Raw genomic sequence first — 274924 nt, 5'->3', positions numbered from 1 at the left:
GATGACAGAAAATATAGAATAGAATATATTCTGATCCCAGAAATGCAGAATTTTTAAAAATTAAAAATGATAAATATTTCTGTAAAATCTCTAAGTATTCACAAGTACTATACTCCTTAATTAAAAAGGTAAATAAAAAGAAAAATACAAAATGTTTTGAAATTAAAATGAAAAAGAAGCAGATCAAAAATTTTAAGATGTTACTAATGTAGTAATTAGAAAGAACTTTATAGCACAGCAGGCCTGTATTCAGAGGGGAAAAGGTCTTAAATCAATGACCTCCATTTCCACCTTAAGAAACAAAGGATATAACAAAGTAAGCACCGTGAGTAAAATAAAATTAAATTAAAGGTGAAAACAAATTAATGAAATGGAAAACAGAAAAGATAGTGTATAAAATTAATAAAACCAAAAGTTGATTCATTGAGGATAACAATGAAATTGGCAAACTTCTAATTAGGCCCGTCAGGAAAAAATGAAGTAAAATATAAATTATCACTAATGAGAATGAGATGAGTGACATCAGTGTATATTCTATATACTTTAAAAGGTAAACAGAAGAAGGTAACACTTTATGCCAGTGAATTGACAATATATATTTAATGTACAGATTACTTGAAAGATACAAACTTCAAGAAGAAACATAATTTAATGCCCTATATGTATTAAATTTGTAGATAAAAATGTTTGCGAAAAAAAAATACCTCAGGAGAGAAGACTTTGCTGGTAAATTCTAAAAAGCATTTAATTTAAACCAAATGAAACACTTCTCCATAAAACTGAAGAAAAGGGATATTTCCCAACACATCCTATGAAGCCACTATGAGATTCAAAACTAAACCAAAAAAATTCCAAAAAGAGAAAAATGATGGACGGTGTTTTTGAATGTAGAATGTAGATGACACAGGACTTTAAAACAAGAGAATAGCGAATTAAAAATTGCTACCACTTTCAGAAAGAAATCTTTCCTAGTTGCTATATTGTATATTGTTAGACTACAGAATCCAGTGATTCTATAGACTTTAGACTATTGTACTACAGACTATCATCTATTGTCCAAAGATATATAAGGCATAATACATCTTAAGCAAGTGTGATTTATGCCAGCAAAACAAGTTGGGCTTAATATTTGAAAATTAATAATTTCAATTCCCTACAGTAATAAATTTAAACAAAAAAGCCACATGGTCATCTCAGTTTATTTTAAAAAATGAAAAAGGAATACAAAAATGACACAAAATCTCAAAACAACATAACACAAGGTTAACGATGTTTAATATATTGTGTATTGTTATGTCAAAGTAGCTGCTCAATGCAAATTAAAACCACACTGAGATTCCATCTCACTCCTGAAAGAATGGCCAGGATCAAGAAAACCAACAACAACAAATGCTGGAGAGGCTGTAAGGGAAAAAGGAACTATCCTGCACTGTTGGTGGGAGTGTAGACTGGTGCAACCACTGTGGAGGTCAGTCTGGAGATTTCTCAAAAAGCTGGGATTGGAAGTCCAATTTGACACAGCTATTCCACTTCTAGGCATATTCCCAGAAGAACTGAAAGCATCATACCATAGTGATGTATGTGCACCCAGGTTTATAGCAGCACAATTTGTAATAGCCAGTTCTTGGAAACAACCTTAATGTCCATCAACTGAGTAATGGATAAAAAAGTTGTGGTATTTTTATACGATGGAGTACTACTCAGCTATAAAGAATGATCACATTGAGATATTTATAAATAAATGGGTGCAGCTTGAGACCATACTCATAAGTGAAGTAAATCAAACCCACATATATAAATACCGAATAGTTTCCCTAGTGTAAGAAATGATAACAATGCATAAAAGTATATGATAATCATGATTCCCCATTATATTGCTTTGAAGACTTATAATGTTTTCACTCATTAATTGGAATGGTTTTATTCTTGGCTGTTTGATTTTATTGTCTGTGATGATATGAACAGCTATTTTGAAGAAAACAAGACATCATAATAGCTAGTGATGATTTAATATCATCTTGTTTTGAAGTTCCATCAAGCTTTCGTTCTTCTGTCTCCATCGGTCTTAACATGTTGTATCTTATTGGATTTTATTATATATGATAGTCTGAACAAAACCTTTTATAGACAAGGAGATAATATAGAAACCATTGTTCATTTTCTGTTAGTTGGTTCTAAATACCCTGTAATACGGATATTCTCTTGAATGGTTTTACATTGTCTTGATATGTTTGATGCTACAGTATACCAAATTATACTCAAATATTTCAAGGAAAGAGACACTATGATAACTACTGTTATGTCAGGTTATCTTGTGGTGAAACACTATGTTGCTTAAATTGTTATGTTCTGACCTGTGCTGTTTTGTTGTTATGTCCTCTTTTATCTCAATCTCCTTTTTTATTAATTTTTTATTTTTATTTTTTAATTAAGGGAAAAATAAATTTAAAAATAGAAGGGTATATTATAGTAACCACTTTGATTTCCTATTAACTTGATTTAAACCCCTGTATTGCTCCCACCATCTTGTTTTAACTGATTTTACTCTATTCTGTTTTGTTTGATAATATCAAGTTTGAGGGTATAGGTAACTACTTTGAAGACAATAAGATTCACTATGATGCTCATTCTGGTTTGACAATTATCTTCCTTTGTAGAAGGACTGTAATGTCTCCAGTGTTTCAGTTTTATTGGTTTTGTTCTGTACTGTTTTGTTCAATTTTATTATACCTGATGATATAGGCAATTCTTTTTAAGATAGTGAGAGGCATTATGGTAACCATTGTTGATCACCTTGTATTCTGTTTTTACATCATGTACTATGTCCATCCTTTGTTTTGACTGATTCTGTTTTGTTTTGTCACACTTGGTTTTATTCTCTTCAAAACAAAGTAATAAGAACTGTGGAAGTAATAAAACCCAAAATGTGTAATTGTTATTGTAAAAAAGAGAGGAAAAGAAAGTGCTCTAAAGGATATAACTGCATGTATATTTAAGTGTGTAAGATAACCATATTACTGAGTATTTGTTGGATCATTGAACAGAACTGTTTGCAGTCTCACTGTTTGAATATCCACTTTGTATGCTTTAATTTTGTAACTTGAACAACTATTTCTAAGATAACAATGTGTAATCTATTAACTAGTGGTTTCTTATTGTTCATTTTTTTGAAATTCTGTATTACTTGTACCCTTTTTCTGTTTTTTTTTCTTCTTTTTCTCTTTAAATAAAAATTTTAAAAAACCAAAGTAGCTGCTCAGATTATAAGATTTAGGCATAAAAAAATTATGTACAAAATCAAACATCCATTCCTGAAAAAAAAATCTCTCAGCAAACTTAGAATACAGAAGAGTCTCTTGACCCTAACACAGACTTCTCCAGCAAAACCTGCAGATGCCATCAGTAACCATGAAGTCTGAACACTTTGACCTAAATAACAAGGCAAGCCTGTCCACTTTTATCACTTCCAGTCATCATTTTACTGTAAGGTCCAGCAAGCCTAATAAAACAATAAAAAGAAGTAAAAGCAGTATAGATGAAGGAAAGAAAAAAACTAAATATGTTTTCATGGCTGACATGATCAGCTAAAGAGACATGGTAACGAAATGCACAATAAGCCACTAAAACTGTACAGCATGAAGTATATTCCTATACACTAGTTACCAACAGTAGAGAATTGAAATATTTTTAAATAATATTTATAGTAATATCAAAAATATAAAATAGTTAAGTGGGTTTTGTAAATAAAGAGGGGAAGAACGGCTGAAGAGAGGGGAGGGGAATAGGGAAAAAATAAGAAGCAAGATATACGATGTACAGGTACAAATTCCCTATGATGAATATTATCATTATGTATATCTAAAACATACCGATAAAACAAAAAGAAACATCAGCTAAGTGTGAAAATCTTACGAAAAGCATGCAAAACTATACAATGAAATTCAGAAGCTAAATGTATCTATTATTTTAACTCTAATTCTTTTATTAAATTTAGTTATATTTAATTTTTGCCAAAAAAATTAAAGAAGACATAAACAAATTAAGAGATAAGTCCTAAAGGTTATTTTTTTTTTATATTGAAGATCAAACTAATGACCTTGTGCTTGCCAGGTAGGTGTTTATATAGAGGTTAATTTAAAAACTCAATATTGTTGAGATTCCAATACTGCACAATTGATCTATGAAGTCAATGCAATCTCAATCAAAATCTCAGCAGACTACTTAGAAATTGCTAAAATGACACTAACATTCAAATGGGATACAATAGAATACTTAAAGAAACACAAAAAAAAACAAAGCCAGAGAATTAAAATGACTATATTTCAAGCCTTGTTATAAAGATAGTGATTGAAACACTGTTGTATTGAAATCAAAGTAAACAGATCAGAACCAGATAGAGTGCATAAATCAATTGACATGTACCATATAACTGAAATTTAAAAGATTCGAAGCAAGTTAGTGGAGAAAGAAGAATTATTTTTTGAATGGGCTGTGATCTATGCCCTACACCACTTACAAAAAATAAAATAGATCACAGGGTTAGGCACAATTAATAGCACAGCTCAATAGTAAAGCTCTTGTCCTGCATATACAAAGCCCTCGTTGCAACTCTGGCACCAGAAAAAACAAATGTAAGAATATTTCTACAAGAAGACATGCAAATAGTGAAAAGAAAACCCACAAACTGGGAAAAAATCTTAGTGAACTCTACCTCAGACAAAGAACTTCTGTCTAAAACATATAAACAATTAAAAAAATCAGACCCCCAAAATTCAAAGATCCAATCCAAAAATGGGCATCTGAGATGAATACACACTTCTCAGAGGAAGAAATACAAATGGAAAATAAATACATGAAAAAATGTTCATCATCATTACTCATTAGAGAAATGCAAATTAAAACCACACTGAGATTCCATCTCACTCCTGAAAGAATGGCCAGGATCAAGAAAACCATCAACAACAAATGCTGGAGAGGATGTGGGGAAAAAAGAAACTCTCCTGCACTGTTGATGGGAGTGTAGACTGGTGCAGCCATTGTGGAGGTCAGTCTGGAGATTTCTCAAAAAGCTGGGATTGGAAGTCCCATTTGTTCCAGCTATTCCACTTCTAGGCATATTCCCAGAAGAACTGAAAGCATCATACCACAGTGATATATGTGCACCCATGTTTATAGCAGCACAATTTGTAATAGCCAGATTTGGAAACAGCACAAGTGTCCATCAACTGAGTAATGGATAAAAAAGTTGTGGTATTTTTATATAATGGAGTACTACTCAGCTATAAAAAAGGATCACATTGAGATATTTATAAATAAATGGATGCAGCTTGAGACCATACTCATAAGTGAAATAAATCGAACTCACATATATGAATACCGAATAGTTTCCCTAGTGTAAGAAATGATTAAAAAATGTAAAAGTATGTGGTAATCATGATTCCCCATTATGTGGCTTTGAAGCCTTATAATGTTTTCACTCATTATTTGGAATGGTTTTATTCTGGGCTGTTTGATATTATTGTCTGTGATGATATGAACAGCTATTTTGAAGAAAATAAGACATCATCATAGCTAGTGCTGATTTAATATCATCTTGTTTTGAAGTCCCACCAAACTGTTGTTCTTCTGTCTCCATTGGTTTTATCATGTTGCATCTTACTGGGTTTTATTATATGTGATAGTATAAACAAAATTTTTTATAGCCAAGGAGATAATATAGAAACCATTGTTCATTTTCCGTTAGCTGGTTCTAAATACCCTGTAATACTTTCATCCTCTTGAATGGTTTCTCACTGCCTTGATATGTTTGATGCCATAGTATACAAAGTTGTACTCAAATATTTCAAGGAAAGAGACACTATGGTAACTACTATTGTCAGGTTTTCTTGTGGTAAAACACTATGTTGCTGAAATTGTTCTGCTTTGACTTGTATTGTTATGTTATGTCCTCTTATCTCAGTCTCCCCTTTTTAAAAAAAATTATTTATTTATTTTATTATTTTTTTAATTAAGGGAAAAAATCAAAAAAATTAGCAGGATATATTATAGTAACCACTTTGATTTCCTATTAATTTGATTTGAAGCCCTGTATTGCTCCCACCATCTTGTTTTGAGTGATTTTACTCAGTTCTGTCCTGTTTGATAGTATCAAGTTCGAGGGTATAGATAACTACTTTGAAGACAATAAGATTTACTATGATGCCCATTCTGGTTTGACTATTATCTTCCTTTGAAGTCCTGTAATGTCTCCAGTGTTTTGAACGTCCACTTTGTATGTTTTAATTTTGTAACTTGAACAACTATTTCTAAGATGACAATATGTAATCTATTAACTAGCGATTTCTTACTGTTTTTTTTTTAAATTCTGTATTACTTGTACCCTTATACTGTTTTGTTTTGTTTTGTTTTGTTTTTCTTTAAATAAAAATTTAAAAAAAGAAAGCATGGAAAAAAATACCTTGAGTTAAGCAACAATTCTTAGATCTGAAAATAAGCCAAAATCCATAAAATAAAAAAAATAATCAGTTGGGTGTTTTAAAAATTAATATCTCCTTTAGTTTACTTCTTCTTCTTCTTCTTCTTCTTCTTCTTCTTCTTCTTCTTCTTCTTCTTCTTCTTCTTCCTCCTCCTCCTCCTCCTCCTCCTCCTCCTCCTCCTCCTCCTCCTCCTCCTGCTCCTCCTCTTTATCCTCCTCTCTTCTTTTTCTCCTTGAAATAAAATGGATTTGGAGAAAAAAATACTGAAAATGTTTGGTGGGCCAGGCTAACCCTTCCTGTGAGCCGTGATAGCCATGTATCCCAAGAAGAGAGCCAAGAAGAAGCCAACCCATTTCTTTGAGCCATCTAGGGTGCAGGCTGGGAGACAAGAAATGCCAAGAATGTACCCCCACACACATAGGCAACCAGCTGATTCAGAGAAACACAGGCTGAAATGATAACCTCTGAAGTGAAAAAACAACTTAATGCCTATATTGTTCAATTGACTTTGCAGGCCTAAAGCTGATAGTCTGAGCATCTATTTAGAGGATAACAATATGCAATATAGCAATTGTGGGGAATTTCCTTCTGAAAGTGGTAGCCATTATTAGTTTCCTATTATCTTGTTTTACTGTGCTGTATCATTTTCATTGTTTTGTTTGGTTTGTTTTATTCTGTTATGTTTTGCTGGATTTTATTATATCTGGTGGCATGGGCAGCTATTTCGAAAATAACAAGTGTCTTAGTTACTTTTTACTCATTACTGAGGCAAAATACTTGATGCCCAAAGTTAGGGAAGCAAAGGTTTATTTCTTACAATTTTGGAGGTTTCAGCCCATACTCAGTTGGCTCCAAGGCAGCATAGCATGGTGGGGTAACCATTCATGGCTGCTGCAAATGTGCAATTGCAAAGCTTGAACTAGCAAGAGAGAGACACACCTTCTTCCCACCAATACATCTTATCCTGGCTCTACCCCTGGGCAGTAAAACTTACACCACCAATCTCAGCACTGGACAATGAGCCAATCTCAAACACTACATTTAGTGGAGTCCATAATTCATGAGGCTTGGGGGCCACTGACATAAACCATGGCAACAAGGTATGTGATGGCAGCCATTGTTGATTTCCTATTATCTTGTTTTGAAGTCGTGTATTGCTTTCCTTATTTTGTTTTGATTAGTTCTATTCTGTTCTGTTTTGTTTGATTTTATTATGACTCATGCTATGAGCAGCTATTTTGAAAATAATAAGAATGAAAAGATAAGCTATAGCCTGGGAGAAAACACATAACTAGTTTCTTTTCACTCAATAACTTGTATACAAAACAATAAATTTTAAAAATCCAAAAATTTTGAAAATGGAGAAGAATTTGCATAGACATTTTACCAAAGCACACATAAAAATAACATAAATACATATAATTCTAGACATTACAAATCACTAGGGAAATGAAAATCAAAACCACAATATGACACCACTACATACCTGGTAAAATGGCCAAAATTAAAGATTGATCATACCAAGCACTGAGAAGCATGTGAAAAATTGGAGGCCAAATACACTACAGTGTGAATGCAAATGGAAAACCCACACTGGAAAACCAGTTTGCTCCTTGAAAAATTAAAATTAAATTAAATTAAAAACTATCCTTACAAACACTGGGAGTGTATGTTCCTAGAAATTTTATTTGTAACAGAGAGAAACAGAACATAATTCAAAAGTTCATCAAAGGGTGAATAGACAAGTAAATCATAGTATACCCATGTCCTGAACCATTTGGCAATAAGAATAAAAACTGTTGATTGATGTTACAATGGAGATAAATCTCAAAACAATTATACTGAATGAAAAACCCTGATATCAAAGTACACACTATGATGATACTAGAACATGTGCATCCGTCAGTGGTTATAGACAGAAGACCCATGGTTGATAAGTTGAGGAGAAGTAGACAGGAAGACTGAGAAGCTCTGATTAATGTGGGGCATGGATTATTCAGTATCTTGAATTGGGATTAACAGCTTCACAGGATGGTACATTTGTAGAAACTTAATGTTCCCTTTAAATATGTGCAGTTTATTGTATGAAACCTACATTTCAATTTTTCTATTTAAAAACTCAAATAATCACAGAGAGACAAAAGGTAGAAAAGATACAAAACCAGAAGACAGGAAGATACATGGAGGGCCCAGGGTGAGAAAGTCTAGTGTAAATACAATTAAAGGCTCAGGAGAGACAGCAAACCCACCAGTTACATCTTGCATGTTTGGCCATCCTCATTTCTTTTTGTATGCTCTATTCCTGAGCTAATGCTACACAACAGAGAGGAGTAGTTGTAACAGTGGCCCACAAAGTTGAAAATATACACTCTCTTACCCTATCCCAAAAAGGCTTCTTCCTGGTACAGAGCAATGTTTGATACAGTGGTTTAATAATTCAGTATTCCAGAATTAATCAAAGATGGAAATCTACAGATTTCTGGGGGGAAAAAGACCCATGACCATCCTTGAGGAAGGCTTATAAAGTGAAAGGACAATTAGATGATGCCACCAGAGTGCAGAAAACAGGTTGTTATGGACTTTTAAGTTCAGAAAAAATGCCTTTGAGTACAGAGGTAAAATAAACTCACTTTCAAATAATAGAAATTAGCCTAGTCATTCATACCTTCACCCATAAATGAAAATAACATATATTGTATAAATAAAATATGCAAATATCTCAAACAAAATTATAGCAAATAAGGCTGGCAGCATATTTAAAATACAACATATAGGGACTAATTGCAGTTTTTTCTAGCAGTGAACATTTAGTTTAATGGGCAACATAAAACAATAATTGTAAGGGGCTGGGGATTTAGCTCAGCGGCATAAGCACCTGCCTTACAAGCAGGCGGTCCTGGCTTCGATCCCTGGTACTGATTAAAAAAAATAAAAATAAAAAAACAGTAATCTTAAAGGGAAAATGGATACATTTTAAAAAATAAAATTAGCGACAATTTTATTTTCACAAACACTATTAAAGACTAAAAAGAAAAAGACAACTCCTCCTCCCTTCATGGACCTAGGAGTCAGTGAACATCAGCCTTGCCCCTCCTTCCTCCACAGACCTAGGGGTCAGCAGAAAATTTGGTCTCATCCTTCCTCCTCCCTCCACAGACCTAGGGGTCAGTAGATGTCGGCCTCACCCTCTTCCTTACTCCATGGCCCTAAGGGTCAGAAGACTTTGGCCTCACACATCTGCCTTCCTCCATGGAACTAGGGGTCAGCAGACATTGACCTCACACATCCTCCTCCCTCTGTGGACACAGGGGTTGGTGTGATTGTTGGTCAACCTCCCCCTTGACTCAAAAGACCACAACAGCCCGTGGACAATGAGTGGCACTTCCACCACCTGCAGAACTTTGGTAGGCTGGTGGGAGCCTCAACAACCCTTCACCCCCATATAGGACCTCAGTGGGCTTGTGACATTGGGTGAGTTTCCCCCTCAAATAGAGGATCTCAATAGGTAAACTGGAGCAGCAGTGCACTCCTCACCAGCTGTAGAATCTTGGTGAGTCTGGAAAGAGTGTGAATGAGTCCTTTCTCCATATAGATAACACTAATGGGTTGAGGAGAGTGCCAGCAATGTCTTCCCCAACCTGGAGGTAATCAAAAGGGCCTGCAAGACACTCAGTGACACAGTAGGATCCCAGCTGAGGTGTACAGTATAGTCAGGAACAGCCTGCACCTGTAGCAACAATGGGAACAAAGGGTTGATTAACATCAAAACTTCTAGGCTGCCTGGTGCGCAGCGGTGAGTGGGAACACCTAACCGGCGCAATTCGATCAGGCTGTGGCTAACAGGGAGAGAAGCTGGGCCTCTCATATAAGCTTGCATATATAAGGAACAGAGAATATGGGAAGAGGCAGCAACAAGAAAGGCTCCTCAGCCCCCAATTCTGAGAAGCAGGCAATAGCGGACACCGCACCAATAGACATAAAGCGCCATATAGAGAGCCTCATAGACCAATTCAGGAATGAAGTTATCAATGACCTGAAGCTAGAAGTATGCAAAATAGTTAAAGAAATGCTAAGCACCACCCAAGAAAAAACAGATGGTGGAATGGAAGAACAGAAAAAGAGGGGAGAATTGTTTGATGGAGAAAACAGGGAAAGCATAGAATACGTGAAGCAGGTTCAAAGGGACTACCAAGAAACTAAGAAGTCTATCGAAGACTGGCATAACAGCTTGAAAGAAACTAAGGAAAGACTATCTGAACTGGAGGGCAGAATTGTAATATGGGAGAATGAAATGAAAAACTTCTTAAAAATAACAAAGAAACAAACAGCAATAATACAAAGACAAGAAGATGATAAGAGGATCCATAACTTAAGGATTAAGAACATAAAAGAAGAAGTAGGGACACAAACAAATGAACTACAAAAGCTACTCACAGAAATAATCCAGGAGAATTGTCCTAATATAGCAAAAGGTAAAGATACTCAGATGTACGAGGCATACAGGACCCCAGCTACCTACAACCCAAACAGAGCAACACCCAGGCATATAATAATAAAAATTCCAGAAATTCAATACAAGAACAGAATATTAAAAGCTGTCAGAGACAAGAAACAGACCACTTACAAGGGAGCACCCATCAGAATTACAGCAGATTTCTCTGCACAAACCATCAAATCACGAAGAGCGTGAGGGGAAATAATTCAAGCTTTGAAAGATAATAATCTCCAGCCAAGATTGAGATATCCTGCACAACTGTCCCTGGAAATTGATGGAAAAACAAGGTGCTTCCAGGATAAAGAGGAACTGGGGGAATTTGCAACCACTAATTCAACTCTACAGAGAGTATTGCAGGATATTCTAAAAAAAGAAAAATACAAAGAATCCAGAAATAGTGGAGGCCACAACTAATGGAGCAGAGAACAAAGTGAAGAAGACAAACTGACGGCTACTGACAGAATAAGAGCTCAACAGAAATGAGACAGAGAAGATTGGATGATAGGAACAGCTATTTTGGAGAAAATGACATCTTAATAGGTAATACTGATGTCATCTTGTTTTGAAGTCTCATCTAGCTTTTGTCCTTCTGTCTCCAATGGTCTAAATAGAATGTATCTTACTGGATTTTATTATGTACGATAGTATAAGCAAAAACCTTTTAAAGACAAGGAGATTATACAGAAACCATTGTTCATTTTCTGTTAGTCGATTCTAAATACTTTGTAATGCTGTCATTCTCTTAAATGGTTTTACATTGTTTTGATATACGTAATGCTGCAGTATACGAAGTTGTACTCAAGGATTTCAAGGAAAGAGACAATATGGTAACTACTTTTAGGTCAGGATTATCTGGTGGTGAAACACTATTCTGCTTAAATGGTTATGTTTTGATCTGTGCTGTTTTGTTGTTATGCCCTCTTTTATCTCAATCTCCACTCCATTATTTACTTTTTTATTTTTATCCTTTTAATTAAAGGATAAAAAATAGCAGGATATATTATAGTAACCCACTTTGACTTTCCATTACCTCGATTTAAAGCCCTGTATTACTCTCACCATCTGGTTTTTAACTGATGTTCCCCTATTCTGTTTTGCTGGATAGTATCAGGTTCGAAAATTTAGGCATCAGCTGTGAAGATAATGAGATTCATTATAACGCCCATTCTCTTTGACTTTTATCTACTTTTGAAGACCTACAATGTCTCCAATGTTTTGGTTTTGTCGGTTTTGTTCTTTACTATTTTGTTCAATTTTATTATAACTAATGATATAGGCAATTCTATTAGAGATAGCGGGAGGCATTATGGTAACCATTGTTGATCACCTTGTATTATGTTTTCACATTATCTGTTATGTCCACCCTTTTGACTTGACCAATTCTGTTCTGTTATGTCACATTTGGTTTTACTCTCTTCCAAAAAAGTAATAAGAACCATGGGAGCAATGAAACCCAAAATGTGTAATAGTCATTGTACAAAAGAGAGGAAAAGAAAGTGCTCTAAACTATATAAGTGCATGTATATTTAAGTGTATAAGATAGAAAATGATATCACAGAGTTTTATTGGATCATTGAACAGAACTGTTTGCAGTATCATTGATGGAATGTCCACTTTACAAGCTTTAATTTTGTGACTTGAACAATTATTTCTAAGATGACAATATGTAATCCATTAACTAGTGATTTCCTACTGTTCATTTTTTTCTGCAAATCTGTATAACTTGTACCCTTTCTCTGCTTCTTTTTTTCTTTTCTCCTTAAATAAAATTAAAAAAAAAAACTTCTAGGCTATTCGGCCTCAGAACAATACAGGACCCACCCAACAGGCCCTGCAGGAGAAATTCAGGTGACTGGCCTCTCCCTTCATTATAGGACCCAGCAATTAGACAAACATCAACCACACAGTAGGACCTTAAGACATACACAATGGACAATTAAGATTAGTGTGATTGAAGAGACCAAAATATTAACTCAAGAGGTGGAAATAACAAAAGGGAAAAGCAAAATGCAATCTCAAATGTCCAGTCCTTCAAGAAAACGTACAGAAGACATCAAAATAGAGGACACTGAAAGTCATACAGCTGAAATTTCTGAAAAGATAACAAGTGACATAAAGAAACAAATCCATGAAACTATAGGGCAAATCAGATTAGAAATAATCTCTCATATAAAGAAAGAAATGGTCAATCTAGGGAGCTGAGGCTGTGTGAGGTGAGTTCCAGCATGCAGCGCTGGCTGGGGAAGAGTTTAAGACCATCTCTCCCAGTGATTAAGTACCCACCCAGCTTCCAGACACACTGGACTAGGCTCAGCAAGTTTCATGGGCCTGATTGGACCATGCCCAGTGACCTTCTTTCAATCTGGGGAGCTGAGACCACGTGAGATGTGTTCCAGGATGCTGGCACTGTCCTGGGGAGAGTGTAAGACCATTGCTCCCAGCAGTTAAGTGCTTGACCAACTTCCAGACACACTGAACTAGGCTCCGGAGGTTTCATGGGCCTGACTAGCCGCACCCAGCAACCTTCTTTCAATCTTGAGAGCTGAAGCTGCATGAGGTGAGTTCCAGCACATTGGCACTAGCCCAGGGAGACCTTTGGAACATCACCCCCGCAGTTAGGAGCCCACCCAGCTTCCTGAAACACTGGACTAGGCTCAGGAGGTTTCCCTGGCCTGACTAAACCTGACTAGACCACACACAGTGACATTCATTCATCCTGGGGAGCTGACAGCATGTGAGGTGAGATCTGACATGTTGGCACTAGCCCAGGGAGAGCTTTGGACCATCACCCCCAGTGGTTAGGAGCCAACTTAGCTTCCTGAAACACCGGAGGTGGCATGGGAGGTCCTGTGAGCCAGGCTGGACCACACTCAGCAACCTCCATTCAGTCCTAAGAGCCAAGGGCATAGGAGGCTATTTTCTTTTTTTAATTTTTTTTTTATCGGTACCAGGGATCGAACTCTCGACTGCCTGCTCACAAGGCAGGCACTTATGCCACTGAGCTAAATCCTCAGCCCCAGGAGGCTATTTTCAACAGGCCCAGGAAAAGCTTTAGAACATCCCTCAAAACATGGAAATATAGGAAAATGACAAAACAAAAGACCAAAATGCAATCTCAAACCTCCAACCCATCCCAAGAAAGCCTAGGAGCCATGTACATAGAAAAATATATAAGCCATACACCTGAAATGTCAGAAATGATAGCAACTGAAATAAACAACTCCAGGAAGCTATAAAAGAACCCAAATTAGAAATAATCTCCCAAATAAAAGAAGAAATCATAAAAGTAATGAAAGGAATGTTAAACACATCTAAAGAAGACACAGTTAAAAAATTAAAGGAACAATGCAAAAAGATAGAATCCCTGGATGAACAATATAAGAAACAAATAGAATATATGAAGCAGATTCAAAGAGATATACAAGAAATCAAAAATTCCATTGAAAGTTTTCAAAATCACCTCAACAAAGGTGAAGACAGAATTTCAGACCTCGAAGACAAGATTGCAGCTAATGAACAGGAAAGGAAAGATCTTTTAAAAATAACAAGGAATCAGGAAATAATTCAACAGCTGCAAGATGATGCAAAGAAAAACAACATAGGATTAATAGGGATAGATGAAAAAGAAGGGGTCAACACAAATGATATCAAGAGGCTATTTAGAGAAGTAATAGCTGAAAATTTCCCAAACATGAGAATGTTTGACATACGGATTAGTGAAGCATATAGAACTCCAAATAGCCACAACCAAAATAAAACTATACCCAGACATATAATAATCAACATCCCAGAAATCTAACATAAGAACAGAATACTAACAGATACTAGAGAGAAAAGACAGATCACCTATAAAGAAAAACCTATCAGAATCACAGCAGACTTCCAACACAAACAATGAAGAAGAATGGTGTGAAGTATTTCAGATTCTAAAGGAAAATTACTTCCAACCCAGACTGATGTATCCTGCAAAACTGTCTTTCCAAATGGATGGAGAAATAAGATACTTTCATGACGAAGTACAGCTGAAGAACTTCATGATCACCAAACCAACCCTGCAAAGAATACTGAAAGACATTCTAGATATACATAGGAAAAATCACTAAGCAAAAGCAGACAATTAAACAGAATGGAAAGGTAAAGATGCAATAGCAGAAAGATAACATGTCAACAAAAAGCCAATATATAACAGTTATAACCTTTAATGCAAATGGTCTTAATTCTCCAATTAAAAGAAATAGACTGGCAGAATGGATCAAGAAACAACATCCAACCATATTCTGTCTACAAGAAACCCATTTAACCCAAAAGAAAACTCATAGACTGAAAGCCAAAGAATGGAAAACAATGCTTTATGCAACCGGAACCTAAAAAAAAGTGGGGGTAGCTATTCTGTTTTCAAACAATGTAAACTTCAAACCAAGAATGACCCAAAGAGATAAGAAGGTCACTGCATATCAGTTAGGTGAAAACTTCAAGAGAAAGAGATAACAATCTTAAATATATATGCACCAAATTTGGGAGCACTTAGCTATACAAAGAAGATATTAACAGAAATGAAAAATCAAATAAGGAATAACACAATTATAACAGGAGACCATAACACACCTTTGACACAAAGGGACAGATTAATCAGAGAGAAAATCAGTAAAGAAATAACAGAACTGAATCACATCTGTGAACAAAGTGACCTGATAGACATACACAGAGTGTTCCATCCAACACTATCAGAATATACATTCTTCTCAGCAGTACATGGGACAGTCTCTAAAATAGATTATATACTAGCCCACAGAACCTATTTAAGTAAGTGCAAAAAATTGAAATTATCTCATGCATGTTATCAGATCATAGCACCATGAAACTAGAACTTACTGATAAAAGAAACTTCAAACACCCCACAAACACATGGAAATTGAATAATATACTCTTGAGGAATCAGTGGGTCACAGGGGAAATTAAAGAAGAAATTAAACAATACCTAGAAGCAAACAAAAATACAAATACAACTTACCAGAATCTGTGGGATGCAATGAAAGCAGTCCTCAGAGGAAAACTCATTGTGATGAGTTCCCACATCAGAAAAACAGAACGAATACTAATAAACAACCTGATGCCATACCTAAAACATTTAGACAAAGAAGAGCAAGTCAAGCCCAGAGCTAAAAGAAGGTACGAAATTATAAAAATCAGAGCAGAAATTAATGCAATAGAGACTAAGAAAACAATCCAAAAAATCAATGAATCAAAGTGTTGGTTCTTTGAAAGAATAAATAAAATTGATAAGCAACTAGCCAACCTTATTTTAAAAAGGAAAGAAAAAACTCAAATTCATGCAATAAGGAATAAAAAAGGCAAAATCACTACAGACTTGTGGAAATACAGAAGATCATCAATACCTGTTTCTAAAACCTCTACTCTCGTAGGTTCTATAACACAGAAGAAATGAACAGATTCCTAGAAACATATGAACTACCAAAGCTGGGTCAAAAAAATATAAAACTGCTGCATAACCCAATTTCTGTTAATGAAATTGAAAATGTAATTAAGTCCTTACCTACAAAGAAGAGCCCAGGCTCAGATAGATTCACTGCAGAATTCTACAAGAAAAGCAAAAAAGACTTACTTCTGACACTCCTCAAACTCCTCAATGAAATCAAAAGGGAAGCAATTCTTCCTAAGTCATTCCTGGAAGCAAATATTACTCTAGTACCAAAACCTGAGAAAGACCGAACTGAAAAAGAGAACTACAGACCAATCTCCCTAATGAACACAGATGCAAAAATTCTCAATAAAATACTGGCAGACAGGATGCAGCAAATCATCAAGCAGATTATACACCATGACCAAGTGCAATTCATCCCAGGCATGAGGGATGCTTTAACATACACAAATCAATAAATGTAATCCACCATATCAACAGAGTCAAAAGTAAGAATCACATGATCATTTCTATAGATGCAGAAAAAGCTTTAGATAAGGCCCAACACTCATTTATGCTAAGAACCTTACAGAAAATTGGAATAGATGGTCATTACCTCAACATGATAAAGGCCATCTACGACAAACCAACAGCCAGCATCACATTAAATGGTCAAAAACTGAAAGTTTTTACCTTAAAATTGGGCACAAGATAAGTATGTCCCTTACCACCACTCCTATTCAACCTAGTATTGGAAATCCTAGCCAGAGCAATTAGACAAGAGACAGAAATAAAAGGAGTCTTTACTTCTATTTGCAGATGACATGATACTCTACATAGAAGACCCCCAAAACTCCATTGAGTTTAATATCCTAGATATAATAAATAAATTCAGCAATGTAGCTGGATACAAAGTCAATACTCAAAAATCAATAGCATCCTATACACTAACAATAAAATCACTTAGAAAGAAGAGAAGCCACACCCTTCACAATAGCATCCAAAAAAAATTAAATACTTAGGAATTAATCTTACAAAAGAAATGAAAGATCTATATGGGGAAAATTATAATACCTTGCAAAAAGAAATCAAAGAGGATCTCAGAAAATGGAAAGACATCCCTTGTTCATGGATAAGAAGAATAAATATTGTGAAAATGGCCATTCTCTCAAAACTGTTATACAGATTCAATGCAATCCCAATGCAAATACTTCTAACATACCTCATAGATCTAGAGAAATCAATCCTAAAATTCATCTGGAACCAGAAGAGACCTAGAATAGCAAAGGCAATTCCAAGCAACAAAGGCAAGGCAGAAGGCATCATAATCCCTGACTTGAAGTTATACCACAAAGCTACTGTAATAAAATCAACATGGTACTGGAATAAAAACAGACCTGAAGATCAATGGAATAGATTAGAAGATACAACCACAACTATAAACACATTCAACCACCTTATCTTTGATAAAGAGGCCAAACATGTTCACTGGAAGAATGATAGTCTCTTTAATAAATGATGCCAGAAAAACTGGCTCTCCATAGGCCGAAAACTAAAACTAGACCCATGCCTATCACCTTGTACTAAACTAAAATCTAAATGGATCAAAGATCTAAATATTAAAAAAGAAACACTAAATCTGCTGACAAATTAGGCAAAAATCTTGAAGACATAGGGGTAGGTAGAGAATTCATGAACAGGAATCAAACCACATGGCAAATACTTCCCAGAATCAATAACTGGGATCACCTCTTATTAAAAAGTTTCTGCATGTCAGAAAAAATCTCCAGAATAGTAAAAAGAAAATCCACAAACTAGGAAAACGTCTTAGTGAACTGTCTCTCAGACAAAGGATGTTTGTCTAAAACATACGAAGAATTTTAAAAATCAGACCCCTGAAATTCAAAGATCCAATCCAAAAATGGGCATCTGAGATGAATACACAGTTCTCAGATGAAGAAATACAAATGGCAAATAAATACATAAAAGATGTTCGACATCATTAGTCATAAGAGAAATGAAAATCAAAACAACACTGAGATTCCATCTCACTCCTGAAAGAATGGCCAGGATCAAAAAAACTACCAACAACAAATGCTGGAGAGGCTGTGGGGGAAAGGGAAGTCTCCTGCACTGTTGGTGGGAGTATAGACTGGTGCAACCACTATGGAGGTCAGTCTGGAGATTCCTCAAAGAGCTGGAATTGGAAGTCTCATTTGACCCAGCTATTCCACTTCTAGGCATATTCCCAGAAGAACTGAAAGCATCATACCACAGTGATATATGTGCACCCATGTTTATAGCAGCACAATTTGTAATAGCCAGATCTTGGAAACAACCTAAGTGTCCATCAACTGAGGAATGGATAAAAAAAGTTGTGGTATTTTTATAAAATGGAGTACTACTCAGCTATAAAGAATGATCACATTGAGATATTTATCATAAATGGATGCAACTTGAGATCATACTCATAAGTGAAATAAATCAAACTCACCTGTATAAATATCTTATAGTCTCCCTAGTGTAAGAAATGGTAAGAACACATAAAATTTTTGGTAATCATGATTTCCCATTACATTACTTTGAAGTCTTATAATGTTTTCCTTCATTCATTGGAATGGTTTTATTGTTTTGTTTGATTTTATTATGTGTGATGGTATGAACAGCTATTTTGAAGAAAACAAGACATATAGCAACCATTGCTGATTTAATATCATCTTGCTTTGAAATCCTATCATACTTTTGTTCTTCTGTTTCCATTGATTCTATGATATTGTGTCCTACTAGATTTTAATATGTGTGATAGTATAAACAAATTTTCTATGGAAAATGAGATAATATAGTAGCCATTGTTCATTTTCTGTTATTTGGTTCTGAATGCCCTGTAATACATTCATTCTCTTGAATGATTTTATACTATTTTGTTATGTTTGATACTATTGTATGTGAAGGTATGCTCAACTATTTCAAGGAAAGAGACATTATGGTAGCTACTGTTAATATCCAATTGTCTTGATGGCTGTGTTGCTTACATTGTTCTGTCCTGATGTGCTTTGTTCTGTCCTCTTATGTCTTAATCTCTTTAAAATAAAATTTAAAAGAAAGAAAGAAGGAAAGAATCTTAGTAAAGGAGTTGCTCATCATAGCTAGAGAAAATATATATTTTAAAAAGTACAGGACAATGGGAAAATGATATAAACCTTGAATGAACAGTACAGAAAAGAAGTAGAATACATAGAACAAATTCAAAGAGACATCCAGTAGATAAAATACTGTACTGAAAGCTAGCAAGACCATTTGAATGAATCTGAGGATAGAATTTTGGACCTTGAGGACAGGATTGTAGCAAGCAGTCATGAAAGGAAAAAAACTTAAAAATAACAAGACAACGTGAAATAACAATTCAACAACTTCAAGACAATGCAAAGAGAAACAGTATAAGATTAATAGGCATCAGTGAAAATGCAGGAGTCAATAAAAATGACATCATTTAAACTATTTTCAGAAGTAATAGCAGAAAATTTCCCAAACATGGGAAAAGAATCAGATATGCAGATAACTGAGGCATATAGAATGCCAAACAGTCATAACCAAAATAAATGTATACACAGACACACAATAATTAAGATCCCAGACATACAGCATAAAAACAGAATCCTAAAAGCTGTTAAAGACACAACTCACCTATCAAGGAAAACCTATTAGAATCATGGCAGACTTCTCAGCACAAACCCTCAAGTCAAGATGAGGTTTGGAGTGAAGTTTCATGTCCTTAAAGGAAACAGCTTTCAACACAGATTAAAACACTTTCAACCCTGAAACATTTTCTTTGAAATTTAATGGATACTTCCACGACAAGGAAAAACTGAAGAAATTCATGTCCACAAATCCAACCCTAGAAAGAGTACTAAAAGACACACTAGAGAGAGATAAAAATGACTACAATTTCCAGAACAACAACAGAAAGAAACCACCACACAGGGCAAGTAATTAAACAAAGGGAAAAAACAGCAAACCAACAGCAGGAAAACAACATGACAAAGTTGAGCCACATACATCAGTTATATCCATCAGTGTAAATGGCCTCAATTCACAAATTTAAAAAATAGGTTGACAAAATGGATCAATAAACAGGATCCAACAATATGCTGTATACATGAAACATATCTGACTCAAAAAAGAAACTCAAAGTCAAAGGCTGGAAAACAATATTCCATGCAACAAGATCCCAGGAAAAAGCAAGGGTACGTATTCCATTTGCAGACAATGTAAGCTTCAAGCCAAGAATGGTCAAAAGAGATAAAGAATGTCACCACGTACTTGTTAGGGAAATAATTCAGAGGAAGAGCTAACAATCGTAAATATATATGCACCAAATACAAAGCACCCAACTATATAAGACAAATAATAATAGACATGAAAAACAAAATACACAATAGCATAATTATAGTAAGGGAACTTAATACCCCATTTGTCACAAAGAGTTAGATCAACTAGACAAAAAGTCAGCAAAAAAATAACAGAATTCAATTGAACCTGTGAAAAAATGGACGTGGTAGACGTTTACAAAGTGTTCCACTCAACCACATCAGAATACACGTTCTTCTCAGCTACACATGGGACAGTCTCCAAAATAGACCATATATTAGCCCATAAAACACTCTTAAGTAAATGCAAAGCAATTTAAATTATCCCATGCATATCACTGACCATAATGCACTGAAATTGGAAATTAACTACAGAAGAAACTAAAACCTACATTAAACACATGGAAATTCAATAACAACCTCTTGAGCAACCTACAGGTAGTCAAAGAGTTTGTGAACAAAACACAAATTGCATGGGAAGTACTTGCTAGCATCAACAACTGGGATCTCATCTTGTTAAAAAATTTTAGTACTTCAAAAGAAATTACCAACAGAGTGAAGAAAAAACTCACAGAATAAAAAAGAATTTTATCCAGCAGTCCCTCAGATAAAAGACTTATATCTAGAACATATAAAGAACTGAAAAACATCAGGCCTTCCAAATTCAAAGACCCAATCGAAAAGTAGGCATCTGAAAATGAACACATTATTTCCCAGATGTCAGATACATGAAGACATGCTCACCATCACTGACCATTTGAGAAATGCAAATTAAAACAACATTGAGATTCTATCTCACTCCAGAAAGAATGGCTGCCATCAGGAAATCAACTGGTAACAAATGTCGGTGAAAAAAAAAGTGCTCTAAAGGATATAACTGCATATATATTTAAGTGTATAAGATAGATACCATATTACTGAGTTTTGTTGGATCATTGAACAAAACTGCTTGCAATCTCACTGTTTGAAAGTCCCCTCTAAATGCTTTAATTTTGTAACTTGAACAACTATTTCTAAATGACAATATGTAATTAACTAGTGATTTCCTACTGTTTATTTTTTCTGCAATTCTGTATAACTTGTACCCTTTTCTGTTTTTTTTTCTTTTTTCTCCTTAAATAAAATTTTAAAAATTTTTCAAAAAAAAAGAAAAATAATATAGCCCATAAAAAAAAAAATGTTGGTGGGACTGTGGTGAAAAAGGAACACTTCCACTGCTGGTGGGAGTGTAGACTGGTACAATCACTGTTGAAATCAGTGTGGAGATTCCTCGAAAATTTAGAATTGGAAGTCTTATTTAATCCAGCTATTTCCCTTCTGGGTATTTTCCCAGAAAAGTTGAAAATATTATAACACAGCAATATATGTGCGCCTATGTTTATGGCAGCACAGTTTATAATAGCTAAATATTGGAAATAACCAAAATGCCCATCAACCACAGAATGGTTTTTAAAATGTGGTATTTTTATACACTGGAATATTACTCAGCTATAAAAAGGATAATCTTGAGGCTTTTATAGGTAAATGGAGGCAATTTGAGACTACAATCATAAGTGAAATAAATCAAACTCACATTTATAAAGATCATATTGTTTTCCTAGTATAAAAAAATAATAAAAAATAAAAATCTGAAAGAGTAATAAAATCCAGTATACACAATAGATATTGTAATAATGAAAAGGAAATAAAATGCTCAAAAGGACAGAACTACTGGGTTAGGGGAAAGGAAAAAAGGAAGAAAGTAAAAGATTATATGTATGTTGGTAAACATATATAAATGTATGTATGTATATATATGCTAGATATATAACTATATTACTAATCTCTCTTGATTCATCAAAAAGAACAGTTTGTGCTGTCATTGTTTGATCACTTTTGTATCTAGATTTTATAACCTGAATAATAACTAATCCTGAGATAACAATGTACAATATATTAACGTGTTAATTCCCTACTTTTTTTTGAAATTCGATATCATTTTTATCCTTTTTTTCTGTTTTGCTTTTTAAAATAGAAAAAGCCAGATGCGGGAGTATATGCCTGTCATTCCATTACTCTGATAACTAAGGCAGGAGGATTACAAGTTTGAACCTGGCCTGAGCAAATTAGCAACTTAATGAGGACTTGTCTCAAAATAAAAAATAAAAAGAGGGCCAGAGATTTAGCTCAGTGGAATAAGTGCCTGCATGGCAATCACAAGGTTGTGAGTTCAAACCCCAGTACCAAAACAAGGATGAAAAATAAAAAGGAGTTATAGGTAGAGCTCAGAGAAGTGTCTTTCTTTAACCCTCAGCACAGAAAAAGAAATAACTAAAAAGACAGGCTACAAAGTTGGAGAAGAAATTTACAGTGTTAAACTGACAAAAAGCTCACTATGTAAATATACAATTTATAGAATTCCTATTAATTAGTAAGAGATGATATACTAGGAAAATGACATTTCACAAAACATGATGTCCAAGGTCAATACATTTATAAAGTGCTCTACTTCATTAAGAATCAAGGACATTCAAGCTAGGTAAAGGGACATGTGTCTGGAGTCCCAGCAATCTAAAGACTGAGGCAGGAGAATTGCCGTAAGTTTGAGGACAGCCTGGGCTACAAAATTAGTCCAATGCTAGCCTGAGATACATAGCAAAACCCTGTCTTAAAAAACAAAACAAAACAAAAAAGAACCAAGGAAATTCAAATTAAGATTGAATGTGTCAAGGTGGCATCTCTCACCCAGCATAGACAATGAAATAAAAAGACCAGTAATAGCAAAGATGGGCAAATCTGTAGAGTGATGCTCCCTCTTTATCTTCAGGAGTAAAATTAGTGCACCGAAGAAATAGGCTTTATCTGTCAAGTGTGAACAGACCTGTTTCCAGTCCAACAGTTCCCCCAAGAGCAGCTCCCCAGGAAGGAACACGGAACACATAAGCACATGGAAACGAACATTCAGCCACAACATCTGAATCACAAACCTGTAAACAGTCCAACCACGTGTCCTCACAGGGCAAACAGGTTGTAGTAGACACACACCATTGAATTATGAAGAGTGAGAAAAGTGAACTAAACAGCAGCACACAACAGATGCATCCCACAAAACAACATGGAGGTACAATATGTAATCTATCAACTAGCGATTTTATGATGCTAATTTTTTTCAATTCTGTATTCTTTTTTCTCATTTTTTCTCTTCTCTCTTTTTTAAAACTTTTTTTTTAATTTTTAACTTTTTATCGGTACCAGGGATCGAACTCATGACTGCCTGCTTGCAAGGCAGGTGCTTATGCTGCTGAGCTAAATCCCCAGCCCCTCTTCTCTCTTTCTTTAAATAAAATTTTAAAAAACAAAATAAAAAATATCATGGAGGTACAAAGGCAAGTGACCCTAACCTACAATGGTGATAGCTGTATACATAGGTGGTGCTATAAACTTTCAATATGGTGGCAAACTCTACCTTCTCCCCACATTGTGGGATGCCATTGCCTCCCACACCTTATTCTCCATATGCTGACCTGGTGCTGGCCTTCAGGCTTGTTTAACCAAGAAGATGCCTTAGCATAACATTGGGTCCTGCCCCCTAAGTGCCCTGAGGCCATGAGATCACAGACACCTGGAGGGAAGCAACATAGGGAGCAGCTAACCGCACTCCATCCCTGACCCATAGGGACAAGGCAGTCTTACAGAGTAAGCCAGAGCCCATGATGGTGGTGCACTGCTGTAATCCCAGCCCTGGGGAGGCTGAAGCAAGTGAATCATTGCAAGTTTGAGACCAGCCTGGACTACAAAGTGAACCTGAGACCCACCTGAACTGCATTAACTAGAGCCTATCTCAAAAAGAGAAAAAAGGAGAGAGAGAGAGATAGTAAGTCAGGCAAGACCATTCTGAGAAATGTGCAACTGACCTACAGAATCCTGATAAATGATATTCTTGTGTTGGGAGCAAAGCTGTCTGTACCTTGGGAATCTAGGACAAGACCACTGCCTCTGAGGAGTTTGGCAGGGCCACACTGACTTGATTGCTTGAGATAACACTCTGCTTCCTGTGAAGGCACCAATTGTTTTTCATGAAGCCACAGAGACATGCTGACTGTTCTGCTAATAGAGTAGGTTTTCTTCCTGTCCCAGATTCTACCCTTCTGGAGCTCTGGTGTTGCAATCGGTTAGCACACGGTACTTACACACATTCTACCTTCCCCGTAAACTCTCCATGAACTTGTTCATATGCTGATTGAATAAATAAAAGCACTGTAGATGCTGGGCAGTTCCTTTCTTGCTTCAGGAGAAAGGGTTCCTTTCTGACCTCGGCTTTCATATATTGACTCCTGTCTTTCTTCATCCCCCACCATCCTCCCTCTGAAGTCTTCAAGAACTGCGCAGGATGTGGCAGATTTCATTTCAAGTCTCTAAACTTGAAAGGGGTTTGCTAAGCAGCAATAAATAACCCAGATAAGTTATAACTTATGAGAAGCAAAGCAGTAATTCCTGTTCTTAGTCAAAGCAATGTCTAAATGTTTCACTTAGACAAAAAAGAATGTGTATTCTCAGGTTGCCAGGAGTGAGAGAGGTGTAGTTAGATTCATTTTTTTCTGTGTTTTATGTCATTTTTGTCTCTCTGTGCTTCCACCAGCTTGTTGTCCTTTAATCCTCCATTTCACTAATTCTTTGTTTAACAGTATTTTGTCTCCTATCATATCCATGCAAGTAGATTTTTCAGTTCTAGGATTTGCAGGGATAGGGAATATTTGGATTCATGTTTGGCTTTGTTTCCAGTACTCTCTCAAATTTTTCAATTCTTTGCATGTGCAATTCAGTCCTTTGCATCTGTAATTTGCATATTAAATTCCTCTGATAGTTACACTACTGGATCCCCTGTGGCTGTGACCCCTGTTACCATTTTTCTTAGTTTTTTATATGTCTCATCTCCTCATATGTTTGGTTATTTCCAATTGAGTTCTATGTGTCACCTGTATTTTTAATTATAGAGATTATTTTAGGCTCTGAAATTGATTATTGTCCTTTGGAGGTTTACCATTGTGCCTGGCTGAAGTAGGTCATGGACAAGGCTGAGCCTTCAGGACACCTCCAGAAGCTGAGATGACCCAAGGAGAGCTCTGTTGCTGAGCTCTATTTCTGGTTCTTCCTCCCTCTAAATGCATATCCCTTTGGATCTTCACCTCATATTCTGGAAAATAAACAGGGCTTTCTTCCTCGTCAGATTGTCTGCTCCAATTTTTGTCCACTGTGTATGGCTCTCCCAGAGTGTGGGCACACATCGCCGAGAGGGAAGCGATCCTGACTCCCAGAATCGCCTTCCAGGAATTCCACTCTTTTTGATCCTGATCATACAGAATTTGTGTGTTACTATGAATATTAAATAACACCACTAATTTGAGAATGTCTGGCACACAGAAGACATCTGTCCAAAGTCTGTCATTTTTTCCTGTCATTTTATTTCTGTTCATCCTTCCATAAGCAACAGAGGTCATTAAGTTCCCTGGAACCTAAGTCTGTTTGATCTGTATGAGAGGACTATCAATGACCACTAAATTTTGGGGTAGAAATAAAGTCATGAAATAACTAAGCATCTGCATTAATATGGAATATTAGATATTTATACTGCTTCTAACTCACAAAACTCTCAAAGGTCTGTCTCTGAAGAGACACTGCAGCAAAGAGATGGAGAAAACCAGCCAAGGGTCACACCAGCTGCCTTGATCTTTGTCAAGCATTGCCTCAAATAACATTTACTCTGACCCATCTTCCATTTTCCACACATGAAATGGTGACAGTATAATATCTATGAGAGGGATGGCAAGGATGAGGAAGGAAGGTGAATACTGAGAGGTGCCACGGATGGAGACATTAAGAAGCCCAGACACAGAACCTCCCATTCCGAGCCCTCCCTCCAATCCCACTAAACATGCATATATAGGAAGTTCCATTCAATTCAGCTATTTCCCTCCTGAGTACTTTTCCAGAAAAACTGAAAAGGTCATGTTACTGTAATATATGTGCACCCATGTTTATAGCAGCACAGTTTGTAATAGCTAAATCTTAGAAATAGCCAAAATGCCCATCAACCACAGAATGGACAAAAAAAGAGTCATATTTTTATACAATGGAATATTACTAAGCTTTTAAAAAGGGTGATCTTGAAGCTTTTATAGGTAAATGAAGGCAACTTGAGACTATCTTATGAGTGAAATAAGACTCATATTTGTAAATATCACATTGTCTCTCTAGTGTAAAAAAATAATAAAAACTGAAGAAGTAATAAGATCCAAAATGTATAATAGATATTGTAAAAATGAAAAGGAAGGGAAGTGCTCTACAGGATATAACTGTATGTATGTTTAAGTGTGTAAGATAGATGACCATATAACTAAGTTTTTGTTGAATCATTGAACAGAATGGTTTGAACTGTCATTGTTTGGTTGCCCACTTTTTATGCTTTGATTTTGTAACTTGAACAACTATTTCTAAGAGGACAATATGTAATTTACCAACTAGTGATTTTTTAGTGTTAATATTTTTTTGAAATTCTGTATTATTTATACCCTTTTTTCTGTTTTGCTTTTTTTCTTTAAATAAAAAATATGCATACAGCAAAACCATCGTTTTCTTATTTAAATCAGTTCCCAGATGGGTTGAGGCACTCGATGCAAATGTATCTTTCTTTATATTATTTGAAAGGATTTTAGTGTCTTGGGAGAACATCTGCATCTTACACAGTTGTTCTCTCTAGAAAGGCAGTGAGTGCCCACATCTATGGTCCTGCTCCTCTGGAGAATGGACTCTCACACTGCTGGCCACCTTACCCTTGGCTCCAGTTCCCCTTCATCTCTGCAGCTGGAAAGGCACCACTGAGTATGAGGGAATACAGATCTAAGGATTTATGACAGGGAATGTGTGAGCATTTGTTCCAACACATTGGTATCCTTGAGACCACGATTCTGTACCAAACCAGATGCTAGCCCCACTTCAGACACCACCCATCAAATTCATCAGCCCTGCCTCCTTTCCAGATGGCATCACACGGCCCAGGTGCTCCTCCAGGGTCTCTGCGTGTACCCCAAACTTTGAGTTCTCCCTGGCCCAGATACTGGGTGCAGCCACATCCTGTTCCTGGCCAGTGGAGAACCAGAAAATGTGCCACCAATGAAGGCTCAGAGCCCACATATTTCTATTTGTTGCTTGCAGAGTGGGTCTGATTACTCTTCTCAGACCTCTGACTCTTCGTGAGAGGAGACCTGGGCTCTACGCCATCATCTAACTGGAAAAATCCCAATCACAAACAACCTCCAAACCAAAGGAGCAAAAAGCCACCCTACACAGAAGCAAGCCCCGGTTTAAGGGATCCCAGATGAGACTGAAGAGGGACCCACAGAAATATCAGTAAAGCCAGTCAGGCCAGACATGTCACAGGCTGTTAATCTAAGAGGGGCATCAATAGTGCTATTGTGCACAATTGTAATGTTGGTTTCAAGCCATCAAGACTTGAATTAAGGAACCATTTACATCTAACATTCACTCAGTGTAAGGTGTGTATAGCTTGATGAATTTGGGTAACAGAATGAAATAGTGTGGACACCATTACTGTTAAACCAGAACACTCCCTGACCCTAAAGTTCCTTTGTGCTCCTCAGTGATCCACCTTCCCCACAACAGGAAGCACTGTCCTGCCTTCTCCCCTCCAGTTTTCTTAACATATAACATCACATAAGGGCACTTACACGGAGACCTCTGTGTTTCACTTAACGTGCTGCTTTTGCATTTCATCCATGTCGTGCGTGTTGACACTGCCCACCTGCTGAAGTTGTGCCCCAGGAACTTATGAAATTATTGTCAATTAAAATAAAATAAAACTTTAAAAAGCATGTCTGTGCAGGATACAGAGCTTTCTTTTGCTTGAGTAAATACATAGTAGTGGAATTTCTCCAGGTCATCTGGCCCTGAATGAAGTGCTACTTAACAGCAGGCATAGGCAAACAGCAAAGCACAAGCAGCTCATGGTTGCTTCTGACTCCATCCAACACATCTCTGAACCTATGGTCTACCTGGCCATATCTATCTCAGATAGAGAGCACCTTGTGTTCAGGAACAGAGATGACCACCACTTGCAAGGCCAATGCCCAGCCTCAGGCCACTGCTAAACATAGCCAAGATCAGTACAGTTCTCTGGGCTATTGGAAATAAGACGTTGCCACAGGAGCCCTATTCTATTCTTCTAAACCCACAATCCAGGGAAATCTGACTCATATTCTAACAGTAAACAAAAAAGAAATCCTCAACCTCATTGGCCCTCAGGAAAATGAAAGCTGAACTCGGGATGTCATACATAGCCCCAGGGTGACTGGGATGAAAAGATAGACAGTGCCATGATCAGTATTACAGTGCAGAGCTCTCCAGTGCTCTCAAAGGTGGAACCATCACCTTGCAAGGTGGTTTGTATTATCAACTAAGGCTGAATGTACATGTGCTGATGGCCTAGCAATGGTACTCCTAATTACATGCCCAAGATAAATGCATGTGCGTCTTCCAGTAGCACTGTTTATGTTAACCAAAACATGGAAAATGTAAATATCCCCCACAGTGGAGTGCATGAGCTGGGGTCTGTTCATGCAATGGGATGTAGTCAGAGTCATGAATCAGTCCACAGGACATGAGACATTGCAAATGATGACAAATAAGAGACCTAGCAGGAAAGAAGACATTCTCTATGAAGATCAAAGCAAGTGTCAGGTGACCAAAACCCTTGTGCCCTGGTAGAGAGTTCTGACATTCTGAGGCATGGCTGATTTTTTATCAGGGTACTGCTTCCATAAGTGGGTCCATTTTATGAAAATTCATCAAAGCATACCCTGTGTCTTGTCACTTTTCAAAAGTTACATATCCAAAGGGGGAAAAAACATCTAATCTCTTTAAAACGTAGATGGTGGAAAATGAAAAATTATTAAAGAATCACAGAACTCCAACGGTTGTCCAATCAGGTTCAGGCCTTTTAATGACATGGTAGTGTCTAAGAAATGTTGGTGTCCTGGCCTATAGGTACAGGTATTAGTCATGTGACAAACAACAGACTCCAGATTGAGGGCTGACACAGCCCGAAGTCTCCAGAAAGCAGCTGCCTTTTTGCAAGAAAATTCCATAAAGGCCAGGAAATAGAGGAGTTGCCAAGCCAGGAAGCCCTAACTTGCCTCCTCCCCATGGCCTCTCCCTTGCATCACACACTGAGAGAAGAAACTTCTCCAGGAGCTCACCTCTTTCCTCACCTTTCCACCTCTAGCTGATACCCCATCCCTCAGGAGCACACACCAACTCATACATAATTGCTTGTTTGAAATTAAGTTACTTCTGAGCTGAATTCTATGGCAAATTTAAATCATTATTAGTTGGAATAGTCTTTACCATTCATTATAATGCCCTCGACACTTTCCTGCCTAACAAATCAGAACCACTCGAGTAATAAACCCAGAGCCTGACAAGGGAGCCCCCAGCTGCTGTTCAGCCTCCCACAACCTCTGCTGCCTCCTTCATAATAGTACCCCAGGGAGAGCAACACAGAATCCCCAAACTATTAAAAGTTCTCACACAAAAGTTGGCTGGAATTTTTGTAAATTATTAATTTGATTGGGTACCAAGAGGTTTGTGCACTATTCTCCAGTGGCCAGAAGAGCACAAACTTTTCATCAGAAACAGGGCTCAGGATAAAAAGAAAAATTCTTCATGCAGTACTGCCAGCCCTGTGGGTGAAATACAAACAGGCAACGTGTGGGGCACCCCTGGGCTTACTGTGCTGGTGCTCCACCTAAGGAGCAGGGTGACAGCTGAAACTGCTGCCACCTGCTGCTTGGAAAAGATTGTAGTACAGAGTTATGGGAAGACTTAAATTGCAGTGCATGGAAACTGGCCATGAGCCGAAACTCAGGTGGAGCCAGTATGCTTCAGACAGCCTGGGCAGGTACCTGCTTAGCAGGTGCCTCAGGAGGACCACCTCAGGGGCTGTCCTTCAGCTGGTATCCCATCAGCAGGTGTCCCCTCACCAGGTGCCCCCTCTAGCAAGTGTCTCTTCAGCAGCTGGCCCCTCGGCAGTGCCTTCTTATCAAATGTCTCTTCAGCACACTTCACTTCAGCAGACAACCCCTCAGCAGGTGTCCATTCAGTAGAGACCCTTTCAGTAAGTGTCCCCTCAGCAGCTGCCTTCTCAACAGGTACTTCCTCAGAAGATGTACCCTAAGCAGGTGCCCCTCAATAACTGACTAGTTGTCTGTGCTTGTTTTGGGCTTCAGGGAGGCTTCTGATCAGTCCCAGTGTGCCTTGTACCAGTTGCAAAATGGGAGACACTGAAGTCCCAGGTGTGGAGGACTGGTGAGAGGGTTACCTGCTTGTTTTTCCTGGGTCATGGCACTGGCGATTCCTCTAGGCTCTCTGGGGCCTGTCTGCTGCCCAGCCCATAAGCCTGAAAGGCCAATGCTGAGTCACAACCTCCTCCCCAAGTGGATGCTGGGACAAGAAGCACACCCAAATAGTCAGTTGTTGAGGGCCACTTGCTCTGCTGAGGGACACCTGCTGAGGGGGAAGTTACTGAGGGGACAGTTGCTGAGGAGACAGCTGGTAAGGGAACACTTGCTTTGCCCCCCCACAACCCACACACTTAGGATCCACTGTCCACACACCCAGCCACACCACATCTCCAGTGACCATGTTCCACTGGATACATGTATCCCCAATGTGAAGGCCATGCAGTCTCTGTTTGGATCATGTTTTGTTTCTGATTCATGGGGATAAAGATCTGCCTAGAAAAGTATTTGAAACCATCTAAATATAAACGACTACTGTGACTCCTTCAGGGCATGTATCATTTTATAATGAGATAAAACAATAAAAGATATTCTCTTTTACATTTTAATTTTTCTATTAAAGAAATTGAATCAATATTAATCTTCTAAAAAAGAAAGCCTCAGACCCAGTTGAGTTCATTGGTAAATTCTGCCAAAAATGTAATGAAGAAGTTATACCAGTTCTCTACACCGGATTCCAGAGGCTAGGTGTGGAAGGACTTTGCTAAATTTATTCTGTGAGGCCAGCATCACACAAACAGCAAAACCGGGCAAAGGCAGTATAAGAGAGGAAGCTACAGATCTGTACCTCTGTGGAGATAGATAAAAATCTCCTCAACAATCTATGAGCAAATCTTGCTCATTCCATAAAGATGTACTGGAAGTAACATGTTGTACACCATAAATATATACGTTTATTATTAGTCAAAATAAACTTTAAGGATCTTTATTAGGAAATCAAATCTGCCAGGTAATTATACCAAGTGGAATTTATTCAAGATGTATAAGACTGAGCATCTGAAGATCAGTTAATGTGATTCATTCTTCTTGCCAACAGGCTAAAAGCATGGCAGCCTCCACAGGTTCCTCCCTGCTGCCATGGCAATGCTGTTCCCCACTTGTTCACCTGGACCAGATCATCTCTAGATATCCTACATTCATTGGGCAGACTTCCTCATTGTGGGGGATTCAGTCCTAGAAGATGATAAAAGATAGCATTTCCTTAAAATCTGTCCTGTTTCCAATCCCAAGAGCCAAATTTCATCTCACAATGCCAAAGTATGGCAAAAGTCCTGGTAGGCATGCAAGACAGGCAAGACCACTTTCCCCAAGAATGCAGGACCTGGCCACACTGGCCTGCAGCCCCAGAGGGCTCCTTTTCTCCAAAACCTGCTCATCTGAAGCCCCATTTAGGGTGTGTCCAGAACCCAGCAGTGTTGCACAGTACTTCCTCCTGCTGAATCACTGCCCAAGAAAATTCATGACATATGCAGGGATGAGGAGCAATGGATGTCTTGAATCAGGCAGAACCTAAGGAGATGAAGACCTTTAACCCCAAGTCCATACACAGCACCTGCACACCACTAGGAGCCCGGATCCATAACAAGCAGAACTGGGAAGGACCACAGTCCACCTCCAAAGGGAGAAGTCTTAGAAGAGTCTCAAACAACTCCTCTAACATGGGCTGCAGCAGTAGGGCAATCCTGGAGCAAGATAGGGACAGACAAGGGATGGGTCCTTGAAGAGGGCCAGGCACTCCCTGCCCCCTACCCCAATCCTTGGTCACCCAGGGTCACTTCAGGCCTTAGTCTCTGAGGAAAGGAATCTACAGAAAAATTCATGAGAGCAGGGCCACCTCCATCAGAATGAGAGGAGAGGAGACTGAGGGACCTTGAGGAGCATCTGTCTGGTCTGTAACAATGAAGGATAGTGGTGGTCCTCCGTGTGTGAGGCTGCTATACAGCAGATCACAGATATTGAACTGCCTGTCCCTCTGTCCCCTGCCACCACCCATCTCCTCTAGGTGTTACTGGGAGTTCATCAAACTGTGTTAATGTGAGCTGTTACTAACCTTTGCCATCAAGTTAGCAAACACATGAACCAGTGAAAGGGGATGCTTTTTGTCATTTGCTGTGTAACTTCACAAAAGCATGATGGCTACACAAATATCAGTACTTACATATGACTGAGTGTGCAAGCTGAAGGGACCAATGAGTCATCTGACTGGAGGCCTTGGGTAAAGGGGGCCTCCAATTCAGTGTGGTGGTGTCACCTCCAGGCTCTGGACAGATAGCTGCAGGTACCTGTGATCCTGCACTAGTCCAGGCATGGTGTCACTGTGAGAAGAAGCCATCAGAAACCCCTACCTTGGCTCTCACTCTGAGGATAAAGTGAGTGAAAACCATAGGGTGGAGCACATAGCCATCAGACTGGAATGAGCAGGGTAACTTGCAGTGCAAGAGGTGGGAGCCAGCACAGTGTCAACTGAGGGGACTCTGGGATGAGCCCGAGAAGCAGGCCCAGAGTAAAATCCAAGGAACTTCCCCCACACAGGCTTATGCAGTGGTGAGCCCCAGTGTTCCCAGCACCTCCAGTGCTCCACCAGCCCCAACCTGAGCAACAGAGTAGAAAAGGGGCTTGGTCCAGTCCCTGCACACAGCCCATTGCAGGCAAGGCAGCTAAACCAGTTCATCCTCTAATCTGGGCAAGTATCCTGTGACCCTAAAGGACCTGAAGCCAGCGCTCCTAAGTGATTCAATGGAGTAAACTTGCTCAGTATTACTGGGATCACCTGTCCAAGATACAGCTCTTCAGTTTTTATCTAGACCAGCTAGTGAGAGCCCAGTTCCTCCAGGGGTTCCGGGTGGAGAAGAGATCAGGTTGGACACTAAAGGGAGGGCATGTCCCCTGTTAGTTGTTTGAGGTAAAATGAGAGAGATGGGGAATAGTTTGTACAGTGTTTTATTTTCTGAATTATGAAAATAATACTAACAATAGCATTTCTTGAGCCCACTCCTATGGGCTTACTCTAAAACCCTGGGTACACTAATCTGTCTTATATTCATAAAGACTTCTCCAGATTCTTCCCAGTGGTAAAGAGGAAGTGGGGTCAGTTGATTGCTCTGCATGGCAGATGGCCTGCATGGCACTGGCCATCCCATCACCTCCTCTTCACCATCCTACACAGAGCCTCCTTCACATCCTTGTTCCTCAGAGTGTAAATGAAGGGATTCAGCACTGGTGTGACAATGGTGTTGAGCACCGTGACGACCTTGGTCAGGTCCAAAGAGCTCTCCACCGAGGTCCTCACATGCAGGAAGATAGTGGAACCATACCAGATGAGCACCACTGTGAGATGGGATGAACAGGTGGAGAATGCACGGTGACGGCCCTGGTTGGAGGGGATCCTGACAATGGTGACAATGATATAAACATAGGAGACCAGTGTAATGCCACAAGAGCCCAGGATGACACAGAAGGCAATGCCAAAGGATGTCAGCTCCACCACCCGGGTGTCAGTGCAGGACAGCACAATCCAGGGTGCGATGTCACAGAAGAAGTGGTTGATGACTCGAGAGCCACAGAAGGAGAGGCGCGTGATGAGAGTAACAGGTACACTGATGACAGAGAAGCCACACAGCCAGGAGGCCAGGGCAAGCTGCACTGCCAGGGCAGGCGTCATGATGCCAACATAGCGCAGTGGCAGACAGATGGCTAGGTAGCGATCATAAGCCATAACAGCCAGCAGGAAATACTCAGTGCAGCCCAGGGAGAAGACAAAGTACATCTGTGTGGCACAGCCAGCCCAAGAGATGGCTCCATTCTGGGAAGCAAAAGTGGCCAGGGTCTTAGGCACACAGGCTGTAGTGAACCAGATTTCCAGGAAGGAGAGATTGCAGAGGAAGAAGTACATAGGTGTTCGAAGGTGCTGGTGTGCCCCAACAAGGGAGATGATGGCGAGGTTCCCAGCCACTGTAAGCACATACATGACTAGGAAGAGCAAAAAGAGCCCGATGTGCAGACTCGGTGGACCTGGGAAGCCCAGCAGGATGAAAGAGCCCTGCAAGGGCACGTCCAGGCTCTGGTTCCAGATCATGAAGCACTGTGGGGACACAGAGCATCATGCAACAGGAAGGGTCTCAGGAACCTAGTATCAATCTTCCTCCACTTTCTTGGGGATCTGCTCACTTCATCCTACAATCCTGAACCCCTTGCAGGCCTGGCATCCTGTGGAAATGAGTGGTGGGCACCATAAGCTATACGTGTGCTGGCTGAAACAGCCCAGAGCCAGAGGGGAAGCCAGCTAGCAGTTGCTTATTACCTGGAGGGAAAAGATTCCTTATTTTAAATCCTTGTCACCTGGGATATGAACATGTCCTGCCTTACTCTAAGAGTGTTTACCACAGGGAATGGGGGATACCTAGTTCTAGAGTCAAGCAGCCTGGAAAAGGGAAGAAACTCGGGTTTTTCACAAATGAAATTAAGTCTGCCCTGACTTTTAGCACCTTTATCCAAAAAAGCCAGATGGGTCCTAGTAGACCTAGTGATCCCATTCAAGACAGCAACCTTCAGGGGTACAGATGGGGGCTGAGGGTTTGGTGTTTGCCTGGGTCCTAACCCTCCTGAGAAGAGATGGGAGAAGGCTTCCCCAAAACGTGACTCTTGAAAGGCTTTGTTAGTAGCTCCCCCTGCTGGGCAATACTGGTGAACAGAGAGGGGTGCCTGAGAGGCCCAGTGAAGGCTCAAGATGGATAAGGAGGGTGAATAAGTCTCACAGTCCCCAGGTATCCAGACGTCCCTCAACACCTTCTTAGATCAGGATCAGTATAGAGCTTAAGGACCAACCCACCTGACTCCCAGAGGCTGATGGAAGAAATGGCTGGGAAGGGAACCAGCCCCAAAGGCACCCTACATTTCCCTGGTCATGTTTACACACACACCCATTTGCAACTGGTCTAGCCTCCTTGAAACACCTACCATCTTTCTGGTGTAGTGCCAGCCACATTGCCTAACCAAAAGACTTGGGGGTGAAGGTCCTTCACCTGCAGTCCCTTCCCCAGGCCTACAATGCAGTCCTGTTCGGCTGTCCTTAACCAGTGCCGTCTACAAACAACCTAGGATGTACCAATTTGACCCTAATGCAGACCCTTGCTCTAGCTGAAAGTCAGCCCATGGCTATGCGGCCCCTGAGTACACAGCCGTGTGCTGCCATGGGAGGAGAAAGTGAGCTAAGGCCAGTACAATTACGGCAGGTCCTAAGGTGGAACCACCAGAGCAGCACCCTGAAAGGAGCAAGTTTCTCAGTGTAGTCTTATGACACCATTTCTAGAGAATCAAGGACTGCACCCTGGCAGCAATACCTGCGGGTCTGGGGCCTCACTGGCCTCTGGTGCCCCTCCTGGGTCTATCTTGCCCATGTGAGTGAGGGCCAGCCCAGCTCAGCAGCTCCTTCCTGCCCTATACTTGGGTGTGACAGGAAGAGACACCTGCATTGCGAGTGCGGAAACCCAGACCCAGCATTTTGTCATCTTCCTGTGATCACATCTTGCAGGCTCAATAGATGATAGCTTGAAGCCAGGGAGCTTGGCCTGGGCCCACATAGGGTCCATGGATGCTATGTATACAGAGGACACAGGTGGGCTTGAAGGAGATGAGACCAGGGAGACACCCCTAGTGGCCTGGATCCTGAGGCCCAGGGAAAGAGCAGCGGGAGTGAGACTTCCCTGGTCAAGCTCAGGTCAGGGCCAAGCTCAGACACTTGTTGAGGGTTAGGATGCAGAACCATTCACCCAGCTCCAGGATACATGTCCCTCTGGCAGCCTAAAAGCCAGGAGGGTCAATGGGGGCAACACACAGTCTCTCCATGCAAAGACACACCCTAGGCCAGGGCACAGGGAACAGCTCAACTGCACTGTCTGGCTGACCCTCTCACATGCCAAGGAGGGTCTCTTGTATGCAGAGCTGCTTGTTTCCTGCTACTAACCTGCTGAAGATGAGGTGAAGAGTGTCGTCAGGATCACAGGCCACACTACACCTTCAGCATGTGGCCAAAACAGTCCTGCGACCTTGACATACCCATGGCTGCCCAAGAAAGCCCCTGACTGTCCTTTCACCTAAATGGGGTTTGACCACAGTTCCTGGGATGACTACGTGGGCACCAGGTCTACAGGACTGCTCGGATCAAGTGGCCCTGGCTAATGTCACTTAGAACAGCCAGAGTTGACCCTGTCCAGGCCTCACCACAGAATGCAGGGAGCCACCGCAAAGAAATTGGGAGGCCCTGCTACTGTTCTACCCCTTAGGCTCCACACTCATTTCACACTGTAGTCCCCACAGCTCCTGCTAGCTCCACACTCTTCCCCCTGAGAAGACAGCTACGCTAAGCCTGCCAGCTGTCAGCCAATGTGCTGGCCACAAACCCAGACCTGAGGCGGCTGACACTCAGCTCCCAGCCCAGGTAGTGAAAGTACTTGATAAGGTACAAACTAGGGGTCTCCCCACCCTGCATCCAGCCCTCTTGCCCTCAAGATCCGCACAGGAACTCTGTGACCAGCAGACAGCACTGGGGTGCTTAGGTTACTTCTGCCTCCACCCTGTCCTCCCCAGGGCTCAGGCCTATAAGGACCCTATTGCCAATTGTGCAGCTGGCAAGAGGCTGGCCCTGGGGGTCAGGGAGAAACCTCAAGGGTAAACCTGCCCTTGGGCTACACCTGTCATCTCAACCAAAGCCTCCCATCTCCTGGGGCAGTGCCCTGAACCAGATTCTCACCCACCAAAGCCATGTACTACGGGGAGTGGTCAGGCTGCACACCAGATTCTGAGTGCTGCTGTCAGTGCTTTGTGCCTCAGTTTCCTTCTTTGTAAATAGGGCTGTAACACCCCACCATCACTGCCCCATTCTCCCCAACAGACTCAGGTAAACTGCAGGCTGCCTGACCTTACCATAGCCTTCCCGATGAAGCTACTCTGGCAGGAGCTGTGATGCTTTCTGTCTCCTGCCTGGTCCCCTCCCGAAGGCCATTCCTCTGAGGTGAAGATCCTCACCCAGTTTGGGCTGGAAGAAACTGGCCCAGGTGAGGAGCTGCCATGGGCCATATGGCTTTGGATGAGGCCTGACTCTCTAAACTCCTCAAGCATCAGCCTGGAGCACCAGCAGTCTGCTTGGAGCTTAGCAGGTACCTGGAGCCAGTGCTGGGCTCATAGCCATAGCAGGGACATGTATAATTAGTCACATGAGAGTCTGAACCTCAGTGACAAGTATTCATCTGGTGCCAGGGTCTTGGAAGGTTGTGGGAGTGTGCACCCCTGCTCCCTCAGCCCATTTCCCTTGCCAGTGCTTAGGGGCTTTGGACCAGTTGCTAGGCAACCATTCAAGGAGCTATGTGGACCCTGGCAACCACACTGAGCCGTGTGTTCCATGCTAACTCAGTGAATGACACTACCCACACCCTGTAGGCTGCCCCAATTGGAAATTCCTTAAAATTGGTACACAACAGGTGAGGTGGTACATGCCTGTTAGGGTTCAGCCCTTGGGAGGCTGAGGTGGGAGGATTGCTGTAAGTTCAAGGTCACCCTGGGCTACATAGTGAGTTCAAGGCCAGCTTAAACTACATCAGAAGATTGACCCTCCCATGGAGCTCAGAGTCAGCCTCCCTGCTGCACCTTGACTTTAGCGCAGGGACACCTATCTTGAATGTCTCATCTACAGCATTGGGAAGAAACTCCGCCCACAATGATACATTATAAAAATAAAAAATAAAAGTGGTACAAAAGATCCTCAACCAGAACAAGCAGGAGCAAGGCCTTGTCGGTTAGCATCACTGCAGGGGTTCCCTCTGGTTGGGGAAATTCCAGAGTTGCATCCTGTTTGACAAAACTGTCTCTTCCCACTCTAAAATAGCATTATAGGATAAGAAAGTGAAAGAAGGGTTTCTCAAAGCACAGATAGCTGTGAAGATTTGGTTTGTCTCTTCTATTTCTTAGATTTATTTTTCCCGTATCAATTTTTAGGGATCACACTGCAGACATACTTCTGAGCTCTTTTTTCTTAACTAACTTTACACACCAGCATTTCCCATCAACTGTAGACTTGCTGCAGTTATTCAACAATGTTCCCACCACAGAATTGCAAACTCAGATTTTCTGGGTTGCATGTAACTTGCATCCCTACACACAGATGTTGACCAGATGTTTTTCCTATTTCTGAGAGTTCTCTTATTATTGATAAAGAGTGGTTTAACTACATAATTTCTTTTTTTTTTGTCTTTTTCATTTTTATTGGTACCAGGGATCAAACTCATGACCGCCTGCTTGCAAGGCAGGTGCTTATGCCCCTGAACTAAACCTCCAGCCCCTAACTACATAATTTCTATACACTTAACTACTCTCATGGTGATGAGGTCCAAGAAGCAAAGAAACATCCATGTCCTGGACACAGCTGGACTTTCCCTGGGTCCCTGACCATCCTAAGTACCTGAACAGGGCACTCTACTCTGAGACCCCTCTTTCTCTATAAAATGGAGGTACGCTGAGGGATCTGTGAACATAAGGGGTTTTGTTCTCATCACCAGAAATAATGGAAATAAATGCTCTTGGAGTACTATGTGCATGTGTGTTGTAAAAAGCAAACACATATGTGACAAAGGATGAGGTTTGTCCTGACTGCATTTAAATTTAGATACTGAGGTAGCAGAAATCAGATGGTAAAATACAGCCACAGAAGAAATGAAGATTGTTAACTGGCGTTGAGAAAAGTCCGTGAGCTGTAGGGGCCTCCTAACCAGCTCAAGACCAACCAAGATTAAAAGCAAGCCTCCAGACAAATGGGATCAACCAAGACATGCTTCCTCTAAATCCCAGAGTGCCTTTGGGTGGGAGCCCTGGAGTGTGGAGGGCACTGTGAGGGCCTGTGCTGTTTCTGAAGGCCTCAGGGTAGAGGGAGGAGAATATTTCAGAACTCACCAGCCCCCAAAACCTGTGTTTCCCAGGAAAAAGACGTGAAAGTCCCTCTGATCCAACTAAGCCCAAGACCCTTGGGAGAGATCATACTTTGAAAGGATGCATCTCACAGCATCAAAGGGTGCCAGGGGCCACAGGGAGCCTGAGGAGTCTAGGAAAGAGCCCAAAAGGGTCCCCCTGCTCCATAGCTGGCTCAGACAGCAGCACAAAAGAGTTCCCGGTGGCAAAAGTCCACATATGCAGTGACCTGGACCAACACACAATTATTTCCTCCCAATGCTGCAGATGAGACAGTCAAGACAGGTGTCCCTGTGCTAACATCAAGGTGTAGCAGGGAGGCTGACTCGGAGTCTCCATGGAAGAGTCAATCTTCTGATAAGGATCTGACATCCAGAATGTATAAAGGGCTCTTAAACTCAACATCAAAAATATAACCCAATTTAAAAATGGGCAGAAGACTTAAATAGGTATTTGTCTCTAAAAGATATACAGCTAGACATGGTGGTACATCCTATAATCCCAGCACTTGGGAGGCTGAGGTTGGAGGATCGCTGTGAATTTGAGACCATCTTGGCTATGCAGTGAGTTCAGCACTGTTATGGATTATATCCAGATGGCTCCCAAAGCCTCATGTGCTCGTAGGTGAAACTTTTCAGAGATGGCTGGTTCTAGGGTGTGTGCTTCTGTGTGTGTGGATCTAGATTTGTCCACTAATTGGTTTAATCATAGTTCTGGATATGAATAAAGAAAAGACCTGGGTGTAGGTGGCACCAATCAATGGTCTTACAGTCTGGATGGAAAATAAGGAGAAAAGAAAGAAGGCTTGCTGTGGCTGCTGGCTGCTTGCTATTTTCTGCCTGTTTTGCCATGGACTGTTTCTCCTCTGCCATATCCCTCTGCCATGCCATCCTTCGTGGACCCAGAAGATAATGGATCGAAACCTTTATAAACTGTGAGCTAAAATAAACTTCTCCTTCTTTAGCTTCTTTAGCTGTAGGGGCCTAGCTGTAGCTTGTGGATGTTGGGCATTTTGGTCCAGCACAAGGAAGTAACTAAGACAAATACTAACTTGGAGTACATAGTGAGACACTATCTCCAAAAACAAAACAACAAAACCTAAAAATTTTATTTATTAATTGAGTTAAATATATATAAATTGTCAGAAAGTACATGGAAAAAGATGACATCAATATCCTAATCATTAAGGAAATGCCAATCAAAATAACAATGCTTTAGATCCACTAGGATTATAATAATTTTTTAATGAACAATGAGTTTAAGTAGGGATTAAAATGGTGTAGCAAAGATCAACATCAAAATACAGCCTCTGTAGAGCCTGGAATTCAGACACCTGGAAAATATCAATTTAGTGAATTAAAAAGTAGATCTTCGGGAATCAAGAGTGAGTTAACAGAGAAACTATAGACAAACTGGAAAAACTGAAGACAATGCGGAGAAACAAGGAAGCAGTCTGGAAAGCTAATCCTAGCTTCGAGGGATGGGAACCCGTCTTCATATCACAAGGTAAGCCCAGAGAGGGCTGACAGCCCCACGGAGAAATAATGCTGGCAGCACTAGTCCTAAGAAAAAGGTCATGATTACAAAGCACAAAAACAGCATGGGATTTTGAACATCTGAAAATGGTTATTTTTACAAGGCATGTTAGCATTGAAGAAGAAATCCATGGCAGAAACATCATTTTGAGAAAGGATTTGGGGAAAGGGAAGTCCCCAAAGCCACTTTGTGAAAGAGTTAATTTCTTAAGATTGAACTATGCTGGGGATCATGAGCCATAGAACAACTACACTTCAGGGTTTCTGGAATCATCCTTCTACAGTGACTGGGCAGGAGGTGGACAAAAGAGACAGTCATGGAAAAGGACTACACATAGACTCCCTGAGAAGCTTAAGCTCAGTCCAGGAAGATATGGCAGGAAGTCAGGACAGTCACATATGGTTTCCAGAAAGGCCTGAGTCTGAAAACAACAGCATAAAGTCCAGGGGAGTGCAGGGCCCCAAATTCCTACCCCATTGCATCTTAGCATGCACCCAACATGCATCTTAGCAATCTGTTTGCTTTCTGCATCTGCCAGTTTGATCAAACATATGTCTTAGCCTGAACAGTTGCCACAGCCTGGAACATATAAACAGAGAGGCCTTTAGGGAAGGGAGCTACCTCAAAAATCCACACTCTAAAGCCAGGTAGAGAAAGAAGTGACTTGGGATGCACAGAGGGTCACAGAAACTGAGAGGCTCCGGAGGGAGCTGTAGATGGACACCACTGACTGACCATGCCCAGCCAGAAAGATTAGGCAAGATTCAGCTTTCATCTGGGTTCTCTTATGTGTCGTCTATGCTTATCACCCTAGTAACCAGCCACCCTGGAGCACCGACCACTTTGTTATATATTAACCGAAGCGTCCCCATACTGTTCTGTATACATCATCACCTTAGTAACCTGTTTGCTGTGTCAACCTTTGTTCGCTTTGTGAGAAACAGATGTTCCTGGAATTAGCAGTCCAAGGGCTGTAAATTAGGGAAAGAAAGGAGTAACCACTGACTGCAAAATGTCTCTGACTCAAGCAAAAGGGAACAATGGCCTTCCCTATTCCTGCCAGATTATGTATTTTGCAGTTTATGCAGTTAATGAGCTATAAAAATCTGTCAAAATTCTAACCCAGTTACACAGCTTTGCAAACTCCATCTGGACTGTGTCACTGGTTCCTGCTTAAATAAAAGCGTTCTTTCTCTTTTTAAAAAAGACGTCTTGCCCTGTTTTTTTGAATAACATCTTGGGGCCTCATTTTGGGGGTACAACATTCTGTCTACATTATTATTGCCAGTTTTTATTTCTCTTTTTAAGGGTGGTACAGTGGTGTCTTTAATTGGTTCCTCTTTCATTTTAAAGAGAAAAGACAATGATACAGCCTTTTGTATCAAGATAATAGGAAATTAACAATGATTAATATATTGCATATTGCAAACAGCAAATAAATATAAGAAAAACAATGTTCAACATCATTGATCATTCAAGAAATCCAAATTAAAACAAAACTGAGATTCCATCTCACTCCAGAAAGAATGATTATCATCACAAATATCAATCAAAAACAATTGCTGGTGGGGCTGTGGGTGTTGGGAGCTATTGGAACTGGAAATTGAACACACGTGCAGGACTGCTACATGTTCTGGGGCAAGATAAAATAATGGCTGAGGATTAACTAAATAAAGAATGTAGCCTCAGGTATTTCACCTCTATAGTGAAAAGCAACATGGAGATCTTCTCCTAAGATACTTCTCCTTGTTAATGTAATTTGTTACTTACAAAGCCCAAGGTCTGTTCAGTTTCCTGTGTTGCTTGAAAAAAAATAATAAACACAGGCTGCCCAGAGGCATCCCCTGTTTTAGCCACTAGAGTCCCTGAACTCCACAGAGGGTTTTGATCCTCCTGGAGTCCTAAAATCATACCACTTGTCTCATTTATTTAAGCCTTTGCTGTACACTCATTTGGGAGATTGGGGATCTTGGCCAACTGCCCGATATATGGGGAAAAAGGAACTCTTCTCCACTGTTGGTGGGAGTGCAGACTGATGCAGCCACTGGAAATCAGTGTGAAGATTCATCAAAAAAGTAGGATTAGAGGTCCTACTTTTTTGTCCAGCTATCCCCTTTTGGGTATTTCCCCAGAAGTGAAAACCTCGTACCACAGTAATATATGTGCACCCATGTTTATAGCAACACAATTTGTAATAGCTAAATCTTGAAAACAACGCAAATGCCCAACAACCAAGGACTACACAAAAAATAAGTGGTATTTCTATACAATGAAGTACTACTCAGCTATGAAGAATGATAAACTTGAGGCTTTTATAGGTAAATAAATGCAATTTGCCATCATACTCATAATTGAAATAAATCAGAATTGTAGTATAAACCTTGTATTGTCTCCCTAGTGTAAGAAAGTGAAAGAGTAAATAAAGTCCAAAATGTACAATAGATATAGTGAAAGAGAAAGAAACTGCTCAACAATTGGGATGAGAGAAAGAAGGAAGGGAAAAAATATAGACGCAAAATAGCTAAAAGTTACAGTGCTAATTTCTTTTACTGCATTGAAAAGAGCATTTTGAGCTTAAATTGTATGAAAAAAATTGAATGCCTATATCTTGTAATCTAAACAACTGTTTTGAAAATAACAATATGCAATACATTAGCCACTCTTTATTTTCTATTATCTTGTTTTGAAACTATGTATCATTGGTTTTATTGTTTCTTTCGCTTTAAAGTTAAAATAATATATATTGCATATTGTTGTCTGGGATGGCTGAATCAAATGGAACCTCTAATCCTAGTTTTTTTTTTAATGAATCTGTACACGATTTCCACAATGATTGTACTAGTCTATACTCCCACCAATAATGGAAAAGAGTTCCTTTTTCCTCATGTCCCCCTTGGTTGTGATGTAGGTTAAGTTTTTTTATGACAGTCATTCTTTCTGGAGTGAGATGGAATCTCATTGTTGTTTTAATTTGCATCTCTAAAAATGATCAATGATGTTGAAGACTTTCTCATATATTAATTTGCCATTACCATTTCTTTCATCTGAGAATCATGTATTCATCTCAGATGCCCATTTTTGGGATCTTTGAATTTTGGGGGTCTAGATAGAAGTCCTTTGTCTGAGGGACCGTTGGCTAAAATTTTTTCCCAATATGGGGTTTTCTTTTTACTCCGTTGGTGATTTCTTTTGATGTGTGAAAATTTTTTAAAACATGAGATCCCAGTTGTTAATTCTTTGAAGTATTTCCTGTGCAGTTTGATTTTTGTTCATGACCTCTCTGCCTAGCCCTATATCTTTGAGACTTTTACCTACTTTCACGTTGAATGTATTTAGTGTTTCTGTCTTAATATTTAGACCCTTGATCCATTTCAACTTTAGTTTACTGCATGGTGATAGACATGGGTCTAGTTTTAGTCTTTAGCATGTGGAAACTCATTTTCCTGACACTATTTATTAAAGAAGCTGTCTTTGTTTCAGTAAATATATTTGGTCCCTTTATCAAAGAAAAGGTGGCTGAGTTGTTTGTTTTTTGTTTTTTTTTTTTTTGTTTTTTTTTTTTTTTTTTTGTAGTTGTGTCTGCATCTTCTAATCTGTCCCACTGATCCTCAGGTCTGTTTTTGGTTTTGGTTTTCTTTTGCTTTGTTTTTCCCAGTACCATTATGATTTTATTACATTAACTTTCTCATATAATATCAAGTTAGGGATCATGATGCTTCCTGTCTTGCCTTTGTTGCCCAAGATTGCCTTTGGCTTTGGTAATTCATATGTTTTTAAGAATCTGTCCATTTCTTCATTTTTCCACCTTGTGTGAGTAAAGAATTACAAAGTGGGTATTGATGATCTTCTGAATTTCCACAGGATCTGTAGTCATTTCACCCTTTTCATTTCTTATTGCACAAATTTGAGTTTTTCCTTTCCTTTGTTTGATAAGATTGGCTAGGGTTTTATCAATTTTATTTATTATTTCAAAGAACAAGTTCTCCCATTTGCTAATTCTTTGTATCATTTTCTTAGTCGCAACTGAATTAACTTCTGCTCTGCTCTTAATTTTCTCCCTTGTATGGGCTTTGGGTTTGACTTGCTCTTCTTTTTCTAGAAGCTTGGGGTACAGCATTTGGCTATTTGTATTTGATCTATATTCCTGATGTGGGATTTCACTGCTATAAATTTCCCTCTTAGGACTGCTTTCATTGCATCCCACAGGTTCTGGTAAGTTGCATTTACATTTTCATTTCATCATAGATATTCAATTTCTTCTCTAATTTCACCTGTGGCACATTAGTTATTCAAGAGGGTGTTAAGTTTCATGTGCTTATGTAGTTTTTGGAGTTTCTTTTGTGATTAACTTGCAATTTCATTGGACTATTATCAGATAATATGAATGGGATAATTTCAATTTCTTTGAACTTACTTAAGCATATTCTATGGGCTAGTATATCCTCTATTTTAGAGAACACTCCATGTGTAGCTAAGAAGAATATGTATTCTGATATTTTCAGCTGGCATTCTCTGTAAACATTTACTAAGTCCATTTGCTCACAAGTTTGGATCAGTTCTGTTATATCTTTGCTGATTTTTCGTCTAGTTGACCTATCTCTTTGTGGCAGTAAGATATTCAGGTGCATGGAATATTGTTTTCCATCCTTTGATTTTTAGTCTATGAGTTTCCTTTTGAGTTAAAGGTGTTTCTTGTACACAGCATATTATTGGGTGTTGATTCTTGATCCATTCTTCCAGACTGCTTTTGATTGGTGAATTGAGGCCATTTACATTGATGTTTATAACTGATACATATTGGCTTATCTTTGTCATGTTATTTTCCTGCCGTTGGTTCCCTACTTTTCCTCTCTGTTTAATTGCTTTCCCTGCTTGGTTGTCATGACCTGTTGTTGTTCTTGGAATTATGGTAATTTTTATCTCTTTCTAAAATATCTTTCAGTACCCGTTGTAGGGTTGGTTTGATGATCATGAATTTCTTCAGTTGTTCTTTGTCATGGAAGTATCTTATTTCTCCATTAACTTTGATAGTTTTGCAGGATATATCAGTCTGGGTGGGAAGTTGTTTTATTTTTTGTTTTAAAGAGCATAAAACAAATCAATTCAATGAAACAAAACAAAATAATGAGAAATAATAAGAATTTTTAAATACTGTATTTCAAAAACAAAACAATAGGAAATCAACAATAGTTACTATACTGCACATGGTTATCCTCTAAATAGTTATTCAGACTACCAGCTTTAGGCATGCAAAGTTTATCAAATTGTATAAGCACTAAGTTGTTTCTTTACTTCAGTTGCTATCATTTCACAAATTTTAGGTGTGTGACTTTTAATTTATTTTGTCTGTGTCTCCTGGACTTGTTCTGTGTGGGCTGGGGGCCTGAGATTGCACCTTGCTCCTTTGTCTTGACATTTTCCTGGGTTCCTCTGAATCATCTGGTTGCTGAATTCTGGGCATTCCCTGCACTGGCTGCCCATCCCACAGTGCAGGGCTTTGTGCCAAGCCCCTGAATTCCTCTGATTCGAGGCTCTCAAGGTGGAAGAAAGGTGTGTAGTGGTAGCTTACCAGTGCTCCCCCATGGCAGTGAGGTCTCAGGGCCTGGCTTCTCCTCCTCCAAGCCTGTGATGTTGGGCTCACTGTAGGACCAGGACTACTTCTCCTCTGGGCACTTGGCAGCAGGTTCATTGAGGGCTGCCCAACCCCAATGACAGTGGGGCCTCAATATTTGGCTTTTTCTCCTCTGGGCCCATGGTGATAGGCTCACTGCGGAGTGTGGCTTCTTCAGCTTCAACCCCACAGCAGCAGACTCACCAGAGGGTGCCTGACCCCAATAGCAGTGGGGCTTCAGCGCATAGGTTCTTCTCCTCCAGGTCCATAGTGTGGGATTCACATGCAGAGAAGTTGTTTGCTTTAAGGATTTGAAATACATCACTCTAAACTCTTCTTTTCTTGAAAGTGTGTGTTGAGAAGTCTGCTCTGATTGTAATGTGCTTTCCTTTATAGATGATCTGTTTTTTTCTCTAACAATTTTTAAAATTCTGTTCTTGGGCTAAATTTCTGGGATCCTGAGTTATATGTCTGGGTATAGATTTATTTTGGTTATGGCTACTTGGAGTTCTATATGCCTCATTTATTTGTATGTCAGATTTTTTCCCATGCTTGGGAAATTTTCCACTATTACTTCTGCAAATAGTATGCGTCTGTGTGTGTGTGTGTGTGTGTGCATGTACATGCGCACGTGCGTGTGTGTGACTCCTGCCTTTTCCTTGACAACTATTATTCTTTTTTTTTTTTTTGTCTTTTCCCTTTTTATCGGTACCAGGGATCGAACTCACGACTGCCTGCTTGCAAGGCAGGTGCTTATGCTGCTGAGCTAAATCTCCAGCCCCAACAACTATTATTATATTATTTTTCTTTGCACATTGTCTTGTAGCAATTGAATTGTTTCCTGATCTTGTTATGTTTAAGAGATCTTTCATTATCACTAGTCATAATCCTGTCTTCAAGGTCTGAAAGTCTGTCCTCAGTTTTGTTCAAGTAGTTTTGCCAATCAATGGAATTTTTAATCTCCTAGATATCTGTTTGAATCTGTTTCATGTATTTTATTTGTTTCTTATGTTAATCATTCATGGTTTCCATCCTCTTCTTATCATATCTATTTTTTAATCTATCTCTACTGAGCAATTCCTTTATAAATGTTGACATTTCTTTTTTTAACTTGAGAAATTATTTTAGATCTGAGTTCTTCTATAGCCTGTGGGTTTGTTTCCTTACTTGGTTGCTATCATTTCAGAAATTTCAGGTGTGTGTCCTCCAGTTTACCCTGTATCGATGTCTTCTGGGTTTGCTCTGGGTGGGCTGGAGGTCTGAGAGTAATTTTACTTTTTCATTTTGTCAGTTTCCATTTCAAAAAATTTTTTATTTTGTTTTCTGTGATGATCCTTGTGAGTTTTTGTAGAAGTTAGCTATATCACTCATAGCAAGACTTCTCTAAGAAAAGTCTGTTCATCAAGGATGTCTTCTGTGTGTAGGAGATTCTTGGTTTGTATCTATCCCAAGAACCTGCCTTCCCAATTAATTAAGAGTGGGATATTGGTACCTTTCTGGCTCAGTCTTTGGTCCTTTGCCATAGTGTTATGGTGAGGTCATTACTCCCAGAGCTTCCCAGTATTGTTACAGAAAGGAGAACAACTGATTACAACCGATATGACATCCAGCTAAAGTAATAAAATTCACAATGACAATAGCATTGAGCACAATTTAGAAAATGAAAACTGTAATAACTCCTTGATTTTGTCTTTTAGACCATAGGGACAAAGTCTATAGATACAGAACTGATCATAAATTAGGGGTTTGTATGCAAAGTGTTTCAATTTGGTAGAATTATGGCTTTATCCTGAGGTGGAGAGATTTAGGGAGGATAGTGCATAAAACAAAGATAACTGGGAAGGAAGTAGGAGTAGGGCTGGAAGACAAAGGGTGGCCACATAAGGGTTGGGAAGCTAGAGAAGGAGGCAGGCCAGAAAGAATAAAGGAGTATTCAAGGAATTATCTGAACTTGGTCTCTGGGTTTGGGAGGGTGGGATTAGTTTTCTGCAGCTGGAGTTCTCTCCAGCCATTTAGAAAAGAGGAAAGAAAGAGAGAAAGAAAAAAAGCTGGAAGAAAGAAAAAGGGAAGATAAAAAAAGAAAAAGAAAACATAAAGGAAAGAACAAAAAAAATTGAGAGAAAAGAGCCAACTACCGAGTCCTGGCTTCTTCCCACAATGGTTGATGGTTCCACAATGTGGTCTATTTGTTCTTATGTTATATCAATATCCAGTGTGTTGCTGGGCATGGTGGAACATGCCTACAATCTCAGGACTCAAGAAGCTGAGGCAGGAGAATAGCTGTGAGTCTGAGGCCAGCCTGGGCTTCATAAGTGAGTTCAAGGCCAGCCTGAATTACACAGTAAGACCAGGTCTCAAAAATATCCAGTTTGTCTTTGATTCTATTTTTGTGGCTGATTTCTTTGCTATTGCCAGTGTAGCATAATTAATACCATATTATTAATTGTTTTTTATTCTGTGACAATACCTGGTTTGTTTTTGTGTAATCTCTGCAATTCACGTCCAGAGAACTTGGTGCTGGGCCAGTTACACTGCACACTCTCCTCGCCAAATTCATGGAGTTGGTCAGATGCTGGGACAGAGGCAAAGTCCTATATAGTTAGTGACCCCAGAGTGCATCACTGCAAAGCAGATAATAGCAAAAAAGATCTCCAGATTAGTAACAAAGTCTTTCCACTTTAATGACCCTAATCCCTCAGCACACACACATATACACCCCAAAATATGAGAAAATGAGGTAGAAAAAATGTCTCCAAAAACTTACAACTCCCCCAAAACTGACCCATGGGCCATCTACTAAAAGAAATTTAAAAGCTAATCAGCTAAATTATATGAAGTGATTTTTAAAAAGGAAATAAAAAACAGATCAATAAGATGTTAAACAGTTTCTTAACCAGTATGAGTGTATTTCTGTAAGCATCATTATAAAATTTTTTAAAAACCTTAGCAAACTCAAAATGATTTAACTAATCCAATAATATACTTAAAATAAATGACCAGTGACCTTAGAAGAGATAATTTTAAAAGCAAGTTGAGCTAAACAAAATGATACAAAACATGAAGACCAGCTTAGCAAACTAGAATCCATGAAAAGATGGCAAAAATAAATCTAAGAGACAAAAACTTCTACTGCAACTATAAGCAACAGAAGTGACTGATGTGAGAACTAAGTATCAGAACTAGAAAGTAGGGCTCATACAAATGATCCTATATGAAGAGATACCTGAAAAGCAACAACAAATTGTGAAAAATTAACCCTACAGATGCTACTTAAAGCAATGAAGACAGAGTAATTGGAACTAGTAAAAAAACAAGATAGTAAAGATGGGATAAAACACCTATTTATAGAAATCACTGCAAAGTTTTCCAGGTGTGGGGGTGGGGAACTTTAACATACAGGTGATTGATGCATATAGAAGCCCCCATAACCACAATCTGAAAAGAACTTCTCCTTGACACCTCATAGTCAAAATCTCAGAAGTACAACACAAGGACAGAATCTTTAAAACTGTTAGATAAAAGCAAAAATTCACTTGTAAAATTAAACCCATTACAACTATGGCAGACATTTCAAAACAAACCTTAACATCCAGAAGATCTTGGAGTGAAATGTTGCAAACCCTAAAATAAACAGCTTCAAACCCAGAATAACACACATCCTGCAAAGCTGTCTTGCAAAACTGGTGGAGAAAAAAAAGATCTTTTCATGGCAAAGAAAGTCTTAAAAATTCATGACCACCAAACCAGTGCTCCAAGAATTTCTTAAGGATATCCTAGAAAGAGACAATGAAGCAAACTCCAAAATGTTTAATTAAATCAATACATTAGATAGAATGAGAGTTAAGCAGAAGCAGGAAGAAAAAGAATTAGCAACAGAAAAATAATACAATGACAGATACAAGTTAATAGCTTCCAGTAATAACTCTCTATATGAATGGTCTCACACCTCAGACAAGAGACAAAGCTTGTTAGATTAGATCAAAAAACAAAACTGAACTAGAAACATATCTAATCAAAAAAATTCGAGGGCGCTGTGCAATCAAGCAACCAGCCCACTTCCCTGGTAAGCAGCCATGGCTCAGGCAAGCGGCAGCCACCCCAGGGGTAGAACCACCCAGCATCTCCCAAGATCTGGGCCATGTTGGAACTTAGGGCACTGGGAAACCAAGCAACCAGCCTGCCTCCTTGGTAAGCAGCCTTGAGGCTACCGGTGCGCAGGCTAAAAATCAAACATCCCATGCCCTGCCCCAACTCCTTAGCAAACGGGAGCCAGAGGTCTGAGCATCTCTTGGGAGGTTGACCATATGCAATATAGCAAATAGGGGGGGATTTCCTTCTACCATCTCTCTGAAGGCAAATATTGTTATCACTGTTTTGCTTTGTTCTGATTAATTGTATTGATCTATTCAATATTTTGTTTTGATAAGTTCTAAAATGTTCTATATTTGGTTTGATTTTGCTATACCTGATTGAAAGGACAACTATTGTGAAGATAATGAGATATTCTAGGGCACCTATTACTCCTATCCCAGCAACCTGCTGTGAGGTTCTGTACCAATGTCTATTGGTTATGTTCTGTCTTGTTCTGTTGTATTTCACTACCTTCAAAATAATAAAAAAATTTAAATTCATGGATAAAAGGGTAAAAATCAATATGCTAAAAAATATGCTGTGCATCAAGAGCTCAAAAACAAGCAGGAATAGATATCTTATTTCCAGACATAGTGCACTTCAAACCAAAATAATCAGAAGAAGCAAAGAAGATGTTTGGGGAATAATTTAACAGAAACAGATAACAAATATAATTATATACACACCAAACGACACTGCACCAAACTTCATAGAACACTGGACTACTGGACTACTTCGTAGAACATAGACTACTGGACACAAAAAGAACAAATAAATATCAGTACAGTTGTAGTTTGGTATCTCTTACCCTGTTATAACAAACGGACAGATCAACCAGAAAAAAAATCAACAAAGAAAAATTAGAGTTGAACCATACCTTCAAACAAACAGACTTAATAGATATCCACAGAGTGTTCTACCTAGCAACAAACAGACTACACATTTTTAAGCAGCCCAGGAAATCTTCTCCAAAATAGATCACACACTAGCCTATAAAGCATGCTTAAATACAAAAAATAAAATAAAATTATCCAATTTTTATTTTTTGGATCACAGTTCAATGAGACTAGAAATCAATGGCAAAAGAAACTACAAATATTATGCAAAAACCTAGACATTAAATATCACACACTTGAATAATCAGCGGGTCACAGATGAAACCAAGAAAAATATTAGTACCTTTAATCAAGTGATAATGTAAGTACAACTTAACAGAACCTATGGAATGCAATGAAAGCAGGCCTAAGAGGAAAGTTTATGGCTGGGTGTACTCACATCAAAAAGCAGAGCAAATAATACTAAATAACCTAATAATGCACATAAAGATCCCAGAAAAATGAGAACAAACCAAAACCAAAGTTATTACAAGGAAGGAAATTATAAAGGTAAAAGTGGAAATTAAAATTGAGCCTAAGAAGAAAACACAATGAATAAATGAATTAGAGAGCTGTGCCTCAAAAAAAAAAAAAAAATACAAACTCAACCATTCTTACTAAAGGAAGAAAGAAAAGACTCGTAATGCAATTAGCAGTGAAACTGAAAAATCACAATGAACATCAATAAAATCCTGATAATCTATACCTACTTTGAAAACTTTGTACTCCAATACGTTGGAGAATCAGAAAAAAGTGAACAGCTTCCTCGATACACAGAAATTACAGAAACTGAACCTAAGCAAGAGATACAAAGAGATATAAAGTCCCTAAGCAATCCAATAGCAAATAATAAATTAAGGCAATAATAAAAACTTACCAACTAAAAAACTCCCAGAACCTAATGAACTTACCACTAAATTCTATAAGACATCTAAATTCAGGCACGATACAACATCACTACTCCTCAAACTCTAATAAAACTGAAAGGGAAGGAGAACTACCAAACTTGTTCTTGGAAAATATCTTGATTCCAAAACCAGAGTAGGGAAAAAAAAGGCAGACAAGGACTCGATTCGTTGTCTAAAAAGGAAAACTACAGATCAATATCTTTAATGAACATAGACACAAAAGTCCTCAAGAAGATACTGGCAAACAATGCAACACATTGTTTAAAAGATTATACATTGTGACACAGGAAGCTTCATTCTGGGGATGGAAAGATGGTTCAAAACAAGAAAATCAATAAATATAGTACATCACAGGACAAAAAAAGCAAGGATAAAAATTACATGAACATTTCAACAGATGCAGAAGAAGCCTTTAAGAATATCCAACATCCCACTGCAGAAGCCCCTTCCTTTGTCTGGAGGACTGAATATCTCTGCAAGCAGGGAAGGATCGCAGGTTCCTGAGGCACCTCGGCCTGTGGTGAGTGCCCAGCACACTCTGCCCAAATCTCAGACTGTTTCGGACCCCCCAGGCTTCTGGGTGCAGTGAAGTGGAGCAGTGGGTTAGAGGCCACTACAGCTGCCTCCCCATCCCGACTACACTTGGAGGTCTGCTGAGCTCCCGACGGGTGGGCGGGCCTACACTATCCCCCAAGCCCAGCCGCGCCTAGCCATCGGTGTGCAGAGGAGGAGCTGGGCGGATCTGGAGTGCCTGCAGAAGCCCCTTCCTTTGTCTGGAGGACTGTGGATATCTCTACAAGCAGGGAGGGATCACAGTCTCCTGAGGCACTGCGGCCTGTGGTGAGTACCCTAACCCGGCTGCAATTGAAGAGCTGTGGAGCTTCCAAGGGGCAGGTGGGCGCACAGTGTCCCTGAGGCCCAGCTTGTCTGGAACTGCGGAGTTCTGAACAAGCAGAGGAGGGTCATTGGTTCTGCAGGTCCAATGGCTTGGGGTAGCGTGGTGCCAGAGTCTCAGTAGCTGCAAACATAGAAGGGGATTTTTCAACAGACCTGAGGAAGCTTTCAAATAACACTTGAAACACAGAAATATAGGAAAATGACAAAACGAAAGACCAAATTACAACCTCAAACCTCCAGCCCATCTCAGGAAACCCTAGGAGGAATGTAATTAGAAGAAAATATATCCCATCCACCTCATATATTGGACACAATAGCTACTGAAGTTGACAAGCAACTCCAGGAAGCTTTAAAGAAATTCAAACTCGAAATAATATCCCAGATAAAAGAAGAAATGATAAAAGAAATGAAAGAGATTCTAAATATATCTAAAGAAAACACAGATAAAAAATTGGAGGAACTAAACAAAAAGATAGAATCCCTAGACGAGCAATATAAGAAACAAACAGAATACATAATGCAGATGCACAGAGATATACAGGAAATAAAAAACTCCACTGAAAGTTGTAAAAACCGCCTTAATGAAAGTGAAGATAGAATTTCAGACCTTGAAGACAGGATCGCAGCTAGTGAACAGGAAAGGAAAGATCTTTTAAAAATAACAAGGAATCAGGAAACAACAATTCAACAACTGCAAGACGATGCAAAGAAGAATAACATAAGAATGATAGGGATTAATGAAAAAGAAGGAGACAACATAAAGGATACCAAGAGGATATTTAGAGAAGTAATAGCTGAAAATTTCCCAAGCATGAGATCAGAAACTGACATCAGGATCAGTGAAGCATATAGAACTCCAAATAGTCATAACCAAAATAAAACTACACCCAGACATATAATAATCACCATCCCAGAAATCCAACACAAGAATAGATTATTAAAAGTTGTCAGAGAGAAAAGACAGATCACTTATAAAGGAAAACCTATCAGAATCACAGCAGACTTCTCATCACAAACAATAAAGTCAAGAAGAGCATGGAGTGAAGTATTCCAGATCCTAAAGCAAAATGATTTCCAACCTAGACTGATATATCCTGCAAAACTATCATTCAAAATAGATGGTGAAATACGATACTTCCATGACAAAGAATAGCTGAACAACTTCATGAACACCAAACCAACCCTGCAAAAAATATTGAAAGACAGTTTAGATACACAAAGGAAAAAACCACTAAGCAAAGCAAATAATTAAACAGAACAGAAAGATAAAGTTGCAACAGCAGAGAGATAAGATTCCTACAATTAACCAACATTTAACAGTAATAACCATTAATGTAAATGGTCTCAATGCACCAACCAAAAGAAACAGACTAGCAGAATGGATCAAGAAACAAAATCCAACCATATGCTGTTTACAGGAAACCCATCTAACCCAGAAGGATACTCACAGACTGAAAGTCAAAGGATGGAAAACAATTCTTCATGCAGCAGGAATCCAAAAAAAGGCAGGAGTAGCCATTCTGTTTGCAGACAACGTGAACTTTAAACCAACAATGACCATAAAGGACAAAGAAGGTCACTACATACTCGTAAGGGGAAAACTCCAAGAGGAAGAGATAACTATCTTAAATATATACGCACCAAACTCCAGAGCACCCAGTTATATAAAACAATTATTAACAGAAATGAAAACTCAAATTATCAGTAACACAATTGTAACAGGAGACCTTAATACGCCATTGACACCAAGGGACAGATCAACCAGACAGAAAATGAGCAAAGAAATAACAGAACTGAATCATACCTGTGAACAAATGGGTTTGATAGACATATACAGAATGTTCCACCCAACAACATCAGAATACACATTCTTCTCAGCAGTACATGCATCATTTTCTAAAATAGACCATATATTAGCTCACAGAACATATTTAAACAAGTGCAAAAGAGCTGAAATCATCCCTTGCATGTTATCGGATCATAGCGCTCTGAAATTAGAAATTAATGATAAAAGATACTGCAAAAATCCCACAAACACATGGAAACTGAATAACACACTCTTGAGTAATCAGTGGGTCACAGAAGAAATTAAAGAAGAAATCAAACAATACCTAAAAGAAAATGAAAATGCAGATACAACTTACCGGAATCTGTGGGATGCAATGAAAGCCGTCCTGAGAGGAAAATTTATTGCACTGAGTTCCCACATCAGGAAAACAGAACAAATACAAATAAATAACTTGATGCTACACCTCAAACAGCTAGAAAAAGAAGAGCAAGTCAAGCCCAAAGCCAAAAGAAGAGAGGAAATTATAAAAATCAGAGCAGAAATCAATGCAATAGAGACTAAGAAAACAATCCAAAGGATCAACAAATCAAAGAGTTGGTTCTTTGAAAGAATAAATAAAATTGATAAGCCCCTAGCCAACCTTATTAAAAAAAAGGGGAGAAAAAGCTCAAATTCATGCAATAAGAAATGAAAAAGGAGAAGTCACTACAGACCCAATAGAAATACAGAAGATCATCAACACCTATTTCGAAAACCTCTACTCTCAAAAGTTTGATAACACAGAAGAAATAGACAGTTTCTTAGAAGCATATGAAGTGCCAAAGCTAGATCAAGAGGATGTAAAATTGTTGAATAACCCAATCTTGGTTACTGAAATTGAAAATGTAATTAAGTCCTTATCCACCAAGAAGAGCCCAGGCCCAGATGGATTCACTGCAGAATTCTACAAGAAATACAAAGAAGACCTAATGCCGACACTCCTCAAACTATTCAATGAAATTGAAAGGGAAGCAATCCTTCCTAAGTCATTCCTGGAAGCAAATATCACTCTAGTACCAAAACCTGAGAAAGACCCAACTAAAAAAGAGAACTATAGACCGATCTCCCTAATGAACACAGATGCAAAAATCCTCAATAAAATATTGGCAAATAGGATCCAGCAAATCATCAAGAAGATTATACACCATGACCAAGTGGGATTCATCCCAGGAATGCAAGGATGGTTCAACATACGCAAATCAATAAATGTAATCCACCATATCAATAAAGCCAAAAATAAGAATCACATGATCATTTCTATAGATGCAGAAAAAGCCTTTGATAAGGTCCAACATTTATTCATGATAAAAACTCTACAGAAAATTGGAATAGATGGTCTTTACCTCAATATAATAAAGGCCATTTATGACAAACCAACAGCCAGCATCGTACTAAATGGCCAAAAATTGAAAGCCTTTACTTTAAAATCGGGCACAAGACAAGGATGTCCTTTATCACCACTCCTATTTAATATAGTACTGGAAGTACTAGCCAGAGCAATTAGGCAAGAAAGAGAAATAAAAGGGGTAAAGATAGGAAAAGAAGAAGTTAAGTTGTCATTGTTTGCAGATGACATGATACTCTACATAGAAGACCCCCTAAGCTCCATTGAAAGATTCTTAGATACAATAAATAAATTCAGTAATGTGGCTGGATACAAAATCAATACTCAGAAATCAATAGCATTCCTATACACAAACAACAAAATTACAGAGAGGGAAATAAGAGAAACTGGACTATTCACATTAGCAAGCAAAAAAATGAAATATTTAGGAATTACTCTTATGAAAGAAGTGAAAGACTTATACAGTGAAAACTATATTACACTGAAAAAGGAAATTGAAGATGATCTCAGAAAATGGAAAGACATCCCTTGCTCATGGATAGGAAGAACAAACATTGTGAAGACGGCCATTCTCCCAAAACTCTTATACAGATTCAATGCAATCCCAATAGAAATACCATCAACATACCTTATAGATCAAGAGAAATCACTCCTAAATTTCATCTGGAACCAGAAGAGACCTAGAATCGCAAAAGCAATTCTAAGCAGCAAAGACAAAGCAGGAGGCATCACAATCCCTGACTTGAAATTATACTACAAAGCAACAGTAGTAAAATCAACATGGTATTGGAATCAAAACAGAGCTGAAGATCAATGGAATAGATTAGAAGATACAACCACAACTACAAACACACTCAACCACCTTATCTTTGATAAAGGAGCCAAGCAGGTTCACTGGAAGAACGACAGTCTCTTTAATAAATGGTGCTGGAAAAACTGGCTCTCCATTTGCCAAAAACTAAAGCTAGACCCATGTCTATCACCATGTACTAAATTAAAATCTAAATGGGTCAAAGATCTGAATATTAAAACAGAGACACTAAATCTATTGGAAGACAAATTGGATAGAAACCTTGGAGACATAGGAGCAGGTAGAGAATTCATGAACAGGACTCAAACCGCACGGGAAATACTTCCCAGAATCAATAACTGGGACCACTTATTAAAAAGTTTCTGCAAGTCAAAAGAAATCTCCAGCATAGTGAAAAGAAAACCCACAAACTGGAAAAAGATTTTAGTGAACTCTCTCTCAGACAAGGGACTCTTGTCTAAAACATATAAAGAATTAAAAAAACTCAGACCTCCAAAATTCAAAGATCCAATCCAAAAATGGGCATCTGAGATGAATACGCAATTCTCAGATGAAGAAATGCAAATGGCAAATAAATACATGAAAAAATGCTCATCATCATTGGTCATTAGAGAAATGCAAATTAAAACCACACTGAGATACCATCTCACTCCTGAAAGAATGGCCAGGATCAAGAAAACCAACAACGACAAATGCTGGAGAGGCTGTGGGGAAAAAGGAACTCTCCTGCACTGTTGGTGGGAGTGTAGACTGGTACAGCCTTTGTGGAGGTCTGTCTGGAGATTTCTCAAAAAGTTGGGATTGGAAATCCCATTTATTCCAGCTATTCCACTTCTAGGCATATTCCCAGAAGAACTGAAAGCATCATACCACAGTGATATATGTGCACCTATGTTTATAGCAGCACAATTTGTAATCGCCAGATCTTGGAAACAACCCAAGTGTCCATCAACTGAGGAATGGATAAAAAAGTTGTGGTATTTCTATACAATGGAGTATTATTCAGCTATAAAGAAGGATCACATTGAGATATTTATCAATAAATGGGCGCAGCTTGAGACCATACTCATAAGTGAAACAAATCAATCTCGCATGTATGACTACCGAATAGTTTCCCTAATGTAAGTAATGATTCAAATATATAAAAATATGTGGTAATCATGATTCCCCATTATGTGGCCTTGAAGCCTTATAAAATTTTCACTTATTAATTAGAAAGGCTTTATTCTGGGCTTCTTGATATGGAAATATTTGAAGCTATAGTATATGAAGTTTTATCCAAATATTTCAAGGAAAAAGACAGACACTATGGTAACTACTATTCTTTTAAAAAATTATTTAGTTATTTCTTATGTTTATTTTAATTAAGGGAAAAATTTTAAAAATTAGGATATATAATAGTAACTCTTTTCGATTTCCTATTAACTTGTTTTGAAGTCCTGTAATACTCCCACGATCTTGTTTTGACTGATTAGACTCTGTTCCATTCTGTGCGATAGTATCAAGTTTGAGGGTATAGGCAACTACTTTGAAGGCAATAAGATTCACTAAGATGCCCATTCTGGTTTGACTATTGTCTCCTTTGGAAGTCCTGTAATGTTTACAATGCCTAAGTTTTATTGGTCTTGTTCTCTACTGTTTTGTCCAACTTTATAATATCTAATGAGATAGACAATTCCTTTTAAGGAAACGAGACAACGTTGATAACCATTGTTAATAACCTTGTACTCTGTTCTACATCATGTGCTATGTCTATCCTTGGTTTTGACTGACAGCTTTGTTTTGCCATATTTGACTTTATTCTCTCCCCCCCCCCAAAAAAAAGTAATAAGAACAAAGGAGTAATAAAATCCAAAATGTGTAAATTTTGCTGTAAAAAAGAGAGGGAGGAAAAAAAAAAGAGCTCTAACGGATATAACAGCAAGTGTGTTTAGGGGTGTTAAATAGCTGACTATATTAATGTTTTTGCATCATTGAACACAGCTGTTTGCAGTCTCTCTGTTTGAATGTCTACTTTGTATTCTTTGATACTGTGATTTGAGCATCTATTTCCAAGATGATAATATGTAATCTATTAACAGGTGATTTCTTACTGTTATGTTTTTTTTTGTAGTTCTGTGTCGATGTCCGCTCCCGGCCGGCAGGAAGGACACACGACAAAGTCTGGCAGTGGACAACCTTTTCTTTTATTTTCCTTCTCCGTACAGCCTGCCCTGGGATCGCTCCCAGCCGAAGCCTCCTCTGGTCCGCTCCCCGCGGCTCCTTCTGGGCTTCTACTTCCGGGCTTCTTCTTCCCCCCCAGGGGTGGCACCAGTATATATACGGATACAGTGTCCAATCATGTTAAAGTAAGCAAGGCAAGCTGATTGGCTAACATCATCAGTTGCCAGGCAGACTATATTGTTGAGCGGGTTGCTTACGCGGTAAGCAGGAAACTAACGTGCTCGATGGGAGGGGTAATCTACCTCAGGCTTTACTCTTTACTACAGGCCTCACGTCCGCCAAGTGAGGCGACCGGGCTCGGGGCTGCGGCTCCCAACAGTTCTGTATTATGTGTAACCTTACACTGCTTTGTTTTGTTTTGTGTTTTTCTCTTTTTCCTCTTAAATAAAAAAAAAAAAAAAGAATATCCAACATCCCTTCATGTTTTAAAGGCACAGGACCCCTTCTGCCTCTCAGGAATCTTTCCTACTCCCCATTCTTTTTCCTCCAGTAAATTTTCATAATCTTAGCCTCTGTTTTCCTTAGAATTCACTCTGCAACTTTGGGGAATGTGAACTCTGTGTACAGCTATCTAGCAGGTTGGAATTATACTTCCCTTATGTTGTTTGGATAATATGTAGGTCCTACAACATCCCTATATCATACCCTCTATAACATTTGGAGGTCTCCTACCGAGATAATTGGACAGAGGTAAGAGTTTGATTCTGTTTCATAGATTCTGGATTGTGACTCACTTAGGTAATCAAAAACTTTTATTCCTTGTCTTTGTCAGTTGTGCATGCTTTAAATTGTTATGCTTTTGCCTTTTATACGTGATATTTTGTTAAAATGATGATAAATTTAAGATAAAAACAGGGGAGGCTATTATGCTTTTTAATAGGATGTTTTATTCCTGTTTTGCATATGTTGCATTTGGAGTATTTGCTGAATTTACGGGTGTTTCTTATTTGATGTCTTAGACAGTCGTGCTAGGGAAATGTCATGTTAGAGTGCCCCCTGGTGGAGTTTGATATAAAATTCAGTAAAATGGGTCTTTTTATGAAATCTAGTCTATTTTTAGCTCAGGTATTTATCTATCCCTTATAGAACTTCAACAAACAGTGGTCACTCTGCCACCCTGTTAAATGCTTTTAGAGCAGCCACCACTCATAAAGCAGAGGCCAGGTTTTCCCAGCACCTTCTGACAAATCCCCAATGAAGCCAACAGCTGATGGAATGTTGACCAGATGGTGCTACATTGGTTTCTGGAGACAAATCTGTAATTGCATGAACAAGTAGAAACTAAGAGAACATCTGAAAGGCTTTGGCTGAGGCTACCCTAGTGAACAGCCAAAGGTTCCTTAATTGAGTCCCGACAGCCCAAATTAGAAAAAAAGTCCCCACTTATCTATTGTCCCCACCTGGCCTCAGTGAGGTTGAAAGGTGACTCAGTGATCTTCTGGCATCCTCTGTCCCAGAGTGACCAGAGACAATGCCTCTGTTGAGAGTTGAGCTACAGGTGTGAATTTTCCTCTCTCTATTGGTAAGTTATAAACGCTCTCTTTTTCTCCAACTCATTGAGAGTTAACTTTAGAACCACTCACGATAATAAAAGAAAAAAGAGCGCAGTATGGCAGCATACACCTGTAGTCCCAGCACTAAAGGGGCTGAGGCAAAAGGATCACCATGAGTCTGACGCCAGCCTGGGCTATACAGCCAAAACTACATAGTGAGACTCTGTCTCAAGAAAAGAAAAAAACCTGAAGAAAATAGGTACAGAAAGACCTTATTTCAATCTGATAAAACTCATTTGTGACAAACTTATTGCCAACATCGTACTAAATGAGGAAAAACTGAAACCTTTTTCTCTATAATCACTATTATCACTTATGTTCAACACAGTACTCAGAACACTAGCCAGAGAAATTAGGCAAGAGAAAGAAAAAAATAATATATATATGGAAAGACAAAGTCGAACTGTCTTTATTCACAGATGAAATAATCCTTTACATAGAAAGTCCAAAAATTCAACCAAAAGAATCCTAGAACTAACAAAAGATTTCAGTAAGGTTCCCATATATAAAATCAGTACACAAAAATCAATAGCATCAATAATGAATCCACCAAGAAAGAAATTAGGTAAACTATACCATTCATAATAGCTTAAAGAAAAAAGAAACACTTAGGAATTAACCCGACAAAGGATGTGAAAAGCCTTTATCACAAACACTATAAAACTCTAAGAAAGGTGATAAAAGAAGTCATTGGAAAATATAAAGATACCCCCTTTTCCTGGATAAGCAGAAGCAATATTGTCAAAACGGCTCTAACACTAACAATATACATAGTTGTAATTCCAGCCAATGTACCAACAGCATTCCTCAGAGAACTAGGAAAAAACAACCATATAATTCATCTGGAACCAGAATGGACCTCAAATAGCAAGAACAATATGAGGCCACAAGAGTAAAGCAGGAAGCATCACAATCCCGGATTTCAAATTGTATTACAAAGCTAAAGTGATTTTTAAAATTGTATGGTACTGGTTATACTATCAATGGAATAGAATAAAGGATACAGAGACAACATCAGACACACTCAGCCCTCTGATCTTTGACAGAGGAGCCAAAAACAAATGCTGAAGGAAAGATAGCCTCTTTAAAAATGGTGCTGGGGCCAGAGATTTAGCTCAGTGATATAAGCTCCCACCTTACAAGTTCAAGGTCAGGAGTTCAATCCCCCTACCCCCCCCAAAAAAAGGTGCTTAAAAAATGGCAATACATATGCAGAAGACCAAATATAGACCCGTATCTCTTGCCATGTACTAAACTAAAATCAAAATGGGCTAAAGAATGTTAAAACACAAATACTTAAATTGCTAGAAGATAAAATAGGTAAAACATGAAGACATAGATGTAGGCAAGGAGCTTCTGAACAGAATAATTGCACAAGAAATAATATTAGGAATCAACAAATGTGATTATATCAAATCAAAAAGATTCTGAAAAGTGAATGAAAAAAACAAAAGTGAAGAGACGACCTACAGAATGAGAAAAATTTTTGCCAGCTATTCTTTAGACAGAGGACTAATATCAGGAATAAAGAATCCAAAGAATTTGACTTCTCAAAACAAAAGGCCAGGTCAAAAACAAGCAACTGAAATGAATAGACACTTCTCGGAAGAGGAAGCACAAATAATAAATAAATACATGGCAAAATGTTTGATATCTCTGACCATTAGAGAAATGCAACCTAAAATAACACTGAGATTCTACGTCATTCCAGAAAAAAAATAGCTATCATCAAGATATCAAATAATAACAAATCTGGCAAGGCTGTAGAAAAAAGGAAATTCTGCTACATTGTCAATGGGAATGTAAACAAGTTTTCTGCTACAGAAATCAATTTGGAGATTCCTCAACAAACCAAAAAAAAGCAATTCCAATTGGCCTAACTATTCCCCTTCTATGAAGACATCATATTACAGTGATATAAGCATCTGATTATAAGCATACTCAAATTTATAGCAGAATGACTCATAACAGTTAAATCTTAAAAATATCCAACAGATGAGTTGATTTTAAAAATGTGATATTTATACACACTTTGCCATAAAGAAGGATAAATTTGGGTCATTTGTAGGAAAACATATACACCTTGAGGCCTAAATGTTAAGTGAAATAATTCAGATATATGAGTTTAAATATCACAATTTCTCTTATATGAGAAAGCTAAAGTATACATAATTTAAAGAGCAAAGTAAAAGATAGGTAATAGGAAATGGAGAGACAGATCTTTTACAAAAGGGAAGGGAACCAAGAGATGGAAGGAAACAGAATGAGAAGTAAAAAGAGCTAAGATACATTATAGACGTGCACCAACTGCCCCCACTGGGACTGTAATAGCTATGCACCACTAACACGCACTAACAAATAATTAACTTTTAAAAAGAAAACAAGTTTTTGTGAATATATGGGGAAATGAGACTCTTATTTATTTTTGCTTATAAAATGGTGACATCTTTGTAAAAAAGATAAAGTTTACCAGTTTCAAAAACAAAGTAAACACAGAATTACAATGTGACCAAAAATTCCACTCTTAGACATAAACTCAAGAAAAATTAAAACAGAGGCCCAAATAAATACTTGTATACAAGTGCTCATAACAGCCAAAATGTGGAAACAATGCAAGTGTCAATTAGCACATAAAAATGGATAAACAGCGAGGTGTGGTGGTGCACACCTGTCATCCCAGCCCTCGGGAGACTGAGGCAGCAGATCTCCTGAGATCAAGGCCAGCTTCTGCTACATAGTGAGTTCAAGGCCAGCCTAAACTACATAGTGAGACTCTGTCTCAAAAAAAAAAAAAAAAGATAAACAGACATGGGATATACACTGTGGAATATTATTCAGCCATAAAAATGAAGTATAGAGGCATCTATGATATGAATAAACCTTGAAAACACTCTATCCAGTGGAAAAAGTCAGACAGGAAAGGAGACAATGTCTGCTTCCATTTATATGAAATATCCAGAATAACTAAATTCAAGAGACAGAAAACAACTTCATTGCCAAGTACTGTGGAATGGGAGGAAGGTTGACTACTTACTGAGTACAAGGTTTTATTTTGCAGTAACTATAATTTTTTAAACTACATACAGATGCTAATTGCATGACTCTGTGAATTGTATATGCCATTATTACTTTCGTGTAATGTTTCTCCTCAATGAAAAAATAAACAAATAGAAAGTCAAAAGACTCCCATAAGATACTTCCATGAATCCAGAGACCATGCAATTTTATTTTTTTTAACTTTATTTAAAGAAAGACAAAACAAAACAGAAAATGGACAGAAATAATACATACTTTCAAAGAAAAGAAATAAACAGTAATAAATCACTAGTTGATATATACATATCGTACCCCCACAAATAATTGTGCAAGATATAAAAGTGGAACATATAAATGGGAATTCAACCAGGGAGACTGCAAACAGTTCTGTTTAACTATCCAACAAAAACTAAGTAATATGGCTATCAATTCTATACACTTACACATGTACGCATTTATCCATACCTTCATTTATGTTAAACCAAACAAAACACGGTAGATTAAAATCATTCTGAACAAAGATTAATAGTATTGCTGGATTTCACATCATGACCCTCTGGAATCTGCACTGGGTACTGCAGTGCCCCTTTTTTCCTTCAAAGTATTTGTTCATTTCATCATGTGTCATAAGATCAGTTCTCATAAACTGTTTATAGGTTTTACGCAAGCATGAGTCTTAACATGTATTTCTATCCTTTCTATATTAGAGGGAGAAACAGAACAGAACAAAATATATTCCTATAGACACATAAGACTAAAAAGACATGTAAAACTGCTGTATAAGGAGTTCTATCATGGTTACTGTGCTGTCTCTTGTTATCATCAACAGAATTGGCTATATCATCAGATAAAGTATAATTGAATATATCAGTACATAAAAGAATTAATAGAAATACAACTCTGTAGATAGTGTAGAGCTAAAAAAAACAGGTAGTAATCAAACCAGAATTGGTATCATAGTGAATCATTGTCATTTTCAGTATAGTTGTCTATACTCTCCAACTTCATACCATCAACCTAACAGTTTTGAATAAAATATCAGTAATAAGCAGCAATCAAACAAATCAGATTTAACTAAGATCAGTCATGATACAACAGTATAAGTCATACAGGGATCCAGATTAAGATAATAGGAAATTAAAGATGACCATTGTGCTATATCCTGATATCTTCAGGACAGCTGTCTGTGCCCTTAGATCCAGAGCTTGTGTACAAACTGGGATAGAACAAGTTCTACCCAAGCAGAGTGGTGTGAATAATAAGGGTTTTAATTCCTGATACACTATTAGCAATATCTTCTGCTGTCTTTTTAAAGACTATTCCTCCCCTTTCACTCCCCCAGGATATACTGTGTATTTTTGGGTCTCCCTAACACTCTCGGTTTAAATGTGGGGGGGGGGGCAATCTGCTATTTACCTAAGTGTTTCCAAATTTTCTCACTCCTGGACTTGATCTCTAGTTGTATTTCTTCACTTATTAAAGCCTGTCTTTTCAACCTATCCGTAAATACTGGTCCAGTTACCCCTATTACTCACTGGTTCCCTATCACATTGAGTTCTGTTTTCTCATATTTGATTTTGGTCCATATACCCTTCTTCAAGTTAATTATATTTGCTATAAAGAGCATCTCGGTGGACCCTAACTCTTGATCCATTCTGCCTGCAATTCTCTCTTTTTTCCCTTAAGTTAGTGTATCTAGGCCATCTATATTAGAAATTATATCCAACCTTCTCTGCCTCATTTCTGTTGTGCTCTTTTTCCACCACTAGTTGTCTGTTTGTTTTCTTCATTTCACTTTTTGCTGCATTTGTTGGGGCCTCTCTGCCACTGTTCCTGAAATCCTGGTGCTTTTCTCTCTCTTATGAACGTCTTATAGTATTCTCTGTAAAGTTGGATTGGTGGTTGCAAATTCCCCCAGTTACCTTTATCTTGGAAGCATCCTGTTTTCCATTAATTTCTAGGGACAATTGTTCAGGATACATAGGTCTGGGCTGGAGACTATTTTATGTCAAGGCTTGGATTATTTCACCCCATGCTCTTCTCGATTTGATGGTTTGTGCCGAGAAATCTGCCATAATTATGATGGGTGTTCCCTTGTAAGTGATCTGTTTCTTGTCTCTGACAGCTTTTAATATTCTGTTCTTATATTGGATTTTTGGGATCTTGATTATTATATTCCTGGGTGTAGTTGTGTTTTGGTTGTAGGTGGCTGGAGTTCTGTATGCCTCATACATCTGAGTATCTTTTCCTTTTCCTATGTTTGGGAAGTTTTCCTTAATTATTTCTGTGAATAGCCTTTGCAGTTCCTCTGTTTATAGCCCTGCTTCTTCATTCACATTCTTTATTCTTAAATTATAGATCCTCTTGGCGTCTTCTAGCCTTTGTATTGTTACTGCTTGTTTCCTTGTTATTTTAAAGAAACTTTTCCTTTCATGCTCCCACATTACAAATCTGTCCTCCAGTTCAGATAATCTATCCTTAGTTTCTTTCAAGCAGTTTTGCCAGCTTTCAATGGAGTTTTTAATTTCCTGGTAATCTCTTTGAACCTGCTTCATGTATTCTATGTTTTCTCTATTTTCTCCATCAAACAATTCTCCCCTTTTTTTGTTCTTCCATTCTACCATCTGTTTTTTCTTGGGAGGTGCTTAGCATTTCTTTAACTATTCTACTTATATCTTGCTTTACTTGGTTAAACACTTCACTTTTGAACTTGTCTATGAGGTCCCAGAGATATCACTTTGTGTCTATTGGTGCCATACCTGATATTGCATGTTTGCTGTCCTCATTCTCCTTTGCATTTACCTTTCCTGGATCAGTGTTCTTAGGATTGGGGACTGAGGACCTTTCCTTGTTGCCTCCTCTTCTCATATTTTTTTTCCTTCCATACAGGCTTATATAGGAAGCCCAGTTTCTTTCTTTGTTGGTTTCAGTTTGTCTGAAGCACGCTGATTAGGTGGTCCCACCCACTGCAGTGTACTAGGAGGTACAGACCCAGGCAGCCTACGTTGGACCTGCCCCTCTGGGTCAGTCAAACTGCTGAGGGCTTCACTGCGTTAGGATGCACTGCCAGGCATAGGGATTTTGTTTGGGCTAGTATGTTGGGTCTGAGTCTGCAGCGTGACCCAGGTCAAGTGCTCCCCACCAATCCCGCTTGAGAAGGGAACAGCTGACTGAAGTCACTACAGCCTCTTGTTCTGGGCAGTCTGCCTGGTCCCAGAATGTCATCTGTTGGAGCTCCCACTTCTCTATGGAAGAGTTTTTATTTCCCTCACTCACCACAGGTTCCCCACCAGCTCTGCTCTCAATTTGGTTCGCTGACCCTCACCCTCAGTGTGTTCGCATCTCCAGTGAGTTGAAACTGGCAGGCTATCCCAGCTGCACTAATTCAGGTGTGGCAGCAGCAGCGAGTTCAAGCGGCAGCACCGAGACTGTAGCTGTTCCAGTCGTAGCACCGGGACTGTCTTTTTCATTGGTTTCTCTCAGCTTAGTTTGTTCCTGGGTCGGAAGGGTGTATCTCCCTCTGTTTGGGATTCCCCACAGTGTATTATTTTTGGAATCTAAGTTGACTATCGCAGAGACTCTCTGTAGCCTGCTGTTATCTATCCACCATCTTTTTTCCTCCCCCAAGACCATGAAATTTTAAAAATCATTGTAGTTTCCTAATACAATTTGAAATCTGGGATTGTGATGCTTCCTACTTTACGCTTGTTGCCTGGTATTGTTTTTGCTATTTGAATGAGAGACAAATATTATTCTGACCTCAGAGTAACCAAGGATAACATTTAAAAAGAATGTGAATAAACTATAAAAGACTTGAAATTATAACTATGTTAAAATTAAGACATCTGATTCTTTGCCAAAGTCATTCAAATGGAAAATAAGCACACTGAATGACCCACTGAATGACTCAAACATCATTCAGTAGTAAAAAAATGATGACTCATGAATTTTTACTTTCTGGTTTGGGTTGTAATCTGCTGCTTCATTTTCTTATTCAAGTTGTAGTTGATATCACTGGGAGTTCTCCCACGTGTTTCATAACCCTTAGGCATATCCTATCATTGACTTTTTGTTTTTGTTTTTGTTTTAACTTTTGAACATTTCCTAACATTCTGGCACTACCATATTCTCCAGGCTCATCTTACATATTTCCCAACCCAACTGTGGAATCAGCCACTTCTTCAGAAAGTGCTAGACAATGGTACCCGAAGTGAGTATGTGGGCACTTGGTATGCACCTTGCTACTGGGGTGTTGTACCATTTGTAAATTCACACAATGGAGATATATGTGTGTAGACTAAGCCATGTCTACATAGAGACCCTACACCTTTACATGTACCCATCTCCATATATACATTGGGATAAGCATGAGATTCCACTGCTGTCTCCAACTCAATCCATTGCAACATGGGTCACTCCAGCCTCAACCCTTATCTTTCTGTGAATTCCCATCCAATAGAACCCTGGATCCCATCACCAGCTGCACATTTGCTTCAGTGTTCAACTCCAAGATCCATGAACAGTAACATCAGAATTGCTAACCATACTGTGCTGTGGAAAACTTTAAGCAAGGCAGTAGGAAGAAGAAAGTGTGCAAAGAAGGAATTTCAGAGGGCTGCACCAGTCCTCTTAAGACTTGTTTGAGAACAAAGCTATACCTTCACAGGCTGAGTCTTTAAGAGGCAAGTAAGACAACGACCAGAATCAGAGCATTTGCAGAGAAGAGAGCACCTAACCCTGAGCTAAGACCTGCAGACATGAACTGCAAGGTTCTATCTCCTGCTAACACAGTGGAGAAGAACTATGGAAAATTTTGAGTTTCCAGCAAAGATTCCAACACCGTAACCTGGAGCAGCTGGAAGAAAAGGTCATGCATCACTCTTGCCCACAAAGCTTAAAAGGAAGTCGTTCATTGATTGTGATGGTGCCCAAATAAGCTAACTGCCTGACAAAAGTCAAAAGCATCTATGCAGACATGTTTTATAAATTTAAGATATAAACCAAGCCTCACTGCTGTGGCAGGAAACAGAAAGCATTTTAAAGTGTGTGTAATTGAGGTCCCAGAAAAAAAAAAAGAAATTTTAAATGACAAATTTTTTTCAAACTTGATGAACACAATTGGACCCAAACTTGTTGAACACTATAGGTCCAATGAGTGCAATAAACTCTACAGTGGGTAGACACAAGGAAACCACACCAAAGTGCATCATGATCCATTTCATGAAAAACTAAAAGCTAACTAAACACAAGTATTTCATTAAATAGCAACAAAACCTATGTTCTTTTAACAATATATGGAATATACAGTAAGTACACTGCCAAGGATAGGCCTCAATAAATTGAGAAGAACTGAAATAACAGAATATATAACAAGATCCTATCTCATTAAACTAAAAAGAATTTTTAAAAATTTAAAATAAATAAAAATAAAAACAATGTAAAGGCCTCTACTTCTAGCCCAACAGAACAGAACTGATTGCTCCACCATAAAGCAACAGACAAAATGAATGAAAAAGTAGCTTTCTAGACACTAGTCAATAGTCAGTGAGGGACACTAACCCTAAGAGATAGAACCCAGTGAGTTCAGAATTGTCCTGGCTCATTTCCTTTAGGTTTTCTGCAGAGAAGGACCATAGACAGAATCAACCAGAGTCCACGAGATGGGGATGAGAACCAAAGAGACCCAGGCAGCTCAAGTCACCAGGACCACATCGAGAAAAGCTTTGCAAAGATGATCCCCGGAGCCCTGCAGGTCTCAGTCTTCATCAGAGCGTTCACATGCTGAGAAACATGCTGAGAATAAGCCAGAGATGGAGAGAGGACACTGTGTGTCTCGTTTGCCTTACCTGATAGCACAAATGAAACTAATCAATGAGGGAGAGACTCATAGCAGTGGTGGAGAGCCAGGGATTCACTAGAAAGGAGCACACAGCACTTCTCTAGGCAACGGAAGCAGTACCATGATGAGTGTTGGTTCTACTCCTGTATGCAATCTGTCAACTTTCAAGGTGTGTGGAAGTCACTATTTAAATTACACCTCAAAGACATGTTTAAGGCCAACTGTGGTGGCACTTGCCTGTAACCCCAGTAGGAGGCTGAGGCAGGAGGACTGCCATGAGTTCAAGGCCATGCTGGGCTCCATAGCGAGCTCAAGTCTAGCCTGAATTATAGAGTGAGACCCTATCTCAATAAATAAATAAATAAATAAAGCACCAGGGATTTAGCTCAACTGCATAAGTGCCTACCTGGCAAGTGCATGGTCATGAGTTTGATCCCCAGGACTGAAAAAGAGAAAGAAAGAAAGAAAGAAAGAAAGAAAGAAAGAAAGAAAGAAAGAAAGAAAGAAAGAAAGAAAGAAAGAAAGAAAGGAAGGAAGGAAGAAAGAAAGAAAGAAAGAAAGAAAGAAAGAAAGGAAAGAAAGAAAGAAAGAAAGAAAAGATATATTTAGACAATGGTATAAAAACAGAGCTATATATCAGTAAGTAAAATATAACACCATTGGGAGAAATGGGCATCTTACAGAAACACATGATGTTAATAGAATCACGAAAATACAAATCACCACCATAATGAGATACATTTATTCCCCGCCAATTTTCCAAATTTTTAAAATATGGCCACAACCCCTGCTGAGAGGGTAGGGATGAAACGTAGGTGTGTGATTAGCATAGTTTGAAAAAAATGGCATTTCTTGTCAAGTTTCGTGCAAATTTCAACCCCAACATTCTTCTTCATCTTATGTTTAAGTCCAGGAGAATTGTTCCAGCAGGATGCAGGAGCTATAAGCAGGAATATCACCACAGCAACAAAGAATGGAGATGCAAGTGACCATCAGCAAAGAGTGGACCCAGGTTATGCTACCATCATGCCATGGAAGATTACAGAGGCGTCCAAGAAATACAGAAAATTTTTACTTTTCCAAGAAAAGTAAAAATCTTAGCATGTGGGAAAGCAAGACAGAAAAAAACATAAGGCACGATACCCTCTGTTATCAAGTTACATATGAGTAAAACTAAGTCATGTGATTAATCAGAGTGCTTTAAGCAGCACGACAGTCCCAGTGAGCAGTCCTGGGGTGGGGAGTGCTGTCATTTCTTAGCACTGTTTCTCTCGGGCTAAAGGTAGGGTTGTAAATGTTCTTTAAATCATTTCATAAATTAATGAATGCCATGCATTGAAAAGAAAATAAAACATGTGTTCTGAAGTCTGTGGGCAGTACACATGGCCCCCGAACTCAAGGAAAAGGGTATTAAGACTGAGGCTTCCCTGGGCAGGGATTCAAGCCCAGCGACCAAGGAGCATGTTCTATAGGAAGCTCCCTTGGCGCTGAAGAGACACAGAACACCTCCCAGCTGAGCACCTCCTATTACATAACCCTCACCATGGGCCCACAGGTGCCTCCACAGAGTCACCACAAATTGCTCTGAGAGCAACTAGAGTCTGCCAGGCTGGGGGAGGAGGACTGAAGAAGGCCACAGGGGAGCTGAACGAAGACCACTCGGGGCCAAAGGCAGCAGGCCTCGCTCAAAGACTTGCAGACACCCTATGGGACCCTGCCTCCTGAGGGGAGGCTGGGCTTGTGGGACTTGGTCTCCTAGAACAGGCCCAAGGAAGACGGCCAGGACAGCACTTTCCGAGCGCATCCCACCCCTACCCCAGGTCCCAGCACCAGGCTGGCCATTCACACAGCAGCATCTGAACTCAAGACCTCTTTCTCCACCTCTGACCCAGAGGCAGCAGTACCCACCCTCTCCAGCTGTCTTCAAAGCTCAGACCCCAGCGGCTTGATGCCATCTCTGCCTGGGGTGTGGTATCCCACAACTGAACCCTGCACTTCCCAGCTTGCCTGTTCAAGCCTCCAGCTCACCAAGGTTCTACCTCTCCATGTGCCCTCTGGCAAGCTGTACCCTGCTGAAGATTCGCAACCTGTTTCTCTCCCCAGGATGCTGAGATAGGTGGTGGACAATGAGACTCCTCCAACCGAATCCCTTAGGCCAAGTCACCTCTCAGCCCTCCCGCACTGAGAATCTGGAGCAGCCATACCCTGACCCTGCCCTGCACCCTGATTAAGAACCTTTGGCGCATGAGAGGCTCTCAGCTCTTACCCAGCCAGGAGCAGCCAGATGAGCTGAGCTCTCTCCCATACCAGGTAGGAGGGTGCATGGAGGAAAATGGATAAGCGTGCCAAAGACGCATCCTTCTGCGATCTCCCTCAGCCTGTACCAGCACGGCAGGGACAGCCCCAGTGCTGGAGGTCAAAGGGGTCCGGAGGCTCCACACCTTCTCCAAGCTGAGTGTGAGGGAAAAGGGAAATGCCCCAGAGCGGCACTGGAGCAGCTTAGACTGCTAGAGGAGATCTTTCCTCATCATCTTTCCCAGGTCACCCACCAGTGCAGTCAGCGCATCTGCATCCAAGCTTCTAGCAGGAGAGGTAACCTGAATCCAAATTCCCAAACCACATGGCCCATTTGAGGACACTTTGTTGTGAAGACAATTCAGGGTACAGATTTCAGGCTGAACTTCCACTGAGCTGTCTCAGGACATCACTGGTGGGAATGAGCTCTCACTTCCCTGCCTGGCTATAGGGTGGCCCTGTAGACCCTCACCTATCCTTCCTGAGACCTGAGGTTCCCTGTGAGCAACATGAACCAGCCAGCACATCTCAGGGACAACAGGGATGAGGACAGAGACAAACAAGAGCACACAGCTCTATAGAAGCACACTGAGCAAGTGGATCTTCCTGGGGTTGTGTGTGGACATGTGTATCTAAGGTAGGTACATGCCCACAATGTATGTGCGTTCCTGCTGTGTGCATACACACTCAGGGGCATGGATATGGGTGTCTGTGTACCTAGGTATGCACACATACTCAATGATTTACCTATGTGTTGAGGAAGGAAAAATCATGCCCCTGAGGGAACATATATGAACTGAAAAGGAGTGTTTCTGCTCATCCTGGTGTGTACAGGCTCCAAGGCCCATTGGCTATGGGTAAATGTATGAATTAAGGCAAGAGCTGGAACAAAGGTAAGTAATTCAGCAGATCCCAAAGATATCCATAAGTCCAACAGGACTTGGGAGCTTCAGGAAGGAGGTTTCTGGATCTTTAGATAGCCACAAGGGTTCAGCAGAAAGGGTCCCAGCAGCCCTTAGCAGTAAATAGAGCTGCGGTCCTGGCTTCATCCCATACCATATCAGAATCTCTGCTGTTGCACTCAGAAGTGACCTCCCTGGTTAGGAAAGATGATGAGCAACTCCAATGATACTCTGGTGACAGAGTTCATCTTGTTGGGCTTTTCAGAGCTGTGCCATTTTCAAGGGTTGCTATCTGGATTATTCCTCACCATCTATGTGGTGACTCTCCTGGAGAATCTGGTCATCATTGGGACCATTGGAGCCAGCCGCCAACTGCACACACCCATGTACTTCTTCCTGGCCAACTTGTCAGTGCTGGAGATCTTCTACACCACTGTTACCATCCCCAAGCTTCTAGCCAGCCTCCTGGCACAGGCAAGGGCTATCTCCTTCTCAGGGTGCCTAACTCAACTATTCCTCTTCCTCTCACTTGGCTCCTCGGAGTGCTTCCTTCTGGCCACCATGGCCTGTGACAGGTACTTGGCCATCTGCCGCCCACTGCACTACCCAGCCATCATGCACTCTAGGCTCTGCCTGCACCTGACCCTCAGTGCCTGGCTTGGTGGCTTTCTGGCCTCCTTCATATCCATGGCTCTCATCTCCCACCTCAGGTTCTGTGGCCCCAATATCCTCAATCACTTCTTCTGTGACATCTCACCCTTGCTACAGCTCTCCTGCTCAGACACCACCACTATTGAAACTCTGGACTTTGCAGCAGCCCTGGCAGTGCTCGCAACCTCCCTGCTGGTGACTGCCTTCTCCTATGCCCACATCCTGGCCATTGTGTTGAGGATTCCAGGAGGAGCTGGCCGTCACAAGGCCTTCTCCACTTGTACCTCCCACCTGGTGGTAGTTGTCATCTTTTATACCACCACCCTCTTCATGTATGCCCGACCTCATGCCATCACCTCTTTTGACCTCAACAAGCTGGTGTCCTTGGTCTACTCAGTTGTAACTCCACTGCTCAACCCCATAATATACTGCCTGAGAAACCATGACATCAGGGAGGCCCTGACCAAACTCCTCCAGGCCCCAGGCCGCTCCTGACAGCCAACTGTGGAATATCTGCTGGAACTGCTAATTGCTCTTCGCTGCTTGTAGGTGTCACCACTGCCCACTGCTCATGCCAAGCCATACTTCCACTCACTAGCACAGTCAGAATGCTCCTCCTGCACACCCTACCCTGTGTCAGAGCTGCCAAGAGTAAAGCATGTGCTTGAGTATCTGAACAAGCACAGGAAGTGGCTGAGACCAAAAAAACCTTAGGACGCTCAGTTCCTCCCAGTGAACTCAGTCCCTGACCCAGGGACAGCTCCTCAATCAATGCCTTTGGCCTCCTGTCCTAAAGAACTCAGCAATGAGCACAAGACAGCTCCTGAATAAGCTCAGCACCAAGCAGGGCCATCTCCCCACCTTGGCAGCCCGGATTCTTTGGCCTCCAAGCCTCAGTGCAGACTTCGTAGGAAGTTCCCTCTGTGTCACTCTCCTGACCACTGGAGTCTGGACAGTTTCTGTAGCAGTCAGGCCCTCTCCCCACACTGGGATCTGCTGCCCCTTTGCTCCTTCCTGTGAGATTCCAGCCGACTCCTCATGTTAGCCCAGAGATCTGCAGCTGGCTCTGATAATCCAAGCCAAGCCTTCTCATACCGAGTGGACAGAGTGCAGCAAGACTACATGGTACCACTGAGTGCACAGCACTGCCTATCTTTAGAAAGAAAAAGTGTCTTTTCACATCCCCTTATTCAGCGACACTCTGGTCCCATTTCCTTCATGACACCCACGGTGATGAATTTAGGGTATGTCCTTGATGGCATATGCTTTTGGTGGACAAACTATTGTGTGAGAGAGTCATAAATCTATGTGTAAGGTGCAGTAAATATCCTCTTGCAATTTTGCTTTGTACATTGTAAGGTTATGTGAAAGTGCACGCAAATTAAAATTGTTTTATCATCTTGGTAAATTTTACCTTTTACCATTAGGAAACATGACTCTCTCTAGTAGTGCTTCTTTACATTAAAGGTTTAAATTCTACTTGTCTGCCATTAATTCAACAACTTCAGCTCCCTTCTAGTATCTGCATGATGGGTAATCTTTGTCTCTGCCTCCCAGCTTCTGACCACCTTCGGTAGTCAGTTTTGTGGTCAGGGAAGAGATTGAGAAAATCATACTCTGACAATAACAACTGCTTCTCTTTCTGTTGAGAATTCACCTGTCAATCTTATTTTTATTCTTTCTTAGGTAATTTGGGTCTCCCTGATTCTAGAAGCTAAGATCTCCTTGTTTACATGGCTATGCTGTTTTCAAAAATTGGTATATATATAATCTGATGCTTATCAAATCTTACCAGTGCAGTCTTTGACTATTGTAGCTTTTAAAAGAGGGCAGTTTCATAAAAATATGGACAGTTTCACAAAGTTGCGTGTTATCCTTGCTCAGGGGCCATGCTAATCATCTCTGTATCTTTTCAACTTCAGTATATGTACTGCTGATATGAGCATATGGCTATGGCTTTTTTTTGTTTTGTTTTGTTTTGTTTTTTGGTTTGTATTTGTTGTACATGACACTGCAACGTTTTCAGAGCTCATGGCTTGCACTCGCATTCGTTTTTGCCAAGTACCAGTCACTATTTCCTTTTTTTTTTTTTTTTTTTTAATTTAAAGAAAAGGAAACGAAAAAAAAATACATGGAGATTAAAGAAAAAAAGGGTGGAAAAATAATACTAAATTACAGACAAACAAAAGGTAAGAAATTGCCAGTTGATAAGTTACAAATTGTCTTCTTCGAAATGGCTGTTTAGGTTATAGAATTAAAGTATTTAGAATGACATTCAAAAAAGTGACCCTACAAACCATTCTGCTCTATGGCCGAACAAAAGCTCCGTAATATGATTATCAGTCCCACCTATTTGTTTTACATCTCTAAGAGGATAAGGTTAACCATATCAAAACAGAACAGAACATTTAAAAAAAAATAAAAAACAATTTAAAGAAACACAGATTTCAAAGCAAGTCCACCGGAGATCTACCTTATCCAACTGTCTCTAGCTTCTTACAAATAGTTGTCCCTAACTTCACCCACTTTCTATACTTATTGCATATTATAGAACTAATCAAATCATTACAGGATGATGGAGTCTCTTTGGGTCCTCAAGTTCCAAATTAGGGAAGACATTTCCAACTACCATCGCATCTCTCATTCTCTTTGTGATAGCCGTCCCCATCTCTGCATATGCTGAAGTTGAGCTGAAGAAACCAGTCCAGAGTCATTTTAATCAGCAAGCAATAGATTGCTAGAATTTATATTATAATGCTACAAAATAAGCCTCGGGTTTTTCAGGTCTCTTCCTCAGAGTATTTGTTCCTATCCTCTCTGTATTATAGGGAAAACCAAGTCATAACAAGACAGCGAAACAATTTCCTAGATAAACATGCAATGGATAAGACTTACAAAACTATAATATAAATGATCTTCCGTAGCTACTATGTTTTCTCTTGTTATTTTCAATAGATTTGTCGACAACACTGGCTTATTATAGTTAAATATACTATCACCTATTTTTATAAAAACTTATCTTTGACTGCATTGTAGTATTTGAGAGCTGTTACTGATTCATACCAGTATGGATATCCTTTACATCCTGTCATGCTCAGAGTAGTTTCCTCTACTTTTAGGGTTGATTCTAACACACATACGGATTTCAAATAGGATCAGTCAAGGCCAACCAATAGTCTTATGATTCAGATACAATTAAGATCAGTTATAGTAAGACAATGTAAGTAATACAGGATTTCAGCTTAAGTCAATAGGAAAGTAAGGATGGTTACCATGGTATAACCTGCTATTTTTGGTTCTAGAGGTCTGTGTCCTCAAATCTGATATGAGTGGACAGACCAGAACAAATTTAATTCAATCTAAATATGGCACTAGGACTACTGTGTCTTTTAAATCGTTATACACCATTAGCAATGACCTCTGCTTTTTTTTTTTTTAAATATAGTTTCAGAGCTGTCTCTACCAAAGACTAGCTTACCGTCTCTGCCTCATGTCTGCTACTCCACTTTTCTGCTATAATTTGTCCACCTTATTCCCTCATTCCATGGTCTGCCCCGTACACTGAGGCCTCTCTGCCACTGTAGCTGTAATCCTGATATCTCTTCCTCTCTTTCTCTGTAATGTCCTTCAGCGCTCTCTGTAGGGTTGGATTGGTGGCCACGAACTCCCACAGTTCCTCCTTGTCTTGAAAGTATCTTATTTCTTCATTAATTTTTAGAGAGAGTTTTGATGGATATATGAACTTAGGTTGCATATTTTTTTCCTTCAGGACTTGGAATATTTCTCCCCACTCCCTTCTTGACTTAAGAGTTTGTGTTGATAAGTCTGCCGTTATTTTGATAGATTTCCCATTATAGGTAACCTGCATCTTTTCTCTGGCTGCTTTTAATATTCTGTTTTTTTGGTGGATTTCTGGGATCTCGATTATTATATGCCTAGGCGTAGATCTGTTTTGGTTGTAGGTAGCTGGCGTTCTGTATGCTTCTTTTATCTGGATATCATTTCTTTTTGCTATACATGGGAAATTTTGCTTTAATATCTCTGTGAATATTTTTTGTATTTCATTTTTGGATGTTCCTGCTTCCTCACTCACATTCTTTATTCTTAGGTTATGCATCTTTTTATCATCTTCCAGTTTTAGAATTGCTTCTTTCTGGTTCCTTGTTATTTTTAAGAGGCTTTTTCTTTCACGTTCATAAGCCCTAAATCTCTCTTCAAGTTTCAGAAGGTTGTCTTTAGTTTCTGTCAAGGCATTTTGCCAATATTCAATGGAGTTTTTAGTTTCCTGATTTTCTCTTTGGATCTGTTTCATGTATTCTAAGTTATGCTTAAATTCTTCAGATGCTTCTCTTTCTTTTCTGATTTCCTCAGTTCTTCCATCTGTGTTCTCTTGGGCAGGGCTTGTCATTTCTTTAATTAATCTCTTTATATCTTGCCTCACTTGGATCAGGAGTACATCTTTAAATTCCTCTATGAGATCATGTAAATACTTTTTAATTTCGGCTGATGCTGAGTCGAGCAATGGATGGTTACTGTGCTTGTTCTCTTCAGTGTTTAGTTCTCTTGGGTTTAATTTCTCCTGTTGAACAGCTGGAGATTTTTTTTTATTTTTATCTCTTGTCATGTTTCTGGTTTCTTTCAGACTGTCCTGGAGTTCTCTGGCCCTCTCCGAATTGCTTAGGACCTTTCAGAAGCGTGCTGGCTTGAGTTTTTGCTGTCCTCCCCAATTTGCTGTTATCTGGGGTAGGCTGGGATGCAGGGGCGGTACAGTCTAGTCTCTAGCCTCTGTGTCAGTTAGTTCATAAATTAGGCTGTACTTTCTGGTTGTCACTGAGTTGTGACCATTCTGCATCCGCCCATTGGGCCCCAAGCAGAGGCCTGATCTAGCCCCAACAGCTCCTGCCAGTTCTCCCTGAATCAGAAGCAGCTGGGTAATGGCACAGGATTCTGCCCAGGTCCCAGCCGTTCTCTTCCAAACCTCTCTGTGATAGGAGCTCTAGAAAAGCAGATCTGCCCAAAACCAAGATGGCTCCCACTAAGTTCTCCGTGCGGAGCTGAAGCCAGCAAGCAATCAGACTCTGCCAGGACTCAAGATGTCTTCCACCAGCCCTCCCTACAGGGGGTCCTGGTGATGTCACCAAGCTGCGGTTTCAGCCGCCAGGCTAATATGTCTGCACCAGATTCTGTGTTATTGATTTCCCCGTGGTGGCGGGCCAGCTGTTCTCTGGCCAAACCCAGCCGCCGCGGGGTTTTCTATACTCACCAGAGTCCGGTGCAAGTCCCAGCTCCGGGACCACCACACACCAAGCCGTCCACTTTTCCCCACCTCGCGGCTCAGCGCTGACTGGTCAGATTTCTGTGCACCGTTTAGATTCGAAACGCCAGAGCTCTGTACATCTGCTCTGGTACAGCGGTGCAGAACTGGCTGCCGCCTGGAGTCTCGATCTGGGTCTCAGTTTCCGCAGTCCCCAAAAGCAACTCAGCTTTTCGTGTTGGGTCCACGAGTCTGTTCGTTGATTTAAGGGCGCGGGATTTGCAGCCTCCGGTCTCAGCACGACTTTAAATCCTCCAGCTGTACTGTCTTGGTTGATAAGAATCGCTATGGATTTGTCTGGTCCTCTCCATGCTGTCTTTTTTTTTTTTTTTTTTTAGCTTTGAGTTTGAATTCTCTGGAGAGATTCTTCGCTCGATCCCCTAGCACGCCGCCATTTTCTCTCCTCCAAGAAAGTTTTCCTTTTCAGTCACTATTTCCTTAAACATTGTCATCTACTTCACTTTTTCCTCTTCTTTTGTTTATACAATTATAATCATGTCAGGCCTTTTTATGGTGTTCTCTGACTCCTCACATCCTAATCTGTGTACTCCCCTGGATACTTTCTCATCTTCCAAATTACCAGCTCTCTCTAGCCACATCTAATCTTCTATATTTTAGTTCTAGAATTTCCATTTTGTTCTCTATTTTCTGAATATAAAGAAATTAAGTTTCTCACACTCAGTACACAGTATTTCTATAACCAAATTTTATGAGGGGAGTTACACACAATAAGCAACCAATTCTGCAGTAGACCCCGGCTGCCTGTTCTCTAATTCAGTTCAGTTCTGACACAGTTTACTTGGGATGGTTCTTGGGCTTAATCCCCAGACATCCCTAAACACTTTTGATGCCAGTTTCAAGCTCCAAGTTGTTTTACTTGTATTTCTAGCCAACACGCTATAAATTGGGAATCCCTTCCTCAGGTTAAATCAAGTTCCTAGTGAAGGCTCACAGAAAATGTTTACTTATAAACAAGCTTACTAAAAGACTCTGTAAAAGACCTGGATGAAGAGATGCATACAGTGAGGTATGGGGAAGGATGGGTTCCTACAGAAGCTTGTTAATAGTGCCCTCAGTTGTCTTGTGCCAGTCTCCTTGTCCGTTGCCCAAGCTGAACTGCTTCTCACCATGGCTTTCTGCAATGTCTTAGTATCTGGCATGATGAATATCTCTTGTTTGATTTCCTTTCTAAGGAAGCTGTAACAAAATCATTTAACTTGTTTTAGGTCTTTTTCTAAACAAATTTTAGAGTCACTCAAGTTCTTCCACTCACCCATCCACTGAGGCAGAATCACTTAGATTCTGTATTAGTTTGCTAGTACCACAAATTGTTATGCACATAACAGAAATTATTTCCTTTTAATTTGTCGGGATTGGTTTCCCCAAGGCCTCTTACCTTGGCCGGTAGACACTGCCTCCTCCCTATATCCTTACAGTTACCTGTTTGTGACTGCATCCTAGTCTCTTTTATTTAAAAAAAAAATTGATGTAAACTAGGCATGGAGGCACACACCTATAATCCCAGCACTCAGGAGGCTGAGGCAGGAAGACCACTGCAAAGTCATGGTCAGCCTGAGCTACGAAGTGAGTTTAAGATCAGCCTGAACTGCATAGTAAAACCCTGTCTCAAAAAGACAAAAAAATATTAGTGCATATTAGTAATACAAAATAATTCAATTTTGGTATTGATATATGCATAGAACATATTTGTTATAGATTAAAAACTGTGATCAGTTTTTAAAACTTGACACTGGTGGATTTAAATCACCATAGTGCTGAGTATAGATGTTCCACCTGAGGAAAGTTGCCAGCATAAATAGAGATGTGGAGAAGGAGAAGGGAGGTGTTGCAGATCTTCCTACATGTTGGTATTTGACCTGCTGATTCTCCTGGAAGAGCTCGTCATGACTAGCTTCCCCAATGTGAGTTTGACCATTGTCATCAGAGGAGCTCGGGACCTTGCTGGTGAGAGTGGCTGTGGTTCGCTTTGGGGGAGCTCTGGTCCTTATATCGAGCCTTGCTTCCAAGTTCTGGAGGGGAAGACATGTGCCCTTTAACCTGAAGAATGAACTCATCATGCTGGCTTCCTGGCATGTACTTGACTGTGTTTATGGTCGGAGGACCTCCGTGTCACTGAGGATGGCTGTGGTGCTTTTGAGGACAGCCCTGGTCTTTGTTTTGAGCGTGACTTCTCAGCTCCAGTGTAGAACTCTGAACCTACCAGCACAGCTCCTTCATCCTGCTGGCATAGACTTTCTAGCTCCCACCGCTGACCTTTGGGCCTTCCCAGTGCAGATCCATTTAAGAGACTGGTGTGAGTCTTTCTCCTGGGGCTGTAGACTTCCAGTTAGACCTGTGGGAGGAACTGTCATGGGCTCTGGGTTTTTATCTGGACTCATATAGGACATTGCTGTGGGATTCGGGGCCTTCACTAAATAAATATTCTATGTCTTTAGTGTTGTGGACATATTTCCTGCATTTTGTGTTAACTCTGGGTGACCATCACAAAATAATAATATAAACTCCATGTCCTGATTCTAATTGTTCTCCTCACAACCCCTGACTACCACAATATTTTTACTTTCTTTCTTGCCCCCTCTCTGACCTCCTTTCTCATCTTTAAGAGTCTGCCTTCTAGTTTGCCATTTTTTTTTTTTTTTTTTTAAGACAGCATCTTGCTCTGTAGTCTTGAGCTTACAATGTAGTCCAGGCTGGCCTTGAACTTGTGGCACTCCTGCTTCGGTCTCCTACGTTCTGGGATTACAGGAATACCTTGCTTTCTTATTGCCCTTGCACATCCTTAGATAAATCTTATGCTTCAAATAAAACGTTATAGCCTTGTAAATCAGTAGAAGGGCCTCTTTCATTCATATTTCCTACTTTATTATTGATCTCTCTCTGTGTGTTCCTCTCTATTCTCATCCTTGGAACAACTAGCAGGCTGACAGCCAAAACTGAACCTCAAGGTGGACACTTCCTACTTGTGTTCATATCTTTTGAGAGACATTTCCTTAACTTTATACTAAATCCCCTTTCCTTTTGGGGGACGGAATGGGGCAATCTTTTTTTAGATGTAAAAGTTTCTTTTTAATTTATTTACTCATTTTTCATACTGTCCTGCTCTTATTTTATAAATATAATATCTATATTCTGATGACAACAACAAAAGCTGAGAGACAGAGACAAAGAGAGAAACAGAAAGACAGAGACAGACAGAGACAGAGACAGAATGAGACAGAGGGGAGAAAGAACACCCTCTGGCATTTCCAAAAGTGACCTGTACTCGAGCCCCACAGGACCTGGAAAACAGCTCTGTCCAGGGCTGTGAGGATTTATCTGTGCAGTGCCGCTGTGCAGATGATCGCCTGGCAGAGTGTGAACAGTGATCGCTGTGTGAAATACAGGACCACCTTAAGAATTCCAGTTCCTCTCAGTGTCCATGGGGAAGCTCCTCAGAAAGAGTCTTTTAAGAGTAAGACTTAGGATCTTGGGGCCCCAGATAGGCGCTGTCTCACCACTTGGAATATCCTGTGGTTCCTGTGGCTAAAACATCCACCTGCCTCGGGCTGAGAGTATGGAAGTAGAGTGGGGAGGAGCAGGGGTCCAGAGAAGGCCATGAGGACTGCTGCCTAGCCCGGTGGGCACGCAATGGGAGACTGGGTAACAGGGACGAATGGGGAACATGTGGGGAGGTTGAACCAGATGGAGCTGGCGGGGGTGCTGGATGGAGTAGGAAGGAGGGCGGGATGCTGCAGACAAGGGCTGGGCCAGGGGGCTGTGCGCTGCTCCTCCCTCCCTCCATCTCCAGGGCTGAGCCCGGGTGTTGCCCGCCCCAGTCCCCTGCGGATGCCTGGCACCGCCCAGTCACACCCGACTTCCTCCGGCAAAGTCGCGGCCGCTGCCATCGCCTCTTCAGGCCTGACTCCTGGAGCGGCTCCTGGCCCCCGATTCCGACTGAGACCTGCAGTGGTAAGGCCTGCGGTGGCATCCCCAGCGGGAGACTGGAAGCAAAGGGCGTCCCGGAGAAGGACCGAGCTGCTGGTCCTTTCCAGTCGGGGTCGCTGGCGGACCCTGGATCACGCATGGCTGAGGGGTCGATGGGGTGCTGGGCGGGGCAAAAAAGGACCTTCCTGGCGTTGTCCGGGCCTGTCGCGGCGGGGGCTGCTCGGGGTCTCCGATGCACATCCCTCACGCTGCGCAGATCTCGGTATCCTGGCCCAGACCCTAGCCCTCTCCCAGTGCGCGCTGCCCTAGCTAGACAGAGTCCCCGGAGGTCTGGCATGCCAAACCCCATCAGAACATATGGGGCCTTCCATCCCAACAAAGCATCCTCCAAACAACGACCACTATCCCCCAGCATGGCCCATCCATCCAGAGACCCCAGAGGAGAGACCAAGAGGCGGAGCCCTGGCCCCAGGCCTGAGTAGCCCCATCACAGGGATTCCTCATCCCTTATTCATCTCCCACGCCACCCCTAAAGCCATCAGGTGTTCCACCCCCACCTCAGGCCTATATCGCCAAGTACCCCCCTCTTCTACCTCATCCTTGGCAAGCAGGCTGTCCCCCAAGATGCAGGGGCCTCCTCGATCCCCTGAGTGTTGAGCTCCCAGGTCTCCACAAAAGTCCCAGGTCTGCCCTCGGGACTTAATCATCTGGTGCCTTGGGTGCCGGGCCTTTGTGTTCTTCTCCCCCATCCCTGATATACCCCTGCCCCCAGACCCTTAGCACCCCTCTTCTTACAGAAGCTGAAGTCCCCTTCCCCCTCTCCCAACAGGCTTTGCCCGTGAAGATGAACTGGATGGCTGCGACATGCTGGGCTTTGCTGCTGACCGCAGCCTTCCTCTGTGACAGCAGCACAGCCAAGGGCGGGCGTGGAAGGGCCCGGGGCAGTGCCCGCGGAGGGCTGCGCAGTGGTGCACGTGGGACCTCAAGGGTGCGGGTGAGGCCCGCACCTCGCTACAGTGCTGCAGGCTCGTCCTTGCGCGTGGCGGCAGCGGGGGCAGCTGCAGGAGCAGCAGCAGGCGCGGCCACGGGTCTAGTGGCAGGCGCCGGCTGGAGAAGGGTCACAGGGCCCGGTGAAGGAGGCCTGGAAGACGACGAGGACGGGCTATCCGACAGGAACGGGACGAGCAGGAGTGTCTATAGCTACTGGACCTGGACTTCAGGCACTGGCTGCTTACAGTGCATGCCCCTCTGTCTGCTGATAGGAAGCACCCTTGGTGCCCTGGAGCTGCAGCAGCCATAGGCCTGGCTTGGCTAGGGGTCAGACCCAGCCCCTAGCCCACACCTTCCCTGCAGGTCCATCCCAGAGGCCACTAGCCCTAAACGCCCCTTCTCTCTACTGCCCATTGCCCATGAGCCTTAAGGCAACCTGGATAATTCCTACCAGAGGGGCAGGAGCTGCAGCCCCTGCTGCCTGTGGACACATTGTCCACCCTCCTGCCCAAGCTTGTCTCAACCTCCCCATCTCCCATCCTACCAGGGAACTAGGGTCCCTGCACCCAGACTGGCTAGCAGCCAGCAGCTCTACACTGCGCGGGTCACCCTCTACAGCACCACCACAAGGAGGAACCAAGACCATGTATTCAGGCCACTCATGCTCACTGCCTGCACTGGATATTGTGGTGTGGACAATGTTGACCTTCAGGCAGAGGTCACTCTCAGATGGGTCTGGTTCTGCCATAGCCAAGGGCCTCCCACAGAAGCAGCTGGAATGGACCAAAGGATTTCAGGATTTGCAGAAAAAGAAAGGACACTCTCAGGCTTGTGTGGGAAATGCCAGGTGCTAACTACCTGCCGGGCGCAGGTCCCAAGGATTTTACAGCCCCAGAATGTTCCAAGCAGGAAAGCCATCCATCCCAGGAATGCCTAACATGGTTCTCACAGCTCCTAGAACATGTCCCTTGAGGCCAAGGTATGCCCACCTTTGTGGTGGGCAGCAGCAGCTCCCAGTGGCCAGGTTTTACCTTGGAGTGTGGTGCTAGTGGCAGCTGACATTCTGCTCAACAAACTGAGGCAACAGCTCATCGGACTCATGGCCACCTTATGGTGGCTGAAGAAAGGCTGACTGCCATGGGGGTGGGGAGCAGCCCCAGTGGGTATAGCCAGGTATCACAGCAAGCCTGGGCTCCCTCAAAGGCCACCTAGGGCAGTCTGGCCACTCAAGGATATCCTGAGCTGACAACCAGAACAGCCTCAAGGAGACACTAGGCAATCCTAAATCGATTTGCCTTTAGCTCCCACACACCTCGTACACAAACTAACTCCTGTTTCTCCAGGGCCCACCTAGCAAATGCTTGCAAACCCAGCTCAGGGGGCTGTTGGTTCTGCCAAATTCTCCAGCTCTAATCATACAACAGACTCCCCAGGCTAGAGAGGTTTTCTAGGCATTGGTGCCCCTCAGTGCTCTTTTGAGACTTACCTGCAGCAAGTCCCCTTCAAGCTCTGAACCAAGGGACAAACAGGCTCAACAGTGGCACAACTCTGAGAGCAGCACTTTCCCGGTTGCCACACAGCCATGAGTTAGCCTGGTGAGACTGCAGGCTTCAAGGCCAGTGGGAAGACCCCAGACCAAGCCTTTAGACTGGGGGAATAGCAAGTCCTAGGACATGGCTCCCCGCAGTTCTCGTCCACACTGCCATTGCTCTCGGCACAAGCTGTCTGATGCTCTTTTGTTCAATCCAGAGCAAGCGCAGCACACCTGTCTGTCCTGCCTGAGGCCTCAAAGGCAGATGAGACATCTTTTCCACTGAGTCACAGAGAACCATCAGAGCCCACTGGCTTCTCAGATACCATGATGGACTACACTGGACTAGACCCTCATGTATCCTAGAGCACCATGAGCATCACAGTGTTCCAGACACAAGCGGAACATCCCCCTGTGATGCTACCACTGGACATGAAGCTGACTTCTTGTGTGCATGTAGCACTTCGCACAACCACCATTTCTGAACAGCTCCCCTGACCAGAAGGGTCAGTCACATGTGGAAGCTGCATCAGGAGGCACCAGCGGAAGACCAGCTCCCCATAGCAAGAAGACTGGGCAAGTACTGTGGCCCTGGAAGGCACTCAGGCAGCTATGAGAAAGCCAGGCCACCACTGGGGAGATGAGGCTGGAGGGACTGACCAGGTCCAACCCCACCCAGCCCAACAGCACCTCTTCTCTGCTCCAATCTAACCCAAGGTAGCTGCAACAGCCACACTTCCTGTAACTTGCAGGTATTCACAATGACCATGATGCTAGGCCAGACCCTGGGCACCTTCTCCAGGCTCTTCTGTAACACAGTACCACTACCCCACTGGCTAGGAGGTGCCTCCCACACCAGCCTTCTGGCTTACACACAGCTGAGCTGTGATCCAGCAGCCTGCCAGGAATCGAGGACCCTAGAGCACCGAGGGGACTGGCAGTCCTGGGTTCCACTACTCCCAATCTCTTGTCCATGTTTGTATGCACCTTTCCTAGTGAAGTGATTGTGAAATAAACCCTCTACTGGCAGCAGGACTCGTCCTCATTGCAGGGATGCAGGGCATTTACCACCTGCTTATTTCCAACTTTTAATACACGGGCTTAAGGTACTATGGGTATACAAATGAAAGGACCAACAAGAACTAGGACTTTTAATTTTTTGTTGTCATTTTGTCTGAGCCAGGGTCTTGCTATGTAGATCAGCCTCACTATGGAGCCCAGGTACACCTGGAATTCCTGGCAATCCTCCTGCCTCGGCCTCCCAAGTGCCGGGATTACAGGTATGCAACACCACACCTGGCTATTTGAATTTTTAAAACCTAAGATTATAGCCTTAACTCCTCTGAGACAGCACTGAAAGACTGAGCAGAAGCCTTCCCACACAGCCGGGCACCAAGATCGCTTGGGACCCCAAAGCCCACTCCCTATAAGGCTGGCCTGGTGGGCAGGAAAGCATGATGTGCTCTCTAGTCATGATGACCAGCAGGGAACTTCTGGGAAAGGGTAGGCAGTCTCAAGCTTCAAACATAATTGGGGGTAAGGGGGAGACACCTCTCCCAGCAAGTTCAGAGGTCCATGTTGGCAGAGAGGCAGCCTTGCAGGATGTCACGGTCTAACATCACTGGGCCCAGCAGCCCACTGCGAAATGTCCGGAGGAAGTCACGGGCTGCCGCAGAATAGTTGGGCTGGACAACATTCACATCACCTAGGGAAGGAAGAGGCTGGTGAAGAAGGCACCTCCAAGAAGACAGCCTAGCCCTAAGAGACCCTAAAGTGGTCATCTGTAAAACCTGAAAGATGGGCATACTCTGGAGGAAAACAGAATCCAGGCACATCCTGCCATCCTGTTACGCAAGAGGCTGACAGGACTGGGCTACCTGGCCTACCTAGGCAACTCCGTGAGATCCTGTCTAAAATTTAACAGATTTTTAAAGGGTTTAGAATGTAGTTTAGTGGTATAGCACTTATCTAGCATGCACAAAGTCCTGGATTCAATATCCAAAAAAAAAATTAATGTCTACCTAACACTCCCAAGGTATGAGGAACAGGGTCAGTCTCACCCTCAAAATTCTGGCCTGTAAGCTCCTCCCTCCTAGGAATTTGCATAACTCCCTTTCCGAGCCCCAAACCTAGGATGACCACCAACATGTTCCCTTCCAGGTCTCCCTTCTCCCACCCTCCTCTAGGGGTGGTTAACATGCCTACCACGTGGTAGGGTGAGAACCCCATGTGGCCCGACAGTATCACTCACCTGTGCCAGTGAGCACCTTCACCTTCTGCGTCTTCCCCAGCCTCACAGCTATGCTCTTCAGCACAAATTCTATGTCATCACTAGCATCATGCAGGCCATAGTGCTGCACATACCTGCACACAACCACAGGCCCAGTCAAAGTTCTGAGAGGCACCATGCCAGCAACACACATCCCAGAGTGGCCAAGCTACTCCTGAAAAAGCCAGCCTATTTCCAAGTAAGTTGGTGTCCCTGCACCAAATCTCAAAAATTCTTACAAGAAGCCAGATGTGGTGGCACACACCTAAACCTTAGTACTCAGGAAGCTGAGGCAGGAAGATGGTCTCAACTTTGAAGCCATCTGGACTACATAGTGAGACTCTCTCTCAAAAAACCAAGAAAAAAAAAAAAAAACTTCTTAAAAGAAAGAAAGTAGAGACTCATCATTTAACAAGATAAATTCAAAAAGTCTGCACCCAATCAAAAATGAACCTAAAAAGCAGGAGACCAAAACAAAAACGAAGAGTTAGCTCTGGTCCACAAATGATTAGATGTTAGAATCAACAGATCCAACATCAAGTCAGTGATTAACAATTACATCTCACATAGTTACAGAGCTGAGATATGGAGAGTATGAAAAAAGGTCTGAACCAAACTTCCAGAAGTGAGAGCTCTAAGAAGCAAATGAGATGGGATGATTAGACAATACAAAGACCACTGACAAACTCAGACCAGGAAAGAGGAATCTCAGTGAACAAGGCTAAGGGGCCTGGAAGCTGGTGACTCAAGCCTTAGGGAATAGTAGAAGGAAGCAGAGGAAACACTATGAAATATGGCTCAAAATTAGCCAAATGTTATTAAAAAAAAAAAAAAAACAGAAGGTCACAGATTTAAGAAGCTCAACAACCTAAAAGCACAAGAAATGAAGAATACTATGCCAGGGCCAGAGTAACCAAAGTACTCAAAAAGTAGTGACAAAACAAACACACTGAGAAGCAACCTGAGAAATTATGAAGACAGAGGGAACAGGACAAGGGGCAGCAGACTCCTCAGCAAAAGAAAGACAGGGTCAGGCTGAGCTGTACCTCTCCAAAACTAGAAATCTATCAGTCCAGCCTTTCAGATGCAGGGAAAACAATTTCAGATGAAGGTGGAAAGAAGAGATTCGTACAACCAGGGGCTAAAATCAAAGGACTCCTTACCAGTTGACCTGCACACAACAGGTAAGGGGTCACAGTGGACACAGGTCAGTGTCAGCAGCTAATCTGCACCACTAACAGGAAGCAGGGGTCATATTATAGATTGTGTCTGGATGTCTCCCCAAAGCCTCATGCAGTCATGGGGGCAAGTTTCTAGAATCTGTGACTGACTCATGGTCCAATGCAAGGATTATGGGTGTGAGCGCTACACCCATCCTAGGGTGGACATGGCCTACATATAAGAAACAGAAAGTCTTCTCTGCGTGCTTCTCCCTGTTTGCTCTTGTTGTTTTTGCTGTCTTCCATTACCATGAAATGTTGCCCTCTAGCATTAGCCACTCTGCCTTGGACCCAGATTATGGACTGAAACCTCCACAAACTGTGAGCTAAATAAACTTCCCTTCCTTCATACCTCCACAAACCGATGAGCTAAATAAAGCTTTCTTTCCCAAGTAACCAAGACAGGTCACAACCACCCACACCATGACAGAAATGAGAGGTGAGCAGATCTACACCATGACAGAGATGAGTTATCACAGCCAACATGCATTGCATCAGGTATTAAAGGAAATCTTTCAGGCACAGAAAATGCCAGGGAAAACCTGGATTTCCACAGAGATGTACAGCACCTGGAATGTTAACAAGTCCACTAAAAACATAAGGTTCTCTTCTTATAATTTAAATTTCCTTACAAGATAACTACATATGCAAATGAAGTAACAGTATCTTTCATATGTATAAAGTATACAAAGGTAAAATGTGCGGTGACAGTATAAGAAAAGTCAGAAGGAAAAAAATGAGAACCACCTGAGATACATCCTAAAGCACAAGAAAGTCACAGGTAACCAGCTAACAAGAGGAGATAAAGTAGAATCATGAGAAATACTCAATTCCAAAAAGGACAAAAAAAGAAAAGAAAAAAAGAGAAGACAAAGAACAGATGGGACAACTAAAAAATAAACAGTATGATCATACAATTCAACTCCACAATAATCATACTGCATGTAAATTATCTAAATATATAACATAAGCGATGAGACTGTCAGATTAAAAAACAAGACTCAACTACATGCAGTCTGTAAGAAACACATTTTAAAGACCTAAATATGATAAATGTAAAATGATAAAAATAATATACATGTTAACAATAATCAAAACAAGCTGGAATGACTGTATTATATCAGAAAGGTCTGTTTCAGAGCACAGAATATAAGGATAGGGAAGGTTTCCCAACAGCAAAAATGTTGAATAATCAAGAGGACACAGCATATCCTAAATGCTTCTGCACCTAACAAAAAAGTATACAAAACCAAAGCTGTGAAAATTTCAACAAGTAGATTAAGTGACGGTTGAAGAATTCAATGCCCTTATCAAATCTTAGCAATATGGATAGAAAAAATATCAACAAAGTACAAATAAAGAAATAAAGACTGAACACAAGTTAATTATAGTACAAAAAACAGACAATGGAGATATTACTAAAGTGAAAAGCTGATCCTCTGAGGAAGCTACATAAAATTAAACCTCTAGCCAGACTGCTAAATCTGTAAAATGCCACAGCTGATCTCATATACCTTTGGTCTCTCTGCCTAAGAGGCGGACAAGGTAAGATGCACGTCTTGCTACTTCATCTAACACTGAGCTGGAGGTTCTCATCGGCAATAAAGCAAGAAAAAGAAAGAAAAGGCATCCGATTTGAAAAGGAAAAGATAAGGCTACCCTTGCTTGCAACAGACATAATTGTCTAGGTATAAAATCTAATTGAACCTATAAACAACTATTAGAACAAATGAATAAGCTTAGCAAAGTTGTAGGATACAAGATTAATATTTAAAAATCAACTGTGTTTCTGTAAACAAGCAACAATTAAAAGTGAAACTGAAAATACTATTTATAATAGCATCAAAAATATAAGTTAAACTTTACAAAAAACATAGAAGACCTAGAGCTGAAAATTAAAAACTAAATGATTTGGGAGAGATACTGTTCTCACACATTACTGAGGTCAATAATGTTATGATATTAAATAAACTGTCCCTCAGACTCACTATAAATTCAATGGAATGTGCTACCCCTCAAGAAAAGAAGTGATTTGGGAGGGGTTACTAAGGATCAAGCCCAGAGCCTTACATGTTAGGCAAAAGCTCTATCACTGAGTCCACCCCCAAACTAAAAGTAAGTTTTACAGAAACCAAAAATTCATGTAAAGGACCTACTACAGCCAAAGAGGCAATTATCTAGACAAATAGAGCAACAGGAAAAAAAAAAAACACACAAACAGAGCCACATATGGAAGAACACTGGGGAAAAAAAAAAAAACACACAAACAGAGCCACATATGGAAGAACACTGATTTCCTACAAAGATGCAATGACAACTAGTGGCAAAAAGATTACTCGGCCTGGCATGGTGGCACACGCCTAGAACTACAACACTCTTGAGGCTAAGGCAAGAAGAGTGCACTGAGTTTGAAGTCAATCTGGGCTACATAGTAAGTTGAAGACCAGATTGGACTACACAGCAAGACTCTTATCTCAAAAGAAAAAGAAAAGAATATTCAAAACATGTTTCTTGAAGATCTAGAAAAGCAAAGGCAAATACTGAGTAAGAAAGGCAAAGCAGAGGCATCAGAATCCCTGACTTGAAACTATACTACAAAGCAGAACAGCACTAGCAAAAACGCACACTGAAGAATCATGGAACAGATTAGAATATGCAGAAACAACTCCAGACATACTCAACCACCTTAACTTTAACAAATGAGCCAAACAACTTCACTACAAGAAAACAGCCTTTTTAATAAATAATGCTGGAAAAACTGGCTTTCTACATGCCAAAGACTAAAACCAGACTTGTATCTTTAACCATGCACTAAACTAGAATCCAAATGAATCAAAGATCTAAATATTAAAACAGCAACACTAAATCTACAGGAAGACAAAACTCTTGAAGACACTGGTGTAGGCAAAGACTTTATGAACAAAACTGCAATTGCATAGGAACTATCACAAGTCAACAACCGGAATCTAATCTTATAAAAAGCTTTTGATAACAAGAGAAACCACCAACAGAGTGACAAGACAACCTATAATGTGGGAAAAAAAATTGCCAACTGTTTCTCAGACAAAGGATTACTACCTAGAATAAATGTTTAAAAAACGCAAAAAATCAGATCCCCTAAATTTAAAGACCTAATTCAAACAATGGACATCTGAGATGAATATACATTTGCCAGATGAAGGAGTACAAAGAGCAAATAAATATATGAAAAACTGTTCAACAGCATTGGTCATTCAAGAGATGCAAATTAAAACAACTCTGAGATACTATCTCACTCCAAAGAATAGTTATTATCAAGAAATCAACCAGTAACAAGTGCTGGCAGGACTGTGAAGTTTAGGAAGCTTTCCCCACTGTTTGTGGGAGTGTAGACTTCTGCAACCACTATGGAAATCAGTGTGAAGATTCCTAAAAAACCTAAAACTAGAGGCTGCATTTGACCTGGCTATTTCCTTTCTTGGTATCTTCCTGACAAAATTAAAAGCATCTATTATAGTAATATCACACTGACAGTTATAGCAGCACAGTCTGTAATAACGGTATCTTGGAGACAACTCAAATAACCATCGACTGATGAATGGATAAAGAAGATGTGGGGTTTTTTTGTTTTTTGAGGGGGGGGGGGTTTGCGGTACCGGGGATTGAACTCACGACCTCATGCTTGCCAGACAGATACTTATGCCACTGAGGTAAATCCCTGGCCCGAAGATGTGGTTTTTTAATACAATGGGGTACTATGTTATAAAGAAGGATAAATATGAGTCATTTTTGGGTAAATGAATGGACTTTGACACCATATTCTTAAATGAAATAAATTTGACACACATGTAAATACTGCATTATCTGGTGTGAGAAACTGAAGTATAAATAAGGATCAAAATGAATAATGTTGGGAAATGGAAAGAAAATGTTCAAATGAGAAAGGGAATGGGGGCGGGGGGAGATGAGAAAAGAAGGAAAAATGGAAACAAAGCTTTTGTAAATGAAGAGGAAAAGGGGTTGAATGGAAGGTAAGGGGATGGGAAAAAAAGAAGACACGTCATGTACAGATAAAAATTCTCTATGATGAATGTGATCAATATAACTAAAATGTAGCAATAAACTTAATTAATTAAAAAATATATGTATTTTTTAAAATGTTTCTTGAGCAACTGGTTACCTGTGTACAAAAACATACCTTTAGTCTAAAGCATATACAAAAAGCATATATATGCATATCAAAAGAGAATTGCATATCTAAATGTAAAATCTGAAGTACAGTACCAATCCTCATGAGGAAAACAAGAAAACCTCATGACCTTGGTTTAGATAAGTTTTTAGATATGACAATAACAGCCCTAGTTACTAAACTGGACTTTACAAAAACTAAGACTATCCACTCTCAACTGACAATACTAAGAGACACAGATTCAGAGAAAACATTTCCAAACCTCCATCTCTGAGGGCTTGCATCCAGAATATATAAAGAACTACTAGAACTTAAAATTAAGAAAAAAGGAGCTGGAGATGTAGCACAGTGGTAGGGAAGATGCTTAGCACAGTGAGCGCCAGGGTTCAATCCCTAGCACTAAAAACAAAATTTTTTAAAAATTAGATAAAATAAACAACTAGGCTTTGAAAAACGGAAACAAAGATTTGGAGAAATGTTTCTCCAGAGAAGACAAACAGGTGCACATGAACAGGGACTCAACACCACTTGCCACACAATACTCCAATATCTTTAGACTAAATTTAGACGGTCACACCAAGTATTGATGAGGACATAGAAAAACCAGTTTTGGTTTTGGGGGGGTTATTTGGTTTGTCTGTTTGTTTTTCTGGGATAGGATTTTGCTATATACTTCTAACTGGCCTTGAACTCACTATGTAGCCTAGGCTGACCTCAAACACAGCAATCCTCCTGCCTCAGCTTCAGGAGAACTGGGATTACAGGCGTGTACCACCATACCCACCTGAGAAACCAGAATTTTTACTCCTTGCTAGTTACTATATAAAATACTAGTACAACTACTTTAGAAATTAGTTCAGCAGTTTCTCAAAAAATTAAAACATACACCTACTACAGGGACCAACCATTACTCTCTTGAAGAGAAATGAAAGTTCAAGTTACATAAAAACCTGTACGTGAATTGTTCCCAGAAGCTTTATTTACTTATTTATTTAGTACTGGGGATCGAACTCAGGAACTCACCCTTACCAGGTAAGCACCTGAGCCACTGACCTAAATCCCCAGCCCTAAAAAGCTTTATTTTTAATACTACCCAACGTCTACAAACAACTCACTGTCCACCCAAAGGTGAAAGGGTGGACAAACTTTAGTATTCCTAACAATGAACTACTATGGCAAGGAATAAGCCACCACTACATACAACAGCCTGGATGAATCTCAAACAATTACAGTCAGGGAGAAAAGTCAGATGACAGGATCACCCTGTACAATTCCTCAGATATGAAATTCTAGAACATGAAAACTCACCTAGTGACAGACAGCTGCCTGAGCACAAGGAGGAACAGAAGGCACATACAAAGCATGAGAGACAACATAATAGAAATGCCCATTTACTTGATTATGCATTCACTGTCAAACTTAGCAAATGATATGCTTTTAATAACATATAGATTACTGTATGTTTACACTACCTTAATGCTATATTGAACAAACCACACTTGGCCAGGATGAATGAGCAGCAGGTGCCCACCCCACACTCACTTGAACATCTGGTGCTGGTTAAGGGTGTAGAGGAGGTAGTCGGCCATGGTCTCCTCCCCAACCAGGTGATCCAACACTGTTCCTAGGAGACAGAGAGCAGAGTTGAGCACGGGAGATGACTAGCATCTGCACCCCTGCCAAGCTTGTACCCTTAAGTCTTGGCCCAAAAACAACCCTGCTATTAAGGAGACTCCGTGAAGGGTAGCACTAGCCTGGGTTTCCTCCATCTGGCACATGACTTGAGCATGCAGTGTGATCTTTCTGCCCACATTCACAAGTAGGGAAGCAAAAGCCATTTTCCCAGGGCAGGGCTAGATCAGCATGTACACACTATGGACCATTCTGGCTCCTGCACTAAGCTTTGAAAAGTTTTTGGCAGCAACCTGGGGAAAGGCAGTAACAATTCTATCTGCCTAAGGGCTACACCCAGCTCAGCAGTGGAGCCCTAAAGGTAGGACTGAGGAGCACCCACCCCAACCACAGCTCACCACACAAGGCCAGCTTCAAGCCTGTCTCTACACTTCCAATCCGAGGAGCCAGCACCCCAGGGGTGTCCAATAGAAACATCAGTGGCCGCTCAGACACCTGTGCAAAGAAGACACCAGCAGATCCTGACAGCAGCCTCCCACCTAGCTGCCCCAGGGCACCTCCTCACATGGAGCTTCTAGCTAAATAAGGGCCCACAGCAAAGGCTCAAGCACTAGTACTGCTACAGCACTTATTTTCCACTGAATTTGCAAACTGAAGAAAAGCACCAGGTCCTATAGAGAACAAAAGGGAAAACAGAGAGTGGGCTCCATTCATCTCTACCTCACCTTGACCCTGGGTATGATAGGGAACATGGCTGCCACAGGTTTGTGCAAGGACAGTGTGTGGCATGAGATTGCCAGTGGAGAGAAGGCAAGGATGGCTGGAAGCAGGAGCAACTAAGGGGAGCTCAGCAGTGCCAGACATGAAGCTTATACAGCCTCTGGGTGGTATATCAGGCATGACCACTAAGTACCCTACCTGAATTCTGGATGTCACAGCTCTGGTGATCCCAGGTTCACCACCCACTCTGGCAGCTTTTCCTGCATGACAGAAAGAGACCATCAAATGTTCATTGACACTCAACTAAGAACACAGAATAAAACATACATGTCTGACTAACAATCTGGCAAATAGAATCAACACTCCAAAGTCTGTCACCATCCCATGTTCAGCCACAAACAGCTCGGGGCAGAAACACTTTTCAAAATCTCAGGCAGAGACTAACAGGCTCAACAAATGAGGATGAGGCCAAACCTCATCCTCTAGTCCCAGGCCCTCTCTCCTGGACATACCTGCCTCCCAGCACAGCTCACAACAGGCCTGACCAACAGGGCCTGGGTCTGAATGCAATGGCTGCTCAGTGAAGGAGTAAAGAGACATGAGAGTCTGTCACAGATGAACAAGATATGGTACAGATGCACAGAGGAGTGTGACTCAGCCTTAAAAAGGAAGTGATCCTGACAGAGCTCAATATGGATGAAGACATTGTGCCCCGTGAAATAAGCCAATTGCAAAATGACAAGTATAATACAATTCCACTAACTGGCAGTGTTGGAATGGCCAAATTCAAAGACTAAAAGTAGAATGGGGGCTGCCAGGGGCTGGAGAAAGGAACAGGTCTGCTGTCTTTGTTTACAGAGTTACACTCTAAGGTAATGAAAAATTCTGGAAACAGCTGGGGATGGCTATACAACTTTATGAATGTACTTAATACCACTAAATTTAAAAAGTGTTGGGGTGCGGGTCAATGGCAAAGCACTTGTGTAGCACACACAAAGTTCTCAGCTGAATTCCCAGCACTTCATTTAAAAAAGCAATGACACTGTTAAAGGAAAATAAACTTTGAAATTACATGACTACACTGGGCACGGTGGCACATATCTATAATACCAGCATTCTGGGAGAAAGAAGGATCCCATATTCAAGCCCAGCCTGCATGACTAAAGAGAATCCTGAAAGGGCAAAAAAAAGAAGAAGAAAAAATTCACAAGGAAAATATATTAAAGCACTGGGCGCTCAGTAAAAAGGCCGTGGGCTCAATCTCCAACACCAATATTTAAAAAAAAAAAAATGATGAATATAATACCAAAAATAATGGTTCAACATGAACTGTCTCAAAATAAAAAATTTAAAAAGAGGACTGTAGGAGAAGAGAACAAGAAGTCACCAAGAAGCATGCCCTCCCTGCAAATCAGTGCCATGCACGGGAGGCTGGATGACAAGAGGTCACCAAGAAGCAAGCCCTCCCTGTTTTGTTTTGTTTGATTTTACTATATCTGATGGCGTGGATAACTATTTCAAAGATAGCAAGATATATTATGGTAGCCATTTGGGATTTACTCTTCTCTTGTTTTGAAGTCCGTTATTGCATTTTTTTAAAATTGGTTCTAATCTGTTCTGTTTTGATTTTTACTATGTCTGAAGGTATTTGCAGCTATTCTGAAGACAACAAGAGGGATTATAGTAACCACTGTTGATTTCCTATTGTTTTGAAGTCCTGTGTCACTTATACTAGTTTGTTTTGATTGGCTTTATTCTGTTTTTCTTTGCTAGATTTTATTCCCTTTAAAATTAAAAAAAAAAAAAAACTGAGGATGTGGCTCAGTGGAAAAGCACGTATCTAGCATGTACAAGGCCATAGATTCAATCCCCAGTAACCAGGAGAAAAAAAAAGAAAAAGAAGAGAAGAAAGGAAGGAAACAAAATGTAAAAGGAATGACTCACAGCCCTCAGTCATACCATTCACTGTCCTTTTGACAGAAAAGGATACAAGCACAGGGCAGAGAATGTAGTGCAGCAGCACAGCACTTGCCTGGCAAGCACAAGGCACTGAGTTTGATTTTCAGTACCCAAAAAACAGAACATGGGGTATCAAAGGACTATGTCAGAGCTACAGAGGGCTGACCATGCTCCCCAATTCTATCTCCTGTGGGAAGGGCGGTGTTCGGCAGTACGGTTGCAGGTATACCTATCTTAAGGTGCTGTCTCCTTAGGGAGTTGATGAGGGAGGACTTGCCCACATTGGGGATGCCAATCACCATGATACAGTACTCCACGTTCTGCAAAGGTAAGAAAAGAGCCTCAAATCCACAGCGCAGGGAGAGGGGAGGTCAGAGCAGAGGTTGACAGGACTGACTCAGCCCTTCTCACAGAACAAACTGAGGACAAAAGCTGAGCTTTCCTGCTGGGGCACAGGACTCTGTCCTCTGAATTGTGGCAGCCTTGGAAGGGTCAACAGGACAGGGAATTACCTTAAATAAAACATCCACCACTCAGCCTTGGGCCCCACCAACCAACCTCTGCTCGGTGATAGCGATAGCTGCTTCCAACTATTTCAGTGATCTTCGGGATGATCTGTAACAAACCAGCCACACATTCTAAGTCCCCACCACCCAACTTCCTGCCATCTCCAAATACCAGAATAAAGGTCTCTGTCCCCCTTTCCACTCATCAATCAAGGGAACAAAAACCCCATACACTTCATTCAGCTAATACAGAAAATAATACAGAAATTATGGCTCTTCTGTAATTTTGAAAGGCAGTATACATCAACATCCAACCAAGTGAAACATGGCTGACCACAGCTTGTCCATCCGCATCCCACCATGGACAAGCAAAATGGCTCCTCTGATATGCTTTTGAGACAGCCTCCCACCCCCACATCGTGATTATAACTACCTTCTACAAAGCATGTATCAACCCATAAAGTCCGAGCAAATACAATCAGAAATAGCCAGGCAGATATTTATAATCCCCACATTCAGTAGGCTAAGGCAGGATGGCCTGAAGTTTGAGGCCAGCCTGGGCTACACTGTAATTCAGGACCATCCTAAACTGCATAGGAAGGCCCTGTATTTAAAAAAAAAAAAAGGAAAAAGTTACTGAACTGTCTAAAAAGCTCTTACTACTTATCACTCCAGAATAATTCTGTGCTCCTTCAAAAATCATCTTAGGCTGTGAACATCAAGCACAGGAAACAGCTTAACTCAGGAGGCCTGCATCCCTGAACAACAAAAGCCAACTCTGCATTATAAAACAATGTAATTTAAACAGAAACATCACATGTAAACAGAAAACGGCCTACCTGCTTGATGTTTTCATCCTTTACACAGTTGGTAAAAATTGTATTTTTTAGACCTTCTCCTTCGAGGTGCTGGATAATTTTCTGAAAGACACACCCCATTTACTTTTTTAATCCATTTTATTTCAAAGAGCAAAAAATCTCACATCCCCTTTTAAAGTACTAAATGAAAACATGAATAATAAAGTAATAAACTTTGAGGATATGAGCTCAAAGGAGCGCTCTGCCAGAAGCATTCATCTGTGCAGAGCCAGAAAAGCCTCCGGGAGCTGCACAGCAAGGAGCAGGCACCAGCACAGAAAATGAGGAGTACAGACTTTGAGCACGACCTGGCATTTCACTGGCCCCAAAAAGGACAAGAGGGAAGGTCATCAGGGCAGGCACATAACAGGGATGTAGAGTTTCTTTTGTTAAGAAGCATTGAGACTTCACTTGGGCCTGTAGCTGTCCAATGGGTAATGATAAAAACCTGGCATCTCAGACTTTATTTTCTATCTGTCTACTTTGCTATTTAAGTTTGAGTCAAATTCTTGCTGACTGACACACACACATGGTATATTAATCATTGAAGGAATATCTGTCTAAAAATTAGTAATGCAAGATTGATTAGTCTTTAATTTATCTTACCCACCAGTCTGAGAAAGCTAGTATTGAAAAAACAGAAACAATCATCACTGATCAGACTCAGGTCTCCACTAGTAAAAGCAACTGAAAAGTGTTTGTGATGATAAACAACTACAACTATAAATGCAATAAAAACCACAAACATCTTGTTTGAGAAACTTGCCCTATCCTAAACAGCCAGAGGGTTTTAAATAATCAGCTCAGCAAACCTGCACAGCAGGCAGAATATCCCTTGGGGAATATCCCTAGGGAAATGCTTCGCTATCCTAACAACTTTGGTTTCCTGAAAACCTGTGCTAGCGTCTGGTCACTGGAACATACCTCAGTCAGCTAAGAAACCTGAAGGCATTATTTCTGCTAAACAAAGAAATTTCTCCAGCATTAACAACTTTTTAAAATATGACTTGCATTCAAAGACTTTAACATCTCTTTGCAAAGACTTCTGACAGCAAGAAAAACAAAGACAACATCTCGAATAACATTTTCAATTTCTTTTACCTTTGGGCCATATCGAAAATACTCGGTGGTAGGTCATCTATGCCTGATTCCTGATTCTGGCTGACTCTGGTGAAATCTGTTAGCTATGCTGAGACTTTCCCACTCCCAGCCTTTCAACTCCAGTCAATGCATAGAAGGCAGCCAGTAGCCAAAAACCTGGGACCCCAAGCTGGCAAATGTGGACACTGGGGAAACTGCAACCATCACAGAAGACCCCAGGGCAGACCAGTGCTGCATAGGGCTGAAGCATTAGTCTTATGCACCTTTTCAAACTCAAACTAACTAAAGATACGTAAATATGAAAGGCAGTTCCTCAGATGCAGTGGCCACATGTGACTAGAGGCCACCACGTAAACAGAGTATCCATCATCTTGGAAAAGGCCACTAGATAGCACGGCTGTGGCATCGCTCAGGCTTCAGTGGCATGATGACCACTTTTCACAGGAGCTGTGACTACTTTGAGCGCTTTGAGTCACAAGTTAATGTTCAAGGGAAGCATGCCATGCTGAAACCATGGCAGAATACTATAAAACCAAGAGTTGTTCCTGAAGCAGAGGCTGGCTAAGGGAGTTAATACAGTGTGACACGCTGTCAGCAATTCCTGTTGTACTACTTTAGGCAACTATAAGAGAAAGTCCTTACTTGCTGCTCTGTGAGATCTGCCAAGTCCATCTTGTTTAGGACAAGTAAGTGAGGCCTCACTCCAAGGGTCTCCTGAAACAGAGGATTTCGACCTGAAAGTGGGATGTGGCAACATTAAGGCAAAATTCCTCCAAAACTTTACCAGTCAATTCACTTATTTTGGCCTTGCCTACCCTGGTCATGAGCTGGAGGCAAAAGTAGCAGCCCCATCTCAAAGTAAAAGTAGCCAGCCCACTCTGCCGTCTCACCCCAAAAACTACAAAGCTGACCCAGATCCTGCCCTTCCAGCTAGGGAAAGGCTTTACCTTTTGCCACTGCCAGGACAGGAAGTCAAGCAGAGCAGAGGCTGTCACACGGTTTACCAAACAGGATTGATGGCACCAAGAACAAAATCAGAGTTCAGAGAAGAGTTTTATAACTGAGTCATTAGTTACCAAGATCTAGAAGTTTTAAATGAATTCCATGGTCATTCAAGAAAAAATGAGTCCAATAAAGTTCTAACTAGAGTATGTATCTTAAAGTACTAGTCACCCTCTAAGACCACTAAGGACTCATGATGCCCATCAATGGGGGTCCCACAGCTGCACTGGCAGTTGGGCAAGTCATTTTTGATCCATGGAACCCCTTACAGAAGATGTATCCTTACTTCCATCCTCAACAAGGGGTCCCAGGACTGAATGTGTTCCCACCTCATGTGACACTGACATATCAGACTGGAGAAAAATTTTCTTATCACACATTAAATAACTACAGATTTTATTTTGTTTTAATAATCAGGTCATAAGACAGGTGTGGTGGCATACACATATAATCTCAGCACTCAGGAAGCTAAGGCAGGAGACTCGCCAAGTTTGAGGCCAGCCTGGGCTATTTAGTGAGGGCAGGCCGGCCTGAACTACGTAAAAGACCCTGCCTCAAAAAATAATGTCATATAATTGCCAACAAAAACTTCTTACCAGCATGAGATGTCAATCAACAAATACATCCTTATGATATATAGAAAAGAACCTCTCAGCAACATTTCATTGCAAGCCTTTAAAACAATCCCTCATCTGCACTATTTCCAGATTCCTGGCAGTGGAAGGGCAGGAACATTTAATCTCAGGTTTCACATCCTGAAACTTCTATTGCTGGACCACACTAGAAAGCCTAAGGAAGCAGGAAGAAGCCAAGGCAAATGACGTACCAATGTGTAGTAGTAGAAAACCATGTGGCCAGAACTCCATACCAGATTCTGTCAAGGTGTTTAAAAGCCTCCCTGGTAATTCTAAGGTGTAATAAGGACTGCTGACCACTGACATGTTAGGTTGTTAGCCACTGTAAGCAGCTGACTGGACCTAGACCAGGAATGTTTCCTGTGGCTCCTACATAGTCTGTTTTAGAAGGCTCCTTCTACACCATGAAAGGATATCCGGCAGTCATGGACCTCGATAATACAATCCACCAGCTTCAGACTGCTCTTCATCTTTTTCAGCCCTGGAAAACAGGAGAAGGGCACTAAGGAACCAGCCCACAACTTTTCAGAATGGCAGATTTAAGCTGACCAGTCAAGAATGCAACCTAAAATACACTTAAACACTGTCAAAAGGGAATCAGCATGTGAATCTAGGTCCTGACATGATCGTTCGTGGGTGACCCTGAGTAAACACCCCATTTCTATGGCACTTGGGTCTTGGTTACGAACAGATTAGGTCCTTGACATTGGGTGGACATGGTTAAGTATCGACCTCCTCCCCTCACCAGGTACATACAAAAAGGTTCCAGGGCTGCAGCTGGCCCGCCTTACGGACCTCAGTCGAAACTGTCGAGGGGCGGCAGCAATTGGATGCCCAGGGCCACACTATACTAGCTGTTCTCTTAGAACCAAATGTGGACGTTTAACCAACAGGACATTCCCAAATATGCTGAGGCAGAAGAATAAACGAGACGACAACAGCAAGAGACCTTGCAACTTAATGGTGGGTGGCTTCCAGCATTACTCTGCCTCAGAGTAGTAGTAAGGATACGCTGCATTGCAGGCTGGAGATACGGCCAAAGAGGCCGCAGCGCAGGATGTACCATGGGGACTGGGACAAGGGGCAGAACCCCGCCTCCCGCCAGACCTCACCCTTAGCCATGTGGCCCGGGAACCACCGCGCCACGTTGTGGCCATGTAGGGGAAAGGACTGACGCCAGCCGGCCACGGAAGCGCTCAATGCACGCGGAAACAACCGCATGGTACTGCGTCCTGGAAGCGCCGCGCGACGCAGATCCTCCCAGGCCTGAAATCCATCCAGGCAGTTCCGGTGCTCAGCAATTGCGTCACACCTGCGCAGGCGCGGAGCTCTACCTCTGCGGGAGGCGGGGGAACCAGAGTGGAGCGGAGCCTCGGGTAGGCGGTGCCTGTGTGGGCAGGGCGGGACTAGCGCCAACTCGGACCTATGAGGTCAGTTGCTTCTTGGAAATTCTGAGGTTTTTTTTTTTACAGGATTTAAAAAAAAAAAAAATTTCAGAGATTTGTCAACGTTCGTTAAATCTTAATGCTTAAAAGTGCTGGAAGTGGGGATATAACTCAGTAGTAAAACACTACTGTCATGTGGCATTCAGAACCTTCTCGTACTCCTCCCGGGTAACAGGCTGGGGCTATGTCTTTAGGAACAGAAAGGCCTCCCAAAGGAACATGGTCTGAAGAAACTCCAAATGTTAACAATAAAGACCTTTGCCGTCTACCATAAATTACAACAAAACCCTGTTGAGTTTCTCCCGCATATCGGGAGATATTCCATCCCTGGTGACCAAGCTGGTGACACAAGTAGAAAGCGCTCTGTACAGCTCAGGCAGATGCCATTAACTTTCATGAAGAGGGACTGGGAGGTGGGTGAGGTGAGGTCACAACAGGCCCCCGAAGGGCAATTTGAACTGAACCTGAAGAATGAGAAGGAAACCAGAAGAGTTGGGCTTGATTGATGGCCTAAGTATGCACCTAGCAGTTTCGGAGATGAATGTGCCAGAGGCCTTTCTTTCCAGCATGAGGAACCAAAACCCAGAGCCTAGGCCAAGATGGGGAAAGACACAAGATCACCCTGCATTGCAGAGGCCAGTGGCTCCCTACACAAGCCCTCCAACCGCCCCACTGAGGGGTCAGGTGCAGGCCTCTATAGGGGGATCCCTCACCTTACTTTGGCATACCACCCTCCAACTGTACCCTTTCTCTCCATCCTTAGACTCAAAGAGAAACATTCAAACTCTCATGGTAGCTGTGGCACTGGTCAGTTAAGAATAAGCGGTCTGTCTTCTGCTGTGAAAATATTATAGGAAGCTAAATTAGAAATTAATAGGCAGTCAGACAGGGATGGCCACTGAGGGAGCAGTAAAGATGAGTACACATCACCACTGTGGCTGGGGGTTGGGGGTGGCATCGAAGAAGGCAGGCCTCAGTGGTGTAAATTTTATCTCAGTGGTGTAAATGCCTGCCTGACAAGCACAAGGTCATGAGTTTGATCCTCAGTACCAAAACAAACAAACAAACAAAAAAAGGCAGGCCTCAAGACAAAGACACAATGGCAGGTCTGTATACCTCCCTAAGAGCTAAACAGAAATTTCAGATTATAATGTAATTTGCAATACACTATATGATACATTACATGATAGGCATCGGACATGTAGGTGGGTGACCAAAACATCTCAACCCATCCTCCCATTACCTTTCAAGAAAAAAAAAAAAAAAAAACTTTATGTTAGAAGTTATGGATAAATTAAGGTTAATGATGATAGGCATATACACTTGCTATGTGCTGTGCCTCCCTATTGAATCAACATTAGCCAAATGACTACACTTGTAATCCACAGATGGATTGTAGCTGGACCCATGTTGTACCCACATTGTGACTCTGCTGTATAAATTACTCCTGAAAGGGGGCTGGGGATTTAGCTCAGTGGCATAAGCACCTGCCTTGCAAACAGGCGGTCGTGAGTTCGATCCCCGGTACTGGTAAAAAAAAAAATTACTCCTGACAGGGCCTCAGTGGTCACCCCATTCAGGACCACACCTTGGAAATCCAGGAGCTATTCTTATTTCCAATAAAATTCTAACTTCATCCTTTGGATCTGAACTCATTCATCAATGTTGCAGAGCCAGGAACTCATTTGATATCTAACAGATAAGGAGTTATATTTCTCCTGTATCAAGAAAAAAAAAAGAACACAATCTATTCCCTAGGTCTATTGTTAGGGTGCACTGAAACCAAAGAGGAGAATTTCCAGCAGACCCATGCAATACTGCCCAGTCCCTCAGTATGCTCCCCATGCCCAGCCTAATACTATCTAGCTCCCCAGGCCTACCGTGCTGGGCCTGCTCCCCTAGTCTTTACTGTCTTCAGAAAATCTCAACCCCAGATCAGGACGTGCCTCATACATCACTCAATTCTTCCAGTCAGCACCTAACATAGTGTCTGTCAATGAACAACAGGAGGTTGGTAGTCAACACTGTGGTCATAGAGCTGAGCAATGGAAACCAGGGGTGGCAGGCATAACATGATGCCAATAACAAGGGACAACCACAGGGCTCAGTCCAGGGAGCCCAGATGGAACAGCCATTGCTGTGGGCAGAAAAGTCAGAAACATAGGGCCACAGCCTGGTCTAGATAGGATAAAGACATAGGCAATAGATGTTGCTGCCCTGTGGCATAAGGACAACTTTGAACAGAAGGTGGTGTTAACTGCTTTATATGCAAAGCATTACCGTTAACATCAGTATCCCATACCTGTCACACTCAGCCTGAGCTCAGTCCCAGCCAGACTCTAGTAACAGATGTGAGAAATGAGGATGTGACCCAGTTACCCAAAAAAGACTCTCAGTGAGATCCCAAAATCTCAAATCAGACTGAAAATTATCCGTCAGAGTAGTAACCCAACCTTCCACACAGAAGGAACAGAGCAAGTGAGGGCCCAGCTCAGAGCCTGGGCCGGGGCTGCTGCATCTTCAGGTCCCACAGACCCATGAGGCGGTCAGCCTCCCTCCAGCCGGACAGCAGGGCACCATGTGTCGTGGAGTAAAATGTCCGATGAGTGGCTTCCCCTGCAAACAGTACCTGGAGCTACAGAAAAATGGCAGGGTTAGAAAAGGGATGTAATTAACTATCAAGAAACAAGCAGAAAACAAATCCACACACACTCCCATCCACAAATGGGTGGGAAGACACTACTGCTTTTGATCATGCAGGCATGACACAGAGAGACAGGAGACGGGGCTACTGCATTGTGAGTGATCTCACCAGAATTACTGAATCACCCCTGGAAAGGTCAGAGAGACTTGAGAGCCAAGGTGGGCAGAGAAAGAAAGAAAGCTAGATTTTATGAGTCATGGAAGAAGTCAGTAACGCCTAAAACTAAACATTTAAGATTGACGTGACCAAAAAGCAAACTGAAAAGAGAGATCACATGATGACTAGAAAACTGAACACTGGATACTGGATAACACTGGGGATTTTTTCTTAAGTTTTGAGTGCAGTAGTAATACAGGTACATATTTTCTAAGAGTGTCCTTATCTTTAGAGGTATATGCCAAAATGTATGCACATACTCAATAACAAGGGAGGAGAGCAGGAGGGGCCTGATGAGGCAGGGTGGACACCCACAACCTCCACCTAGTTTTGTACACTTTTGATGTTCTGCATACTAAAATTTTTTAAAGTAGTAATAGAACCTTGTACTTTAAAAAGATGATAAATTTAGAGATCAGAATTGGTTATGAAGCAGGGGCTGTGACTTGGTGGTAGAACAATTATCTAACATGTTCAAGGCCCTGGGTTCGACCCCCAGCATAGTATTAAAGAAAAAAAATCAGTGGAAGAATCATCTGGAAAGGAGACCAGTGCCTCCCACAGTTATAATATTTCTGGTTTATTTCATTCTGTTAGCCAGTATTGTAGACTCCTCTGGCTCTCTAAGCTAAATGTATAAAAAATTCTGACACAATACATATTTAAATCATTCTTAATTTTGAAAAGAAAATGGCTTCCAAGTCTGAGAGGAACCAATCCTACCACCTGTCCCTCAGACTCCAGCACCTCTCAGTATCTGCAGCAGGATCACCAGGGCTCTACATCCAGGCTCTACTCTCAGGGCCTCCCATTATACCTGGGGACTAGTGCCATCAGAAGGGAGTGGCTGAGCCAGCAGGTCTATGTCATCTCCAGTGCTGCCCACAGCCACATAGCTGTAGGAACCCCGAGTATATGGGGAGCTGTGCCAGCAAGACCTCAGCACACTCTTGGGAGCAGGCAGCCGTGGATTTCCTGAAACAGAGATATGGCACATTAAACCAATCTCATGTTGGGGACCACAAATTCACAACAGCTAATTCTGCATACTTTCCTAAGGGATAAAATGGAGGCTTGGGATTACTGATACCACCCATTTGAGACTTCCCATTAACTGTTGGGCATTTTATTGGGGGGGGGTAGTTGTTTTTGTTTTGGTTTGTTTTTGTTGTTGTTGTTGTTGTTGTCTTTTTGAAACAGGGTCTCATTATGCTGTTCAGGCTAGCCTTCAGCTCATCTGTAGCCCAGGCTGGTCTCTAATTTACTACAATCCTTCTGCCTCAGCCTCCTAAATGCTGGAATTATATGTGTGTACCACCACACCCGGCTCAATTTTTCATTTTAAAGACTGAGCCATTTAGCCAAATAGCATATGCCTGTAATGTTAGCACTCAGGAGTCTGAGTCAGGAGGATCACTGCATTCAAGGTCAACTTGGTACACAGTGACTTCAAGGCCAGCCCAGACTGCATAGCAAGTAGCTGCCTCAAAAAAGGAAGGAAGGAAGGGAGAAAGAAAGGAAAGAAGGAAAAAAGGAAGGAGGAAAGGAGGGAAAGAGTGAAGGAGGGGAGAGGAGAGGAGGAGAGGGAAGGAAGACAAAAACTATGAAGAAAATCAAGCCACCAAATATATATTTAAGAGGCTATTTCTGCCTTAGCTGTTCTACTGTACAGTGCACAGGAACAAGCAAATGCTATTATAGTTTAGGCTGAAAATGTCCCCTAGAAATCTCATGTATTCAGAGGTGGGGTTTTCAGACAGTGATTGGCTCGTGAAGGCTCTAACTTCAGCAGCAGATTAATCCATTGATAAGATCATAATTTGATGGCATTGAATAGCAACTTAGATGGTGGGGCCTAAGTAAAGGGAGCAAATCACAGAGATGTGACTTCGGGGGCCACATCTTGTCCCTTACCCTTTGTGTCCAGCTCTTTCCCTCTCTATTTCTTGGCTCCCAAGAGATGAACAGGTTTCCTCTACCTGTCTGCTATAACAGTTCTGCCCTGTCCCAAACCTAAAAACAATGGATAAGCCAACCTTGGACTGAAGCCTCTAAAACCATAACCAAAACTACATCTTTCCTCTTTTATTTTATACAGGTATTTTGTTGCATTGACCAAAAACTGACTTACATAGACATCAACAGGCAACAGCACTGAGCCTAGCGTTTGGTTCACTCAATTGACCACTGGCTGCATTTCTTCATATGAAAGCATCTGAATAAGGACCACTGTGTTTATTTTGTGACACATTAGTAAAAAGTATTTTCAAAGTCATTATACTTCCTTGGCAATAAAATCTGTTACTGAATTACTGTTCTTTTCTGTAATAAGTAAGTACCTGTCACTCTCCGGAGCACTTGGGTTAGAGACAGAAGTACTTCTTCATCAGACAGCGTCTCCATAAACTCAGATTCCAGCCCAGCAATGAACCCACAGAGCACATGCACAGACCTGCATGGAAAGAAGGATCACTGAGGGCTGGGGGTTTAGCTCAGCAGCATAAGCACCTGCCTTGCAAGCAGGCAGTCGTGAGTTCGATCCCTGGTACCGATAAAAAAAAAAAAGAAGGATCACTGAGATGAGCTACAGCTAGGTCAGCTCTGCTATCTCTCAAAGACCCATGCTAAGGCCCAACACCACCCTCAGTGGTACCGAGCTTGCCCAGGGCAGTTCTCAAAGTGTCAGGCTCTTTTCACAACACTAGCACAGCATTTGCACCTTCTACCACATCACCATATGCACCAGTGAGCACGAGCAGGGGTAAGGCAATTGTCCTTCACAGAGCAGAGGCAGGGTCATATTTATTACCATCACACGCAGTTTTAAAAAATAAAAAAACTGGGCTAGGCTAGTGGTGCACACCTATAATCCCAGCACTCAGGAGGCTGAGGCAGGAGTACTGCCTGGAGTTCAAGGCCAGCCTGGGCTACACAGTAAGTTCAAGGTGAGCCTGAACTACATAGTGAAACCCTGTCTCAAAAAAAAAAAAGAAAAAATGCCAGTTTCACTTGAGAAGACCCTTGATGAAGCAGTAAAATTTACTGGTTTTATGAGACATTCACCCTTTTCAATAATCTATGAGAGGGGATGTAGCTCAGCAGCACAGCACCTGCCTGGCAAGTGCAAGGTCCTGAGTTCAATTCCCAGTACAAAACAAATAATTTTTAAAAATAACCTATATGAATAAATTGGAAATAGACATTTCTGTTGCACATGGTAGTGATGATTGCTGAGGCTAGCTGAACCAGAAGCTTCCTCGTGGATACCATTTCTACCTGAAGAACACTTGATTGGGCCGGGAATTTAGCTCAGTGGCATAAGTGCCTGCCTGGCAAGCTCAAGGCTGTGAGTCCAATCCCTGGTACCACCAAAAAAAAAAAAAAAAAAAAAAATCCACCTGACAGACAAAGCTATGGCAGTTAGAGGACATTTTCTAAATGAGCAATGTGTTTCTCACAGAAGAACTGGCAAACATTACTTATTGATGACAATGAAATTTAAGCTCTCAAGCAAAACCCTGAATTTTAAGCCAGGAGTGGTAGGATGTGCCTGTAATCTCAGCACTTGGGAGGCTGAGGCAGGAGGATCATTGTGATTTCAAGACCGGCCTGGGCTACAAAGTGAGCTCAAGGCCAGCCTGAACAGCACAGTGAAATCCTGTTTCAAAAAGCCAAAAAACAAAAACAAAAAAACCCTGAAGTTTAAAAAATTATATCTCCCATCAACAGTATAAGAGCTTCCAAATAGTGGAACACTTTTCTTAGAGCAGTAGTGATATTAATAAGTTTAACTTTTTGGTATTATAGAATAAAATGTGTCACCATATGAAGACTGAATAAAACAGTATTTTCTAAATGACAGACATCAAGATAGGCCAAAGATCCATTCCAAACATCAGACAAGCAATCAGACTTCAGTAGAACCAAGCACACAGGTTGTCCCTACAAACCATATATATATACATCTGGCTAACCTTCAATAATACCATGTCTTGAGTTTGGTATCATCCCACAGAATATCCACAACTATCAAAAAACTACTTTGATATTACTATCTTTTTCTAACTTTAAATCTCTGTTAATCTTAACTGTTCATCTTTCTACCAAAATAAAACACCACAATAGGAAAAATGTAGAAGCAATTCTGAGAATCCAGCATCTTCTATGTAGTCAGAAAGCAGACAGATTTGAAGAAAAGACAAAAGTCTCTTACTCATTAAATTTGTCTATATTTCATTTTATCTATGCTAATGTATAATAGTGCATTGCTGTCATTTTAAATAAGAAGCATCTTTAAATTGCTATTTTAGTTTCTCATGTAAATATAGACATAACGCCACATGAATCAAAAGCTCTTCAAGATCCTCAGCTGTGTGTGTGTCTGTGTGTATTTTTTAGGGTTTTTTTTTTTTTTTTTCAATGCTGGGAGTTGAACCCAGCCCTTGTACCCACTGGGCAAGTGTTCATCTCTAAGTCACTCCCAGCCCTATCTATCCTAAGCATTTTAAAAACAGATTCTAAATCACAGACTTGAGATCCACCACCCTTCCATAGACAGCATCCCAATAAATTGCTCAGAGTTCGCAGGGCTTTTGTCCCTAAACACATCCTAAGCAATAGGATTCAGTCTGCACAGGCAGGCCAGGAACAGGTGGCTAGGTCCACTGGCCACTGGTTTCAATATCCACTGTACCCTTGGCTCATTTCCAAACTCCTGGAAAGTCTGTCTTCAGCGAAATGGGACAGACAGCTCACTTTCTCCTAGTGAGGGACTGCTCTGAGGCCACAGTCTCCTGCTCTCCTGACTCCGTCTGCCTTTCAGGCTAAGAACATGGTCCCTCTCCTGTCACATCTCTGAATAGAATGTGGAGTTACCTCTGCCATCTGACCAAAGTACACTGGCTGTGTTCTGATCTTGCCAGAAGAATCTGTCCTTCATCCATATATCATGGTGTTATTTCCTGAATTAGCTCCCAGGTTCTATATTCCCATATATAGATATTCTCCTTCATAGGCCAGCTGGGCTATTGACTTGAATCCTTCACTCATAAGTTTTTGATTCTATTACTTAGGATCTTTTGCTCAATTTTTGCATTCCGTTTAAATATTGTTTCCCATAGAGGTCAAACCCATGTTTCAAATATTTTTTTTTTATCTACAAGCCATCGCTTCCTACAGAATTCCAATAAGTACTTTCCCTTAGACTAATTCCTTCAAGTTTACCAGCACATTCTAGGACACTAAAGATGCTGACAACCTACATACAATTAGCCTTCATCTGCCTCTGTAGGGTATTAGGCCCAAGGTATCTGCAGACAGCATCTTGTGAGCTTGTGCAGTGACACACACCTGTTAAGGCTCCCAGGAGGAGTAAATGAGTTAACAGAGGCAGTGATTCTTGCTTGCAAGATCCACATGAAGTGGCCCATAACAAGTAGCCATGAAACCCTCAAACATGGCTGGAGTGAACCACACACAACTAAATCCTCATGCAAACTGAGACTTTGCGAGTTGGCCCTGAGGCTTCCTCAGTCTTTGGACACATACATACTTGAAAGAAGGTAGGACCAAAAACCCAATGAGCTTCTTAAACCAGGTGTCCTGCAGCCCAGAGGCAGTGTCCTGCAGCGGTGATGTGTCCTCCCACACCACCTGAATGAACTGGCAATCTGACTCCCAGAAGGGCTCTTCAAACTCCAGGAAGACTTTGTTGTTGGTCCCAAAGCCTATTTTCCTGATTGCTTCCACCTTCTCAGCAGGCAGTGGTGGTTCAAAGAAGGTATCCTGATGTTCTTTGAGAAAACCTGGAATTCAGATTCAGATGTGATTTATACCAAATTAAATTTAAACTAGAATCCACAGGAACCATATCCCATGATTCCACTTAGGGTTATGAGACAAAGAGGCTTCAAAGCATGCCATGCAGGACCTTGGGATGCAGACAAGGTGGGCCAGCAGGACTCAAGGGCAACTACCACCACACTAGAGGGACAAGACAGGTCCACTCTCTAATCACACAGGGACAGTTAGATTGACTCTGCAGACTGTTCTGCAGGGGTAGTTTACTCTGAGCCTCTGCCTCTTCACTCTGTAAGTCACCTGGCTCAGGATCAGTCTGGAGAAGTGCTTGAATATACAGGCTTCATTCAGAAGACAGATATAAACATATACATATTTTTTCCTTGATAGTGTTAAGTATAGAACGTAAAGCCTCAAATGTCAGACAAATACCACGTTGAACCACATCCTCTGCACACTAAAAACTTATATAAAGATTACTCTGCATAACAAAAACATAAATAAAGCCAGGTGTGGTAGTGCTTGCCTATAATCTCAGCACTCAGGAGTCTAGTATGGATTACACAGCCAGACCTCATCCTCCCCCAAAAACCAAAATAAATACATAAATAATTTTAGCCAGGTGTGGTGGTATACAACTGTAATCCCAGCATTTTATGCAAGAGGGTCACAGCTGAAACCAACCTGGAACACTGAGTGAAATCCTATCTCAAAATAAAAATAAAGGGCCAGGGATTCAGCTCAGCAGCACAAGTGCCTACCTGACAAGCATGAGGTCATGAGTTTAACCCTGGTACCAAAAAAATAAAGTTAAATTAAATTAAATTAAATTAAAAAGGGCTGGAGGCCAGGAATTTAGCTCAGCGGTATAAGTACCTGCCTGGCAAGCGCCAGGTTGTGAGTTCAATCCCCAGTACCAAAAAAAAAAGGGGGGGGGGGGGACCAGAGATGTAGGTCAATAGTACATCATCCCTAGATTTGATCGCCAATACTGTGATAAATCAATTAAACCCAAAGGCAGACAACAAAATGAAAACATTGAGGTCAAACAAAAGAATAGAACATTTGCAACTGAAATAAAAGCCAATTTTCTGAAGGCACTTGCAAAAGTCAGTAGAGGAGGAACAACCTAACAGCACCCAGCAAAGTCATGAAGAGGAAATAAAACAGGAAATGGGCTCATGGGAACACATGGGTCACTCTGTTCTGATCTTGGGTCACTCTGTTCTGATCTTGGACCAACAACTCCCATGACTAGACTCCACTCTTCAGATGTAATGACACAAGGGCTTTCAAATCCAAGCACAAGCACAATGTAAAACAAGCAAAGTAAAAACCGCAAACCTTCACTAATATTTATTAAATAATGATATCTATTGAAAAGAAAATGCTATGTGGTTTAAAAACAGATAGAAGCCCAGAACTGCTCCTTGTGAATGTATCACACGGTGGTCATAATTATCCCCAGGGATTGGCCCTTGATAGGCTCAGTGAACACAAACTGCAAATATGAATGAACAAAGTCACTTTTGTGTCCAACAATAAGACCATGTGCTGATTTGGAGACGCTGATAAAAAGCTTCATTAAAAACAAGGCAGCTGACAGAAACAAAAAAAACAGAGCAGCTGGGCATAGTGCCACACACCTATATTCACAGCATTTGGGAGGCTGAGGCAAGAAAATCAAAATTCAAACCCAGCCTAGGTGGGCAATTTAGAGAGATCTGTCTCAAAATAAAAAGGGCTGGGAATGTAGCTCAATGTGAAAGTCATAGGTTCAACTCCCATTACTGAAAAAGAAAAGGAAGGAAAAAAAAAAAAAAAACCCACCAAGGTAGACAGGAATTAATGTGCTAGTAGTGTGATCCATCTGTGCAAACAGCAGTGCAGTAAGGTAACACAAGGGTTCAGGATTAAGGACTAAAACTGAAAACCTGACCAGAAAAATGAGCTTTACCCAAGGGCACAGTGATGATGACGTGATGGGCTGGGAAGCGACTACCATCATCACACTCCGCTAACACAGGAAAGGTCTCCCCGGGAAATGCAGCCTCCTGAAAGGACCCATTCCAGTGAATAGTCTTCACAGGCTTATTAAAAACTATCACGTCCTTTGGCAAGGAGGCCATTATGTGGTTTGTGAGTTCTTGGTAGCCCCTAGAAGACACAGAAATAGATAATGTTCAGAGCGCTAATTCCTGGAAGGGTAGGATAGGCAAAAATCAACCCTCTAAGTTCTTATCTATACCAAAGAGAACATCACTCAGGCCCAAAGAATAGGCGGGTTCCAGGTCAGGGTGTACTATAGTTTTCCCCTTCATATAGTTCTCATAGGAACGTTAATACCTTCCTCCTGGCTAATTGGAGAATTAAGTGAGCTAATGAATACAAAGCTGCCAAAGTACTCATGTAAGAATCATGGTCCCCTCCTTACCCAAACCAGAGTTCTGATTCTAGGGATTCCTGCATCACAAATGCCTCTCCTGGGGTAGCAGCTTGAATACTGACATTTGGGAGGGTCCAATGAGACAGCTCTGCAGAGGATCCTGCTTGTGCCTGTTAGGGACAGCACCCTGCCACAGGAAGGGACCTGTCTGAAATCCCTCACCTGACACTTGACACTTAGGAAATACAGAAAGAAGTTCAAGAAAACTTTCCTTCCCCAATCACTTCCTTAAAAATAACTCCTTTTTACTTAAGTGAGCAAATTAGGAAAAGCACAATTTCTCTGAATAAGAAGTGCTAACACTTCCTATTCCTCCCCCAACACCATTCCACTGCCTCCCAAAGCAAGAAGGCAGAACCCAGCCAGCCCCTTGGCCCTGGGGGACATTGAGGGCTCTAGGAAAGGCAGGGCCTGGTCTCATACCCAGAGAAGGTGCAGTCCAGCCCTGGCAGCACAGTATACTCCCCAAACGGTGCAAGAGCTACCAGATCCATGCTATGGGTGCCACTTATGCAGCATTCCGTATTGAAGAAGTTGTTCAGGATGGCCAGCTTGAGCTTCTTGGTTTCCGCATCCTCTGTCCAGTGGGCCACCTGCTGACCTATCTCCTTCTTGAGGTACTCCCCGACACTGGGCACTGGAGTCTCAGGCACATGCAGGAACTCTCGGGTCTGGTCTATCAGCCCATAGAACAGACTGGCCATCTCTGCCACTAGCTCAAGGCTAACCCTTGTCCCAGAGCTGGTACAGCAGATGGAGCGCAGGTCTAAATGGCCTCCTGTCTCCACTCGCTGGTTCTCTTCTGACAACTCCTTCTCCCCCAAAAGCCCGAAAGCAGCAGCCAGCTGGAAGACAGGATTGCCCTGGGAAGGCCCATGGATCCAGTGTGCGCCCATCTCCACCACACCACCTGGGAAGGCAAAGAGAAGCCACCTGTAGGTCCCCTCCCCAGAGAGGTCAGGACCTCACCGTCCTTCCCTTCCAAAATGTTTTGAAGACCAGCTGCAAGGCTACGCCAGCCCCATGGGCCACTAGATACTGTCCCTGAGAACCAAGTGGCCCCCAAAAGCAGGGTCCCAGACCTACTTAAGCACCTGGGGAGAAGAGTGCTGGTCTGCAGGGGAGAGAACACTATTCAGGGGGCCTGTCTCTTGCTACAGGCACCGAACCAAGTTGGAGCCGCTGAGTTTCGGGACACAGCAGCATAAGATAGCTATGTGAGGTGGCCTTCATTCGGCAGTCATTGCCTATCTAATCTAGGAAGGTGTTTAGCCGGCTACATTCTGTCTTCCTAGGATCATTCGCCCCAGTCGCTCTGCAGCTGGAGCAAGGACACTCAGGGAAGCCCGCCAGGCCAAGGCTCAATCTCCTGGGCCCCTAGAGAGCCAGGGAAGACTTCCGGGCAAGGTCCCTGCGGGGCTTGTGCGCAGCTTGTTGGATTCCAGAAGGGGTCGGGGCGGTTACCGAAGCCGCGTCTCGAGTGGATGCGGCCTCCGGCGCGGGCGGTGGCTTCCAGGACGCTCAGGTGCGGGGCCGCGGAGTAATGGCACAGTCTCTGCGCGGCACCCAGCCCTGCGATGCCGCCGCCAATCACTAGCACCCGCGGGCTGCTTGAGAACTCGCATCCGCCGCCGCCGCTGCCTGAAGCCATAGCAAGCTCCGATTCTCACAGCTACTAAGGGCCGCGCACGCCGGAAAGCGAAAGAGGGGCGAGACCGGCAGACGGGAGGGGGCGGGGAATAGGGCGGGGCCGGGAGGGGAGTGGGGCGGGGCGGGGCCGGGAGGGGAGCGGGGCGGGGCGGGGGCGGAGGCGGGGCTAAGAGGCTGGTTTGGCTAAGGTTGGGGTGCAAAGGTCCGGAGCCAAACTGTGCAGGCTGCAGGGGAGAGGCCCGGCGAGGAGGTTGACCTGGCAAGGCAGGCCCTGTGTAAACTACGTCTTGCCCTCGCTGCTCTTCTACCCACCTGTCTCTTGGCAGTAGATCCATGGCAAGGTCCCATGGATCGCCAGTCTGTGCCTGGCTGGCTCAGCCGCTCATGTGGGCCGGCCCACAGGTATCTACTAGGTTCAAAGGCAGTTTGGAGGGCTGCCCTGTGTGTCCCTGCCCAGCTGCACAGTGATGGTGGCAAATGACCCTAGGAAGACAGAATCTAGCCAGCTAGACACCTTCCTGGCTCAGATAAGCAATGACTGCCATCATCCTGGCCTTCCAGGCACAGTGGCGCCAGTTCAGGAGTCCCAGTATTAATAGGCAGCTACATTAGATAAAAATTGATGTATCTTAAGCGACGGATTGGGCCCTCAAAGAAATCGGCACAAAAAGACATCAAAATCGTCATTGGAGAGGCCAGATGGCGACACAATGGCCAGGCTTGCTTGACTCCCTAAGGAATAAATAAAGACTTGAGTTTGTACTATAATTAGCCCCGCCTGGCCCAATAAGTCCAGATAGGCATCAGATGCGCAAGTGAGTGACCAGAGCATGAAGAACCATCCCTTCTCAAAAACACTTTTGTTCTTTCAATATATCTTTCCTATGAGGTTTGTTTCCCTATTAGAACAGTATTAGCTAAGCACCTGTACTTAAAGCCTACAGGTTGATTATAGTTTAACCCATGTCATACCCACTTTGTGACTTTGCTATATAAATTACCCCTGACAAAGGGTGTTGGTAACCATCCTTTTTGAGACCCCTCCTAAAAATCCAGGAGCTATTCTTCCTCTTATTTCTGAAAAAGCTCTTCAAACTTCTTCCTTTAGTTTGTGATTTCATTCCGCAATGTTATGAGACTACAAACTCAGCACATTTGACACCTAATAGGTTGAGAGTTATATTTTTCCTATATCACCAGGATGGGTCTGGTGGGTGCCCTTGTGCAGACGAAGGTAGGGCTTGGAATTGCTTAACTGTCCAAAGGGAGTCTGAGAGAGTCTCCAGGCAAGGACACTGTGCATTCATTCATTCATTCATTCATGTAGCAGGAACCTAGAGGCTGGACCCACAGATGCTCAGTGGTACCAAAAGCTCAGTATCTTTGCCTTCATTTTTTATCTGTATATTTATTATTTTAAAACTTTGGGTCAGACACATTGGCATGCTCATTTAACAAATGTCATCTAATAACTGATACAAGGATTATTAGCCAGAAACTTACCTAGCCTATCTCATCACTTCAAGATTGAGAACACCAAGATGAGAAAAAAAAATTTTTTTGACACAAGGTCTTGCTGTGTAGTTCACGGTGGCCGTAAACTCACTAGGTAGCACAGGCTGCCCTGGAACTCACAGTGAGCCCCCTGCCTCACCCTCCTGAGTGCTGGAATTACAGGCATGTGCCACCATACCCAGCTGAGAGGAATTAATGTTCAGGATTTTCAGAGACATCCAATTGCCAGCTTTTACAAAATTCAGTTCTGATCCCTTATGATGACACCTAGAAGTTTCATCATTGTCCTAAACCTGCATCCTTCTCACATTCTGGGAAAAGCAAAGTCTTAAAAAATATTCCTCCATGAGGTCATCTCCCGAGTGGAAGCAATAATCTCATGCCTAAACTGAGGCTGCCCACCCCAGCCCAACCAGCAGTAACTGTCATCTCACCATAGAAGCTGAATTGCTCTCTCAAGTGATGATGGTGCTTCCAGAACCTTGAAGAAGAGCCAGTCTGGAGATTACAATGAAGCAATCCACTACTTGACCAGGATTACCTATACTGCCAGTTTATGCAACCAACCCCCCTCAGCTATGCTGACCTCCCAACTTTGCCTTTGTCCCTCTTTTCTATTAAAATCCTAAGATTTTTTTCTACACCTCTAAGACAGATCTTGAACCTCTTTATCAGTCCTACTTAAACTGTCACTCTTGTCTTCCTGACTGGCATTTTGGGACAAGAAGATGAACCTGATCTGTTGAGATGGTCAAGACAAGTGACTTTGCCTTAAAATTCTGGTAATACACATACACACTTTATTTTGTGTATTTGTTTTATTTGGGGGGGGGTTGTTTTTGTTTTGTGTTTTATCTTGGTTTGGTTTTTTTGTTTGTTTGTTTGTTGTTTTGTGGGTTTTCTTCTCTAAAATCTAGAAATTGAACCTAGGGAGTGCTGAGCTATATCCTCATCCCCATTTATTTAATTGATTGATTGACTGATTTTTGAGACAAGTTCTCACTACCTTGCTTAGGCTGACCTCAAACTTGAAATCCTGTAGCTTCCACATGTTGTGTAGCTGGGATTAGAGGCATGTGTTGCCACACTGGGACATACATGCATGTACTTGTGTGCATGTACAAGCATGTGCAGATACTCCTCGGTTTAGGTACAGTTACTTCTTGAGAATCCTATCATAGATTGAATGTACTTAATGCTGTAATACATAAATATCACAGTTTAATAGCACTGTATGTTACAGAGGGCAAGTTGTTTTCTGTCCTCATTTTGGCTGAAAGCTACATTTTACAAGAGAGTAATATATCCGTAGCTTGGGAAAAAAATCAAAATTCAAAATACTGTTTACATTGAAAGCATATGGATCAAACTTGCGACCTCATGCTTGCCAGGCAGGCACTTACACCACTGAGCTAAATCCCAAGCCCCCCAAAAGTATAATTTTTGCATCATTATTAAGCCAAAAACTGGTAAATTGAACCATGTAAGTTGGCAACTTCTTTAAGTCACGTCTGCATGTATACAGCACTGTGATGCAGGTGAATTACAGATTTAGCTCAGGGGCATAAGCACCTGCCTTGCAAGCAGGCAGTCATGAGTTCGATCCCGGTACTGATAAAAAGGAAAAGGACAAAAAAAATTTGAAAAAAAAAAAAAAAAGATCAACAGAGCTGGGCATGGTGGTGCACTTCTGTAATCTCAGCACTTGGGAGGAGGATCACCTTGAGTTTGAGATTGGGCTATATAGTGATTTCAAGAACAGTCTGAACTACATAGGGAGATTGTGTTCAAAAATAAACAAACAATAGCAACAAAGGGAAGGTAAAGAAATGTCTCTCATATCCCCCTCCTCCCCTCTTTCTGGGTTTCTCTCCCAGAAAGTTGAGTATGTATTCAAACAGGCATATAACTCTACAGATCTTCTAATTCAGGGGAGCATTTATGTTCCCCCACTGCATTGGATTTCAGCAGACTAGAGGCTTCTGGCTTCTCTGAACACTTTGGTAGGGCAAGCACTCCCTGTTGGCCATACACAGAACCATCAGATGATCTTCCGTGAGCCTTCAGGTAGCCTCAAAAGGTGGGGAATCTTAGGCTTCTGATGAAACATACATCACCAGTCTCAGAGCCTCCTACAATTCTGCTCACAGAGGCTAGCAAAATACTGGGCTGCTGCAGGTAGGCCCCCATTTTGCCAACGTGTGAGTCTGGGCAGCACCACTCCTGGGCCTCGCAGTCCAATCTCAGACCACACTCAGGTAGGAAATTGTGATGACCACGAGCTGCCTTAGTAGTGCTTGTAGTGGCTGTCATAGCCACATGAGCCACAGCCAGCTGTTTCTTTGTCAGTATCATTCCCTTTCCATAGTTTCAAACAGAACCCTATCAGTCATGCCAATGATTCTGAGCTCCACCATAATGCCCACCTGAACCACCCATGACACATATATCTTACATTGCAGCTCACACATCTAGCCCAGTGTGGAACTCTCCACGTGCACCTAGTATGAAGTTGGAGCTCTCATACACCGCTGACAGGAGAAAACATGATGTAGTCACATATACCTCACCCCCATGGCTTTTTCGGCCGTGCTAGGGACCAAACCTAGGGCTTTGCAAATGCCAAGAAAGCTCTGTACTGCTACTGAGCTACATACACAGCTGCATGTGCAGCCACTTTTAAAGAGAGTATGACATTTCCTCCAAAGGTTAAGCAACAAACCTACTTGCAGGTATACACCCAAGAAAGTAAAAACATACCAACACAGGGAGACTATCAGAGCCAAAACATGGAAACAATCCAAATGTCCACTAACTTCTGTACATCTTGTTAGTACTGCTGTCTATTTTAGCCAGCTCAGTAGGTGTGAAATGGTTTTGATTTGCAACTAATGTCATTGAGCATGTTTTCACATGCTTTTTAGACCTTTACAACTCTGTTCAATCCATTGCCTTTTTTTTTTTTTTTTTTGTCTTTTTTGACAGTGTGCTGTTCAGGCTGGCCTTGAGCTCACTTTGTAGCCGAGGCTGGTCTCAAACTCACAACGATTCTCCTGCCTCAGCCTCCCGAGTGCTGGCATTGCCTTTTTTTTTTTTTTAACTAAGGATCAAACTCACAACTTTGCACTTGCCAGGCAGGCATTTGTGCCTTTTTTGGATTGGGTTGTTTTTTATTACTAGCTTGTAAAAGTTCTTATATATTCTAGACACAAGTTTTACCAAATACAATACATGTGAACATTTTCTGTCTGTATCTTTCATTGTCTTGATGGTGTCCTTTGAAACACAGTACAATTTTTAATTTTGATGAAATTTAGTTTACATCTATCTTATTTTTGTTACTTGTAATTTCCTTACAGAGGACAGTGACTATCAGACCTCAACATCAGTGCTGGACTGTTAGGAAAAAATTTTTGAGCCATTTCATTTTGGGTCTGTCACAGCAGCTTAACATATTCTAATATAGAGATCCTTTGAGTGAAAGTTTGTTGGTGATCTGTTTCTGTTTATATTGAAAGTGTTTACTTCAGACTTGAAAGTTTTTGAACGTTCAATTCCGGTGGGTTTTTTTTTTTTTTTTTTTTTTTTTTTTTGTCTTTTTCCTTTTTATCAGTACCAGGGATCGAACTCCGGACTGCCTGCTTGCAAGGCAGGTGCTTATGCCGCTGAGCTAAACCCCCAGCCCCTTCAATTCCGGTTTTAATTGAATTCTTTTTTTGGAATTATGAGTTTTATTTTCATTTATAGATTTTATTCTTTTGGTTTCACTCCAGCATTTGCAGGATCTAGTTAAGGATAGAAACAGAAGCTAATGATACCTGTCTATTTAAAAGCTGTAACTCAAAATAGTTAAATAAATCGACATTTCATTAATTTTTAATTTACACTCTCACTGAAACACTATTCCTAACCTGATGTTCAGATGCTGTCTAGCTCCCATGTAAAGAATTGTCTCGCGCTCCATGTATGCTGTGTGGGCACGGCAGAGTGGCATAAATATTTTGACTCAGTACCGCCTCTAATGCAACCCCAGAGCCGGTAGGAAACGCTGCAGAACAGCGGGAAGTTGAGGACAGAAGACCATAAAGAAGGATATGTCTGCTACCCGGGAATGAGGGAACCCCGCACAGCCTCGTTCCGAAAGGTCAGGCCTGCTGGCGCTGCTCTGCCTGATCCAAAGCCCCCCACATACGCCTTGCTCGGTGTGCAGTAGCGACTAACAACTCCCATACCGAAACCACCCTGCAAAAGTTCAGCCTTCCCGCGGACCTTGGCGCGGCCACGCCCCCGCCACTCCCCATCCGCTTCCGGACTGGTCTCGCGATATCCATCTGCGGCGCAGCTTTGAGTGAAGATAGACGTCTTTAGAGCCATGGCAGCCATACGTGCCTTGCTGCCCAGCGTCCGGGGTCTGCTACGGCCTCTGTCCCATTTCCTCGCCCTGCGGTCGTTCGCTTCGGGTGAGTGTGAGTTCGTGCAGGGGTCCATCATTACCCCACCTGCCCGATCCTGGACCCGGTCCAGAACCCTCCACTTTTGTCCTGGAGATCTTCATACCCAGACCGCGAACCCTCTAACCTCAACCCTACACCACCTCTGCTCCTTCTGCTCACCCTGAATACCTGACCCCAGCCCCGTCCTGACCCTGGAGCCTGCAGAAGGCTCTGAGCAGCAGAGCACACTGGCAGCTGCTCAAATCCGGTACCTGACAGTGCGGGGACCTCCTGCCAGCGGGGCACTTACATGCTGGTTGTGAAATTTCACCAGTGTTTAGGTAACTTTAAGAAAACATGCAAGTCGGCCGGGGAACTGGAAATTTAGGCACCACTTGTCTGCAGTGCCTTTTGTCAGTTTTACCCTCTGTACTCTGCTTCTCCCTAGTCTGCCCTTCGTACTGTCCAGGCAGAAGCTCCAGTGCTTAATGTCTGCCTTCTTTCCACTGCCAACAGGGTTGTCCTCTCCTCTTGGCTCACCTTCACCTGGACTCCCCTGCGCTATCTTCCACGCCAGTAGTTCTAGGAATTCTTGGTCATATCCCAGGACCGGGGCTTCTTCTGCACCCTTATATATCTTACCTACCTGTTAGTGTTGACTTCACCCTCTGTCCTTGAATGTCCACTTCTGCCCTCCACTTGGCACTGGCAGTCATCTCCTGGCTCCTATAGATGACAGGCGTGCTACTGTTCAGCGCTTTACATATGATATTTCAGTTGCTTGCCTGCAAGTGCATGAAGCAGACACTACAGTGCCTGGTCTACTGCCAGGGGAACTAATCACCCAACACACACTCATTTTGTTACACTCACCTCCTTTCACTGGAGACTGCTCATCCCCAAGTCTGAGGTAATGGCCTGTCTGGGTCATAATGGTCACCTAGAACAAAATGGTCCTTTCTCTTTGTCTCCTTTCCACCATGCTGCTCACCCACATAGCCAAAAACTCTGTCCTACTCTTTTTTTTTTTTTTTTTTTTTTTTTTTTTTTTTTTTTGAGACAGGCTGACGTTGAGCTAACTTTGTAACTCAGGTTGGTCTCAAACTTGCAACAATCCTCCTGCCTCAGCCTCCTGAGTGTTGGGATTACAGACGTGCACCACCATGCCCAGCTACTCTGTCCTACTCTTAAAGGGCATTTGTTGCATGAAGGCTTTTCTCTGTCCTTAGTGTTGAGTTCTGAGAATAGCTGACCAAGACAAATGGGAAGGCAAGTGGCTGTGTTCTGTGCTGGGGGTTTCCTTTAACTTGAAGAAGCACTGGGTAGCTCAGTGTCCTTGCATAATTGGACTCTTTGGAAATTCCAGGATTGGTTTGGCCTGTTGGAGAAGTTATGAATATGCAGATGTGAAAGCAGAGAGTGGCTGTAAAGGGAGTTGTAGGCAGAAGCCATGAGGACTGGGCAGGGTCCCTCACTGAACCTCACAGTGTCTGTCTGTTCGTGCCTTTGACACCTACCTGATGAGATTCCCTTTTACCCTCTTCCTTTAGGTGCTAACTTTGAGTACATCATCACAGGAAAAAAGGGAAAGAATAGCAATGTGGGGCTAATCCAGCTGAACCGCCCGAAGGCACTCAACGCACTCTGCAATGGCTTGATCGTAGAGCTCAACCAGGCACTGGAGGCCTTTGACGCAGACCCAACTGTGGGTGCCATTGTGCTTACCGGTGGAGATAAAGCGTTTGCAGGTGTGCTGGGCAGCAGTGGTGTCAGGTATGGGAAGGATAGCATTGCCTCTGGGCAGCAGCAGGACAGATTGGCCCCTCCACCATGACACAGGCCTTAGGATTTGATCTAATGTAAAGTATTGAACATTCGCGTGTGCTGTGTCAGCAGAATGTACATTTTCAAAGGACTTCGGTCCTTACTGGTCAGGTTAAGTGGCTGATAAATAAGCTGGGTCTTCCCTGGCATCTGTTACCTGACCCTCAACCCTCTACCTTACCTTGTCATAACAGGTATTATAGTGTTTGCTGGCCGTGTAGCAGGACTTGCCTATGGCCCCATGGTCTCTAAGTTAGCTGCCTATGGATTTGGGGTCTATGTTTATTGGAATCTCATTTCCATTCCTAGCTGGAGCTGATATCAAGGAAATGCAGAACCAGACATTGCAGGACTGTTACTCCCACAACTTCCTAAGTCACTGGGACCAGCTGACCCAGGTTAAGAAGCCAATCATCGCTGCTGTCAATGGTTATGCTGTGAGTGTTAACACCAGGGGTCTCCATCTGCAGGGGTGGGGCATAGGAGATGTGGGAGGGAATTGGGCTTGGGTAAATAAAGTTCTTAAAATATCAAGTATGGTTCTCAGGCCAGTGGCCCCTTTTCTGCCAAGTAAGTAGAAAAACTCTTTGGTATCTGCTTTGTTTGCTCCTCAGCTGCTAGCTCTCCCCAAAAGGGTTAGTGGGTATTTTTTTAAAATCAATTTAATGCTCCCTGACTATTCTGCAAATATAGCATATCCTTTGCTGGGTAGCTCAGTGTCCTTGCTACCCAGGACTCTTTGGAAATTGGACTCTTTGGAAATTCCAGGACTCGTTTGGCCTGTGGAAAAGTTATGTAATTGTTCCTAATGATCTTTCTTGGTTGGGAGAGGGGGGTTGTTTTGTTTTGGTTTTTAGTTTTGTGTTGTTTCTGTTGCTATTATTGTTCTATGATATTGGAGATTGAACTTAGCCTTTGCTCTGAGCTACATGCCCAGTTCTTTTTGTTTTTTGAGATAGGGTATTGCTAAGCTGCTCAGGCTAGGCTCAGCCTTGCAAAGTGTCATAAGCATGTACTACCACGTCCAGCCCACATGGTGATTATGTAATAAGGTCCCTTGCATGTGAGCCATAGGTCAGCTACAACCATTCCTGTCTACATCCCCTATGGCTCTTGTTGAGCCATGTGGCACAGCTTGGTTTCCTGCAGAGCCAAGAGTATTATCTGGCCCCTTGCAGAAAAGTTTGTTGCCCTGGTGAATGGTACCAACCATATGTAAGTAATTATGCCAACACTTAACTAAGTTTGTGCTGCTAGATTAATTTTTGCTATACCCCAACCCTGATTCATTTTACTGGAAAAGTTCAATAAGCAGACAGCAGTTTTTCAAACTAGGCTTCTCTAGTAAAACTTGTTTGCTGTTCAACCTTGTTTTACAGCTTGGTGGGGGCTGTGAACTTGCCATGATGTGTGACATCATCTACGCTGGTGAGAAAGCCCAATTTGGACAGCCAGAAATCCTGCTGGGGACCATTCCAGGTGAGCATGTGGCACCCCTGGTGTGCACTCTGCAGGTAATTCTTAAGACCAGCCCATGCCTCAGGACCAACTGCTTGTATTCGACCAGAAGTGCAGAAGTGTGTCCTTGTGTCTGGCCATTCAGTCTGTAAATGGATACATGGGATAGTGGACATGACAGAGCTCAGAGTAGATACCTGGGGACCTTAGGCCATGTGGGACTCCTGTGATTGCAGCTGATTCCTGAGTCTGATGTCACATAGTGATAGCATCAGTTTACAGTGCAGTGGTTCTTCCCTGCTGGTGACTTGTACCTGTGGCAGATCCCTGTAGGTCAGTAGTTCAGGAGAAAGAACAGCAACCTTGGACTGGTTCTAAGACCTCTGTCTCACATCACTTTAGCCTTGTCCACTCCCACATTGCTGGGAGTTAGGACCTCCTGGGAAAGGAGGCTGAGATACTGGGGACAGAACAATGCCATCGCCCTGCTGGGTCTACCTAGTAAACCTGGAAAGAAGGACTGGACACTAGGGAGAGGATGCCATGCTTGGAGGTCATCTACTACTGTCTAAGTTTTGTTTGTCTGCTTGCTTGTTTTGTTTCCTAGGCACTGAACCCAGGGCCTTTACACATTCCCCCAGTATCTCCTCCTTTTTTATTTTGAGACAGCATCTCATTAAGTCAATAACTTGTAGTCTTCCTGCCTCAACTTCCCAAAGTGAGGGTAGCTGATGTGGGGAATCCAGCATGTGAAGTGAAGGAGACCGGAGATTTCTGGAATGGTCACAAAAGAGCCTAAGGAGAGCCCAGAGCCACTGTGCTGAGGGCGGAGTGCCTGAACTTGAAAAGAGGCCTAACCCTGAGGTTTCTTCTGCTTATTCTCCCTGCTGGCCACATCAGTTCTGCCTGCTTACTCCTAGGCGCTTATCTTAGGCCTCCTCTTTAGCCTTTATGAATTTGCCTGCTGTGTTTCTGTGGTTTTGTCCCTTTTTCTCTTTTCTTTTCTTTATGGTGCCTGTATAGCACCCAAGGCTTCAGGCATGCTAAGAGTGTACTCTGTCGCTGAACCACACCCAGACCCTGTGATGGCTTCTGTTTCCTTCTCCCTTCCTTTCTTTCTTGTCTATCCTTCCTGCCCTCTCTGTCTCCCTCCTTCTTTGTATCTGTTTCTCTCTGTCTCTGTCTCTTTGTCTCTTTTTCCCTTTCCCTTTCTTACCTGAGTATTGAAATGAGACCAAGCTTTCTGTCTTCTGGGAACTGAATCACCCAAGGCCTGGTGCATACTAGCCAAGCTATTCTACCACTGAGCTACATCCCCAGCGCTTGCATTTCGTCTTGACCTCACTCGCCCCAGAACCAGCTGACAAGCAGCCCTCTCCTTATAGGTGCAGGGGGCACCCAGAGACTCACCCGAGCAGTTGGAAAGTCACTGGCAATGGAGATGATCCTCACTGGTGACCGCATCTCAGCCCAGGAAGCCAAGCAAGCAGGTAGGGCCAGTCTTCCTTGGGAGCTGGTGGGAGAGTCAGGCTGCATCTTGCGGGTAATCAGTACCAAAGCTTTTTGGGTCTTAGGGACCCAGGGAGCTAACTGCCTTTGGTGTTAAATTTTGAAATGCTTCACATACAAGAGAGTGACAGTGTTGCTCAGGTTAAAGAGTAATAATGCCATATGCCACTTCCCATAGGCCAGCATAGGTGGGCAGCCTGACCCTTTCCCTATCCTGTTGGCAACCATGGTCCCTTTATCTTCCTGCCTGTACTATTTGATGTCATGGATAGCCTGGCCTGTGTGGTTGAGAGCGTAGTGACTTTGGCTGCTGAGGTTCCAGGGCCCTATACCCACTCCTCATAAAGCTGCCCCGTTCAGCGTGCAGAACTCTCAGCTCCTGGGTAATCACTAGGTCTTCTTGATAAATGGAACTGGTACTCTGTTTTTCACCCCTTTTTTCACATTTTAGGTCTTGTAAGCAAAATTTTTCCAGTTGAAAAACTGGTTGAAGAAGCCATTCAGTGTGCAGAAAAAATTGCCAGCAATTCCAAAATTATAACATCCATGGCCAAAGAATCTGTGAATGCAGGTAGGAGTCTGCCAGGTAAAGAAAGTGAGGAGGATTCCAAGACTTCTAATGACTGTCCAAGGCAGAAATGGTAGGATTCTCAGGATTGTAATTTATTGGTAGAGTCCTGATTTGTAGCTGTTAGCAATTTGGTTGAGGTGTTCTGAGCATCCCTTTGTACAAGGGGCCAAGAAGTGAGCCACAGGGAAGCTGCCTTGAGGTGATAGTGACATAGCACCAGGCAAGGCCAGAAGAGGCCACAAAGGAAGTTCATGGTGTTAGGCTTGTCTCTTATGCCTGGGATCTGGATTGAAGGCTTTCTGTCCTCAGCCTGCACGGTGGGGATGCAGATGCTGTACTGCCTGGGAACCAGAGCTCACAGGCTGCCTGAGAGCAGCTGTATGAGTATGGAATCACACTCTGTGGGTTCCAGGCCCTACTCACTGCACTCTGAATTGTTACAGTTTTCTCTCAGAAAACTGACAGTGACACTTTTCTGACTTTCCTCCTCAGAATTGCTTGAGTCTTAATGCAGCAGTTTACCTGAGTATTGAAATGAGACTGTGCTTCTGTTCAGTGCCTGGGGCAGAAGTGTGCAACACATGGCCTCTCTGAACCTGTTACCCACTCTAAGAAGGGCAGATCCTGTGGGGTTACTATTGGCGCTGCTCAGAAGCACCAGTGTTGAAGGAGCTGGCTTGTGATAACACCCACGGGGGAGCTGTCAGGGTTTTAGCAAGGTCACAGTAGGTTGGCCCCGGCCCCCCCATATCCCACCCTGAGGGACCCCTCCCTCCAGATATCAGGACAGCACATACCTGTGTCCTCCTCTGAAAAGGTATTTTCCGGTGCCTGGTCATTATCTCCTTGATTTGTGTCCCTAATTAGTTGTTTGTGTCTTTGATTTATTTCTTTTTTTTTTTTTCCAAATCCATTTTATTTCAAAGAGAAAAAAAAAAAACAATTTCAAAACATGAATCAGGAGGCAACGATATACATACATTGTTGTGCCTTTGATTTCATTGGTCATCTCCTTATAATTGGACAAATTTTGATGTTTGTCTTTCATCCATATCCTCAGTCCTTTCTCTGGGGACCTGCACAGCTGGGAATTCAAAAGCCCTGAGAGGGGGCTGGGGATTTAGCTCAGTGGCATAAGTGCTTGCCTTTCAAGCAGGCAGTCGTGAGTTCGATCCCTGGTACCGATAAAAACGAAAAAAGACCAAAAAAAAATTTATAAAAAAAAAAGCCCTGAGAGAGCGGCTTGTTCAAGTTGCCACCTCAGCTGAGAATGACTTGAAAAAGAGGCTAACTGGGTTAGTGTAAAAGCCTAAGCAGAGCCAGCCTCCCTGCACATCTGAGTGAGGTTGTGTGAATGGACAGAGTGTCCCATCACTGCACAGGAGACAGTCTCATTCCCCCAGTCAGCATCTCAGTCCATGATTGCAAGGTTTCTTTTTCAGCCTTTGAAATGACATTAACAGAAGGAAATAAATTGGAGAAGAAACTCTTCTATTCAACCTTTGCCACCGTGAGTAAACAGTATTCTGCTGAGAATCAAGCATGTTCTAGTTAAAGAGTTACTGGGAATTTTCTTTACATTTTATCATTAAATGCCATTTCTTTTTGGTACAAGCTTTTGTCTTCCCCTCTAGCCAGATCAGATTCGTTCTATCAGTGGGCCTTGGTTTTAGCGAAAAAAAAGTATGTGTGGAAATTAAAAGAATAAAAACTTTACAGAATTAACTTCCTATTGAAGAAGGTCCTGTGAATTGCGCCTTTAAGTAACAGCTCCTGAATGAATGCACTTGAGATCATAATGTTAAATGAGGTAAATCAGACACACAAGCCTAAATATCATATGGTTTCATTGAGAAACCCAAAGTATAAATAAATACATAAATAAGCAAAATAAAGGATACATAATGGAAAACAGGGACATAAATCTTACAAATGAGAAAAAGACCAAGAGATGTGTGGGGGATGTAAAGAACTAGATGTGCAATCCTGTACTGCAAACATACACTACTAATAGTTCTTTTAGAAGCTCCTTTATTTAAAATGGAATTCAGGAGCTGGGGATTTAGCTCAGCAAGTCTGAGGTTGTGAGTTCAATCCCCAGTACCAAATAAATAAATAAAATAAAATAAAATGGAATTCGGAGCTAAGTGCAGTGACACACACCTGTAGTCTCAGCACTTGGAAGGCTGAGACAGGAGGACAACTTGAGTCCAGGAATTCAAGACCAACATGGACAAAAATGAGATTCTATCTCAAAAGAGAGAGAAGAGAGAAGTTGCAATTTATTTCACCCACATTTTCCATAAATTACTCCACCAATGTGTTTTAGGATTTCTACCAATAACATTCATTATGTGTTTTGCTGCTGAGCGGCTCAAACTACTGGTGTACATGTATGACTGTCCCATGCATAACTGGACCCTTTCTATCATCAGTGGTACAAGCCGCTTGATAGGACAGTCATGCATTACCACCAGTGGTTCAAGCTCGCAGGAACGTGTCAAAGGAAATAGTTTCCTAATTGCCATGATAAATCACTTCTTTTATTATGAAACAATCGTGTATAGTTGTTTTATAAAAGAAAGATCAAAATGCTTGACTTTTTAAGAAGTGAAGATGTATGCACTTGGGTGTACACCTGTGTGTATGTGGACACGAAGAGGGCAGATGCAGGGCAGAGTTCTGTTCCTTTTCCTCCTGGAGGGTGATGCCTGACTTGAATCATGCTAGATCCAGTTGAAGAGGGTGGCCCAGAGGCCTGCCTCAGGCTCTCTACCTGGGAGTTTCCTGACATTAATGTGGTGGTTTCTGAGTGCCTGTCATCTGGGAAGAGGGTGTAAAACCTCCATTCCCAGGTCCATGATTCCTGTTAGTCGGGAATCCTGTCCTCCCAAAGCTGTATATGGCCTTGCTGTGGAATCACCTGCCCTGGATCATGTGAGCCAGGAGACACAGGCAAACTGGGAATTCAGTGGGTTGATGTAAACTTCACCTCTGCTTTTCTCCCTTTTCCTGTCAGGATGACCGGAGAGAAGGAATGGCTGCATTTGTGGAGAAAAGAAAGGCCAACTTCAAAGACCACTGAGAACCACTACGTGTGCCTTATACTTCTGTTGAGAGGGCAAAGCAGGCCATCCGTTTTGAAGCAAATAAATCTTCTCCTTTTAAAGGGTAGTGTAGGTGAGATATGCTTTCTTTGCTGGCCACATGAGACTGTGGCCAGCACTTGAGCTGTACTGAACAAATGGCCTTCACTTGGCTGCCAAGAATCAGGCAGGTTGCACTGTGACCAGAGCATACTCCTTTAAATCAAAAGTTCTGCTGACAAACCTTCAGGGTGTTTTAATTTTTTAAATCACTTCAGGAACTGAGATGCTAGTTTAGGGGACCCTTTTGTGCATAGATGGAGTCCAGACGGAAAGTGGGTGCCTGCCCACCAGGTCGTGGGGTTTATGGCTGCTTGAGGAAAGATGTTCCTGTCTCTTGATCTTGAACAGAATAATGCTGATTAAAGTGACTACTTAAAGTTAATTGTGCTTTACTTTTAATCATCTTTAAAAAGTAAATACGCTGTGTATTGTTTTTTTTTAAAGTGTTTTTCATTGTGATAACATTCCAATAATGCCAAAGTCCATAAAAAAAACTATACCGTGTCACGTCCTCAGGGTTATTAACCACTGTGAATAGTCAAGCTTGCAATCTTTCAAGATTTTCTGTGCCCAAGCACACATACATGCCTAGGTGTGGTGCTGTGTTCCATGCATGGGTGCCACACACACTCATACACAGTCCTGCACCCATGAGTTCACCTTTTTCTTTTTCCTTTCATGTGAGCATGTTGTATCCTTTATTCTTTTTTCTTGTGGTTGGTTGGTTGACTTTTGGTTGGTTGGCTGTGTAGTCCTGGGTGACCTTGAACTTACTATGTAGCTCAGGCTGACCTAATACACGAGGTAATCCTCCTGCCTCAGCCTCCCAAGTGCTGGGATTACAGGCATGTGCTGCCACACCTCATACTTTTTATTCTTTACTAGCTTCTTAGTTGTGACTGAATAACATGACATAGACACTACTGTCTTCACCATCTAATGTCTAATCATAGTTCTTGTGTGCACCATCACTGCCCCATCTTCATCTTTCTAAACTGAAACTGTCCTCATTAGAAACTGACTTGCATTCCCTGGCTCCCACCATTCTGTCTGTTTCTACTAACATGACTCTTCTGGACACCTTTGATGAATGGAATCACAGCATTTATTTTTCCTTTTGTGTCTGGGTTATTTCACTTAGATAGTATGATGGAATAAATGTCTGTGCCCCGTCCTGTCCCTGCGTTGAAATCCTAACCCTCTAGGTGATGGTGTTAGGAGTTGGACCCTCACAATGGGGTTAGTGCACATATATCTTTCATTCCCTTTCCCAGCGTATAGCTGCAGGAAGGTATCGTGTATGAACTAGGAAGTGGTTCCTCAGCAGGCCATGAATCTGCCTTGATTTGGACTTCCAGACTAAAGAACTGAGAAATACATGTGTATAAGCCACCTGATGCATGGGATAGCCACAGCACAAGCTACAACACACACAATGTCCTCTGGGTCCATCCATGTCATAGCATGTGTGTTAAATTTCACTTCTTTTGACTGCTGAGTAATCTTCCTACTTGCATTCAATAGCCATGACATGCTGTGGGTGTGTCATATTTATTCCTGTGGTGATGGGCACTTATTTACTTAAGACAGGATCTTACTGTGTTGATCAGGCTGGTGTCAAACTCTTAGAATTAACTGGAATAAACAAAGGAAGGCACCCAAGGTCTCAGTATCCAAGAGAGGAAACTTTAAAACTGAGAAAAATGTATCCATCTAACTGTTTTCATGCTCTGGTCATCTTCCTCCATAATTTGACTGAGCAGTGGCCACGCCCTCCCGTTTGTCCCACCCACCCTAGCCTTGGCGGTGTTCCCAGCCGCCCTGCTCACACTGCTGACATGGTTGTTCTGAAAGGAGTCCCAGCGCTACTGTCTCCTGAGTTGCTGTATGCATTGGCGCGCATGGGGCACGGAGATGAGATCGGTAAGCGAGCCAGGGGTGCAGGCTGGGAGACACCAGGCATTGTTCTCAGAAAGAGGTTAGGGCACTGTTGCGGCCACCCCGCCCTTTTGAGCAGGAAGTCCCAACCCTGCTTGCCTAGGGAACTGGGCACTGGGAACTGGGAACTGGAAACTAGGAACTGGGCAGTTCCAGTCATGAGGTCGCAGCTGCCCTTGGCCCAGGTGGAGCTATACCAGCCTGGGTGTCCTGGGCAAATGGATCAGAATTCCTTTTCCAGTCCCAGACCTACTCTCTCCCTCAAGGGCCACCCCTAGTGTCAGTGACCTAGAGTAGGGGCTGGGCCCTTGAAGCTGGGACACTGATTTTGTCCTTCCTTTCAGGTAGGGGTGTCACCCTCCCCACCTACCTCTTCCACTGGCCAAAGCTCAAGAAAGCTGTGGAGGTGGCCCATGGCCTAGAACCACTGATCCTGGAGGGAGGGTGGACTGATTGAGCCCTGGGTGGGGTATGCAACTTCCTGGTCACAGCAGGGCCTTCTGACTGCCTCTTCAGTTCTTGCAGATGCTAACTTCCCCACCTCCTCTGTCTGTCATTGTGGGCCTGTGGAGATCCGGGCAGATGGTGAGGAGAGTGGACAGTAGGGGATGGAGGTCAGGGGGCAGGTGGTTGGAGTTGTGGGTGGGCACAGTCAGTGGTCTTGGGGCCCAAATCATTCTCACTGAGGCCAAAGAGTGAAAGTTGGGGTTTTTTTGCGGGGGTGAAGGAGTCTGAGCCCAGCCCTGTTCCTCCACCAGGCCTGGGCATCCCGAAGCTCCTGGAAGCTCTGTTGAAGCTGCTACCCTTGGACAGTCCGGTGAGGGCCACTCTGCTGCTCTGTGTCTCAGTTGCCCTTTGCCAGACTTCATCAGGCCATCTGTCTTGGGCAGGGGTGTGGTGGGGGGGCACATGACCCTACTGGAGGACCCTAGCCAGGGGAGTGCTGGAGGTGCTCAGGGCTGTAAAACTCACTCCTGTACCCTAGGCTGTAGTCATGAAGCTGGTGCCTAGCGACCAGGAAAGGGGCCTGCGGACTACAGTGTGGGAAGACTATGAGTTCCTCCTGCTCCAGGCTGGCTACACGGTGAGCCTGCAGCCCTGACTATAGGAGGGGCGAACACTGTCTTCTAGAGGCTCAGGAAGTGTGAAATATGAGGAGTGTCCCAAGCTGTCCTCAGATGACCTTCACCCCTAGCTATGTGAGCACCCAGGATCACCAGCCGTCCTCATTAGCAGAGAGAGAAGAGATATTCCTAGGCTATATGGCTGATTCCCCTAAACCTCTAAGCTCCCCACTTACCTCCTAGGATCTTGGCCTGTCTGCCTAAGGGTCGGTCTGTCCCCATGGAGCCAAGTGGCAAGGGCTGCCTGGCCACCTCTTCTGACCTCCCTTGGGTTCCAGGTCTTCCTCTCTCCCACTCCATCCTGGCTATGGTCTGGGTGTCATACAGCTCTCACTCTTGTCTGGTAGGAAATTTGTTAATTCTCCTGGGGAACTCCTTCACTCATTCTTAAGTCTTGGGGAGGACCTACCTGAAGGGAACAGATCAGGAACCCCCATTCTGGCCAGGGAACCCATTGGGCCAGTTTGGAGGATGTCTTGGTTACGTTTCTCTTGTTGCTGGGACAAAATACCCGACATCCAAAATGAAGGAAGAAAGATTTGTTTAGCTGTTTGTGGAGGTTTCGATCCATAATCATATGGTTCCTAGGCAAATTCACATAGCATGAGGGTAATACTTCAAGGTAGCAGTCAGGAAAAGCAGCCAGAACAAAAGGAGGGGAACAAGCCTCTTTTCCCTTCTATCATAAGTAGGCTACCCCCCACTAGGGCGCTTGTAGTACTCACACCACTTCTGTGCCCTCCTCTTTGCACAGACTGAAGATATTTACAAAGAACACTGACTGCCTGCTGAGTCTCTTAGTCAAACTTTAAACTTCTCAAGTTGGCATGACGGGGCAGAAGAACTGGGCATTTGGCAAGTTGGCTAAGTAGTTCCAGGCCAGGAGACACCAAGCATAGCACCCTGTCCAGCACAGACTGCAGATGGGATTTGAGAGACTCCAGTCTGCACTGCGCAGTCCTTGGAGTTATAGGCTGATGGCCCTCAGGAGCCCCACACTAAGAGAACCAGAGGAGTGGAGCCCAGAGAGCCTGGTGCCTTTGCATCCTCAGTGACTCAGAGCTGGCCTAGGAAAGTCTCTGGGCAGAGTCCTTCCAACCATTCCATTTTGTCTTCTAGAGCACCCTGGCAAAGATAGAGAGATTTCAGTTTTATGAACGAGCCAAAAAGGCTTTTGCTGTTGTTGCAACCGGGTGAGTGCCAGTCTGCTGGCTCAGGCATGCTCCCATTTCAAACCTTTGGAAAGGCCTCTTTCTCACTCTCTCTGCCCAAGTTTCTGTCTCCTTGAGGCTCAGTGAGGAGAAGGAATCTGAGCAGACAGGGTCCCTGTTTGCTTTGCCCAAGGTAGCTGTTCTCTAGATCTCTGTCTTGCAGGTGGGATGGAAGCAAGTGGAATCTGTTGTGTTCCCAAGAGATCACCATGGCCCTCTGCTCTGCTTCTTCTTCAGGGAGCCAGAACTCTATGGAAGCATCATCCTCAGAAAGGGGACAATTGCCCTTGGCTCCCAGTTCGAGCCCTGGTGCAGACTACTCTGAGGGGAAAGGAATGGACAGTGCCACAGGCCTACCCAGCACCAAGACCTGGGCCTCATGCAGGTCTCAAGGGGCAAGTGGGTTTTGAGGGACCTTGCCAACTGAGACTGTGATCCCCTGATTTTTCAAATGATGAAAAAACACAATAAAAAACAATAAATCTTCAATCTAGAGTCTGTTCTCCCTTCCAGGTTTGTTTGGCCAGGTTTGTCAGGGAGGCTACTGGCTCCTCAGAGAATGACCACCACTCACCCCAGGTGGGAAATGTTCAAGTGGGAAATGTTCAGGTGGGAAATCCTTGTGGGAAATGAGGCCTGGGGCTGAGCAGAATGCACAGCAAGGAAGCCAGAGTGGGGCACAGTGGCTGCCTGGCAGCTCAAGGAGAATGTGCACTTTCAGAATCAGACACAAGGTGATGCCTGATCAGGGCTACTCCCTCTACCTCAAGTAGGAGAATACCAGTGAGAGCTGGAAAAATTGCAGGAATGGAGGAGCATACATCTGGTGCCAGGGAGGATGGTGTCAGGAACTCTGGTATAGGCCTAGAGAGGCCAGGGTATGGGCTGGGCCTATGTTCAGTAAGTGGCACACCCACTCCATATGCCCAAGCAGCTACCTGCTTTGTGCCTGGAGATAAAACCAGATGGAACCTGCCTGCTTTCTATGTGAAACCATGGTTGTCCTGGGAAGTAAAGGACATGCAATCATGTAGCAGTCAGTGCTGAGAGAGAGGCAGCAAGATACAGTGGTGGCCTGAAGGGGGTTGGTTCATAGAGGGTTAGTGATGATTTACCCTTGCATTGTCCAGAAGAGTGGTCCTCCCCCTAGGCTACTTGTGGCAAATCTATGGCATGCATGCCAGAGCGGACACACAGAGCCCTCTCTGTTGGCATGATAGCCAAGTCATTCCAGCAGCCAAGCATTGGACATAGTTGTTTTTTCCTAACTAAAAGCTCTGTATTCAGGTTTAATTAATTGCAGTGTTGAGACTTTGAAAGTGGGTTTGAGATTGCAGTTTGGGCACCTGGTCTCTAAGAGATTCGCCATTACTGCCCTAGGCCCTCTCCCTCCATCCACCACCTCCTTCAGCCATATGGATGCAGGAAGAAGATGGGGAAGATAGACAGTGGGAGCTGGTTTTTCTGGGGATCCTTTTAGGGCCTAGGGGGGTAGATCACAGGCACTCAGGCCTGCACTCCAGGATTAGAAGAAGTAGTGGGGCAGGAAAGCCTACTGGGCAGAGATTGGGGGCCAAGTGTGGGGAAGGGACCATGCCTAAGCCTGGCCAGAGACCTTGGTGACCATCCTGTCTGTTCCCTTGTCATGGCTCCTGTACACCAGTTGCTAGGCACTGTTGCCTAGCAACAGCCAGAAAGTAAAGTGATGCATTCAGTCACCACTGCCCAAATGGCTGGTTACCCAACCGATATGAGAGGCATGTGCGCATGAGAGACTGCAATGAAAATTTAAGCAAGGAGGAAATTTGAAGGCCATTGCCTGCAGAACCCTCCCTACTTCCATGAGGGGCATGAAGAGAAGCCAGGCCTGTTTTTGATTGAGAGACTTCCGCTTGAGCTGTTGTCTCCAGGTCTCGGGTTGCAAGGCTGAGTTAGTTTGTGCATTTCCCTGTCTCAGTGGACAGTTGTGAGCATGTGGTAGCAGTCTCCTGAGTCCAAGGTTCCCAATGACTCTCCTGGACACATTCCGCTCTTCAGGAGGTGGATGAAATGCTCATAGGACTGGCTTAGACAAGTTTAGAGAGGTGTGCTACAAACTCTACCTTGGCCAATGCCCATCTTTGAACCTAGCAGATGCCAGACTCAAAGCCTCAAATCTACAAGTCTTCTGGCTGCCTGGAACCTAGGGAGGGTGGGTTAACATGGGCAGCCTAAATCTCCAGCCTAGTTCTAATTTTCTCAGGGGCAGTGAACGCTAGTTGCTGACTACCTCTGTGTGAGCTGCTTTGGTAGTGGCCACCTGGCCATTTCTGACCAATTATAATGTGACTTGGGAAGGGAGAGCTTTGAGCTTTATGTGCCCTAGGAACTCAGGGCCTCCTGCCACCTGGACAGGATTCTGTAGCCTCTGATCACGGTCCTCTGCTCTTGATTGTGAGCTGCCCACCCCCTGCTCCAGTTCTTATCGGGATGACAAGCGAGGCACACTGAAGTGAAGCTGGACCTGCTCTGCCCTTATCAGGGGAGGAACTTGAAGGTCACTGTTCTGGCCTTGGTGAGCTCATCCATAATGGGAGATGGACTCATCAATAAGGTGTGAACCTGGCTCCTGCTTTGTAGGGTTTGGAGGTAGGGGTACCTGTACATGAGCCATTTGTGTCCTTGGGAGAGTAGGGATATCCTGGGGGACACAGTGAGTTGTAGGGATGCAGGGTCACCTGGATAAACACACAGCAGCTGCATGCCATCAGGATCAAGCATCAGCAGCCTCTCTCAGGTGCTGTCTTGGCCATGGGAGCTGGTGAACTTGTGTGATTCAAGCCAGAGAGTTTGGCCCTGGGTACTTCTACCTCATTGCTGGGCATGGTTGCCAGGTACCCCTCTAGGTACATAGTGTGTTAGATAAATCAGGTGGCCTGTGCCTGTGTTCAGGCACTGGGTCTGCTGAGGGAGGCCATGTAGGAGGACCATATCCCAGACTGCTGGATGACTGCCCACAAAATCAGGATAAAGTGTTTGTGTACTGGGCCTCTGTCTGGCCCCCTCATTAGAGCCTGTGTGCCTGTTCCTGTCCATCTAAGCATGTATAGATACACACCTATATGCCTACGTGCCTGTCCACCAGAACACCTATCCACTTGAATGCCAATTATCTTAGGCTCCCTCCTCCCTAGTCCTCTTTTTTCCCAGGTTCCTTCTCTCCTTCCCCCAAAGAACCCAGGGCAAGTTCCATTTCTCTGCTGAAGCTGATCTTGGTGCTGCCTTTGGTGTCTGCCTCTGACTGCTGCCACATCCTTTACTCATCTCTATGTGGAAAGAGATGGCCCTGTGGGAGCCAAATGTTGAGGAGTTGAGGGTCAGCTGGGCCTTGTGTGCCACATATGGGGCAGATGACAGCTCCCTCCTCCTAGACAGCAGGTTGGGCTCCAGGGTTTTTGGTCTTAAAGAACTAGATGGCTTTCCTTTCTGCTTGCAGCTGTTTATTTTTCTAGCTGGAAAGGGTTGGTAGTCCCAACAGCCTGGAACTCAGGGGAGGGGTGTGAGGGTGTTCAGGCCCCCTAGGACTCCCCCGTAGGGTGGTAGATGTGGTCTAGATCCTTCTCCGGCCCCCGAAGCACCTGGCGAGACAGCATTGCCCTCAAAAGGGGCTCTTCCTTGACCTGAATCTCCTCAGATGCAGGATGATACAGACTGTCAAGGTCAGGCTCAGGACCCTGCTGGGGTCTCCGAAAACGACTCAGCATGTCCTCAGTCTCCACCCTGGCACTGTTGCCTGAGAAGGCAGATGGAACCATAGCCTCAGTTTCCCTTATGAGACTCTCCCTTTCACCCAGTTCAAACTGGATCATCCTCCAACTGAACCCAATGGGACAGACTCCTCCTGCTGTGGCCTTGATCCTACCCTGACCTGGCTTCTTGATGAATGCAGGCTTTGACTTTGGCACATGGAGCAGATCCACCAGCTGGTCATCCTTCTCCAGATGCTGAAAGGTGTGATTGCCCCAGGTCCTTCCCACATACCTAGGTCAGGTTCAGAGCAGGTGCAGAGAGGTAGTCACCACCCCCCCGGGCCTTGTGAAGTCACTTCAGCCCACTGCCTATCAACTGGCCCAGGAGCTTTAGATAAGCAGCTACTTAGACCTCCCTGCTGAACCCTTGAGCCACTAAAGGTGGGAGGTGGAAAGATCAGAGCCTCCCAGAGTGAAGGATGGCTAGGCATAGTGCTGCATGCCTATAATTCCAGTACTCAAGAGGTTGAGGCTGGAGGATCACTGTGAGTTCAAGGCCAGCTGGGCTACATTGTGAATTCAAAGCCACTGTGAATTATACAACAAGACCTTGTCTCAAAAACAAAACAAAACACCAGAATGAGGGTGGTCAGAAACCATCCTGGTCTAACACTGAGTCTTTCCAGGCATTGCAGAGGAGCTGATAGGGAACGTGGCCCAGAACCCCCATGCATCTATCTTCTGAGCCTGGAACTTGCTGCTAATGGATCACTGTGAGGCCCAAGCATGGCCTTCTCCTTGAAGCAGCGGGACAGTATTATTCTTTGTCTACCCAGTGTACCTACATCCAAGAAGGGACCGTAAAGAATAGGCCAAGTTTTGAGGGAGAACGTTAAGGGAGCACCTGGGGCACTTACTTCTCTGTGTCCTGCTCAGAGATCCAATGCTTGCCTTTGGTCTTGTTAGGCACCTGGAAGAGTGAGTCACAGGTGTGGCCTTTGCCAATCATAGGTCCACGGTCAAACGATACCTGCTGCAAGGCCCAAGTGAGACTACAGGGAGAGTCTAGCCTGAAGGTGACCTCCAGGGATAATGAAGATTGCAGGCAAGGAGAGTTGTGCCATTAATCTATCCCCAAATGACCTACCCACTTTGATTCCTTACCAGTCCTGGGGAAGGCCAGCTTATTCAGACAGGCATTAGAACATTGCTTTCTGGATCCAAGCCCCTACACTACCCCCAGTCCTCTGAGTACTGCCTGCTTTGTGTAAAGGCAATCCCTGCACCCCACCTCCCTGGCTGGTAATCTAGAGACAGGGTCAGTCCTTGTGAGTCCAGCACCCTGTGGGCCAAAGTAAAGTGAGAAGAGCACAGCAAACTGGGCTCCCTGAGGAGTCTCCAGCTCCAGGCACTGTAAAGAGGCTGTGATGGGATCTCCCTCTTCTTGTTTGCTCTCAGCTGTGCAGGCTTAGCAGCTTTCACCCAGGGCAGGAACCATGCACAGTCCCAGCCCAGGCTGCCATTAACCAGCACATCTGAATTCCCTGCCCACACGGGGTCTTCCTAGGTGCCATCAATGCCCATGCATCCCACCTGGGTAAAATAGGATGTCATGAGGCCTTGGAGACCCTAGTGGAAAGACCCCATCTTAAGGCCATACCTCAGCAACCAGCCACTTTGCATTCCCAATCATGTCTGTGCTCTGCCTCCACTCTCCTAGGCAGCTTGAGGTAGCTGGTGATGGGCACTGAGACTACTTCTCAGTATTCCCTGCTGGCTGGAGCATAGAGTGACAGCCATGGGTGGGGGCCAGACAGAGGGACCTACATACCTGGGGTGCTGGGATTGCACCAGCTTCCTGCAGCAGCGCAGCCACCAGACAGGTAATCAGGAAAAGCCTGGGAGACCAAGGAAGGGGTGTGAGTCTGGAAAGGGGCTGCCCTGCCCATGAGCACCCCTCTCAACTCTATCCTGACAGGACCTGGATGAGCAGCTGGAGGGGCTCTAGTCAGTTTATAATGCTTCATTTCATAGAAAAAGACTTCATTTCATAGAAAAACAGACAGATGAGACATTCAGCCACCAGCCTGCTCCCATGTGTCAGCCTGGGACCACTTCACTCCCCATTTACTGCACCCTACAACCTGAGGAGACCCCCTGAAGCAGCCAGTGGCAATGCTGAGGACTCGAGAGGCCACACAGACACATGTAAATGGACTTTGCATAGGTGCTTATATTACATGGGAGTTGGCTGAGTCGCAGAGGTTCATAGTACCTTCCCTTAGGACACCTCAACCCTTGCTGGCTCCCACGTACCACTTATTTTTGATTCTCACTCTGAATCTTTGACCATCACAGCTTGGTATCTCCTGCTTCTCCCAGGGGGTCCCACAGTAAGGCACTCTAGTGCATACCTGAGGGCCACTGGAGCTCACACATAGAATGCAGACAGAAAAGTGTTAGAGAACCTCAGAGAAGTGAGGAAGGTTGCACCCATCCCTGTCCACCTGGAAGAGTGTTCCAGGGCCCGCCGCTAAACATGGTCTGACACAGTAGTCTGTAAACAGAGGGCCCTCCCTCCCAGACTTTCCCGAGAACCAGGCCTGGGGTCGTGAGCCTCCAGAGACAGTCTCTGAGCCAGGGCTCCTGTACCTGCAGCCAAGGTGCTCCTGATCACACCCTGGCCAGTGGCAAGCTGCCACATTTTGGTGGTTAGGGGTTCAGGGTCTCTGATATCACCTTCTCATGGTTGGGTCCCCTTCTCAGTATCCAGGTGCTCTGGAGTGCTGTAGTCGAAGATCCAGGGGTTATGTGCCTGGCCCAGTTCCTCCCCATCCGTCTGCTTATGGTTTTATTGCCCCCACATGGGTGTGTCTGTTCAGAGGTCAGTAGTCAACAATCCTGCAGCTCTAGTGGCTGGGCTCATGGCTTCTCAGCCCTACTCCAGTCTGGGTCCTGGGCCCAGACACCTGAGCTGCCCCTGAGGTACCTACTGCCCCATCTGAAGAGGTTACTGGCCATCCACTCTACCTGCCTGTCTCAACAAGACCCATTCACTCACTGAGCACTTCAGCATTGAATTTTACACACACACACACACACACACACACACACACACACACACACGACCATGAGACCCTTATCTCCCAACAGAATCACCCACTCTCACACCTACTCCTGTCCTCCCCTCAGGCCACACCAGCTGAAGAATCCCACATGAGCAAGATCTTGGAGATGGGACATTGGCAGAAGCCACCAACCCCAGACTGGACTGATGCCACCTTACACACTGTGGTTGACTGGAATTGTGAAGCCTGAGGAGCCATCTCACTCTGCTCTCCAGTGGCCTTCTGTAGCCCCTCAAGAGGACCAGCCCTTGGGCAGCTGCTGCCATGGGGGCTGAGGCACTACCCTGCCAGGCTCCTCTGACTGAAATGGGATTCCAACAGGATGGGGTAAAGATCATGAAAGATAATTCCAGGCTGTGGACCTTGATCCATGGCATAGGAGCAATTGAAAGTGATTGTTCCAAGTGATTATACTAGAATGGAAGGAAGTGTGCCTGTATCACTTGCACCCAACCTGCAGATCCAGATGGGTGGGCACAGTGCCCACATGGGGGGAGCAGCATATATCAGTGGCTCTGGAAGCTGGGACAACAGATAGCAATGATAGCAAGCCAACAAGAGCTTTGGGGAGACCAGGATTTGTGAAACCACGGAGGCCTTGGTGCACCCCACACATCTGAGCTGACAGAGAGACACAAACTCTACTCATAATTCCAACCTTGCCTGGCACCCCCTGTCCTCCCTAGCCCCACCATGCTTTCTTGACCTCCACTACCACGTTTTCTACCATGCAGTCCCCTATGCCCCTTTCTCAGATGACCTCATTCTCCCCATCCCTCCCCACTCTCCTCCATTCTTCCTCTTGCCTTCTCCAACCTCCTCCTGCCCCTCTCTCAGCTCCTCATTCTCATCCCTTCTCTCCACCCACCCCTTTTATTCCAGCTCTTCCTGTCCCTCCCTGTTCACTGCACTCCCTCCTCTTCTCTCCCCACCCTTTCCCTCATTCCCAGCCTGTGCTCCCCATCCCTCTGGCCATAGCAAGCCTGTGGACCCCTGAAGAGAAAGCATAGAAGTCCTGAAAGGAAGGTGTTAATACCATCTAAAAACCAATGTGCCCAGAGTCACACACCAGCCTGTTCATAGGACCAGCCCCAAACAGAGCCCACAGACTGAGATAAGTATGCCTCTGCCCAAAGCAGACACAAAGGATCCTGGGAGCTGGGCTGAACAAAAACAAATAAATTGTACTGCACTAGGAGAAAGACAGCAGTGCCACGTGACAGGAGGGAAGCAGCCCACGGACGTGATTCAGGAAAATTAATAAACCAACAAGCAAAAGCGAAAACCCTTCTCAGAGTGAAAGATCAGGATTCAAAATGGCTGCAGTATATATCAAAAACATTTAGTATTTTTAAAATTAGCAGATTGTGCTTTTGAGCAAGTTTAAGTGTAAAATTGAGCAGAAGGCACAAAATTCCCATGAGCCCTTTACCTCTCACCCAGTTTCCCCCTTGTCACATCTTGCACTAGTGATGCATTTGCTGTAATTGATGAGCCAATTATGACATGTCTTCAATCTCAAAGTGCAAGACAGTCAAAAAATCAGGAAAAGCATTCTAGGAAAAATCAGAAACATTCAGGGAAAGGAGCACATAATAGAAACTACTTCGGAGTGGACTCAGATGTTAGATGTAGCAGACAAAAACAAAGTTAATGGAAACTACATTTAAAGGAGAGTGAGGCATGGTGGTGCACACCTGTAATCTGAGCACTCAGAAAGCTGGGGCAGGGGGATCACTGGGAATCTGAGACCAGCCTAGGCTACATAAGTTAGTTTGAAGCCTGAACTGCATAGTGAGACCCCTGTATCAAAAATACAAACAAACAAACAAACAAACAAAAAACCCACTAAAAATAAGATTACAAAAAAAAGAGTGTGATGAAATGAGTTAAGTGACCCCAATAAATAATTAATTAAAAGAACTAAGTCGGTGTTATGTATCTGACATCCAAGCTACTTGGGAGGCTGAAGCAGAAAGATCCTTTGAGCCCAAGAGTTCAAGGCTAGCCTGGGCAATGTAGGAGGACCCTGTCTCCTAAAAACAAAACAAAACAAAGAACCAATGAGAATCCAAACTGTTGAAATCCAAAGAGAAGAGAAAATTTTTAAAAGGGCAAGAGAGAAATGATACAACCATATAACATCAGTTAATGACTAACTTATTAGAAACAGCGGTGCCAGCAGACAACATGTGAAGCAGCCCTTCACATCATCCACAGAGGAAACAAAGACACTCCATGAAACCAGGCCTGCCTGGATACCAAAACTAGATAAAGCTTTACAGACCAGTATTCCTCCTGAACGCAGACAAATTTGTTCTAATATTTTAATAATTGTGGGGTATGGTGGCTCATGCCTATCATCACAGCACTTGAGAGGCTGAGGGCAGGGGAATCACTGCAAGTTTGAGGCCAGCCTGGGTAACATCAGTGCTTTCGTGGCCAGCCTAACTACACAGTCTCAAAAAACTAATAAATAACTAATTACCAATTAATTGTGCTGCTATGCTGTGAATGAAGGGCAGCCAAGCTCATTATTGTAACAGACACACAAAAAGTCATCCGACAAAATTCAATACCCATTTATGGTTAAAAAAAATCCTTTTCACAAATTAGGGATAGGCCCTGAGTTCAATCCCAGCACCATAACGAATGAGGGATAAAAATAAAAGGGAACTTCCTAAACCCGGTAAAAAGGCATCTTCAAGAATTCTATGACAGGGCTGGGGATTTAGCTCAGCGGCATAAGTGCCTGCCTTGCAAGCACACAGTTGTGAGTTCAATCCCTGGTACTGATAAAAAAAAAAAAAAAAAAAGAATTCTATGAGAACCGTAGTTAGAGGAGGAGACCAACAGCTCCTTCCTCATATTGGGACAGAACAAGGAAGCCCACTTTCACTATTCATTCAGCACAGGTCAGGAGGTTCAGTGGATGAATGGATAAGTCTTGAGGACATGATGCTAAGTAAAATACTGTAACTCAGACACAGGAGATAAATGCTGTATGAACTCACTTATTTGCAAAATCTAAAAACATGGAATTCAGAAGTAGAAAGTGTAAAGGTAACTGTTGAGCAGGGCCGTAGAGTGAAGAGATGGACTGCTGCCCCAGGGTACAAACTGCAAGTGATAAGATGCACAAATTCTGGGGATCAATTGTGCAACATGGGTGGTAAAAGGTATGTCAGTTAATTAGATTGTGGTGATCATTACACAATAGGTACTTATATCAAAGTCTCACATACACCTTTAATGTATATAATCTTTGTCCACCAGTTATTTTAAAACAAAAAAACCTGGGTATAGGATATATTAATAATTCTTGCAATTTAAGAAGACCACCTGCTTGAAAAGTTTTCAGAACATCTGAACCAATTCACCAGTGAAAATACTGTATACCAAGGGATACCCATGGCAAAGTGCTCCACATCTTTACTTGTTAGAGTAATACAGATGTCAACCACTATAAAGCTCCACTACACACCTTCTTGGGTGGTTACATGGGCCAAATTGTCTCCCCTAAAGTCCTGTAATTAGAATTTGAAATTCTAACCCTAGAAATGTGTCTTTATTTGGAGACATGCTATTTATTTATTTGTTTATTTATCTAGAGACAGGGTCTTGGTATGTATTCCAAACTGGTTTTGAACTCATTATGTAGCCCAGGCTGGCCTCAAACTCAGTGATTCTCCTGCCTCAGCCTTTTAAGTACTGGGTTTGCAGGCATGTGCCACCATGCCCAGCAAGTGACAGGGCTTTAAAAAGGGCAATTGAATTAAAATGAGGGCCTAATCAAATAGGACTGCTGTCCTTAGAAGAGTACACTAGGACATAGACACATAGAAAGAATACTTTATCAAGACACAAGGAAGACATGCTGTCTACAAATTAAGGAGGAAGAAAAAACCAAACCTGCTGACACCTGTATCTGGGACTTTGGCCTTCAGAACAGGGATAAAATAAATTTATATTTAAGCCACCCATCTGTGGTAATTTGGTTATGGCAGCCCAATCCAAGCAGGCTAATGTGGATGACTATAGTAAAAGAGGTGATAACAAATGTTGATGAGAATGTGGAGAAACTAAATCCCTCATACACGACAGGCAAGAATGTAGAATGCCACAACCACTGTAAAAAAAAAAAAAAACACTGTGACATTTTCGTACAAATCTAAACATCAATGTACCATGTGAGTTAGCAGTTCCCTTCTTTGGCATCTACCCAAGAGAAATGAAAGTACATATGTATCAAAGAATTGAAAGGAACGCTAATCATCGTAACTGGTACATGACAGGGAACAATCCAGGTGCCCACTGATGGATGCAACATGATACATACATGCAACAGGTATGTGCTGATCCATCAACAACTAGGAACCTGAGACCCAAGGGTCACATCTGCCACTGGCACATCATTTGGAGTAGGACACACAGTCCACCAAACTCCTGCTGGATGCTGTCTGCATTCTGCAGATATCAGTTACCAGAGTGACTTGGAAAGATAAGGGAAGCCCAGGGAAGCTCACACAGCTCAGGGGTTCAGATGCTGATGCAAGGAGACCATTCTCTGGGTGAGTGAGGGCCAAATCTAGTTGTGCCTGACTCCTGCTGTCCCAAATGAGTGTCAAGCCAGGGGCTGGGGAGGGGCAGTCTCAGCACTCCACCAAGTCTGCTGGAGACCCAGGATTCCCAGGTGGAGCAGCAAATGCTCAGCTAGGGTCTGCTCTGTGTGGCGAGGCGGTGCGAATGTGTGGGAGAAGTGTGAGTGTCTGAGGTGAGTCAGTGTATGAAGTTTGAGTGTGATATGTGACAAGTGCGTATAAGGTGTATGTGAAGTACGTAAGGCACATGAGATATGTGTGAGGTGTATCTGGCATGTGAGTGTGAGGTGTGTGAGTGTGAGTGTCAGATGCATGTGGGGGGGGCAGGGACAGGTCTGATGTGGGAGGGTGGCCTGACTGCTGTGGTTCCACCTCCAGCAGGAGTCTCCATGGCAACTACAGCCTCGGTCTCGCCGCTCCAGCCCCTCGCCCGCCCCGCCCCGGCTGCGAAGCGTCTGGAACTGCATCCTCCGCATACACATCCGCATCCGTCCTCCCGCAACCGAGTCCTGCAGCAGCTGCCGTTGGAACCGCCAGTGAGCCATTTCCACATTTCTCCTTGTGGAGTGGGGGCGAAAGGGCCCGAGTGTGTGCAGGAGGAGTGTGCAAGAAGGGATGTGAGCAGTTCGATGTGCGGTGTGCGTGCGAGTGCCTGTGTAGAGTGCGGAGGGTGCTAATGTATGCAAGAACACTTCTGGGGATTTGGTTGCCGCCAGGGAAGCCAGGCACAGCCTCCCTCTTCCCTTGGGGTCTCTGCCCAGGGCCTGGCTGGCTTTGCTGACTGGAGGTGGGGGGATGGTCCTCTCAGGACTGGGGTGGGGGCGGGAGTAAGCTGGACACTGGGGGAGGAATGGAGGTGGTTCCCTCATGGGGTGCCTGGAGGCCCTGTGGGCCAATCGCAGCCTGGACGTTCAGGAAAAGCCAGGTATGGTGCCCTGTGCCTTGTCCTGGGCAATGCCGGTCAGTGGAAGTGGGTAAAACTGCCAGACATCAACCCACCTGGCCCACAGTGACCTCAACCCTCTCCCTGTGAACTGGCTCCACCCCTGCAGGGCTGAGACAGCCAGTGGGAGCTGTGCGCCCCCAAGGTGGGCAGGGGGCGCCAGGTCCAACTCTTGGTCAGTACCTACGTGTGGAGAAGGGGGTGTGGAGAAGGGGGGAGAAGGGTAGAGGAATGAGGAGAAGGGGAAGCAACAGAACTAGCGTTGGACCAGAGCACTGAAGCTCCGCTACCTGCACGGGGTAGGGACTTGGCCTTGTGGCAGGCAGGAGATAGGAAGTAGGAGGCGGTATGCTTCCAGAACCACCTGCCAAAGTGTGGATGCGAGGCCACAGGTGGCTGGTATGTGGGAAGCCACCAGCACCTGTGCCTGATCCCGGTTTGCTCAGGCCGCGCAACTCACCAGACTTTGCACCCGGAATCAAATGACCACCAGCTGTAAGGCAAGGGGTGAGAGCCCAAGAAGGGGAGGGGTGGTTTGCAGGGAAAGTGCGGGGGCGGGCGCAGGCCCTCCGCTGTTGCGACACTCACTCCCGCCTGGCCTGCACCAGCCGGCGCCCTGCGGTGCTCGCTTCCCCGCGTGACGCAGCATCACAGGGTGGTGGGTGATGCGCATGAAAGCGAGTCTATGACGTGACCTCTAGCCCCGCTTCCGTAGGCTTTCAACCAAGGGTCCCCACCCCCACCCATCTGTCTATCAGCCTACTGTGCATCCTGAGACGCACAGATGCAGCAACAGCAGTGCACGCGGGCGGGGCGGGGGGGAGGGTGCTGAGCAGACTGCGCAGGAGACCAGATTAGAGAACAGGGCGGAGGGAGAGGGCCAATTAGAAGGGGTTGGGACGCCCCATTCCCAATTTTACAGAGCTGCGTGAAGGAGTCCAGCCTGCCTTCCCATCGGGTCCTGTGACACTGACTGAAAGAAACGTTCTGATGTGAGCAGGGGAGGGCGAGCGATTGCGATTGCGCACAGATCCTTCCCAGCACCGGAAGGTGGAAGCAGATGAAGGAGATCTAGAGTCCTTCTTCACCAGTTTCCACCTCTAAGCCCTGGCTTGAGGTCCGGCCTCTGTTGCCAAGGGAACCCGCGATGACCTAAAATGGCCCTCTTTCAACGAACATCAGGCGAGCACTTGCTCTCTTGGCTCCCAGAGTACCTGAAGTAGGGATCAGAGCAAAGACCTCTTCACGGCCTGAATGGGAGTCCTGGATGGCTTAAGAGCTGAGCCCCACTGTAAACCAGATGGGTGCCTCGGGAGTGCTGTGTGAAGGCCCCAGACACCGCTCCTCCATGCCACCCCCTACCATTGCACCATCTCCCATGGTCATTCGACCCTCATCTACCCTTGCCTGCCCAATAGCCTCCGAGCGATCCCTAGGCAGTTTATGTTTATTTTCGATAGCTATTTTTCATTTCTGTCCCACGTAGCGACTTCTACATCCTGTGTCCAGAGAATCGCGTGATCTGGGCCAAGGCTGACTCACAAGGAATTTTCATTCCGTTAGCCGCAGGTTGCCCGCCAGCATCCCAGCGCCCTCCCTGACCCACCTGTAGAAGAATCTCCCAGCTGCGGCGTGTAGGGGGCGCTGCCTGACCTCTTCTGGAAGCACAGGGTCGGGCACTGTGTTACTTTAGGGAAACACGCTTCAAAGGAAGGGACCCCCTACCCAGGGGAGCCTGGCTGAGGTTAGGAGCCCGATAGAGCTACTTCTTTACCTCCTCTGAATGGCCTGCTCCTCTCCCGAGCCCTCACCGCTCCTTTTGCACACTACTATCCTGTGCATCTGGGAGGATATGCTGTCTCTCTGTCTCTGGGTAGGACACCATGACACTGCTGACTGTTCTGCAGGTATAGACATGCTTGAGGGGCCTGGCCGTTGCAAAATAAGAAACAGTGGACCCCTGCGGATCTAAAGGACACCGGGCTTTGTGAAGGCTGTGTCACAAATGTCGACAGCTGGGTGGATTGTAACAAAATAAACTTACTCTTTTACAATTCTGGAACCAAGAAATCAAAAGTCAAGATGTTAGCAGAGCTGTTCTGCCCTCCAAAACCCCCAGAGAAGGGTCTCTCCCTGATCCTTCCCGCTGCTGGAGGCCCTGGGCATCCCTTGGACGGCAGCTGCATCACTCCAGTCTCTGCATCCCTCTGCACAAGGCATTCTCCATACATCCAAATCTTCCTATAAATAAGGACACGGTCACCAGATAAGACCCACCCTAATCCAGTATGACATGTTAAATTGGTTACACCTATAGACATCTTATTTACAAGTAAAGTCACTTTTACAAGTACCACAGGTTAGGACTTGGCTGGGGTTTCTTTGGTGTTTGTTTGACATCATTCAACCCACAGCAAGCCCTTTGTTACATGTGTTGCAAATATCTTCCAGTTTTGTCTACTCTTTAAAGACCTGGTTTTTTGATTATGTTTTGTGGCACTGGAGATCAAACCCAGAGCCTTCACACTGAGTTATAACCATACCCCATTTTTATTTTTTTATTTTGAAACACTTATTGCCCAGGCTGGTCTTGAACTCTTAATTCTCATACCTCAACCTCCAAGACTGCTAAGATTACAGGCATGTGACACCACATCCATTGAAGGTTATGTTTCAATAAACACAAGTTTTTAATTTTAACGTATTTTATCAGTGTTTCTTTTTATGAGTAATGCTTTTATCTCCTGTTGAAAATATCTTTGTCTCCTGAGACCAAGAAAATCTTCTACTATGTTATCTCTGAGATGCTTAGTTGTTTTGATTTTCCCATGTATTAGCACCTAGAGTAGCTCTCTGTGTACAGTGTGAGGTAGGGATCAGCTTCACTGTTTCCAGGTGGATACTGGTTTATCACAAGGTGCTCAGGGCTATCTCTGTTGTAAAACAGGGTCCATGTGTGTAGAGTGCATCACATAGTCTGTCTGCCCTGCCTTAACAACACTTGGCTTCTTCTGCTATGTACAAAACAGACCCTCGACAGAAACCTCCCTTGATTTTCATCAAGATGTCTGCATGTTTCTTGCTCCGCCCTCCACACAAATGAACTTGCTAAGTTCATTAAAAACAAAAGCCTGTTGGGATCTTGTATGAGACATACAAATTCTACAGAGATTTGGGAGGTCTACTAAACATGGAGCTCTCTAAAACCTACAATCACCCATGATCATACCCTTCTCCATTGCTTAGGGGACTCAGTTATTTAACTGCCCTGTAACTCCAGTAGAAAACATTTTATGGCTTTGTATACAGAGATGCTTCCCATCTCTGGCTATACCTACTCTGGAGCACTTGCCATTTTTGATACTATTTAACTAGAATCTTTCTTTTTTGTGTTGTTTTGTTTGCTTATTTGGTTGAGACAGTCTTGTTCAGGAGGTCTTGAATTCACTATGTTGCATAGGCTGGTCTGGAACTAGGAATGATACTCCTGCTTCAGCCTCTCAAGTGCAGGGATTACAAGTATGCACCACCATGCCCAGTTTAACTGGAATCTTTTTAAAGTCTTTTTTTTTTTGCCACTAACATATAGAAATGTAACCAACGACCTCAGTGGACTCACTTTCAATCCTTATTATTTATTTGTAGTGTTTTTTGGATTTTCCGCACATAAAACATGAATAATGATCATATTACTTAATTTGTGCAGGCCTCAGGTCTCATTTCTTTGCCCTGAACAGCTGCATGGCCGGAGACCTGCAGCACGCAGTTTCATAGAATTGACTTGGTCAAGGACATGTTTGTCTGCTTCCTAATCTCAAAAAAGATTTACATTCAATATGCTTTGTTGCAGGGTTTTGCAGGTTAACTGTTATAAGATTAAAGAGCTTTCTTGCTGGCTTTAATGTGCTAACAGGATTTTAAAATAATACCTGAACATCAAATCTTAACAGATAACTTTTCTGCTCCAACTGAAACTGATCAGATGATTTTTTTCATTATTTTTAATATGGTGAAGATACTGCTTTCCAAACATTACAACAATTCTCAAGATCAAATATAACCAACTTCTCATGTTAGTATTTTTTAATATATATCTTGCTCAAGTTGGCTTCCTCAAATTTCATTTGGCATTTTTGTTCTGATGTCTGCCATTTTTCTTCTCATTGTCCTTGCCAGGCTGAAGTCAAGGTTATATAGGCCTTCAGAGTCAGCAAGAATTTCCTTACTCTCTTCTCTGGGAACATTTTGTATGGTTGTATTGTTCATTCTTAACTGACCGGAAGATCAGCAGTGATACTCTCTGGACTTGGAGTTCTTTGTGAGATTTTAATCACAGGCTCAACTTTTTAGCAGACATGGGGCCTTTCTTTTTTCTCATAATTGAGTGTATTTTACTTGCCTACTTTGTCTATCATCAACTTGGAGGTCATCTGCTGCATTCCTTTTTTCCAAAAGGTCACCTTGGGGTGAAAGCATGTATCTTTGGCTTGCCCAGTGTTAGGGGGACCCTCTTATGAGTCCCATGGGTCTCATCCTGAAACACAGAGCTTGTCATGAGATTCCAGCTCTCCAAAATGTCTGGTCTTTATTTACCATTAGGATTAGGTTCTACAATTAGTGCATGGATTTGCTTGCAAACACCCTCTTTAAGTAGCTGTTCTTAAATTCCTGCATCTCCAGCAGGGATATCAACTGAAATACTAGACATCCAGTTATATTTAATTTCCAACTAAGTTGATAAATGACATTTTGATATAGATATGTCTTTTCTTGCATATTACATGGGACATGCTTATAGTTTAAAAGTACTCATTATTTAACACAAATTTAAATTTAACTAAACCTTCTGCATTTTTATTTGCTAAGTCTAGCAATCTAAATTGTCTCACTGCTCCCCAAATCTTTTCCTTTGAGTGGAATAGCTACCTCTGGAACATCCTCCAGAGTAGACGGGCTGGTAGTAGACTCTCCAGTTTGGGATCTGGCCAGTGATGCCATCTGTACTGTTACAGAGCTCAGAGGGTCAGCAAAGGAATACAAGTCTTTTCCTGTATTATTCCTGTTTGACCTGAGGTTGGCCTGACTGCCCACAGTCTGTCTGGTCCTGGCTCTAGTATGATGGTCACTGGGGCCAGCCTAGAGTTCTGTCCCTCTGGTGCCAGCTGACATGAATGTCCATAGGGCCAGTGGGAAGTGACCCTGTCTCTGTCTCTGGACCAGGAGGAGGGCCACCATCCACCATGGTGAAGCTGGGCTGCAGCTTCTCCGGGAAGCCGGGCAAAGACCCCGGCGACCAAGATGGATCTTCCATGGACAGCGTTCCTCTGATCAGCCCCCTGGATGTCAGCCAGCTGCAGCCTCCATTTCCTGACCAAGTAAGCAACCTAGGCAAGCATGAGGGGCTTTGTCCCTATTGCCTAGAAACAAGGAGTGTGAGTGAGGCTCATATAACATTTTCCTCCTCCAAGGCACCATGGAGTAAAGACCAGGTTGGGCGGAAACCCCAGTGGACCATAGGCACGGCTAACCTCCTGCTCAGTTCCTTTGTATCCAGACCTTCCTTTCCCATATGAAACAGGGGAAGTTGACCTGAAAATTTGAGCCCCCACCCCCTGATACAATCCAGAGGGGATTAGAAAACCAGAGTTTCCACCCTTTCCCTGATAACCATGGCGCAGAGATGGAGGATTTGGGCAAGTAACTGATGGAGGGCAGGCTTCCTGCAAAAATAAGTGAGAAGCAAAGAACCTGACTTAAGGGTAGCCCAGTCTGCCCTCCCAGAAGCTCTGGGCCTAAAGGACACTGGTAGTTGTCCTAGCTGGAGGTGAGGGGGATGATCTGTGCCCATGGCATTACCAGGCCTGCCACTCCTGGGGGCCAGGACAGCGCTCTGGAGATCTGAGTCGACTTCAGCTATTTCTAGCACAATAGTGGGTACTGTTAAGCACCCACTGGGGTTGGCTGCGATCCACTGGGTTTTGTCCCTTGGGAGTACACAGAGCTCAGAGCTTAGAACTGTCTCTATATACACCTCCTACATTAGGACCACAAGACTCTCAGAGCCAGCAAAGAAGTGGAAATAGACTTCCTGGAAGAAGAAGCCAAGCTGCGGAGCCACCAAGAGAGAAGTTGATTGCAGGGAAAGCCAACTCCTCAGAGTAAAAGGCAGTTGGCAGAAAAGAGGCTCCATCATAGGCCCCAGAGTGTCAGGGCTCCTGGCAGATCCATATGGCTCACCTCTTTTGGCTTCTTCTTGTAGCTACCAGAGCTGTGCTGGCCATCAAGACAGTTCTGACAGACAGTCAGCATCCACACATACCATGCTGAACACACTGGCTTCCAACCCCCTTAGTTCAGGGCTCTCCTAGATCCTTGTCAGCTGCTCAAAGAGACCATACCCATCTCTTTCTTTAGGTGGTCATCAAGACACAGACTGAATATCAGCTGTCATCCCCGGACCAGTCAAAGAAATTCTCAGACCTGGAGGGGCAGAAGCTGAACTGCAACCACCCAGAGGAAGGTCGAAGGGTAACTATACCCACCCATCCCTGTGGGGAGTCAGAGCAGGAGGAGAAGGTGCAGGGGAAGCACATGCTCAGGCCAGGTGGAGTCCCTTTGAGTCTCCTCAGAGAGGAAAGCTGGGTAGGCATTATCCCATTCCAAGGCCCCCTTCCAGCATTGGCTGATCTTCAGCTGCCAGCCCTGCCAGTCATCCTCCCAGTTGCTGGCAGAGTTCCAAGCTCCTGTGACCCTGTCCTTCCTTTCTTTCCCTAGAAAATACCTGTTTCCTCAGTGAGTCACTATCTGTTCTTTATCGACTTGCAGGCTAACTAATGTAGGCATTAGTAGCATACCTGTAAGATATTTTCTGTAGCATACCTGTAAGATATCTTCTCTCATCTTTTAATCTTGTATATTTTAATCTCTCAAACTTATGGCTTTAGTAATTTTTAGTGGCCTATTTCCTAAAGCTTCTCATATTTCAGAAGTAGCATCTACCCTCTTTCCATTAAGCCCTTGCATTCTTCTATGACAATGCCACCAGAGAGGCACTGGAGCCCTGCTGCACTTCCCATGTATCTATCCAGGATGGTACTAATGAGTACCTCACCAGGAGCCCAGTAGATGGCTCCAGTATCTGGAATCCTGCACTAGGCTAGCCACCAGCCTTTGCAGGTGTCATCTGGGCAGAACAAATTCCTACAAGCACCTGCTGGATCGAAGATTCTGATAGCAGATGCTTTTAGAATCCCAGAAGAGGGGCCTAGCAAAGTTTTGGTCCTGTGGTGTGGTTTCTGGACCCTTGCTCCTGGGGCTGTCCTCTAAGAGGCACCAGAACTTGGGGACTTGGGGCCCACATCAATGAGTGAATTCTCTTTCCCCTCCCTCAGCTGCCCACAGCCAGGATGATTGCCTTCGCCATGGCACTCCTGGGCTGTGTGCTCATCATGTACAAGGCCATCTGGTACGACCAGTTCTCTTGCCCGGATGGATTCCTGCTTCGGGTAAGGGAGTGAGGCCTGTGTCCTGGGCAGGGGATAGTAGAGATCACCCTGACTCTCCCACAATCCTCCCAAGCATGCTCTTGCTGGGAGCCCCTCTCCTTCACAAAGAATCACCTGGGGTTCTGTCGTGAAGCCCTGGCCTTTATCAGACGGAAATTAAGGTCCCCCATTCCCTTTCTGGTCCTATGGGCCCACTGACCTGACCCCACTTCTACAGCACAAGATCTGCACGCCGCTGACCCTGGAGATGTATTACACCGAGATGGACCCTGAGCGTCACCGCAGCATCCTGGCCGCCATTGGGGCCTACCCCCTGAGCCGCAAGCATGGCACCGAGATGCCTGCGGCCTGGGGGGACAGCTACCGTGCTGCCAAGGAAGCGCACAAGGGACCCACCCAGGCGGGGGCTGCAGCGACAGTGGCAGCCACGGAGCAACCCGGAAAGCCCTCCGCGAAGAGCGAGAAAGAAGAGGAGCAGAAGGCCACGGCCAGCGCTCCACCACCCGCACCTCAGTGACCACGACTGACGCCGTGCTGGGGACCCAGGGTAGGTGTGCCTAACACTGCACTGCTTTTCGGCCTCCCTCCTGCCTTTTCTGAACCGGGGTTCCTCTCCTTGCCTTGCCCTAAGCGGGACGTTGAGTAGAGCATTACATAAGCACTTGTCTTTCGACACCCCCCCACCTCTGAGCACGTGTAGGGAAACAGGGTTGGGGCTAGGGCTGGGGCTGGGCCTCAAGGGCAGAGCAATTCAGGTCAGGGGAGGGGAGAAGTGGTGTCTGGGACCTGGCAGGTTTGAGATGGAGGATTCAGGGGTGGAATAAGCAGATAGGGCCAGGACGAGTGGCAGGCCTTCCAGCTCCTCATCCTGCCCAGTTTAAGGAGTGGGGGTGGCAGGGAAGGGGTGTAGACGCCTGGACCTGCCCCTCCAGCTCTCAGCCTCCACACCTCTGTCTTGCAGCGTCCCCTGCTAGCTCCTGTGACCAGCCAGTCGCCTGATGCTCTCCTACCTTGTGTTTGTGCCCCTTTCCCCAGACACCATGCTGAAGCCTCTGCCCTCGGTGGGCCTCTGCCCTCCGTGGGCCTCTAGCTTTATCGCTTTTATGTAAGTAAAAACTGACATCTACCTGGGTCTTCATTTCTCCTGTGCGTCCTCGTCCACTTTGCTGGCCTGTTTTTCTGCTTACCCACAGGCCCCGAGGGCCTTGATGGACCCTGCTCCTGAAGCTTGGGAGCAGGAATCTGCATGGATGTGAAGGATCCCAGAGTCCTGTGCACCTGAACCTGAGGGAACTTCCTTACATGGACAGGGCCTTGTCATGGTCCAGTTGCCCTGGTTGGATACAGTGGAAGGAGTTCATGTCCACCCCAGGGAACCCAGGATCTTGGGCTGTCCCCGACTACTAGCCAGCCATTGCATGCCCCACCGGCTGCCTGGTGGTAAGCATGGTTCCCATGGCTCTCTCATTCTGCAGGAGCATCAGGCTCCCATTGTGGGTGCCTGGTCCTGGGCAGTACTTACTCTCAGTTCTTGCCTCCAGACAAGTCCCTCACAGGCCTGAAGGACCTAATGAATGAATGAATGAGGTACCTGAGTAGGGGTGGAGCCCTAGGGCCCATTCAGCAAGCTGAAAGCCCCTCTCACCCCATGGAGGTCTGGGTTTCTGGGGCTAGACAGGGGTGGGCTATCTACATCAGCTCCAGGAAGCTACCAGGGAAACTTACCCCAACTGTGGCACCATATTCTATCCTTGCGACCCTAGTTCTGCTTGCCACCTGGGTGTGCTGGACCTGTGCCCCTCTGCTACTCCACTCATCTTGGCACCTGTTCTCTGTTCTTTTCCTTCCTATGTCCTAGTGGGAGGTAAGCTCTAGTTTGGGGAGTTAGGACTGTGACAGAACCTGAGTTGCTCAGGGGACAGAGGAAGCAGCTCTGAGCGGGGGGGGGGGGCAGTGTTATATGGGTGTCCTGCCTAGAGTATGAAAGGTGCTGAGCTTTGAGGGCTGGGACCCCACACCTGGTCCAAATCTCTGGGAGAGCTCCCTCTATCTCAGGTGGACTGGAAGATTTGGATGGAAATGCAGGACCACCTCCACAGTGTCGGGACCCATTCAGTACCTGGTGTCCACCTTCCTTCCAGTCACTCAGTGGATGCAGCTGGGAGAAATGTACACACACACACACCATGTTTTCTCATTTCTGTGTGCACACAGGTGCGCACACACACGTGCAATCTCCATGAGTTCATGTGATACTTTCAATCCAATACAGAACCTCAGGATTTGTTTCTTCTCTTCCCAGTTAGAACTCCCTTCTCCAACAAGGAGGAACCAGTTGCTGTTAGCTTCCCTATATTTACCTGCTCAATCCCAGAATATGTTGGAATTAGTATCCAAAAAAATAAGCCAAGACATTAGACTTAGGTATTTGCTTAGAGGTGTGTGTGTGTGTGTGTGTGTGTGTGTGTGTGTGTGTGTGTGTGTTTAATCTGAGGGCACACAGTGTAAGTACAAGCTCAAAGATCACTTGGGTTAGTTCTTTTTTCCACATTAGTGTTATTATATTATTATTTCACATGTAATTAGAGATTTATTATGGTTTGTGTTCCATTTTAGGCCCCTCTTCCATTTTATTGATTTTTCTATTTTGACATGATTCCAAAGGATGAAAGAAACTGCATTCCCTCCCACCTCGTACACTGAAGGAAATCAGTATTATCAGTTTTTAGTTTGGCTTTTCTTGCCTTTTTGAAAAATAAGCAGATGCATATTTACCTATTTTTCCTTCTTTGCATTTTTATTGAAGAGCTTCTTCCAACAACAACCAGTCCTCTAACATCAGCTGAAGTCCTACATTTATGCTTTTCTGACACTGACTACAGTGTCTGGCATCAGTCTAGATCACAGCAATAGTTCAGCCCCTTGAGACATTCTCCCTTTGCTAGACACAAGCCCAGAGCTCCCAGCCTCTTGTACTTCTGCCCTGCTTGACTAAAAATCATGTGCTTCTATACCTCTCATCAGGCTTGGTAATTCTCTAAAATGACAGAACCCCAGAAGGTACTTTACTTATATCAAAAGACAAAATTGTAACACATTTTAACTAAAAATTTTAATTGGCTTTATTGTGACACAAGAATCAGACAGCATGTCATGCCTTAAAATATAACTGTTCCAGTGGGCTGGATGGGGAGGGGGAACACGTGGTAGCTGGGCAAGGTGGCCCATTCCTATAATCCAAGCAGCCTGGGAGGCTGTGGCAGGAGGTTGGCAAGTTCAACTTACTTAACAAAATTGTTTCAAAAACAAAACGAAAAACATACTAGACATCAGTGACTTTTCTTTATTCTCTTTATGGCTACAAAGAACTCTATGCGTGGATGACCACAGTTTGCAGGGTTGGCCACAATTAATTTATACATCTGTATTTTATATTGTTGGAGATTTATCTTCAGAGTAAATTCCTAGAGGTAATATTGTTGGGTTAAAAGTATGTCCAATAATCATAATCTTAAAAGTAGCTTTTCTCAATCTTGCAAACTCAACTTAAAATCTTATTTATAAATCTATTAATTTTTGTGTTAATATGAAAATACAGTTTAGCTTACTTTTAATCTGCCATGGGCTTATATATTTGATACATTAAATCCCTGAGCTCTTTAAATATTTCACAAACATGAAGACCTTGATTGATTAAGTTCCCTGGTATTTCAAACTTTAATATAAATGGATCTATATCTGAGTCTGTTCAGTGATTCAAACATGTAGCAGCACAAAGCTACAAATCTGCCACAGAAACTTTCACAAGGCATTTTTTACAACATATGCCAGCCGATTCAACCAATACCATAGAATCAGTCAGCTGATGTTAAATTCTTTTGTGGCCTTAAAAATGAAAATCACAGGGCTGGGGATTTAGCTCAGCGGCATAAGCGCCTGCCTTGTAAGCAGGCAGTCGTGAGTTCGATCCCCAGTGCCGATAAAAAAAGAAAAAGACAAAAAAAAAAAAAAAAAAAAGAAAACCACAGGCTTATAAAATAAAATGTAAAGCACTTCTTATTAAGACAAATTGAACCTGCTAAATTTGCTTGAAAGCTTCACACTTTGAAAGGAAACAGCAGGAATTTATAGCCCTAACCCAGACACCATATAGTGTGAGTAGGGCTTGCTGGCCTTAGGTCCTTCCAGCAAGCTGGGCCACAGCCCTTACTGCCTCAGGTGAGCAGGTGCATTGGGTGGCCTGGGTCTCTGTCAGGGACCAGGGCTTTGCAGTGCTTCCCATAGCCAACCGCTCCCTTGCCCTAGTCAGGTCACACCACTGAGGCATCTGGACTTTACATGAGCTGCTCCAGCCAGACAGATCCAAGGATCAGGATCATACATATCCTGCAGTGCCTACAAGTTTTGTTCTTGCCCAGTTTTTACTGAAATGTCTCAAAGAGACTATCACTAGTCAGATACTCTGTTGTAGTAGAAACCTGCTGGCTTCCTCCAAAGGTGAGCCATTTTAGGAAACAGTGTGGCTTGGAGGTGACTGTGATGACATGCTCCACAAAGCCTGAGGCTTCCTCCATCTCATCATCTACACTGTGTGGACATGCAGTTGTCATGAGGCACTTTTATGGCTACTTTTTAGGACCCCACATCATGATCTTTTAGTGCAACCCTAACACATTCCAGGTTTAAGAAGATGGGAAATAAAGAGGTGGAATACATTCTTCTCCCAGGTGTTCTGTGATGCGGCACCTTCATAAGGGTGGAGACTCATTGGGGGCATCAGAAAGAGGCACCGTCCCCTGGGTATCCAAGAGAGCTTCTTTGATAGCTGAATAGACTTTCCTCAGAACCTGTTTCCAGAACCACTGACTGAACTTCAGTCAGTGAGGCAATTCTGTTGCTCACCAGCAGTTGAAGCTTAGTAATCAGGGAGAGGGAGTCTTGGCCAACTGTGTTGTTAGTACTGTGGAGCCTTTGGAACCTGACTCAGAAATTCTGTGTTTGTATCCTGATGCCTATAAAAGCACCAGAACTGAGACTCTCTTACCAGTGATGGGTACCTGGCTCCAGAATAAGGCTCCTGGGCCTCTGATGATCCCTGCACTGAGCTCCTCACTGCCTTAGACACCTGCTCAAGGTTTCTCACCCAGGAAGCTGAAGTTGTTTGCAGCTCTACCTATACTTTTAGAGTGCTTCTTTCCAAAGTCCAAAGGTCACTCTGGCCCAGAGTAGGGCCCCACGTTCCCTGGGACTTAGACCCAATATGTCAATATTCTGAGCATGAAAAGGACTGCGCCCTCAAGAAGGAAGGTGATCAGCTAGCCCTTAGTCTATCCCCACCATCCACTGAAAGGCTCAGCTGAACTATGGGATTCTGGGACTCTTTGTGCCGTTTTGTTTGGTTTTGTTTTTTGTTTTTGTTTTTTTGAGACAGGATCTTGCTCTGTAGTCCAGGCTGGCTTTGAGCTCACAGTGATCCTCCTGCCTCAGTCAGCCTCCTGATCGCTGGGATTAACTATAAGTGTGCATGTGCCAGCGTGCCCAGCTGTAACATCATGTGTTGAGGTACATGTATTTTGTGAAATGTTTACTACAATCAAGTTAATTAGTATAGCCATCACTTCACATACTTACAGTAATTCTTTTTTCTTTGATACAGGTCCTCTTTAAGTCACTTAATTTGCCTAGCTTTCCAGAGTGATAGCACTCTAAGTCTTCAAATATGAATGACTCCCAGTCTATTTTGAATTCAAGGAAGGGTCTCAGGACTGAACAAGGGCAGGTGGGGGTGGGCAGGGATCTGCAGTGAGGTAACACTTAATCCCATGTCCTTACTGAAGAGTTACTAGTTCCGCTCTGACTTTCCAGCCCCTAGATCCAGCCAGACACTAGCTTAGGACTCCAAAGTCCTCAGTAGGCCTTCTGTACCCTTCTGCTGCCCCTTCTCGAGCCAGCCAGCATGTAGGTAACCCCTCTACCACCATCCTCATTACCCCCAGGAGTGTACAGGGTGGACTGGCACTCAGTGTCCAGGGATGTTCCGGACTCTGGACACTGGAACATGCCTTGTTTAAGAAGAGGGTAGTGGTGGCTGTAACTCTTTTGTAAATCTCAGTATAGGTTGTCATTTGGTTTTTCCACATTGGGCACAGGGGCCTAAGGATAGGCTCTGGTGTCATTGGGTTGGGGCGGCTTGGTCTTCCAGAGCCAGAGTTTCATGTAACTGTGAGCAGACCATGCCAGGCAGGCTGGGAGGGCCTCCTGGCACAGGCTTTGGTGGGGGTTAGCAAGTGGGTATTCAATCCTGGTGTTCTACCCAGGATTGCCACCCCCTTCTGATGTGCCTTTCACTAGGTCAAGGCCTGGTTATCTCCAGCTCACCTACTGGCCAGTTCTGATGTTTCTTGGGCTGGCCTTAGCCTGGGAACAATGAGGCTGTAGCATTGCCTGGAGGTGAGAATCAGTTATCATATAAAGCAATGACATCAAGGACCCTGGGTCACTGCGACAGCAGTGTGACATATCCTTGGCTATTTTTTTTTTTTTTTTTTTTTGGTACCAGGGATTGAACTTACAACCCCGTACTTGCCAGGCAGGTGCTGCTGAGCTAAATTCCCAGACCCTGAGCAAGACACCAACTAGTCAGGACTGAAACTGCCAGTGGGACCAAGTCCCATAGGTGCTCTGAGCTGCACAAATACAGTCCAAGGTATCCTCAGCCTCACAGTCGGATCAAAGGTAGGGAGAAGTCTCACATCTGCACAATATTCATCCTGTTGTCTTTTGACTTCCTTCCAAATTCTAAGCTGAGAACAATGTTTCACACAGAAGACAGTCCTGCAATAGGGCCCTTTATACATAGCTGCAGCTGTGGAGCAAGAGGTATGAAAAGCTATGGTTAGTTGGTCTCAAAAGGGAGCTCCCTGGGAGGTGCCTAAAGGCAGAAGTCCCCGTATGATCAGTGCTATAATTCCTGAATTTGAAACACACATGTGATGTTCCTCTCTTTCCTTCTTGTTTGGTCTCTGGATTTGGAAACAGGCCCAGTTCTGAGCCATCCCTGCCAGCTACAGATGCCAAGGCTAACAGAAGCCCCCAAACTTAGGCTGGGGCCAAAGGGCAGAGCAGGAGCCAACTACAGACCATATGTCCTCTCTCCACCCCGCGTCCATTCTTCATCTAGATTATTCCTGCACTCACAATGACCTGGCACTGACATTGGCTTCCGGGTTGAAGAGGAAGTGTCCATCTCTCTGTCCTGTGGTTAGGTGCCTCTGAGTGCCACCTGCCCATCAGGCTCAGATGAAGAACGAGGGCAGGGTCCAGGGCTGGGTGGGATGGACAGAGCACAGGCCTTGCATTGCTATTCACCTTGTAAGAGGAGAGCTCCAAGGCTGGATTGGGGCAGCCTGGCATCCAAGAGGCAAACCAATACTCCCTCCCACACACATCTTGGCAGGCTTTGAGGACCCCAACTCCTTTCTGGAGACTATAACCTGTCCTGCCTGAAGCTATAAGCAGCATCACATCTATTTTTCTTCTCAGAAAACACCCGACTCAGGGATCCATCAACCTCAGAGCCCAGGATGCTTGTGTGGCTGAGGTTCCAAGAAACTCACCCTGGTTGACACCCACTGCAGCCTCCCACCGTGGGAGGCTGATAGAAAACAGCCAGGAAAGGGGTTCAGAGGCCTAGGCACAGACACAAAGCCCCTCATCCTCCTTGCAATGGATCCTGGAGACCTCCACTAAGGAATGGGTCTATGGACATGGCCCTGGGATGAGGCGGGGACTCAGAGAAGGAGTCTTTAGTTGTCAGCTCCTCCTTCCTGCTCAGCTGGGTCCCTCTGGGGTGGGGAAGGACAGAAAGACAGACCCATTATGCCTGTGTGTCTCCCTCTCCCCATGAGTGCATTGTATGTGCTGTAAAACCCCAAATCCCATCTCTCCTCCCTCTTCCCTCTTCCCCTCTGACAAGGTAGATGGGGTGCTGAGATAGGTCTAAGGGCCCTGGAAAGTGCTCTGGGCAGGACTGTGCTCCTTGTAGCGCCAGAAAATGACAGCTCTTTGAGGATGGGCTCACCTTACCCAACCCAGGTTGGATAAAGGGTTATCTAGCTCCCTGGGGTTGAGATCCCTGGGAAAAACTAGATGGAGAGCACCAGGCAGCTGACCCCCACCTTGGTAATTGTCCAAAACAGCTCTCGAATGTTCTGTCGGCTTCTTCTTTTTGGGGCTGGGGATTTAGCTCAGCGGCATAAGCACCTGCCTTGCAAGCAGGCTGTCGTGAGTTCGATCTCCGGTACCGATAAAAAAAGAGAAAAAAGGAAAAGAGAGACATTGACATAATCAGAGTACAGGAGCCTCGGGAACGTGGAGCCAAGAGGGCAAGAGATCGGTGGGGGGACCAAGCCCAAATCTTCCTTAGGTCCTGAAGTTGCGCCGCTGTGCGGAGCCCCTACCCTGAGACAAGGGCCAAAGTCTTTAAAGAGAAGAGGAAAAAGCGCACTGCCCCCGCCCCCCTTAGAGGGGCAATCAAAACCAGGGAGGTGGAGGAGCAGAAGGGACTGGGGTTGCGGTGCAAGGAAGGAGGCGGGTGGGGCTTCCCAAAAAGGAAGGGGCGAAGGGTGAAGGAGACGCCCCCGCACCCCGCACTGGGCAGCGGGGAGGGCAGCGGGCAGCGGGGAGGCCGGGCCGGCGGTCGGGGCTGCACCCGGCTGCTGCTTCTGCGGAAGCACGCGCGGGCGGGGCGGGCAGTGGCTGTTGAGTGGCGCGGCCATTGTGCTGGCCCTGCGAGCAGCGACACGCTCGGAGTCCGCTCCCTGGCGACGCCTGAAAGCGCCTTTGAGCACGAGGCTCACCTGCAGAGCTGCCTCTATAGAGCCTCTGAACGCACAGCAGCTGCCAGGGGCCGCCGGCCGGGCACCTGGGGGGACAAAGAATGGGGGCCAGGCCCTTTGAATGCGAGGCCACTTGGAAGCAGCAGGCATGTGCCAAGCCTCAGACGGGGGAAGAAAAGTGCCCTTCATGTGGCTCCGATTGAAGGGGACCTTTCTCAGCCGTGGCGCCCTCATGTGCATGACAAAGGAGCCGGCCCGGGAGCTCAGTGGTTGGGGCCGAGCGGCAGGCAGCCAAGCCCATGGTCAGGCCTCTTCTCCAGTCCCGCCAGCCCAGGCCCTAATACAGGACAGGGGAGGGCGGCGGGCTCCATCGGCCCGGCTTTGGGAGCTAGCAGAGGAGGAGGCTTTGCTCAAGTGGATCAAGATGAGGGAGGCACCAGAGCCCCGCTGCTCCCCGAACCCCGCAAGCTGAGGAAGCCCTTAGACCTGGTCCTCAAGCATTCAGTGTCTCCTGAGGTTGCTGTTGGCATGCGGGAGATCAGTGACCTCTGACAGGGACACAGAGGCAGGCAGGAGGACTGGACCTTCCCCTTTGTGGAGTCTGGGCTAGGGCATATGGGAGGTTGCAGAGGCCACCTTCAAACAGCAGATCTTAGAGGTGCCAAAGCTGCTGAGTGGCCATGGTCTTCTAACATCTGGGCACCTACTTGCTTCTATGCACTCAGCACCCCCTGCCTGGTAGAAGGGCAAGGGAACAGGCCTGCAGGCCTTCAGGGAAAGGGAGAAGCCTTGGCAATGTCCTTACCAGATATCACTGGAGCCTTTGGGGTTAAGGGGTTAAAGCCAGAGTCCCCATCCTTCAGCCTGGGTACTCTTTAGTTTTTGCCTCAGCTCAGGGTCCTACCCTTGCCTCAGTTGGCTAGTCCCTCTGAACACAGGGAGCCCCAGCCCAGGCCCTCAGTAACTCCATAGCGTATTGGCCTCTGGACAGTTTGCTGCTAGACCTCGGTCCAGTTTCTCCAACATTCTGCACATATCCCAGGGAAGCAGCATGGAGAAGGCCAAAGGCAGTGGCTGGATGGAGGCTCCCAGCCAGAGCCCACTTGAGATGAAGAACTGGCACAGATCCTGCTGCCAGACAGGGTCTTGTTCAAGGCTGGCCAGTGGCCAGTGCACAGAGGCCACACATGTGGATCAGGGTCTTGGACACAGGATAGCTGGAGGTCTTGATTACAGCCCTGTTCCTCCACATTCCTAGTCAGTCCAGAAGCTAAGGGTAATGCTTTGGTTTCTAACCCTTCCTGAGCAAGGCACCACTCACTGGGTACCTTTGGACCTGACCTCTGGGTTCATCAGGACCTTGGACTGGCTCCCCCAAAGATAGACAAGGCTGTGCCACCTCTGGGAGAGCAACTCCAAGCAGAGGAATGAACATACATCCCCACTGTTTCTGGGGTCCCATCCTGGAAATCTTTTCCCTGGGGCTAGAATTAGATCTTGGGTGTCATCCTGGTTAGTATCCTTCACACCATCCCTCCTGTTCTCCATCCTCTTCTGATTTCTCCCTCCCTGCCTGGGTCTTTGGAATGTTTTTTTTGTTTTGTTTTGTTTTGTTTTGTTTTTTTCCTTTTTTATCCATACCAGGAATCGAACTCACGACTGCCTGCTTGCAAGGCAGGCGCTTATGCCGCTGAGCTAAATCCCCAGCCCCTTGGAATGGTTTTAAAGTAGGTCCACAGTCTTTGATACTTTTCCTTTCAGATGATGGGGCTTCCTTCTCCTGCTCTTGAGCATAGTGGTATCTGGTGTCTCACTTATGAAGCACATAGCACAACAGTGGTGACTGAATCATGAAGACTTTACTCCCCTGTGCCAGGAGGACAGACATAAAAAAGCACTCTTGGGCCACCCTCTTAGCTATCTATGTCGTTAGCCAGATGAGTTTTTTTGTTGTTGTTGTTGTTGTTGTTGTTGTTGTTGTTGAGATAGGGCCTTGCTACATATTTCAGGGTAACCCTGAATTTGCTGTGTAGCTCAGGGTAGCTTCTAACTCATGCTGTCTGAGCTTCCCGAGTGCTGTGATTATAGGCATGTGCTACTACATCCAGCTCCAAAGAGAGAAATTCCTGTGGAGATGTCTGTTGGATGACAACAAAAAGCTACAAAAAATCCATTCTGCTGAGCCACCCCTGGGTCTGACCCTCGAAGCTATGTGAAGTTGAGGTGTCTCTGTTTTCAGTTGCAAAGATTTGGGGTGATCTGATGGGCGGGGCAGCCCATCATTTGCCCTTGTGGCCTGCTCTCTTCATTGAGCACCTGCAGTGGTTGTTGAAAGCCATATGGCAGGAATCTCCACCCTTCACTAGAACTAAAGCCAAAGCTCTAGCTTGTTTCTAGCTACAATCAAGCTCCTCTTCCCCTCTCCGACTCACTGCCTACTTGCCTCCCCATATTCCACATCAGTCCGATGGCCTCTTCTCTGTCACCAGACCATTCATGGCACTCAAGTCTGATGAATTTTTTCCCCTTGAGGGATCCCTGACCAGATAATTTAAGTGCCTCTCCCTGTTTTATTTGTCATTATAGCTGGACCCTAGGGTTTCCTCCATGTGTGATTACCCCTTGCTCACTCTATCCCTGGAAGGTCAAGACACATACCCTATGCCATTATAGAGGGAAGAGAGGAATTCACAGCCCTGCGTTTGCCCCTGCTCCTTCTTGATCAGGCTCTATAGACTATTGGAACAGGCAGGAAAGCTGACCCTTCCAAAAGCAAGTCTATTTGGATCTCACCTGAGTTAATGCCACCAACTTAACCATGGCTCTGAAAGGCTAGCTTTTCTGTGTTCTTGCTCCCCAAAGGAGGATCACAGTACTCAATGTGGTCACCCCTGTTGCTCCTGACTAGTGTGGCTGAAGTGTGCTGGTGAGGTCCCACTTGGTAGGTCTGGCTGATGTTGCCCTTTGTATGTGATCTCACCAAGGATGAAGCAGGTGAGGCTGTATAACAGCCTGTCAGCTGACACCCAGCACCTGATGCCTGTGAGTGCTGATATAAGGCCCCAGCTCCCAAGGGATCCAGGACTGGCAGGGCACCTGGGCTGGGCTCTAGCCTGTGTGGTCTTTCTGTGCTTGCAGGGATATGGCTACTGACAAGCTGATCTGAGGTTCCAACAGGATTACATCGGATTACAGCCCATGAACAGAAGCCTCTCAGCAGTAGCTAAGAGGTAATGGGGCCTCTCTGTCCTGGTGCGTCCAACCCTTCCACAAGGCAGTGAAAAGGGAAGGAGGGCACTTTTGTGGGACTCGGTGCCCCCGCTTCTTACACTGTAACACAACCCCCAACCAAGGATGGGTGTGGTAAGAGATGTGGGCAGGGCTTAATGACTGCAAAAATTAAATGTTTTCTGTTTACAAAGTGTGTCTCCATTGTATATGTCAGCATCTCTGAGGGAGAGCGAACAGGAAACCAAGGCCTAGAGAGGTTAAGTCATCTACTTAGTTTACACATCCTCTCCCTATAGAGCCAGGACAGTGTGGAAGCCTTATGCACTTCCCCGACAACCATCTCTCTCCTCAGGGTCCAGTTGTAGCTGGTGTCTGGCTCAGAACTTGTCCTCTGTTGTAGGCCCTCTCTTGTGCAGAGCTAAGAGTCATCTGTGTAACCCCTTGCCCTGCCGGTGACTGTCCCACAGAACCCTACCCCAGGGGAGAGGCTATCAAAAGGACTCCAAAAGAGGGCTCCAGAAAATGGAGCAGGAAGAAGAAAGGCATTGCATTCAGGTTTGGGCTTACAGCCTTGGAATTCCTGGGTACCCTTCCGTTTGGTGCCTGCTTGGAGTCTTCCTCAGAAGAGCCCCAGTCTGGTGCTGCAGCCCCTGCAAGGATGTGCAGGGCCCTTGAGACAAAGCAGATCAATTCTGGGGTCTCCCAGAAGCTAAGTGAAACCACTTACCCTTGAAGCAATTTTCACAGCCAGGGAAGCCAATTGTGTTTTCCAGCTCATTAAGCTGACACACAAAGCACAAGGCTCTGCCTGCCCACAGCGCCTCGCCTGGAGCCAGGCCCAAGTCGGGATTCCACAGGTTCCTTCCAGCCTGGAGACACTGCCCATTGTCCCCAAAGTGTACTGCTTGTTTATTCAGGCCCTTTGAACACTCCTTCCAGCATTGTTGGCACGCCTGGGAGAATCCTGCCCTGCCATAGCAAACAATAAGCCACAGTGGACTGTGTTGATTAAAGGGGCCGGGTGCATACAACATCTGGCCTCCAGTAGAGGGACACCATCCCTCAGAACAGACAGAAACTGGGATTCAGATGTCTGCTGCTTAGTTCTCCATGGGAGAATCTCTCAATGAGGCTCCTGAGGATGCCTTGTATGTAGAATCCAGAGCCATCAAGGATACTCTGGGCAGCTGGAGTTGGGGCCACAGGATTTTGGGCACTGGACACTGATTGAGTTGCTTGTGTAAAGGGCAAGCTCATGTCCCAGCCAGCCATGACACCTAAATTCCTGGGGTTGGGGTCAGCTCAAGAAATCAAGCTCTGTTTCTCCCTGTGATGTGGTTTGAGGGGTATCACCCTCCTGAGGTCCTCTTATGCTACTGAGAACTCTCTGGACAGTGAGGTGGCAACACTAAACAGAGACAACTGGGCAAGGTGGCTGTGGGGTGGACAGGGCTCCCCTTAACTCTCCAGCATCCTTCACCCCCACAATGGTGGTGGTGGTATTGGAGCTCCTTTTCCTGGCAACGAGAGGGGCCCACATTGTCAGAAGAAGCAGTGAGGCTTCAACCCAAAAGATCTTTCACCGTGTACTAAGCTAAAATCAGAATGCATTAATGATCTTAATATTAAAACAGAAACATTAAATCTACTGGAAGAAAGAGTACGTAACACTCTTGAAGACATTGGTGTAGGCAAGGACTTTATGAGTAAAACCCAGAGTACACAGGACTTACTGCAATGAATCAACAAATGGGATCTCATCCTACTGAAAAGCTTTTGCACAGCAAGAAAAACTGCCAACAGAGTGAAGAGACAACCCACTGTATGGGAGAAAATGTTTGCCAGCTGCTCCTCAAATGAAGGATTACTATCAAGAATGTATACAGAACTCAAAAAATCAATCCTCCTAGATTTAAAGATGCAATCAAAAAATGGGCATCTGAGATGAAAACATACTTCTCAGATGAAGAAATGCAAACAGCAAATAAATATATGAAAAAATGTTCAACAGCACTGGTCATTTGAGAGATGCAAATTAAAACAACACTGAGATTTCATCTCACTCCAGAAAGAATGGTTATCATCAAGAAATCACCCAATAACAAATGCTAGAGGGGCTGTGGAGAAAAAGGGACTCTTCTCCACTGTTGGTGGGAATGCAGACTGATGCAACCATTATGGAAATTAGTGTGGAGATTCCTCAAAAAATTAGGATTGGCAGTCCCATTTGACCCAGTGATTCCATTTCTGGGTATCTTCCCAAAAGAATTAGAAAATCATACTATAGCAATATATGTGCACTTCTGCAGCAGTTTCCCAAATGGGTGTGATCCTCCTTTGTCCTCCAACCTTACTTCTAATCTCTTTCTCTTCTTTCACTTCTCTATTTTTCCCATTAATCTATCCCAGCAAGGCAGCAGTTGCTTTATGGCTGGTAGTAGGTTACCTTAGCAGGCCTGCCATGAGATCAGACTCACTGGGCTTGCCACAGTCCAAGCAATTTCCATGAGTCTGTGCCCAGCTAGAAAAATGCTAGAGAAAGCCAGCAATAGTTCTGGGTTCCTGGAGTATCCAGCTCGTCTCCAAAATGGCTCTGGGCTAATCACACTCTCTCCGTGGGAGGACTGATCCCTCTGCACTCACTTCCAGCCAGTGCAGTCTCTACATCTTCTGCTCCCCTCCACTGCCTTTTCTCTCTGTAGAGGCCTCTGGGGTCTCCAGCCATCACTGTCACCATGACTGTGTGTCCCCAGGTTTGAACAACTCTCACACAGAACTACTATGGTCAAAATGGCCACTGTGCAAGTCAGGCATGATGGAGCACACCTATAATCTCAGCACTCAGGAAGCTGAGGCAGGAAGATCACTAAGAGTTTGAGCCCAGACTGAGCTATATGGTGAGTTTAAGCTCAGCCTCACCTACATAGTGAAACCCTGTTTCAAAGAAAAAATGTAGCCATATTACAAAAAAAAGATATATAGATTTAATGTAATCCCAAACAAAATATCAACATCATTCTTCAAAAAGCTAGAAAAAATAAAAAGACAAAGTTTATATGAAATGTGAAAAGACTGAGAGCACTGGGCATGGTAGTGCATTTCTATAACCCCCGCACTTGGGATACTGAGGCAGAAAGATCACCTTGAGTTCAAGGTCAGCCTGGATTATACTGCAAGACCCTGTCTCAAAAAACAAAGAGATTGAGAAGAGCAAACACAATCCTAAGCAACAAGATGAAAGAGGAGAGCATCACAAACCCAGATTTCAAGTTTATAACAGAACTACTCTTTGTTAGAGAGAAGATACTCTTTAATAAATGGTGCTGGAGAAACTGGCTATCCATGTGTGCAAGAATTAATCTAGTACTACATCTCGCATCCTGCAGTAAAATCAAAATGTGTTAAAGACATGTGTAAAACAGAAACACTGAATCTGCTGGAATTAAAAATTGGTAAACCTCTTAAAGATACAGGCATAGGTAAGGGCTGAGTAGAACCTCAATGGCACAAGAAACAACATCAACAATCGACAAATGGAGCTATCTCAAATTAAAACCTTCTGCACAGCAAAGGTAACAACCAACAGAAGGGAAAGACAAGCTACAGAATGGGATAAATACAGATACTTGCTCGGGAAAGAACTAATATCTAGAATATATTTTAAAAATTTGAGCCCCCAAGATTAAAGACCCAATTAAAACATGGGAAATTGAAATGAATAAGCACTGCTCAAAAGCAGGAGTACAAATGGCTGATAGGGACATGAAAAAGTGTCCAGCACATTTTGCCATGAGTGGAATGCAGCTCGAAGCAACACTGAGTTTCCATCTTACTTCTAAAAGAATGACTATCACTGAGAAAAAAGTGCTGGCAAGGTTGTGGGGGGAAAAGAACCCTTCTGCATTCCTGGCACCATCCCTTTTCAAGTCAGAATGACAATGCCTCAGAAAATTAGAGATTTAATTTGACTCAATTATACCTTTTCTGGGTAGCTTGCTGAAAGAGTTAAAGGCATCATATTATACTGACACGTGTATACTCAGGCTAGATCTGGGAAACAGCCTACGTGCCCATTAAAAGGTGACTGGATAAGGAAAATATGTAATATATACAATGAAGTACTACTCAGTCACAAAGGAGGATACATTAGAGAAACTTGTAGAGAAATGGATGGATCTTGAGACCATATTAAGTGTAATAAATCAGGTACAGAAAATTAAATATCACAGATTTCTTATATGATAAACCCAAAGTGTAAATAATTTAGAAGCAAAACAAAAGACTGATTGTAAGAAACAGGAAGATAGACTTTGTGGATAGAGAGATGCAGTGGATAGAGAGATGGAGGAGGCAAGAGAAAAAGAGAGAGAAGGAAAGTAAAAAGCATCAACATGCAATATGTATATGGACTGATTCCCCATGATGAACGTTTTTACTATGTATTCCAAACATATGTAAATTTGTTTAGAAATGGAAGAAAAGGAAAGACTAGATACAGCCAGGCTAGGAGGTGGCACAAGTCTGTAACATCAGCTCCTGAAAGGCTGAGGCAGAATTATAAGTTTGCTAGCTTGAGCAGCTTGATGACTCACAAGACTCATCATCTTCATCACATGGCATGGTCTGCAGTGGTCTTAGTTTGAAATACGTAGCACAAAGCCATTCTCCTGTCCAAACCCAAAGAGGGAGAGCTGCTTCTCTAGCCCTGCCACAGTGCAAATGTATTGTGTAAACCCTACAAGGAAGTTTATTCTCAGCAATTTTCTCATCCCACTTGGAAGCCCTTTTGAGCCCTATGATCTGCATGCACTTGTCTGTATGAAGTCAGTATTAAAGAAGCCCCAGACACCAGAAGGAAATGACTTCCCTCAAACTTCAGAATGTGTCTGCCCAAGAGAGCTGAATGGAAACCTTCAGGGTTTTACTACACCATTCCAGGGGCACAGAGCTGGTCAGCTGGTTTCAGGAACTTCTTTACTACCAAAGTCTGTGTCAACTTTCTGACCTTTCTGGGAGGACCAGGGCCCTTGGGGATCCCCATCTTTTCTGCTGACCAGACAGTGTTCAGGCTCTCGTTGCTTGTAAACTCAGATTTCTACACCCAAAACCAGCATGTTAACCCAAAGTGTCCCTTTTTACCCGTACTATCCTTGCCCTCTGCCAGCCAGGCCACAATGGGCACAGGAGATACCCGGTCAGGAAGACCTGTCTGTGCTGTATTGTGGCCTAGTTTTTCATGACTATCCTGATGTGCTGTCCCTTCCCTCATCCGTGGCCTTCTGGGTGAAGTGGAACCATACTGCAGCTGGCATGGCTGCCAAGAGGAATGCCAATATGGATACACTGGGAAGTGGGCAAGCCCAAGGAAGAACTATCCTACTAGTTGGCAGGAAAGAACACTGCCCAGCTAAGCTTCTCCTAACCCCTGAGCTTTTCCTTTCCAGGTGGGCATGCTAGGCTGTAGCAAGCTTGTGCTTCCTCTACTCAGAAGCTGCATTTGCAGTATCCCAGATGGACACAGGGCAGACCAGGCCAGTCTTCTGCATTCTTAGTAAAATTCTTTGAACCCTCCTATAAATGGCCTGGTAAAGATAAACAACGTCGGGGCTAGGGATTTAGCTCAGCGGCATAAGTGCCTGCCTTGCAAGCAGGCAGTCGTGAGTTCGATCCCCGGTACGGGTAAAAAGGAAAAAGACAAAAAAAAAAAAAAAAAAAGGTAAACAACCACAGAGAGGCCTTCAGAGAAAGTGCTGTCATGATGCAGTTATCTTCAACCAACTTAGAGCATTTTTTACTACATTGGAAAGGGACCATAAGCCTATGAATAGAGGAAGAGCTGGTCTCTACTAGACATTAGGCCTAGCCAGCCAGGAGCCCTCTGAGGGTCCCTTCCATCAACTTCCAAATTTGTATGAAGGAAGCCAAGCATGGTGACATATGCTTGTAATCCCAGCACTCAAGAGGCTGAGGTAAGAAGATCACTGAGAGTTCGAGGCCAGCCTGGGCTACAAAGTAAGTTCAAAGTCAGCCTGAACTCCATAGTGAAATCCTGTATGTTGGTTACTTTTTTCTTATTGCTGGGACAAAATACTCAACACCCAAAATTAAGGAAGGAAAAGTTTATTAAACTCACAGTTTGTGAAAGTTTCAGTCCATAATCAGCTGGCTCCAAGGCAAGATGACATGGCAGAAGAGCAATAGTTCATGGCAGCAAAAGACAGCAAAAATAAGAGCAAAAAAAGGAGTAAGAGCAAGATTCTTTGCCTCCCTTATACTGTATGCAGACTTCTTGCCCCCGGGCAGGTGTACCACTCACACCCATAATCCCAGCACTGGATCATGAATCAATCATAAACTCTAGAAGCCTATTATACACACACACACACACACACACACACACACACACACACACACACACACCGCTGCCGCCACCGTGATTACATGAGGCTTTGAGAGAACATCTAGACACAAACTGTAACATTCCACCCTTTGTTCCTCAAAGACACATCCCTTCTGGGGTTTCCAGTGTACCTTTGTCTTCACCCTCAGGGCTTCACACACTGCTCTCTCACAGGTACACTGCCTGGCCTCCCAAGCCTTCTTTTGAAATCTGGGTAGAAGCTTCTTTAACCTCAGAACTCTTGCATTTTGCATGTGCCTAAAATCAGTACCACATAAATGATGCCACAGTCTGCTGCCAACTGGAGCAGTAGCCAGATGATCAAGTATCTGGATCACTAAGCACTCTGAAATCAATTCCGAGGAATAAAATTCTCTAGGCCACCACCATTCTGGAACATGATGTGGTTGCCACCATTCTGGAACAAGGTGCTACTGCTGCCGTTCTGGCATCTGGTGCTCTGAGACTTTCTTCCAAAGCAAAATATTTCACTTTTGCAATTTTGAAGCTGTAAAGGGTGGAGTCCTTTTGCTTCTTGTAATGCCCTCAGGTCATTTTTCCTACCATCTGGTTCCTTATTAGCAATCAAGATTTCCTTAGCTCTATCTTTTTGGTCCACAGCTTTACTGAAGATTCCTTTCTGGCCAAACTCACATTTTAAATCTTTCTGCTGGGCTCTGTACTCTTGATTCTCAATATATCTGACTAAAAGCCCCCAACAATGGCCATGCCACCACCATAATATTAGACTGCCTTGAAATTTCTTATGCTAGATTAATTAGTCCACTACCCATAATTTTAGTCTCAGGCAAAATCTCTGGACAAAATGCAGACAAACTTTTTGTCAAGCCATAACATATATTATCTGTACTCCAGCAGCCAAATGCATGGTTTATTCCTAGCAGAAACCAAATCTGGTCTGTAGAATTTCTGTCAGCACTCTGATCTTCTGAGCTCTGACCAGAATCTCCCATATAGGATAGCCTAAGGCATTCCAGTGTTACTGTTTCAGGCAACATCTCTGAACCTTTGCATGAGGCTTTGGGGGGACATCTAAGCAGAAATTCTTTCCAATAGCCATTCCCAAAGGCTCTTGAACTACATGGTCAGGTACAGTCACAGCAATGATCCCCCCTTCCCTAGTACCAAATTCTTTGATGGTCATTTTTCTCTTGTTGCTGAGACAAAATACCTGATGCCCAAAATTAAGGAAGTTTGTGGAAGTTCTAGTCCGCAATCAGCTGACTCCAGGACATGGCGGCATGGAAGAAAAGCAAAAGTTTATGGCAGAAAAAGGCAGCAAAAGCAACAAGAGCAAAAAGGGGAAGAACAAGAGAGCAAGCCTCTTTCCCTTCCTTGTACTATATGCAGGCTACCTGCACCCTGGTGGGTGTAGCATTCACACCCATAATCCCAACATTAGACCTTGCCATGGATCAACCACAAACTCTAGGAGCCTGCCCTCATGACTGCATGAGACCTTGGGGGGACATCTAGGTACAAACCATAAACTCTGTCTCCAAAAAAACAAAAACAAAAAAATGTACGAAGGAAAACTTTATAATTTAATAGCTCTGTTGGGGCTGGACAGTTAAGTTGTCCTCAAAAGTTGGATTTCACTAAGGCAGCTGTGTGTGTTTTTTAAAAAAATAGACATGTATCAACTGGTCTTTGTAGCACATGCCTATATTTCCAGTACTTTGGGAGGCAGAGGCAGAAGGACAGAAATTTATAGCTCAGCCTGGGCAATTTAATAAATTAGCAAGACTTTCTCTAAAAAATGAAAAAAGAGCTGAGGATATAGCTCAGTTGGAAGGCCTTGGGATTGAATCTCTATGTGTTATAAATTGCTTTTTCTAGGTATTAATCAGACATAAAGTTGTTAGCCCAAGTTAATTCACGATGTATTCCAAAATCTTTCATAAGAGTGCCCAGAGGCACCTCGCTTTGCAGCAGGTTGATGGGTTCGATGGTAGGTTTTGAAAAAAGAACGCTTCAAAATTTCAAGTCCCTAGGGCTGGGGATTTAGCTCAATGGCTCAAGCACTTGCCTGGTAAGCGCAAGGTTGTAAGTTCCACACACAAAAAAAAAAATTAGCCTGGGCTTCTCCTTTTCTTACCCCAGGTGCCAGTGTGGTACTCAGGAGCTTCTGGGAAGGCCTAGGCTGTTTCCAGGTCGGTCCGCGCAGTCCAGGACCCTTTCCCAGAATCTTCTGAGGGCGAGCCCGGAGGATTGGGTTGGGTACCTGCGGAGGGAGAGCACCCGAGTCTGAGAGCTCCACCTCTATGACTGGGCTATAGAATCTGCCCACGGACCTGCGACAGCGCCGCGGGGAGCTTCTAGGGCTCAGGCCTGTTCAGGAAAATGCTCAGCCGCTCCAGAGACCCAAGAGCCAATCCAGGACCACAGATAAGGCTTCACGGGGAAGGAAGAGGAGTTGCCCGTCCCGGCTCAGGGTCTGTCACATGCAGCCTTCAGTGTGCAAGACAGTGATGTAGGAACGCTACGGGATTCTGTGCCCAAGTCTGGGGTACGTTAGGAAGACTTGAGCAAGAGCCACCCAGAACTACTCCGCAGGAGGTGTCGGGACAAGCTGCAGACGGCTCAGGGACCTCCAAGTTACAGCATCCGCACAGGCGGATGTTTCAAGCCTTCCGTTGGTGCTTGACTTGGGGAGGCTCAACACAGCATCGGGCGCCCCTCCACCTTCCCTGCAGTAGGAGCGCGAGCAATTCGCACAGCTGTCCGGGTGTGGCCAGGCCAGCCAGCGCCCGGAATCTGGGGTCCCTGGCTACAGCCCCGCCTTTTTCCGTCTGTCCCGCCTTCTAGGGCGGCGAAGCCAACCGACTCTAAGCCCCGCACATCGCCCGCGCCACTATTGGAGAGCGGCGCATGAAAGCCGAGCCACCTTTTTATAGCACGCGGTGGGTCTGAGTACTGCGAACCTGGGGTAAAAGTTCTGCGTTCTGCGCCTATGTCCAGCGCATCCAGCCGGGCCAGCAGCGCCCGCCGCCCCACGCATGGCACCGGCTTCATTGGCCATGAACCCCGCTGGGCTCAGGGCGCGCGGCGGGGACGGCACCGGGTCCAACCCCCTGCCGTTCAGCGTCGAATCGCTGCTGGAGGCAGAGCGCGGGCCGGACTCGGAGCCTGCAGAGTCTGCGGAGGAAAGAGCCCCGGGTGACACAGGGCCCGGACCCTGGCTTCTGCCCGCTGCCAGCACGCGCACCCCACGTAAGTGCCAAACCTCGCGGTCCCCAAGAGCGGCCGGGCCCGCCCTACCCTGGATCGAAAGACTTAACTTAAGGAAGTAACCAGCCAGTAACGCTGCCCGCCTGAGGGCAAGGGCGAAATACACCCTTCCCCGACCCCCACAGCGCCCCCAGGTCCGAAAGGCTCCCGGGTCCCACGACAGCCAAGCGTGTGAGTCGCGAGTGCCTGCCCCTCTTGCCTCAGCACCCCGGCCCATCCGAGTGCTCCCGCGACAGCTGACGTCTGCTTCTCGCTCTTTTCAGAAGGGTACGGTCCCCGCGCACCCTGGGGTGCGGAGCGGCGGATCTGGGTAGCAGTATCGGACGGCTACCCCATCTCCTCCTCCGCGGCCCTTGCTTTGCTTAGCCCGGTGGCCTTTGGGACGTCCTGGCTCCCAAGCTGAAAGTCACGGCGTGACAACTGGCACCCACAAGCGGTTGTCGCTGGGATTCGGCAGCTCTGGAAAGGGGCGAACTGCGGGTTTTTGAGCGCCGCTTTGTGCTTCTCTTTTCTCTCAGGTGCCCTCAGCCCTCCCCCTTGCACCCTCGGAAAACACAAGAACACCCGCAAACCGCGAACGCCCTTCACCACAGCGCAGCTGTTAGCGCTGGAGCGCAGATTTCACCAGAAGCAGTATTTGTCCGTCGCTGAGCGTGCAGAGTTCTCTCGCAGCCTGAGCCTCACCGAGACGCAGGTCAAGATCTGGTTTCAGAACCGCCGAGCCAAAGCCAAGCGGCTGCAGGAGGCCGAGCTGGAGAAGCTGAAGCTGGCGGCCAAGCCACTGCTGCCCTGTTTCTCCCCGCCTTTCCCTCTAGACGCTCCGCTGCACCGAGGCGCGCCTAGCGCTCTACCGCCGGTGTCCGGGGTCCTGGCGAGGCCGGCCGCCGCTTGTGGCTTGTACTACCTGTCTTAGGCTGAGGCTGGGGTCAGTCGGGCAGCGGTGCCGGCGCGAGGGCGGCGTTGTTCCGTGAGTCTGCGCAGGTTCGGCCCCGGCCGCCCACCACTCCTGCACACTCGGCGACGCTGCGCCTGGTAACTGCCAGTGTTTCGATACCACTTTCTGGGTTTCTTTTTTTTTTTTTTTTTATGTTCGTTTTGATTTTATCTTTCCTTTTTTAAAATTTGCTAGATGCTATATTTGATTCTTGAAGCCTATTTGTGATTATCTTAGATTTTAAATTTTTCTTAAAATTATGTTAGTACCAAACTTCTGAAAGGCGATGAAAAGAGCTTCATAAAGTGGCCTCGAAAGGAAACAAAACAGTTCTTCCTACTTTTTACAAAGGAATCAACAAAGTTCTCTGAGGTTTCTGCAGGGGACCTGCCGCTGGTCTGATGCCTCTCCAGGTGACCACGCACACGCAGAAAGATCTACGAGATTGTTTTGAACTGCGGAGAGAAACGAATTCCAAAACAAGCAATTAAAATAATCTGGTGCTGAGATAGCTAGAAAGAAACTATTTTCATCATGACTCGATTTATTATGTCTAGGTAAAATGGAAATTTTCACTCTTAATTTAGAGAATTTTATCATTTTTTAAAAATATAGACTATTCTGTGAGTCCAAGGCAAACACTGCGTCGTAGGAGTGGGCAGTGAGGGGAAGAGATCGAGGGGGTCTGCTCTAGAGTTTGAAAGACAGAAACCTAGGGGAGACGCTCCTTAGGGTCGTGGCGTGGGCCAGGGGCCTCGAGAGATCAGTACGGACCTCGCGCCCTCTGCCGGCTGGTGCCCTAGGCGCAAATAAGAATCTCCCGGGTACCCCGCACGGAGAGCTCTAACTTGCCCCAGAGGCCAGGGACACTAGGCTGATCCTTTTGCTGCTGCTTTGTACTGCATTGAGCTCATTTACTAATGGGACGCCTCTGGCTTCACCCGAGGAAGGAAAATACTGTTCTGTGTATGATCTCATCTATGACGAGGAGCTGCCCCTGTGGGGCGTTCCTCCTCCACGCAGGATTGAGAACCCTTGACGCGCCTGTCCCTGAGATGCAAAAAGAAAAAAAAAAAAGCAGCCATTTTCCCTGTTATCTTCAGCTAGAATCTGGAGGCTTAAGGATAAAGTGTGCTGTGAGTGTATACAAGCTCTCCTGTGGATAGCAGTGGGTAAGGTGAACAAGTCCTTCCTTCCCTCCCATCTCCTACTTTCCGCTGGAGGGGAGGCTCTGAACCAGGAAGGAATTCCAGACTATCCCTGCAGAGTTTGGGGTGATGGCACTGGTCTGGGGTCCTCCTACCACGCAGGAGGGAAGGACCCTGCACAAGTACTCAACAGGCTTCTGTGTGACCATGTCACAAGAAAACAGTAGATGCACAAATTTCACTGCATTCTTCTGCTCTGGTTAAAAACACCTGACACTGCAGATAATGATACACCAAATTGCCTGTTGATGTCCACTAGACTTTCTCCCTGCATTGCTGAGAAAACAGAAACTCTTGGGTTTTTAAAATAAAATGATTGAAAGCAAAGTGTCCACCCCTTCAGGTGCTTGCCAGTATGTGCTGGAGCCTGAGTTGTACTTGATCTTAGCTAGAAGGCCGGAAAATGATGGACCCTGCACTGTTAAAGCCTATTTCAGCCCCAGTGCTCTGGTCAGCAGACGCACTCTTGGTCTGCAAATACTACAATAAAAAAAGAGGTTGGGGAGGGGACAGGCTGAGCTTCAGCAGCAACCAACACCTCACGTCAGACATCCCTGCTGCTTTTTAACTTCTGTGGGTACTTATATCCTGAGGTTCCTAAGAGACACTGGGTAAGTCAGGACCTAGTTTTATGGTTCAGTCATGGTATTTGTTTTTAGGGTGTTTTGTTTGTGTGTGCGTGTGTGTATGTGTGTGTGCGTGCATGCGTGTGTGTGTGTGTGTGTGTGTGTGTGTGTGTGTGTGCTGTAAATTGAATTGAGTTACGTTTTTTATTTTGAAACAGAATCTCACTAACCAGCACGGGCCAGGCTTAAACTTGTTATCCTCCTGCCTCAGCCTCCCAGAAGCACCCGGCTAGTTGTGAAGACTTCTGAGATAATTCTGAAACCAACCAACAGAGGAGGAAAATAAGCATTCTGTACCCATTCCAATGGAGCAGGGGTCTGCACGGGCAGCCTGGCTGCCTGGTAGCTTATCTTTATCCATATAGTAAGTGCTAGCTGAGGGCATATAAATGACCCCATGGGGCCTTAAAATCAAGAGTGCCAGATCCCTTAGGGCTGACTCAGAATTTTCTGAACTAAGTGAAAGAATAACTTGCTAATTTGTCTCTCTATAACCTTCTCTGACCCAGAATAAAGATGGAAGCTCTCCCCAGATATCTCCACTGAGCCTGGTGTCCTGATTCCCCCAGGAGGAGCCCAGCTCTGGGGTCCTAGAAGGTGAGACATGCAAATGCCTAAACATCATGCCAGTAGCTCTTGTTACTGCATAAGTAGTGTTTGCTTTCAGGACAAAGCTGAGGTGAATTTTTCAAGAGAGACTTTTTTAAAAGACAGCTGATTCCTCAGCCTTCTTATCGGACAGGTTCTGTATAAACCCTGGCTGGGCCTCCAGCTGTGTGCTTCTGATGAATTTAGCCTGTGTATCACCAAGTCAGAGGTATATGAAAGTCAGAGGTGGCCCAGAGCCAGGAAAGGATAAACCATTATGACCCTTCTCTCTGCTTCCCCATCACCTTACAGATGGACACTTTGAGGCCCAGCTTCCTGGTCTCCTGTCTGCCCTTTCAGTTATCTATGTTCAGCCTCCATCGGTGAACTTGAAATCACTGCCCTGCCCTTAGGAGTTTGTGATCTGGGTAGGAGACCATGTGACAAAGTGGCCAGAGTGGTGGTTAGGGAAGACCATGTTTCTTCTAGGTGCAGGGCTGTATGATCCAGGGATGCCTAGTGGGCAAGATGGTATGGACTATGGTGATCTCTAGCAGAGCCAAAGTATAGAGGACCAGACTGTGAAAGACCCCCTTAAGCCCACCACTACCAATGGCATCTCATATCTCATTAAAAGAGTGATCCAAGGCCTGGAAAACAGCACCCAGGCTCCTGATATCAGAGTCACATCCAGGGGGAGTGGGGAGATAACAGTGGGCTCACATACCTTCTGGATGGGGCCGGCTCATCTAGACACCATCTGACACGTGGCCAGCCCACAGAGCCCCTGCTAGCTGCCTGTAATAGCCCTCATTCTTTTGGATATGTTGGGATCTGCTTTCAGCCCCACCTCTGGCATGAACAGTGGTGTGGACCCCTCAGAGGATAGGGCCTAGTCAGTCTTACTCATGGCATTTTTGGAAAGGGATTCACAAAATCTGACCAGCAGACTACATCATCCTAAAGATCTAGAGGACAAAGCGATTTCTGAAAAGCTAACCAGCTACTTAAGCTGCTGCCAAGAAGCAATTTTATGTGCAAGGAAACACCTCTAGCCATACTTCCTTCCAATAAACTGTAAAGGTAAAAGATTATCTTTTCTACATTTCTAAAATTCAGTAAACATTAACTGATATTAGCCAGGTGCTGAGGAAAGAGAAATGTTCTCTTCTGATCTTTGTGGCCCCCACGCCTTTCCAGTCCCCAACTTGGTACATTCCCTCAGGTATCATTTCAGAATAAATGGACTGCACTGTTTTCCTGGTGCAATAATAATTAATGCTATCTAGATGGCCTGAAGCTCTAGTACTTGCATGTTCACTTTGTTTGTTTGTTTGTTTTTGTCTTTTTGAGACAGGGTTTCTCTATGCTGTTCAGGCTGGCCTTGAGCTCACTTTGTAGCCTAGGCTGGTCTCGAACTCACAATGATTTTCCTGCCCCAGCCTCCTTCCATGTTCACTTTGAAAGTGATCATCTAAAAATGCCACCTAAACATACAGTTGTTGCTATTTCTGATGGTTTTATAATGCATTCTGTATTAAGAAAAAAATCAAGCAATGAATTAAGCCATATGGTGGCCAGTGACAAGATGCTGAATTTCAGAAATGGTAAGATGAGAAAAAGGAATGCCTTAGCACTTCTAAGTTATGTTATAAAGCCATAGCATGCAGTGCCTGCCTGGCAAGTGCAAGGACATGAGTTCAAATCCTGATACCAAAAAAACTACATTATTCCTTTAAGCATTTGTGAGGTGTTATTTTTTCCAGGTTGCACTTGGAAAATTTGTCAGAATGAGGAGTCATCTCTATCTTCAGTGAGCACTGGTTTTTGCACACAGACAGCAAAGATTGTTCTGGAGGCAAACTTGAGCCCCTGCAGGAGGACAGGACTACAGTCCTGGATTATTTAGACTCCTCTGGGACAGTGCTGGATGTGCTGATGCTACACAGCATGGTGCACTCTCTACTGTTTCACTGTGCTGCTGGAACCTCTGGCATGAGCATGGACAGAAGCATTTGGAAAGAGTTCATCTTTGTTTCATTTCTGGTTTTTAAATTAGATGCTTTTAAGAGGCTGTGTACCCAGAGCTCATATTTTTTTTTCCAAGTGGTCTAGAAAGACTAAAAGGCCCAAGGTACTCTGCCTTCTCCCTCTGCCTGGACTGTCATCTCTACCTCTCCTTAGAGGAGCCCTGGGTAATCATGACTACAGAGGGAAAAGAAACCAGCCTATTGCTAGACATTGAAACATATCTCTTTGCCCTTCTCTTCAACCCTGGCCTTCCTTCTAGCCATCATACTTCAATAAAATGAGTCTGCAGGAAAAATAACTCAGTTAGACTGTAACTAGCATAACTTTCTCTTCACTCATTCCTTTTGGTTATGCCTAAAAGTCTAGCTCCCTTCCCAGGGAGAGATTTTATCCTGTCTAAGTACTATAATATTTAAACCTAGGTTGACAACTAATCAAAATGATGCTGAGACTGATTTTTCAAATACAATACATATTGTTTAAGTTCAATAACTTGAGAGCTTTTCATTGGTCAAAATAATGTGTTGATTGTTATGATTCTCAAGTCATCAAAATTTTTGAGATAATTACAACTAAAATTGAAGGGACTTACAAATTAGGTGCTTTTAGCAGATGCAAGGTATTTGTGTTGTATTTTTCTGGATGCATTTTCCAAATTTTTAAGGATCTTTTCTGCAGCTGAGTACTAAAAAGCTTATTATAAATTAATGTTGGGTTTTATCAAATTCTTTTTCTACATGTACTGAGATAATCAAATAGTTTTCCTGTTTGATCTGTCAGGGGGGAAATTACAGATTTTCCAGGGTTAAGTAAATTGTGACTTCCTAATAGAAATCCAACTTCAAGTGTGAAGCAAAAAAATAAAAAGGTAATAAAGGGTATATTAACAATATCACTATTTAAAATCTAGGTGCCTGGCGAGGGATTTAGCTCAGTGGCATAAGTGTCTGCCTGGCAAGCGAGAGGTCATGAGTTCGATCCCTGGTACCCTCTCCCACCAAAAAATCTAGGTACCACAAGCATAAAAACATTAAGTTCAGCAGCAACCTGTGGAAACAACAGCTTTGGTGAAAGATGGAGGACTGCAATAGCCAGCAGTTGTGCTAAGGAATCAGTGTCCACCCAGATGATGTTCTGGAACAGCTCTGCATGCAGAGTCATCCCAGCTAAAAGGATACTCTTGGGCTCCCCAAAAGCATGGCCAGTGACACACTTATTCTTCAGGCTGTAAAGGTCTCAGTTTTCAGTGAGCATTGGCCTGTTTCCTACTGCTGTAGATAAGTCTTGTGAGCTTTGTCTCCATAAGTCACTTTGGGAAAATATCATTGTGTTCCTGCAGAGACAATGACTGCCTTCTCCTTCATATCTGTGGATTTGAGTCACAGTTCTGTCAAAAGTTGTGCAAAGGTAAATAGTGCACCATCTGTCCCTTAAATGCAGCCAGTTACAAGATTTGGTTACATATGAACTTCTCATCCAAGCCTGGATCGTTCTCTTGGTACTATTCACACCTCAGCCTGGTTCAGCCTTTTTTCCTTTGTCATGGAAAATGCCCATGCATAATCACATACATACACAGTGGTTGGTTCTTGCATTATGAACTTCCATGCCTTCAGCTCCAGCTTCAGCCACTGTCAGCTTAGAGATGATCCTGTTTCCTCTGAACCCAAAATAGTCCCTTCTTTGGATTGTTGTGAAGCAAATCCTAGCGGTCATACAGTATTTCCTTCGCAAATGCTCCAAGGTGCAGAGATGATTTTAAAAAGCATCACCACATTATAATATTATCTTTCGTGTTGTCAGACACCCAGGAGCACTGAGGTTTCCGTACAGTTCACCCACCCGAAGTTTACAGCTCAGTGCTGTTTAGTGTGTTTGCAGATATACACAACCCTCACTATGGTTTTTAGCACATTTCATCACCTCAAGAAGAAGCCCAGGGGCTGGGGATTTAAGGGGCTGGGGATTTAACTCAGCGGCATAAGTACCTGCCTTGCAAGCAGGCGGTCGTGAGTTCGACCCCCGGTACCAATAAAAATGAAAAAGACTAAAAAAAAAAAAAAAAAAAAAAAAAAAAAAAAAAACCTGTCTTAAGCTGTTAGGAGTCTATTTTCTATGTGTGTAGATTTCCTTGTTCTGGACATTTTGTGGAAATGGAAACATAGAGTAAGATGTGTGTGTGTGTGTGTGTGTGTGTGTTCATTCATTTAATGTTTTCAGTGTACATTTCCCATTATATGGATATAAACCATTTGTTGATCAATTAATCAGTTAATGGGCTTAAGTATTTCCTTCTTTGGGCATTGTGAAAAATGCTGCTATGAACATTTGGACACCAAATTTTGTATGGGCATAGGTCTCCATGGCTCTTGAGTATACACTTAGGAATGGGTTGCTGGATCATATGACAACTGTGTTTGAGGAGCTACAGTATTGTTTCCCAAATCAGCTGCACTGCTTTATATTCCCATGAGCAGGGCATGAGGGTTCTGGCATGATTTTTCCACACTGTTGGCAAAAAATTGTCTGGTGGGCATAAAGTCTCATTGTGATTTTAATTTGTGGTTTTCTGACAACAAATGATGCTGAGTATCATTTCATGTATAGCTTATTGGCTATATTTCTTAATTGGAGAAACATTTATTAAAGTTCTTTACCCATTTTTAAATTGTGTCACTTGTATTTTGTGTTCATTTGTAAAGATTCTTTATATATTCTGGATACTTAAACCCTCATCAGATATATAATTTGCAAATTTTTTTTCCAGTCTGTGGATTCTGTTTTCACTTCCTTGGTGGAATCCTTTGAAACACAAAATATTTTCATTTTGATGAAGTCCAGTTTACCTGGTTTCTCTCTCTCTTGGCTCATATTTCTGGTGTCACATCTAATAATTCTTCATCAAATCAAAAGTCATAAATATTTGCTCCTATGTTTTCTTCTAAGTGTTTTATAGTTTATTTAACTCTTCAACTCCTTTGAAATGTTTTATAAGTTTTGTACTTTGTTAAATTTATTCCTAAGTGTTTTATTCATTTTCACTGTATCGCGAATAGAATTTTTCTTAATTCCATTTTTGGATTTTTCATTATAAGTGTATAGAAATATACTGACTTTGTTTGCTGATTTTTGTGTTCTGCAAACCTGCTAAATTCATTATTAATTCTAGTCCTTTTCTCAATGAATTTCTTAGAATTTTCTGTATATAATACCAAGCCATTTAGAAGCTGTTACTTTTTCATCCCCCACTGTGGCGGCTAGAACTTCTAGTACAGTGTTGAACAGAAATCGCAAAAACAGATATCCTTGCCTTGCTCCTGATCTCAGGGCTTAAAAAAAATCATCCACTTTTTGTAGATGTCTGTTGTCAGATCAAGGAAGCTCCCATCTATCCAAACTTTTTGATTGTCTTTATCCTGAAAGGGTATTGAATTTTGTTATGTCATTTTTCTGCATCAATTGAGATGATTTATAATTTTTTCTAGTGTTATAACTGATTTTGTGATATTAAATCAGCCTTGCATTCCTGTAAAAAATTCCATTTAGTTATAGTATTTTGCTGGGTTAGTGTATAATTATTTTTCTGTGTTGCTACATTTGGTTTGCTAGCATTTTATTGAGGATTTTTTGTGTCCATATTCATAAGATTCTGGGCAATGCTTTGCTTTGCTTCTAATATCTTTATATGACTACAGTATCAGAGTAGTACTGGCCTTATAAAATGAAGAAGTATTTCCTCTTCTATTTTTTGAAGAGTTTTTGAAAACTGATACTAATTGTTCAAGTATATGGTAGAATTCAGTAGTGGAACTATTCAGTCCTGAATTTTATTTCCTGGATCATTTTCTTATGTCTTTTTTGCGTTATAGGGCTGCTCAGATGGTCTACTTCCTGGATCAGTTTTGGTAATCTCTTTGGTAATCTCATTTCAATTACATTCTCTAATTTGTTGGTCTACAGTTCTTAATTTTCTTTCATATCCTTTCCCTTTTTTATTCCCCTCAGTATTGGGGATTGGAGCCACTTGCCTCCAAGGCAAGTGCTGAACCACTAAGCTGTGTCCCCAGCCCTTTTTTATTTTGAGACAAGGTTTCATAAAATGCCCACACTAGCTTCAAAACTCTTATCCTCCTACCCCAGCCTGCCCTGTATATGGTATTATAGGATTACTGGCATGGTTCTTTCCTGTAAAGTAGCTGGTTCCAATTTGGCCTGTGTCTCAAGGTCTTTCCAACCTCTAGTCACCACACTTGTCCTCTTCATGTTTGGTTGCAAATGAAGCTGGTTTCTGTGACAATCTATTTTTCTGAGATATTTCTCATCCCCAAGTAAAATCTCTGAATCAGTGCTCTGGAACTGGGGGTCAGGGCATAGAAAGCTTCCCTTTGAATGACCTTGGGCTCCAGGAGCTCCACTGGGGAAGGAGCCATAGCCTGAGCTATCTAAGTTTGCCTCTTGTGAGAGGGAACCAGGGTCTGGGACCTCACCTTGACTGAATGCTGGCAAAAGGAAATCCTTGTTCTCAGTCACACCTACTCAGCACTCAGCCTCAACAATAGGGCCCTGGGGCAGAATTCAGGCACTGAAGTACTGTCCCTGCAGGGAGAAAGTCCTCTGGTGTTGTAGGAAGGAGCCACAAGGTCTGATGGAGTGTCCCTGAGCCTCACATTCTAGTGTCATTCTCTTGCCTCTCTTACTGGATTTTCACAGGTCTTCTTGAACAGATGTTTCTTTATTTGTCTTTTCCCCTTAAATTTGCTATTATTGTCTCAATGTTGTTCCAAGTCCTACTAATGGATTAGGCAGTGAATCATCTCACATTATCATCTGGAAGCTAGTTCTCAGGTAGACTTGGTTTGCTAATGTTCATTCCAGTTTGTTTTTCAGCATCTGGACTCTATAACATGTACATGTCACTGTAAACTGACACAGGTCAGCTCTCAGTGAGCTGTGTCCCTTTTCCTTGTTGGAGCTGAAAGAGTTTTGGCCCAGACAGGACACTGTAGCCAGTAAAGCCTCAGGTGGGACCAAGGAGCTCCATCTCCCCCACCCTTAGGAATTTACCTATGACTTCAAAAGAATACCAATGGGCTACCTGTGCATCATTAATGCCCCTTAGGTTCCACCCCAAACCTAGGCCACTTATATGCCTCCACTCCACGTGTTCCACAGAGAGATTGCTGACCCGGGGGAGATGCCACGCCCCAGGGTATGGTGGGGGGGATTCTCTCCCGCATTCTCAAAATAAAGGTCATTTATATTTCATACTTCTTATCTTTTCAGCCGCCGCCGGTCCCCCACAGTTCTATCAGGAGCAACTGAGTGTTTTGCCAGGAGTTTCCCACACTCTGATTTTGCTGCCTGCATTCCTGGGTGTCAGTTAATGTGCTGCCCACCTGGAAGGTGTGATAGGTCGGACCCTGGAATAAAACCCAAGGAAGCAAGAAATTAAAATTTGGGGAGCAAAGGCTTTATTTTAGGCCAGGCCTGGTGACACAGCCTCGGGTAGCCAATTTGGAGACTGTGCGCCTTACAGCTGGGAGATTAGGCTTTTAAAGCTGAAAACCACAGGAATGTTGTAATCGCTGACACAGTTAGATAGCATCCGGGCTTTACAGAACCTCCTGTAATTTCCTTGAAGTTAAGCATTTCTTAAAGAACAGCACATTTTATTACAGATAGCTGGATGGGGGTAGGGGAGGGAGTTACAGGAAACTGATGCCTAAGGCTTTTAAAGCTTTCTCAGGAAATTGAAACTTAATCTAGAAAGATAGGAAGGGAAGGGGGTGTGCTGAGCGGCGCATACAAAACAGAAATGAGGTGCAATGGTTAAAACTAGGTTACAACAGAAGGAAGACTAGGTTGCTGTATCTCTGAGCTCTAACCTGGTTTGCTCACAGTGCAACCTGACAGCCCCTCTAATCCCTCCCACTTCCTGCTCACAGCTTTTCTCCCAGTGTGTAGGGGGCTGACCATTCTGACCACTCTTCCATTCAAAACTGTAAGTGTGGAGGACTTACACTGTCACAATTGGTAGATAAATATCTTCCTGTTTCTTGGTATAGCTGAGAAACCAAATGTAAGTTCCTTGAAGGGGTGGCCTTGGCTACCCAAAATGATGGCCATCTGAATAATCCTCTTTAGACAAATTTCCCACCTTTTTTGTTTTACTTCCCAATCTTCCCCTAAAAATGAGCCATTCTTATGTAAGCCCTTACATCAGGCTCTGTTTAGAGGGACCAAAGACAATTACATTCAGCCTTAGTATAAGACTACTCAGTAGGTTGTGTGAATTTGTGTCAAGCAAAATCCAGCTGAGTCTGGGAGGAGCATATCAAGAAACCAGTTTGCCCATCCAGTAAGCCACACAAATCATAAGGGGCCCAGGAAGATATAAGCCAGTTCACCTTCCCTTGAGCCAACCAGCACAAAGGCTGAGAATCAAGAACTCCCCCTACCTGGGGCTGGGGATTTAGCTCAGCGGCATAAGTGCCTGCCTGCCTTGCAGGCACGCAGTCCCTGAGTTCAATCCCTGGTACCCATACTCCCCACTGCCCAAGCAACTGGCTGAGCTAATAGCAACTAAGGAACAAAAACAACTAAAAGTTTGTATTGTTTAATTGACTTTGCAGGCATAAGGCTGGTAATCTGAGCATCTATTAGGAGATAACAGTACACAATATAGCAAATACGAGGAATTTCCTTTTGTCTTGTTTTTGAAAACCAATATTGTTTTGTTTTGTTTCAATTTATTGTTTTGTTTTATTCAATGTTCTGTTCTGATTGGTTATATTCTGTTTTGTTTGATTTTACTATGTGTGATGGAATGGGCAACTATTGTGAAGATAATAAGGTATATTATGATAGCCATTGTTGATATTCTATTATTCAGCTTCAAAATTCTATACCACTTTCACTACTTTGTTTTGATTGGCTTTACTCTGTTTTATTTTGTTTGGTTTTATTCTCTTTAAAATAAAAAAAAAAAAAAAAAGAAAAGAAAGAAAAATCCAGTTCCTGAGGACCAGCCTGATGCAGTACATAACAAGCAATAATTAATATTAATAAATTGGCACAAAAATAGAGAGTCTGTCCTAGGCCTCTGTGACTTGTGATGAGATCCCCTGTTGGCTTAAGGACAGATTAAGCCAATGGCCAGAGCTGAGACTAGCAAGCAGTCCATGAAGTTCCGGTGCCTCAAATCAAGATAACACAGCAGCTGAGGTCTTGACTTGTCCATCCAGCTCAGTAATTGATTGCAGTTAGCAGACAATCAGGACTACTAGTTAACCGTGATCCTATGCTTTTCCAAAAACGCATTGTTCTTCAATTCTTGAACCTTGACTGCATCAACAGTTCACCCCCACTGCTTCCTGCAACCCACCAGCACACCCCCTCAATCATGTTGTACACTGAATAAGGGCCAAGAACAACAGTGTTCCATGTCCTAGCCTGTCATTGGGCTTTGGCCATCTGGTGCCCTTGTAACTAAAATAAATGTTTTGTCTGTGTTTTATTCTGTTGTCTTACTTCTGAGAAAATTGGTCATCTCAGGCCAAGACCCCAATACCCAATTAGTTTGCTCTCTTTTTGTTATTAGCAGCTATTGACATCAACTATTTGTCAAGATACAGTTCTTATAGGAAGGGTAGGGAAACTTTTTGATTCTTCAAATTATCAGTTTTCAGAATGCTGAGTTTCCTGATATCCTCCCCAAGATAGCCACTAAAGTGTTTAAGAATCATTGTAAACACATAGATTTAAATAATTTGAAGTGTTTTGAGAAATTGTAATTATTTTCTTACTAATGCTCAGGCTGTCCAACCTTTGGCTAGTGGAACTCTAAGTTATTACCTCCTCATACTAACCCTAACATTACTGAATAACATTGATTTCTGAAAAATAACCAGATTTTTCAACAAAGCCACTGACTTAATAAATATGCAACGTATCATACGAATTCATAGCCATCCTCCTTATCCAGATTTAGGGCCATAGGGGTTTTATTAACTTGGTATATCTTAAACCTATGACTTCTTTTCATGCCCAACTTTTAGTTTTTAACATTAATCAGGTTAATTAGGACTTTGGACACTTGAATTATTTTCAGTATTTAAGCTATTCAAAATCGTATATCAGGCAATAAATTGCCTGACAGCAGATTTGAGTTTTTTGCCAAGGTGTAGTCCAGAGGTCCCTAGGACAGCTGGATGAAAGAGCCATGCAGAAGTAATGTTGCTAAATTATTCTCCCTAGGAGATCACCACTGCTATTCCACTGCCACTCCACTGACAAGGTATGAGGACCCAGCTCCCACAGCTTTGGCACAGAAACACTTTCTGTCACATGAAGGTGTAAGAAACGGTGTCATATTTATTTCCGTTTCTCTTGCTGTGACTGAAGTGTTTGTTGCACATGTGGGGGGTATATTTCTATCATTCAGATGTTGATTTTGCTAAGAGTTGTCTAAAAGTGACCAGAAAGAACATTTATGAAAAAAATTTTTTTTTTTATCTTAAATGCCTTAGTGGACAAAATTCTTGTTGCGGTATTTGCCTTGATGATAAGAAAAACTGGATGGTGATGAAGGGAAAAATCCTCTTTGGGCATTTGTAGTCACAGGCTGGCCCTCATGTGATTTGCACCTAAATGTTTACTGCCTAAACCCACATCCTGCATTTTACTGTTTAATGAATAATAAAAGTTTTTTTTTCCCCAAATGTATAGCTTGTTGGACTTGTTCACACATCTTCACCAGCAGCTGGGGTAATATCCTTGGTATTTCTGGTACAAATAACTTGAGCTCTATGCCTGGAAACAAGCTTGTTTTGAAGGTCAACCTGAATTACATAGCAAAACTCTGTCTCAAAAACAATCAATCCATCCATCAGTCTCCTTCAAAAGTCTCATCAGTCCAAAAGTGGGGTTTTTGGAAGGTGACTGAATCATGAGGGACAGGGGTCTCTACTCATCAAAGGATTAACCCATTAATGAGTTTATAGCTGAAGGTGCTATCCGGAGCTGGGCTTGGTTTTAGGTGTGTCAGTGGTGGTGTGTCATGGAAAGACATATTCTCGTCCCCAGCTCCTCTGTTTTCTGGCTGCTATGGGAGAGCAGCAGCCTCTTTCATGTCCTTTCACCTTTTATTTCTGCTCTGGAGCCTGCACAGCATGTCCTGAACCCACTGAAACCATAAGCCAAAATAATCCTTTTCTCCTTTGGGTATTTGTGTCTCAGCAATGAAAAGCTAATACAGATCCCAGAGTGGAATAATTCCCAAAGACTACAACACAGTGCAGTGGGTACCAATACTGGAGCAAGAAAAGTCTGGCAAAACATGCTGCTATGAAAAGAGCTAATACAGTCATGCTGAGAGCCAGTGTCAGAGCTGCACTCTTTTGGTTGTATGAAGATAAGCAGGAGTCAAGAGAAATGGACAGCTCCACTCTCATGAAGCCTCCTAAAGAAAGATGCAGACAGAATGGTATTTCTTGTTTGCATTTTTCTATGCATTTGTGGTTTCTCAAGAGGCCATATCTACCTAAGATGCTCATTTTCCAACCCAGAACAGTATACCCTTGGAGGTCCCTCTGTCCACATACAAGGACCTGTATTTGAAGTTTCAGGATTTTTCCTTGAGTGGTTTCCCCCTCACCCCTATACCAGGATCGAACTTGGGGCCTTGCACTTGCCAGGCAGGCACTTTGCTATACTAAATCCCATCTTTCTTTGAGTACTTTGTGCTTGAGTTTTGCATTACATAAAGCACCAGTGGGTGTTTTCTCCCAGTCTAAGTAAGGAATCCTCTAGATTCAGCCACACTGAAAGGGGACCATCAGATTCACAGCCCCAAAATAGGCAGTGACATGAGGCCAGGAGTTGGTTGGCCAGCATCTCAGCACAGAAGGGTCCAGCCATGTTACCAAGCCTGCTGCAGGGCCTTGACTTTATTACACTTAAGCTGCTTTCTCCAGAACACACTTCTTGCTATGTATCTCTATGTTCCACATGCCTGCCCAATTCCCTGACTTGCTTTTGCCTATTACCCAATCGCCCCAATCACATGCTTTTCTGACACCCACACACCTGCTGGACAGGCCTCTGCCTGCCATCACTGTCCTCCCTGCAGCATCTATCCAGTAACCTCTCTGGAGACCTCCTTCTACACCCATTCCTGGCACCAGGTTCCAGCAGAGTTCACTGGTTGGTGTGGTACAGAATGATCTGGATGTCTCTCTTTAAGCCACAAAGGTCGAACACTAACCAATCAAATTTGACCCACTCATTGCCTCTACTAGGCTCTGAGACTATAATTTCTGTGAGAAATACTAAGAACAAAATACTCCTGCTAATTGCTCATTTCCCCATCAAGTTCAACAATACACAAACGAGACTGTAGATCATCAGTAAAAAATATTATTTTATGTTTTTAAAAAGGACATTCTTAGGTAGCCCCTGCAGAGGGAAGTAGATAATTTCCCCATTTTACTCCTTGCAGTGATTCCCAGTCATTTCTATAGATCTCTTACTGCCTCTGGTAACAACTGCTGAGGTGCCTGTGGAGGGACAGAGACACAGAGGGCCAACAAAGGCTCCGTCCAGGGAGTAGCACGCAAAGTTAGAGAAAGGCTTGACAGATACTGTCTGTTGCAGGAGACCATTGTCTTTTGCCCTGGTCTGCTCAGATGCTTGGTTCTTTCTCCCTGTCAGAGGTGTTTATTTCTTTTCTTGGTGCTTTTAAATCCTCTCAATGCACCCTGTCCAAAACAGATAGTAGAAGGTATTCTGGAATGGAAAAAAGATTCATATTAAATGGTATTTCAAAAAAACACATTTCCTTTGCCAATAACCAACCCAATAGCAGTCTTTAATATATTTACATCTTATTCTGGAATGTTTCCTTTCTCTTTTGCTCTGCAAAATATTCAGGGAAAAGAGTTGGGTCTCCTGGACCCACTGCCTCAGATCTGCTTCCTTCCTATAGGAGATTCTCCCCAGGTATCAGTGTGCACTCTCTTGGGAGAACTCAGCCAAGAAAGCCTGCTCCTGCCAAGCTACAAACCTCCTGGCACCCACTGTCCATTAAAACCTTATTCCCTAGCATCAAAGGTTACACAAAGTCACAGTCTGGGCAGCCATGAGAAGGCTGCTGAGGGTCATGTATGCACATTTTCCTGCCAGTTAATATTCTTCTGTTATTTTCTCTCATTGTTCAACTTTTCCCTCACACTTTGGTTTGCTTTCTATTTTTCTCATTAGACAATCTGTCAAGCTGTGACTGAGGCAAGTGCCAGCAAAGGTTCTTCCCAGCCTACACTGATGGCCACTGAGGTGGTGCTTCCATTCCTGGGTTTCAGGTTCCACAATACAGAATGCCAAGAAAACTGGAACCTGCAGGCTTTCAATTCCATAGACACTAATGTTCCCACTCAGTTTTACTTTCCTTCAAAAAGACTGTGGGCCAGGTCAGAACACACATTGTTTTAGTAAGAGGTCCACACTAACCTGTGGCTATAAGTCCGTCTCTCACCCCCTGGTGCTGGGGGCAGAGCCACAGTTTCAGAGCTGATTTCCATGGCATCTCCATCATCTGCCAGGGTTCTGCTGGACACATCTGCAACGGCCCCTGGCATGGCTGGGCTGCAGAGGACAGAGTGGTGAGCGTAGCTCCACAAAGCTCCCGTAGCCCTGGGTTCCCCCAGAAATGAATTTTTAAGGAAAACATTTTTCTTATTAAAATATGTTATTATTTGGCATAGTCTAGTTTTATAGTGCTATTTTCAGGCCACCAGTAAAAAAAGCCTTAAATGTTATAAACTTAATTATAACAATTACACTTTGTTTTCTGAAAACAGCATTTTATGGTACCACGTGGAAATGCCAACCAATAATGCTAAATGTCTTACATGATGGATATATTTTCTAATATTAACCAGGGACTATAGAGGTTTTGTTGATTAGCATTGTAGGGTTTTTCTCTCCAGAATAACCCTTTAGAGAGAAAATTATGTCACACGTAGGTTCTTTTGCAGCTTTCTACATTGTGGTGAGTTCTCTAATTATTTTACTTAAACAGCAAAATGCTACTTGGGAAAATAAAAGTCTGAAACAACTCCAATCAATGCAGTTTTTACAGGGCTATGAAGGTTCTCCTAAAAAACAATGTTTAATAAAAGAAAAAGAAGCAGTAAAAAAATAAAACACTGGGGCTGGCGATTTAGCTCAGCAGCATAAAGCACCTGCCTTGCAAGCAGTCGGTCGTGAGTTCGATCCCCGGAACCGATAAAAATGAAAAAAAGACAAAAAAAAAAAAAGAAAGAAATAAAACACTATAAAAATTATTCCTTAAGGTTTCTTCACGTGCACCCTCATGTGGTTAAGATGGCTATTTGTCAAGTTTCTAAACCTAGGTGCAGGGGAAAAATGGAAAGCCACAGGACCTCATGGAGTGGATGGCTTCACAGCCTAGGAAGAATCTCAAAGGCCCCAGTGCCCAGCTTCAGAAGGCAGCCCCTTCAATCTCTGTGATGAGCTGTGGGGAGGTGTGTGTATGTGTATATGCCCATGTAAGTGAAGGAGCTACAGCCCAAGGATGAACAGAGAAAGCAGGTACCTGTCATTCCCACACCCTTCATCTCTACTCCCCAGACAGAAACTATCCTCTTGCCTCCTTTCTATGGGAAGAGACCCCTATTTCTGTAATTCCTTTGGATACCCCTATCATCAGGATTTCAGTTACCTGTAGATAAATATTACATTAGGCTTCACTACAGGATCCAGCATTTAAACTTATCCTGATGCCGCTAAGATAGGAAGTAACAGCAGTCCCTCACCTACCCTCTGTTGGTCTTGGGCTTATCAAATCGGAAATCTGCAGGGTAGAGATGGAGCCTCACCATGTGATCCTTCCGGTCCTGGGTGGTCTTGAATTTCTCAGTGCAGCCTTCAACCAGACACTGGTACTGAAAAGGACAGTGCATCACCACCCTGGGCCTACCCCCAACCATGCATGTCCCCAGACTGCTGCCACCACATACCATGTCTTGTCTTTCTGCCAGGATCTGGAAAAGTGAATCATGCCACTCCAGAATGTGGGCGTCCAGCAAGTGCTCAGAAGGGAAAGCTCGGCTACAAAGGGAGCAGGCATTCCTGTGCATCATATGATAGTGGTGCTGATAGTCCTCTAGCGCAGCAAACACCTGGCAACAGCCAGCCACCTGACAGGTGAACTCGGGCACCCTGAGAAAGGAGCCAATTAGCACAGGACTTCCGGCCAGACACCCTGAGAATTTCTTTACAGTCCTAACCCCTACGTTTTTAAGACTTAAACTTCTGCAAACAGGATTCATAGAGAAACCTGCCAAATCGACTGTATTTTATTGTTGGCAGCAGGCAGGGCAAAATCAAGTGCCTAAAACAGGAGGTTTGCCTACGAGGGGGTCTCTGCAGGAAGCTGCTGCGCCGGGTGGGGGGTGAAGAGGTGGGGGTGTGTGCGGGGGTGGGGGTAGGGTGTGGTGCGGGTTGAACTGCTTACCTGGACTTCTCTGGCGCCTCGGCCACCTGGGTAAGCACATCCCGCAGGTACAGGTGCCGCTGCACGTCCCCTTCCTATAGGAGACAAGCGTCGTGGGCAGCGCTGGGGCCTAGAAGCTCGCTCCCACAGGGTGAGACTCCAAGCCGGGACCCAGGACTCCCAGCCTCCGCTCCGCCCCGCCCCCCGCCCCCCGCCCCTCCCCCGCTCAGCGCGCCAAGCCGAGGCCCCGCCCCCACCTCAGACACCCCGGTGCCGCTCAGCCTTCGGCCTCCGTCCGCCTTCACGTACGCACCTCGAAGAACTCGTGCTCCCTCGGGAAACGCACTGGGCGCGGCACGAAGCCGAAGGGCGCCGCTTGAGCCGCGGGGTTCCGCTCCACAGGCAGCGGCTCGGCAGCGCCAGGCGGCCCAGCCAGGCGGGCCCGAAGTGCTGCAGGCAGAAGCATCGCCCTGGGCACCGGGGCCGCAGCCCGTCAGCCGCCGTTCGGGGGGCGGGGCCGGACGTGACGTCTCGCACTTCCTCGTCGCGGCTAGGACGGGGCGCGGCGGACTGCGGTGAGTCTCTGTGGGGCCCTGGGGCGGGAATCTAGTCCCTGTAACCCGTTGCAGGGTCCTGAGCGGAGCGGCGGGAGCAGAGAATGGGAGGGTTCGGGGAGGAGGAATCCGGGTGGAGATCGAGGGGGGCGGGGCGCGGGAGTTAGGGTTGCAGCAGTGGCGATGAAGCAGTCTGGTCCCTCCGCGCGCGTCTTTCCCGCCCTCTGCTCTAGCCTTTCTGCAGTCGCTCGCGCCTGAAATCAGCCCTGGATTCGGCCGCCTGTGGCGTTTTCTACTGTCTCCTGTAGTCGCCCACCTGGAGCTAGTGGGCTTTGGGAAGCTCCGGTGTGTGGGACCCTTCTCTGCTTACAGCCCAGAGCCCCAGGCCAGCTTGTGATGGGGTCTGTGGTTTCGGCTACTCCGGAGCCCGCTGGCCGCGCAGAATAGAACGAAAAAGTCCGAGGAAACCTTTACCTTTTTAAAACGACGACTGAGGACACCGGAAAGGCCTAGCGCTGTAGATCTGCTGCGGAGTGTGAGCACCTGGAGGCTACAGGGGCTTGATGGTCACTCTTTCCCCCAAAATATTTTTTTCATTAAGCAGGGCTTGCGTGTACAAGTGTGCAAACCGAAGGAAGAGGGATCGTTGTTTTTTGAAAGGATAAATTAAAACTTTTGTCGTTTCATCCTTGGAAATGAAGGCTTGCGAGTTTGTCCCCAGTCAGTTATTTTTAGGTCTAGTAAGAGCTTCAGTACATCTTTATTGATCTTCTGTCTCTGTATAGCCCTTGAATTCGTGACATTTCACAAGATATAAAGTAATGTTTTTCAGGCCAGTTTGTGCAATTAGCTGGAGCCTCCAAAAGGCCTTCAGCGCTTCCTTCTTTGTTTTAATCCCTGTTCACCGGGGATGTGCAGCTAATTCGTTCGTGGTGGTGTGTAAACTACAGATAAATTCTGTTGGGTCATGGACATCTGCGGTGACTGATAGAGTTAGGAATTCAGGAGCTTCAAAAAGATTACAGAAAGCTGTAGCAGTTGATCAAACTTGTTCACAACTGTAGTCTTCATTGAGGACACTGGTATTTTGTAAAATAAGTGTCCATTTAGATGATCTTTCCTCAGGAGCAGCTGTGTACTCTTGTATCTGATATAAGGTGCTTTGTGTTGTTGGCAAAAGCTCTCCTAGCCATCTAACATGACCAAAATAGATCGAATTACCAAGCAATCTGCAGACCTCTGAATGTCTTTTAGAATATGAATAAAGCTGAGATCTTTCAGATGTTTTTCTGCTTTGTAAATAGTTTTCAGTGCCTTATTTAAGAGCGCATTATTCATGAGAAAATATCAGTTTGAGTCATTGATTCAACTTTCTTAAAACTTTTAAGAAATTTTCTTATGACTCTTTCCAGGTGGTTGGCCTTTTGTAGTAATAGCAACAGTGCTTGTTCTGGCTTTCCTCCTGACAGCACAGGAGTTTACTGTGTGATTCCTTCAGTACTTTGTAAGAAGTTTTAGCCAAGCGTGGATTATAGGTGTCTACCTATAATCCCAGCACTCAGGAGCTAAGGCAAGAGGATCACTGCTAGTTCAAGGCCAGCCTGGGCTACATAGCAAATTCAAGACCTGCGTGAACTACAAAACTCTATCTAAAAAACAAAAGAAAACAAAGAAAAGAATGGTTTTACTTAAATCTCAACAGCTCTGCATAGATGTACAGTATTACCCTGTACCCGGGTCCCACACACCGGAGCTTCCCAAAGCCCACTAGCTCCAGGTGGGCGACTACAGGAGACAGTAGAAAAGGCCACAGTATTACCCTTCTGTAAGTGGAAGCTTACAGAAGACAAGCTCCTCGCCCAGAGACCACAGCCCACAGGTGACTCTCCGGATCAGTTTGCCTGGGACTCCACAGCCCATTTCAGGCTGGTCTTGTATTTTTTACTTGCTGTGATGAGTGCCTCTTTAATTGGTCTGTGCTAGGAAACTTGATCACCAGCTCAGGCTTATCCTGCTTTCATTCCTGAAAGCACTTACCTTGACCAGTGTGAAGGTTTATACGCCAAAAAAAAAAAAAAAAAAAAAAATGTTTCCTATGTAGTGCTTAAGGTAGAAGGCCAACTTGATACTCCCTAGGGTATTCAAAACCTCCAGGTGTGTGTACTGAGTCTTCTGCCCTTAACACTGTTTAACTCATGGCTTTAGTTAATACTAGATGGGTTAGCACAGTGATTCTTGACCTCTAATATGTCATGAAGCTTTGGAGAATTTGTTACAGTACCATGTCAGGAAACTCACAGATATAATTGGTTCCTGCATATAGAAAAGATGCAAAAGTAGTGATGTGGATGGAACTGCTGCTGAATATTTCAGGGACTGAGAACTGAGCATGGCCTCGAATGGGAGCTTAATAGCTGTGTGTGCATAGGGGCAGTAACCTCATGTAGGCTCCTCTGTAGATCTTGGCCTTCTAGTAGCAGAGCAATTCATCTGTCCAGCTGGAGCCAAAAAGCTCTGCACCCCATTCCACTGTAGTGGCAGAACAGCTTCCTCTTGGCCTAGGACCACCTGTGGATGGGGTCACCCAGCAAAGGAGGGGAGGGCATGTGGAGGGCCTGTAGGGACCTTTATACAGCCCATCTGGAGCGCTCCCTAAGCTGCAGAGTGGGCTAAGAATGACTGTTAATAGAAACCAGCACGCTGAGTTGCCGAAAAGACGTGTGTGTCATGGGTGAATGTACTGAGGATGGCTGGCATACAACAGTGTGTCCCTGAAGGAGAGGTGGTAAAGGAGCAGACAGCTACAGGAAGGTGGGGGCTAGATTGAGTTTGGTAGTGATTTGCTTTATTAAAGGCCAAAAATTGATTTGATTTGATTGATTGAACAGATTTGATTGTTTTAAATTTTTGTGTAAGATTTTAAGTTTATGACTGTCTAGAGAACTTTTACAAGAATGTCTCATCATATTGACGTCTCAGGGCTAGAACCATGAGTGAATTTCGGATTCACCATGATGTCAATGAGCTGCTCAGCCTGCTGCGAATCCATGGAGGGGATGGAGCTGAAATCTACATTGACCTGCTGCAGAAGAACCGGACCCCATATGTCACAACAACTGTCTCTGCCCACAGTGCCAAGGTGGGTAACTGTCTTTGGTGGAAGGCACAGGGTAGGAACCTGTCCCTGCTGCAGGATTGCGTTGGGTTGATGGTGTAGCACCGGTGAGGGGAGCCTGGCAGCTACAGTATTGTCAATAACTAAGATCAGTAACACATAGATTCTTCCCATGGGCCAAGAATACACTCTATTCTGTGATTATCCTAACTCCTGGTAGCAGCCACTGTCACTGACTCCATTAGACAGACAAGTCAGCGGAGACCTATGCAGAGCTGCTTTGAACCCTGGGTTACACATTCCTTCTTTGTGTTTCCTAAGATGTGTTTCTGGGGCTAAGAAAGGAAGTCGCTGGTATTAACCATATTGAAATCTTTTGAAGTTTTTTTTATTCGAATAATACATAGTTCAGAATTATAAATCTTCAGTAGAAGTGGATCTGAATTTGAAATTTATTTCTAAAACACATTATGAAGCTTCATTTAGTTAAACAGCATAATGATGATACCAAGACAGAAAAACTGAATGGAGTAGAATTTAGGAGTATATACTTTTTCTTTCATGGTACTGAGCATTGAACCTACGGGCTTCACATTGAGGTGCAACCTGCGCTACTCCCTTACTGGCACAGGGTTTCACTAAGTTGCCCAATTTAACTAAGTTACCTAATTTAACTCCATTTTGGTTTTAGTGTTTTTCTTAAAGGTTTTTTTCTAGTGCTTAATTAACTTGTTATTAAAACACTGACATTTTTGCTTTCAAGGTTAAAATTGCAGAATTTTCTCGTACTCCTGAGGATTTTCTAAAGAAATATGATGAACTGAAATCTAAAAATACAAGGAACCTCGATCCACTGGTGTACCTGTTGTCAAAGCTCACAGAAGACAAGGAGGTAACTGCCCTGTGTTGTCCTTGTTGTTGCACCTGCTGTGAGCATGCTGGGAACACTTGGTAATGACTTGGAAGAGTAGAGCACAGTGCTTATTCCCCATACAGCCTGAGTGGAGTGTATGTAGTGTAGATTGTGCCTTCCAGTCTCGTTCCTTCAGCCTGCCCTGCTCCCTGTACTCATCATCCCCTCCTTGCCTCATGCCAGTAACACATTAAGGATTTTTTTTTCCAGTTTGTGAATCAGAATGAATAATATCCAGGATGGGCTTAAATGTGAGAAATGTTAGTAGTAGTGACTCTGGGGGTGGAGCATTTTAGCTTTGCAAAAATCATGCCTCACTCCTGGCTGTTTCCCATTTCTCACATCATTGTGATGAAACAGCAAGTGATATGCTAAGTCCCTCCTCTCTTTCCGTGACAGAGGAGCACAAGGAGCCCCCAACACTAGGACAAATAAGGGGAGATGGTTTTTGTAGCCCAGGATCCATAAGTAGAGTGTAAGGGAAAGCTGATCTATGAAGACAGAGTGACCCAGAGATTGGTGTTTCATTTAGGAAAGAAGAGAGAAGACTTGTCTTTGCTAACCCAGGTGCACATACTAACCCAGTGTGAATATAGTTTTGTGTGTTTTCAGACTCTGCAGTATTTGCAACAGAATGCAAAAGAAAGAGCTGAACTCGCAGCCACTGCTATGGCCAGCAGCACCACCACCTTTAGTGTTCCTACCACAGCCTCCAAGATGTCGATGCAGGAGCTCGAGGAGCTGAGGAAGCAACTCGGTAGTGTGACCACAGGCTCCACACTGCAGCAGGTAACAGTGTTCACCAGAGTTCACAGAGGCAGTGCTGGAGACATGTCTGTTACTTACTAAAAATGAATCTGAGCCAGGCATGGTGGTGTATGTCTATACTCCCAGCCCTTTGGGAGGCCGAGGAAAAATACTGCAAGTGCAATATTGATGTCTTGTCATGTGTGCAAGTAACCTGCTGAGCTGTCCATGACTCAGGTAGCCTTCATACCACCATCCCAAGCCTAGGTGACCCTCTCTCAAAATAAAAAAAGGGATGGATAATACAGTTCAATGTGAAGCCAAGGAGTTCAGTCCCCAATACCAAAAAAGCAAAAATAGAAACGAATCTGATCTTAGAGAGCTGAGGCCGGGTCATGCCATTTCTTTAGGATTTCTTCACCACAAAAATAACTATTTCCAGTGGGGTTCTGGTAAGATCCATCTGTGGCAGATGGTTACAGGATCTTGTGACAACACAAGTCACAGCTTCAAGAATCTGTGACAGTTCTTTTTTTGTTGTGTTTATATTTGTTTATTTTTAATTTATTGTTGAAACAAAGTCTTGCCATTTATTCACTCTCTACTCCAGGCTGACCTCAAACTTGTGACAGTCGTCTTGCCTCAGCATCCCAAGTGCTGGGATTGCAGGTGTGCACCACCGTGCCCAGCTGTGACAGTTTTTGATATGATAATATTTTCAGATTATTAGTATATATTTTCTGGCTAATTTTCTCCTGCTGTACTTGGTGCTAGTTCTTGGCTTGTGTTCTAGCCTGATCTCTTTGATATGAGTCTCAGGTACTGGTTCTTGGCTTGTGTCCTACCCTGATCTCTTTGATATGAGTCTCAGGTATTTTCCTGTGCTGTTAGGACCCTCAGATCCCTCTTCACAGTCATATCCCTGTGACATGTCCTTTCCTTACATGTGCATGCTAAGCACAGCAGTGCTCACAGAGACAGAGCCAAGCTTGTCAGGTATGTCATGTGTGCAAGTAACCTGCTGAGCTGTCCATGACTCAGGTAGCCTTCATACCACCATCCCAAGTAACATGTAAGGAACCCTGGTCTGTGTACGTCCAGTCTGCCTGCCCCTCAGAGTGGCAGCCCAAGTTAGTACTTCCAAAAGCTGGGCAGCTGAGCCCAACCCAGTCAGGCTTGGCTGTTGGTCTCCTGGAGAGCAGTGCTCTACACACATTCCAGCTTGGGCCTGCCCTGGGGCCTTTTCCAGCAAGATGAGAAGGCAATGTCAGTTGCCAATGTTGTCTTCCTGCAACAAGTGTTATTAGATTTAGTCACTGCCAGGAAAAAGCAGTTCAGGTTCTTGCTGTGGTCCTGGTCTGAAACACTGACTGTATGGTGAAACTGGTAACCCTGTGGCTGGTGTTCCTGACTAACCTGTAAGTTCATATGGACTGACACGCTGAATACAGAGATTGTTCCTCAGCCCTTTGCTTTATGATGGGCAGTTAGCACTGTGTCTTTGTCTCAATTGAATCATCTTAGGTGATTAACTTTTTTTATGCTAAAGTTAGGTTCAATGAAGTTTGTGGTTTTATGTGCACTAAAGTGTCTATTTTTGTCTTTTAAAATGTTCTCACTAGTCTCTAGAACTTACAAGAAAGATGCTTCGAGACAAGCAAAACAAAAAAAATTCAGGCCAGCATCTCCCTGTGTTCCCAGCTTGGGTGTATGAGAGACCTACACTAATTGGAGATTTCCTGGTTGGTTCAGGTTTAAGCACAGACACAACTTTACCTATAGGTATGTGACATTTTTATTTTATTTTAGAGAAAAAACAAAAATCAAGAAGCAAACATAAAAACAACAAAAGCAAAATGACAATAACAGAGAACAACAATAGATAAAGGTTTTCAAAACAAGACAATAGGAATTTAACTATGCTTGTTATATTACATATTGTTAACCTTCAAAATAGTTGCTCAGGTTACCAGACATAGGGTAAAACAAAACAGTAAAATGGAATAAAACATTGTATTTCAAAAACAAGACAGAAGGAAACCCCTGCAGTTGCTGTAATGCAGATTGTTATCTTCCATATAGATGCTTTAGGCCTGCAAAGTCAATCAAACAAGACAAGCATTAAGTTTTGTTTTGTTTTGTTTTGTTTTTTACTTCAGTTGCTGTCATCTCAGGCTGACTTCCTCCAAATCAGCACATTGCTTAAGGATGGGAGGGGTGGTTCTGCTTGTCTCCCAGCCAGCGCACCAGCTGGGTCATAGGAAGGTACAGTTTGGCTTCCCGTTCCCCAGGCAGCCGCTCCTGCGGGAATGACACTTTTATTTCAAACACCCAGGAAGTTCATACCATGTTTGCTCATTTGGTGATGCCTCACCAGGGAAGAAGGCCATGGGTGACATGCTGGAGCCCAGCAGCACGGTGGTGGGTGTCACTGGCTCCTCACCCAGGCTTGTTCTCTTGCATATAGCAATGCTTAAGGCCAGCGGGATTCCCAATGTGCCATCCCTATTTACCAATAAATAGTGACTTGCTGGGGTCTTTGACTACCTCTCTCCTGTCTCTTTTGCCAGAGCAGAACAGACTGAAGCTGTCTCTCTAAAGCTGTGCATCTGGTAGTCTGATGGTGGTAGGGGATAGGAGGTACTTTCTTTTGAGTAGTAATTTGTGATTACATAGACCCTGCTGTGACAGTGCTAGTGCTGAAACTATGCTGTCAGTGACCCTAAAGTCACATGTCTCATGAGAAGCATTTTCTAGACAGGCTATTTTGGATGGGAATGTGTACCTTGGCATTCTATATACAAGTCCTAAGTCCTATTTTAGATTGAAAAGTGAGATTTCACAAATTTAGGGCACAGCATCTCTGCAGCATGCTTCCTTTTTGCAGCCAAAATTCAAGAGGTATGGCATTGGTGTACTTTACCGCAGCACACGTGAGTGTTGGTACAGAGATGTCTGCCTTTGTCCTTAAAAAATCCTGCAGAACTATTATGTGAAGTACAATATTTTTCTTTTATCCCTAAACAGACATGATCCTGTTGTAAGTTAATGAGAAAGTAGAGGAAACAGTGTGTGTTTTCAGCAGTAACCTAAACTGTTAGAATTCGCAGGAGATGAGTCTGCTCAGCCTTAATTCAAAGGAGTCTGCATCACATGGCTGCAGATTAGGGCAGGCAGAGAGGGATCATTCCAGCTCCAGGACATCTGGGCAGTAGGCTAAGCAGGGTTGTGGCCTGTCACACTTCTTTTGACAAAGCTCCCTGAACATGGACGGAACCAGAGCAGTTTGTACTAAGAGAGTTGGCGTGGGTGCTGTGGCGTTGTGCTGTGGGTGTTGTGCTGAGTGGCCTAGAAACCTTAGAGACGAGCTCTTGGTGCTCTCAGCATTCTGCAGCTGCATGAGGCCTATTCCAGGGGTGGCATCACATCTGGCCCATCCTCTCCCCAGGGCTCATACGAACAAATTCACCCCAAGCCTTAGCTCATGGTCTAATCACACATTGCAGGAGGCTATAAGACTGTTGGCCAGCACTTTCTGGAAAACACTGCTGGAGGTAGAATGAGAAGTACACTGGCTGACCCTTGGGAACTGCTTGGAACGTGGGTTAGAAAGCAGCCAGTCACTCCTATTCCTGTTACGTCTCTCTGGCTCACTTTATCAGTAGCTACCTTGTCCTGTACTGGCCTCTCCCCCGGCACAAGCATTCTCCCTCTTGTCCTCTGACTTCCTCCCGAATCTACTTTCCTGCCCATGCTCAGACATCTGCAGGCATCTTCCTTGGTCCTGCCTCTGTGTCCACCTGACAGAACCTGACCATTGGGCCTGTGCTTCCTACAGCCTGACTGCAGCTGGTGCTCTGGATGGGTGTGTGTCCCTTGAGACCTTTCCATTGGATTTTGCGTCCTTTTAGCAGCATTAAACATCATGGACGATTCTTTCTCGGGGACTTCGTAAAATGTGAAGTGTCTTACAGCACTTTTAGAGCTTTTGACACGGACTCTTCACCTGGCCTATGGGGATACTGCACTGAGACAGGAGGGACCTTGGTAGGTGACTTTTGACTGTCTTCAAGGATCCATTGAATTGTTGGTCACACTGCATCCTGCAGCTCATTCTGTGTGGTAAAACTGAATCATTTCTTAAAGTTTGATGTCTTCTATTCTCTGCTGGAGACTGAACCTAGGGCAGTGGTGGTGAACCTAGGGCATGTGTACCACAGTGGTTGTTCTGAGCCCTTTCTGAGCACATGACCCAAGTTGCCCTACCAGCTAAGCATCAGATAACAGTTGTTTTTTCTAAACTAAAACCTTAGTATTCAGGTTCAGTTGCAGTGTTGGCACTTTGCAGTAAATGAGCGGGTTTGGGGTTGCAGTTTGGACACTTGGTCTCTAAAGGGTTTGCTGTTACTGACCTGGAGCATTCACGCTGAACTGCATCTTCAACCTTTCGGTTTTTTGTTGTTGTTGTTTTTGGTACCGGGGATTGAACTCACGAACTACAGCTTGCCAGGCAGGTGCTTATGCTGCCAAGCTAAACCCCTGGCCCCAACCTTTTGTTTTTTCAAGACAGGCTGTCACTAAATTGCCAGTGCTGGGTTCAATCTTGTGATTCTTCTGCCTCAGCCTCTCAGGAGGCTGAGATTCTGGGTATGTACCATCACGCCCAGCTGAAGTGATGTATTTTTAAAGTAAATATTTGACTGGGCATGGTGGCACACACCTACAATCCCAGTACCCGGGAGGCTGAGGCAGGAAGGTCACCATAAGTTCAAGGCCAACCTGGCTACACAGTGAATTCAAAACCAACCTGAACCATATAGCAAGACCCTATCCTAAAAAAAAAAAATTTTAAAGATTTTTTTAGTTTGAGAATAATCCAATGGTCAAGTTGTGATTATAACTGTTGCATACTAGTCTTGTTCAAAGTGCTTTGACCTCCTGGCTACATCTTGTCAAATGTCTGAGTGCATTTTTTGGTTACCTCAAGAAGGTGGTGGCATACAGAGAGATAAGCTTAAGATGTTTCTAGCTAAATGGATGTACCTTGAGATCACACTCTTCAGTGAAGTAAATCAGACACACGTGTAAATACCACATTGCATTTGGGGTGTGAGAAACTGAAAGTATAAGTAAGGACCAAAATATTTGGTGGATACTATAAAATAAGAAAATGTTCAAATGGTAAGGGGAACTAGGGAGGGGGAAAGGAAGGAAAAGAAAAAAAAATCAGAAAAGAAGGAAAAATGGAAACAAAGATTTGTAAATGAAGAGGGCCATAAATAAGGGAGGGTAAGGAAATGGGGGGGAAAAAGAAACAAGTTATATCATGTAATGGTACAAATTCCTATGATAAGTGTGATGATTATATATACCTAAAATGTGCTAGTAAGCTTAGTTAAAAAAAAAAGAAGGACCTGGCAGTCTGGGCATGGTGGCATACATCTGTAATTGCAGCTATTCTGGGAATCAACCCGCAGCCTGGGCCACTGAGCAAGACTGTCTCATAAATTTTAAAAGGGCTGGGCTGTAACTCAGTGGTAGAATGCTTGCCTAGCATGTTTAAGGGTTCAGTCCCTAGTATTGCTGGGGGTAGAGAACAGCCTAAAGAAGACCTCATTGCTATCCAGGTGCTTGTGCTGCCACTATAGGGTTTGGTGTCTGCCAGTGATTCTATCGTGGGACCCATTGAGGCTAAGGGCAGCAGTTCTCTTCTCTATCCATAAATATATAAGGGGCTACTTAAAAAGAAATGAATGCGAGTGCAATTGTGGTCAGTTCAGTGAGTTGGCAGTGCTCAGAGGCTGTGGAAGCTCAGGAATGAAGTAGTGTCTGTCCTGCAGGAGCGTTGCCGTTGGCCTCCCAGGAGTCAGCCGTGGTGGAAGATCTGCTTTATGTGCTAGTTGGTGTGGACGGCAGATACATCACTGCTCAACCTCTGACTGGGAGGCAGAACCGCACCTTCCTTGTGGATCCCAACCTGGATTTATCCATCCGAGAGCTGGTGAACAGAATCCTCCCTGTGGCTGCCAGTTATTCCACCGTAACCAGGTGGGCCTGTTCTTGACAAGCCTCATGTCCAGTCCCAGAGCTTGCACTGTGGAGGGAGGTCAAGTTGCAGCTCCTTGTGAGGCAAGCTCTTCTTGGCTTGTGACTCTGCCTCAAGCCTGATACATTATGAAGGGCTTTTGTGTTACTGATCACTGTTCAGATTCATTGTTCTTAGTAGTGTAGGGTCCTCTGGGGATGAGGGCTAGAATGAGTCGTTTGCTTCCAGGCTGACAATTGGATTGGGAATATTTGAACTTTTATCTAAAAATGTAGGTTTCCCATTTCAAGGATGTCTAATGTATTTTCTGTAGGTTTATTGAAGAAAAATCTTCTTTCGAGTATGGGCAGGTGAATCATGCCTTGGCAGCTGCCATGAGAACCTTAGTAAAGGAGTACCTGATCCTGGTCACCCAGCTGGAGCAGCTGCACAGGCAGGGCCTCCTGTCACTACAGAAGCTCTGGTTCTACATCCAGCCGGCCATGCGCACTGTGGACATCCTCGCCTCTCTTGGTATGTGCCTAGCTGATGGAGTGCAGCAGGTGGCAGGGCTCAGTGTAGGGACAGTGATACCCAGTCTTTGGCTGACTACTGTGTCTTACTTTCTGGGACCAGTGTCATGAAGCAGAGTTCTGATACTTCCTATTTTAATGATTTGCAAGAAGGAGGCCCTGGATGCTTTTCTTAATAAGCTTTAATTAGCACCTACAACTTTATAGAAATGTGTCCACTAAAGAGGTTGGGGTAAGCTAAGAGGCTCTGCTGGTGCAGATATCTGCTTTGACAGTAAGCCGCCCTTCCTCCCTGCAGCCACCTCAGTGGACAAAGGCGAGTGTGTGGGCGGGTCGACGCTGAGCCTTCTCCACGACAGGAGCTTCAACTACACAGGGGACAGCCAGGCACAGGAGCTGTGCTTATACCTTACCAAGGCAGCGAGCGCCCCATACTTTGAGGTCCTGGAGAAGTGGATCTACAGGGGGATCATCCATGACCCATATAGGTAGGGTTCCAAGGGGTGCCCCGTTTCCCAGAGAATACTGGCCTAGTGAGGTGGTACGTGCTGAACACATACCCTGATGCAGAAATACACCCTAAACTATGAAGGGTGTCTCCCATCACTTGGCTGTCTTTCAGGACATTGTTCTGCTGGGTGAAGGCTGTTAAGATCCCTGGAGGGAGGCCCTAACGTCCTCAGTGTAGGAATATTTTTGATAGGCTCTCAGGGCACCTGAGTGAAATGCCTTTAAATGGGCTAGCTCACAAAGAATTCTGTTACATTTTAATATGTTTGCTAAAATATTTTCAAAGTGTATGACATAGAAGTATGTATTTTATTTTGATTATTTTTGATGCTAGGGATGGAACTACAATCCCCATATATCTCTTTACTAATTAGTCAAATAACAGAATCTGGTATTGTGAGCATAGCGAGAAGTACAGCTTCCAATTCACTGAGTATGTTATTTTTGAAACTCCATAGGAAAGTGTCTGGTTTTTTTGGTTCACAAACCCAGGGCCCATAACAGAAGATAAAGATAATTAGCTTCCTATCTAGCTCTGAGCTAGGTTAAATGCCTTCTCCCCCAAAAGGTTTATATATTTATTTTACTCACTGTACAGAAGTAGTGACAGTGAGTCATATTTGCCTTAACGACATGTTTCTAGAAGCATGGGCCAGTTCCTGTGTCACTTAGGGCTGTGCTTATTCTGTGGTGATCTGAGAAGCTGTATGTGGCTTCCAGTGAGTTCATGGTTGAAGAACACGAACTGCGGAAGGAAAAGATACAGGAGGACTACAATGACAAGTACTGGGACCAGCGCTACACTGTGGTGCAGCAGCAGATTCCCTCCTTCTTGCAGAAGATGGCGGGCAAGATCCTCAGCACAGGTAATACACACGCAACGCCTGTGTGTAGGGCCAGCTTCTCCTTGCCCTGTGCGCTTATGGAAAACAGCCTCCTGTGCCAGGCTACTGGATGCCTGTAATTCCTGGCGCCTGTTGGCTTTGTTCTTTCCTCTGACCAAGAAAGTGTCTCACAGAAGACTTTGTCTTTAGTTTTTAGTTTCTAAAACTTCATTAGCATTATAGGAAAAACCATCAGGGACTTACACCTGTCAGGCTTACCACATTGCCTGTCACTGTCACACAAGTTAGGGCCTGATTTAGCCACTGGATAAATGATGCGAGGGCTTGGCACATTGGGTACTGAGAATTAAGCCAGTGCAAAAGAATCCAGTAGATGATTTACCTCCTGGTTCGCAAAAGGCCGTTTTGCATTTATATCTGTGCTCTTAATTGGGAAACTCTAGATGTTCATAGCCACTGCAAGTCACAGTGGCTGCCGGCTCAGGCCCTTCAGTGGCAGTTGCATCTTTCCATATGGAGTAAAGTGAGCAAGGGGCTGATGTGCATGGCATGTCCAGCCCACAGTCCAGTGTTTAACAGAGTGGTGGGATTCTAGGCCTGAAACTCAGTTTGTGCAGTGACATTGTAAGTCTGTCTTTCTCATTCTCTTTCTAGGAAAATACCTCAATGTGGTCAGAGAGTGTGGTCATGATGTCACCTGCCCTGTGGCCAAAGAGATAATCTACACACTTAAAGAGCGGGCATATGTGGAGCAGATTGAGAAGGCATTCAACTATGCCAGCAAGGTGCTGCTGGACTTCTTGATGGAGGAGAAGGAGCTGGTGGCCCACCTGAGGTTGTTCCTTCCTCCACCCCGTGGCTGCTGCTTACTTCTTTTAGCACAGCAACTCAAATTTGTGGTGCATGGGCCATGATTTAGAATATTCCTTCTGGCACTCCTTGTGTCTTTGTAAAAGTGGGCAAATTGCCTTACTGTAGTCCCAGGACCTCGCTCCTATGTCACCTCCATTGCAGGGTTGTGAGGTGGATAGTGTCTGCCACATGTCACCATGTCCCAGAAGTCCTGGCTCCCCATCTTTCTGGGGCCATCAGACCCCTCAGCTCCTTGCTGGCAGCACTTCCTCGGCCACAGGCTGACGTGGGGACCCTTGCCCCACTGAAAGCTGTTCACACCCACTCATTTCTGTGTGATTGCTGTGCTGCAGTACTGGAGTACTGGTGGGCACAGCAGCAGGCTTAGCATGTCCCCCTGGCACAGGTCCATCAAGCGCTACTTCCTGATGGACCAGGGAGACTTTTTTGTTCACTTCATGGACCTCACTGAGGAAGAACTCCGGAAACCAGTGGAGGACATTACTCCTACACGCCTGGAGGCTCTGTTGGAGCTGGCCCTGCGCATGAGTACTGCCAACACTGACCCCTTCAAAGATGACCTTAAGGTGGGTGCAGTGGGTACTAGAAGTGAGAAAACAGCAGGACCCAGTCCTGTCCAGTGCTTATGCTGTGTGTCCGTCTTTCATCTGGGCAGTATGCTGCTTTGCTCTTGTCTTGTTGGGCGTTTTTGCATCTATTCTCAAAGGATGTCTATCTGTAGTTTTCCTTGCAGTTTTTTGGTCTAGCTTTCTGTGAGGTTATGCTACCCTTACAGTGTGTGGGTGTGGATCTGTCTCTTCTCTATGTTCTTAGAAGTTGAGAAGTGTGAGTGGCGTGAATTCTTCCTTGAGGCTGGCTGATCTCTTCAGGAAGACTTTGTTATTCATGGCTCAGTCTCCCGTGGATAAGGCCAGTTCAGATCTGCTACTTCAGGTTAAAGCCCCGTGCCTTGGTGTGTCTGTTGTCCATCTTGGGTGTCCATCTGCCAGCATACAATGTGGGGACTTTTATGTCTGCTGGGGAGAGCTCCACTTTAATTTCTGAGTTCAGTGATTTCTTTCTTGTTTCCTCTTCAGTGTAGCTAAAAAATTTGTTCATTTCATTGTTGCTTTCAAGAACCTAGTCTAAGTTTTGTTGGTTTTCTCTGCTGTTTTGCCGTTCTTTATTTTGATTAGCTCTTTGTTATCTCTCTTTTCTGCTGGCTCTGCTCTTTCCATTCTTTCTTTCTTTTTTTGTTTTGTTTTAAAGAGAAAACAAAAACCAAGAAGCAAACAATCAAAAAACAAAAGCAAAATAACAAAAACAATAATAATGTAGGATTTTGCAACAATATGATAGGAATTTAACAATGGATGTTATGTTACATGTTACTACCTTCAAAATAGTTGTTCAGGTTATCTTTTTGTACTTTCTTAGATTGTGAAGTTAGGTTATTGTTTTGAAGTGTCCACAACTGCAAGTGTCCCTCTGAAGACTGATGTCCTATTAGTTTTGATTTTGCAGATTTTTTTTTTTAATTTCTAGTTTTTTTGGTACTGGAAGTTGAGCCCACTATCTGCACCCCATACCTATCTCAAGCTTCTAAATGCCCTTACGATTTCTTTCTTTGACCATTTTTGTTTGAGTCAAATTCCACAGACCTATAAAATTTTTATTTTTCCTTCTTATTTCTAACTTGAGCATGTTGGGCATGAAGAATACCCTTTTTAGCCGGGTGTGGTGGCTCATGCCTGTAATTCCAGCACTCGGGAGGCTGAGGTGGGAGGATCGTTGTGAGTTCGAGACCAACCTGGGCTACAAAGTGAGCTCAAGGCCAGCGTGAACTGCATAGCGAGACCCCATCTCAAAAAAGACCAAAAAAAAAAAAAAAAAATTTAAAAAATTAAAAAAAAAAAGAATACCCTTTTTTTGAGATAGGGTCTTGCTTTGTAGTTTATGCTGCCCTGAACTCATTGTGTGACCTAGCCTGGCCTCAAACTCATGGTGGTCCTCCTGCATCAGCTTTAAATGCTGGGATTCCAAGCATGTGCCGCCACCACACCCAGCCTGAATATACTTTGTGTGATCTCAGTTTTATAAAATGATCACATCTGGCTTTTGGGCCTCGTGTGTGTCCTGAAGAATGTCCAGGTACCCCTCAGAGAGCGTAGGTGCCAGTGGGTGTGTTGTGCTGCCTAAGTCCTCTGGATTGGATGCTGATCTCCCCCATTTCCCTAGAACTTCATTCCTCCTTTAAATTCTGCCCTTGTTGCATACATTTTAAGGTCTCTTATTAGGTATAAAAGTAAGTTTATGGGATAAATTAATTCCTAGCATTGGAACCACTGAGTCAGAGTACAGGGCCTTAACACCTCATCTGACCTTACTGGAACTGTGTGAAGCCCTGGCAGTGGGACTGAAGAGCATCATATCTGTCCACCTGATGTCCACATCTGTGTTTCTCTGATGGTCAGGAAACATGTCAGCTGAATTTCCATTTCTGTGTTATGAGATGGTAAGCAGTTTCTTCCATTCATGAGCTGTTTGTTTCTCCCTTTTTTTTTTCATCCTTCATTTTTGTTCTTGTTTTTTTTTTTATAGGAATCTTATTATACTTGGGGATTACTATACTTATAGGAATCATTATGCTTGGCATATAATTACTGCTTAATACTCGAATAAATTAATATTGTGGATGGTGCTGTTTGTATATAATTGCTGTCACATCTGTCACCAAATATGCTTTGTCTTTCAGCCTAGGGCTGGTGTCTTATGAAAAAAAAGTTTCAATCTTAAGGAATGAGAGTTTATTTGAATTCCCCTGTGACTTTTCATTTGTACCATCTACTGCAGTAGAGGGGAATTTAAAAAGTAACTTGTCTGAATTTTTCTTTTCAACTTTAATAGAAAATAGTTTTTTTCCCTTTGTTGTGCTTTTTATTAAACCCAGAGCCTCACATATACTAGGAAAGTGCTTCACCATTGAGTTAGAACCTTCAGCCTAATTTTTGAATTAGGATATCAATAGGTGTTTGACTTTTAACATGGTCTTCAATATTTAGCATTAGTTGTTAGGAAACTTACTTGCTTTTTCAAGTAAGATACGTGATGCTTTTTTTTCTTATTTTTCTCCTAAGATTGACCTGATGCCTCATGACCTCATCACTCAGCTCTTACGGGTTCTGGCTATTGAGACCAAGCAGGAGAAGGCCATGACCCATGCAGATCCCACTGAGCTCACACTAAGTGGCCTGGAAGCCTTCTCCTTTGATTACATTGTCAAGTGGCCCCTCTCACTGATCATCAATAGGTAAGAACTTGGCCACTTGGAGACAGTTTCTGAATATCTATCCAGGATTTCAGGAAACAGGGACTGCCCACTCAAAGTTGCCTCATTCTTTAGGACCTTCTGAGATGGCTCCTAATTGCTGGTACTTATGATTCAGGCTGTGAGAAGACAGACCATTTGCCATTCGTGACCTCCGACATGCCCTTTTTTTGCAGGAAGGCGCTCACCCGCTACCAGATGCTCTTTAGACATATGTTCTACTGCAAACATGTGGAGCGGCAGCTCTGCAGCGTCTGGATCAGCAACAAAACTGCCAAGCAATATTCACTGCACTCAGCAAAGTGGTGTGTCCAATTGTGGCCTTCCAGTTCCCTCCGGGGTGGTTTTACATCTTAGACGTTTGGAAAAAAATAATTTGAAAATCACGGCTGTAGTTTCGTTCCGTGATGCATCAGCTTTTGTGGTTTGGCAATACAGAACTGTTGTACACTGGCAGGGAAAATTGACTGTGTCCCTCAGTCGTCTTCTTGTGGTGATGGCACAGCTCTGACTGCCTGGGTCTTTGGGTGGACACAAGCCCTTCAGGAGCCTGTGTTCCCTCCTCATAAGCATACAGAGTGGCTCTGTGCAGGGAGCTAGTCTGTTCCCCCAGGGACCTTTTACACCTGTCTGTGGAACCAGCTAATGGTGAGATTGCCTCAGCAAAGCACATATTACAGCATATGCCTCTGGGGTCATTCCCTATGTTGGCCATCTACCAGCTGAGTGACTTAGTTAACCAGGGACCTTGTTCCATTTCCCCAGTGGGTGCTGGCTGGCCCAAGTCCTGGGCAGAAAACTCACCTGACAACCTGATGCAGCCAGAGATGGGAGCAGGCAGCCTCAAGCCTGTGTCCAAGCCATCATCAGTGCACAGAAGCTATAAACATGAGAGTTTTCTGCTTGGGGAGGTGCAAGTACTGGTGGCAGAAGCCATCAGCACATGATGGACACCATAGAGTTGCCAGCGTTACGTCACTCTTCTGTAACTGTCTCCTGCACTCAGGTTCGCAGGCGCCTTCACTCTGCGGCAGCGAATGCTCAACTTCGTTCAGAACATTCAGTACTACATGATGTTTGAGGTGATGGAGCCAACCTGGCACATCCTTGAGAAAAACCTGAAGTCTGTGAGTTTCTTCTTCATGCACTGTAACATTTGCAAAGCACTTTGCCAGCCACTGATTTCATAGCATAGTCCCCAGTCACATACTGACTAGGTGTCAGAGCTGCTGTGAGCATGTGCCCAGCTGTACAGCTGCCTTCCTAGTTAGGGGAAATCAGCATCCTGTTCCCATGTACAGATAGTGCTGTTCTTCAGCGGTGCATGGGAGGGAGAGAGCCAGAGGGGGTGAAACGGAGTTTCTAAGAGACCATAGGTTCATTTAAATGATAGAAATATACAAAAGCAGTGTACTCCTGTAAATGCAGCACTTGGGAGGCTGAGGCAGGAAGATCACGATTTCAGGGCCAACGTGGGCTACATAGTGTGCTCAAGACTCTGTCTCAGTAAAACTGGGTTGGGGAGCAGTATACAAAGTAGGCTGAAGATAAAAGGATGTAGCCCCGTGGTAGAGCACTCACATAGCATATGTAAGGCCCTGGATTCAATCCCCAGGAATGCAAACCAAAGCAGAAGTGTACGAAGGCAAAACTGAGAGCCGCATGCCCAGAGCATTCTCCATGACATCTGGAGAACAGGTGCAGTGCTGAGTCTCAGCTGTTTCTTTGCAGGCCTCCAACATTGACGATGTCCTTGGCCATCACACAAGCTTCCTGGACAACTGCCTGAAGGACTGCATGCTGACCAATCCTGAGCTGCTGAAGGTCTTCTCTAAGCTCATGTCTGTGTGCGTCATGTTCACCAACTGCATGCAGGTAGGCAGTATGCAAGCAGGTATAAGTAGGGACAGGCAGTGCGGGCATCAAGTGCAAGTACTGGTGTTGAACTTGCCACCAGTACTTGTCTTTTTCCTTTTTTATCGGCACCAGGGATCGAACTCACAATTGCCTGCTTGCAAGGCAGGTGCTTATGCCACTGAGCTAAATCCCCAGCCCCGGGCATCAGTTTTTTGTATTAGTCACTTTCCCACACTGGGACAAGATACCTAACACCTGCAATTTAAAGAAGGAGAGGTTTGTTTTGACTCGTGCATGATCTTAGAGGATCCAGTCCAGTGCCACACAGAAACTGCATGATGAAAGGGACTGGTGAGAAAAGCTGCCTGAGATGGCAGCCAGGAAGCAGAAAGACAAAGAGGGACTAGGGAACAGGAACACACCCTCCCATGACCCAGCCCTTCCTTTTCTAGGAATCTCCCTGAGAGAGTGAAATATGCCATATTACAATGATACCGGCCATATTTATAGTAGCATAATTCATATTGGCTAAGGGAGTAGTCTAGGTGTTTATCAATGGCAGGATGGATAAAGAAAATGTACTTATACACAGTGGAGAGCTACCCTGTCATATAGAAGGATAAATGTGAGTCATTTGTAGGAAAATGGATGCACCTTGAGAATATAATACTAAGTGAAATAAATGAGACACACAAGCTTAAATATCCCCCATTTCTCTCACAAGAGAAACCCAAAAACATAAATAACAAAAGAGGAAATTAAAGGGCAAATAATAGGAAACAGATCTTTTGCAAATGGAAAGGGGACCAAGAGATGGAGGGAGGATGCAGGGAGAGGAGAAGAAGGTGATGTAAAAAGAATTAAGATGTGTTACGTACATGTTCCAACTCCCCACAATGTATGTAATCATCATCTACTGCAAATGTGTACTAATAAAAATTAAAATTGGTTGCAAAGTGCGATATATTCTTCCCATGCCATGCCCCCATGTACCATATTCCCTTCAATTCAGCTGTGAGCTCATCAATAGATTAATCTATTTAAGATTACAGTGCCCCAGTCACCTTGCAAAAGCTGTACCTCTGAGCATATGAGACTTTCAGGGGACAGTAGCATTTCCTCATGATGGTTCCCCTAGAAATTTATACAGAGCATGAAACTGGGCACTGAACTAGGCCAACTAGCTCTGGAGCAAGGCTCTATCCTCGGGCTGCCCACAGAAGCCAAGTGGGCCAGGGAGCAACCTAGAAGAATCCTTCCAGGAAGGTGTATGACCTGAGAGCTCATCCTCGTCTCAGCTGTCTGAAAAGCACTACCTTTTTGATGAGAAGATGACTGTTGAAGTTGGCTGCAAACTCAGGCTCAAGTGTTTCCTCTCTTCTCAGGGTTTGCTCCTCACCTCAGCCCACTGGGGCTGTATCTGTGGAACAGTATTGTATGGGCCAAGTCTAGGGCACTATGACTGATGAGTGTCAGTCCCAGATAAGAACAGACAAGTGGCTCAGCAGGTACAGATAATCGGTGTCTTTTGAGGCCAGGAGACACGGTCTCATGCTGATGTGGCAAAGAAAAGACAGGACAGGGAGTAGTAGGGCCATAAAGCTAAGTTCATCCCCATTGCCAACTAGCCAGGAAAAAATAGCATCAACTTGAAAATCTGACCTAAGAGAGCAAACCCATTAGGTGGCACAACTGAAGTGTTTATCCCCTGGGGAAGCCCCCAGCATGGGAGGCACTAGTTACCTGAAGTATTTTTCCATGTGCTATGGCCTCAGGAATTTTTGACACCGTGATTTCCTACCCTTATCACACAAAAAGTCCCAGGATCCATTTCTTTGATTTAAATAGAAGAAAAAAAGATGCAAACAGATGTAGGTTCAGTGCAAAAGCTGAGGTTCCCCCATGGAGCTAGTACCGCTTACTGCTCTGGGCTTTGTTTCTAGCACCTGGCAGAGCCTGTGGACACCCCTCAGATGGCCTCTGGCTTTGAGGCCACCATCAATAACTTTGACAAGAACTTTTCTGCTCATCTACTTGATCTGCTTGCTCGATTGAGCGTCTATAGCACAAGTGATTGTGAGCATGGCATGGCCAGCGTCATCTCCAGGTATGCATTGCCACCACTGTGGCCACCCTGGCTGTCTTCCCATCTTCTCACCTCTATTTGCCATAGTCTTTGCCGCCTGAGCCCCTGGCAGTCAGGTTCCTTGTACTGGCTGAAGACAGTGGAAGGAGGAGAGGTTGGCTGGGGGCTCTTTAGTGAAGACAATAGCTTGTTCATTGTTAGGATGCAGTTAGGAAATGGGCCCCAGCTTTAGCCAGGAAGAGGTGCTGTTCCTGCACTGCCCTTGGGAAGGTGGTTGTTTGTACAATGAGAGCACCTGGTGTTCTCTGCCACCCACTGACATCCTGGTTTCTCGAATGAAAGCTTCTGAGTTCACCTACCACAGAACTGCTGTGAAGTTTCTCGTGTCTGGGCACCCTCAGGGCCTTCTCCTTGAGATTGCCAGATGTTGCTGGGATGATGGAAGTCCCAACGTCTGGGGACTGAGACAGTAGTCTGCAGCTGTGCCAGCAGCTGTTCCCTTCTGGATATTACTCTACCGAAATGCTTGTGAGGTGCTCTGCTGCTTGGCCTGTAGTTTTCATGTTTTCAAGGCCTCATCTCTGTATTGTTTAAAGCAGTGAAGGCTGTGTAAGCTGAGGCTTGTGTGTGTGTGTTGTATGTTGGCCCTGTGGAACACACGCCCCTCAACCTTGGCCTCAGCCTGGAGGAGGCCCTGAGTTACCTGTGTGGGAGAAATGGGGCTGCCACCATGGCCACATGTGGCAGGCACTTGTATACCCATGCATTTCCTTAGCATGGTGTCTGTGTTTCACCCTAAGAGGACCCCCAGCTCTGTTTTCCCTCTTACAGGCTCGATTTCAATGGCTTCTACACAGAGCGACTGGAACGCCTGTCTGCAGAAAGAAGCCAGAAAACAGCCCCCCAAATACCTGTCCCACGTGGGCCCCCCACGCCAGCACCAGCACCCAGAGTGGCAGTCACTGCACAGTGAACCTTGACCACGGCTTGGAGGAAGAGTTGAGAGCCAGCCAGTGCTGTGATTCAGTGGTCTCAGAATTTTTAAATCAGATGTTCCTGTAACACATATGTTGTGCGTGCTGTTACTATTTAAATATTAGATCTGAATTACAGTCTTGGCTCTGTGTGTTTCGTTTTTTAAGGTGTGAAGTTTTGTTTTACAGAATTTCTCAGACCAGGGTGATGTCTTTCTTTACTGTCTGTTTTTAGTGCTTTGGGCCTCAAAGACAGAGTTTTTAAAAATCACCAACACAAGCTGGGGATTTAGCTCAGTGACACAAGCACTACCTGGCAAGTGCAGGATCATAAGTTGAATCCCTGGTACAAAGAAAAAAATTCCCACCACCACAACGAACATGGCATATGAGCAATAAGCAAGATACCAGTGCTGTGTGCTAGATGAGATACAGCCTGAGGGCCAAGGCTGGGCTCCCTAGAGATCCCAGAACATTGAAGTCTGAGGGTTCCTTTAGGTCCAGGCACTAGGGGGCAGCATACTGCCAAGCTGTGAAGATTGCCTTCTGGGTACCCTGGGCAGCTGTGTGGTTTTCTTCTTAGACCACTTCCCTGAGTGTACCCACTGAGGAGTGGCCTGCAGAACAGGCTTTTCTGTAAGCTGAGATGCCCTGAACCCGATGCCTATACTATGGCTGCCTTGCTCAGGACAATTCTCCAAGGGGGTGCTCAGTTCTCTGGCCACACACTGCTTTTCTAATCTGTAACTTGTGCAGACTTGACTGAGTACTTACATCCATCTGCCAACCCAGTGGCTACAATAAATGCCAGACTGAGGTGGAGAGCTCCTTGGCCTGCAGCAAAGAACCAGAAATCCCTTATTTTGGACCCTTAGCCTTTATTTCCCAAGCTTACCAAGTGGTCAGGGTGGTGGAGGGGAAGATTTGAGTCTGGCATCCTGGCTTCCAGACTTCCACAGCCTGCAGCGTAGGTGGGTAGAGATGTGTCTGTTCTGTGGGGTAGATAGGCACTGGTTGTGTCTGGAGGGTTCTTTTAGTGAAGGGCACAGTGAATCTTGACCACTGTCAAGGTTCACTGTTTAGTAGGCTGGTCCCAGTTGATACAAATCCCTTTCTATTCAGCTTCACCTATATCGGCTTCAATATGAGTAGTTGAGTTTAGTTATCAAGCAGTGATATACACTGACAGTATCTTTGGTCTTGCCTCTAATGTGATTAATATTGTTTTGCCTTGAACTTTTTGCTGTCAAATAATTGTAATGGAAGAGCAAGGAAGAAAACTAAAACTACCAAAAGCATGCGTGACTTCAGGCAGAAACCAGCCCAACTCCAGAGCCCCACTAACATCCTGGGGGCTCCAAGAGCCTCCAGCACTGCAGGTTAATGCCTTGAGTGGCCTGTCACTTCCCCTGAGATACCCTAACATCCTGCTTCATTTTTTTTTCTTTTTATTTTTTATCGATACCAGGGATCGACACTCACGACCGCACACTTGCAAGGCAGGCACTTATGCCACTGAGCTAACTCCCCAGCCCCTGCTTCATTTTTACTTGATCATTCATGAGGGACAATAGTGTGCCAGAATCTCCAGCAATGTCCTGGATAGTTCAAAGGCCCCGGCCCTGCCTGTCTTCCTGTTGGTCTGGCCCCTGATCTGCCATGCTCTCCCTTCTCAGAACAGGAAGAAGGCTGAGCTGCCCAGCTGCCTTACTCCTTAGATTGTCCCTGGTGGAGGTGAGTCTGGGGAGACTGTACCTACCAGGCTGAGCCACAGTGGGGGACATTGCTACAAAAGACAAACAGGTTTGCCCACAACCCAGGAGTCCAGGGTTCCCTTGTGACCCACCTGGAGAAGCTGGGAGCCATGCCACAGTGCACGGGCTACAGGCTCTGGTATGGTGCAGCCTCACCCTGCAGGGCAGGAATGGCAGCAACCAAGGCTTCTTACATTGGGACCCCACAGCAGGACTACAGGCCTGCCCCTAGGGGCAGCTCAGGCAGTCCCTAGGATGGGACACCCCACCTGTCTGACTGCTCAGTGAAGTTTCAGAAGCTCCGCACAAGGTTTTGGTGTCACCTCCTATAGGGCTGGTCCTGTACCCACAATGCCACTTCTTGTTACTGCCTGTGGTTTTCTGTTTTTCAGGAAGTCGGAGGGCCCCCACCCCCAAGTTACTTCCCCTCCAAGAACCACTTTACTCCAGCTGACCACCTTGGGCTCCAGAGCTCTTGACAGGACTGGGAACGTCACCGCCTTAGCTTTCCCATCTACATGAGGGGGAGGCAGAGTTTTGGGGATAGCTCCAAGTTGGTTCTCTAAACGCACCCTTAACCCCATTAATCTGGTCCCAAAATTATGGGGTCCAGAAAGACACAGGGATACAGGCAGTCACAGAGGAAAGTACTTGGGCAGCCCAGGCTGTACTGGAGGCCAGGTTGCCGAGTAGTGGTGGGTGGGGCGACCTTTCCCAGGTACGCCCTGCCCCTCGGGCCTGATTGGCCTGCACTCTCTCCTGGGCGGGCCCGAGGTGTAGTCTTGCAGAGCCCTCTCCACTGGACCTAGCAGATTCCTGTCCGACCCCATCCGAACTGAGATCAAACTATGCACGGCATTAAGCTCTGGATATTCAGCACGTTGTGGCCGCAAGGTGAGTGGTATGTGGTTGGTTTCTGGGGCCCTGGCACAGCGCTCCAAGAACTCTGGGCGCCGGCTGAGTCACGTTACTCCCTCGAACTAGGAGCAGGGAGGGGGGGATGTGAAGGTACTCACTCAGCAGAGAGGCTGGGGCAGAAAGGGGGGCAGCAAAGGCCAGAGAAACTTTCAAAGGTGAACTTTGTCTTTTAAGAGAAGTTGCTTAGGGCGTTTTCCTGAGCTTTCTAGGTCGATTGGTATCCAAGAGGGATAAAGACCACAGGGCACACCCCCTGCAACTGGGTTTACCAACAGGTAAGGAAAGAAGCTCAGAGTTATGTGGGCTGAGGCAGAGGAAGGGACTCCCTAGCCACCTGAGGATGTGCCTCAGGCCAAGAGGGACCTGGTGAACCACTGCCTTGGGAACCTTCTGGCTTGAGGTGGTGTGGTGTGCCCACCTGGCTCTGGGACACTGCAACCTCTGTCTCCTGGAGATTTGCCAGATAGTGGTCATGGACACATTCTTTAAAAAGGATAAAGTTATCTGGAGTAAGTGGTTTCCTAAACTGGACCTGCTCCCTGAGGACAGTGGCCCTGGTCAGATGGACACTAGGAAGTTCTCAGTTCTGAGGAAATGAACTGAGGGGGTGGACAGTGGCTGATTTGTTCCCCAGTTAGATGTGATCTTGGTACTAGAGATGAAAAGGTGTCATCTCTTAAGTGCTGGGTAAGCAGAGCTGTCCCTACCCCCACCCCCAGCCCAGGGTCTGTGGGCATCCTCCCTGAGTAGAGGATACCCAGGGGGGCGGAATGGGACAGGATCTCTGGGCACTTTGCACAGTGTGCCAGACTCAGTCTGCTGTACCTTCCCACCTCTCCTCTAGGGTCCCATGATTTTTTAGGCACAGGACAGGTCTTACCATTGCTGGATCCTTAGCCATCTGGTGATCCCCTGGGCAGTCCTACACCAGCCTTGGAAAGTCAGCCAGGCAGGAGGGGCCCTCCCGGTACCCACTCATCCCCTCTCTTCTGCAGTGATTGCCCTCAGCAACCCTCTGCCTCATGTGGACCAGTATGAGGTAGTGTGGCCCAAGCGCCTGCCTGGACCCCGTGCCCGTCGAACCTTGACCTCCCATTGGGTAAGTCTCTACTGCCCATTCATGAGACTGCCCCCTCAGCACCTATTTCTGTGGTCACAGTTGGAGGAGCTGCCTGTATAGCCTTGGGGTTTGCAGGAGGGCCCTGAAGGGCTTGCAGCCCATTGGACCTGTGAGCATAAGGCTTGACTGTAGGACCCTCCCTCCTATGTTCATCTTCTTGCTTCCTCCTGCTCTATCCTGGGCAAAACCTGGGGCCTCCTTGTTAGGCACTGGGACTCACTATCCCCTTTCCTTAGGAGCCTTTCCAACCTAATCTCAAGAGGTTCCTGGTAGTTTGTACTGAATCAAGCCACTCCCGAGTTTCACTTGGCTTAGCTAATAGACCAAATTCCTCTTGAGTAGCGGGATGGCTCACTGCAGGGTGTTACTTGTGCAGTGACACACCTTTTTGAGCCTCTGAGCTGGGCTGGGATTCCCCTGGGTTGAAATCTGAGAACAGTCTTGTAGGCTGGCCAAGAAGATTCCTGAAAGTCCAGTGGGTGGGTGTGCATATGTGTGTCTGTCTATAGGTGTCTGTGTGATGCATGTGTGAGGTACACATGAATGTGTTTCCAGAGAGGGGCCTGTCTTAGCCCTGTCCTTGCTCTTGTGTCCAGAAAAAATTGAGGGCCTCGATGATGGAGAACTGTGTCTTTCTTGCCCACCCTGAAGGAGGTGGCTTCTACCCCCTCCAGAACAACCCAGTCCGCCTCAGCTACCTTGTGGCCTGCTTGAGGCTGATGAGAGTCCCATACAGAAGGTTTTCAGGGAGGTTCTGGGATGGCCTGGGGTTGGAGGTCACTTACCCAGAATGCCTCACCCAGGGCCTGTACCCCGAGAAGGTGAGCTACGTCCTTGGAACTGAAAAGCACACTTTCATTCTGCACCTGCGGAAGAACAGGTGAGCACAAGGCTGTCCCCTCAGGTTGGGCCTTGGCTGAGCCAGCAGTGGAGGCTCTAGCACTTGTACCCTAGGCAGCCAGCTTCTGGCCTAACTGCCCCTGGAAGGAGACTGGGGAGAAGTGGCCCAGACAGCTCCAGTGATTTTTTTCCAGAGAACTGCTGGGCTCCAGCTACACAGAGACCTACTCAGCTGCTGATGGCTCCAAGGTGACAGAACAACTGCCTGGGCAGGTAAGGGGCCAAGGCCAAGGCAGTCCTTCTTGGGTTAAGGGCTCATAGGAGCAGGGCCAGTGACCCTTCATGTTTTTTCTATAGGACCACTGCCTCTATCAGGGCCACGTGGAGGGGCACCAGGGCTCTGCCGCCAGCCTTAGCACCTGCAGTGGTCTCAGGTGTGTGCTTTACAGAAGGGGGAACCCAAACAAAAGAAAGGGCTTTAAACCTAGTCTTGGAGACATGCCTTCCTCCCACCTGTGTAGCAGAATGTGCAAAGATGTTTACGCAGGGATCCTGTTAAAAGTCACCAGTGGCAAACCTAAGATGCCTACTCCTACACACCCTCCTGCCTCCTGTGCCCTGGACCTGTGTGTCACCTGGGAGGGTATCACTGACTGCAATGTAGAGAAGCCTGTGTACACCAGATTGGAGCCCCTGTCCTCCCAGATAAGCAGTGGGGACAGGCCAACAAAATTGTTGTTTACCTTCTTCTCCCTCAGGGGCTTCTTTCGGGTGGGCTCTGCCACCCATCTGATCGAACCTCTGGATGGGAGTGGTGAAGAGGGGCAACATGCTGTGTACCACGCCAAGCACCTGCAGCAGAAGACTGGGACCTGTGGTGTCAGCGATGTTGAGGTGGAGAACATCTTGGGGCCTCGATTCTTGGCGACTTTTAAGCATCAGCCCTGGGTGAGCAGCTGCATGCCCCTATGTGGCCAGCCCTAATGTGGTCCACTTGTTTGGGCCTGGACATTGCTCTGTGCAGCTCCAGAGCCATCCCAATACTGTACCCAGGCAGGTGGGCCTAACTTAATGCTGCAGCTGCCTGGACAGTTCCTCCCAACACGGTAGGGTGGCTGGGCCCAGGACAGGCTGTGGCTGGAAAGGTTAACTGGTCTCTCCTGCAGAACTCACTGCTATCCCAAAAGACCCATTATGTGGAGCTATATGTGGTCACCGACAGCAGAGAGGTGGGTGGAGGGCACAGGGGGGAATGGGCCAGGAGGGCCAAGCCTGGGGTGCTAGGTACCAGCCTAAGGGTATTGCATCCCCAGCTCCAGTACTTGGGGAGCAGAGAGGCTGTTCGCAGGCGGGTGCTGGAAGTGGTGAACCACGTGGACAAGGTAGGAGGATTGCATTCACCCAGAGGGGTCTCCTCAAGAGCTGCAAGGGTCTTTCCTGTAGTGGTTTCCAAGGCCCCTCAACAGCAGGGGTCCATTTGGAGGCAGGTGATACTCTGGCTGCCAAGGCATGTAGGAACCTGGGAAAGAGGCATGGTTCTATAGGCCTGGAGTGGGTAGGAGAGGGGCAGCTTTAGGGCCCTGGTCTAAGCTCAGGACTTGGCCAGTTCCCATGCCCAGGGCTCCTGGCAGCAGATGGCATGTGACATCTGCTTTCCACCCATCCTACTCCAGCCAACCTTTTAGGGCCTGACCTGACCCAGAGAATTTTTTCTCTGTAGCTTTATCAGGAATTCAATTTCCGTGTGGTTCTGGTGGGCCTAGAGATCTGGACCAGGGACGAGATCTACATAAGCCCTCACGCCAATGTCACACTGGACAACTTCCTCTCCTGGAGGGCACAAGCCCTAACAGGACGGCTTGCCCACGACAATGTGCAGCTTATCACGTGAGCAGGCGCACCTACCACACCCATGCAGTGAACAGCTGAGCCCCAGTTGGTCACATAGCTTCTGTCCAGCCTGGCCTCTAGGCCAAGGTACCCAGGCAGAGAATTGTGGGAATGAGGAGGGGCTGGAGAATTGTGTCCTCATGTCTGTGTATGCTCCTTTCTAGGCATGTCGACTTCACTGGGGCCACCGTGGGACTAGCTAAGGTGTCTGCCCTGTGCTCCTGGCATTCAGGGGCTGTGAACCAGGTGAAGGAAACCCCTGCATGGGTTTGCCATACCTAAAGGTGGGCAGCGGGGCTTGGAGCCTGAGTTGGATACAGCGGGGCATCATCCATGTTCCCTGAAGCATAGCCAATTGGCCGCCTCTTGTGCGAGGGTGTTGCCACTTGATATTTTCTTTTAAGATGTTGGCAGGAAACAGCATTAAGCCTCTGGGTGCTGAGACAAGGGAAGTGGGCTTGGGTAGACAGGCTGAGGGGCATTCTCAGTGAACACAGCCCTCCCACAGGACCACAGTCAGAACCCCATTGGTGTGGCATCCACCATGGCGCATGAGCTAGGCCACAACCTGGGCATGAGACACGATGAAACCATCCAGGGATGCTACTGCCCTGTGCCACAGGAAGGTGGTGGCTGCATCATGTCAGGCAGCATTGGGTAAGACTTCATGGGGCATAGCAGAGCGGAAGGGGCAGTGCTGCACACTGTCCCTGACCACAATACCCCTGCCTCAGGTCCAAGTTCCCTAGGATGTTCAGCAAGTGCAGCCAGGCAGATCTGGAGACATTTATACAGAGACCTGAAGTGGACTGCTTGGCCAATTTCCCTGATGTAGACCGACTGGTGGGAGGCCCCGTGTGTGGGAACCTGTTTGTGGAGCATGGAGAAGAGTGTGACTGTGGTAGTCCCCAGGTGTGTGCCACCCCAGCCCCTATCTCTGCTGCATCTGTGTAGGGGCTGCAACCTCTGCCTCTGCAGTGTAAAATGACCACCCAGCCTAGGTGTACCGTGCACCATAGCACAGTGGACCTTGGGCATTAGTCACTTCTGTTCTCCTTTGATACCCCTGCCATGATCCATAAGGGAAGAGAGATAGGGGCTGCTGAGTCCCCAGGTGACCAATAGGGGCTGGTCCACCCTGGAGCTGGCACTGGCCCCAGATGCAGCTGCTCAGGGTGTGATCCCACAGGACTGTCGGAACCGCTGCTGCAATGCCACTACCTGCCAGCTGGTTAAAGGGGCTCACTGTGCGCATGGTGAATGCTGCTATGAGTGTAAGGTAAGCCAGGCCTGCCCAGGAGAATCCTAGGCAATGAGAAGGGCTGCTGATGCCAGAGAGAGCAGTGCTTGGGCCTGTCCCATGGTGGCTTTCTCTGTGGGACCAGGTGAAGCCAGCTGGTGAACTATGTCGTCATGCAAAGGATGGGTGTGACTTGGAGGAGTTCTGTGATGGCCAGCATCCAATGTGCCCTGAGGATGCCTTCCAGGAGAATGGGACACCCTGCCAAGGAGGCTACTGCTTTAATGGGAACTGCCCCACCATGACCCATCGGTGCAAGGAGTTGTGGGGGTCAGGTGAGGCAGACATAAGCATGGGACATATGGCCAGTTGTTGGCCATGGGCCTCAGCTTGGCTAATACCTTCTGGCCCAATAGGTGCATGGCCTGCCACAGATGCCTGCTTCACAAATAGCCTCTTGCCAGGTTGCAATGTCAGAACCTCTGTTAGCATAAACAGGTAAACATCCAAAGCCACACTGCCCTGGACTCAAGACATGGGTTGTCCCCAGTGGTAGGACTAGTACAGAATGGTTGTCCCCAGTGCTAGGACTAGTACTAGAAGAATCCAATCCTGTGGCTTCCTGGTGGTCCATCCTGCCGTCCAGGACCCTAGCTTGAGCATGTCTTCCTTGTGGGAGGGAGGAGAGGAGAGCCCTGGGCCCATCTCCTGCAATATCCAGGCCCCCTGAACATGTGCCCAGCACAACTGGGACCACAGCCTGCCTTCTGTCTACCAACTAAATAGATGTGGTGTCCTGTACTGCGAAGGGGGACAGGAACCCAGAGGGCGTTTCTTCTGCACCTTAACCTCCAACTGGGGCCATTGCCGAGCTCTCAATCTGGACAGCAACACTGCTGCCTATGAGTTGGTGCTTGAGGGCACCAAGTGCGATGATGGGAAGGTGAGCTAAGCTGGGCAGCCAGGGAAGTGTATAAATGAAGTCTTCTGCACACTTTTAGTTAAAACTGAGAAAATGAGCAGTGGAAGTCAAGGCAGCTAGTCCCACTTAATAGTTTGGATACTGCTGTACACCTAGAGGGGCTAGTTTGGCCAGCCTCACTCTGCCCTCGTGACCAAAGCATGCTGGAAGATGATCAAGGGCATGATTGTCGTGGATGCTGCCCTACCCTGAGCTTGCCCACTGAGTGGTGAGAGTGGGAGGGTGACGACAGGAGGTTCATACCAGCTATCTGAGAGACCCCCTATGCCCTCCAGGTTTGTTGGAAAGGGCACTGCCAGGACCTCCAGGTCTACAGATCCCAGAATTGCTCTGCCAAATGCCACAACCATGGGGTAAGTATGCCCTCAAGGGACAATGTTCCCCTTCCTGTTACCCTCAGAGCTGAGGCTATTGCTACTGCTTTTGTGTCAAATGGAAGCCATTCATAGTGATAGGTTTGGATATAGAAACAAAGGCACACACTAGCCCTGCCTGTTATGTCAGTGGGTGTTTCTACATGCCTCACTTGGACCAGAGACCAGGGCAGATGTACTATGGAGAAGATATCTGTGATTATTGGGCACTGAGGAGATCCCAGGGCACTCAAGAATGGGAATGCAGAGGGCCATCCCTATGCTGGACTGGCTAGGTCCCTTGTGCTGCAAGTGTAGCCACTACTCCCTGGGTACCATACCTGTCTCTGACGTCTGGCCATCCCTCCAGGTATGCAACCACAAGAGTGAGTGTCACTGCCACGCAGGCTGGGCCCCTCCTTATTGTACAGAGCTGCTGACAGATGTGTACAAAGGTAAGCAGCGTCTGATATCCTGGATCTTCTAAGGCCCTCATTGCCCAGGTGTGCAGGGCCATGATGTATCCAGGTCTAAGTTTAGAGCCTATACCTCTCACCACAAGAGCTGATATTCAGGGGATCGTTTGCAGCCCTGGGCACCAGGAGGGAGGCCATGTCCCTACCTCCTAAAGAAGACTGAGGACAGTGCCCAGCCCAGAGTGAGATTGATGGTCTTCAGTCCAAGTCATCTAGTCCATTTGTGGCCCAGGAACCCAAATTATTCACTGCCACAGTGTCTTCCTCCCCAGTGGCTCCTGACCATTGGCTGCCCATAGCACTACGGCCTCAAAGGTCTGGCTTGGCCACATCCATGACCCTGTGATCAGAGGCCCCTCACCATTGTGCCTTCCAACTCATTTCTGGAGAGCAAGGAGCACTGGTGTAATGTTCTGGGCCCTCCTCTGGGGGGTTCTCAAGTTTTTAGCCATGTGTGGGGCATGGGCAGGATCCCCCAGGGACAAAGGGCATAGCCCAGGGAAGCAAGAAGGCTTCATCTCTGAAGGACCATCCCTAGTCCCAACCCCCACTTAGCTAGCACCCAGCCCAAGCTGACATCTGGCCGTGTGTCCCACAGCATCCAGGGGACTCCCAGTTAGCGTGTTGGTGGTCCTGGTACTCCTGGCAGCTGTGATGGTCGTCGTGGCAGGTGTCATTATCTACCAAAAGGCGTGGTGCCGTGTTCAGAGAAGGTGAGGACATACTAGTTGTGACACATCTGCATGTGGGATGCACATCTTCCTGTGCTGTTAGGAAATGGTCTCTGCCATTTGAGGAAGAAAACCCACTGCTTCATGTATCTGGCCTCGGCAGAGAGACTAAGCAACTTAGTCTCCCCATAAATTGGTGGGCCAAGGCTGAGGCTCAGGAGTTTCTTTTTTTTTTTTTTTTTTATTTTATTTAAGGAGAAAAAAAAAGCAGAGAAAGGGTACAAGTTATACAGATTTACAGAAAAAAAAAATAAACAGTAGGAAATCACTAGTTAATGGATTACATATTGTCATCTTAGAAATAATTGTTCAAGTCACAAAATTAAAGCTTGTAAAGTGGACATTCCAACAATGATACTGCAAACAGATCTGTTCAATGATCCAATAAAACTCAGTGATATCATTTTCTATCTTACACACTTAAATATACATGCAGTTATATAGTTTAGAGCACTTTCTTTTCCTCTCTTTTGTACAATGACTATTACACATTTTGGGTTTTATTGCTCCCACGGTTCTTATTACTTTTTTGGAAGAGAGTAAAACCAAATGTGACATAACAGAACAGAGTCGGTCAAATCAAAAGGGTGGACATAATAGATAATGTAAAAATACAAGGTGATCAACAATGGTTACCATAATGCCTCCCGCTATCTCTAATAGTATTGCCTATATCATTAGTTATAATAAAATTGAACAAAACAGTAAAGAACAAAACCAACAAAACCAAAACATTGGAGACATTGTAGGTCTTCAAAAGTAGATAAAAGTCAACGAGAATGGGCGTCATAATGAATCGCATTATCTTCACAGCTGTTGCCTAAACTTTCGAACCTGGTACTATCCAGCAAAACAGAATAGGGGAACATCAGTCAAAAACAAGATGGTGAGAGTAATACAGGGCTTTAAATCGAGATAATGGAAAGTCAAAGTGGGTTACTATAATATATCCTGCTATTTTTATTTATTTTTCCCTTAATTAAAAGGATAAAAGTAAAAAAGTAAATAATGGAGTGGAGATTGAGATAAAAGAGGGCATAACAGCAAAACAGCGCAGATCAAAACATAACCATTTAAGCAGAATAGTGTTTCACCACCAGATAATCCGGCTCAGGAGTTTCATGGGGTCCACTGGGCTCTGATCACAGAAGCTAAAAGGGGAGAACCAAAATCCATGGCCCAGACTCTGACTACGTCATCACTTCTTTTCTGCAGGAGCGTAACAACCAAGACCACCTTGGGGCTCTCCAACCCACTGTTCCATGAGGAAGGTAGCAGTTTGCCAACCAAGAGCAAGACTCCAAATCCCCCAGCACTGATCTCGACCACCCAATCTACCCAGCTTCCCAAGCCAACATTGGCCCCAAAGAGGCCACCTCCACCTGTAAGCACTGTCCTCTGACAGGTTCACGGGGCTGAAATGACAGTCATGAGGGCTCCATTCTTCTGCCCCAGGATATGGCCCAAACCCTTTGTGTAAATTAATCTATCTGCCCTGCAGTGGCCCAGGGTCTCGTATGGCTGCTGTGTGCGCCCCATGGTGGGGACTGATCATTAAGAGCTGCCTTCTGGGAACCTGCATTGGCGTATGAACTTAACTTGTGCCTCTGAGGGTTCTTAGCCTGTGACTCTGAGGGGAAGACACCCTTGCCATCCTCCCAGCTCTGACACATGCATCCACATGGCTGAGAGAAAGCAATTGTTATGTGTCTGGGCTTGGGCCCTGGCACATCCCCAGCCAGGAAGATTTGGTCCTGGTGTGGATGCTGTATAACATTAGTTCCTGCACCTGGTGTGGGGCAGGGGAGGGCAGGGGCGTAGGAGCCTTAGCCTCGTCTCATGAGAACCTTCTCCCCTGCAGGTTCCAGTGAAGTGTAGTCCACCTGTTCCAGTTCCTGTCTACACCCAGCAGACATCAGATCAGGTGAGCAGGCCTAGGTTGCATGGCCAGGTGTTCTAGGGTCAGGGGCCTGAAGACTGGATTCTGTGATCCTAGGTCCAGGGAAGCTGCCATTCCATAGGGAAGACAGGTTATCCTGGTCTCTCCAGGACATCGTACTAAACCTTAGATCCAGCAAGGTTATGGGAGGGCAAGGGCACAGTGGGTTCTTTAGATTTGGGGTAAGGCAAGGATAGTCTATAGGATTCTGAATTTTTCTCCCTCCTCATCAGCTCAGACCTGCTCCACCCACCAAGCCTCTCCCAAAGCTGAAGCCCAAGCAGGTAAGCAAACTCAGCCCTGAGGATAGCCTCCTTCCTGCAAGCCTACAGGCCTGCTCAGGAATAGCCACCCCTCCAGACTTGTGATGCTGATGCTTCCCTTAGGGGATGAGACTTTAGGGATCTGAAAAGGGCTCTCATAGTGTGACTCACTGGAGTTTTGTAAGCTGAGCTTAATTTCCAGGCCTCTGTCTGAGGCAACCATGGGCGGGCGCCCCTAGGTAGTAGGGAGTGCATACTGAGGGCAGGACCCCACACCCTAGGAGCCCCCGCCCCTAGGCCCCTGTCTTTCCATCCCAGATAATCTCCTTCCCCTAGGAGCCCAGGAAAGGGTAGGGTCCTGAACAGTCACTCTAGGGCCATGGCTGGACTGGTAGACAATAATACTACACACCCCCACCCATGGTTGGGTGAACTCCAGGCAGCAGGATGGGCATTGGTTTTCTCTTGCAGGTCTAGCATAAGCTCTGAGCCCCAACCTTACAAGTCAGCTGTGTTGCTGGGCATCTTCTTTATCCGCCTCTGTGGTAGTCATTTAGGGGACCCAAAGGCTACAAAGTGATAAGGCTTGAGGAAATTTGTCCAAAAAGTAGCTTCTGTGATACTGAAGAAAGAACATCCATCTCTTGCTCTGCTCTGGGCAGAGAGGTGCTTGTGGATATTAATGTTAACTTCAAACAAATTTTAGATTTACAGAAAAGCCGAAGTAGCAGAGTCCCTGCAGCCCCCACCCTGAAACTCCTGTGTTAGCACATATACATCCTTTGCCACTTACTTAAGGAGTCTGCAGCAGGTCAGGCCTGCCCACCTCTTTGGGACCTAAATGGCTCCCAGTCATCTCGCACTTTGGAAATGCTGGTTCACAACTTTATCCAATGTCCCCCAAGTTTGGGTTTTCTTCTTGTCGTGAGTGGACAGAAGTAATGCGTTTTTGGCAGGACTAGTGTGGGAAGTGTCTCTTTAAGGATGTGGCCCTGAGGTTATGGTATCTCATGTCTTGTCACAGAGATATGACACATGGTGGTGCTTTTGGTTATTGCATACCTTGGGGAAGTACATAGACTCTTGAGGTACTATCTCTCATTAAAAATTTGACCTGCTTGCTTTAGCATCCATTGATGATTTGGCCTCTAAGAATTGTTATTGTGTTGTTTGGCTAATAGTGACTTTCTATTTTTTTCTTTCCCTTTTTAATATATTATTTTGAGCTAATTAAAAACTTACATGAGAGTTGCAAAAATAGCCCTATGAGGGGTCTTGATAGGTAGAATGGGGATAGAGTGGACAGAGATTTCTAGCCAATGATTCAAACAAGCCAGGCCAAAAGGAAGACCTGGGCAGTCTGTGACCAAATTGGCTTTGCTGTAGGAGGAAAGTGCTCTGCAGGGCCTCCCCGAGTTGCTGTAACTCAGTGCTCAGTCCTCAGTACTCAGTCCACCCAGGGTCCCCTACCTGCAGCATGTGTGGCCCAGGAGCCCTCCTTGGGAAAGATAACGTGAAAAAATGCATGCTTAGTTCTTGGCTCTTGAGTGCTAGGGTTACAGGTGTGCACCACCACACCTGGTTTACCCTCTGGGAAGGAGTTGAGCTCTGGTGAGTTTTTCTGCTGGGAGCTCGGTGAAAGTCTAGAGTGGTGCAGAGAGCCTTGCAGAGTTAAAACCCTGGGCAAGGCCTGGCCCACCTAGGTAGTGCTTTCCTTCAGCCATGTATGCTCCCTCCCAGGCCATCAAGCCAACCTCTGCACCCCCGATGCCACCAGTCAAGCCCTGAGTTTGAGGGATCACAGCTGGAATGACTCAGGTGAGCCCCTCTCCCACACGGTGGGGGGAGGTCTTCCTATGCAGGGACTACACTATTAAGATGCCTGTAGCACTCCCCTAGCATGTATGTGAGATTTCTTTAGATTATTGGCTGGTAAACTTTGATGGTTATCTGAAGAAAATAAAAAGAAAAACTTACCAATCCTAGATTCATTTTAATGTTTACTTTATAGTCTGTTAGAGAATTTTTCAGTGATTGTTACTTCCACTGTCAGCTTTATCTTTTTTTTCCCGCTAGAATAAATAATAAAATTTATGTAGTGTTAGCTATTAATTTTGTGGCCATCACAGCTATAACCACTGATTACTGGGTAATGACTATGGGTAAACAATGATTATTGGGTAAACCAAGAATCTAAATTTGAAGATATATAGGTGAGAATATTCAGTTGTGCCAATTGTAGTAGATAATGTTTAATATCAATTCTCTTTTTCTCCTCCAAGGGACTTGATGCCCCAAAGGTTGCCCTGAACCCCCTAGTCCAAAGAAGGTGATTGGGCAAGACACCAAAGCAGGCATCGAACTCAGGGAGGTTTGAGGAAGCCCCAGAGTGGTCCTGTGGCCACGTTCCTCAGCATCCCAGGGTCACCACCAGAACCTCTCGCTCGAGACTCAGTTGCTCTTCCTCAGAACTGCATCAGACAGATGTTCCTGCTGTCCATCTGGGCCAGGACTGCCACTCAAGACCAGTTGTTTCTCATCTGTTTTGATGGTGCTCAGCTTGCTGTGTCTGCAATGGTTAGGTTGGGATTTGAGATCACCTGCAGTGTGTGTGTGTGGCGGGGGCTGCTGTCCCAGAGAGCTATTGCCTCCCAACCCATGAGGTCAGGCAGCTCAGAGTTCTCTTCTGAGCCACCACTGCACCTGCTCTCGGGTTTAGTCATCCCGATGAGTCCTCCAAGGACAGGACAGCGCTGGTGGTTTCCTGTACAGAGGATGTCAATAATTGAATTGTATCTGCATCGACTCCACCAAACATGTGATTTAAGAAGAAACGTCTGCTTTTCCAGAATCATTGGCATCTTGGGGGCAGCAGATGGCTTACTGGTCCGAAATCTCAGGGCATGAAATCCATTAATAATAAAGCTTGTATTTTATCAGTAAACTATGAACCACGTTGTAAAGAGCAGGAGATTCTTCTTATATCGATCAAACTTTTACCTTGCTTTCCTCAATGGATTTTAGTAAGCATCTCCCTCTTTAATTAAATAGGTCCGTCCACTGACAAGCAGGAGGGCCAATCACACTCAAAAAAATGTCGAAGAGCACTTTGCCATTCTTGCCCCGCCCCTACGATTCCAACGCCAATTGCGGCGCCGCGCCCCGCCCCTTCCGGTCCTGGTCTCCCAGCAACGCCCGGCACACCTCTAGCCATGCCGGGCTCTTCTAGGCTGAGCCCGGCTGCTACCTCTCCGCCGCTGCTGCAAGGACTCCGCGCCTGGTTGGACAGGCTCCCACTCAGCCGCTCTAAACGGCACCTGGCTCGGGACTTCAGCGACGGCGGTGCGAGCCTGGCCAGTTCGGGGAGGGCGCGTTGGGACGGGTGGCCGAGTGAGTGGAGAGGCTGCGGGGCACTGGGCGAGGACGGCTCAGGGAGTAAAGGGTCTTCTTAGGTCTGGCCCCCCTCCCTGGGGGAAAGTGATGGTAAATATGGCCTCGGCACTCCTGCCACCGCTGCTTCTAGGACTTGGTCTCTCCCGAGGCCTGAGTGCGGAGCCTTGTATCCCAGAGACCGTGTTGTACCTACCTCTGTGTACTGCAGGAAGCCAGGGGCGACAGTGGGCAAGCAAAGAACTTAGCTGGACGGGCCAGGTTCACCTTCCCCTCCTACAGTGCTGGTGGCAGAGATTGTGAAGCACTTTCATCCACGCCTTGTGGACCTGCACAGCTATATCCCGGCCTGCAACACAGACCAGAAGCTCAGCAACTGGAGCCTTCTCAACAGGCAAGGTTGGGGCTTCGTGTCAGGACAGCCTGTCAGTGTAGGCCCATTCCCCAAACCTCTCACTCATTTAGGAGAGGGAGCCTGGCTTTATTCCAACAGAGAAGACTCACAGTGGAGCGGTTCTTACCTTTGTTGAGTGAGTCACTATGGTTAGAAGTCGGGTTATAAACAGTCAGCTCTGATAAGTGAGATGAAGAGCAACCTGTAAGTGACAGGGCAGACCTGTGAGAAGTAGGGAAACCAGAGAGGGCCCTGAGGAGTCAGAAGAATGACACAGGGATGGGAAGAGTGAATGCTGGGGAGCTATAGGGAAGAGCCCCAGAGCCCTCAGTGCAGGCCTAAGAAGCCTGGAGGCCACATGAGGATGGGCTCTCCAACCTAGGTGGTGTTAGAAGCCTGACTGAGGCCTGAGCAAAGCTGATGGGGCTGGAATTTCAGAGGACTGGGAGTGGATAGGGGCATAGAGGGAAATAGAGGCAGGGCTGAGAGGGGTCAACTGCAGTCAGGTTTTGGCCTTGATGGAAGTTAGAAAAGGTCAGACTAAATCCTTAGGATATGGACCAACAGGATTTCTCACAGAGCAAAGAGAAGCTTCTGGCTGAGAGATGAGGACTGTTGCAGAGTCCCTGAGACACTTGGCTTGATGGTATGGGACTCTGATCTTTCTGTGATCCTCTGATGGGACACTGAAATGAGAAGGCCTCTGGGGTGCAGAGCAATAAAGGACCCTAGTCAGAGGAAATCAAGCACTGTCCTGTGACCCAAAGATGTGGCGCATGGCCTCACCATTTGGGGCACTGCTCTGAGAGTGTATGCCTGCTTTCTTTGCAGGAAAGTCTTTCACAGGCTGCACTTCTGTGTCTCAGAGGCTGAGATCCGCAACGTGGTAGCCAGTGTACCTGGGGCCATCGAGCCCATCCTTTGTGCACTGAGAGAGAAGGTGGAGACTGGCACTGTTCATGCAGGCTCACTCAGCTCAACTGTAGGTATCTGTGGAAATCAGTAGAGTTTAAGAACCTGCTGCATCAGTGCCCATTTGTACAGTCAAGTCATTTACCTACAAGAAAATAAGAAATAAATGACAGTAAAACCCCTGCTCCCCACAGCCCTGTAGTCTAGACTACATATGTGCCCATACTGGAATCCCTGACTGACCAGCTGTCCAGGCCTCCCAAGAACCTTGTGTGCCTCAGGCAATGAAAACTCTTCTGCAGTCCCAACTGTACTAACCCAGGCCCTGCACCACCTTGTCCAGTTTGCTTGCTGACCACTCTCCCTATTTCTAGTGATCCCTGGGACTACAGGCAGACATGTTTACTCTCATTACACCTTTCTTCCCACCCTTTCAAATCCGCAGGATCCAGGACTCTCCAGTGTGAATGCTGACCAGCCTTGGGTGGAGCTGCCCACCCACAGGTGTGCCGGTAGGCTCCAAATCCCTGGTAAGTACAGATTCCACCCATCAGAACCCCTTTGGGTCATATGTGAGGGTCATCACTATGTTACCATATGGACTCAACATGTGATACCCGTAGGTTCACACACCTGCAAAGGACAGCAGATGTGCTCAAGGGTACACAAGACCCAGTAACCTAGCCAGCCTCTGAGGAGGGTAGATGGATTCCCTGGCTGCACTAACATCAAGATAGCACTGTCCCACTGGGTCCTTGTGTCTCCAAATGGAGACATTGTTCAGAGCATCCAGGGCTGTTCTAAGGGGCCCTGATATCTGGCTGGGACCATTTGTGGTGACATTTGAGTCTTCTCAACCTATGCAAGCCAACCTCCACCCCAACCTACATGTGCTTCTGCCACATAAGTGCCTCTCAGAGGTAGGGTTCCCTGAGCTGATGGTGTCCATTTGTCAAACAGGCCTGCCAGATTCACCAGATTCCTCCAGTGTGAAGACTCTTCAGAACCAAAGAGCTTTGGAGAAGACGTACTGCTCTGCTTGTGGATGGTGGGCTGTCTCAGCTCCTCTTTCACCCATAGTCTCTATTTTCTGCCTGACAGACTAAAGGCTGGTGTCTCTCTTTCAGTGGAGGCCCAGACAAAGAGGCCTGGGAGCACCTAACCAGGGTCCAACAGCTCCTGGAGGACAGGGAGCAGGCGTTAGCCATTTTGCAGCACACAGTTCAGGTATGGCCTGTCTGGTATATTTTCTCCCTGGATATGCCATGAGCTACCAAACTGGGGACACAAAAAGCTCTCAGCTTTTGCTGTCTCCAACCATCTTTCAGCAACCACAGTCTAGCTCTCAGCTGAGCTCCTATGGTTCTGGCTCCAATCTGGGACTTGGTGGTAGGTAGCGGACTGAACCAGGTGTGCCCCAAGACCCAGGTCTTTGCAAAGCAACCTCCCCACCATGCTGTTAGATGGGGAAGAGGAGGCTCAGGTTAGAGTAAATGTATACTTTATTATTTAGAAAACAATCTTTGAAATATTTCAGTCATATCCAGAAGCAGAGGCAAAGGTATGTGTGTCCTGCACCACATACTCACTGCCTTACTGGCTTATCAAGCTTAGGGCCACATGCCAGAGCCACAGACAAAGCACAGGCACAACTCTTGCCTGGGGCCTAGGTACAGGAGCAGATGGTACTCTTCCTGGGCAAGCACCTGGGAAGTGAATGGGGTGGAGCTACTGGTTAGAGAGTCCTGCCTGCCCCTTTCCACCCCACAGGAGTAGTGGGGAGGTTGCTCAGCCAGAGTGCTGGGTCTTGTGAAGCACCACTCATCCTGGGGCTCTTCATGTGTGGAGCACATCTGGTTCTGTGGGACACACCTGGGTTTGTGAGGTAAACCTGGTTTTACATGACACATGCCTCCTGCTGTATCCCCAGGGATTGAGAGTCTTGTGTGCAAGATGTCCTTTTACCAATTCTTGCTTTCCTGACTCAACAGGGTGATTTAGCAGGCAGTGCATGATGTATGGACCTCAGGGTCATAGGGCCTGCCAGAAACGGCTGAATGGGTATCAAGATCTTGATGAGTTGTCTTCTTGAGAATACAGGAAAGTGATATCATTGTGTGGCTTTGGGTTTGCCAAATGGCAGCGAAGAGGAAGCAATAAGAAGAAATGAAGTTGCTTGGCTCTGCAGGTCATCCACGGCCCCTTGCTGTCCCAACTATGAGTCTGGCTCATGTGCTCTAAGTAAATCATAACCATCTAGTTTCGTAAGAGCCAGAGAAGAAAGGCTGAACCTGCCATTTAGGGGTTGAAACGATTGAGTGCCACTTGCCTAACTGTTAGTGAGATGCACACATTGGGGTCAAAGAGACATGCAGGGGAGAGAGCATCACACTGCATGGCCTCAGCCACCTTGCCCTTTCTCGTTTATCACTGAGCAAGGGACATACAGGATTTGGTCAGGATTTGAGTGTGCGTGCTGGCTGTGGATGCAGTGTGGACGCACTGCCTGTAGGCTCAGGGAATAACTTTTCTTGGTCTGCTGAGCAGATCTTCAAGCTTGTGTGGTTTTTTGAAGATTTTGCAGATGAAAGTGGTGAGGCTGGAGAACCTGGTACAGCTGAAGGACCATCGGATTGAGGCACTCATGAGACCTGGGCGGGAGGAGTACCAAGAGCCCCCAAGCGGTACCCACCTCAAGCCAGCCAGGCCCTGATCTTGAACCTACCTGGAGCCTCCATCAGCCAGGGTTTCTTCCACACAGTTCTACACGGTCGAGAGTTTCAGAGGAGGCACAGATGTGGGGGTTTGGGTGCTCTGGGGCTACTTGTCTCAGGGGTTTCTGCTGACTGTCACTCTAGAGTTATACTATCCTGTAGATGGATTTGGATGGAGATCAGATGTTCCTGCCAGCCCTGGGATGGCTCATCATTGCTGCATTTGTGAGCACATGAGGCCTCAGTGTGTGCAGTATCTGGGGCCTGGCGGGTCACACTACCCAGTGTGAGTGGGGACTGTTGTGGTCAGCCATGTGGCTCTGGAATGACAACCACCCTGGAATCTGAAGATGCTCCTGACAAGAGCCCCAAGCAAGTTGTAACTGCCTGTGCTTGCAGAGCTGTTCTACTGAAAGAATGTGAGGACAGAGAGGGACCAGGAAAGCACCCTACCTCACAGTCACTGGTTTTACCCTGAGGCTTTAGGGAAAAATTAAGTGGGGCTGGAACCTGGCTGCTGTCTTCTTGCCTCCAGGATGGCCCTTCTAGGCTTAGGAGCATTAATGTGGCCAGAACAATTCCAACACTGAGATGGGTTGTAGGGCTATGTCTTGCTGACTTCTGTACCCAGCTACATTGGTTAAACATCCTTATATATGCCACTGGGGTAGATTCTGGTAGGCTCCCCCCCCCCCCCGCATTACAGCTCCCCTATGGGGTCAGCTTTTCTATGTGCTCCTGGGCTGAACCCCTGCAGGTCTCAGGAAGTAGCATCAGAAGCTGCAGGCTTACATCAAGATTTCAGAGCTGCCTCCAGAGGCTCAAGTAGCCCACTTCCTCCTTGAGTCAGAAAGTGCGTTCCACAGCCCCTGAAATCCACCCTGTGAGTCACCAAAATAGATGGCTTCCTGATGACTGGCTCTGTCAACTCTGGTCATTTGACCGGAGCACCTGGTGTCTGGAGCCTTGTTCAGAGCCTTTCTGAGTCCCAGCCAAGGCGGGTCAGGCAGAGGGACATGCACCTTGTACCCATGGGTGCCTAGTGTCAGGAACAGGGAAATCTTTGCCTAAAACACTGCAGAAATCCCTTCAAAGTGGGAGCTGTTACACTGTCAGAGCCACAACTATCAGGCCGGAAATACCTGGGAAAGGCCTAGCCAAGAAAATCAAATCAGCACAGACCCCAGGCAGATTCATTCATTAGGCCCCAGCTTCCCTCCCCAAGTTAAGCCTGGGAGCTATGGATGATCTGGTCCTGCGCCTTGCTCCCCAGGGCAGTGATAGCAAAGGACCAGCTATTCTGCCTCAGGTACTTCCAGCATACCTGCACATGTGCATGTGCTTGTACAAACTTGTGTACATGTCACAAATTCATGTCATGAGGGTTGATCAGCTCTTCACAGAGACAGAAGAACTGGCTCCTGGAACAAACAGGCTTGGAAGGAAGCAGAGGCTGTTGTGGCAATGGGTGTGTTTTCCTTTACCTATGGTACTACGTGCATTTGTGTGACACTGTATGGCTATACATGTGTGATACCGTATGTGACACTGGATGGCTGTAGATACGTGATTGTGTGCACATGTGATGTTATATTATACACGTGTGTAGGATGCATGTGTGCTGGCCAGTGTAGGTGACTGTGGTGGTGGCCTTGAGGGGTGGTAGAGGCAGAGGCATAACCAGATAGGTTATGGTTTGTGGTGCAGGAATATGTGCTTGTCATTGGTCCAGCTCCTGCCTGCTGGATCCTGGGGCTAGGTCTGGGTTAGCTTTTGGGCTTCTAAATAGACAGATATCCCTTGGAAAATAGACAGTAAAGCCCAGGTGGTGATAATGCTCTGGTAGCAGCCTACCTCCTGGTACTGGTGCCAAGGACCAACAAAGTCAAACAAGTAAATCTCAGGTTCCTCATGCCTAGAAGCAAGGTGGTCGTGCCTTAGGCACCCCCAAATGCAGGCCCTGGCTTGCCCACCTATAACTAAGTCCTAGGAGTGCTTCTGTAGCTAGAGCCTGGTCCCAAGAGTTGACCAAGGTCCTGGGAGAGTGGTGATGAATCTATGACACGTGTATTGCAGCAGGCTGTATCATTGAAAGCTCTATGGAGTGCAGAGCAGCCAGGGCAGGGCTGTATTCTGCCATGCAAGGCTGTGATTCAGAAGCTGGAGTCCACCTGGCACATAAAGCCAGAACACTTACCCCTACAGTGACCTGGGAGAAGCCCCTCAGCCATGTTAGAGAAGGAATCAGGGTGTCATAGCCCCAAGCAGTGTCTATCTATACTCATCCCCCTATAAGATGCATAGACCACTGTACATAGTGACCCTCCCTGACTGGGTGTGTGCTGAAGGTCTGCCTCTCCCCATTCTTGCCAAGCTTTGCCTTGGGCCAGTAAGGACTTCGAGCTCAACATGGGCTCACAGTTGTAGGATTTCTCTGTTTTTGTCCCTGGGTGGCCAGGTCATCACCTGACCTCCCTTTCTGAGATGATATCCTGTGTTCCCTCTAGAGAACCAGCAACCATGTCTGGGAGCCTTTCACATAGGACACCAGGCTTGAGGGGTTAGAGCCACATGGAGAAAATGATTGCCTGCTCCTCCTCCACCCACAGTGTGTAAGACTGATGGGGGAGGGGCCAACTGAATGCTGGCTGGGGAGCAAGTGGTGTTTCGAGGGGCTGCATAGCTGCAGTCCTCCCAGGGCCTTTACAAATCTGGGGACAAGTGAACCATAAACTGTCACCCACCTAGAGCAAGCTCAGAGTAAGGTCTGGAGCAGTTTCAGAGGCTTGTGGATCCTTCTCTGGGAAGACTGGACCCTAGCACAATCCCTTTCTTCCACGCCAGCTGTACCCCCCACCTCAGGCTGCATGCCTTTCTCCCTAAAACCTGCCTTCTGACTCCAAGACCACTTGACCCTGGGCTCTTGAGGCCCATGCTTCTGGGACCCCAGGGATATTTGATGTTTCAGGGCATCTGGGCCCAAGTCAAAGCCCCTTCAAAGGGTGACTGGCGGCCCACTATCTCCCACACCAAGAGCAGAGGTACCTACTTCCTCAGCAGATATCAGCTGGAAGGAGTTTGCTAGAGATCTAAGCACTCTGCCTGATCCCCAACACCCCCCTACCCCCGCCTCAGGAAATGATGACTGAAGTGCTGGCTTTACCACATCTCCGTGGCTGCTTATGCAAATACTGTATCCGGTTTTAGCAATTCAGAGAAATCCCAGTAACACAAGGAAGCATGGGGGCTTCAAGCCGCAAGACCCAGCAGATGCTATTTGTCACTCTGTAGAAATGCCCTGTGTAAAGTCAGGACATATGTAATCAGGAGCCAGGCTGGTACGAAGCAGAGCACAGCACAAATGCTGAGCAGCATTCAGTAGGACACTGATCTGGCTAAGGAGAGACACATCCCGTGTGGCTCTTGCTGCTTGTTCAACCCTTGCAGCCTGATGGTCCATCTGTCTCCATATTTCCATTTCCTACCACTTTACTTTTTCATTTTTCTAGTTTATTGAGTTATTCCTGCTCTATGATACAAATGGTATACAAAATCTAGAATAAAGTACCTGCAAAAAAGGAGTTACAACAAGAAACCTTGTACCTGGAAGCAAGGCAGGCCCAGCAAAGAAATGTATTCCAAGCCAGAGGTCCCAGGTCCTTGTTCCTCACTGACCAACATGCTATTTCCAAGGCCTTTCTTGAGGCAAACTATTCCAATAGATTGGATGAACCCCAGAGCCTGACCCTAGGGTCAGGCCGGCAAGAAAGGATCACCTTAGGTTAAAAGGTCACTTTCTTGTTAAAAGGAAAGGTGCTTCGCTCCTTGCCTAAAAAGTGTACTTTCTGTCCTGGCTAAATGGATACTAATCACACAGAATGCTTTTCAGGGGGAACCTTGAAATGCATAAAAGTGCGAGATGAGCTACGGTTAGGAATTCTTTGTACTCCATGCATAGCTACAGAAACCTGAGCCACTTCCTCATTTGCAAAATGAGGCAATGCTAGTGCACGCAAGCTGGCTGGGATGACGTCTGTGGGTACTCCCTGAGGTGGCCAGCACACTGCTGCCTTTCCAGCCTATGTTGAGCAGCCTACCCATGGGCATAGGGTGGTCCTGTGTGGCCAGTCTGGTCATCTACCTTCCTTCTGTTGAGTTTAGTGACATTGGTTGGTAATTATGGCTGCTCTAGATGTTACCAGGGAGCATACCTGGTTTTTCTCATTGTGCTGCTTTTTCTGTTTTCATCCAGAAAGGACTGAGGGGGCTTATGCAAGCACTAACATCAGCCAGAAATTTGCAGGGACCCTGGGGAGGGCACCTGGGACTCAGAGGCCCTGCAATATGGATAGGTACAAGGGAAAATGAGAGTTGGTCCCCACTTGACTCCTCAGCAGCCCTTGGCCTGCTTTCTGGACACCTCGCTGAGGCCGGTGGCCAATGTTCAGGGGGCCACTAGGTGACCAATGTCTCACAAGCACAGTAAAGTCATTTTAAACAGGGCAGTGATGGGCAGGTGCTCTTGCTCTCCAGGACTCAGGATAAGCACTTCCAGCCCACTGGATGCCGTCTCATACGGCTCATGCCCTCAGGGAGGGAGAGTGACACTGAGATAAGATGTTTGCCACTGAGTGGAACCTCCCCTGAGTGAAGACAGAAGATGATTACTGATGACTGATAGGACAGGAGCTGTAAAGGCCCTGTGCCACAGCCACCCCTGGCATCAGGTGATGAGGGAATAGAAGCCGGATGGAAAGGTGGGCCCACACATGTGGCTGAAGGGAAGGCTCCTGACACTGCTGCTGGCACACATTCTAGAACTCCAGAAAGTGGCATGGTGGACCCCTGGGTCAAGGGTGTCTTAGGAGTGCAGTCAAGACAGGCTGGCATCCAAGCAGTGAGGCAGCTTGTAGGCAGGATAAGGTTCCTTTTAATAATGGGGCAAACGTCTAGCACTACAGAGGCTGAAGCAGGAGAACTGGTGTTTGTTCAAGGCCAGCCTGGGCTACATAGTTCGAGGCCAGCCTGAACTGGGTAACAAGACTCTGTCTCAGAAACACAAAGCAAAACTGGGCATGTGGCACTGCGTGAGTTAAACACTTTGTAACAGTTTTGAAATATCCCAAGATGTACAGAAGGTGTGGGAATATGAACTGATGAAAACACATTCATTGCTAAACTGATGTCTTGAAACTTACATGAAAAATTCACTTAGGAGCTAGGCATGGTGGCACATGTTTGTAACCCTGGCTATTAGGGAGTCTGAGACAGGAGAGTCCCACATTTGAGTCCAGCCTGGACAACCTAGCAAGACCCTAGCACCCTCTGAGAGATGGGGGTGTAACTTACTTAATGTGAGGCCTGGGTTCTCCCAGTACTGCAATAAAAGAAAAATCATTTGTAGTAATAATAGTAATCCTAGCACTCTAAAGGTTGAGGCATAATAATCACAAGTTCAGGCTTATCCTGGGCAACTTAGAGAGAGTCCCTGTCTCAAATAATAATGATAATAGTAATCATAACAAAAGGGAAGGGATATAGCTCAGTATGAAGGCTCTGGATTCAATCCCCAGTACTACTACCACTATTACTGCTTACAATAATAATAATGACAGTAATAAATGATAATTTTGCTTAAATAAGACTTCTTTGGGGGCTAGGGATTTAGCTCAGTGGCATAAGTACCTGCCTTGCAAGCAGGCGGTCATGGGTTCGATCCCCGGTACCGATAAAAAGAAAAAAAATAAGACTTCTTTAAGTCTAGACTGACAGTGATACTGAACCAGCAACATAGCTCAAAATCTGAGAGAGACAAGTGGGAAAAGGCTTCATGAACAGTGATGAGGGGACTTCAGGGGGCAAGTGTGCCCCTAGGCCTCAGTGCTGGGGCTGCTCCTGGTCCTGGCCTTCTAGTACTCTTCTTCGCTTGCCTGGGGTGTCAGCTGTCTTTTTGAAGCGGCTGCGAGCAGCCCTCTGCAGACTCTAGACCCTCCAGGACACTCCATCCCTGGGAAAGCAGTGGTGCTTCTGTGGCAACGTGGAGGTTCATCTTGTGTGTAGAAAATCAGGGAAATGATGCCCAGTACCTAGAATGGACAGAATATGAAGAGTGATTGTTTCTGGGATGAAACTGCTTCTATTTAGTACTGTTCATGATTCTCTTTAGCAATGTATTATTTTATAATTAAAAAACTGAAAATAAAGTTTCATCAAAGCACATCAGAGAGCGAGATCTGCTGATATTGTTCCCAGATGTTTCTGAAATTCATGTTCATAAACTCTGAAAAGGACACATGCATTTAAAAAAAAAAAAAAAAACGAAAGTTTTCTTAAAGAACTATCGATCTTGCTGAGCATGGTGGCACATGCCTGTAATCCCAGTACTTGGAAGGCTGAGGCAGGATGATCACCTCGAGTTTGAGGCAAACTTGAACTACATAGTGAGATCTTGTCTCAATAAAAAAGAATCATGGCTGTGGCCAGGTCACGTGGACAGTGATCTGCCAGCCTTGTGTCTTCACCTCATGCTTTAATAACACCCCCATCAAGGAAAACAGAGCCACCTGGCCAGGAGATGGGAGCTAGAGTTCCCTGGCAAATGCCTCCTTTCCTCAGAGCGTCTTTGTCTTTCCACCCCTATTCTATACCCCAATCTCTCCAGCTAACCCAGCAAAGAGAAGACTGAAAGGTCAGGGTGGTGGGCAGTAGAGGACATCCAGGCTGTGCACCCTGGATCCCACAGTGCTGGCTCAATGTGCCATCTGCTCCCAGAACCCTGGCTTTGGGTGGGTACCTTGTAGCCCAAATGCAGCCAACACAAACATTCAGTCACCCCTGTCCTCTGTCAACAACTAGAGGAGCACCCCAAGAATGGGCTGTGGTCAGATAGTAACTAGTCCCACCTGTGTCTCTTGCCTCCCATGCCAAGGGCCAGCCCAGGCCAGGCTCTTCCCCAGGCTCTGCTCCAAACTATTGATTTTCCCTCTCCTCTTTGCCCCCGGACAGCTGCCCTGACCATCCTTTGCCTTGGCAAAATCCCTCCACTATGTCCTGAGCTTAGATATGCTTCAACACTATTCTGTTGCCCACACCCACCTGTGGCTCAGGCTTGCAGGGGTGGCGGGGTGGGGGGAGTGTAGCAGGGGCCCTAGAAAACCTTTCAACTCTGACCTCTACCTAGTCTGAAGTTCCCCACCTCTTGGGCTGTTGCCCCACACCCGAGGAATAAGCTCCCCACTCACAAGACAGGCTCACCTGTGCACACGGTAAAGCCCCACAGTCTCAATTAGCCCTGGTTCTCTCTGACCCTAGACAGGGACTGCAGCCTTGTTCATTTTTCTTTGTGACTTTGGAGCTGGGGCCAGCCTGGAGCTGAAGGTCAGGGGAGCTTTCCTGAAGTCCTTGGCTACCCCTGGCTCACAGGTGGCCAGAACAAGGTCAACCCCAGCACCATCCCATATCTAGGGTCCACTCAGACCCTTCAACCCTATGGAAGCTCAGGAGTGGTAAATCCCATAAGCTACACAGCAGAGGGGTCTCTGGGGAAACAGCACTCCTCAGCCCTCAGAGGATCATCACAACCACTACACCCTATCCTAGCACGGTGGGCAGCATCTTCACTGCCCAGGAAGTACGTATGGGTCTACTGAGCAGCCCCCTCAAAGCTAGAGCTGGTGGACACTGGTGTTGACTGTGGCCAACCCTTGTCCTTGGTGGTAAAGGCTCCCTTCCTCCTTTGCTGGACTTTTCTTCCTCAGCAAATGGGATGGAATCAGAGCCCCACAGTCTGGCCAGGAATAAGCAGGTAGGTCTGAACTGGGCAAGGCCTGTGTGTCCTCTGGCCAAGGATCCAAGGAAGCCAGGAACAGGGCATAGAGGGGGGCTGAAGGTGGCAGGTCCCTCGCTACTGCTGGTAAACTTAGCCCCCTTTCAGTGGCAAACAGATTCCCAACTCCCAGGAATGAATAGCAGTGACCACACTGGGTTGGAGTCCCAGGGCAGAGCTCTTTGAGTGTCTGAATTGAGGTAAATAGGAAATGGCCAACTGTGCATGTGTCTGTGTGAGTATGTGTGTGTGGTGTGCATGAGTGTACCTGTGTGTACATGTGGCATGTGTTTATGTGTGCATGTGCATGTGTGTGTATGTGTTCATGATATCTACCCAGGGCCAAGGATCTAGGGCAGATGAACCAGGGGTCCCCTCAGGTCAGCAGCTGAATCACTAGTCTGAACAAAGTAGCCACAGTTCTCCTAGGGATGGGTCACAGAGGGCTGCTGACACCGCAGCCTTGGAGGACAGATGAATGTTCCCATGGCCCAGAAAGTGTTGCTGATACGGCAGGGTGGGCATGGGAGAAAAGAAAGAAAATATCAGGAAGCCGAGATAGCTTCCCAGAGGGAGTCAAGCTCAGCCTTGAAACATAGCCCTGACGCAGGGCAGTGCCGCACAGGGCCCAGGGTCAACCTAGCCACCCCTTCCAGGACTGGGGGTTACTCTGGGTGCTACTGGCTCATCCAATTGCCCCAGACCCCAGAGGCTTCCCCTAGTAGCCCTCCTTCCACAGCTGAGAGCACAGGTTGGGGTTCTTGTCTCCAAGCCCTACCTATGCTTTCCATAAAATAGGTGCAGGACCACCAGATTTAGTGACAGTCTAGAACACCCTGTTAAATTCAAATTTCAGATAAATGATAAAATAATTTTCAGTGTCAGTATGCTCCAATGGGACACACTTATGCCAAAACGTTATCCACATTTACTCTGAGATTCATATCTGATCATGTGTACCGTGCTTTCTGGCCAGGGCTTTACAAGATGGGAGCTGTCTCATAAGGGAGCGCCTCCTGCTACTCTGCTTTGTGGCCCCGTTTTATTTCAATTTTACTTTGCTTTTATTGAGTTCATTTATAATTTGTTGTCAGGCCGTGGAGCAAATGGCCTCAAGCATACAATTTCAGGAGTTTCACAAACACGTACAGCTCGTAACAAGCACCTCCAAGGACACATTTTCCTTTGGCCTCCTGTCACCTGTGTCTTGGGCCACCCCAGGGCACCCAAACCATGTGTGTGCCTCATCTGTGTAAGACTCTATGGTTTATACCAACTCCTCTGTGCAGGCCTCGGAACAGATTCCAGCTTGAGAATGAGGTGAAGTCTCTCTGGGTACCCATGACTTCATTCCTGTTGGGCACACGTCTAGGAGTGAAACAACTGGTCAGCTGGGCAATGTAGGTTTTGTCTATGATTCTGAGAAGCTTGTGCCATTTCCAGCACTTCTCCCAAGACTGGGGAAACTGAGGCTAGGAGAAATGACATGCCCAGCACAGCGGTGATATACTGCTGCTGCCAGGAGCCGACACTGATCACGCCTGGTCTACCCTAGGGCCAGAGGATAACAATTCAGGTGAACTGCTATGAACCCCAGAGAGGGTCACAAGGCAGTAGGAATGTAGGGTAGGGTAAGGTACAGAGAAGGCTGGGATACAGAGCAGGTTGGCATACATGGCACTTTGGGGTGCAGGGTAGATGGGTGCAGGGGCCAGCCTCACAGTGCAGCTGGCACAGAGACTGAGATCTTTGTGTTGAAGCAGGGGAGTAGGTTAGCCCCTGTGGGAACTAGAGCTGGGTGATGGGGAGCTATCTTGGGGGCTGGTTCCATTTTATGAAAACAGCTGCAGGAACCCTACCCCTACCCCCACCCCTACTCAGGAAGGTGCAGAGTACAAGGAGTGAGCAAGCTGGCCTGAAGGCCATCCTTATCGCCCTCCACTCTGTGCCAAGCACGTCCTCCCAGGCCCACAAGGATACTTTCTGTCTCCCAAGCAAGAAGAGATGGCCTGTGTGCTCAGCAGTGTGGGGGCTGCTGCTGGGGCACATGGAACCCAGATTGGCCGTCCTTGAGCCCCTGCTACTGTGAGAAGCACAATGTATGGTCATGCTGGCCAGTGGGTTGTAGACTTCCTGAGGTCTTTCCAGGTGTGGTCCCAGGGACAGTTTCTTTTATTTTTTGGTACTGGAAATTGAACTCAGGACCTTGCACTTGTGAGGCAGGCGCTTTGCCACGGAGCTATATCCCTGACCCCATGGTCCTAGAGATAGGGGAAAGACACCTATGAGGCAGGGATCAGGCCATGCAGTCATCTAGCATGTAGGGGAGAGGCACCCACACTCCCACTTGTAGGTATGGGGTCCACTCAAGTACTGGGGAGCCACAAGAAACTTGGAGTAGGGAAGGAGTGCAGATGTACCGATCAGGAAGCCAGAGTCCACCCCTCATGATGTCAGCTCTTAAGAGAAGAGGTCCCCCGGGCCCTCTCCTCCCCACCCAAGATACACAAAGTGAGCATTCCAAAAGGGCTGACAGCCTGAGGGATCACAGGGCTCTTTGGGTTCATGGCCCAGAAACCCAGGATGGGACTGAACTTCCCTTTACTCTTAGCATCTGGTTGTTCAGATGTCATCTTCCTTTGCCCTTTGCCACATGACAGCCAGAGGATGGCTCTTGAAACAGCACATCCCTCGTCACTGCCTGTCTCCTCAACCTTCTGTGGCTGCCTGCAGCCTTGAGGAGAGAACAGATGATGGGCCCATCCTCCCACCCAGTGCTTCACTTCTCCAGGTTCCAGGCAGGGGGGCCAGGCCAGCCTGTCGAGGACAAGCCTCCATCTTCCTCACCACAGCTTGTCTGTAGACCTTTCAGGACTTTAATGTGCTTATAATTAGCAGGCATCAGTTTCATAGTCTGGAAAAAAGGTTTCATAAAAGCAAGGAAACTGACAATGTTTTAGTCCATTTCTGTTCCTGCCAAGGTCTTTCTCTTGTCTATGCCTTCCTGTGTCTTTCGCTCAGTCACTTTTTCTCTGTTACTGCCTCTCTCTCTGTCTCAGTGCCTGCCATCTCTAGCTCTCTGCCTTTTGTCTCCATCATTCTTACAGACCCGAGGCCACAGCCAACGTCAAGGATTATACCACAGCCTGGGAGGCAGTTTAGGGACAGCCAGTGCTGGATGAAGGGCTCAGCAGGATAGGGCCTCTGTAGTGCCTTTGAGGACAGGCAAGTTCTAGAATTTTGATTTTAGACTCTTCCTGTCTCTATCTCTCTGCCTGTCTCTGTCTCTGTCTCTCTCTTGGTTTTTGGAATCAGGATCTCATTATGCTCTTCAGACTGACTTTGAACTCACTATGTGGCCCAGGCTGGTCTCAGATTTGCTGCAATTTTACTGCCTTAGTCCTCTGTGTTCTAGGATTGCAGGAGTGCTCCGCCATTCCTGGCAAGGCTCTCTTTTTAGGTCTAAGGTGTGTGGGGAGTGTGGCCTCTGCCTGTCAGTGGACCCTTCCCCTAGCTTTGTGGGTATGAGCGTGAGCATTAGCTTATCTGAGTTGTGAAGGCTGCTCACCCTCTGCTGTAAAGCAGCTTTCCCACTCTTCTCTGGGACAGGCTCTCACAGGCCCCTTTGTCCCTAGCCCAGGCTTATAGCAGGGTCCATTCATTGGACAAAGCACTTTTCCAAGTCCCCACCAGAGCTCCTCACGCATTGATCCGCTTGGCTACTCTCCTCTGCATCACTACTGGTGCCACCAGCAATCCTCTGGCCTAAAACACAGGTCATCTGTGTGCATCAGGTAAAGGTGGGCTCCTGAGGAGAGGGGTGAGTAGACAGCTGGGGCCACAAGTTGTCATCACTGAGAGTTCTGGGAGCTCCTTCCACCAAAGCTCCTTGTTCCAGCCCAGGATCTAGGGCTTTTCAGGCCCCTATCCCGTCCTATCCTGTGGGGTCCGTTCTCCATCATGGGGCTGTTAGGAAGTACTACACCATCTCTCTCTCCCTGGGCTTCCACTGCAAGAGTCCATTACCATAGTCCCTGGACTTGCCTTCCCAGGTGTTCACCACCCTGCACCACCACTCAGTTGCGTTGGTGGGCCATTCCTTTCCTCATCCTAGGTAGAGGGACTCCAGAGCTGCTATGAGACAGACACAAGAATGAGATCTTGTGTGAGATCGTGGACATGGACTCAGACACAGCTAGCCTTGGGTCAAGGGAGCATGGTTTCCTTGTGGACACTTGCCCTATGGATCAGGCTGTCCCCAGCTCTGGTCAGCACTGACCAGGCATCTAGTTCTACATATCACAGGAGTGATATATGTGTCTTCATAAGCCTCTGGGTGTGCATTTCTGTCACTGTGTGCATCTGTCTCAGTGTTTTTGTCTGTCTGTGCCCTGTACAGACCCTGGATCTATAGCACAGACGTTCCAGGGAGAGAAGCACACAGTCCTTGGCCTTGCTCCTGAGCTGGCCTTTACCTGCCCTACATTGTAGGGAGACACTATGGGTCAGGGACAACACTCCAGACTGCCAGGGGCTTTTGGCAGTCTTGGCTTTTTCTTATGTCAAGAGACAGCTCAGTTGCCCTGCCTGGGGCCCCTTGGCCTGGTGGGCACTGTCAGTCTCTAAGGTCTGGCTTTGCATGGGCAGGCTATAGTGTTTGGTCAGCTGTCTCTTAAGTGCCCTCCCCATGCTAGCCCTGCAGTGTCACCTCCCAGACTTTCGAAGCTCTTGTCTCTACATTCCTGGGGGTTCTGAAAGAGCCCACATTAGGGAAAGCCCAACATTAGGGAAGGCCCTCTGGGCCTCCTACTCCAGCTCCTGTCCACCCAATCCTCCAAACACAGGCCACCAAAGGCTCAAGCAGGGAGCCCTCCAAGGGTAAAAGTTTGGGGTTCAGTGCCCTCGATGGTGGATGGTGATGACATTAGGTTCCAAGGGTCTCTCAGCCTGGTGTCTGGCAAAGCCCAGCCTGGAGACTGCTGTTGCTAAGCTGGACAGGCAGAGGAGGCAAAGATCCCCTCCTTCCCCTTCCCCGTAGGAGCTGTTCTCTTCAGGATGTATTTTCCAGGTCCTGACGCAAGCAGAAGTACATTGAGAGATAAGTGCCGAGGGGCAGCCCGCCAGGGCTGGCCCGGTCCCAGCTCCCACGAGAGCAGCCAGCGCTGGCCCCGGGGGCCTGCCTGCCCACCCACCGCCTGCTCAGAGCAGGTCTTTGTGCCCCGGCCCGCAGGTGCGGGGGTGGGATGGGGTTCTTGGCACTAGCAGCTTTCTGACCACATGAGACAGCAGTAGGCCAAGGTCTCAACTGTGTATAAAAAGGGACGCTGCGGCTGCAGTGGTAGGACTCCACCTCGCAGCAGACAAGGAGTTCTCCACCGGTTCTCCAGGGACCTGCACAGCTCACTGCCGCTGAGGACCCAGCAGTCCTGGACCCTGGACGCCGGGTAAGACTTGGCTAGCCTCTGTGGGCTGGGACAGGTACCACTTCTCATCCACAGGTTGGTGCTGCCTACTGCTCACCGGACAGTGCCTCCAGTTGCTGAAGAGCCGCTCTCGGCAGAATCGCTCGCTGTTCCTTTTTCCTATGCATATACTTCTTTGAGGATCTGGCCTAAAGAGGTATATGGCATGGGAAAATGGAGCAATGAGGTCCTCCTCATCAGCACTGGCACCACGGCACCTGCAGCTGGACACAGAGCGCCTCCAGTTTTCCCTGCTCTGGACTGGATCTGGGGCTTGGGAACTTTGTCGTCCACTCCTGGGGAAGGGGTTGAATTGTGGTAGGGTAAGGCAGTGAGACTGGGAATGCCCTGGAGTATCCCACCAGGGCAGATCTTGGTGCTGGCAGCTGAGGTAGGAGCCGTAGAGGACAATTGTGATGAGTTGGACTGGGGTGGAGGGGACAGGGGCTAAGACAGCCATGTGGGTATGTGCCTGCTGGCCTGGGTCCTGGGGCGGGCGGCCTGGGTGCAGGGCAGCCCTGCTTGAAGGCAAGGGAGATGGGATGAGGAAATGAGGATTTGTTCAATCAGTCTTCCTTATAGTTAAAAAACCACTGTAACCCTGCTTTTCACACAGGTGATGACTTTTGGTCTCATCCAGGAGGCAGACGTGCTAGCTAAGGATGTTGCTAGGCATTGAGTCCAAGAAACCGTGCTTCCTAACACCTGGGCTGGGTGCGTAACTTGGTGGCAGTGTGCTTTCCTAGCATGTATGAGGCCTTAGGTTTCATCCCCAGCACCACAAAAAAGGAAAGAAAAGGCAATAAAGTTAATTTCACTTAAATTTACTGTAGTAAAGCTGAAAAAAAATAAAACATTCAGATAAAGCTGTTCTGTTGTGCTGTGTTTTCCTTTCATTTCTGTTGGTCAAAGTGTCACATCAGTATAGTGGTTTGGGGAACTTAATTTAAAATGCACAAACGTTTGGGGAATAGAAAAAGTCCCAAATGCCTTAGGCAGGCCATGAGCCTGGGACAGGTTGGGTACACATGTCTCGGAGAGCCAGAGCCCCAAAACTCTACTCAGAACCTGGGCATGCAGATAGTGGGCCCAGGAGAGAGCCCAGTGCAGGAGAGGCTTATGAGTGTGGGGTGTGGAAAGTCTGATCCTGTACCTTGTATCTTAACTCCTACATATAGAAAATCTAGGATGAGGGGCTGTACGATTGAGGTTCGTGAATTCTCAGTATAGACAGCATTTTCTTTGAAAAGAAACATCCTCTTTAAGCTGGCCCCTGAGTCCTATCCCGGTTTACAAAAACTTCTGAACCTCTATTTCAGATCATTGTCCCAGCAAATGGGCAATTAGCTCTGGCTGGCTGGTGCCCTCCCTGCATAATTCCATCTCACTGTAACCTGCAGGCATCCCCCTCACAAGAGGAAAAAGTCAGATGACAGGTGGAGGGGACTTCTGAGTGAGAGAGTCCTGGGGCTGTGTGGGCAGCTCCCAAGAGATCCCCCTTGCACCTGCAGTCCTGCCGCATGGTCTCCCTCTAGGGTGTCCCAGGCCCTCAAGGACTTAAGCACAGTCATTCCTAGAGGCCCCAGTCTGTGCCTCAAACCACAGATCTATGGTTCTGGTATATATTAGATTTTTTTTCTTACACATGCATACATCTATGGTAAAGTCTAATGCATAAATTGAGATTATTTAAGAGATTAACAATAACAAATTATAAAGTAGAACAGAGTGGGGCATGGTGCTGTATGCCTGTAATTCCAGCAGTAGGGAGGCTGAGGCAGGAGGATGGTGAATTGAGGTCAGCCTGGGTTATATAATGAGACTGTCACAAAACAAAACCCAAACCCAAACCAGACAGACAACCCCCACCAAAAAAAAAAAAAAAAAAAAAAAAAACATAACTATACTAGAATAAAAGTTATGTGAATGTTGTTTCGTTCTTGCACGTGAAGACAGTCATTTTTTTATACCAGGGATGAACTCACAACCTCACGCTTATTAGGAAAGCGCTTCAGCCACAGAGCTAAATCTCCCGCCCCTAACCAATAGTATTTTTGGACACCAGCAGACAGCGGATAACAAGCAGAGCGCAGCGAAACTGTAGGGGGAGCTGTGGTTCCTTTTCAGATCAGCACACACCCGGCCGGCACTGCAGCGACACTCCGTGGAGTGTGCTGCTCCTCACAGACACCATGTTCCCTGAGGCCCGAACGGTGGGTGACAGGCAGGTCGAACCCAGGGCGTTATGACTCTTTTGGTTTCCACTCTTACACTGCCGGGCTCTGTCCTCCAGAGCCAGGTGTGGGCAGTAGCGGCAGCGCACGGCTCCCAGGCTGTGTAGGAGAGACTCCCTCAAGAATCACTTGGGTTTCCCCTGCAGAAGCTGTGGTTGTTGGTGGTGGTAGTTTGGGGGGCGGTCCTGGCTCTGCCGTGTACCAGCTAACTGCGTAGGGGCAAAGGGAAGAACCCTCGTGGGCAGCCGAGGCCGGCCAATCCCCAGGCACTGTGTTTGCTCTGGCCTGGGAGTCCCAGCCAGAACTCCTCAGGAGGCTTGGGGGCACCAGGGATGCCTATAAACACAGTCGTTCTGCCTACAGGTGTCAGGCCAGGGGCCCTTGCCTTTGCCGTGGAACATTCAGGGGTAGCTATGGTTTCCGGCAGCCTGCTCACTGTTGCTGGGGGAGAGGGAGTTTCCAGTCATTTTTCTCCACTTCGCCTTTAGCCAGAAACCACACTTGGCAAAGAGGACGGGCTGCAGGACCTGCCCCGAGGTGATAGGAATTCCAGTGAGGCAGGCACAGAACTGTGCTCCCCAGCTGGAGGTTGAGGGGGAGGTTTCAACTGCTGAGGGGAGCGGGGGGGGGGGGGGGGGGCGTGACCGTCAATATCCTGGAGGGCAGGCGGGATGCCCAGGTCCAGCCACTAGCCAGTTGGGTCACGAGTGGTAGCCCCCACCCAGGCTTATTCTCCCGCGGCCCCCCTTTCTCCCTTGGGAGTCGAGGATGGGGGGGGGGGGCTGGTCTGCTCATCTTTGTTCTGAACTCCAGCGTCCAAGTTGTCCCTTCCTGGAGCTTCCTATGATAATTGCGGATAAAAAATGTGAAAGAAAAGTGCAACCAACGCCCAGGGACTCTGCTCTTAGACCTGCCAGTCTCTTGTTTACTTGATAAGATTGCTCTTTTCTTTTTTTGTACCAGAAATGCAACTCACTTATCAGGTAGGCTCTTATGCAGCAGAGCTAAATCCCCAGGCTTGATCAGATTACTTTAGAAACACTGAATGTCAGCTCCAGATCTGAGATCTTGGTCACACTGCCCTGGGGATGGAACACACCCATTACTGACTCAGAGAGCCCTTAGACAGGTCCCTGCCTGCCCCAAAATATGCAGTTACTTTCCATGCAGCTTCCAGTGCAAGTTCACCTGGTGGACTTGTGTCTCCCAGACACTAAGACTTCTAGAGGGGCCCCACCAGTGCCCACTGGAAAGTCCTTTGTGACCTGGAGTTTAGTTTGGAATCTCATGAGTTTTATTTTGCTTTGTTGGTAGTGGGAGATTGAATTCAGGGGCCATCTACCACTGAACTACATCTTTTTATTATTTATTTTAATTGCCCAGGGCACAAACTTGCATCTTCCTATCTCAGCCTCCCGTGCAACTGGGATTACAAGTGGGTACTTTGGCTAGTTCTTGAGGTTTTTGCAAGACAATTTCCTAGTGATTCTGGGCATTCTCTACCCTGCTGCAGGAAGGAGAAACCAGATTCATACCATCAACAAGGCTGTCAGTCCAGAAGCCTGCCCATTGCAACAAACCCAGGGCCACTCCTTGTTGAGTGCTCACCATAGCTATCAGGATGGCCATTGGACAGCAGAGAGGACAAGACAAGGGGCCTCCTCTGTCCTGGAATGAGCAGAAGAGAAGAAAAAACAGAACACAACACACACAGACACACAGGACCACACACAACATTAAAACAAATAAATAACACACATACCTCAGATACAAAGTACAACACATGTAAAACATGATGATACACATGCCACATATACCGCACCCCTTACTTGATACATATAAACAACACATCATGTACAAGATACATGCACACATGCACAGTAGTCATGTACCCCTACCATACACACCACAAGTGACAACCACTGAATGGCACTCCTACACAGATACACATGACATACGGTATACACCACACTCATACCTGGCACACCACACACAAGCACGACACAGGAACTGTTGTAAGTGCTAATCTTAAGGAGAGCCTCAGGCCAATCAGATCCCCTGGTTTTTAGGACACCGGAAGAACCCGGTTACAGTTTTTGACATGTTTAACCTTGACTCAGGCAACCTTCCAGTTACTTCTTGTCAGCAACTCCCAGGAAGAGCTGAGCTTCCAGCTCTGCTGTCTAGGCCCTGCCCAGGACCCTGCTGACCTTGCTGACCTGGCCCAGGTGTTTTTGAGCACTGCTCTGAGGCCCACCCCAGCCTCTCTCCTGTCTGGGTGCTGCAGGCCTCACCTGCTATCTGTAGGTTCCTCCACTGCTCCCTATGCCAGCAGAGTGTCCTCACTTCTGTCCCTAGAGGCTGGCCCTACCCATGAAGGGCATGAGGGCATTGAACTGACCACAGAGATAGGATTGAGGAAGGGGAGGTGGCAGGAACCCTCTTGCTTAAGGGGCCACTACAGGTTGGGGGTGCAAGGTTGCTCATGACATCACTGAATGGTCAGCCAGAGGACCAGCAAGGGATGTGGGAAGGACAGTGAGCAATGGGAAAACAGCCTGTGATTGAGTGAGCCACAGCCACCAGGGGTCACTATGGTCTGGAGGCGTGGCTGTAGGTGACCCAGCAGTTGGGCTTCATAAGTCAGTGATCTTGATGCAGTCCCTCCTCAGAGATCTCCAGGGTCCTGTCCAGACACAAACCCACAGGGCCCAAAACAGCACACTAAACCACCAGGTTGGGAGGTGACAGAGTGAGGCTGGGTACCTGCCAAGCTTTTTCCCACATGGGAGCCCCACTATTATGTCCCCAGATTCCTCATCCACAGGGTGGGACCCACTGCAACAGACCCAAGTGGGCTGGAATTTGAGATGCCCCAACTCAGAGTTCTCACTCGTGGCAGAAGGGGTTCAGGGACAGAAGTGGTATGGGATGTCACACAGGTCTCAGTCCTTGGTAGGCATGCTGAGCACACAGTGTCCTACTGCTGGCAATACCATGTCAACCTGCAATCACTGGAGTCCAGGCTCTGCTAGACTCAGGTAAAACCTTGGACCACATATGCTCTGTTCAGAAGATGGTCATGTGCCAGCATCACAGTGGCCCATTTGACTCACTTCACACATTATAAAAGACATGTGCTCATGATAAACATTTCCAACAATACAGAAACAAACACTGAGAAAGCACAAGTCTGATCACCCAAGCCTAGTGTTTTTAGCTGTATGTTCCCACAGGTTACCTTTGAATAAGGACCATAGTTCCATTGTCACTGGTATGGTTATTTACACAGGGTGACCTCAACTCCTGCAAGGTACACCTATGTCTTAGGGGTGGACACCCCAAGGTACATGTCCTGGGCATTCACACCTTTAGCTGCATGCATGCATGCTATGCCATGTTCATGGATGCAGAGACCCTCAGTGTAACATGATATGTGTCCATTTAAAGTGTGGTACATTATTTTCATTAGTTTGTGCCACAGTTCTTCTATTAATGAGAGGACCCACCAGGCCCTTTCCCAGGAAGTGGCTTCCTGATCGCACGTTGGCTGTCGGACTAGACTCCAAGGGCACCAATTGTCCTTCACCTGTTCTCTTGTGTGCAGTAGAGGCTGTGGAAGGAGAACTTGGAAGTCTCTTGCAGGCAAAGATGAACTGGGCTGGTAGGCATTGGGGCATCTATACAAAGGCCTCAGCCAAGGCAGCCTCAGATCCTGGCTCCTCCAGATTGTCACCCATCACAGCAAGAACTGGAGCAGAGAGTGCCATTCCTGGATCCTGCTGTGTTAGAATCCATGTTGTCTACCACTACTGTGTCCTATGTGTCTGGCTTTCACAGGGATTCAGGCCGTAGGCCACAAATATGTACCTTCCTTCTAAGCTTTGCTTTTCTATATGCAAAACTTACAACCTTTATTCCAGCTGGTAAATCAGTTTTTCCAACATCATTTATTGAATAAACTATCCTTTCAAGCTCTACAGATAACAAACCTACTTTGGGCTTTTGATCCATTAATTAAACTGATCTTAAACCTGCCTTTTCAGTAACTTGCAGTGATGAGATATTTTAAAATTTCTTTGGCTCTAAACTCTTCAGAATTTTATGTGGGTCAGGGTTGAAGTCCCACTCATGGCTTAAGACAGTGTACAACACCTGCTACAGAATGGGGCCACCATGTCATGAATGTAAATACTGAGCATCTCCCAGATAAGTGCCAGGCATGATCTGCACACAGCATCTGTGGAGGGCATGAAGCCAGACTGCATCCTCAGAAGGCATCTTCAGTCTCCAACAGAGCATATCAGCCCCAGGGTCCTGCAGACAAGGCTAGTTCCACTGTGTGTGCGTGGTTCCCAGGGTGAGGCAGGTGGTCAGAGGCTGTCCATGCAGGAAGCTCATGCAGAGCTTGGGGGCTTGTTCCATTTGGCAGAGACCAGAGAAGGAGATGGGGCAGGGGAGGCAGCATCAGAACCTGGAGCCTAAGTAGAGGTGGCCAAGAGTACAGTTGTAGGATATGTTCCAGGGTAAGAGATGGTAAGAAGCCCTCTGGTGCCTGGAGAGAGCCCAAGTTGAGAGCCTTGTATTTGGTGTTTGTGTTTTATTTGTCAATTCTGGAACCATGTTTTTATCTGTGAAAAAAACAGATTCTAGGCAGGGGCAAAGCAAGTCCCCAGTCCAGCCCTCGAGCTGCCCAACTGCTTACCTCCTCTGCACCTCTCACAGTTGCATCTTCTTGGCCAGTTTCCTTTGCTTCAGGGGCCCCAGATATTTCTGATGCTGGAACACCCTCCAAAGTACTGAACTGCACCAAGGTGAAGGCCATGCAGACATGAGGACCCTGTGTGGGGACAGGCTCACCCCTGGGAAGGAAGGGCCCTGGATCCATATGGCTAAAAAGGCCACCTGCATGGATCCTGCTCTTCCTTCTGGGATGATGCCATAAAGCTCTGTGGCTGCATGTGGCAGACGTGATAGGGATTTCAGTAGGAAGAGTAGTGGACGTCTGGCCCAACTGTGTGATCAGCCCTGCTCAAGCATCCCACATGGTTTTTTGTTTGTTTTATGGTAGCTAAGTTTTAGTAAAGATAGAAAAAGAAACAGGCTCTGCAGAGTGAGTCTGGACTAAATAAAAGTATAAAAAGAAATACAACCTATACTAGGCAAGAGAGAACACAGTGGCCTCCCAGTTCGAGTGTGGGACAGGTTGCAGAGAGACATAGCTCAGGTGACAGAGGAATTAACAATGCCATTGTTTCCAGTTATCTGCAGTTTTGTTGACTGAAGTTTCAGTTACTGGTGGTCCACAAGGGTTTTTTTTTTTTTTTTTTTTTTTTTTTTTTTTTTTTTGATACTGGGACTCAAGCTTATGACCTTGTGCTTGCTAGGCAGGCGCTGATACCACTGAGCTAAATTCCCAGCCCTCAGCAAGGGTATTTTGAGACATGAAGTTCACGTAAGTTTTAGTGGTCTATTGCTATAATTTTTGCTTTACCATTGGTTAATATTTCCCACCTCTTCATTACATGACTAATTTATAAACTGAACTGAATGATAGGCATGTACATACAGGAAAAGCATAGTCCAAATCAGTACTGTTGTGATTTGGAGCACCCACTGGGGATTTCAGAATGTGTCCCGTGTTCATAAGGAGGATGACTGCATTATAGTAGCATCCACTAGTTCCTTGTATCAAGAGCCTAGAAACAAGAACTCTTAGGGATTCTCCAAGTTGTTAAGGAACTGAAACCACCACCATTACACGACACTGTGTATTCAGTAAGTAGCACTCAGAACACACTAAACACTAAACAAAACTGTGCTTTCTTGGGAGCAGAGTAGTGCTTCCTGGGATGTACCTTTCCTGCTGTTCAGCGTGCACAGCCAGCTGTGCTGTGAGGGAGCATTATACCTCCAGACAGTTTCTTATTGCTGAAAGGAGAGGCCAGCTTGGTTCTCTACTTCAGTACTTAGCCTCTAGGAGTCACTAATGCGGAAAATCATACTTTTAAGATATTCAGATTGAACCCAGGGGCTTTGCACTGTTACATCCTCAGGCTTTATTTTATTTTATTTTTTTTTTTTTTAATTTTAAGACAAGGTCTCTCTGAATTGCTAAATTGCCCAAAATGAGCTTGAATTTGCAAGCCTCCTGACTTAATCTCTCAGAGTGCTGGGATTATAGATGTGAACCACCAAGCCTTACTTATTGGTACTGGCAATCAAACTCAGGACCTTTCACTTGCCAGGCAGGCGCCATGCCACTGAACTATATTTCTGGCCCGCTTATTCATTTTTATATTAATTTTAAGATGTATGAATCATTTGCTCTACCTCTCATCATGGCTGAAGTTCCCTGATATTCCCCCTGCTGGACTACTGTGCACCTTTACTGTACACTATTTGTAAGACATTTCCATTAGTTTGTGCATATGAGCATGTGTATGCACATATGCATTAGACAGAGGCTGCATTTAAAACTGTTATGAGGAATCCTAACCTCAAATGCCAAGTTCCCCTTTGAGATGGCACTCTACAGTGTAGACTATAGGTCTCCTTCCCTGTGTAGGCTGAATCCTATCTCCCCAAATTCCTGTCTTGAAGACCTAATCGCTGAAATGGCTACATTAGAAAACAAAGGCTTTGGGCTGGGGATTTAGCTCAGTGCAAGCGCCTGCCTTGCAAGCAGTGGTAGTAATTTTGATCTTGATCTCTGGTACCAAAAAAAAAAAAAAAAAAAAAAAAAAAAAAAGACTCTGTAATGGAAAAGAAAGGCTTTGAAGAGGTAAATAGCATCAAAGGAGATCTGAAGTATGGGACCATCACTCAGTCTGACCAATATCCTCCAAAAGTGGCTGCCACCTGGAATGCTTGGAGACAGGCCAGGCCACAGGAAGATACAAAGAGAAAGTGCCCTCTCCCAGGCCAGGAGATGCCTCCGGAGAAACCTTGGTTTGCATGTTTAGCCTTCAGGACCAGAAAAAATAAATTTTTGTATTTAAGCCACCCAGCCTGTGCAGTTTAGTTCAGATAGTCCTCTGCCTGGTTTCCAGTAGCCACCTAAAAGGACCATGCTGTAACCAGACCGAAACAGGAACTAAAAATTATAGTTACAACCAAACAAAAACTAAAAACTTAAAATGGGGAAAAATCCCATGCAACTCTAGCTATTGGAGGAAAAAAGTAAATGAATATACACATATGTGTATATACATTAAATTATTATTATTATTCTTATTAGATACTGGGGATCCAACTCAGGACCTTGTGCTTACTAGGCAGGTGCTTTGCCACTGGGCTAAATCCTTGGCCCATGTTGCACAGGCTTTTCTGTAGGAGGCACTGTAGGAAAGGGCCTGGGAGCTGGGAATTCAGATGGTAGTGAATGGAGAGCCGGCTGCCTTCTCAAGTCTAAGGGAAGAGCTGGGAGGGTACTCAGCACCCTCCACAGGTGGTCTGTGGGAGTCAGTTCTAGGGAGGGATGTGATGTGATGAAGAAAACTGTCTACATGATCAATATTTAACCAAGTCTGATGGAAATGCTGATGAATCCTATTGGAAGGAAGCCAATCTTACAGAATTTGTTTTAACGTTCACCTGAAAGTATACTGCAGGCAAGAAGAGTCAATTTTAAAAAAAAAAAAAAATGCTTTTTGAGACAAAGATCTCACTATGCAGTTCACATTGGCCTTGCACTCACTATGGAGCCCTGGCTGGCCTCTAATTTATGGCAATCCTCCTGCTTCAGCCTCTCAGGTGCTAAGATTACAGGCATGTACCATCACTCCTGTCAGAGTCAATTATTTTAGAAGAGATGAGGGGTGAAGGGATAAATTACACTTCAGGGATGATGGTATGGATTGTGGAGCAGAAAGGGGTTATGGCTTGGGGAGAATGCATTTAACATTTCACTTCATTTAAGTATAAATGATCCTGTAAGGATTTTTCAAGCTTTTATTTTATTTTATGTATTTATTTTTGTATTTTTGAGACAGGGTCTTGCCATCAGTTTGGGATAGATTTACACTCACTTTGTAGCCCCCGAGGCTGGTCTCAGACTTGCAACAATCCTCCTGTCTCAGCCTCCAGAGCGCTAGGATTACAAGTGTGCACCACCACACCTGGCTTCAAGCTTCTATTTTTATTTCTCTTTACTATCTTTGTGGCTCTGGAGATTAAGTTTAGTGCTTCCTAAATGCTAGGTAAGTGCTATTCCATGGAACCCCAGCCTCAGCCCTTCCAACTTTTTCTTTCTTTTGTATTCCAGGCTGGCCTGGAACTCACTGTGATTCTCCTGTCTCAGCCTCCCCAGGTTGGGATTACAGACATGCACCTCCACAACTCATTTCAAAAGCTTCAAACTTTTTCTTAAATGATAGGTTAAATTGAACTTTAAACCTAAGAGCAACAATTAGGTCACTAAAAGGTTCTTGCCCTAGTATAAATTACTGCACAATTATAGCGGTGGTATAACGTAGCGGCAGGCCAAAGCGGAAATGCTTACCACTTTCTCCTTCTTCTTCAGCCCTAATTACAACTTCCCTTGCTGTTTGCACGCACAGAGTTCCAACTGGTTCCTCATATGTCATCAATATCCGCCCCATGTGCCACTTCCGATCAGAGGTCATATAACCCTCTGCCCTTCTGTATCGAGTCGAAGGAGACAGCCCAGCCACCATGGGTTGTGTGCTCCTTTTCACCTCCTCAACTCAATAAACTTGTTCATTTGTACTTTTGCTTCTCTATTGCATCAGAAAACTCTTAACAGTCACAGACCAAAGGACAAAGCCTGGAGCTGTAGCTCACTGAGAAAGCACCTGCTTAGAATATCTGTGAAGTCCCTGAGTTTGATTCTGCAGCACGACAAAATATGGGACGTAACTGGAGGCCAGGTGGACTGGGAATGGATGTTCACCTCAGCATCAGATTTAACAGAGAAAACCTGAGCAAGCCAGGCCTCATTCAACCTGGGTGGGGACAAAACCAAGCGGGCAGGAGGAAGGGGCTAAAGGATAATCCCCAGTGAGCTTCCGCTTCTGAGGGCAAATAGTCACTCCTGAGGCCCTGTAAAAAAGTTCTGAGCTCCTCCCTCTGTAAGAGGGTCTGGCCTCCCTGAAGTCCAGCTCTATCTAGGAAGGCAGACACTCCCACCTTTAAGGTGACTTACCAGCAGCTGGCGGCTCTGTACAGAGAGGTCTGAGGACTTTAGCCAAGAGTTAAGGGAGCTCCTTGATCTGGATGCCTGGTAGAGGCCAGGGGACCCTCCCCAGGAGGCTTGGGCAGGCCTGGAGGTGAAGATGGGCCCTGAGCTGCTTGGGACAGCCAGTTCACTGAACCAAAGCTGGAGGATGGCTTTCTGCCACCAGGCAGAGCCAAGGGAGACATGGAGGTGGTGGTGGGAGTGGGAGTCCTGAAAGGATGGTTTGAGGCTGGCAGAACAGAGAATGGCCTTGGGGTTAGTAAGGGCTGTATTTGTAAACTGGGAAGGGAAGCCAGCCGTGGTTGTGCAAGCCTGTAATCCCAGTTGAGGCAGGAGTATTGTTGCTATGAGTTCAAGGCCAGCCTGGGTTACACAGTGAGTTTCAGACCAGCCTAAACTACATAGTGAGATACTGCCTCGAAAAAAACAAAACAAAAAGCTGGCAAGGAGGTATGGGGGCAGCAAATCCCACAGATAAATGGCATCTAATTGTCTTCAATTCCCAACACAAGCAGGTGGTTCGAACCTCCCCAGTTGAGCCATCTGGGGAGGACCGAAGAGGGGCTGCTGTCACCAGCTGAGATAAGATGGTTGGGAGACCATCTTCCCCACCAGCAGGCTGGCTCAGGTTGCCAGTACCTTTCCCACCTCCCACCCACACCATGCCAAGGCTGGTGCGTAGTCTCCTCTCTTGTGTTGATTCTGGTGGCTGTCTCGCTTCCGAAAAGGATACTGGTGCCCTGTCCGGAGGTGACAGGTGTGTGCACCAATGGAGTTCAGGTTGGCAGATGGGACACGTGTCCAGGCAGTCTGGCTGGGTAGGCATTCCCAGGAAGGGGTCGCAAAGAGCCAGACTAGGGTGTGTAGGTGTCCAGAGAGATCTGCCAACTCCCATCGGCCTCTCCGTTCATTCGGCAGGGCCTCTCTCAGCCACTTGCAAATTAGGTCTGCGTGTCTGCCCAGCTCTAGCGGCAGCGTCCCGGCCCACGCTGGGCTGACCCCATCGTACCAACACCTAACCTCTATGGGGGACATCCAGCGTGAGTCTTTGGGCCATGACCTCGACCCCACGGACGGTCTCCTGAGGAACTGTCTGAGGTCCGCGAAAGCTGGAGGATTGCACCGCGCCGAACAGCAGGTATCCAGACCTCCGGGAGGAAACCCGGCAGGAGTCAGGTGCAGCCATAGTCAAGACACTGGGCCGTGCGGGCCTCCAGGCAGCTGGGGTCTAGCCTGCAACTCCGACTGCCGGGACGGGGGCGCCTGCCCCGCCGGCTCCCGCCAGCCTCCAGCACGCCAGCGCACCCCCGCAGACGCGTAGTCACTGCAGTCTGGTCCACTGGTAACGCCCGCAGCCCGCCCGCCAAGCTCAAGGTCCAGCAGGAGCCGGCCAGCAGCTGGCCCTGGGACAGGGACTGTGAGACTACAACACCTCGCCTAACTAGTCGTCTCGCTTGTTCAGGAAGAGCAGCGTGATCATGGGGCATCTGCTGAGGACTAGAGATTGGAGGGGGCCAGTAAATGTTCCAGGCTTAATCCAAGGGACCTAGCAGTGGAGTGTCCCGCTCCCTGGGACGAGGCCGTGAGGGTGGAGCTGTCTTAGGGCAGTGCTTCCGCGGGGCATGCATAGCCGCTTCTCCCCCAATAACCGCTCCACGGGCCTTTGTGAAGGGTACCTGGACACCTGTGAGATGACTGCGCTTTGCGCTCCAAAGCCTAAGTTATAAAATGTGAGCAACTAATTTACTACAATAAAACAGTATTGTACTTTTTTCACACCTAATCCCTTGATGGTCTCCTGGCCCTGTGCGCCCCTCCATCATCTCTGCGGGGCTACTCCTCCGCATCCGCATCCCTACCTTCCCGAGTTCGAAAGTGACTTCGATTCACACAGCAGAGGTGGGGTACACACAGCCCCGCCCCAACCATTAGTCTCGAGCTAAGGGTCCCCGCAAGCCTGGATTCCTGCAGCGTCCCTCGACCTTGGGTGTGGCTCTAGCCCACCCTTGCCTCTGCCTTGGTTTCCCGCCCGTTTTCTGCGGAGCGATCCCGCCTGGTTCTGGGATCGTTCCCTACCTATCCTCCCACATCCTTCCTCAAGCCCCAGGAGCTCAGAGTAGGTCTCCAGCGCCCTCCGGAATGGCATCTGCACGTCAAAAGAAACCCACATTCCTAAGCCCTGGCCAGGCCTCTGAGACCTTGCAAATACCGACACCCCTCAGGCGTCAAAGCCATGCTTCCTCTGAAACGGTGCAGGTCAGGATCTTACAGCCGAATACCTCAAGCAGTTTCTCGCCCGGACAGTCCTGACTAGTGTAAGCCTCTATGGATTTGTAGCAGACTCTTGCCTCAATTAAAAAAGGGAGGACACTGATTAGACTCTATTCTGCTATGTATGAAAGTATCAAGTATCAGAGTATAGACAACTACTTTGAAGGCAATAAGATTCACTATGATGCCCATTCTGGTTTGACTATTATCCTCTTTTGAGGTTCTGTAAGATTTACAATGTTTAGGTTTTACTGGTCTTGTTCTCTACTGTTTTGTTCAACTTTTTACCTGATGAGATAGACAATTCTTCTTAAGGAAGCAAGAGGCATTATGGTAACCATTGTTGATAATCTTGTACTGTGTTTTTACATCATGTGCTATGTCTATCCTTGGTTTTGACTGACAGCTTTGTTTTATCATGCTTGATTTTATTCTCTTACAAAAAAAAAGTAGTAAGATCTAAGGGAGCAATAAAACCCAAAATGGGTAAATTTTGTTGTAATAAAGAGAGGGGAAAAAAAGGTGCCCTAAAGGATACAACAGCAAGGGTGTTTAGGTGTGTTAAATAGAAGACCATATTAATATTTTTGATTGGATTACTGAACACAACTATTTGCAGTCTCACTGTTTGAATGTTCACTTTGTGTGCTTTGATCCTGTGACCTGAAACACCGTTTCTAAGATGATAGCATGTAATCTATTAACTGGTGATAGCTTACTGTTTTTTCTTTTGTAGTTCTGAATTACTTGTACCCTTATACTTTTGTTTTGTTCTGCTTTTTTTCTTTTTCCTTTTAAATAAAAAAAAAAAAAAAAAAGGGAGGACGCAGGTTCCCAGGCCACTCGAGCCTCACATAGCTTTCCCATACTTGTTGGAGAAACCAACACCACAGCCAAAAGCCCCACTCCCTGCGTCACTCAAGAATCGTCTCTGCCCTCCCCTGCAGAGGAACTTCCCCGTCTGCAGCTGTTGGGCTCATCCTTCCGTCCTCCCCATCCTCCAGTTTCAGGGTCCCTCCCTTCCCGTGAAGGTTCTGGCTGCCTGTTTTCTTCTGGAGGGAAGTAGGTAGCTGTGTGGGCCTGCCTGGGAAGAGATGCCTCTGTGCGTAGAGACCCTGCGTCTGTCTAGGTCTCCAGGTTATCCCTTTCCTTGGGGCCTTGCTCCCAGGGGAGAGCGCCAAGCCCAGGAGATTCAGGGAGGGGTCCCCACCCTACCAACTGCTCGCCAAAGGCTTAGGGGTAAGAGGTGGGTGTAGGCAGTGCACTGGGAGCTTTGGCTGGGTGAATGTGTCCTGGTGTGGCCTCAGACTTCTCTTCCACCCACCCCCACACCTTGGTGAATGTCAAGTGAAGGTCAAGTGCTGCAGCCCTGAGCCCAGAGGTGTGGTTGCCCTCCCACTGTGGCTCTTTGTTTTCATTTCATTTGTTTATTTATTTTGGTACTGGGGATTGAACTCACAACCTTGTACTTGCCAGGCAGATGGTTACCTTGTCCTTGTTTTAATTTTCATCAGTGTACCTTGCCCTAGAACCTGCATGCTCTGGGATGGCATGCCCCCATCTCTCCCCAAACAGCCACAAGACTGTGCACAAGACCAGGGAGATGGTGGGCTCAGAGCCTGGCTGCAGCAGTCAGAGTCCCCTGGCCTGTTTGCTGTGTGCCAGAGGCAGGTGTGGGTACTGCAGGGAAGAATGGTTTGGGCTGAGGATCTGAGGCACTCAACAAGGCCCTGGAAGCACAGGTGATTCGGAAAGGACCCTTTGGCCAGTTTCTTTGCTGTTAGGCTCCTGGAGGGAACCCCGGTCAGGCCTCAGACCCCAACCCTATAACACATAAAAAAGAATGGAATTTTGCAATTCAACTAATTTTAAATCTAAACAACACCCAATAGTGAAATACAAGTGTCTTTTAATTACCGACATGAAGCCTTGAGGTTGAGATAGTGCTTTAAACTAAAAGCAATTTATTTTTGTGGTACTGGGAACTGAACTCAGGGCTTGTAGAGTGAGCTAAACCCCCAGCCTTTTAAAAATTGTTCATTTTGAAATAGGGTCTCACTAAATTGCCCAGTTCCCCAGCCCAAGAAAACATAAATAAATAAATAGCCCAGGCTGGGCTCAAACTTTTGATTGACTCAACCCCTTGGAATTATGGGTGTGAGACACTAAACCCAGTTTAAAATCAGTTTTATCTTTTTGAGACACAGCTTCACTATGCAGTTCAGGCTGGCCTTGAGCTTATTTTGTAGCCAGGCTGGCCTCGAACTTAAAGCAATCCTCCTGCCTCAGCCTCCCAAGTGCTGAAATAAAAATCAGTTTTAAATAAGGAAACCAATTCTGTGTTTTCACTGACCATGGTTAGAAGGCTCAGTGGTCCCATACAGCTTGTGGTGTTGTGCTAGACAATCAAGTTCTGGAACATTCTGTCATCCCAGAGAGTGCTGCTTAGTTTAGCAAAATGAAGGATATAACAGGTTCTGTGTGACTACAGCAAACCCAGAGGCTTGAGAGGCAACACCTTTGTAAACAGGTCAGGGATGATTTGGGAAACTGGTGACGGAGATGGCAGCAGTGGCCAACAGTAACCAGCCACAGTGACTAAGGACATGAGAGGCTCACTGCAGTCCAAGGAACATGTCCCAAGATGGACTTACAGGTAGAGCTGAAAGATACAGCACTTTCAGGACAGAGGTGACCTATCTATGTATAGGTGACTATGCTGGCACTATGAACAAGCAAGGGGTAGGATCAGCAAGGGACACTGAACTCCAGTCTCATCAAACACCTCTACAGGACCCCCAAACCAGTGTCTTCTGGGAAAGACCTATGTAGGTGATCATAAACTTCAGTGTGATGTCTCTGGTTGGTTATATAAGCAGAAACCACAGGTAGGATTAGTAGAGTTGCAGGATAGCTAGTCAGGTTAGGTTATTCTAGGGACCTTAGAGAAATAAATGTGAATAGGGCCTCAGAAAACAGGCAAGTGTTCTGAACATGCAGGAAATAGACTTGATCTATTACACGAACGGACCAGAAGCAGTAATTGCCCACCTGTGAGTAAATGTACGCATACAGGACTAAACCTGAGTTTCCAACAACTAGTGCTAGGGAAAGGAAGGCTATATCCTGAGAAGGGCCGGGAGTTAACTCAGGAGTGGGATCCTGGCAAAAGGATCCCACTGCTGTGACAAGCATCTGTTAAAAACATTAACAGTGGGGCCGGGGGTTTAGCTCAGTGGCATAAGTGCCTGCTTGGCAAACTCGAAGTCTGAGTTTGATCCTCAGTACCAAAAATATAAATAAAATAAAATAACATAAAATAGAAATTACACTGAAGTTAAGCTCAAAGGATTTATTTATTTATTTATTTAGTATTTTTACCGGTACCAGGGATTGAACTCATGACTGTCTGCTTGCAAGGCAGGCCACTTATGTCACTGAGCTAAATCCCCAGCCCCAAAGGATTTATTAAAAACAAAAAACAAAAAACAAAAAAACCCCCCACGAACAACCACCTTTGACCTCACTAGATGTGATGAGCATTGAGGGTGATGCTGGGAGAGGGAAGCATGAGATAGGTAATAGTTTCACAGTGAGGCATCATAATCAGCAAGACCTGTGACAGACAGGCTTCTCAGCCTTAGAATGCCAGAATGACATCTGCAGGAAAGGGGCGGGGGCTGTAATTGACAGAGTTGATGAACACAGCTTTTGCAAACCTTAGGGCTACATCCTTTGCAGATATCATAGGTCAAGATCTGGATTCTAGGTTAGGAAATATAAAGATGTGAGAACACAGTCCAGCAGAGCAAACAGCCCTGTCCTCTCTCAGGTTGCACAGGGATTTAAGTTTCCAGCAAACGACACATTCACTGGTAGGACACAGTAGGAGGATATATAATTAGGGGAGCAAATATGGACCAACCAGTTTTGGATAGATAATAAAGTAGACAATTATGATTTTTTAAAAAATCTTTTTGACACAGTCTTGCTAAGCAGTTTGGGATGGCCTTGAACTCAACTTTGTATCTCAGGCTGGTCTCAAACTCATAATGATACTCCTGCCTCAGTATGAGGAGGGCTGGGATTATAGGTAATTTTAAAGGTTATTTACTTTTTTTTCTTCTGTGCTGAGTATCGAACCAAGGGCCTGTGTGTGTGTCAGTAAGTGCTTTACTACTGAGCTACATTTTTATTTTCTTTCTGAGGCAGGATCTGGTATGTAGTTCAAGCTGGCGTTTAACTATATGGTCCAGACTGGCCTCAAATTTGTGATAATCCTCCTGTCTCAGCCTGGGTGCTGGAATTGTAAGTATGTGCCTCCACACCAGGCATACAGTTAGTTTTTAGGTGTCATAATAGAGTTGCATACTTATTTAGCATGTTTGAGGGCCTGGGTTAGATTCTCATCTGTGGCAGGGTGTGTAGCCTCTCCAGGGGTAATAAGATCCAAACTGGTAAGGCTATTATTTGGAGGAAAATAAAATTAAACATTTAGGTATTCTTTATAATCAATATACTAAACTGTTAGGAAGAACTGACTTTACAAAGCCCGGGTAGCACAGGATGATATATAAATTTGAGGTAAAAGTATCTCAACTCTCAACTCTGGGGGTACCTGCCTGTAATCCTAGCTCTTGGCTGGTGGGGGTATGGCAAATTTGAAGCCAGCCTGCACCACATAGCAAATTCAAGGTCATCCTGGATTAGTGAGACCCTGTCTCAAAAATACACCTCCCCCAGACATCAGGAATCCAGTACCCTCCCAGCCCCACCCTAGGGCATACAGTTGGGTGGGAAGTTGAGGTCAAAGTGGAGGTCAGGGAGCTGGATTCCAGCCATTCATGCTATAAACAGGGGGAAATGGGATCAGGGAGCTTGTCACAGCTACAGGGCCCAACCACTCAGGAAGTCTGAGTTGGTCAGTAAAGTGGGTTAGATTCCCAGTCATGGTAGTGGCCTGACTCATCCTGAACAAACAAGGGATGCAGTATAACAAGATAAGGGCTAAGTACCACTGGGACTGCAGGGGAGCAGGAACAGGCCGATAGGGGAACTGCAGGGGCTGCCAGACACAGAGGCACCAATTTTAGGAGTGGTCCTAAGGATCTTGCCCAAGGCCTGTTGGTTGAAAAGAGGGCACCCCACTGCACACCAGCATAGACTTCTACACTAGGGAATCTCTGCAGGGAAGGTTAAGGGGCGTTGGGAATCACAGGCAACATTGAAGACTAAAGTAGCCAGCTGTGGAGTCTGGTTAAGTAAAAAGTATTGGCTTACAGAAGACACAAAAGGCTAACCTCGTATTCCTTGGAGTAACTCACACAGCCAAACTATGCTCCTCTTGTCAGGTTTTTGGTCATAGGGTTAGGCTGGGAGTGCTCACACTAATTCCTTTAGGCATGATCCAGGCAGAGTCTCTTTGCGGTTCAAGCAGCTCAGCTCGAGACTTGGGCTGATCTCTTCCAATGTTCAGAAAACAGCCTTCCTTCCCTACAGATCGCCAGGGCTCTGAGAGACCCTCTGCCATTACCAGGCCTTTTTTTTTTTTTTTTTTTTTGTCTTTTTCCTTTTTATCGGTACCAGGGATCAAACTCACGACTGCCTGCTTGCAAGGCAGGCGCTTATGCCGCAAAACCCCAGCCCCATTACCAGACTTCTACTGGGATGTGGTTGCCCTAAGGCTTGCCAGGAGGCACAATCTATCAGCGGAGAGGCCCTCATCATCGGAGTGGACACTTGACTCAGTATCTATTCCCTGTCTCCAGAAAAATCAAGTAGAAAAGCAGCTGTGACCCTGCTACTGGCCCACTGGGTGAACCCATCAAGACAACCAGTAGTAGGAGCTAACCTCCTCGTTTAGCTGTGTGGCCCGGATGGGCCCCTGGATTTGTAAAATGGGCCCATTGTTCTGCTTGAGTGTGCAATTGTCATGCTAGTAGAGTGCCTCCGGTTACAATCCAGGTCTCCCGGCTCCACCCCGCCCTCCCCCACCGCAGCTCTCCAGTTCAGGGAGGGCCCAGAACTAGTTTTTAGAAGGCTCCTCTCAGACTGCTTTTCTAGATTGTCTGGGGCCGTCCTCAGACTTAACCAAGGGCTTAGACCCCAAACTGCCCACCTGGAGGTGGCCTTCCAGAGCTGTCCTCTCCTTTTAGGACTTAGGAGGACGCTGGAGCCCCTCCCTAGGGCTAGAAGCATTTTAACCTTGCCCTGACCTTTGAAGCTGCTATCAGTAGGAGGTCATTCTTGGCTCTATACTCATTCACAGGATTAAGTTGGAAAAACAATCTCTTTATTTAACGTACCTAATGTAGGGTAGGGGACTGCAAAAGGGGTCAAGGATGAGGAAGCTTGGCCCGAGACAGGGTGGGCGGTCACAGGTCTCACTGGTGCAGGTTCCGCAGGACACCCCGTTCGGCGGCCGCACTGCCCAAGATGAATCCCACAGCTAGGGACACGGTCTGGTCGAAAGAGCCCCGAAGCTGCTCCACGTGTTGGTTCAGGGCCACCAGCTGGTCACGCAGCGGGCCCAGAATCGCCACGATGTCACCGAGGTGCGTTAAGGTCTGCAGCACCGCGGCATTTAGCGAAGGCGGTGTGGGACGCGGGGGTGCGCGATCGTCGGGGCGATAAGGCGGGGTGTCGGGGCTCTCTGGGGAGGGATCGGGGTCCGGAGGGGGTGGGGACCCTGGGGCTTGGCCAGGATCGGGAATGAAGGTTCGGAAGGCTGTTGGGGCATGGGCCATCGGAGATCCGGGGGCGCAACAAGGCTCTGCAGACTTTGGCGAGGAGGGGTTGAACCTGAGCAGGCAGGCGGGATCTGCGTCGGGGTCCCGGGTGGCTGACTGCGGCGCGCCGCCTGCAGAGCAGAACGCGTGATCGGCGGGGCTCCCTGAGTGCCATCCCCCACGCCACGCGACCCGGCCTCCTCCCTTCCCACCTACCTGGTTCCTCGAGGAAGCGCGTGGGCACTGCAGGGGTCCGGCGTCTGCCGCGCTGCGGCCGTCCAGGCCCGGGAGGGCGACGGCGGACCCGCCTCCGTCCGTGGTCGCCCAGCAATCCCATGAGTTCACGGATCTGCGCGTCGAAGGGCCCTGACGGCTGGCCCTGAGCGTCGCGAAGCTTGTCTTTCAGGAATTTGTAGCGGCGGCGGCACTGCGCGGGCGTACGCCGCACCTGCTGGCGGGCCAGCGCGGCCGACACGCGGCGGTAGGTGGGCTGTGCCTGGCGGCGGTCCAGCAGCAGAGAGCGCCACACGGTCGGCTGCAGCAACGTGCCGAGCAGGAGCTCCGTCTCACGTGCGCTCCAGGGCGTGCGCTGCGCCGAGCCCGGGGACACGGGCGACCTGGGCGACTCGGGCTCCGCCAGCGCGCTCGGCGTAGCTGGACCCGCGAGGGGGGTCCCCGGGCCGTCTTCGGCCGGCCGAAGGTCTACGTCGGGGCTACTTGGCGAAGGCAGCGCGTGGGGCGCGAGCGGAGGAGGCCGCCGGGGCCGGAGTAGCATCCCGGGGCGAGCCTAGGCACAAGGCTCCGGGTCAACGGCCGGACCGGAGAGGCGGGCGCCGGCGAGCCGCCCACACACGCTCTGAGGTCCCTGCGCCGCAGCCAGCCGCGTCGGGGCTGTCCTACGCGACCCTCCCACCGTCGGTCGCTTGGCTCCGCCCCGGCCCGCCCTCTCCGGCCGCTCAGTTCACGTTGGCTGGTCCTTGCCCCTTGGTTTTCTAGCTCTCTCGTTGGGCAGTGGAGACTGGGACCCACAAGGAGCAACCCATAAAACAGTAGGGTCCTATTTTCAAAAACAGTTGTACATTTCATTATTGTAATGTGCGGAAGCCGCGTAAGGGTCACATGGCATTTACGCACATTCCATGTCCTTTCACGACTACTAGACAAACCGAATGCAGCCCAATGGGCGTGGTATCGCAGGTCTGCAGTCCCAGCCCTGGGGAGGCCGAGGCCTGGAATCAGAAGTTAAAGGCCAGCCTGAGCTAAAGTAAGTGAGTTCAAGGCCGGCCTGGACTACACAGCGAGACCCTATTTTAAAACAGACAAACGCAAAATAAAATTAACTGTCTGAATCAGTGGAAAACTGCCGGCACTCCAAAATGCGCCGCCTTCCTTTCTGTTTTTAGTGGACTCACATACAGTATTTCATGTTGTTCATTGGTAAAGGTGGTGCATGTGCTGGCTCTGCTGTCATTCCGTACTTCAGTCTGGTTAAGGATTTTTGGCATATACACATGAGGTATACCTATATTAACTCTTCAGGAGGTGTTCGTCACACTGGAGTGTAAAGTATAAAGCTTTGGTACCAGGTCTGATAAAGTGCTTTGGTCTGCTTTTGAGTTTAGTATTGTAATTCACACCCTCTCCAGAAACTTCTGTAATCTGACAAAATGCACATAACATCATGGGTAACAAGATATTGGACATTTTCCACCTTTGATCAGTCCAATATCATTTTTGTTCACCATTATTCTAAAAGACCTGTTCAGTCTTCTGCAAATGAGGGGACTGTGTACACTGGGAGCACAAAATTTTCAAGCAGTAAATGGCAAATGTGAAAAGATGCTCAACAACATGCATGGTTAGGGATATAGGCACCACCACACCTCCTCAGAGTGGCCCACAGTGCTCTGACACTGTCAAGTGCTGCTCAGGATGTGGAAGGACAGGTCCTCTTCTCAGTGGTGGGGGGAACCTCAAAAGCCACTTTGGAGTCAGCCTGGTCTAGTGGTTTCTTGTAAAACTAAAGTATCCTACAATCCATCAGTCATGTGTCACTGTATTTATTTATTCAACAGTTAAAAATTTATGACCACTGAAAACCTGTACACAGATGTTTGTTTATAGCAGCTTTATTTGTAATTACCAAAATGGGCATGAAACAGGTGATGGGTGAACACTGGTGCACCATGCTGTAGAATGCTACTTGGCCCTTGATCCATGTCAAAACAGGAGATGTTCTAATTGTCTTTTGTCAAATGAAACATCAAGGCCATGCGGTTACCTACTCCATGATGCCATATACAAGAGATTCTGAAAAAGAGAGGAGGAAGGGTGGGCCACAACAGGATAGTTATGTCCATGGAGCCCCTGCAGTGGTTTTATTTATTTCTATTTTTGCTTTGTTTTGATGATTTTATTAGACCCTGTGTAGTGCACAGCTTTTGTTTATAGAGGAGTATACTGGGCAGGGGGTGGGGAGTGGATGAGCACTTCCTTTGGAGAACTGCTCAGTGTGTTTCCAAAATGGATCAGCAAAGGTTGGAGGACAGGACAAGTGGGATGGGCCAGGTCCCAGCGTGTATCAGTGAGACTCCTGCTGTCCGTAGCAAGGAGACACTTCCCTCGTGATCAGTGGGCTATCCAGTGGAACTGTGCTTTTACAGACAAGAGATCATGTCTTAGAGGGAAGCTGACCACTCAGCATCCTATGGTTGACATTTTAGTAATCTCTTTCGGGCTAATGAAGCACTCCAACATAGCATTGAAGACCAGTGCCATTTTATTAGCTGGTGATTCTGTAATCAGGGGCCCAGATGAAAGTGAAGAATTACTTGTCTGTATCCCTTATGCCTTGGGTAGTGTTTCTGGCATGTAGCCTGCTGTTTTTGAGGTCTTCAGGCTGTGTTCAAGTGCCATGTGTTGGTACTGGGTAGCTCCTGAGCTGGCCAGCTGCATCTGGTGGGGCTGCTCTGTCCATGCAGTCCACATGTGGCCAGCTTAAGTTTGCTTCCAGCATAGTAGCCTCAGTGTAACTGTGCCCCTTTTGTATTGGCAGCTTTCTCACATTGGAAGGAGCTACAGGGGAAATTTAGGAGCAGGGCTAACTGGAGGCTCAGGGAATTGGATCCTGTCATTTTGC

The 274924-nt window shown here is 45.2% G+C and overlaps 15 protein-coding genes, 1 long non-coding RNA gene and 1 other non-coding gene across 29 annotated transcripts; 10 read left to right on the top strand and 7 right to left on the bottom strand.

The window, feature by feature from the left end:
- Nucleotides 1-34248: 34248 nt before the first annotated feature.
- On the bottom strand, nucleotides 34249-35184 carry LOC100724623 (olfactory receptor 287-like). Its single transcript, XM_003479584.2, has one exon. The coding sequence runs from the start codon at nucleotides 35182-35184 to the stop codon at nucleotides 34249-34251; it is 936 nt and encodes a 311-aa protein (XP_003479632.2).
- A 38804-nt stretch (nucleotides 35185-73988) lies between these two features.
- LOC100724899 (olfactory receptor 226-like) lies at nucleotides 73989-75000 on the top strand. Its single transcript, XM_003479585.2, has one exon. The coding sequence runs from the start codon at nucleotides 74062-74064 to the stop codon at nucleotides 74998-75000; it is 939 nt and encodes a 312-aa protein (XP_003479633.1). The 5' UTR covers nucleotides 73989-74061.
- Nucleotides 75001-76344: 1344 nt separating this feature from the next.
- On the bottom strand, nucleotides 76345-76451 carry LOC111754541 (U6 spliceosomal RNA). Its single transcript, XR_002789218.2, has one exon. It is a non-coding gene; the product is annotated as a U6 spliceosomal RNA (small nuclear RNA).
- Nucleotides 76452-83325: 6874 nt separating this feature from the next.
- On the top strand, nucleotides 83326-87314 carry Sprn (shadow of prion protein). Its single transcript, XM_005008068.4, has 2 exons — nucleotides 83326-83788; nucleotides 84594-87314. The coding sequence occupies exons 1-2, from the start codon at nucleotides 83468-83470 to the stop codon at nucleotides 85062-85064; spliced, it is 792 nt and encodes a 263-aa protein (XP_005008125.2). The 5' UTR covers nucleotides 83326-83467; the 3' UTR covers nucleotides 85065-87314.
- A 95-nt stretch (nucleotides 87315-87409) lies between these two features.
- On the bottom strand, nucleotides 87410-105884 carry Mtg1 (mitochondrial ribosome associated GTPase 1). Of its 4 annotated transcripts, XM_013143465.3 has the most exons (12): nucleotides 103467-103618; nucleotides 102546-102835; nucleotides 101665-101705; nucleotides 101360-101431; nucleotides 99599-99679; nucleotides 98812-98868; nucleotides 98483-98573; nucleotides 96493-96554; nucleotides 95973-96069; nucleotides 95485-95566; nucleotides 88537-88649; nucleotides 87410-87990 (listed from the first exon to the last, which is right to left on the bottom strand). In XM_013143465.3, exons 2-12 carry the CDS (start codon nucleotides 102658-102660, stop codon nucleotides 87851-87853), a joined length of 951 nt encoding a protein of 316 aa, XP_012998919.1. In that variant the 5' UTR covers nucleotides 102661-102835; nucleotides 103467-103618; the 3' UTR covers nucleotides 87410-87850. The 4 variants fall into 4 exon arrangements, with proteins under 4 accessions (XP_012998919.1, XP_005008126.1, XP_063101094.1 ...); XM_005008069.4 differs by lacking the exon at nucleotides 101665-101705 and having other exon boundaries at nucleotides 101360-101464; nucleotides 102771-102835; nucleotides 103467-105884; XM_063245024.1 differs by lacking the exon at nucleotides 101665-101705 and having other exon boundaries at nucleotides 101360-101451.
- A 163-nt stretch (nucleotides 105885-106047) lies between these two features.
- On the bottom strand, nucleotides 106048-123233 carry Paox (polyamine oxidase). Of its 3 annotated transcripts, none has more exons than XM_063245022.1 (7): nucleotides 123149-123233; nucleotides 115328-115814; nucleotides 114416-114615; nucleotides 112211-112463; nucleotides 108999-109111; nucleotides 107477-107634; nucleotides 106048-106434 (listed from the first exon to the last, which is right to left on the bottom strand). In XM_063245022.1, the coding sequence occupies exons 1-7, from the start codon at nucleotides 123216-123218 to the stop codon at nucleotides 106291-106293; spliced, it is 1425 nt and encodes a 474-aa protein (XP_063101092.1). In that variant the 5' UTR covers nucleotides 123219-123233; the 3' UTR covers nucleotides 106048-106290. The 3 variants fall into 3 exon arrangements, with proteins under 3 accessions (XP_063101092.1, XP_003479635.1, XP_063101093.1); XM_003479587.5 differs by lacking the exon at nucleotides 123149-123233 and adding an exon at nucleotides 116369-116628; XM_063245023.1 differs by lacking the exons at nucleotides 107477-107634; nucleotides 123149-123233 and adding an exon at nucleotides 116369-116632.
- On the top strand, nucleotides 122361-131395 carry Echs1 (enoyl-CoA hydratase, short chain 1). The gene is made up of 8 exons (XM_003479799.5): nucleotides 122361-122529; nucleotides 124053-124250; nucleotides 124636-124763; nucleotides 125706-125805; nucleotides 127170-127274; nucleotides 127745-127864; nucleotides 129307-129374; nucleotides 130884-131395. The coding sequence occupies exons 1-8, from the start codon at nucleotides 122442-122444 to the stop codon at nucleotides 130947-130949; spliced, it is 873 nt and encodes a 290-aa protein (XP_003479847.2). The 5' UTR covers nucleotides 122361-122441; the 3' UTR covers nucleotides 130950-131395.
- A 183-nt stretch (nucleotides 131396-131578) lies between these two features.
- Fuom (fucose mutarotase) lies at nucleotides 131579-135775 on the top strand. 3 transcript variants are annotated; one of them, XM_003479588.5, is made up of 6 exons: nucleotides 132782-132936; nucleotides 133468-133536; nucleotides 133710-133768; nucleotides 133937-134035; nucleotides 135195-135268; nucleotides 135524-135775. In XM_003479588.5, exons 1-6 carry the CDS (start codon nucleotides 132852-132854, stop codon nucleotides 135609-135611), a joined length of 474 nt encoding a protein of 157 aa, XP_003479636.2. In that variant the 5' UTR covers nucleotides 132782-132851; the 3' UTR covers nucleotides 135612-135775. The 3 variants fall into 3 exon arrangements, with proteins under 3 accessions (XP_063101097.1, XP_012999111.2, XP_003479636.2); XM_063245027.1 differs by lacking the exon at nucleotides 135524-135775 and having other exon boundaries at nucleotides 131579-132936; nucleotides 135195-135272; XM_013143657.3 differs by lacking the exon at nucleotides 133468-133536 and having other exon boundaries at nucleotides 132781-132936.
- A 2968-nt stretch (nucleotides 135776-138743) lies between these two features.
- Nucleotides 138744-141878, bottom strand: Prap1 (proline rich acidic protein 1). The gene is made up of 5 exons (XM_063245029.1): nucleotides 141754-141878; nucleotides 140846-140912; nucleotides 139932-139984; nucleotides 139194-139306; nucleotides 138744-139058 (listed from the first exon to the last, which is right to left on the bottom strand). The coding sequence occupies exons 1-5, from the start codon at nucleotides 141759-141761 to the stop codon at nucleotides 138844-138846; spliced, it is 456 nt and encodes a 151-aa protein (XP_063101099.1). The 5' UTR covers nucleotides 141762-141878; the 3' UTR covers nucleotides 138744-138843.
- A 5243-nt stretch (nucleotides 141879-147121) lies between these two features.
- Caly (calcyon neuron specific vesicular protein) lies at nucleotides 147122-156317 on the top strand. Its single transcript, XM_003479590.4, has 6 exons — nucleotides 147122-147279; nucleotides 152907-153061; nucleotides 154101-154214; nucleotides 155078-155191; nucleotides 155409-155738; nucleotides 156153-156317. Exons 2-5 carry the CDS (start codon nucleotides 152927-152929, stop codon nucleotides 155706-155708), a joined length of 663 nt encoding a protein of 220 aa, XP_003479638.1. The 5' UTR covers nucleotides 147122-147279; nucleotides 152907-152926; the 3' UTR covers nucleotides 155709-155738; nucleotides 156153-156317.
- Nucleotides 156318-176419: 20102 nt separating this feature from the next.
- Nucleotides 176420-184966, top strand: Ventx (VENT homeobox). Its single transcript, XM_003479591.5, has 2 exons — nucleotides 176420-176893; nucleotides 177430-184966. The coding sequence occupies exons 1-2, from the start codon at nucleotides 176680-176682 to the stop codon at nucleotides 177822-177824; spliced, it is 609 nt and encodes a 202-aa protein (XP_003479639.2). The 5' UTR covers nucleotides 176420-176679; the 3' UTR covers nucleotides 177825-184966.
- Nucleotides 184967-192698: 7732 nt separating this feature from the next.
- On the bottom strand, nucleotides 192699-196313 carry Znf511 (zinc finger protein 511). 2 transcript variants are annotated; one of them, XM_003479800.5, is made up of 6 exons: nucleotides 196125-196313; nucleotides 195833-195906; nucleotides 195336-195537; nucleotides 195136-195260; nucleotides 193804-193938; nucleotides 192699-193083 (listed from the first exon to the last, which is right to left on the bottom strand). In XM_003479800.5, the coding sequence occupies exons 1-6, from the start codon at nucleotides 196275-196277 to the stop codon at nucleotides 193005-193007; spliced, it is 768 nt and encodes a 255-aa protein (XP_003479848.1). In that variant the 5' UTR covers nucleotides 196278-196313; the 3' UTR covers nucleotides 192699-193004. The 2 variants fall into 2 exon arrangements, with proteins under 2 accessions (XP_003479848.1, XP_063101098.1); XM_063245028.1 differs by having other exon boundaries at nucleotides 195336-195426.
- On the top strand, nucleotides 196255-218288 carry Tubgcp2 (tubulin gamma complex component 2). Of its 5 annotated transcripts, none has more exons than XM_013143500.3 (17): nucleotides 196255-196386; nucleotides 199345-199504; nucleotides 200244-200372; nucleotides 201006-201182; nucleotides 202763-202922; nucleotides 206981-207188; nucleotides 207500-207699; nucleotides 207997-208186; nucleotides 208929-209074; nucleotides 209708-209888; nucleotides 210312-210492; nucleotides 213043-213215; nucleotides 213410-213538; nucleotides 214240-214360; nucleotides 214965-215108; nucleotides 217034-217197; nucleotides 218008-218288. In XM_013143500.3, the coding sequence occupies exons 2-17, from the start codon at nucleotides 199355-199357 to the stop codon at nucleotides 218147-218149; spliced, it is 2595 nt and encodes an 864-aa protein (XP_012998954.1). In that variant the 5' UTR covers nucleotides 196255-196386; nucleotides 199345-199354; the 3' UTR covers nucleotides 218150-218288. The 5 variants fall into 5 exon arrangements, with proteins under 5 accessions (XP_012998954.1, XP_063101090.1, XP_063101089.1 ...); XM_063245020.1 differs by lacking the exon at nucleotides 196255-196386 and adding an exon at nucleotides 196706-196900; XM_063245019.1 differs by lacking the exon at nucleotides 196255-196386 and adding an exon at nucleotides 198225-198244.
- Nucleotides 218289-220386: 2098 nt separating this feature from the next.
- On the top strand, nucleotides 220387-233619 carry Adam8 (ADAM metallopeptidase domain 8). Its single transcript, XM_013143577.3, has 24 exons — nucleotides 220387-220798; nucleotides 221818-221921; nucleotides 222746-222822; nucleotides 222977-223055; nucleotides 223140-223216; nucleotides 223541-223730; nucleotides 223949-224011; nucleotides 224096-224164; nucleotides 224503-224669; nucleotides 224837-224918; nucleotides 225181-225329; nucleotides 225407-225584; nucleotides 225862-225951; nucleotides 226058-226247; nucleotides 226329-226410; nucleotides 226699-226855; nucleotides 227170-227247; nucleotides 227618-227702; nucleotides 228322-228436; nucleotides 229670-229838; nucleotides 230316-230378; nucleotides 230627-230677; nucleotides 232397-232474; nucleotides 232939-233619. The coding sequence occupies exons 1-23, from the start codon at nucleotides 220753-220755 to the stop codon at nucleotides 232442-232444; spliced, it is 2409 nt and encodes an 802-aa protein (XP_012999031.1). The 5' UTR covers nucleotides 220387-220752; the 3' UTR covers nucleotides 232445-232474; nucleotides 232939-233619.
- Nucleotides 233620-233721: 102 nt separating this feature from the next.
- Nucleotides 233722-244285, top strand: LOC100727081 (sperm flagellar protein 1-like). Its single transcript, XM_063245025.1, has 7 exons — nucleotides 233722-233998; nucleotides 234329-234445; nucleotides 235277-235422; nucleotides 235798-235882; nucleotides 236313-236400; nucleotides 236480-236579; nucleotides 237928-244285. The coding sequence occupies exons 1-7, from the start codon at nucleotides 233869-233871 to the stop codon at nucleotides 238063-238065; spliced, it is 804 nt and encodes a 267-aa protein (XP_063101095.1). The 5' UTR covers nucleotides 233722-233868; the 3' UTR covers nucleotides 238066-244285.
- A 6632-nt stretch (nucleotides 244286-250917) lies between these two features.
- Nucleotides 250918-252223, top strand: LOC134472770 (uncharacterized). Its single transcript, XR_010042739.1, has 2 exons — nucleotides 250918-251335; nucleotides 251970-252223. It is a non-coding gene; the product is annotated as an uncharacterized LOC134472770 (long non-coding RNA).
- Nucleotides 252224-271327: 19104 nt separating this feature from the next.
- Nucleotides 271328-273391, bottom strand: Utf1 (undifferentiated embryonic cell transcription factor 1). Its single transcript, XM_003479594.4, has 2 exons — nucleotides 272002-273391; nucleotides 271328-271916 (listed from the first exon to the last, which is right to left on the bottom strand). Exons 1-2 carry the CDS (start codon nucleotides 272558-272560, stop codon nucleotides 271441-271443), a joined length of 1035 nt encoding a protein of 344 aa, XP_003479642.1. The 5' UTR covers nucleotides 272561-273391; the 3' UTR covers nucleotides 271328-271440.
- Nucleotides 273392-274924: the final 1533 nt, after the last annotated feature.

The sequence above is a fragment of the Cavia porcellus genome, unplaced genomic scaffold, assembly GCF_034190915.1.
Source record: "Cavia porcellus strain 051 isolate PalLab524CR breed Dunkin Hartley unplaced genomic scaffold, mCavPor4.1 scaffold_2, whole genome shotgun sequence".
NCBI lineage: Eukaryota > Metazoa > Chordata > Mammalia > Rodentia > Caviidae > Cavia > Cavia porcellus.
This window is presented reverse-complemented; position numbering and strand designations above follow the sequence as displayed.

Bases quoted from the DNA above. Each gene is read 5' to 3' on its own strand.
- LOC100727081 (XM_063245025.1), top strand. From the start codon at position 233,869: ATGCCGGGCTCTTCTAGGCTGAGCCCGGCTGCTACCTCTCCGCCGCTG. The intron at 235,883-236,312 runs GTAAGTACAGAT...TTTGTCAAACAG, and splicing joins CGGTAGGCTCCAAATCCCTG to GCCTGCCAGATTCACCAGAT. The intron at 236,401-236,479 runs GTGGGCTGTCTC...TCTCTCTTTCAG, and splicing joins TACTGCTCTGCTTGTGGATG to TGGAGGCCCAGACAAAGAGG.
- Znf511 (XM_003479800.5), bottom strand. From the start codon at position 196,277: ATGCTTCTGCCTGCAGCACTTCGGGCCCGCCTGGCTGGGCCGCCTGGC. The intron at 193,939-195,135 runs GTAGGTGAGGGA...TGTCCTCTGCAG, and splicing joins AAGCCCAAGACCAACAGAGG to CCCAGCCATGCCAGGGGCCG. The intron at 193,084-193,803 runs GTTAGTGTGGAC...TTTCCATTCCAG, and splicing joins AGACGGACTTATAGCCACAG to AATACCTTCTACTATCTGTT.
- LOC100724899 (XM_003479585.2), top strand. From the start codon at position 74,062: ATGATGAGCAACTCCAATGATACTCTGGTGACAGAGTTCATCTTGTTG.
- Fuom (XM_063245027.1), top strand. From the start codon at position 132,540: ATGACATGCTGTGGGTGTGTCATATTTATTCCTGTGGTGATGGGCACT. The intron at 132,937-133,467 runs GTAAGCGAGCCA...CTGCCTCTTCAG, and splicing joins GGGGCACGGAGATGAGATCG to TTCTTGCAGATGCTAACTTC. The intron at 134,036-135,194 runs GTGAGCCTGCAG...TTTGTCTTCTAG, and splicing joins TGCTCCAGGCTGGCTACACG to AGCACCCTGGCAAAGATAGA.
- Adam8 (XM_013143577.3), top strand. From the start codon at position 220,753: ATGCACGGCATTAAGCTCTGGATATTCAGCACGTTGTGGCCGCAAG. The intron at 223,056-223,139 runs GTAAGGGGCCAA...TTTTTTCTATAG, and splicing joins CAGAACAACTGCCTGGGCAG to GACCACTGCCTCTATCAGGG. The intron at 225,585-225,861 runs GTGTGTGCCACC...GTGATCCCACAG, and splicing joins GTGACTGTGGTAGTCCCCAG to GACTGTCGGAACCGCTGCTG.
- Mtg1 (XM_005008069.4), bottom strand. From the start codon at position 103,575: ATGCGGTTGTTTCCGCGTGCATTGAGCGCTTCCGTGGCCGGCTGGCGT. The intron at 102,836-103,466 runs GTGAGGTCTGGC...CCTGTTTTCCAG, and splicing joins CCCGGGCCACATGGCTAAGG to GGCTGAAAAAGATGAAGAGC. The intron at 98,574-98,811 runs GTTGGTTGGTGG...TTACCTTTGCAG, and splicing joins ATCGCTATCACCGAGCAGAG to AACGTGGAGTACTGTATCAT.
- Echs1 (XM_003479799.5), top strand. From the start codon at position 122,442: ATGGCAGCCATACGTGCCTTGCTGCCCAGCGTCCGGGGTCTGCTACGG. The intron at 127,275-127,744 runs GTAGGGCCAGTC...TTCACATTTTAG, and splicing joins CCAGGAAGCCAAGCAAGCAG to GTCTTGTAAGCAAAATTTTT. The intron at 127,865-129,306 runs GTAGGAGTCTGC...TTTCTTTTTCAG, and splicing joins CAAAGAATCTGTGAATGCAG to CCTTTGAAATGACATTAACA.
- Prap1 (XM_063245029.1), bottom strand. The intron at 139,985-140,845 runs GTATGTAGGTCC...TCACTCTTCCAG, and splicing joins GTGCAATCCCAGCACCCCAG to GTGCCTAACAAGACCAAAGG. The intron at 139,307-139,931 runs GTAAGTGCCCCA...AACCTGACCTAG, and splicing joins TCTGAGCAGGACACAGAGAA to GTATGTGGGAAGGACCTGGG.
- Ventx (XM_003479591.5), top strand. From the start codon at position 176,680: ATGGCACCGGCTTCATTGGCCATGAACCCCGCTGGGCTCAGGGCGCGC. The intron at 176,894-177,429 runs GTAAGTGCCAAA...CTTTTCTCTCAG, and splicing joins TGCCAGCACGCGCACCCCAC to GTGCCCTCAGCCCTCCCCCT.
- Sprn (XM_005008068.4), top strand. From the start codon at position 83,468: ATGGGAGACTGGGTAACAGGGACGAATGGGGAACATGTGGGGAGGTTG. The intron at 83,789-84,593 runs GTAAGGCCTGCG...CTCTCCCAACAG, and splicing joins TCCGACTGAGACCTGCAGTG to GCTTTGCCCGTGAAGATGAA.
- Utf1 (XM_003479594.4), bottom strand. From the start codon at position 272,560: ATGCTACTCCGGCCCCGGCGGCCTCCTCCGCTCGCGCCCCACGCGCTG. The intron at 271,917-272,001 runs GTAGGTGGGAAG...TCTGCTCTGCAG, and splicing joins GCGCTTCCTCGAGGAACCAG to GCGGCGCGCCGCAGTCAGCC.
- Tubgcp2 (XM_013143500.3), top strand. From the start codon at position 199,355: ATGAGTGAATTTCGGATTCACCATGATGTCAATGAGCTGCTCAGCCTG. The intron at 208,187-208,928 runs GTAGGGTTCCAA...TGTGGCTTCCAG, and splicing joins ATCATCCATGACCCATATAG to TGAGTTCATGGTTGAAGAAC. The intron at 209,889-210,311 runs GTTGTTCCTTCC...CCCCTGGCACAG, and splicing joins GAGCTGGTGGCCCACCTGAG to GTCCATCAAGCGCTACTTCC.
- LOC100724623 (XM_003479584.2), bottom strand. From the start codon at position 35,184: ATGATCTGGAACCAGAGCCTGGACGTGCCCTTGCAGGGCTCTTTCATC.
- Paox (XM_003479587.5), bottom strand. From the start codon at position 116,555: ATGGCTTCAGGCAGCGGCGGCGGCGGATGCGAGTTCTCAAGCAGCCCG. The intron at 115,815-116,368 runs GTAACCGCCCCG...TTGCCTTCCCAG, and splicing joins CCACTCGAGACGCGGCTTCG to GTGGTGTGGTGGAGATGGGC. The intron at 114,616-115,327 runs GTATGAGACCAG...TGTGTCTTCTAG, and splicing joins CTGGACTGCACCTTCTCTGG to GGGCTACCAAGAACTCACAA.
- Caly (XM_003479590.4), top strand. From the start codon at position 152,927: ATGGTGAAGCTGGGCTGCAGCTTCTCCGGGAAGCCGGGCAAAGACCCC. The intron at 153,062-154,100 runs GTAAGCAACCTA...CTCTTTCTTTAG, and splicing joins AGCCTCCATTTCCTGACCAA to GTGGTCATCAAGACACAGAC. The intron at 155,192-155,408 runs GTAAGGGAGTGA...CCACTTCTACAG, and splicing joins CGGATGGATTCCTGCTTCGG to CACAAGATCTGCACGCCGCT.